This window comes from Hydra vulgaris, chromosome 06 (assembly GCF_038396675.1).
Source record: "Hydra vulgaris chromosome 06, alternate assembly HydraT2T_AEP".
In the NCBI taxonomy this organism is placed as follows: Eukaryota; Metazoa; Cnidaria; class Hydrozoa; order Anthoathecata; family Hydridae; genus Hydra; species Hydra vulgaris.
The window spans coordinates 57,012,554-57,300,911 of NC_088925.1; the positions used below are offsets into that span (position 1 = coordinate 57,012,554).

General features: G+C 27.9%; 5 protein-coding genes and 2 long non-coding RNA genes across 8 annotated transcripts in view; 6 read left to right on the forward strand and 1 right to left on the reverse strand.

The window, feature by feature from the left end:
* The first annotated feature begins 68,128 nt into the window (after positions 1-68,128).
* Positions 68,129-90,264, forward strand: LOC136082004 (uncharacterized). 2 transcript variants are annotated; one of them, XM_065800534.1, is made up of 2 exons: positions 68,129-68,238; positions 89,176-90,264. In XM_065800534.1, exon 2 carries the CDS (start codon positions 89,182-89,184, stop codon positions 90,112-90,114), a length of 933 nt encoding a protein of 310 aa, XP_065656606.1. In that variant the 5' UTR covers positions 68,129-68,238; positions 89,176-89,181; the 3' UTR covers positions 90,115-90,264. The 2 variants fall into 2 exon arrangements, with proteins under 2 accessions (XP_065656606.1, XP_065656607.1); XM_065800535.1 differs by having other exon boundaries at positions 68,187-68,247.
* Positions 90,265-102,615: 12,351 nt separating this feature from the next.
* On the forward strand, positions 102,616-103,988 carry LOC136081532 (uncharacterized). The gene is made up of 2 exons (XM_065798857.1): positions 102,616-102,913; positions 102,973-103,988. The coding sequence occupies exons 1-2, from the start codon at positions 102,616-102,618 to the stop codon at positions 103,986-103,988; spliced, it is 1,314 nt and encodes a 437-aa protein (XP_065654929.1).
* A 2,711-nt stretch (positions 103,989-106,699) lies between these two features.
* LOC136082005 (uncharacterized) lies at positions 106,700-120,053 on the reverse strand. The gene is made up of 3 exons (XR_010639333.1): positions 119,411-120,053; positions 113,767-113,878; positions 106,700-107,056 (listed from the first exon to the last, which is right to left on the reverse strand). It is a non-coding gene; the product is annotated as an uncharacterized LOC136082005 (long non-coding RNA).
* A 2,340-nt stretch (positions 120,054-122,393) lies between these two features.
* On the forward strand, positions 122,394-230,422 carry LOC136082006 (uncharacterized). The gene is made up of 20 exons (XM_065800536.1): positions 122,394-122,457; positions 138,680-138,832; positions 142,682-142,744; positions 159,109-159,261; positions 169,717-169,792; positions 174,756-174,834; positions 176,863-176,956; positions 177,234-177,288; positions 178,519-178,601; positions 178,704-178,780; positions 185,787-185,876; positions 190,762-190,801; positions 190,891-190,950; positions 191,362-191,510; positions 191,825-191,856; positions 204,227-204,322; positions 204,622-204,731; positions 213,790-213,894; positions 226,090-226,220; positions 230,146-230,422. Exons 3-20 carry the CDS (start codon positions 142,715-142,717, stop codon positions 230,333-230,335), a joined length of 1,650 nt encoding a protein of 549 aa, XP_065656608.1. The 5' UTR covers positions 122,394-122,457; positions 138,680-138,832; positions 142,682-142,714; the 3' UTR covers positions 230,336-230,422.
* On the forward strand, positions 150,660-151,971 carry LOC136082007 (THAP domain-containing protein 1-like). The gene is made up of 2 exons (XM_065800537.1): positions 150,660-150,815; positions 151,743-151,971. Exons 1-2 carry the CDS (start codon positions 150,745-150,747, stop codon positions 151,969-151,971), a joined length of 300 nt encoding a protein of 99 aa, XP_065656609.1. The 5' UTR covers positions 150,660-150,744.
* A 37,698-nt stretch (positions 230,423-268,120) lies between the features above and the next one.
* Positions 268,121-270,959, forward strand: LOC136081087 (uncharacterized). Its single transcript, XR_010638882.1, has 3 exons — positions 268,121-268,646; positions 268,953-269,290; positions 270,641-270,959. It is a non-coding gene; the product is annotated as an uncharacterized LOC136081087 (long non-coding RNA).
* Positions 270,960-287,291: 16,332 nt separating this feature from the next.
* The window catches only part of LOC136082008 (uncharacterized), a 3,227-nt gene continuing 2,160 nt past the window's right edge, over positions 287,292-288,358 (forward strand). Inside the window, exons 1-2 of the mRNA XM_065800538.1 lie at positions 287,292-287,452; positions 287,985-288,093. The gene's annotated coding sequence lies outside the window, so the exon portion shown is untranslated. The remainder of the gene's footprint in view (positions 287,453-287,984; positions 288,094-288,358) is intronic.

Genomic DNA, 288,358 nt, shown 5'->3' on the forward strand with positions numbered 1-288,358 from the left:
GATAATATATAGATTAACTCTAAAAATAAAGGGAAACTGAAATGAGTTATCAAAAGGAGAAGATTTTGATCAGCCAAATTTAAGAAGAGTTTTGCACAAATGATTTAGAAACAACAAGAGAAGATGGAAATTTCCAGCTTTCTGACCGAGCTGAAACGGATGACAATGAACCTCATACAGAAATATCAAATTTTCCTCGGACCTCAGAAGAAACCTTTCATCATAAAAAAGATGACTTTTGATTCAGCAATGGCCGGAGCAAGAAAGAAGAGACTTTCTTCCAAACACGCTATGAGATTTTGACAATAGAATGCGACAATTTAGCACAAAATAGTATGTAAAATGGTTAAAAACTCATTCCAATGGTAATTGCATTGGTTTACAATCGGTTGTTGTACAGCAATAAAAAAGATCCATTGATTTGTTTTTACTGTTTGTTATTTTCAACAACTTAAACCAATAATTTCTCAAAAATTTTAATAGGTATTTAAAAAGGGGAAAAAACTAAACATAAGAGTTCCTGAACATGAAAATAGTAATGAACACCAAAAATGCTTTTCTAATTAAAAAAATCTCAAAAAAAACCTTGATGAAAGAAACACCATAGATTTTGATCTGCAGAGAGTCATCAAAGGAGAGATGAAAAAGTGTGAGACCTCTTGAAATTGAATGTTGATGCAATTTTGATCTGTGCAAAGAATCATCTCCAATTTGGGGCACAACAGAAGTCATCGGTAAACAAAACAGTGGAATTGTTTTGAGCTTGATTGAGTTTATAAGCCATTTATATTTTTAGTAGTTGAACACATTGCATCTGTTTTTCACTTTATTTAATTTGCGTAAATATTAAATTAAATATTTAATTTGCAATATTTTCAAACAACAAAGAAGCTAAATACTACACTGTTCTGTTTGACTGCACTACAGATGCCTCCCACAAGAAATAATTGACCCAAACAATCGAGTTTGTGCATATCAACGATGAAACCTGCACAATTGAAAGAAGCTTTTGGACTTTATTAAATTTCACTAAAAAATGTCTTGCAACAGAGACCACTGAAAAATTAGAAAAGGGTGTCTAAAGATTTCCAAAATCGAGCCAATATATCTGGAAAATACAATGGCGTTCAAGCTCACATCCATTCTCTCTGTGATTAAACAAGATTTTTGTATGCATCTCACACTTTAAAATCTTGATGGTATCCATGTTGCTGAGGTTTCACCACTCTATTGGAAATGTTTAATGGCCAAAAGAAAAGAATTTACAATCTTGGTGGCTTTCCTACAAAGAAGAATTACAGAAAAGAGAATGGCATTTTATAAATCTGAAAAAAAATTTTCACCTCTTTACGACAGAAATAGAATTCGCGTACCACTGCAACTTTGTGTTCAATAGCAGTATTACACAAATTAAGTGGCGGTTTGAGGCATTGTCTGCTGTATTTTCCGACTTAACTTTATACGCGGGAATTCAATCTCTAAAAGTTCAGTGGATGAAATAAGAATAAAAGACAAAAATTAATCTCAAATTTACAAGAAAGACTTAGATTATTCTGATTTTCAGTTTAATTGGCAGGTTCTAAATATCAAACTGCTGCAATGATGGAAAACTTCATAAAGTCTATCCCAACTGCCTTTTGCAGCTCATTTATAAATATTGATTGACTGATGCTTATCTGAACACGGCAATTGCTATTCGCATTTCCTTCACCATATCAAAGTTGCTACGCCTGAAAGAAGTTTCAGTAAATTTAGGCTCATAAAAAATTATATCATAAAAAATTATATCATAATAAGATCAACTATGGGCCAAGACCGTTTATTTAGTCTGACTTTAGTTTCCATTGAATATAAGGTGGTTCACCCTTGATTTTATTAACATTTTTAGTAAACTTGCCCAAAATTAAAAAGGGCTAATTAACTAATGATGTATCAAAATCAATTAAAAAGCCAAAGAAGCGAACTATATATCTATATATATATATATATATATATATATATATATATATATATATATATATATATATATATATATATATATATATATATACATATATATATATACATGTATATATATGTATATATATGTATATATATATATATATATATATATATATATATATATATATATATATATATATATATATATATATATATATACAGGGGCAGATCTAGGATTTTATATAAGTGTAGCTACAATTTATGAAACTAGAAGATAATCGTAGCTATTTCAAAATTCGGTTAGTCTACATCAAAAACAAGGTCTGATAACAACGTCATGTAGACGCTGCCCGACATTTTTTTATGTGAGTATCTTAAATTTAAGGGTCGAACAGCTTCTCCGGCGTATAAATATTTCCACACTTTTTGTACACATATTTTTCATTTTTTTTCAATGATTCTAATAAAATAGTTAATGGTAAAATATAAAATTTGCCTTGTCTATTCTGTTCGAAAGTTAGACGTAAAATAATTAACTTACTTAAGGAAGTGCATCGACTAGAAGGTAAGCCAAAGGACTTTGCACATTATTTGAAAGTTGTAAGGCTGCCTAATGTTAATTCTCTATTTCAAAATTCTTTCCTATTCTTAATAGGCGTCAATCTAAAAGTATTCTTATTGTTGATGAAAAAAAAAAGCCCTCCGTTTCTGGATTCTTTCCTTTATATTTTTGTCATTAATTGCATAACTGCAATTATTATTTTAATAACATTTTAATAATATCGTGATATATTCAAACATATCATGATATTATTATTTTGTGTTATTTCTAAAACTATTTACTTATTTTATAATACTATATAAGTATAAATTAAAAAAAAATGATTTGAACAGCCTCACGATCTATAAGATCATCACAAAGCTAATTTATTAGATCTTTGTTTTTTATGAATATCCAGCACTCTTTTTTTAGCATACACTAACAAAAATTTACACACTATTTAAAATTTTTATCATGTGCTTAACACTGTATTCAGTTTTGAGCACTTTTTAAAATGTTTAACATTTTAGAAGTCAAAGATCATGAAATTTTGTTGAAAAAAAACAAGGGTTTTTTTTCAACAAAAACTGTAGTTATGCTATAGTTGATATTTTGTTTAAAAGTTAAACAAAATGCCACATATTTGGTACCGTTGGAAAAATTTTTTGGTGAATTTCTTGATGCAATTAAAATATATCTTTTATAAGTAACCTACGAGATAGAATAGGCGCTAGAAAGTAGCCAATAATTACTACAAACCATGTCCGCGCACAGATTAGCGCTCGTTTTCGGCTAAATTTTGCTTCAGAATATCCGTTGAGCTTTGAGCCATACAATTACATCGTGACAAAGTCTTTTAAAGAAACATAGAGCTCAAAAATTAAATAAAAACCATCTTTTTTTTGTTTTACAATAATAAAACTTTGTTAATTATAGTACAAAAACAAAAGTGATAACGTTTGTCACGTACTTTTTGGGCACAGTTTTCAGTCGCGTTCACTAAAAAGTAATACAATTTTATAAATTATTAATAGTTTGGCTGCGCCAAAGACAAATGTATAGAAAAATAGTCTCAGTTGTTTTATATTTCCACTTATGCTCGGCTATAATTTTTGGTAAATTGATTATCTAATTATTTGAGTCGTTCGTTTTGGAACTGTTTTATAGATATTGCGGAAAAATATTTCAAATTTCAAAACAAAATATTTTTTACAAAAAAGTTTTTTGAAATCTACATTTATTTGTCACGTGCGATTATTCATATGAATATTATTAGATTTATAATATCATATATAATCTTATATGTAATTTTACATGTAATATTATATATAATAATATGTATGATATTGCATTTATATAAATCTTTAGTGTACAACATTTACTTTTAAATTGTGATTTAAGATGTCTATTAATGATCCAATAATATGTGGTTTTTTCAAAGTGGTTGCATACGAGCTTTTTTATCAAGAGTAACACTGAAAGAGAAAATAAATCGCTACAATTTAATATTTAACAAGCACTTCATGGTATCATCAGATATTCATAGTCACAACTTTCCAAAAATTAAAAATCAAATTCAATCTTTAGCGAAATCAAGAGAAACAAGCAAGAATACAATATTAGAATCGTTTTCGAGCAAAAACTGGCATAAACTAGGAGAAACGAAAAAATCCCAGCACTCTTTTTCAAATTGCAAGGGTTGTATGAAAAGTAAAATCTATAAACATCTGTTGACATTATTTCCAGTAAAATGCATCACTTATGGAAGCAGCATTAACACTATTTCAGCCATACGAAGAAAAATCAAAAATGGTTGCTGATGCCAAAATTCTTTTAAAAAAGGCTGATAATGAATTTAAAAAAATTTCCATTTACTCCAATTGTTTAGTGTCATCTATTCCAAAGAGCTCCCTTGTAGCTAAACCTTCAAAAAGTGTAGTTATGGCTAAAAAAAAATAGTTATGCAAGATCATTTAAATCAAGTATAGACACATATTTACAGGAAACAGCAGTTGATAGGTTATTATTTATTCGAACTAAAAAAAATTTATTATTAATTTTTTAAACCCTAAGACCAGTAGTAAAACTATAAAGGAGGGGGAAGGGGCAGGCAAAAGAAGGCCCATTTTAAAGCTGATTTTAGGTAGGTCTGTTTTCAAGCTATTTAGGTTGTATGGGTATTTTAAGTTTGTATGGGTATTATTATTAGGATTTGGGTCTTGTTTTCAAAATCTTGCGAGTAGGGAGGGAGGGGGAGGGACAAAGTTTGAAGTTGGTGATGTACTCGAAGTTGAAGCACGGTGATGTACTCGATGAGTCACCTACTCTTCATCTTCTAGGATTAACTCTTACTTCCAATCTTTCTTGGAAACCATACATCAAATCAGTTGCAAAATTAGCATCTGCTAAGGTTGCATCTCTTTATCGAGCTCGTCACTTTCTTTCTTCGGATTCTATTCTCTATCTCTATAAATCTCAAATCCGGCCTTGTATGGAATACTGTTGCCATATCTGGGGCGGATCTTCTAATGATGCCCTTTCTCTTTTAGATAAGGTGAAAAAACGCATTGTAAACATAGTTGGACCTGCTCTTGCAGCCAACCTCCAACCATTATCACATCGTCGTAATGTTGCCTATCTTTCTCTTTTCTACAAATACTATAATCGGCACTGCTCTAAAGAGCTAGCGTCTCTTGTGCCATCTACTAAAATTCATTCTCGTGTTACTCGTCATTCAATTAAGTGTCATCCTTTTTCTGTGACTGTTCCTAAGTGCTCCAAAAACGCTTATTCGTCTAGTTTTTTTCCTCGAACATCAGTTCTTTGGAATTCGCTTCCTTCATCTTGCTTTCCTGATTTATATAATTTGCAATCTTTTAAATCGTCTGTCAATCGTTATCTTGCTCTACAACCTTCATCTTTTCTCATACAGTAACTTCCAACTTTAATTAGTGGCTGCTTGCAGCCTTGTTGAAAGCGAAGTTGTTTAAAAAAAAAAAAAAAAGTTACACCACTGCCTAAGAGTTCTAGTTTTTAGATTTTTCATTAGTGTTGTATTTTCATTTTTTATTATTATTTATATCTAAGATAATTTTTAAGGTATAACAAATATAGTTTTTCATTTTGGTTGTTTGGAACAGAAATGTCATTTTCTAAACATAAAAAACTGAGACTAAGTCAAAGTTTTGAAACATTTGAATATGCAAAACAACGAGCTAGTGCAAAGGAAAATAAAACTAGAAAAAATCATATAGGTTCATATAGTTGGTTGGACAGTGAATGTTTTGCTGAAGTTGAGAATTATGAAATAGGAATATATATAAATTTTACTAAATCACAAAAGTTCCGAATGAAAAATAACGCTGGTGTTTTGCCTTCAAACAGTGGTCAAGTTGTTAAAGAATTTCTTGAAAAAAAATTGATTTAAAAAAGTTTGACTGCAAGGGTAAAGGAAAGACCATTATAAGAAGATCCAAGCGAAGAATTAATGGAACTAAAGTGTCAATGCCAACAGAACCTACGAGTAAAAAAAATTAAACAAAATGTAAAAAAAAAAATAAGATCTGGAGAAAAAAGGATATAAAAGGTCATACATCAAATTTGTATGATGAAATAGGCAATCATCTCAGTGAAGATGAAAAAAAATATTTTAAAGATTGGTCACCTTGTCTTTTGATAACAAAGAGTGCAAATATGGAGTCGACTATAGAAAAAGTTTGTTAAAATTAGTATTGGTGCTAAAGGGTAAGATTGATCAACTAGCATTTGAATTACTATCTACATTGGTTAATATACAGAGCATTTTATATTCCAATGAATCAACAAGGTCTATAGAAAACATTTGTTTACTTCATAACCAAAGTTTTCTTTACTTGATATATTTAAAAGAACTAGTGAAAGATGTTACAAAGAATATCTGACTATATTTGTGAGCAATATGTATGGTGGTATGAAACCGATAAAGGAATAACATTTCGAGATGATTCGTTACCTCAACTAAGGCATTTTAGATCATCTTCTATAAAATCGAAAACAAAAAATTTATCAGAATGTTGGAAAAAATGCATTGACATCTTAGTTAGTTCATCATAGTTCATCATAGTCATCAAAGAATTGACATCTTTGTTAGTTCATCATAGTTTACTTTTATATTAATCAGTATGGCACCGCGAAAATATTGTTCTAGTGATATTAAAAATAAAATAATTGAGTCTTTTAAAAACGGTAATAAACCAATTGATATTTCTCGAAATTTTCAAGTTCCAAAAGGTGCAGTTTCAAAAGTTATTAAAAAATTCAAAGAAAGGGAAACTGTGAAAGTGAAAATGAAACCTGGAAGACCAAGAAAAACAACAAAAAGATTGAATAAAGTTATAAAAAATACTTGTACAAAAGATCCTAGAAAGGCATCAAAAGATATAAAAGAAGAAATCTTGGAACTGCATGGAGTTTTATTATCTGACAGGACAGTTCGTAGAAGGTTAAATGATGCGGGCTTATTTGGAAGAGTGGCTGTCAAAAAACCGTTAATTTCTAAGAAAAATAAGATGGGTAGATTATTGTTTGCAAGGGAACATTTAAAATGGTCATAAGTTTTCATACTTATGACCAGGCCTAATTTAAAAATTTAATTTTTTTTTGTATATGTTAATAAAAAAAAAAATGTTTTATTTTATTAAAAAGTTGTATTACAACTTCAATAAACATATGCATAATATGTAGTAAGTGTTGCATTTTTTATAATTAAATAAAAAGCATTTTTGAAAAGTTTCCATACTTTTGGCCACCACTGTATATATATATATATATATTATATATATATATATATATATATATATATATATATATATATATATATATATATATATATATATATATATATATATATATATATATATATATATATATATATATATATATATATATATATATATATATATATATATATATATATATATATATATATATATATATATATATATGTATATATATACATATATATACATATATATGTATATAAATATATATATATATATATATATATATATATATATATATATATACATATATACTTATATTATATATATACATATATCATATATATATACATATATTATATATACATATATATATATTATATATATATATATATATATATATATATATATATGTATATATATATATATATATATATATATATATATACATATATGCATATATTATATATTATATATAGAAATAAATTATAGATTTTGTATATCTATTAAACATGATTTTTTACCGAAGAGTTAGAAAGGATCTTTTTTTGAATATATTGGCAATATTATTGGATGGAAACATTACACTAATAATATTCTTTATAGACAAACAAGATTTTTATGTAATTGTTTAATAAAATAATTTAAATAATATATGTTCCGAACTAAAATTTTCGAAAAAACAATTTTTAAAACTTTTTTTTTTAAATAAGTTTAAAAATATATAGACTTTTTGGCGCTACTGCAGTTTCTCCCCCCTTTTTTTTATTGCTGATTATGATAGAGAACTTTATGCTGATTAAGAATCGTATAAAAACATAAGTCTGAATATCAACAAAAAGTGCTCTAATTCGATGTTGAAGTTTAAAAAATTACACTAAAAAACACTACTATTCGCCTTTTTTTTTTTAATTGTTTTACATCAAAGTTTACATTTTGAAATAAATCGCTCCAAAAATCTTTTTTAAATTACGCAACCCGGTTTTTATTGTCGTCAAAATTAAGTTATATTTAAATTAAATTAAATGTTTTTATTAATATATTTTATATATTTTTAATTAATTTTTTAAAAATTAATTTAAGATTCTGCTTTTTAAATGTACATAAATCGACTGACAAATAGGGATTGGCGCAGTTAAATGTACATTCATCGACTGAAAAATAGGGATTGGCGCAATTGAATGTACATACATCGACTGACAAATAGGGATTGGCACAACTAAATGCACATACAACGACTGACAAATAGGGATTGGCACGATTAAATTTACATGATTTGAGACAGGGTTAGAGTTTGGGCCAGAAATAAATCAGAAAATGATGCGCTCAGAGTTCTTTTTGTGTTTTGCTTTACATTTTTGATAGAAACCACCCTTTTTTAAATTCATTGTTGAAAAGAATTTTATTCATTACGGAGTATTAAAAAATGGCGAATATCGTTTTTTAGTGTAATTTTTTAAACTTCAACAGCGAATTAGAGCACTTTTTGCTAATTTTCAGACCTATGTTTTTATAAGATTCTTAATCAGCGTAAAATTCTCTATCATAATCACCAAAAAAAAAAAAAAAGGGGGGGGTGGAGAGAAACTGCAGCACTGCAGTTTCTTTCCCCCCCCCCCCTCCTTTATTTTTTACTTAATAACATAAAATGAAAGTATAACTTGTGTTAAACACAAATTACTTTAAATTTGTTGTTATAAAAGTATTTCAATATTTCGAGAAATCCTTTGATCAATTTGATTTTGTTTATAAATGCAACACAAAATATTCCAGAGTTTAACTGACTCCTTAACTAGACATATGGTTTGCTTATATTTTTAAGTTTTCGGTACGCATAAGTTATAGCGCAACAACCAATCGGATTTAACTAAGTTTATAAGAAAAAGTTGATCATTACAATAAAAAAGTAAAAGAAAGCTCCCAGATATTTTGTATTCCCATTGATGCTATATATGGCTGCAGGCAAGTCTAATACAATGTAAGATCAGCCTCCTGCATTTTATGTAGAAGAGCACATTGCAAAATTTAAATAAGATCTTTACTTTGAGACGATGGGATCTTTTTAAGGCAATAACTTACTCATATTATTATAGTTATCATTGTTATTGTCATATTAAATCCTATATATATGGCTATTTCCAGGATGGAAGAGGTAAATTTAGTGTTTGAAAAATTGTTTTTTATAAGAAAAATTTTTCTTTATTTATATTTAAAAAACCTTAAAACATCTGTTAAAACAAGTTTCGAGTAGAAAATAATTGAACTGAGGGAATTAAGTTTCCTCAATGTTAGCAATTTTTTTCTCTTTTTATTTTGGAAAAGTAGCTGAAACTTGAGGCCATGTTTTGCTACATTTGTAAAAAATAAAGACATAATTTTAAAACTTAAATAAAAAACTTGCGGACTTTTAAATTAAAATAAGTGCTTTTTTGTCTCATACACATCTGCAAAAATAAGTTTAGGTTACTAAACTTAAAGATAGAAAAGTTTAATTATAAATTTGAAACTAAGCTATAAGGTGTGATTTGTTAAAGATCCTTTAGTAAAAAGGAAATTTACTGTTGCTTGGCAAAGAAAAAATTTTAAATCTCATTAGATTAACTTGTAATTATAGTTTAAAAACTGTTGAATCACTGAACTCAGGCAAAGAGATAATTAGTGTTTTAAAATCGATTCTGTTAAAAATATAAGGAAATCAAAAATTTTTTTTTAATTTATATGTCCTTGTGGTTTTCTATTAATTAAGTTTTTTTTTGCATTTTAAAGTTGTAAAATGCAATCAGTAAATTTTGTGAAGTATTCAAATATTGTTTATGTCTTTAAGAAATGAATTCAAAATTAAAGCAAGAAAAAACTGTTATGCAGAATATCATTTTCTAAAGAGAGATCTAAGAGGTATCAAGAAAAATGAAAAGGTATTCCTCGTAAAATGTTCTAAAGCATAACTAAGAATTTAAAAAAAGTAGTGCTCTGAAAAAAAAAGTTATAAACTAACTTAAAGAAACTATCATCAAAAGCGTTCAAAAAAGTTTTAGAAACAAATTTTAACCAATAAAAAAAAAAACAAGCTGAAGATCTTTAATTAGTTGTTTTTGTAGGAAAAATCTATGTCCATTTTTAGCATGGTCAAAGCTTTCTTGGGCTTTTCCAAACAGGTGTTCAAACTACAATGAAAATGAAGTTTAATTATCTGATGGAAAAACAAGCAAACTTCGGTTTGTCATTTGTATTATACTCTGAAATCAAAAACATTTGCCATATCTTTTGATTCAACTGATCATACTTTAGTCCTTATCAAAATATTTCACTTTATTTTTAGCTGCAAGAGAAGTGCAATGATGGATATAATCACCAAAAATATATTTTTTACAGAACAAGTTTAAGAGAATATTGTATACAACTACATCTCTTATAAACCTGTTACTTACAAAAAAAGTGCACACTTCTATTCTCAATAGAGTCAAATAAGCGCACACTTCTGCTCTTAATAGAGTCAGAGAAGTGTCACTTCTCAATTAAAAAAAAAAATCTTATGCCGGCAATGATTGTGTTTGAAAGACATTTCCAAAAAACATTTTACTGGCTTTTTTTGCAGCGATGCACAGTGGGACGAAATCCCGATTTCGTGGCCAAAAGTCAAATTTTTGAATTTTTGTATTTTCGTCTATTTACGTTCTTGATTACAGATAGTCCTAGAACAAAATTCCGAACAGGGCAGGTATATACCTGCTCTAGTGTGGTCAGGGCGTCAGTTGACATTTAGCCTCCGTTCGGTACGCGCTAAACAACCGGACACGTCGAAAAATTCTTGCCTGTTTTAAAGTGCTGTTAAACTAAAGAAACTATTTCAATTAGAATTCGGCATAATGGAATCACTTTCTGGAGGCATGCAGAATATATGGTTATGTACTGTTATTGCTAATTTTAATTTTTTTCATGTTTAAATCGCGCGACAAGTAAACATAAAAAACTGTAAATTTTTTATCTGAAATCGGTTTTTTTAATGTCGTTTTAAAAATTTAACTGCGGTTATCCACCTTCTTTTGACAAGGAACTGATCGTGTATAGTGTTAAACATAACATATTAAAAAACTGGCTGCCATTGAGTGCCATTTTAATAATGAGACTAGTTTTTATGGAGGAATGCGTGGTGCGACATTAAACTATGTTAATAGATTAATGTCGCACCACGCATTAATGGTCATGGAAATTAGTGAATTAATATTATTTAATAGCACTAATTACATTTTAATGCAATAATTTTTTATTTTAAATATATGCTTTAAAAGTTACTTCTCATTCCGTTTTATGATAATCTCAAAGTTTTATAAAATAGTCCTTAAAGAACATTCAGCAGTTATTACTGTATTTATTTTTACAGAGTCTTCCAAATTTTCAAAAATGGAATTTTCAAGAAAAGATATATTCTTTATGGTGAAAGACAGTTTAAAATATGAATATAAATTCATCATTGATATTTTGACAGATGCAATTTTCAAAAAAAATGAAATTGATATATGAAAATAACCGTGATACTGACATTTCACGGTTATTTGAAAATAACCGTGAAATGTCATTATCACGGTTATTTTCAAATTTTCGATCGAGACAGAGAGCAGCAGGAAGATGGGAACATTTTTTTCTGAAAAAAATGGAGGATGGTTGAAGGGCACCGTACAATTTTCAAAATTGTCCAATACTGAATGCACAACACCTGAGAAGATTGTGAAGAGTGATAATAAATAAGGAACATGTGGGCGACCTTCGCCATCCTTTGCTTCTTCTAGTGAAAGATCAAAGAAGCGAAAGACTCAAGAAGTACGTTTTACTTTTTCTACAGAAGAATTGGCATATGCTGCTCAAATGAGTTTAACGACTTCTGGTCGAGTACATGCTGTTCAAGTTGTTAAAGATGTCACATTAACAACCCTAACAAGAGCCTCAAAATATACATCCGCTGCTAGTTCACAAAATGAAGTACCTTTAACCGCAGATGAAGCACTTTCTTTAATTATCGAGAAAGGAGAATTAAAGCACTCTTATCAACTATCAAGAAATGTAGCTAGAGCACATAAATGCAAATTATACCCATCATACCTTGAGGTAGAAAAAGCAAAAAAACGTTGTTTTCCATCAGTTGTGTACACAACTGTTAGTGAGTCGTGCGCACAGATTGAACTACAGGCTTTACTTGATCATACCACATCTAGAATTATACAACTTCAGGCTGATGTCATTGATACTCTAAATCCGGAAATTTTGCAAAAATTAGTACTTTACTGTAAATGGGAATGTGATGAAAGCAGCGGTCAAAGTGTTTATAAACAAAAACTTACTGAGACTGGAAATCTGATGAAAGCATTTTTTTTACTTCTCTTGTACCTTTACAATTAATACACAAGAACCACGAGACGGTTGAAGCAACTATTGTGTGGAAAAATCCTAGACCATCATCTCCACTTTTCTGCAGACCAATACGATTGCAGTTTGTACATGAAGGTGTACAGTCATCATTAAAAGAAGTTACCGACATTGAACTGCAGATTGAGGATCTTGCACCATATGCTAATGAACAAAATGGAAAATCCATTTCAGTAACTTATTGTATGTCATTTACGATGATAGACGGTAAAGTCTGTAATGCAGTAACTGGTACCACTGGTACCAACAACATTATAAAAATGGACATTACAACAGATAATTTAAGATTTGGCATATCTAAATTGCATGCATGGATTCGTTTTTTCGAGTGCTGTTTGCATCTGTTGTATAAGCTAACAACTGAAAAGTGGCAAGCTCGTCGAGAGGAAGATAAAAAGAATGTGAAAATACGTAAGGAAGAAATACAGACTCAATTTAGGATAAAACTGGGGCTTATCGTTGATCGACCAAAGCCAGGATATGGAAGCTCTAACAATGGCAATACAGCGCGCCGCTTTTTTCAAAATGCTGCTATATCTGCTGAAATAACAGGAGTTGATGAAAAATTAATTCACCAATTTCATGTTATTTTGCAGGTATTTTCGAGCGGGTTTGATTTAGATGATGAAAAATTCAAAGACTATTGTGTAAATACCGCCCATTTATTTGTTGCTTTATATCCGTGGTATTACATGCGTACATCTGTACATAAATTGCTGATCCATGTAGCAGAAATGGTAAAGTATGCCTTTTTACCAATTGGACTACTTTCTTAAGATGCCCAAGAGTCACGCAATAAGGAAATTAAAAACTTCAGATTACATCATTCAAGAAAATGCTCAAGAGAATCGAATATGAGAGACACTTTTGATAGTCTCTTATTAACATCAGATCCATTTCTCTCGAGCATCAGGAAATTGCCCAAGAGACCGGTAAAATCTCTACATCAAGAAGCTATACAATTGTTAAAACAACCTGAAGTCACCAGACAAGAGACAAGGGACAATTTAGATTTAGATAAAAGTGGTTCAACATCATGATTCCGAATCGAATGATTCGAACATTGATGAATATGACGTACGTGATTTTTGTTACTAAGATTAAAGAAACAATTTTTTTACATATATGTGAGTTAATCTTTTACCAATTGAAAAAAAAAAAATAAAATTAAAATCACAAATTTCTGTTTTTTTATTTATAGTATAATTTTGCAATGTTTTTGCTCTAATTTAACTCCTGATTCATTAGCAATGACCTTGAAAACCAAACTACATGAGATTTCATATTTTCAACGTATGAGCAGTTTTGGCCGACATACTAGAGCCGCCATTTTGAATTTTTTAAATCTGACCTCAGATTCCTAATCAGCGACCTCGAAAACCCTTATGTAGGTAATTTGGGAATATTGGCCGCAAAATCAGAATTTCGTCCCACTGTGCGATGAGTGGAAAAAGAATGGTTTACGGAATAGGAGCTACTGTTAAACAATCTGTGAACTAAGAATTAAATCTAGTCAACGCAAGATCAAATCAGCTGCAGATTCTGAGTCAGCATTACAAGATTTGCAAGTATCTGTGAATCATATGCCAGAAAGCGATATAATAAAGCGAAGAGATAAACTTCGATTTAGTTTAATTTTTAGTCTAGAAAAATCAGACATTTCAAAATCTCATTGTTTTAATGTTCAGAATAGTAAAATTGTTCCAATGCAATTTTTTAACCTTTACTTTAAAATTTATCACAAAATCTTATGAAACACGATTTTAATTATACTGCTTGTTTCGTCTCTGAACTGATCATTTCATTTCTGTAAAATAATTCATTACAAAAACTTAGTTGTTTCTAGCTTTTTAAAAGATTTTCTGATTTAAATTGAATAAATTACAACAAAAATAAGCCTGAAGTAAAATTTAAGAGAAATTTCTAATCAAAAATTAGCTAGTGAAAAAACACTTTTTTCCACATCACTCTTGTTTTAATTTTTATCTTGTTTCAGCATTAAGACATAAAATTTGTATTTAACTTGCATTATAGCATTTTAGAGTATCAAAAAAGTGGGGTAGGCTTTGAGGTACTTAGCTGTTGAAGAGTAGCTGGTGATATAAAAATGTATAAAAATGTCACAACAGTAACAATTAACAATCAAAACATAAGATTATCCTTGATGTTTCTTTTTCTCCACCTTCCGAGCCTATTGTATCTCCATGATAAAAAATTTATCAACTCACTCCACTATCTTTTCTCCACTATTTATTTCAGTCTCTTGTTAGACCTCTTCTTTTTAATCACAAAAAATATACTTTTTACACAACAAGCTTGAGAGAACCTTGTATACAACAACGTCGCTTATAAACCCGTTGCTTACAAACTGTGCAAACAACAGAGGTTGCTCCAACTTCTATCTACACGCTCCACGTGGGTGCTTCCCATAATTTTCTACTTGCTCATTATTGACTTTACAATGCATAACTTTTTTCTTTTTCATATTTATCCTAAGCCAGTTCACTTCCATTCCATCTTTCCAACACTGAACTCCTAGGGTTAAATCTTCAATAAGGCATAATCTTCTCTCCTCAATCACCTGCATAAAATAGTTCCTATTGTAAACCAACTCTAAACGCTTTAGAAAGACCTTCCAAGATAATAATAAAAAGAAAAAGACTGAGTACTGAATCCAACTTTTACTTCAAATTATCAGCAAAAGGCGCATCATTAAAAGTTAAGGAAAAATTATACAGTGCATGCGTTCAGAGTGTTTAAGATATAGAGCATGAAGATGCCGATGATTGGGTTTCGGCATAAAGAGAGTCATTAGTTCTAATAAAAAAAATGGCCCGAAGGTGATTATATTTTGGAGTTTTTATCTTGGAGATACTGCATCACAGCATTAGGATAATGATGATGATCATATTCATTTTCGATAATCTTCAACTTTTTTTTGTTCTGTATATTACCATTACAATTAATTTGATTTAATGTTAGTTAATGTTAATTTTCTTATTTGTTGAGGTAATTACTGTTCTATATTGTAACATTTTGGCGTTAAAAGACTTTGCATACTTTTGAACTTTAAGGCAATGTTTATTGCTTAATAGTAATATTTGTTGTTTACTTTAAAGAAGCATCTTCTATAAGTTATGGTTATAATTTATGATTATAAGTTTTTTATAGTTATTTATAATGTGATTGGGTTACTTCTATGGATTATCCAGTTGCTCAAACTTATCTAAATACAGAAAGATTCAAAATAAAATACAAACTATTCACAAATTTGACTACGTTAAAAACGCCACATATGACTAAAGAACAGCTATAAAAAATCATCTTCAATAAATTATACATTCTATATAAATAATACATTCTGTATAAGTTATACATTCTATATAAATTATACATTCTATATAAATTATATACATGATATATTCTACATTGTGGATAACTGTATTCATATTCCTCCTATATAAGATTTTATAACCTTTAACTTATGTTAGCCTATAAGTTACTTATACTATATGTTAGTCTATAAGTTATTGGCTAGTCAAGAAGCTAAAACATGTTATATAAGAATATTATAAATTAAACATATTTGTTATATTTTAACAAATACTTTTTCAAGTGCATAAAAATAATTTGTCATTACCTTATCATTATTTATTCTAATCTATATAGCTATTATAACAATTCTATTATAATTAAATTAAAAGTTAAATTAATTGATAAATATAACCACTTTGGCTTTTACCAGGTAATAATAATTAAAAAACAATTAATTATAAAGTCAAACTTTTTTATTTTTTCAACATCTTTGCTTCCAACAAAGCTGCAAACATTCACTATTAGAATTGGAAATTCTGGAAGAAAAATATCTGAAGTATATAGACCAAGATAATAATTGACAGACAACTTAAAAGGTTGCAAATTATAAGAATAAGGAAATAGTCTTTCACAAGAAGACATGCGATGCATGTATAAATATGACAATGCAAAAAGTAATTTGTTTTGACAATTTGACCGTGGCTTTTGACATATTTTTAAAATTTAAAAATGCGCTACAAAAACTTACGTAAACTTATCTAAAAAAAAAACTTTAAAAAAGAAAAAAAAAATCTAAACGAAAGAGAAAATAAAAAAAATTAACTAAAGCAAAAACACAGTATATATATATATATATATATATATATATATATATATATATATATATATATATATAATATATATATATATATATATATATATATATATATATATATATATATATATATATATATATATATATACAGTATCGGACAAAACGAGTGCAACCAAATAATGCTAATTTAGTTTCTTTATATAAAAGTGCTGCATTTTTTCAATTTAGAGAAATAACAATGTAACTGTTTAGAGACAAAGTTCTTTAAGTTTTATTCATCACAAAGTTCATTATTTGTACACGAAAATTAATAAATTAATCAAAAGTATTAAAAAAAGTTGATTTCCTTCTGGACAAAACAAGTGCAACTCGACAAAATGTTGACCAAGCTGTATTTCGCTATCAATATTTCGTGGCGAATCCTTGTTGTCGATCACAGCCTTGCATCTCCGAGGCATAGGTTCGATCAGGTGATCAATGAAACTTTGTGGAATCGCTCCCAGGCCTTTTGGATTTGTTCAAACAGTTGATCCTTATTATGAACACCTTCACAATTAATTCTGCGGTTGACAATCTCCCACAGGTTCTCGATAGGGTTGAGATCCGGAGATTGAGGTGACCAATCCATCACCGATAGGTTGTTGTCTTGAAACCACTGCTTGACTACTTTTGCAGTGTGTTTCGGATCGTTGTCTTGCTGAAAAACCCATTTTATTGGCATATTCTATTCAGCATAAAGTAACATTTTTCAGGATATTTTTATACATGAAACGGTCTATTATTTCATTGTTTCGATGTATTGGACCTAGACCATTAGCAGAAAAACACCCCCAGACCATTGCATTGCCTCCGCCATGCTTCACGGTCTTATGGCAGTAACGTAAATCGAGGCGTTTTCCAGCCAGTCGACTTACACGGCAAATGCCATTGCTCCCAATGATGTTGAACTTCGATTCATCACTGAACAGGACAGTTCGCCATTTCTGCACATTCCAGTCAATATGAGATGTAGCAAACAGGAGTCTTTTCTTCTGGTTTTTTAGTGAAATCACTGGTTTCTTTGCAGGGCGTCGAGAAAACAATCCGGCTTCAACAGCACGTCGTCTGATTGTTCGGTCCGATACAGGCAGCTCTAATTGCTTTTGTATCTCGACTGATGATATCCAGGGATCCTTCTTGACGGATCTGACGATCATAGAATCCTCTCTAGAAGTGGTGGAACGCAGTCTTCCACCTTTGTTATCGGCTGCAACTTCCCCGTAGGTATTTGGAACATAGTCTTGATATGGTCCATTTTTTCACGCGAAATTTATCACAAATACTTTTTTGTGACATTCCACTTACGTAATCGCCAATAATTTTCTTTCTTAGTTCCAATCCAAGACTGTCGGGAGCCATTTTTGCACTTGAAGTCATAGAAATAAATAATCACGCTTCTCAAGGCTTACCGTGTTACATTTACCTTGTGATGATACAATAATACTCTGTGGAACACAACGTCTTGGTTGGACTTGGACTGTATTGATGTAATGAAACACTTGTTGTATTTCACTTCTTTTATTGATGTTCTTTGATAAAACACTTTGATAAAACTCACTTCGATAAACTGTCTTGATAATACTGACTGATTGACTTTCATATACTGACTGAATTACATGTCGATTTACATGTCTCTTATATAGTAAAATGAACCTTTGTGAACCTGTTCTGGAAGATTCGAGATGCTACTTTTCTATGCTTCTAGAAGCTTCTGGATGCGTCTGGATGCTTCTGAATGTTTCTGGATACTTCTGGATGCTACTGGATGCTTCCAGATGCTTTTTCTAGAAACTTCTGGAAACTTCTGGATACTTCCTTTAATTATTAAAAAACTTCCGTGACGTTGACACGGACCAGACTTAAGAAAATGAAACAAACCAAAAAAGTTGCCCTTGTTTTGTCCGCTGCAAAATGGCACTTGTCAACGAAATTCTGCCTGTGTGCTGGCACCTGTCAGCTGATTGCTCATGTCATGGCATGCTTTGAATCCAGACTGCTGAACTGTTTGCTGTGGTAGTATAGTTCGTTTCGTATTTAAGACATGTATAATTAGGAACACTTTTTAGCATTGTTCGATGTTGGTTGCAAATGTTTTGTCCAATACTGTATATATATATATATATATATATATATATATATATATATATATATATACATATATATATATATATATATATATATATATATATATATATATATATATATATATATATATATATATATATATATATATATATATATATATATATATATATATATATATATATATATATATATATATATATATATATATATATGTATATGTTGTTTTATAAGTCTCTTGTTCGTTTGAGAGTGATCAATGTTAAGCAAATTGTTTACAAAATAGATCAGTATTAATATATATAAAGAGTTTGATTATTTGAAAAAATACAATTTTGTGATGGAACTTAAAGTTTCATGCCCTTCGGCAATCATTAGCTATATTTTATTCTTTAAGTTCAAACAATATTTAATTAATTCGAAAATTGATCAATCACCCGTGTCGAATAGGGCGAGAAGAAATTTGTTTCGATGCCTGCACTTGGATAGCATTTCACTTTTTTTGTTTAGGAGATTTTTTTTTTTGAAAAATAGAATTTCATATTTTTCGTTTGTGCATAGTTTGCAGGACTTCGTGGTCGGGTTGTAAGCATTGCATTGCCTAATTATTTTCCATTTTACAACTGGGTTTAAGTTGGCATCTTTTAATTTACAAAATTCTTTTGATAATTCGGAGTCGTTTTTGTATTTTAGAATGGAAAAAAACCCAAGATACTACAAACTGGTTTAACTGCATCAGTGATAAACGCCTTTATAAATTCCTTATTTTTGATATTGTTGATTTTTACCCTTCGATAACAGAAAAACTTCTTAATAACGCTATTCATTTTGCCGAGTAGCATCTAAACATTGATCCTAACCATAAAACATTGATCTATCACGCAAGAAAATCATTATTATTTAATGATGATCAAGTTTGGATTAAAAAATCAAGCGGTTTATTCGATGTTTCAATGGGAGCATTTGACGGTGCTGAAATTTGTGAACTTGTGGGAATTTATCTTTTATTTCAAATTGCACAATTTTATAATAAAAATTATTTTTGATTATAGCGCGATGATGGTTTAGCAATTTAAAAAAAAAAATAGTGGCCCCCAAATGGAAAAAATCAAAAAACATTTTGTTGAAATATTTTAAAAAAATGAACTCACTTTATCAAGCCCGGAAATTCTTTAAATTATATTCATGCTGATTAAAACCACCCGCCTAACATTTTAAAGCAACTTCCGCGTTTAATTGAGTTAAGATTGTCTGCAAATTTGTCAAATGAAGAAATTTTCCAAAGATCTATTCCTATGTACAATGACGCGCTATTAAGATCCGGTTTTAATCACAAACTTTTATATCACCCTAATTTAAATTTACCTAATACCAATAACCGTAAACGCAAGATCATATGGTTCAACCCTCCTTTCAGCAAAAATGTTAGCACTGATATAGGAAAAAAAAAAACCAACTGCAATTGCCTTAATAAATATTATGCCCTTTATTAAGGGGGTTGACTTTTTAATTTTTTCACTTAAAAATGAGTAAGTATATTTTTAAAAGCTGACATTATTAAATTTTTTATAGAAATACGTGCTTTAGACCTTTGGTCGCAAAAACATCCCCGTAGAAACGTCTTTTCTTTTTTAATTTTTTTTTTAAACAAGCTGAAAAGGAAACCATTTTTACGTTTTTTATACATTATTTATTATTTTGAATGATACGAATAATGGTAATATATGTATAATTTTTTTTATAAATTTTTTAAATTCATCAAATACTAATTGCTTCTGCAAGTGTCATCTTTAATTGTTGTTTGCTGTCAAAACAAGCGTGTTCAAATCAAGGTGATTATTTTGTGTTTACTAAAATCTACAATTAGTGTAACTTAAATAAGTTATTTATGTGTGCTTAAAATGTAAAATAGACTTAATTTTAAGCTTCATATGTAACTTACAATTATAATCAACGTACACTTTATATTTTAGAAATGTCAAGAATAAGCTCGCAGATAGCTGAAAAACGTGAAAATATCAAAGCCTGGTCTCAAAATTTAGTCCACTTTAAGAAATCAAAATCAACATTATTTCACATACCCACTTGATAATTTGAATAAAATGTTAAAAGCAATTTCTGTTATTGATCGGTATATTTGCTCATCAAGAAGTCGGTTTATTTGAGATGTAAAAGAGTTGGCGCACAACTATCTGATTTATGGGCCAAGCTTAGTTTACCAAAAATAAATTAAAGGTCTATAACAAAAAAAGCGGAAATTCTCATTAACAAATATCATTCAGTTCAAAAATCTAAACAATGTCTTGAAGAAAAGTGGGATTATTTATTTGATATAAACAAAGTAAATGGCAACTAACTGAGCAACGAATTTTACGAATTTTAACGCATTTTACTTGTGTAAAGCAAGTTGTACATCAAAAACTGTTAAAGTACATCCATCTAAGGCTGGCAGGAAGAGACCTAGCATAACTGAAACAGATACAGTAGAGGTCAGTGACAACAATGAAAAAGGCAATTAACAAAATGATGAACAAGATTCTAATTATATTCCTCCAGACAAAAAAGTCAAGAGAAAATATGAGAACACCACTGTGGCTGTTAACTTAGTTAAGAAGTCAAAATTAAGTATTAAGAGATCAGCAAAAGTTTTCAAAAATTTATCTGAATGTGGTGTCAATGTACAAGCCCCATCTAAATGTGGGGTTTATAGAGCTACGACGTGAGCAGCTCAAAAAATGAAAAAGCACATGATAAGTAATTTATAAAATGAGAATTGGGTGTTGCATTTTGACGGTAAAAGAATGTCAGAAAAGGAGTATCAAGTCTTGGTCTTAAAAAAATTCCCATCATCTAGTTTTTAAATGAAGTTGAAGTGCTGGATAAATTTTAACTATAGAGTAGTATTAAATTTATAATGTCTGATACTACAAGTGTGAATACTGCTTTCTCATCATCTAGTTTTTAAATGAAGTTGAAGTGCTGGATAAATTTTAATTATGGAGTAGTATTAAATTTATAATGTCTGATACTACATGTGTGAATACTGGGAGTAGAAATGGAGTTGTAATTCAACTGCAAAGAGAATTTGAAAGAAAAATATACTATGAATGAAATTCTTAGGGAGTGTCAAAATACCAGAATTGCATTACAAATTTATTAAAAACCTGCATAAAAATTATGAAAATTTGAAGTCAAGCTTCAAGCAAGGTAAACAAATTTGTTAATTGAAGACTAATAAATGGAGAGACGATATGGAGTTTTTGTTCGAATTGGTACAAAGTTACCAATACATAAAGGTGAATTGCAGCTTTCCAGCAATAAACTTTAAAAGTCTGCCACCGTTGCACAATGCCAGATAGAAGTCCAGAGCAATCTATGTCCTTCTAGCTTTTATTTTAACTGAATCGGATAATAATCAATTGCGCTTGATTTGCGACTTCATTGCATCAACTTTGTCTGATATATGGTTTTCTGACATGCAATACTCGGAACATGATTTAAAAAATTTAAAACAAGCAATAACTTCAACTTCAGCCATGAAGACCTTGAAAAGATTTTGGTCACAGGAGCCCAGCTGAATACAAGGAATTCAGAGATCCAATACTTGTGCTGAAAGAGTCATAAAAGTTATGCAAGAAATTTATGCCAAAGATATAGGCAAAACGAACTGCAGATTTATTCTGCAAAACAACTTTTAAATTGTATCTTGTTTAACTGAAAGTTATTTTGTCAAAATAAATTGTTATTTATCTGCTAATTTGTCATTGTTTATGTATTTCTCAAAAAAAACATACTCTTCTAATTACGGGGGACGTTTTGTTATAGTATATTTGTGAAAAAGTCAATCCCCTAATATATATATATATATTTATATATATATTAGGGGATATATATGATAATCCCCATATATATATATACATATAAATATATATATATATATATATATATATATATATATATATATATATATGTATATATATATATATATATATATATATATATATATATATATATATATCAAATATATATATTATATCCCCTAATATATATATAAATATATATATATATTAGGGGATTGACTTTTTCACAAATATACTGTGTGTGTGTGTGTGTGTGTGTGTGTGTGTGTGTGTGTGTGTGTGTGTGTGTGTGTGTGTGTGTGTGTGTGTGTGTATATATATATATATATGTATATATATATATATATATATATATATATATATGTATATATATATAACGTAACTAAAACAAAACCCATCAAACTAAAATGCTTAGTCTATTTAATTTACGAATTAAAAAATCAAATCAAATCAAATCAAATCAATATTTTTTCACTTTTATAATAACTGTATATATACAATCGTGCGTTTACAAACAGTTATAAACTGATGACGCGTAAAGACCTATGATGGTATAAATATAGCATAATAATAATGATATTAATAATAAGTAATAAAAAATGAATAAAAATAAATGGTAATAATAATAGTAATAAATAGTAATAATAATATTAAATACAGTAATATAATAAGTACTATCTATATATTTTACTATATATTTATCTATATATATTATAATGATTATCATAAGGATAATGCAAAAAAAAAAATAAAAAATAAAAAATATAAACATCATAACAATATCAATAACAAAAAATATAACAGTAAAAAGAAGGAAAGAAAGGAAGAAGAGTCAAAGAAGTTGAAGTCATAGGAGTTTTGTTGTGATCCAGCATTTTTCAAGCATAGAAAAATTGAATATGAATTAAAGAAAAAGAAAAAAAAAAAAAATTGTTATAGAGAATTAAGTGGGACGAAAATAGTTTGTTTATTTATTACATGTTATATGGTTTAGTAGTGCCACAAATTTTAGAGCCATATAATTTTACAGGATGATGAAAATGAGGGTACTTGATTGTGACTAAATGAACATTTATATATTTTTATGTTTTATTTCTAGTTTTATGTTTTTATTTATATTTTATTTTTATTTTATGAGTTTTATATTTTTATTTCTATTTTTGGTTTTATATTTTTATTCTTATTTTTATTTTCATTTATGAGTTATTTTTATTTATTTCTATGTTACTTTTATCATATTAAAAATTTAGTTATAGAGAATAACTAGGGGGTGATTGCATAACTGATAGTTCATTGATAATTTTTACTGAAGATAAACTTTTTTACATGGGTTATAAAGGCATTTCTATTTGATATTTTGGAGAATATTTTTTAGTTTCAACAGGAAGAGAGTTCCAACATAGAATTGATTGATACTTGATTGACTTTATGCCATACTTGTGTGTTTGTTTTAAAGGCATAGAAAGACTACAATAAGATACAGACCTAAGTTTATAACTATGAACATCATTTGTGAATTTAAAATAGCTAGTGAAGCAGCTAGGCGTATTATGGTGGACAATGTCTCATACAAGAACGCAGTTTGATAAGTAGATAAGTTCGTCAAGCTTTAAAATTTTAGAAAGATTATACAGTATGTCAGAACAAAAACTGTAAGGTTGAAAGTGAATTATTCTTAAAGATGTATTCTGGAGATTTGTAAGGTTTTTTTTATAAATGGATGGACTTTGCCCCCATATCTGACAACCATAGCGTAGGTGGGAGTTAAAAATAGCATGCCAAATATTCACAAGGGTTTCATAATTCACAAAATGCCTTATTTTGGTAAGCATTCCATTTGCTCGACTTAATTTGTTTGATATGGACTTAATTTGTTGAATGAACAAAAGATTTTCATCTAATAATATACCCAGATATTTTATTTTATCTACAAGATTTAGTTTTTGACCACTAATTCTAAAATTAAGTTTTTTGGTAATTTTTTTGCATTAAGGTTTAAATAGAACTAATTCAGTTTATTTGACATTCAAAGATATTTTGTTTGATTGCAGCCATTGAACCAGTGATGCCAGGTCATAATTCAGGTACTTATTTAGCTTTTTTAAAGACTTATCTAAAATCAGAAGGTTAGTGTCATCAGCAAAATGATACACCTTTGAGTATTTAATACAAGTGTTTAAATCATTTATGTAGATAAGGAAAAGAAGCGGACCCAGAGTTGAACCCTGAGGAACACCTATAGATGTAAACTTAGTAGTGGATGAGATATTACCAATACTAACACTTTGTGGACGATGGTTTAGATATGACTTAAACCAGTTCAGTGCAATTCCCCTTACACCATAATGATACATTTTTGATAATAAAATATCATGGTTGACAGCATCAAAACCTTTTTGCAGGTCAACAAATACTCCACCACCAAATTGCTTTTGATCCAAAGCCTCACGTATGGTTTCAGTTATATCTATAAGTGCTTGGTTAGTAGAGTGTTTTTTTCAGAATCCAAATTGCAGACTATATAAGCTATCTGATAGATTTAAAAAACTGAGCAGCCTGTTATACATAACTTTTTTAATTAGTTTACCTATATTTGAGAGTAAGGATATAGACCGATAGTTACATGGATCTTGTTTACAGCCACTTTAAAAAAATGGAACAACTTCTGCAACTTTAAATAAGTCAGGGAATATCCCTGATTGAAAAGATTGATTTATTATAATACTCAAGGGAAAGCTCAATTCTTGAGATGTTAAGGTCATTATTTTTGAAGGAATGCTATTGGGACCGGTGCTTTTTTTTGGATTCAAGAGGGAAATATAGTCATTTACTTCTTGAGGAGTAACTGGAGATATAAAAAAAGGAGTAACTGGAGATATAAAAAAATCCTAATTTTGATTTTTCAAAATCCTGATTTTGAAAAATCAAAATCAGGATTTTGATTTTTCAAATAGTGGATGAAGTGAAATCTAGGAGGTATAATTTCTTTAGAAAGTTTATCTGCAATTGAAGAGAAGTAATCATTAAATGTGTTTGCAATTATTTTCTTGTTAGTTATAGTTTTAATCTTGATATTTAAACTATCTATATTATTTTTTAACTTTGATTTAATATAAATAATACTCCTTATTCCCTTCCAGGTATTTTTAAGTTTATTTAAGTTTTCATTAAAGTAGGTTGAATAAAATGATTTTTTTGAGTATCGCAGTAGGTTACTAATTTTATTTCTGTAATATTTGAATTTTTGAAAGTATTGTTGCTTTAAATTCTTATTTTTACATTTTATAAACTTCTTGTGCAACTTATTTTTAATTTGTATTGACATAATGATTCCATTAGTAATCCATGGCTTTGATAAAGATTTATTAGCTTTTTTGGTTGATATTTTAAAAGGGGCGTGACTGTCAAGTAATCTTTTAAGTGGATCCAAAAACTTTGAAGTAGAGTTTTTAACACAGCAGTTTAAATGGTTTATTGAAAGCCAATCAGTTTCTTTAAGGTCTTTTAAAAAACCTTTTTCATCAAAATTTTTAAAACATCTACGATATAATTTGGAATGAGACTGTTTTAAGTTCTTGGATGGAAAGGATATGAACTGAACAAGATGGTCAGCAAGACATACTGTCAGGTTGCCTGATTTAGTATTTGGAGTGTGAAAGTTTACAAATATATTATCTATGAGAGTGTGTGATTTAGAGGTAATTCTGGTTGGTTGAGTAATTAATGGGAAGAGGGAGAAAGAGCACATAAGATCTAGAAAGTTAGAAACATCATTGGAGGAGTCATATTTTAAAAGATTAATGTTGAAGTCTCCTAAAAGAACTATATTTTTATTCTCTAGTGATAACTTGTCAAGTAAGGTTTGTATATAAGTGATATTAAACTCACTAGTGCTCATACATGGGTGGGGATAAATGCAACCTACAATAATATTTTTTTCTGATGGCAGTAAAATTTCAATAAGCGTTGATTCTAGTTCTTTGTTGTTCTGGATTATGAGGTCAGATCTTAAGTTATAATTTAATTCAGATTTTGTATATATAATAGCTCCTCCTTTATTAGAATGTGAATCAGTATGTTTAAAGACATAGCCATTTTAAGCAATATCAGTTCTAAGTGTTATGTTACGATTTAAGCGAGTTTCAGATATAGCAATGATATTAGGCTTATTATTCATAAGGGAAAGCAGAAGTTTTAGATCATCAAGGTAATATGTCAGGGATGATATATTTTTATGTAAATAGGTTTTTGAATCAATACTAATAGCTTTGTTATACTCTGTTGTATCATAGTATTTTCAATTAATATTATCATTGTCAAGTTTATTTTGAAAAAGATTATTTTGGTTAGATGAAGTGTCATAAAATAAATTATGAGTAGAAGTGTTTGCACCATTTATAGTGACCTTAAAATCCTTATCTGTAAGGTAAGAGTATGGTAGAGTGTTATTTAAGCAATTAAAACAGTACCAATAGCCAGTCTCAGTCATCAAAGAGTTGTAGAATTTTTTATCAACATTATTACACCTAATGTGGATCCACTTATTGCAAGAGTCGCACTGTATAGCTTTTTGATTGCATGTTACGGTTTTATAACAAACACCACAAGGAGATTTAACAACCATATTATTCACTTCAGCATTTAGGATAATGAAGATGAGAAAAGGGTACTTTGTTAAACTAAATTTATATTTGTATTTTTATTAGGTTTTTATTTATATTTTTAATTTTGAGTTTTATATTTTTATTTTTAATTTAAGAGTTATATATTTTATTTACAGAATTTTATATTTTTATTTATGACTTTTATACTTTGATTTTATACAAGTTTTATTGTATTATTGGTATCAAATTTTAGTCTATATTTTAATTGCAGAGACTAGTGAACCCTATGCAATACTGTGTGTGAGATTTTGATGAAAAGTGAGAACGTGACAATATTTTAAAAGTAAAGAATGTAACCCTTTTGAAATTTATATATTCAAACAGAAATAATGTATTAAATAACTGTGGTTTAAAATATAGTAACTTATAAGAATCAGATAATGATAAATAATATAATAGATATAATATAAATACTATATAAGCATTATGATACTGTATAAATAATCTTTATATTTAAATAATAAGTCTAAATAATCTAAGATTAGAGTGTAAAGTATAACTATAAGTATATGAGTTTAAAATGTAAATAAGATTTATAATGTAACTATATTGCTATATATAAATATAAGTGATATAATAAGATAAATATAAGTGATAAAATAAGATATATATGACAAGATAAAACTTATATATACATATAAATATATACATACATATCTACACACACATATATATACATACATATACATATAAATATATCCATACATAAGTATGCACATATATATAATCATAAAACAAACATGCAATCAAAATATATACATATAATATAGATAATTTATATACTATGGAGTAATATATAGATCAAATTATGGGTATTTTAATAGAAGTAACAAAATTTAATAATGAACAACAGCAATAATTTAAAACTGGAGTAATTTTCAATGAACGGTATCTTTGACTAATTGAAGGAAATTATTTGTCGCCACAAGATTCTCTTTAACTGATTGAAAATGACTTGAGAAAAAGCAGAACCACTGTAATGAATTTGTTGTGAAACAGTTGAATAAGTAAATAAAATTTTAATAAAGTAAATAAACAAAGTAATGCTGCTTTACGTCAAAACAATACTTTACGCAAAAGTGCAGAACAGCCAGTCTGATTTGAAACAAAATATTAATGTAACTCTCTTAGCTTTCCGTAATCTCACTTCAGCGAATCAGTTTTAAAATCGAAGTCAAGCATCCAAAGCAATCACTGCACTATTTAGAATATTAAGGGTAAGCAATAAACATAAAATATTAAAAATTTAATTTTTATTATTCTAGTCCGAAATCGAACGACCTGCCGCCATTTTTTTTCCCGCCATTTTTTCCCGCTTTTTTTAAAAAAAACCCATTTTATTCTTTGTTTTAACATTTGTACTTTGTTTTTTGTTTTTTTAATGTTTCAAAATATAAACATTTATCATAAAAAATACATAACTATGTAAGTAAAAAAAGACAACAGTTTATTAATACTTATTAAAATTCATTATAAGTGTTTCACACCTGTCCAAAATTGGTAGAAACTACTTTGAAACCCTCCAGAAAAACCCTTTGGAGGGATGATTTTGGTATTATTCCTGATCACAAAAATGTAAAATTTGAAATCATCTGTAACCATCCGTGAAAGAAAATTTGATTTAAAGAATTTCTCTGTTTTAAGATAAGTTAAAACAATGGTTTAATATCTTATTTGCATTTTTGCAGCATTTTAGGATAAATTAGCAATCAAATACTTAAATAAATACTCAAATAACAATTTTTCTTGCAATAATTTTAGCTTTCCTGGAATTTAAAATATTTAAAAGTTAACAAAATTTTTTTCGGGAAATAGCAAATGCTCTGATACTTTACCTTTAGAATTAGCCCTTTATTGAGCAAAATTTTGTTAAAAGTCTCAGAAAAATGCCAAACTCAAAGAAAACTCATGAACTGACTGTAGAAAAAAAGTTTGTATCTTTTGCTTGAGAAAATGTACAAGAGAGTTGAACAATCAATTGATCAATACAATTGAAACTGTGCTCCTAATGAAACTTGACATATCAGTCTCTCGAGTTCCAAAAGGGATTTGTGACACATGCAGGATTGCTCTTGGAAAGAAGAAAAATGGTGAGAATGTTTCACTTTCTCTTATGTTTCAATTTGAAACTATAAAAGTCAGACCTTCAACTCAGGACTGTGACTGCCTGATTTGAACAGGACAGGACTGAACAGGACTGTGACTGCCTAATTTGTCAAATAGGACATTTAAAGTCTTATGAAAAACACTCACTGGAGACTTCCTCTGAGTATTCACAGTCTTCTTGAAACCAAAAAAGATGTTCAGAGTGCTTGTCAATTCTTGGAAAAGGAATATCACATAACTGCTCTGACTTCTAATTTCGTGAAAACATGAGAAAACAAGCAATGAGGGATTCTCTTGTCAGTGAGCAAATTGCAGCTTCAGTTGTTTCTGTCAAAGAAGCATCTCCACATGGAACTGTCAAACTTGCACAAAGCAGAGGTGGCCGCCCTTTGTGTCTCACGAAAGGTACATAAATTTATGTTAAAATTACTATTGTGTTATCTACAAGCTTTAAGACTAAGCATTCTTATCCTTAGTTTACTATTTTAAGAAATCACAGACACGTTATCAAAAAGCCCCTTGTAAAAAGAGATATGTTTGTTAGTTATCTCTTATAATAAAATAAAATATTAGTTAGTGTTTAATGTACCCTTAAATTTGAGATAGGGCAATGTTTGAATAAGTACAAAATTTATTTTGTTGCATGATAAAGTACACCAAACTTAACTTACAGCTGAATTTAGTTGAATCAAACATATCAAATAATTATCCAGGTTTAGTGTAGTGTCAAATCAGTAAATGCATATTTTCTTACACATTTAGACTAGCACCTAGCCAAAGATCAAAATTTGTTAATTAGATAGTTAAATGCTTTTTACTACTTATGTTTGTTTATACATCATAATATCATTATACTTTAAGTGTCTTTTTTACTTGTAGCAAACAAATACAACTATATATAAATGTTTTCAACTTTATTTTAGGACCATCAAGTGCCAAAAAACTTTTTGGAGACACCCCACTACTGACAGCAGAAGATCTGGTGTGTCCAAGTCAACACTGGTTTGTCCAATTCCTCAATGAAAAAATTAGTGTCTACCATAAACCAAGTCACCTAAAGTCACGTTGTGGAACCCAACTTTAAAACAAAGTTTATTGAGATTGGAAAGAAGCTGTCTGCTCATTTCACTCAAACTGACATTGAAATCTGCAATGACAAATCACAGAGAAGGAAGCGATTGGTTGTACACTGCAAAAACCTAGGAGAACTTCTGAATGATGCCCTGCTTCAAAGACAAGTCTATACACAGCACATTGTGAAGCTTGGTCTAGATGGTGGTGATGGCTTCTTTAAGGTCGGTCTGGGCATTCAAGAGATGGAGCAAGTGTTAGAGTCTAGGTCTCCACCTTGCAAGAAAACCTTGACATCACAACTAGGTAAAGAAAGTGGAGTGAAGCGTCAACTTCTTGTTGCTGTAGCAGAAGAAGTTCCAGAAAACTACAACAATGTAAGAAAAATTTTGAATCTTATTCATCCTGAGGGTACCCATTTCCTCATCTCATGTGATTTGAAGTTAGCCAACATTATCTGTGGTTTGCAGTCCCATTCAAGCTCTCACCCATGCACTTGGTGTGAAGTTGACTCAAAGGATTTGTCTGCATGTGGAAGTCCTCGAACATTTGTTTCATTGAGAAAATGCTTGAAAGCATTCCAGGACAATGGTCAGGACTACAAAAGAGCCAAAGATTTTAAGAATGTTTTCCATGAGCCTCTTTTAAGCCTGCCTGATAATGTCCTAGTCTTGGACTTCATTCCACCAATGGAACTCCATCTCTTACTTGTAGTAGTCAACTATCTGTTCAGAGCATTGAAGGAAGAGTGGTTGAAAGCTGATGAGTGGCCCAAGGCTCTTCACATCAAGCCTCAGCCTTTTCATGGTGATCAGTTTGCTGGAAATGAGTGTAGAAAACTCCTCAAAAATGTAGATATCCTTCAAAGGCTTGCAGAAGAAGACTGTGCGTTCAACATTTTTGGCATTGTTGATGCACTGAGAAAATTTGATGCAGTGGTGTCTGCCTGCTTTGGAATGACCCTGGAACCTGACTATTATGAAAATCTATCATCATTCCAAGCCTTCTATCTGGCTCTTGACAGAGTAAGTGTTACTCCAAAAGTCCATGCAGTGTTTTACCACATCAAACACTTCATAGAAAAGAATCAAGACTCCCTTGGAAAATATAGTGAGCAGGCCACTGAAGCTCTACAACACAGCTTCAAGTCTCATTGGAGCAGATACAAGAGGCCAGTAGACCATCCAGAATATGGAAAGTGGCTGCAAACTTGTCTCGTGGACTACAACAGCAATAATATCTAAATTGGGAGTAAAAGCTATTTTTTTATTCTGCCAGTAAACTAAGATTTTTTTTTTTTAGGAATGAGTAACTTAAAACTTTCTTCCTTCTTAGAACACACAGAATACTTCTTTTTATTCCTATCAATATTATGACATGATTGTGGTTTCATGTGTGGTTAAGAATGCTTTGCAATGTAGAATTTAAAAACTAATATTCACTAAAGAATACATCTCTTTATGAAAATGTCACAGAGTTTTTTAGCTCTTTACCTTATGTTTTAATCTAGTTATGTACACATATGATAAAATTTATGTTTAAATATAAACTTTCAAATTTGAATGCTCTAGAAAATCAAAATAAACAGAATGCTCTCAATTTTATCTCAATTGTGTAGGATGTAATTTTCAAATCAAATTTTTTTCCAAGGACGGTTACAGATGAATTCAAATTTTACATTTTTGTAATCAGGAAAATTACAAAAATCATCCCTCAAAAGGGTTTTTCTGGAGGGCTTCAAAGTAGTTTCTACCAATTTTGGACAGGTGTGGTTTTGTTACTTCATTAAAAAGCGTTTTGATTATATAAAAGCGTTTTAAATCAAACTTGTTTGGTTGTAATGGTTTTCTAAAACATTTGTCTTTTTTTCAACAAAATTTTATTCATCTTTTCAAATGTATTAACTTTAATTATTCTTATATCAAAATTCGTTAAAGAGACTTTTCGTTGTCGTAGAATTTAAGTGTTTATAAATACAAAACAATTTTTAAATTAAAAATTGTTTTAATTTTATAAACAATGAAATTCTTTATAAATTTTATTTTGCAAATTAAAAAAAGTATAGGGCCAAAGATAGGACCTTGAGGAACCACATAAGTTACAGGGTATGAAGAAGAGTGCTGTACATTGAGGACAACTTTTATACTACAATTGGAAAGGAAGGATTCAATAATCTTATAGATGTTATCTGATACACTGTTAGAAGAAAGTCAAGAGCAATGGCCTTAACCTCTCAACCTTTATCTAATTCATGATAAAATCTTACAGTTATTACTGTTAGCGAATCGACTGTAGAGCGAGAAAATTAAAATCCATATTGATGATCAGAAAGTACGTTATGAAATTCAAGATAAAGTGTTTGTTAATTAAAGATTCAAAAATCTTGCTTATGATAGGAAGAAGACTAATGGAACGGTAGTTAGACAAGTCAGATCGCTCTCCAGAATTTTTGAAAATAAGGATAACTGATGCCGCTTTCCAGCAGGCTGGAAAATAAGACTCTAATAAGCACTTGTAAAATAGTTTTGAATGTATAGACAATAGCTCTGAGAACACTTTTGCAAGACTGAAACAGGTATTTTGTCTGGACCACAAGCTGTAGAAAAGTCTAAGCAGGAAATCACTTTAGATGAAAAGCCAAGAGTGAAGCACAGAAGCTGGAGTGATACCAATGTCAAGCAATGGATCAACCAGTTTGTCTGCTATATCAGGTAGAACGCAACTAGTGGAATCAAGATGATATTGATGAAAAGTTCGTAGCAAACAATTCAGCTTTGTCTTTAGGTGAGATGACTAAGTCTGAACCGTACAAGAGAGGTGATGGAATAACAGAGCTACCCTTATTTCTGATACTATTATTATTCCAGATGTCAAAGATAAAACCTTTATACAATGGTTTCTAGCAATAGTAAACAGACGTCTGTTTTTTGTAGGTTTGTTTTGCTGATAGATAGTAAAGTTGTTGTTTCAATTGGAAATTGCAGCAGTACAATGTGAAGAAAACCATGGAGAAGAATAAGGCTTAACTTTGAATTTTTGAGAAGGGAATAAAAGACTCCATACCAGCCTGAATCCATGAGGTTATAATTTCTATCTGAGGGTCATTACAAAAAAAATCATGGAAAGAGTCCTAGTCAGCTTTGAAGTAGTTGTAAGAGGTATGATGATAGGTTGATTCTGATAACCATCAACACTATGATCAGAAGATAAGACAGCCAAACTCAAATTAGTCTCACAAAGAGTTTTAAATTCTAGTTGCAGTTCCTCTATGGTGTGCAGCACTGGGGTGGAGTAGAAGAGGGAAAAAGATGAGGACAGGGTTCCCATAGCACATTTTAATCTGGAGGGGCTAATATATTATAACAGACAAAACAACATTTTTTAACATTTCAAATGAATTAGATAAGATTAAAATACTGATTGCTATAAAACTACAAGGGCCATGGCCGACTGGCCCTCCATGGAGCCAGGGCTATGAAATTGGTGGATGAGGGAGGTAACGGTAAAACAAATTCCCAATTTCGTAAAAACCCTGTATAAAATTTATTTCTAGCTAACACTCTTTGTCACCATGTATTATTGTTTTCTTTTTTTCTCAGATGGGTGTGCAAACATGGAGAAGTAAAGCCAAGTGTCTCAGAGAGAGCCAAGGGCTTGCAAAACAATAGTGGTGTACTGCCGAGTAGATGCAAGATGGCTGTTTATGTAGCTTATAACAAAGACATTAGAAGTTATTCTGTTAAAAAAAATATATTTAGTCCATAACCATTGGCATGGGACTGAGCAGTTCTCTATGTATAGTTCTGAACGCCAACCAACAGGAACTCTGGAACAATAGACAATGCTTCTGTTATCTCATGGAGCCAATTCAACTCTTGTTACAGATAACTTAAATAGACATGGTTTAAAAACAAGACCTATAGATATCTACAACATAAAGCAAAGAATGAAATTTAAAGGTTTTTTTGGTTAATTGAAAGTTTAGTTTTAAAAAGTATAAATTTGAATAATTAATCTTTTCTGGATGGTTATATTTGCCTAATAATTAAATAGGTCCTGCACTTGATGAAATTATGAAAGTTCTTGATTTACCAAACATTATGTTTCACATTGACGCTGATCTTGATAGAAAAGTAGATTGCATCACATGGACAACAACATTGTATTGAGATTAACTATTGGAAGATCAGCACTAAGTATAGTATGAGTATATGTACCTCAAACAGGTCGGGCAATCAGAGAAGAAAAGGGAGAAATTTACACTATTCTTGGTAATATTTTGAAAAATAATAGCGACACTGAGAGGCTGATTGTATGCGGAGAATTTAATAGGCATGTAGGTGCAGCATCTGATGGATTTAAAGGAGTACATAATGGAAACGGGTTTCACATAAAGAACAGTAAAGAAGAAATGTTGTTAGAATTCTACAAGATGTTTTTGGAGAAAGCTGTATTAAAGAGCTAATGGAAAAACACTTGCAAATAAAGTTGAGGTAAAAACAAGGTGGATGGTTCATTATGAAAAATTGCTAAATGAAGATTTCGGATGGAATGTAGTGAACATGTAGTGAAGTGAAATTCAGAATGCTCAAGCAGATAAGACTGCTGGTCCTTCTGGTATATTGACAGAGATGTTAAAAGCTTCAAGGGATGTGGGTGTTCAGTAGAGGATATTTTATAAAACTAAAAATATTGTTTGTTGACAAGAATTTTGAAAAAATAATGAGAATTTAAATTACCATATATACTTTGATAAACTAAAGTTTAAATCCTAAATCTTTTGATTTTAATAGATAATTTTAATTTTAAATTTAGTCAAATTACATAACAAAAATTTAAATTTAGTATACCTAATTAAACATAAAAAGGTTTAAATTATATTTACCGATTATGAGTAGTTAATAAATTTTGGAACAGAGCAATAAAAAGAAAGCCACTTTTATCTAATTTTGTATGTTTTGTAATATTCTCTGTTAATCAATTTACCAACTTAATATCTCAAAATTATTTTATTTTAGTGTGCGTACTGTTGAAATATGGTTTTAATTTATTAAATTTTCATGAATGGAATTTACTTAGTTGACCATTGGTAGACAGTTTATGAAAAACAAATTGTATTCTACTCAAATAAGGTAAGAATAGTAGGTTGAAGTAAAATTTATCGTTAATTATTCTGCTAACGTTGCTTTGCTTTTTTCTGCACTTTTTCTATTTAATGCTTAAAATAGCCTCATGAATGTGAACTCGACATGGTATTTGAACAGTAAATACGGGTTGCCATCGAACAAATAATTAAAGACATAAGTGGATAAAGGCGTCATGTTGCAAAAATATTCACTGTATTATTACTTAAAACCATTATCTGCGTAAAAAGTTTGCACTTTTTTACGCAGATTAAGGTTTTAAGTAACGCTTATTCACATTATCATTTTTACAATTATGGGGAAGGAGTTATGTTACACATCAATTCACCCACAACGATACATAAAATGGATGTAGGGGCTAAGCAGATGCGTAACCGGTCTTTTAACTTCCATCATCTTTAGTCTTTAAGGTTCTACCTGTTCTAATATACGTTTTGAAGCTCCGGTGTATATACTTTAGTCAACTATATTTATTAATAACTTCATCTTTAGCTTTCATATGGCATTGAAACACTCAAACATCTTTTTATTTTTATTTTTATTTGTTATTACAACAACTAACGCTCTTTAAACATATAAATTAAATTTATCCTTCATGTCTAATATCATAACTGAAAACCAGTTTGTTTATTTGCTTGTTACCCAGTTATGGTATATATAAATTTCTTCTAGATCTCCTTGTTTACTTTATTATTATTAGGGTAAAGGGGGCATTAAGCCCCATGTTTTCTAGATTTTTTTTTTCTCTCTTTGAAATAAGTAAATTAATGTTAAATTCAAACTGGAACTATTTTAAGTGATAGAGAAAGCATTTCTTTATGTACAAAAACTTTATTCAGAAAGAATTTATGTGAGTGAAAAAAAAAGCTTAAAAGTTACAACTAACGTTGACTCAAATTTTTAAAAAAGCGGACATCAAGTCAGTATGTAAAACATATGTTTTTACATTATTTGTAGGCGATTCTCACAGATCCAGTCCATGGCTTTAATATTAGCTCCACCTGGAATTTCTGTGCATTTAATATGGTACCAAACATCTCGTAAGTCGCAGCGCACCCATTCTTCTCCTTGACCTCCATGAGTACCACACTTTAGATACAGTGATGATAAATGACACTTTATGAAAGTGTCATTGTCCTCATTACTGTCACTATCATCTCCAGCAGAAAGTTTTTTCTTTTTCTCATAGTCTTTTTGAGCCTTTTGGTTTGTACAAGTCCTCTTTAATGTTGCACCATTAAAGCAAAATTAAACTGATTTAAATATATCATAAAAAGAATGGGGCACAGATGCTTAAAAAAACTTCTTGGTTTTTTTAAGCATCTGTGCCCCAGTGCTAAAGCACTGCGAGTATCTAAGTAAGGGGATGTAACAAGTACAGAATGATAAGCTTAGATTTATTTTAATTAGTGTATAAATGATTTCAATCAGCTCAAAAAGAATTAAAAATCTCTGATTACGTTACAATATTTACAATATTTACTTAGAAGATAAACTTAATGTATATGTCGATCCCATTTCTAGAATATATTCCTAATTTATTTGATTCTATTAATCACTACCTCTTGGTTTACTAAAATGTACGCCATTTTAAAAAATGATAATTTTTTTTTTCTATTGAGGATTTCATCGCGACATCATTTTCTATAAGTATTTTACATATAACTTTTTATAGCAAATGACTACCAAAATAATTAACTATTTTTCGTAGACTGATTTTAAATAACAAATGCCAAAATAGAATATAATAAAACATAAGCCGTATATAAATATTTGTGTCAGTCTTTGTTTAAAATAATTAAACTGAGGTTTAAATTATATATATTATTATTTGAGATATTTCGAATTCAAAGACACAGTAATACTCAAATTCTTTTTAATTAAGTTTAAAAGAAATATAGATTTTCTAATTCACTGTGTTTAGGCTTTCAGGGCAGTATAGTGAATGTTTATGACGTTTTTGCGAAACTGTTTCATTGCGTACCGTGAATTTTCACTGTATTTGGCAAAAATAGACACTTAAAATACCGTGAAATTTTCACTGTACTTAACAACAATTTTTGTTAATAACGTGAAAATTCACGGTATTTATCAAAACGCAAATCTAAGGTACAGTGAATTTCCACTGTATTTAGTAAATAATCGATATTTTTTTCGAAGGGAATTTTCACTGTATTTAGCGAAAAAACACTTTTAAATACCGTGAATTTTCACGTACTTAACTCCAAGCAAATATATCCGCCATAATTACCCACTTACTAAGAAAATAATAATGTAATCAGGCTATGCCTTAAAATCAGGTTGTTTGTGGCTTAGGCACAAATCAATCTGCAATGACCGATCTCTTATTTTATTTCGGATTTTTTTTTTGTTTTAATTTACCATTTTTAAATCCGACTTTACACAGCAAATAAAAATAAATTTATATTAATTATTTATGTTAATTTTACTTTAAAAATATGTTGGAATGTTATATTATATTTAATTTCGTCGATTAATTCAAGGTGTAGCCTTAGCCACAAAGCCTATAACCTAGATCCGTTCCTGTACATATAAATTTATGAACAAATAAATACAACATTTTATGTTTCTTGATTTGTATTACATGGCTAATGATTGTCTATAGGCATGAAACTATTAGTACCATAAAAAGTTATGCTTTATTTGTTTATATATTTATATATATATATATATATATATATATATATATATATATATATATATATATATATATATAAACAATATTAAAATGTAGGATGAGTCTTTATTGATGAAACGCAGTGATAAATGAGAACTTTTTGTTAGGTGATTTTTTCCTAATTTATATGATTATATATATATATACACATATATATATATATATATATATATATATATATATATATATATATATATATATATATATATATATATATATATATATATATATATTATTTTATTGTTTGTATTTCTTCAGAAAGAGTGCTCAATGAATGATATCAGAGCTTTATATGTTTGTTTGACGAGATAAAGTAAAAAATATATACTTAATAAGTACTACTAAAAGTTTCTTGTGTTAGCAATCATTAAGAATAAAACATTGTTTTTTCGCTAAAAGATTTTTTGTTCTCATTATACACAAAAAAATCAAACGTACAGAAGCAATTTCTTTGTTGGCAAGTCTTTTATTGTTCTCAAGCGTGCTTCAATCCTTCAGTTTTCCTAATCTTTGGGCTTATGCTTGTTACTTGGCAATCATAAAACCAACTTGGAAAACTCTGAAAACTAATTTTAGTGACGAATCTTTTATATTATTTCAGATTTTCTGTTTACCGATTCTGGGTACCTTTGTATGAAATTATTAAATGTTTTTCGTGGAAGCAAAGTAAGCATTTTTTCTGACGTTATTGTGAGCAGAAACTTTTTTAAATAATGACCACGCTAAGTTGGATGTAACTTTGCAGTTTTTTCTTTTATATACCATATGCAATTGAAAAGGGTGGCTGAATTTTTTAGTTTTTTATTTGTGAAGGAGTGTCTGTGGGTAGTCCATCGTTTTTTTCATTTGCATTCTGATGAACCAATATATACTTTCTGTAATGTCAGGGGTGACACCATAAATTTATAAATAACATTTGTGATTCTACATTTTCTTTTCATTGGGCAGTTTTTTTTTTGTTTATGTATTTGCATGGTGGGTGTTCATCTGATTTTTTAGATATAATTTCTTCTGTTCTGGCTTTTTATTATTTTGTCAATGTTTTTGGTGCAGTTATAACTCACTTTAATTGTATTTTGATTAAATTGCTTATTTAGGGGATGGAATATTGGAAAACGTTTGTCAAATATTTTTGGGAAGATATGTCTATCATTGTTGAAAGAAACTTTACGGTTTAGAAAGAAGGGGGGGGGGGGGAAGGGGGATAAACCATACTATATATTTTTTTTCTTTTAGGGCTTTTTTTTTTTTAAGGTTTTTTGTTTTAACATAAAATCAGTGAAGCTGTTTTTTCTTAGTTCCTTTTTGTATTCTAGTATTGATAGATTAAACGAGATTTTGTTTGAAGAATTTTGTGAAAGTCTGTTGCTTATCGGGGTAGGGATTTGTTTAAGGATCTGAGAAGGGTCGTTTGAATCAGTGTGGATGTAACGTAGTTTGGTTTTTTAATCCATTTGGTTTTTTAAAAGGTTGTAACAGTTTTTTTTTAGGTTGGTGATACATCTAAAAAGTTGATTGCAAGTAGGTTTGTTTGTATTACTATTTTAAAAGTAATCGTTTTAAAAACTTCAATGAGATTTTTTTGTAAATGATCAATTTGCGAGCCAATTTTTTACCGATCATCGGACCGTTGTCACCGTCGAAGCCAATGTCATTTTTATTTATTATTGTGGATTGCGAGTTTAGTATGCATAGGTCCTTTATTTCGCAAACTTCAGCACTAGGATGGGACATATTAGTTAATTTTCTAATTTTTGCATAGTTACTAATGGGGAAAGTTGCTACATCATGTAATATGACTACCTGAAAAATATAAGCCTTTTTGAATTTATTTTAAAGAAGACAACCTTTGCTTACGTTATATGGGTATGAGATCCACTATTATTTGCCTACAAATCACCTGTAAATAAGTAAAAACACCATGTAAAGAAAAAAGCTATGTTTGTATACTAAAAAAGAATGTAAAAATGCAAAGTCCTTTTTACTGTTGAATTTTGGATATTTAAGTTTCGAGTTTGAAGCAGAAACAAGCATTCCATGACATTTTTCAGAGGTTGTGACGATCTTGGATATTCTTAATACTTCTTTGACGTCTGGTCAATATTTTGAGAATGGTATGGAATATCATGAACTTGAAGAGTGCTATTTATAACATTGGTTTATAGGTCTTCATTGCTCACTTTAGATGAAATCGGTGGAGGAGAGATATCAACATTTGACTCGTCGATCATTTCTAAATATGAGGAAGCATGAAAATTGGGAGAAATTTTTTTTAGAGAGGAAGCACGTACCCTATCAGTATTATCTTCTCTTCTAGATGTGCAATAGTTTTTCGCTCATCTTTGATGGCTGACACCAAAACACTTTCAGGATGAGCGAAATAACAGCTTCTTTGCAATACTTTCTGGGCAATTCCTATTGTATCAGGATGATTAAGACTACAAATACATTTTATAACCATAAAAAATTTTCGTGCTCCTTCAACAGATTTCCAATTCTTGATTAAAAACCAACAGAAACAGTAAACTTTGATGATGCAATAAACAATTTTTTTCAGACTTATTGTGGGTTTTATGGTCGACATGTATAACCAAAGTAGTCAATTGGCAAATGTGAGCCACCTGGCATGATTGAGATTTCCGGGAGGAGTATTTGTGAAATACTACTTTGTTTCTACACCAAAATTTTTGAATCCTCGCATAACGGTATTGCATGTTTTAAGTAAGTATTTCTGACCTTTACTGAGATTGAGAATGACGTCATCAGGCATTTTAATGAGTACTCCTTTTACACTGGCAAAGTCAACTACCGGTAGAAAATGAACATCACAAGATAATTGTTTACCAAGAATGTCTTTGAATACAGTAGGACCAGATGTATTGCCATCAAGTTTAGTAAAAGTTGCTCTAAGAGGCAGCTCATTCAAATGGAGCAAACAAATACACCATTGAAGAGTTTTGCCAATACGAGCTTCAAGTAAACGAATTATACCATTTTTCCAGCCTGTGTTTAGATTGGTTCTATCACAAACAACACTTTGTAAAGTCACAAGAGAATTTCTGTCATTTAATGGGTGATGCGGAAGTTATCGGACAAAATAAAAACGTCAATAACTTATTTATAAATAAAAAAATAAACTACTATTATATTTTTTTTAAACAAAGCATTTATCTTTTAATAAAAGTATATTATTTTTTATATGAAAAATACCACCATCTGCAATTGATCTCAATTTTGCTCTGACGCCTTTCATATGCGATTGTAAAAAGTTTAAATCAATTTCTTGTAGTTTTAGTTTAATGCGATCAATCAAAACTTGCTCTGTTGAGGCTTGCAAATTTCCCTCGTAAACCTTCTGTGCCAAATGTCCCCAAAAATTTGCAATTGGTCGTGCTTGAGGCACATTCGGGGGATTGGATTCTTTTTCAACGTGATAGACATATTGGTTCATCCAATTTAGAGAATGTTTAGAATAATGAGAACTTGCTAAATCTGGCCAAAATAAATAATTAAAGTCTCCTTGATACTTGTGAATAAATGGAAGAAGTCATTTTTCTAAACATTTATTAATATAGATTGATGAATTGATCGCTACAGCCTTGGAAGTGCGAAACAATGGCTCGGACATACCACGGTCAGATATGGCTATCCACATTAATAATTTTTTTGAAAGTTTCTCTTTTCCTATAAAACGAACACTTTCTGGGCATGTCTTTTTGTTGTTTGTGTAGTATCCAGAGTTTCCAGGCATGTTGTCCCCTGCAAAACAAAAGCATTTTTCGTCATCGATGAATAGAAGCGATTTTGTGTTATAGAGTTGGTTAACTAGTTTCCTGCTTCTTTTCTTTGCCTTTATTTGTTGTTCTATAGTGTATTTTAGAGACTTTTTACGTTTTCTATATTTAATATTCATTTTTTTTAACTGACGACCAATTGTCGATTGATTTACACCGAATTTAATACCTATTTTTCTGTGACTGACCCCTTTTCGATTGTTGACAAGTCTCGTTAATTCGGCTTTCTTTTCTCTAGTCCAGGATGTCGGACGACCAGGGTGCTTTCTATCAGAAAACGATTGAACAGTTTCAAGTCTTTTTAGGTTATCATATATTGTACTTCGAGCAAATCCTTCCTTTTCAAAATGATTTACAATTTTTTTTATATTAGGTTTAATTACAAAAAACATTTTTAGTCGTTTTCGAAAAGATTCCGTTCAGCTGCATTTAATCTCATTTTAAATAATTGTGTTTCAAATAACAAAGTTTATATTTTATAGAACGTTTATGCCTACGCATAAAACCACTAAAACTAATTATTATGCTCAAATAATAAAATTAGGATTTGTCCGATAACTTCCGCATCACCCGTTGAAGCTAAAATAATTTCTTTCTCAACATCAACTGCTTCACCACTTTGTGGACAAAATATGAATAAAGTAGACACTATTAGAATATGAGCAGATAACGTAATGATCTTCTTTGATGGAAGTGGCCCTGCTAATTTTACCATCGTCTTGTTCCACTAACCTTAGGGTTTTGTCTATATGGCCATCAAAACCGATTCCAATGATTCCTGTGGCTAGTTCTACATGGTCTTCAACATCTTTTTGTCGCCACAGGTTTCTCATATGTATTGTGGTGAATCGAAGGATATATCTTTTAAGCAAGCGTTAACAATTTTGCATGCATCTTAGTTACTAACTCCCGTTCGCTCCTTAATTTGACAGAGTTCTTTGTACTGATATACATTGCCATATTTGGGATCATATTTACCATGTGGAGCTGTCTTCTGAATTAGTAACCTTGTCATATTCCTCATTATCATCACAACAACTCCTTTCTTTATTACTCTCGCAGGAAAGAGTTATTGTCATTAATGAAGCCTGGCATGTTTCTGCATTCTTTTTTCCAAAGTTAAGTTTCCGTTCTTTACGAATTTTTTGCTTTTGGAGCCGTTCTGTTTCTTCTTGGTCAATCTGGCCAATGTACATTTTACGATTACTCTTTTGATCAAGCCAAAAATCCCATTCCTTAAAAGAAACTTTGTTGGAACAATGGACAATGCAGTTTGAGCGGTCCCTGAAACCAGAATTAACACATTTGCAAGGACAAATGTCAAATACTATGAAATGTAAATGAATTACTCTTTTATTCAACATATTTCCTCAATCGTTTTGTATCAGCAACCAATTTATCTAAGCTTTTCAGAATGCTGCTGGGGCATTCCACGTTAAGTGGAACCACTTTTTGGTCAAATTCAACATCACCGACTCGGATTTTGATGAAAATTGGCTCACATGTTGGGCATATGGACAGAAGAAAAGCATGGAAATTTTTTTGACTTTTAATTTGTCAATTATTTTGTGAGATATCACTTTTCAAAGTTTTGACCTTTTCACTTGACCTTGGTTGTTTAAAACGTCATAACTTTTTTGCTATTATACTTAGGAAGTTGATTTTGGTGGCAAACAGAAGCTCTTGCATAGACGAACAACTTTGTGTCTATACAAAAAAGTGATAAGTTCATTAAAAAAAAAGTCATTGGTCATTTGGTCATTTGACCTTTGACCCTGGTCGATGGCAAAGGTCAAAAGTTATAAATTTTTTTTTTACAGATTGCTTTTTTTATTGTGGATGTCCCATGAAAAAATCTTTTTGGGATTCCCATAAACAGCTTTGGAAATAATATTAAAGTATAAGTAGGTTTTAAATATTTAATATTTATCGGCCTTACAAATGCGATATTTTGAGGTCATTTTCTGTAAATAGCCTAATGGAAGTATATGTTATTAACTATTTCCTTTTTTTTCTTTTATTTTCTAGGTTGTAATTTAATTACTAGTACTATAAATACATACTAAGTCATTAAATTATATGAGGCTTAAAGCTATACATATTCATTTCCATTGAATTTGTCATTAAAAGACAACTTAGGAATTAGTTTTTAGCAACTTCCAAATTAAATTTAGATTAAAAATGATATTTAAAGCACAACTAAAAGAGTTAAAGAAGAGACAACACTATTGTTATGATCCTTTCCAACACCATAAGAAAAAACAATATAAAACCTTGAGGGTAGCTACTAGTCGGCAAGTAGCTATGTATCCCTGAAAACTTATGGCTGGAGCAAAATTATGTGATACTTGCCGAAAGAGGATCACTGGCTCACCTTCCGAAATAGGATTATGTGATGATAAAAATTCTGCAAATTGTAAAACAGAGTCAGATTCTCAAGGCAGTTCCAGATCTCAAGATATTTGGAGTGACAAGGGAGATGAAAATTATCAGTGCCAGAAAGTAGAAATTTCTATTTTTAATAAATCCTTGTCGTTATTGGGTTAGCCACCCTTGGATAAACGCAAGTTACAAACTGTCAAAAGTTATATTCCGGAGAAAAAGAAAAAGCTTTAAAAACTTGTAAAAAGGAAGTTAGACCTTTTATCTACTAATTTAGATGCTATTGATACTTTAGAGGATGATGAATACGAAGCAACTAAAAAAAAAGTTTCCAACACATGTGCTGATGACATTGTTAAAGTGCTTCAGGATAAGTATAAATCAACACAAAGTAAGAGTGAAAAGATCATGATTTTGACAATATTTTTTTCTCAATGGAGTAATCGAAAAGTGATGAGAGAATATAATTGTTCGCATCAACTTGTCTATCAAGCAAAAAAAGTTTTAATAACCAAAGGTGTTTTATCAACCCCTAACCCAAAAAAGGGAAATCACTACCTGTACATGTGAAAGATATGGTAAAAGAGTTTTATTACTCTGACACTGTTAGCCGTGTAATGCCTGGAAAAAAAGATTTTCTATCTGTTATGGAAAATGGAGAAAGAAAACATATTCAGAAAAAATTAGTTTTAAATGATTTGAAGGAAATTTATCAATTATTTTCAGAAAAGTATCCAAATATCAGAATTGGGTTTTCGAAGTTTGCAGAGCTACGTCCAAAAGAATGTGTCTTTACAGGAGCAAGTGGTACTCACTGTGTGTGTGTATGTACCATTCATCAAAATGTTAAACTCATGATAGTCGGATCACATATGGATGATTTACAACTAGAAGATGAACTAAAAACCCCTATTAAGAACTACAAACATGCTTTGGCAAAAATCCAATGCAATCCTTCCTTGCCAGCATGTCCTCTAGGCGAGAACAAAAATTGCCCTGGAGTTGCTATGCTAAAGGAACGGCTGTTGCAAAGCTTTAAAATTAAAGGCGTTGAAGAAATTGAGTATAAACAGTGGACTACAACAAATAGGTCCCAGCTTCAAACCTTTATACAGTCCACTGATGAATTTATTGAAAGATTTTTAGGGAGTTTGAAAACACTTACTAGGCATGATTTTATTGCTCAAGAGCAGGCAAAATATTTAGACTGGAAGAAAAACAATTTATCAGATGGAGAACTTCTGGTTATCGCTGATTTTTCAGAAAATTATGCATTTATTATACAAGATGCAGCACAGGGATATCATTGGACAAATAATCAAGCAACTTTACATCCTTTTTTTTTTATTATAAATATAAAGGAAATTTATGTCATGCAAGTTACGTGCTGCTTTTGGAGTATAATACTCATGACACAATTGCAGTTCATCTTTTTCAGCGTAAACTAATTAATTTTTTAAAAGTGAAATTTGAGTTATTAAAAATAACATATTTTAGTGATGGCTGTGCAGCACAATACAAAAACTGCAAGAATTTCATAAACCTGTGCTATCACAAAGAGGATTTTGGTATTCCAGCCGAATGGTATTTCTTTGCCACAAGTCATGGTAAGGGCCCTTGCGATGGAGTTGGAGGAACTGTTAAACGTGAAGCAGCAAAAGCAAGCTTACAACGTCCATACTATGACCAAATAATGACCACTTATCAATTATATACTTTTGCTAAAGAAAATATCCATGGAATTTCCTTTGAATACCTCACTGCAAATGATTGGCAAATCGAATCCACAATATTAAAGGAAAGATTTTCGAATGCTAAAACGATTCCTGGTACCCAAAAACCTCATCGCATTAAACCATTATTTACGAATGAACTTCAAGTACAAGATTATAGTTCCAGTTCTGTTTCTAGAATTGAAAAAAATACATCAGAGAATGTTTGCCAGCTCAACTTCAGTTCAATTACTGGATAGGTTGTGTGTTGGAAAGCAATCCAGAAAAAAGAGAAATAACCATGAGCTTTCTTTACCCTCATGGTCCAAGTCAACTTTTCTCCTTCAGAGATCCTCCAGATATTTTTATCATTGATTTGAATGATCTTTTGCGAGCAGTCGAACCCAAAACTACAACTGGTTAGTCATACTTTATTACTTCTAAAGAATCTGAAGGTGCAACCAAAGCACTAAACTTGCATCATCGCTAACTATTATAGCTTTTTTAATTTATTATTAGCAATTATGTATTTGAATGCTAATGGTGTAAATATTATACTGCATTCAGTACTGTACCGCTATGAAGCTAAAACTGCTAAATAAAGCACTTTTGTTACTTTTCAACTATATATATATATATACATATATATATATAATTATATATATATACATATATATATATATATATATATATATATATATATATATATATATATATATATATATATATATATATATATATATATATATATATATATATATATATATATGGGCCAAGTATCACCAAGTCATAGTATATTGGTATATGGTCGCTATTATATAACCTAGGGCCTACATTCAAAAAATTACCTTAAAATACTGTATAATTTTAAGGTATTTAAATATTAAATTTTTAGAACCTACTTATACTTTAATATTATTTCTAAAGCTGTTATTGGGAATCCCAAAAAGATTTTTTCATGGGACATCCACAATAAAAAAAGCAATCTGTAAAAAAAAAAATTATGACTTTTGACCTTTGCCATCGACCAGGGTCAAAGGTCAAATGACCAAATGACCAATAATTTTTTTTTTATTGAACTTATCACTTTTTTGTATAGGCACAAAGTTGTTCGTCTATGCAAGAGCTTCTGTTTGCCACCAAAATCAACTTCCTAAGTATAATAGCAAAAAAGTTATGACGTTTTAAACAACCAAGGTCAAGTGAAAAGGTAAAAACTTTGAAAAGTGATATCTCACAAAATAATCGACCTAAGTCAAAAAAATTTCCATGCTTTTCTTCTGTTCATATGCCCAACATGTGAGCCAATTTTCATCAAAATCCGAGTCGGTGATGTCAGATCGGTAGTTTCACTTGACGTGGAATCCCCCTGCTATGTAATATCGTTGGCAACCCATCCCTCAAACATATTTTTACCAAATCATCAGCTACTATCTTATTTAAATCTCGTATTGATGGTTCTTCAGAGTCTAAGGAATGTGAAAAAGTTTTTGCGAGTCTGATGTATAGATACTGCTTAAAGACTTCTGGTTTTATAGGCAATTGACTTTTTGGAAATTTACAGGGTTGCCCAAATACTGAGTGTTGTGTGTCAATTCTGATTTTGTTAAATTTTTTCTTCAAGTTCATTATGCAAACTTTTTTTTTTTTTTTTTTAAATCTTCGCTTCCAACAAGGTTGCAAGCAAACACAAATTAGAGTTGGAAGTTACTGGAAGAGAAAAGATGAAGATTGTAGAGCAAGATAACGATTGACAGACGACTTAAAGAATTGCAAATTATATAATCCAAGAAAGCAAGATGAAGGAAGCGAATTCCAAAGAACTAATGTTTGAGGAAAAAAACTAGACGAATAAGAGTTTTTGGAGCACTTAGGAACAGTCACAGAAAAATAATGAGATTTAATTGAATGACAAATAACACGAGAATGAATTTTAGTTGATTGCACAAGAGACGCTAGCTCTTTAGAGCAGTTTCCATTATAGTATCTATAGAAAAGAGAAATAGAAGTAACATTACGACAATGTGGTAATGGTTGGAGGTTGGTTGCAAGAGCAGGTCCAACTATGCTTACAATGCGTTTTTGCACCTTGTTTAAAAAAAGAAAGGGCATCATTAGATGATCCGCGCCAGATATGGCAACAGTATTCCATACAAGGGCGGATTTGAGATTTATAGAGATAAAGAATAGAATTCGGAGTAAAAAAGTGTCGAGTTTGATAAAGAGATGCAGCCTCAGCAGATGCTAATTTTGCAACAAATTTGATATATGGTTTCCACAAAAGATGCTAATTTTGCAACAAATTTGATATATGGTTTCCACAAAAGATGCTAATTTTGCAACAAATTTGATATATGGTTTCCACAAAAGATGCTAATTTTGCAACAGATTTGATATATGGTTTCCACAAAGGAAGTAAGAGTTAATCGTCGAAGATAAAGGGTAGATGACTCACAGAGTAAATTACCGTTCATAAATATTGGAAGATCTAAATTATTGTTATAAAACTAATCAGCCGTAGAACGAGAAAATCGAAGTTCATATTGATGATTAGAAAGTAACTTATCAGATTCAAGATGAGAGATTTAGTGTTTGTTATTTAAAGTTTCAAAAACTTTGCTTATGATAGGAAGAAGACTAATGGGATGGTAGTCAGAAAAATCAGATTGAATCAAACTAAAAAGAACAAGTATAAAAAATCATTTGTAATCCACATTTACAAAAAATAAATTAAAGTGTGTTTTTAAATTAAATCAAATCCAACAAATCAGTTCACAAACATTCAAACAATTCTTAAATGTGTTAAACTTAACATTAACAATTAAAAAGTATTTAAAGTATGCATATTTTAATATTAATATTGCAATATGCATTCAAAACACTCACAAAATTGTGAGTGTTGCATTATCGGATTGAAAAACAACTATCTGATAGTTATTAATTCTACCGCCTTCATTAGAAAAAATCTTGTATGTATATATATATATATATATATATATATATATATATATATATATATATATATATATTCAAATTAAAACTCCTATGACAACTCTTTAACTACAATTGTCATTAAAATGACCCTTAAAAGTAATCATTAAAAAATTAGTTAATTTTAACACGGTTCTTTACGTGACATTTAACACGTACGATTATAATTCACTAATCTTAAACAATAGAACAGTGAGTGATAAAGTAAAAATGAAATTAGTAATAAAGGCAATGTCAAATACGGATATAGCTAATTATATAAAGTTTGAAATATTCCATTGGAATAAATGGTGAATTTGAACTATGTAGAAAAGCGTTATTTAAAAAGTTTACACAATAGTTGGCCCCTATGTTGAAGGAAGCTCGAATTTTCATTGTTTCCTTATTATTTTCATATTATAGCATTTTTTTGTTGTAGTGACAATAAATTAGAAAAATATGACCCACCCAATTTAACACGGTCAAACAGCCCATTGTGACATCAAAGATCGTATGCAATGTTTTTTCTCCACGTTTAGTAGTTAATAAATGGCAAGGACTTTATGCTGTGATTAATGACTCTAATGCTCTCTTCGCTGATATATATATATATATATATATATATATATATATATATATATATATATATATATATATATATATATGTGTGTGTGTATATATATATATATATATGTGTGTGTATATATATATATATATATATTTTATTGAAATATATATTATACATATATATATATATATATATATATATATATATATATATATATATATATATATATATATATATATATATATATATATATGTATATATTTTATATATACAAATATGTATATATATTATCCGCAAAAAACCGCAAATAATAAAGCAAATCCCCATCTCTATCAACAACAGATTATTACAAATTTCCTCAAATGAAAAAACATTTAATTTTTCTATACCAGAATACGAAGATGAATTAAAAAGAAATGGCGTCACTAATTTTAATTTAAAGTATAACCCCCAAAAAAGAGAAAAAAAGACAAGAAAAAGAAATATAATATGGTTTAACCCCCCGTACAGTAAAAGCGTTTCTACCAATGTCGGTCATATCTTCCTTAACTTAATCGACAAACACTTTCCAACACCCCCTAAGTAAACTATTCAATCGAAACACCATCAAATTGAGTTATAGCTGCTTCAAAAATGCCCTATAATAGGAAAATTTAGAGCCTCTATTGTTTTTTTATAAATGTATAGCATCCCTCCCCTAACACCTCAGAAAAAGTATATATCGGCCTAGCAGAAGGTGAATGGAAGAAAAGATGGGCTAACCACAAACACTCATTCACAAATAAAAAGATGAAAAATTCAACCACCCTTTCAAAGTATATATGACATATAAAAGAAAACTTAAAAATAACACCAAAATTAACTTGGTCAATAATTAAACAAGTCCTCGTCTACAGCAACGTAACAAAAAAATGCTTGCTTTGCCTTCATAAAAAACTTTGTATAATATCATACAAAGGTACACAAAAATTATAAGTAAGTGCCGTCACGAAAACAAGTTTTTGCTTGACAACCACGAGTCCAAAGATTGAAAAACCAAACCCAATAATTTGCAAATAGTTATAGTTTTATAATTGTTTTTGAACGCCACGATGTTTATTGAGTATATATTTTAACGAAAAAAACAATGTATTTTTTACCTGATGATTGCTAAACGCATGAAACTTTTAGTAAAAATCATGTGGTTATTTTTAATTAATCTTGTCAAAAAATAAATTGGTGCAGATCTGCAAACAATTATTTTATTTGGAGGAAATCTAAACAATCTTCGAAGATTGTTTAGATGCTTATCCAACACAAACTTGATTAAAATCCATTGCATCACGATGCATCATTGATATCAGCGGTGAATATAAAAAAACAAGGTAATAAACTTTTCAAGCCTTTACCAAAATCTTGGTTAAAATGTCAAACAAACAAGTGTAATTTTGTATTTGGTAAAGCTGGTTGAAAACCAAAAAAAATAATATTGTTGGAAGGCCAGGAACTTTTATATGATGGATACAAATAAGCATTAATCTCTTTCTCGAATCCTTTTCTTTACAATTAAGCCAAGATCAATTATCTAAATTAAATCTTCAATTAAATCCACATTTAACATTATGCATTTGTAAAGTTTGTGAAAAAAAAATGCATCGACCAGTAATATAAAAGATTGTCAGCATTCTTTTCGCAGCCTATGCATTACATTGCTTGTTAAAGGTAAACTAGAATAAGAAGCAAAATGTCCGATATGTCCAACTTACATCATCGTTAATAGCCTTTGCAGTTCTGTACATGTATTGGATATGATAAAACATTCATATATTGCATGCAAACTTTGTGAATTTAAAAAAAAAAAAAACAATTATGAAAGTCATAATTGCCAAAAAGATCATTTAAAGAGCAAGCACAGCTCAACCCTTGATGATTTGTGTCAATAAATTAAGTGATGTCCCTCGAAATATTAAAGCTACAGTTTTACATGTGATTAAGCAAAAACTTGAGCATTCAAAAACAACCACAATAGAAAAAAAATTTAAACTGCGTTTATAACCCCAACTCTCCCCGTCTCCTTGATTTGTCACTACGTCCGTCATAAGTCCGACTGTCATTATATTATAAGTTTAGAGATCTGAAATTAAGAGATATTAAGATTAGCCTAATTTTTAAATTAAGATCAGACAAGATTTATGATACCCTTTTGCGATACTTTTTTAAGTATAAATTTAGTCGCTAAAACACTTGCTACCTTTTTCATATTTATTTAATTTAATTGCACTCATCGATTACTTATAAACTTTTTACAAGTGCAATGTATTACAAACTCTATAGAACATTAAAAAAAATTAATTGTTGACTTAAGAGATACTTTTAAAATGAGAAATTGCATAAAATAAGAAATGGCATTTTCAAAATGTCTGCATTGACAACTAAAAGAAGAGTAAGAACAATTAATGTTAATTCAATAATTAAATTTGCATTTGTTGCCGATATTGAAAAAGCATTTTTAAACATTGCATTATCTGAAAAACATCGTGAAATTTAAAAATTGATATGGTACAAAGTCTTATTTAACTTTAAAAAATGCTAAATTATGCGTTTATCGGTTGTGCAGGGTTTTGTTTAATGTAATTTCAGCTACCTTTTTATTATCAGCTATATTAGTTAAACACACAATTAATTAAATTACATTAAACTACATTAATTAAACACACGTTATGCTTATAATGATTTTAAATTTAGCAAGAAATTACTTCAATCACTTCATGTTGATGATTTAAATATAAGTTTTGGCTCCATTTTTAAAGGACTTCAATTTTATAATATAGCAAAACTATGTATCAAGGAAGAAAACGTTGATCTTTGAATATTTGATTCCTATTTGTAATATTCCTAAATTTATTAACAGCTTTTATGACCCCTTAGGATTAATGACTCCTGTTATTGTGAGATGGAAGATTTAACCCCAGTCAGATATATAGGAATAACCCCAGTAATATGAGATATTATTTTTTTATTTTTTGATCCTTAGACTTTTATATTGTGTTCTAAAGTTAAATATTAAAAAAAAAAAAGTTTGTAATCAAATTAAAAACATAGTTAGAGATTGTTACATCTGTAGAAAATATGTTAGTAAACCTTTCGCGTACTCTAATGCGCCGCATCTATCTTTATCTAGACTTGACAATGATTATGCTATTAAATACGTAGGATTGGTTCAATAATGTTAAAAAATATATATGAAAGTGGCAGAATGTATAAAGCGTCGCTACTTGTTGTAGCACATGTTTTCTTTATTTAGATTTGGTACCCAATTTTACAACGGGTGCTTACATTTGTGGTCTTTGTCGATTTATTGGCCGCTTCGGCGCACTCTTTTAATTCATCAGTGACATCGGTTCAACTTTTACTGTGGAAGGAACTCAGAAGTTTATCAGTTTGAAACAAATTCATTGTGGTTTAAATACTCCTGCAGTTCCTTAGTGGGAAGGGAGATTCGAAAGATTAAAAAAATTACCAAAAGAACTCTTAAGAAAACTCAGATACATCAAGACTTTCTTACGAAGAAATGCTAACATTATTAGTCGAGAATTAATAACAAATAACCGTCCGATCACGTTTGCATATGAATTTCCTGGAGAAAAACCACTAACTCTAAATCAGTTATGGTATAAAATCCTTAAATCGATGGATTCAAAGGATTGATTAATTGTAAATGACAAAAAATAAAGATTTAAGAAATTTTGGGACGTTTAGAGAACAGAATATTTAACTTCATTACGAGAGTTTCATAAAAACATTACACATTAAAATTCTGGTTTTATTGCAAATGTTAGCAAAGTTGTGCTCATTGATAATCTAAAAAATTCTCGCTTAGTCTGGAGAATGGGAATAGTTCAAAGTTTGATATCATTAATTGATGGATAAGTACGAGCAGCAGAAGTTCGAGTTATAACTGGTTACAAACCTTTAATTATTAAAAGAACATTAAATAAATTTTACCTGCTGCAAAATCATTAGAAACATTTAAAACAATTAATTAACATTACATTTGTAGATGAATGAAACAATCCCTTATTAAACAATTTAATAGCGCCGGGTTCAGTGTTGCGTTAGTTCGCTAAAGCAGCAGCAAGTTTAGCTTCTTGCACATGGCTGCGAAATTATACTATTTAAAAAAATGCAGCATGCGCTGAATTCTCTTAATGTCTTGCAACGCATCTGTTGTAAATCTAGCATCTGATAATCTAATGTTTTTTTAGATATTAGGGTGGATTATATATCTTAAAATATAAGAGAAGTAATAATCGAATTGTAGTTTTAATTTAGAGATTATAACTGCCCCACAGAATTTGTCTATTTAGGATGGCAGGCAATAAGAAGTCTGAAACAGTAGTGTGGAAATGTTATTTAGATTGTAAATCCAGATGTAATCAACATAGATCACATACAGAGGAGAACGAGAATGGCTATAGCTGGTGCTGCAGTCATTGCAGTACTTTACGCTCTGAGGTAATAATGTTAAAAAGATTTTACAGTACATGGAGAAAACAAAAATAAAGTCGACGCTTCTTATTGTGTAGCCAAAAACAAAGCTTAGTCGAATATTATTGCCAATCTCACTTTGTTTATCGTAAACACGATATTCACAAGGATTGCATTAAATCGAATAATTTGACCCTCCATCTTCTGCTGTGGTATTACTCCTTATTAAATGTAGTAAATTTTGGTATACCAAACATATAATCAAATACAAAAATGTATTTGACCCCAACCATGTACATCACTGACCACTACAATACCATTGAGAGTAGCATAAATAGGGGGTTCCAGCCCATTTTTTTTCAACCATATCCCTAACTATAAACTCATATCATATTTCAACTAGAAACTTGCCTATATTCTCATAAGTCATTTCAATGATTTCAACTATTGTCTATAATTTCTGAGGTAAAATAATATAATATAAAGATAGTGGTAGTATAACAACCATAATATATTAATATATTATGGTTGCAAACTCTCTTACAAACTCTGAGCTATTTTTTGCAATTTAAATCAATTTTTTTAATTTATCAATTCTTTATTATCTACCCATGAGTTGAACGAATCAGGAATCCCATACCACTTTACTAATGCTTTGTTTTTAAGTTTTCGAATATTTTTTTCAATCCTAAATATGTTTTGATCAGTTTTTTGCATTTCTTGTTCATAAATAGTACCTTCTATTTCTTCATCATTATCGTCAGTTATTTTATACGTTGGTGGATCTGTGAACTGAATCTGTGACACTGTAAAAACTTCTTCAGCCCATCTTGGTGTGTATCCTTTTTCAAACGTTCCTATCTTTTTAGTTATCCTAACTCTATCACCAATTGAAAACTTTGGTTTTACATACTCTGATCGTACATTTCCATTTAGATTTAATCAAACAATATTTTCATTATTTTTATCGCTAGCTTCAACTGGTGTCATTTTATTTAAAGAATGCTTTGTGTTGTTGTATTTATTTACCATTTTATCTGAAACGTCAATTTATTTTTTAGTAGAATTAGCTGAAAAGTACTTAAACATTTTATCTTTCATTGTTCTATTCCAACGTTCAACTACGAAACTTTTTTCTTCATTTTCAGTTGAATATAACTCAACACCAAGAGCTTTAACATGCTTATTATAAACTTCTAAGCCTTTATCTACCCATATTTTTTGACACTTTCTTTCTTTAGATCCTTCGGATCCATGGAAAGAATTTTAAAGATTATATTTAAAGCATTAGCAACATCAACTCCAGTTTTACTTTTCAATAGAACAATCCATCCATACTTCGAAAAAACATCTATCACCATTGATAAGTATTTTATACCGTCATTGAATTTGATAAAAGATTTCATATTAACTAAATCAGCAGTCCATACTTCATCGATTCCATTTACAATAACTTTTCTTTTTCTGAAATGTTTTACAATGGGTCTATGAAGTTCGTTTGCAAGTTTGTCAGTCCATTTCAGACCTATATGAATTAGATCCTTTGGATCCATAATATTTACTTCTTTATCCTCTTCTTTTTTACTGATTGCTTGTAGTTTTTTTGAGTACTTTTTGTTTCAACACCCAATTCATATGGGTCTGAAAGACCTAACCCAAACTTTGCTTTAGATGATATAATAGGTTTTATAATACCTCGTTCAATTCTTTCACGTACTGTTGGATTTTTTATAGAACCCATTTCTTCGATCATAATTTTATCAGCTAAATTTTTTTTTGCGGTATCATCGAAGTATTTATAAGCAAGATCGTGATGGTAAGCTGCATTATCAACTCTATCTATAGGTTTGTTCCATTCTTTATATGCGTCAGTAGAAGTTATTCGTTCATCTAAATTAGTACCAGGACCTGCAAAGTTCATTCCAGGTAAATGCATTTCACCTGGAAACTTTGAGCATGGTAGTTTTATTTTACTTGTCGCTGAATTAATCGAACTCACTAAATCTCCTCCTGTTTTTGATGATACAAATTGAACTTTTGTTTTTCCGGCAAATAGCGCAAGTTCCGCGTTGCATATTTCTATTGTTTTTACTCACAACATTTTGCAAGTTTAGTGTATTTGTTTTGTTTCTACATTTAACGCAGTACATTTCTATATATATAGAAATTTTTGTATGTAAAAAATGAAAATCTTATATTTATAAAAATGTATGAAATGGTAAATTTATCATGGCATGCGAATAAAAATAAGAGAAATAATAATAAGTTGTTCCCTAAAAGTATAAGAGGACTTATTGTTGGAAAGTCTAATTGTGGAAAAACTACTTCATTATTGAATTTACTTTTGAGACCTGGTTGATTAGACTATAATAATTTACAAGTTTTTGTAAAAATTTTTTTCCAAACAGAATACAAAATATTAAAAAAATCTTTTAAAAACAAATTTCCAAAAGAAATTATTCTTGAACTATTTAAGCTAGAAGACCAAATAGAAAAATTAAATGCAAACCCTGAGCTTATAATTGAAGACATTTCAAAAAATTTAAATGAGAAAACAGATATGGAGTGTAAGTTTTATGAAACAGCTGAAGATGTACCAGATCCTGAAGATCTTGATATTAACAAGAATAATTTAATGATATTTGATGATATACAATTAACAAATGAAAATAAGTGTGAAAAATATTATACAAGAGGAAGACATAGCAATGTAGATTGTTTCTATCTTGCACAAAGTTATTTTAAGTTACCTAGGCAAGGTATAAGAGAAAATGCAAACTTCATATGTTTATTTCCACAAGATTCAAAGAGTTTAAGTCATATTTATAATGATCATGTTTCAATTGATATGTCAAAAGGTGAGTTTAAAAGATTTTGTAAGATTGCTTGGTCAGAACCTCATGGATTTGTTATTATAGATTTATCTTCAAAAAAAGATTATGGAAAATATAGAAGCGGATTAAATTGTTTTTATATACCAACTTGTTGAAACAAAAAAAAAAGAATTTAAAAATATATTAAAAAAATATTATCTTCTATATAAAAAATAAAAAATGCGAGACATATTTTGTTTTTGTTATGCAATCCCAAATTTTCCCATGGAAAGACTCATTTGCATTTTGCGTTTTACCATGCAGACATTTTTTAAGCTCATCTTCTTTTGTGAGCTCTTCAAACACAGGTCTGATCTTGTATACAACCTCTAAAGGTAGACCAGGTGCTGGCTTGTAGTTGTTAGTGCTAATTGCTTTGTCTCTGTTAAATTTACACCAGCTACTTACACCTGTTGGACAATGTGGATAGTGCCAATTATTTTCTTTTGATGATGCAACGTGAAAAAGGGTAGCAATCGCTGCTGATTTCATGGCATCTAAACTACCAGTATTCTATCTAATTGCCACACCAAAGAAGTTTTGCAGTCGATCAATTTTTACATCTGTCAATCTACCACGACCGCCCAGTCCCCTAACTTTTTTTTAATATTTAATATTAGGATAAACATCCTTGACACTTTTGTAACTTTTGCTACCTCCATCACCTAAAAAATTAATGTACTGCAACTTATGTTTTTTAATTTGGCTCCTCCACATTTCATTCCACCTGCAGAACCAACAAAATTCATTTTACAAATGTGGGAATTTCTCCACTCAGCATAAGCAGTAGGATCTTTTTTAGAAAGTTTTTGATTTAAGGAGCACCCTCTGCATATTCGACTCATCACCTCAACATCTAAAATTTTTCCACTGTCTATTGAAAGTGCTACAAATACACCATTCAATGATGAAAATCCCCTACGCTGCCATGTGCCATCACATGATACACCAACATCAAGAATCTCATTAATGTCTTGACACTGTAGTCTTATATCAGATACAGCATAAGTCAGTGTTTCCTGTGCAACTTTCTCAGTAATATTAGTAATTTTTAAAACAAGTTTGTCATTTGGCGTCATTGGTTTTGGCATGTTCATGAGGGTTATAAACCGTTCAATTCCAGAATGTCCTAATCCAAGAGTCCTCATTGTATATACTGTTGATTGTTTAATCTAATTAACCTAGAAGTGTAAAAGTCATTTTGATATTTACACTTTAAACAAATAATAGAAAGTTCACATGCAAGTCCTTGCTTTTTGCTTTTGTTTTCAATGATTGCTAAAGTCGTTTGGAAACAAGTTGGACAGCTCAAAACGCTAATAACATCAGACAAAATCGAATAATCAATAATTCTATATTCTGTCAGAACTTTGTTTTTAGTATTGGTATATTTTTTTGATGTTGAGCTAATGACTGCCTCAACTTTGCGAAGAGAAGAGCTTGGCGTATCGAAGATATCAGTTTGACTATTTACAGGTAACTCGATATTTACATTTAAAGATGGAAAATTTACATTATTTACACTCACACTGCTACGTAAAACTTTTCTATGAAAAATCTTCTTTCTTTAGCCTGCTCGCTTAGCTCTTACTTAAATTCAATCAGCTTTAACCATGTTTGAAAACTAAAAAGTATACAATTTCTGGCAAGAAAATGCGACAAAAAATGAGCTACAAATCAACAAAAACGAACTTAGTCTTGATATACCAAAAATAAATTGTTAACAAGTCTAACAAGAAGTCAAAAATGCTTTTAACTTGTGAAATCAATACGTTGTTTTGGTTTACAAGTGATTTTTTTAGGGTTATCAAATTTTTTCTTTTTTGTACCTAATTCTCAAAAACAAAAAGTTTTGGTATTTATAAATATTTTTAGGTAAAACCATTGTGATTTCTGAAACCCCCATATATTTAATTATCTAAATCAGTTTTTTTTTTTTTTTTGATTTGTTTTTAATTTATGAAAAAAATATATATAGTAAATATATATAGTAAAAATGCTAATTGTTCATAATAAGAGATATATAAAGAAACATGCTATTGGAGGAAGTGGTATATACGAAAGTATAAGAGATTGATTTAAACGAATAAAAGCGTCAATTGTAACAAGAGTATCATCAGCTATGTTGAAGAAGATGGCTGCTACTGTTTGAGGAAAAACTGCAATAACTGCTGCTAAATCAGCAGGAAAAGAACTTTCAAAAACTAGCGATAGAAGCTGCTAGAAATGCAACAGTTGAAAAAGGGAAATAATTGATAAAGCATCTTCAAAAATAGTTTCACAACCTGTTATTAATAAAAAAAATTGAAAAAATAATTTCAAATTCGGCTGCATCTAATGATCTCATTAATAATGCAGATGAGATAACAACAAATATAAATAAATTAATGATGGGTTCTGCAATAAGATGAGCAAAAAAAGTATCAAATGAAAATGCTATAAGAATAGAAGATCTAGTTAAAAAAGGACGCGGTCTTTGACTTGTGTAGATTTAACTTGCGTAGGACTTGAATGAGCCACGCGTAGCTAGATTACATTTACGCTTAGATTTCACAAGTGAAATCAAGGAGCTATGGCGTAGCTAGATTACATTTACGCGTAGACTTGCTGAATTTTTTATATATTTTTTTAAGAATTGTCAATAAAAAAATTTTTTTAATATTGCATATAAAAAAATAAAATGACAACTTCCGAGGTATTAAATTTTACAGAAATGCTAATTGTAGATAATGCAATTGAAAGATTTGAATTCCATGAATATGAACCAGCAAATGGTACAAATCTAAGTTATGGACAAATAAGAATCATCATTGAGCAACAAGATTTGTTCACATTTCCATCTTAGGCTTTTCTCTTATTTGAAGGACAACTTGTTAAAGCTGATGGAACAGCTTATGCTAATACAGATGCAGTGGCGCTTACAAATAATGGTATTATGCATTTATTTAGACAAATAACATACGAATTATCAAACCAAGATATAGGAAACTGATTTTTATCCAGGTCAAGCAACTACAATGTTAGGAATGCTTAAATACCCAAATGAATTTCAAGCAGCGTAAGGATTAAATCAATTGTGGTATAAAGATAATACAACAACAGCAGTACTTGCTGATAACCCAGGGTTTTTAATAAGACAATCATACTTAATTCAGAAACCAACTACAAAAAAAACATTTTCATTTTGCGTACCTTTAAAGCACATTTTTGGATTCTGTGATGATTATGACAAATTTATTTATGGCCTTAAACATATAATAACTCTTGTAAGACAAAGTGATAATGACGCAATTTTTAAGCTTGCTGCTGCAGATTTAGGAAAAGTTAATCTTAATAAATTATCATTGTTTATGCCACATGTGATACCAGCAGATGCAAAAAGGTTTAAACTTTAGAAGCAAATCGAATCAAAAGTGACAATTCCAGTAAGTTTTCGAACGCGTCAGTGTATATCTGTTCCACAAGCTTCTACATTTTCTTGGAGATTGAGCGTAAAGACATCTCCTGAAAATCCAAGATACCTTATTGTTGGATTTCAAACAAATAAGAAGTCGGACCAAAATGCTAATCCTTCAATATTTGATCATTGATTTAATCAAGACAGATATCTTGCTGTTGATTATAATTTATCATTCCCAAATCAGCAATTTTTAAGAGCTTATAGAGGAGCAGCTGTGTTTAATAAACAATTTCATGGAATGAATGAATTGATCACACACAGCAATATAACTCTTTCTGACTATAAAGATTTATACCCAATCTTTGTTTTTGATGTTAGTAAACAATCAGAAAGAATAAAATCATCAACAATAGATGCACAAATTAAAGCAACATTTAATACTACTGTTCAAGCAGGAACTGATCCATATGCTGTTGTAATATCTGATAGAATGTTACAATTTCAATCATACGGGAATAAAATGAATGTTTATTATTAATTTTTTGTAAATAAAATTTTTCTGAAAATTAATTAAACTTTTTTCTTTATATAATAAAAATGTATTATACAAGAGAAAACTTGCAGAAGTTGTTAAAAGAAAATAACATTTCACAAACATCTAAAAGTTATGTCACATTGTTAATGATTGCGGTAGATGATGGGTTGATAGATAGAGAATCAATAATGCAAAAAGCAACAGAAACAACTGATGAGAAAAGACTAGCTGGAAGACCTAGTATACATCCAGTAAAAGAAGTAAATGAGAAAAAGTCAGTTGGAAGACCTAGAATACATCCAGTAAAAGAAGAGCAAAAAGAAATAGATCCAAAATATGAAAGATTAAGAACTAAAAAAAACCAGTCACTATTAAATTAACAAACATAGAAACAGGAGAAGAAACAGTATATAAATCCTTATATAGCGCTATGCGTGGAACTGGGCATGGATATAGATATCTTGAATTGCGTGATGGGAAGATTGATAATGGTTATAAGATTGAAATATAATATTCTAAAAAATTTAAAAAAAAAATCTTGATATATAAAAAATGGGACATATTAATTTATTTGTAAATCCAAATGGAATTGAAATATTAAAAGAAAATTTAGATAAAGTTAATTGGTTGCAATTATCTGAAAATCCAAATGCGATTAAAATTTAAAAAAATAATTTAGATAAAGTATATTGGTCACATTTATCTAGAAATCCAAATGCTATTGAAATATTAAATGATAATTTAGATAAAGAAGATTGGTATGCTTTATCTTCAAATCCAAATGCGATTGAATTATTAAAAATTATTTAGATAAAGTAGATTGGTATTGGTTATCATATAATCCAAATGCGATTAAAATGTTAAAAAATAATTTAAATAAAGTAGATTGGACAGAGTTATCTAGAAATCCAAATGCTATTGAAATATTAAAAAATAATTTAGATAAAGTAGATTGGTATGCTTTATCTTCAAATCCAAATGCGATTGAAATATTAAAAAATAATTTAGATAAAGTAGATTGGTTAACTTTATCTTTAAATCCTAATGCGATTGAATTATTAAAAAATAGTTTAGATAAAGTAGATTGGTTTATGTTATCTAAAAATCCAAATTCGATTAAATTGTTATCTTACATATATAAAAATTCTGAAAAATTTAAAAAATAAAATCTTGTCATATAAAAAATGGATATTGAGTATCTTCTAGATGAGACTGTTCCAGTTATAACATCTTCAGAAATTTTAGCTCCGTCACCTTTTATATATAGAACATTGACAATTACAAAAGAGCAGGAAATTGCAAAATATGGAATTGCTACTTACTATTGTAGAATTCTAGGATGAGGATTTCATATGAAAATTTACAAGAAAAAATATTTTGAAAAATCATTTAAAGAAAGTGAAAATTAAAAAAAAATATCTTGCTATATATGAATGGAAAATAAAACGGTAAAAGAATTAAAACAAATCGTAAAAGAGCGAAAAATTAAATATTATTATAGAATGAGAAAAGATGATCTCATAAGAGCATTATATCAACAAGCAGGATCGGGTTGGAGAATTGTTTCTGTTGAAAAGATGGATATAAATATTATTGAGTATAATCCTTTTAAAGCTAAATCATACATTCCACTTGATAACAGATAAGCAAATAAAAATGCAGTAATTAATATAAAAAATGAAGATAACCAATGTTTTAAGTGGTGTATTGCAAGAGCATTAAATCCAACAAATAATAATCCTCAAAGAGTAGATAAAGAGCTTAAAAATCAAGCAGAAAATATAAACTGGGATAAAATAGAATTTCCAGTATCATTAAACCAAATCACACAATTTGAGAAGAACAATCAAGATATCAGTGTCAATGTATATGGTTATGAAAACTCAGAAGTTCATATATTGCATGTATCAAAGAAGAATGATCGCAAACATTTAATAGATTTACTATTAATCTCAAATGGTAAAACCAATCATTACTGTTTAATAAAAAATTTAAGCATATTATTTTCATCACAAACATCTAATAAACATTGCAAAAAACACTATTGTAGAAATTGTTTGTTAGGATTTAATTCAGAAGAATTTTTATCTAATCATAAATCGTATTGCAAAACACATGATTCAGTATGTATCGAACTTCCACCACCAAATTCAACAATGAAATTTACTAATCACAATAAATCAATGAGAGTTCCGTTTGTAGTATATGCTGACTTTGAAAGTTTTATCAAACAAATTGACACTTATGAACCAAATCTGAATGAATCTTATACTAAACAATATCAGAAACATATTCCAAGGTCATTCTGTTATTATATTAAATGTTTTGATGAAAGTTTTTATCAAAGCAGTCCAGACACATTTACAGCAAGTAGTGAAACAGATGATGTTGCACAACTTTTTTGTTGATAGTTTACAAAAAGATATCATAAAAATTTGTAATATGATTAAATTTCCAAAAAAGATGATATTTACTACTGAAAACAAGCATGATTTTAATGCAGCAACAGAATGTCACATTTGTGGAGAAAATCTTGGAAAAGATAAAGTACGTGACCATTGTCATATTACTGGAAAATATAGAGGTGCTGCTCATCAAAATTGTAATTTAAATTTTAAAATTCCAAAATTCTTTCCAGTACTATTTCACAATTTATCTGGCTATGGCTCTCACTTATTTGTAAAGAAATTATAAAGAGGAAAATTGAGTTGTATACCAAACAATGAAGAAAGGTATATTAGCTTTTCTAGAGAAATTAAAGTTGATGAGTATATTAAAGAAGGTAAGAAATTTGAAGTTAAACAAGAACTTCGTTTCTTAGATAGTTCTTAGATTTATGCCTTCTAGTTTAGATGCTTTTCAAAGAATTTAGCAAAAGATCATTCCAAAAATATCGGAAAATTATATTCAATGAAAAAATTAGATTTGTTGCTAAGAAAAGGTGTATACCCATATGATTGGGTTGATTCTATTAATAGATTTAATGAGACACAATTACCACCAAAAGAATCATTCTTTTCAAAATTAAACGATGAAGGTATAAGTGATAATGATCACTCACATGCACAAAATGTATGGAATGAGTTTAATTGCAAAACATTTAGAGATTTTCATGACTTGTACAATGTTTCAGATGTCCTTTAACTAGCTGAAGTCTTAAAAACTTTAGAGATGTTTGTATGAATTGTTATAAATTAGATCCTGCTTGGTATTATATATCACCAGGATTAGCTTGGGATGCAGCATTGAAGAAAACAAAAATAAAATTAGAATTGCTAAGTGTTTACGATATGATACTAATTATAAAGAAAGGTATAAGAGGTGGAATTCGTATGATATTAAATAAGTTAGGAACTTCTAATAATAAGTACATGGGTGATGAGTATGATCAAAGCAAACCATCAACATTCATACAATATTTAGATGCTAATAATTTATATGGATGGGCAATCAGTAAACCACTTCCAACACATGGTTTTAAATGAATGGACAAAAATGAAATAGAAAACTGGAAATCAATTCCATGTATACTAGAGGTAGATTTAGATTACCCTGAATATCTATATGATGAACATAACGATTATCCACTTGCACCAGAAAGGATAAATATTGATAAAGTTGAAAAATTAGTCCCCAACTTGAATAATAAGAAAAAGTATATAGTACATTATGAAAATCTAAAACTATATTAAAGATTAGGATTAAAGGTTACTAAAATTCATAAAGGCATAAAATTTGAAGAAAGAGCATGGCTAAATGAGAACATTGAACTAAATACAAACCTTAGAACTAAAGCAACGAATAATTTTGAAAATAACTTTTTTAAACTCATGAACAATTCAGTATTTGGAAAAGCAATGGAGAATGTTGAAAACAGAGTTGATATTAGATTAGTAACAGACAGAAATGAACCTATTAAATTAGCATCAAAACCGAACTTTGAAAGTAGAACAGTATTTGATGAAAACTTAATTGCAATACATATGAAAAGAACAAAATTAAAATATGCTATACTAATTTACTTAGGAATGTGTATATTAGATTTGAGCAAATCTCTAATGTATGAATTTCATTATGATTACATAAAGAAAAAGTATGCTGATCGAGCAAAACTATTATTCACAGAAACAGATTCTTTAGCATACGAAATTAAAACAGAAGACTTTTATTCCGATATTTCTAAAGATATTGAAAGCAAGTTTGATACAAGTGAGTTTAACCCAAAGCACCCAGCAATTAATAATCTTGATTTTAAAGTTGGTCTTAATAAGAAAGTAATAGGAATGTTTAAAGATGAGACTGGATGAGCACAAATTGAAGAATTTGTAGGACTCAGATCAAAGTTGTATTTTTACAAAGTGCACGGAAAATATAACAAAAATATAAAGGAGTAAATTAATTAAATGTTGTTAAAAAGTATATAACACATGAAGATTACAAAGATTGTTTATTAAATAAAAGAGAATGTAATAAGATCATATTCACATGAAATTTACACAGAAGAGGTCAATTAAATAGCATTAAGGGCAGAAGACGATAAAAGAGTTTTTTTAGAAGATGGTATACACACATTATTATATGGACACTACAAACTAAAAGTAAATAATTTATAGGTCAATTAGGCAAAGAGGTCAAAGAGCCCAAATAGGTTAAAGAACCCAAAAATATAAATATCTATAAATAAAAATGGAAAATAACAATTATAAACTTATCAATGTTGAAGGAATTATTCTACGAAATGAACCTTTAACAAATTTTCAATTGTTAGAAGCAGCAAAAAAACCAAAAATAAAACATTTTAGAGGTGTATTTGTAAGAGATGAATTACCCAAAAATACACAAAGAAAAGAATATGGAATATTAAATACAGGAGATTCAAGAACGCAGGGATTTCACTGGATTTGCTGGTAGTTTTGACTCTTATTCACAACCCCCATCTGTTGAAGTTGTTAATTATTTAAAAGACTCTGTTTATTATAATTGTGATAGAGTTCAGTTTGGAAATACTTCATTCTGTGGACATTTGTGTCTCTATGTTTTAAAAAAACTAGATGAAGGATATGATTTTCAGAATATTATTAATAATCTATGGTAATCTTTTTTTAAATATATAGTAACTTTTTAAAAATATAGTTAAAAAATTTTTTTTCTTTATATAAAATGCCTGTTGATAAATTCGGACGCAATAATACTTCATCTGTAGCTGTAGATGGTTTAACAATATCTCAAGCTACTAACTTGTTCATTACGAGAGATGGACAAAATAATGCAACTAGTAATATTAATATGAATTCTAACAAATTAATAAATGAAGCAGAACCTACTAACTCACATGATGCTGCTACAAAGTATTATGATGACACAATAATACCTAATCCTAGCAGTTTAGAAATAGTACCAAATTCAAGTTTAACATGCATGGGAGGAAAATCCCAGGAACTAAATACAAGTACTGATGGAACAGCAATTTTTATTCAAAATAGTGGTCCTGGTATTCTCAGAAAACTATGGTTAGAATTTAAAGGAACAAATCCTAATGAAAGTGTATCAAGTAACGTATTTATTAGGATATATGCAGATAATAAGCTTTGCATAGGAAGTATTGGAATAAATACTATAGGTTTAGCTTGCGATTTATTATTCGCTCCACTTGGTGGACCATTTTATACTAACTCTTTACAAAGTTGTAGTGTACATTCTAATATTGAATTAGGAGGATACTTTACACTTGATTTACCATTTAAAACTAATTTTAAAATTGAATTATACAATAAAACTGGAAATCCACTTACATATTGGTTATAAGCAAATACTTCATTATTTCCCCCATTTATTTCAGATCTTAAACTATACTCATCCATATTTAGATATTTGAACACAACTTATGGTAATGAATATATATTATTGAACACTGCAGGTAATAGAAATGGTGTTTATTTAAAATATATTAGAATGCATATTATCGGTAAAATGGAAGTTGGTGGGAATCAAGAGTACGCATGTATGACGCAATCAATTCTCCTGTAAACAATAACTCAGTTATTCAACCTTGGACACCCTATAACTATAGTAAATATACAATATTTCCTGGATATGACAATAATAGCAGATGTATATACTGCTCACCTGGTTTAATATATTTTTATCTTTATTCGCAGAATAGCTCTCATATTACCTCATTTGCTAATAAATCATCTGGACTATTGTATTAATCAAAACCAAAAACTGATTCTACAACTATTATCTCTTTTTACAGAAATTTTGGTAAAAATGACTCCATGCCTAGCGTTACTAATGGTAGAAGATTAGTAGTAACAATAAACTCTGGTGATGAGCAAGTTGTGAAATCTGGAAGTTTTTCTGTTTTGAAAGGAGTAATTTACTATTACGCTTGAGCTAGATTTCATTTACGCGCAAGACCTCAATGAGATTTTAGTTATGAAAATATAGCTTGAAAAATTGATTTAAAATTACAAAAATAGCTCAGAGTTTGTAAGAGAGTTTGTAACCATAATATATTAATATGTTATGGTTGTTATACTACCACTATCTTTATATTATTTTATTTTATCTCAGAAATTATAGACAATAGTTAAAATGATTGAAATGACTTATGAGAATATAAATAAGTTTATAGTTGAAATATGATATGAGTTTATAGTTAGGGATATGGTTGAAAAAAAAATGTGCTGGAACGCCCTTTTTATACTTCTATTGACCACTCTTACACCACTGATCGCTCTTACATCACTTTTATATCTTTAAAATCTTATTTAATAAAATTATTTAAATTTTACCAAAAAACAAGGGTATTGTTGGTTTAAAAGATATTGTTTAAAACATTATTGTTGAGAGTGTCAAGCTTGTTTTAAGTTTTATTATTTAAAAATCTTTTTGAATTGCGTATTATTTGTTTTATTGTTGTATTATTATATTATTTGACTCAATATAAAGATTATTTTTTAATCTCATTATTTTTTTTAAAAGACATGTAAAAATATTACACGACAAAATTACTGCAAATGTTAAATGACAAAATATACTAGTTTCAACATGGCTGCAAGTTAGATTTTAAATTTTAAAAGTGAGTCACGTAAGCTATCTTTTTTCTTATTTAAGACTTTTTTTATTAGAATTTATAAAACTAATATTTATAGCTGTATTTATTTTCAATTAAAAACTAGAAAATATGACCTTTTTAAAAAAATCAAGTTATTGATAACAATGAATACACGAAATTATTTATACTAATAAAAATTTAAGAATCCTGAGACAACAAATACAAGTATATCTTCTCAAGAGTCGGTAACAGTATTTTTAAACATGTTAAAACGCAAACCTTTAAAAATCACTTATGCCACTTTCATAATAAACTACTAATATATATATATATATATATATATATATATATATATATATATATATATATATATATATATATATATATATATATATATATATATATATTATAAATAAAACTAAATATTTATATATATATTATAAATAAAACTAAATATTTTTTACAAAACTATAAGTTTCATGCTAAATACAATCATCAAGTAAAAAATATAATTTTTTCTTGTGGAAAAATACAAGAGAAAAATGGGTTAGAAAAATCTAATCTTTTGGTTTGTGGTTATCCAGGAAAAATTTGTTCTCATGGGGACATCTTGATATTAGTTAGTTTTTTTTGATTTAATAGTTCTTTAAGATTTTTATCGAATAAAGTTATTATTTTTTTGTATAAGCATAATAGGCATGTTTTACTTATGTTATTGTTGGTGGGAGTGCTTTTTATAATAGACCATGTTAAATTAGGCGTTGTTTTTTACTTATCCTATGTATCCCATATGTATTTTGAATGCGCGGTTGTGTTTTTAAGATTTTTCTTTTTGAAAGATTGCTTGTGGCTCGCTAATTTAATTTTCCACACGCCCTCTGTTGAACCTATATATGTTTTCTCGGGTGCGTTTAAGAATGACGCAATCTCCGTACATAGGGCGGAGTTTAGTTTAGTTTACAATTGGAAGCTAAAGTGGCAGTTAGGTTTATCAAAATAATTTTATTTTTGTGATATTTTATAATTTTGGCAATGTTGCTTTTGCAGCTGAAGCTGACTTTTAATGTGTTGCGGTTAAACAGTTTGAGAAGCGGAGTTGGTTTTTGAAAGGGTTTGTCAATTAGTTGTAAGCAAGTTTTGCCTATATTTGTCAGAACGCTTTTACTTTATGGTGGTTTAAGGTGGTTCCCATACTCTTAACAAAATTTCAAAGAAAACTAGTTATTTTAAGTGGTTTTTTTAGTTAACTTATATAAATCAATAAACGATTTCCTTTAAAATAAAAAATAAAGATATGTATATATTTTTGTCTCATTTATTCATACTTTTATGCTTAAAAAGACGAAATTTAGATCTGCGATTAGGCAAGAAAGACTTACTTTTTGAACCTTTAATTTCAGGCTATCATTATTAGGTAGTTACACTGGAGTTAAAGCGGATTTAGAAATTTCCGACTTGTTTTACAAAAATTATTATAAAAAATGTAAAAAAAATTGTAAAAAAAAATCAAAATTTCAATAGGAATGTATACAAAAAAAGCTATTAAATCTACATTTTTAAAAATTTTGCCTCGGTTCTGCCTCAACTCTTTCAAAATACCACTACAATTATACCCGGAAAATTTCAAATCATTTGGACTATCAGATCGAAAGATATTTAAAATATAAAATGAAAATAACTAAAAAAAGAAAATAGGTTAAAACTAAAAAAAAAAGAAAAAAATGAAATAAAACAATTAATAAGCCCCAGCTGCATAGGCTGGTATAGTTTCACTTTGTTTTTCTTCATCCACAAAATCTTTCCTAATGGCTCTTGGTTTCTTTCTTCTCTCAGTTTCTTTCTTCTCTCATTTTCTTTTTAGTGCACTTTTTATTAATTAATGTTATCCTTTGATTGTCCATTTTTGTAGCTTTATTAATTAAAAAATTTTTTTTTGGAATGTCTGCAGTGTGTTGGTTACCACAGAACTTTCTTTTTGTTTTAAAAGAGTTGATCTAGACATAGTTTAATTAATTTCCTCTAAAATTAAAGACCGTTGATTTATTTTTATTTGGAATATATAACAACAATAGCAATAAACAAATGAGAATCACTTGGCAAATGTAAAGACTGCAAATTAAACAACTCTAATTTCACGTGGCAAAAAATGTTATTTTAAAGTATGTACTTTAAATAAATATTATCTTGCTTTTTTAGCTCCAATAACACTTTTTCCAACTTGATAATTATTTCAATATTAAGGAGTCGTTGCTATGTTGTTGCTAAGGGCGTAATCTTTATAGGGTTGCATAAAAATGAATTTTAGTCAACATACTCAATATTTTTATAAATTCCAAATATATATGAATTTATCATTAAATTTTGCATAACACATAGCCAAAAAAAATTTTTGGGTTTTCGACTAAAAATAAGGGTATGAACCACTTTAAACCAGATTATATATATTTTTTCTTTTACGTTTGGGGGCTACTTTGGCATTGTTTTTAGGGCTGTATTTAAAGTTGAAATCTCTAATAACATTTCTTTTCAGGGCATCGTCGTATTCTGCCTTTGACGGGTTAAATATATTTTCGTCAGAAGAATTTTGAGATAACCTATTGTTGATAGCAATTGGAATTTGTTTAACAATTTACATTGTGTAACAAATTTCAATTTTGTACTGGGTATGGATTTAAAATAAGTTGCTATTTGAGTCTCTACGAGTCTTTTTCCAAATTAAAAGTTACGTCTAAGAAGTTGGCAATTTATAGGTTTGTCCTTATTTCTATTTGGAAGCCAATTTTTTTTTAAATTTCCATTATATTTTTTCGGATTCTATCTATCTGTGTGGCAGATTTTTTACGCATCTTTATCAGTCCGTTGGTAATGGTTTTCAATAATAAACCTACCAACTAGTAAACCTTGGCTCCATCAAAGCAGCTCATTGTGACGTCGTAGCATTTGTCAGGCTTTTTTTCGAAGTTTCATTGTTGAAAAATAACATGGACTTTCTTTAATGATTGATCGTTATGATTTCTTCTTCGCTAATTATCATATAATGTTTCGGGAAAGTTAAAGCGTTTTTCAGTATAGTAGGTGTAAAGGAGAGGTAGAAGTCAGTGATGTCAAGTTGAATAAAAGTGCAGCATTTCTATTTTTTTTTATATTTTCGAACCATTTGATAACTTTAGGGATATTTTTCCACTGATTTAATTTTAATATTTTTTTGTATTGTAATATGTAATTTTTTTAATATAAATATGTTGATAAGTATGAAATTAAACAAACTATCTTCTAAAGAATAAATATCTACTAATTAGTATTTTCTGAGAATTGTTTTAAATATCAAATTAATATAATCTAACATGAACTTTATTAAAAATAAATTGATTGATTTTTTATGTTTTGTACCAAATAAGTTTTACTTAAACAATTTTATAAACATAATATAAATTACAACATTAAAAGCATTAAAATATTAAACATAATATAAATTACTAAAACATTTTGAATAAACAACAATTTTGATAATTGATGTCATGTTGTTGTTGATGTCATGAGTTGATGTCATGTTGTTGGTTGTTGTTGTTGGTTCTGACAAGTCGGTTGAAGTAGTTGAACTTTAAACTTCAATAATTGTTGTTCCCAAGGTTGCTTAAATTTCTTGATTTTAATAACTTACGATATAAAAATTTTATCGTCGATTATTTTGCGATTTTAAACTGAAAAAACATAGCTTTTGACACGTACTTAAAAAAAAAAAAGATCTAGAAAATATTTCAACTGCATCAGCACCTTCCATAGCTCCTGAAGATTTTAAATGATTCAGATGACATTTATGATTAGGTTTCCAACAGTTATACATAGGATGATTCACTTTATTTTCCAAAGTTTGTCATCCTATGCAATATTTACTACGCACTGCATAGTCAATACAACTTCCTTCGCCTATAGCTGTTACTACTTATATAAATAACTCTTTTTGCCACGTGCTATCAATAGAAACTTCCATCAAAGCTTTTCCAGTAGATTTTTTATTTGGTAAAATATTTAAATTTTACTTACAGCATTCTTCATAGATTGTAATGCAGGTGAATGATAAGCCATTGGTAAGATATTGGTAATGGTAAGATATTGTTTTCATTGCAATATTTAATGCATTTTTGTCATAAATGACAAACTTATTATACGAGGAAAATCTTTTATAGCCTCATCGCCCTTCAATAATAAAAAAATCGAAATGATATTCTGTCGTCCTAATCATTTGTATTTTCACAAGACGTACAGTTGAATAAATCCACACAAGTCAATTCAAGGATTGACAAAGACAAACCCGTGTTTAACATTTTGATTTTTTACACGCACAGGAAATTCTTTTGATCCAGTTTTTTGTTTGGTACTTAACCGTTTGTTACGTTATAGATTACATCTTTAAAAAGAGAGCTTATTTTGATAATTCCTCTCTCACTAACTCTAGTACAAAGTAGAACTTTCAAAAAGTTGATGTAGAATAGGTTGAATTTCAGTCGTAACTCTTAGCAATTTGTCTACATTAGGAGGCCATTCAAAGAATGTTTTTTTCAAAGACAAAACCTCTATGCAAATCTCTTGTGCAACATGATCGATAAGCTGTTCAATCGGTTTTGGGTTATTCTTTTTTTCTTAATTCTCAATCTTTTTTTAAAAAAACTTTAATGGTTTTCCCCTTTTTAACGATATCGTTGTAAAAGAAAGAATAGTTTGATTTTGGTGACTATAATTAAACAGACCTGCCAAATTCTGCAACAACAGCATCCTGCAAAGTCCCTCTATCCAAAATCTTTGTCCTATCTGTGCAATTTTCCTCGTAAAATTCAAATAGCTTGATTGTATGAATAATCTCTAAATTGTCTAATACGTGTTCTTTCACATAGTCGAAGAGCAAGAGCATAACTACATCTTCTGTTAAAATAACATAAATTTTTTGGGGTCTTGTATAGTTAAGGTAACACGACCAATGATGATATAACTCTAAGAAAATTATGATTTGTCATTCTGTGCCCGATATACTAGCCATGAGTCGTGGGATGACAGCTTTACTTACAGCGTTTTCTCTTAACATATTTGCAGCACTTTCCGTGACGCATTTTGTCAGCGTTTTATATCCGTTCCTATCTTTATTTGTCTTTTTGCGATAGCAAATGCGATATTCTTCATCCGCAATAATTTTTGATGAAACAAAGTAATTATTTTAACTTTGAAGCAGTACATAAAACAATAAAAAACGTGAAAACTGAAGGTAACTTTCTTTGCTTTGCATTACCCACGCAAGGATTTTTAAATTTACCTGATCTATCTCTTTTCCGAGCTGAGATCAGAGTTGTTTGTCCTCGCCCTTGCCTTAAATTAAGGTGTCGGCTTTGAAACTGTTGACCTTGGTCTTGGCTTTGGTCTTTGGACCTTGGTCTTTGGCTTTGGTCTTGACCTTGAAAATTTTGACATGATAGGTTAATAAGAATTTATTACATATTTATATTAAGTCACATGATATATCTTGATGTTTTTTATTAGTTAAAACGTTTCAAAATTTAAAAAAAAATTTTAACAGATGATTTTTTTCTTAAAGTTAAAAACAGAATTTTTAAGGTTTAATATCTAAGAACTAATAACAACTTTAAAAGATGTTAATATTAGTTGTTAGCATTAAGTACATAAAATTAAAGTTTTAATTCTATATTTTTATTTTTGTTTTTGGCTTTCATATATATCTACAAGTAAATTTTCTTATTGACTTCTGCACATAACCTTTGTCTAATTTTACAACACGTGGTTTTATTGCCACAGCACTTGCTACCTACAGTTTTGGTTATAATTGGCCTTAACGTAAGATCTATATATAAGTCTTTGGTCTTGAAAATGTTTGCGTAGGCCTTGGCCTTGAAAATCTTATTATTGGCCTTGATCTTAAAACTCTTGTCCTTTGCCTTGAAACTTATGGCCTTGTTCTTGGCCTTGCAACCCTTGGCCTTGTTAACAACTCTGGCTGAGATTCTGCGCTCAGATGAGGTTGCATCATCTACGCCTTCACTCTCGTTGACTTTTTCTGCTCTATTTTTCCACTGTTGCAGAATGTTTAATGTTTTATATTGACATACTTATCGTAACATCTTTGATGAAACAAGAGAGTTGTTGGGCACGTCTCAGGTAGATTGTTAATGATTTTTTGAATTTGGCTATAGTAAAAAAAAAAATTATAATCAAATCCATGCTATTTATTGTTTTTTCCGTACCTTTGTTTTAGGCAGTATATCACAAAATAAATTGAGTTGGACATTTATTATGTGACTTATCAAGCATTAATCACTATCGCAAGCGAATTTTCAGTAAAGCCACGCAGTTTGTTATTATCATGACCAACTTCTCTTTGATGAAGTATGCAAGCTTTTTTAATTTTTTTTTTAAGAACTAGATTAGGATGCTGCGTTTTTTTTTTTGCTACTCGTCATTATTTACTTTAATAATAATAAATAAAGAAAACACGTTTTATAAGTAAAGAATTTTTGAATAGTAAACATTTTTTAACATTTATTATATAGATTTGAGTAGTTATATTTGGAACATCTAATTTTTCAAATTCTTAACCCCCTGCCAATAATTGGTCAAAACTAAATTAATCCTTTGCGGTATTCGATTTATAAACAACATGTCGGATATTTTATATTCAAAGTTGCATCTATTTTTGTCTCTAACTAAAGTTATAAGCTGTTTCCAAGTAAAGAATTTTAAACTTCTTAAGATATATGGAAAAGGTCTGTACAAAAATTAGAACGTCCACTCAAAATGTTTAGTTTTCCTTTTTTATTTACATGTAAAGACCAGACTATAAAGTCTAAAGAAGATTCTAAATTTATTCTCGCATCGTGACACAAAACTAAAACTGCATTCATTAAGTAATTATTAGAAAGCGAAAATGGTTAGAAGTTTAAGTTGCTTTGAACTATGGTTTTAAGAAGTCAAGATTAGATAAGATATCAAAAAATTTTTTATACTTTGACTTAACGTTAATGTAACGTTGATAATAATAAGAAACAAGACGTATTTAAAGCTAATGAAGTCAAACGCCGATAAACGTTGGCATTACGTTATCTAGCCACGTTGATAATTTCGACGTTAATATAACTTTGGTATTTAGTGGATTGACGTCGTGACTAATAAACAACGAAATTCCAACGATTAAAAAACATTAAGTGCTTGCTAGGTGGGAGCAGTATATCTGTCTTAACAGTTAATTTTAATTTTAAATCTTAATTCTTCTATTTAACTTATCTAGTTAAATAGAGTTGTTTGTGTAATGTTTAATTTCAATTTAGTTTCATACGGCTTAATGTAGTTCTTCGTCTTATATTTATATTATAATTAACTTTTGTATATATTAGTACAAATATCCGTTTTAGTTTTAATTTATTTACTACGGTTATTCGTAATACGATTCGTTTTATATTTAGTTTCTACTTAGTTCAACTGATATGCTTAAAAACGGTAATATTAATATGGTTAAATTGAGATATTCGTGCTATGTTTAATTTATTGTTTCCATTTATTTTCATATGGCTTAATGCAATTCTTCGTTTTATATTTATATTATAACTAACCTTTGTATATTCAAGTACAAATATATAGCGTAATTTTTAACTTAGTTTAATTTATGCTGTTATTGGTAAAACCCTACATATTTAGTTTCCACTTAGTTCAATTTTTATGATTTATTTGAGTCACTCGTTTTATATTCATTTTATAGGCAAATTATATACGTTTTAGTATAGTCATTATTTTAGCAATTAGTTTAAATTTAGTTTAAACTAATACGGTATACTATAGATATTCGGTTTATATTAAATGTATTTTAAAACAGTTATACGGTTTAGTGATGTTATTCGTTTTATTTTTTACTTAATATTTATTTGAGTTTTATACAATTATTTGAATTATTCGTTATTGCTTTTGTTTATACTTAATTTACGTTTATACGGTGTGGTGCAGCTGCTCGTTTTTCAATTACCTTATGTGTAATTAAGTTTAATTAACGTGGTTTATTGGAAATATTCGTTTTACATTTAATTTACTTTATATGGCTTAGTGAAACTGTTGGTTTTTTATGTTAACCTTTATTTAGTTCTAATTAACTTTTACAGTGTAGTCCAATTCTTACAGTCTAAAATGAGTTTTTTTTTAAACATTTGAATGCTTAAGGCCCGTGGTAATTTTGATAGATGGTAAGGTTAGGATTACACTTTCAACTCAAAACTTCCCACTGACAAGAAAGAGTCAACAGAGTTGACTCTTTCTTGTCAGTGGGATAGAGATAAAGCACAACAACAACAGTGTTATAACAAACATCAATATTAAACACATTTTATAATAAGGAAAGTACGCACAGAATTATTTTTGGGAAGAGCATAAAAGCATATCAGTGTTAAAAATAAATCGTAAATTATGTAGTAAAATACCAGATTCTCGTCAGGAAATGGATGTAGTATTGACCCTTACAATGATTCAATACTCTGGTAGGTGACGTTTCGAATGTTTTAATGCTCATTCCTAAAAAACATCCGTCGGGATATTATCCTCAAAACAAGCGAGTAAAACCCATCTCTACGTCGTCAACTCCTTCTTATGTTGCAACATTTGATAGGGCATACTACTGTAAAGCTAAACACTCCCATTTAAAAAGATATACTGATATACTTTTAAGAAAGTTAGTAGAACTTATTGCGCAAGAGTCTCAAGGGACTGAATCTAAAAAATAATACCAATAGGCCAGGTAAGGGCTGAATACTTATTTTATATTTGTATTAACTAATTCTACCCAAAAGTAACTTACAGAACATACATTATATACCGTAAAGATAATAAATACAAAATAAAAAATAAACATGCTACTTACCATATCTTGATTAAACAAAAGAGTTTTGAAATTTGTGATACTGAAGTGGACGTTCGTGAAGTTCATGCAACGCTAATGAGCGGATAATTAAACACAGGTATAAGTTTACTTAAAATGTACCACGATGCTCTACGACACCTGTTGCGGTTAAACGGTGAAAAGCAGAAACAACAAAAAATATACTCTTTGAGTTAAATTTCAGCAAATGTATATGATATTGGCAAAGAAAGTGCAAATCAATTTGTAGATAAAGGTGTAAAGTGATTGGTTGATGAAGATGATGTGGTTAAAGTGTTTGAAGAAGTATATTAAAAGGTAAATAGTAAGTTCCAGATAATATTCAGCAAAATAAGATACTTTTGAAATAGTTGTGAGGGAGGGGAGAGTATAAATATTAATATTAGTATAAATAAACTACCATCATGATATAGAGAAAAACGAAGTTATGTACTTATTTGTCTCTTAGGTCCCCGATGCACGACAAAATACATTGAAGCGAGTTTTTTAGGTAGATAAATTTTAGATTACAGACTGAAAGGTTTGATTTTAAATTTATTCAATTTAGTTTTAAACGGTTTGAACTAACATTTATTTGTCGGATTGGTTTTAGCAATGTGCAATAAACTAAAAAAAGGCGTAAATTCACAAGAACAACAATATCAGCTAGGCGATAGGGAAATAATTAATTAAAAATATTCACCCACATAAATAATAATTTTAAGCTGTGTACTCACTTCTGTTCTCGTATTTTCTTTTATCACCTGTACCTGCTCTTTTCTTTTTTCTTTTTCTTTTTTCTTTTTCACCTCTTTTCGTCATTTCCTCATCTTGTAAAAAGGCTCCAATCGATACTCTAATTTCTCTCTCTTTATCAATGATTGACCGATGTATAGAGTGCCACAGTTGATAAACCAATTGAATAATTAATCTAATTTTTTACTGCTTTCTTAAGGTTTGAGCTAGGTCTTCTTCTTTTACTTTTTGTTTTAGGAAGTAAGATGGGGCTGTTGTCCTTAGTACAATCTCTGGTTACCGAGTTCGTTTTAGGGGTGTTGTACAGAAAAAACTAAAAACATATAAATGTTTTAAATATTTCGTAATAATAGAAGAATAAATTTATGATAAAGGTAAAAAGCATCAATAGCATCTATGTAGCATTTATAAAAAACGAACATTAACATACAAAATGCAAAATGTACCCCAGTCAATTAGACACAATGCATGCAGCTAATAATTTAATTATGTTAGGTACCAAAAGAATCAATAAGAACGCATCGGTCAGCTGGATTAGCAGGAACGTCTCCAATTTGTTGACCTATCGGTGAGAAGTTTATATTGCTCACACCAGAAACAAAAACTACATCATCAGAAAAGCATTAGAAAGCATACCGTATTAAATACCCCTTGCAAAAGTAAAAATATTTAACAAGTATACTCTTTAGAATAATCAATGTATCCCCTTACGTAGACATATCGGCAACAAAGCCCCATTGCTGACTTCACACAGCAGGACCCGATCGACCAAGCAGCAGCAAGGATAAGACCGAAGCAGGCGACCACAATGATAGTCAGCACAATAGAGTAAGCCACTGTGTTTGTCATCAAATATTGTTACTACACAACATTTTTAGAAAAATAACTAAATGAGTTTATTTATAGGTAGTTAAATAACTACTTGGTTTATTGGTGGTTAAAAAATGAACTTGTTTATAATATTAAAGATATTTAAAATATTAATGTTGTCTATAATATCAAGACGTTTTATTATATTTATGACAAATATGTTATAAACACTTATACAAATAGTATTACTGTTAATGATATTATAGTTAATATAGTTAATAATAACATTGCTTTTTATATAGCAATTATTCTAATATATAATACTGAAAATATAATAATACTGAACCATGTTTTGTATGGATCAGTTAATTGCCAATCGATCTCCGGTTAGTTAAAACTTTTAAGGTTTTTCATTGAAGATGTTTTTAAAAAAAGGGTCATTCCCAATACCAGTGTTTATTAATAGATTTCATTATTTCTCTTCCAGTTGGACCATTTGGGTGTACAATAGGGATTCTGTTGGCAAAGTTTTTTCTTTGTTTCTGTTTTATTGTTGAGCTTTTTATCAAGAAGAATCGTCTTTTGTGTGTTGATAAGAGCTCTGTTGAATTGGTGATTTATTGTGGCTAATAGGTAACCTTTACCAACTTATATTCTAGCCAGGTTATTTAGCTCTAAAATTAGGTGTTCTTCATTAGATATGATTTGATTTAGTCGCAGAGCCTACTCATACACTATACCATTTTTTTGATGTCTAAGATGGTTTGAGTAAAAATTTAGTAAAGAGTCATAGTTGGTCAGTTGGTTTTTTATATAATTTTGAAGAGATGGTATTGTCTTTATTTTTTCTTGAACGATATCCATGAAGTTAATTAATGTAGATAAGGTATTAAAGGTAAACTTTACTTTTTCTTGGAGCTCGTTCATAAACTTTAGGAACAACAGTTGAACTTCCAGTTCAACTGTTTTTCCTAAAGTTTATGAACGAGCTCCAAGAAAAGTTTTTTGTTCCGTTGAAAATGAGGAAAACATCATCAATGAACTTCATGACATTATCAATGAACCTTTTATAAACTATTATACTTTATTATACTTTAAGTAAATCTGTTCACCTATTTCTTGCATAAATATATTTGCATATGGAGGGGCCATTCTTGTCCCCATGGAGGTCCCAAACTTTTGGCGAAAGATACACACATATAATTAAATTTGGCGTTTGTCAAATATAAACAAGCTATTAGTTAGTATTAAGTCTAGCAGTATACTAAATAAGATTGTAGGAAGGTGCTCTTGGAACTTGATGCTGTGTAGTTTATTATGCATCAAACTTTCTATTGCCTTCATTCCATCGAGAGGAATGTTTATGTAAAGTGAAACCACATCAACTGTGACTAGTATATAATTATTTGATGGGATTGAGATCTCCTGGTAGCATAAACTCCGCCATCTTTTCAGTGATTATGAGGTAATTATTTAAATAATTGATTTCCTTGATGATTTTATGTGTAAAGTGAGTGATTGGGTCTTTCTCGAATGGCTACAGTATGGCTGCCTTATTGCTAAATAATTTAACTGGTGTAGTTTTTAAATTATTTTATTTTATGCAGTTATTCGTAATATAATTCATTTCATATTTATTTTTTTCCTTAGTTTACACAATTTATTTAAGTCACTCGTTTTATATTCAGTTTATAAGTAATTTAGTTTATGCGTTTTAGTATAGTTATTCTTACAGTATTAGTTTAAATTTAGTTCAAGTTAATACGGTATATTATAGATATTCGTTTTATGTTAAACTTATTTTATTCCAGTTATACAGTTTAGTAATCTTATTTGTTTTGTTTTCAGTTTATGTTTATTTGAATTATATACAGAGGCAATTTTACAGGAGGAGGAGAGGAGGATGGAGAGGGTGTTACACCCTCCCACTCCTCCCCGAAGAAGGTGATTTTCAAGTTATGGTAGGTTTTTTCATGAATTTAGTCGGCTAGTCGGGTATTTGACACAATTCAGTCGGTTAAGTTTTCGTTTGGAGGACCTTTTTTCTTTTTTCTTTTTTTGGAAACCAGTCGGTACTTTTCTGACAATTTACACCCCCTGATTTTATTTGTAGAATCGCCTCTAATTATATACGGTTTATTGGAATTAATAATTTTAGTCTTTGTTTATATTTAAATTAGGTTTAAACCGCCTTTCTGTTTTTATTCTTACTCTCAAGTTTTTACTTATTACGTTAGTTTCAAAGAAAAAATCTTTATTAATAAAAATACTTTCACTCTTTAATTTAATAGAACTTTTTAAAACCTCTACTTCATTGTTGTAATCTTAAAGTTTTATTATGATTGTACTTGGCTTTTTTGCATTTTTGTGTCCGCAGCGATGCGCTTGTTTAATCTTAACATTTTTAAGCCTTAAAGCCTGTTCAAACACCTGTATTTCTTGATCACCTGTAATTCAGATTTTGAACCATGAAGGCAACGTATTTTTTTTTAAATATTTAATAAAAATATAAATTACGTCGCTCAATAACCTAATGACAACACTAACACTCACGCATACATTTGTTCGTAAACTCTACGATAAACGTCGGATCAGCGCTCGCAGGTTATGTACTTGGATCAAAAATTTTACTTCACAACACATATATTCAGACCAGTACGAGGTCCTAGCTATTTTTTCTTTGAGTGAAGTGTTGTTGCCGTGACTAATGTGTACATTTGATCAATTGAAATCTATTCTGTTGGTCTTACGTTTGGCTCTGATGTGCAAACCCCAGAAGCGCAAGAAGTGAGTGTGTTTAGTTTTCAATTTACTTATTAATTTAAATTCGGACGAAAGGAGACTATGCAAGACGACTGAACGAAATTTACGAATACACTACGTCATTACACTTGTAGACATAAACAGTCTCTAATATCAGTAAATTACAAATTTGTTATTGTAAATTTGATTATTATGTTATTACAAATTTGTTATTATAAATTTGTTATTAATTCAACCTTGTATATGAGACCATATGCATATGGGAAAGTATAACAGCGCGAAAAAATAATACTTAAAAATACCACTCGACATACAAATAATTTACTAAAGAAACCGGCTAACAGGGGCCCAAAGAAAACACTTTTCTAAACATGTTTGAATGATTTTTTTTTTCCAGGGTTCATATTCGTTCCTTAATATTTAATTTAGTTTGGTGAACGCCTAATTTTATGGATTTGCACAAAGTAAAAATGAAGCGTCTTATAATTACAAACAGACCATTAGATAATATACGCCTCCAGTTGCAAATGTTTTTAGAGAGTAACCAAGATAATGCTTAACTAAAAAGCCACCCAATATAAACACACAACGATAATACTCAAAGCTCACACTATAGGCGAGAGCAGATGAATGAGAGAAAAACGATCCCATAATGCGAGGCAAGACAAATATTTTTATATAAACCATCCCCTGGGCTATTCCTATAAACTGGGTAAGATTATAACCATCTATAAAAGTATATTGGAATCTACTGAACTATTCTTCTAAATAAGTTTTGTCAAAATTATTGTCGGCCTCATTAGATTTTTTGTTAAAATTTAGTTTACTTGATCTGATGCCGCTAAGTTAGTTTGTTGTAGTTTGCTAATAGTACAACTACTAATTAACACCAATTAAATAATAATATAAGTAAAATAATAATAGCAACTCAGTAGTTATAATAACAACAACAAAAATAATAATAGTAATAACAATAATAGTAATAATCACATTAATAAATTTCACAGATAAATATTAAACAATATTAATAAGTTAAAATGACGGTAATAAAAGTGTAAATTTGTCAATTTTGGTTCTAAGATATTTTATCAAAACTACGGGAAAGGTTTTTAGCCACTTAGTCTAAAGTTTTTATACATTTAACTTGATTTGAAAACAATGAGTTCAGAATTGTTGGTATTAAGATTTAGTTTGGCATCATTGATGGAGACAAATTGCATTCTAAAGGAGGGGATCACCTTTTATTCACTATTTAATTCAAAATGTTTATAATGACACCAACATTTTTTACCTCTTACACCCATGATTTTTAGTGCTTTGTTAGATTTATATTATATACTTGTAATATAAACGATATTCACACATCCTGCTGTTACACTGGTGCTAATCAGGTTTTAATTTATCTATATTTTGTTAAGATTATGTATTATGCTACATTTATAAACTACATTTTTTTTTAGCTATACGTTGGAGCACTATAGGTTAGTGGATTAATACTCTGTGCTATACTCAGAGTTTGAACTATGAAAACAACGCATTTTCTATTTTTACTTTATTTGACCAAATTTATCATTATTTTTCTTACTTTTTATCTATTTTTTCACTCAATTTTTTTTATTTTGTGCGATATCTTACCTCACGCGAGCGATTATTACACTACCGGATTCATACAAATTTCCTAACTCATATTCAAGTATTTTATCATTTCACTTTTTGCGATCATTTTGTTACATAAACAATTATATATTTGTAGCTGATGAGCCTCCACTTTTTCTAATGTACACCACTACAGTGTGTGTACAACGATCAATAGCCTGATTACTACGCTAACACTCACCCACTCGTTAATTCTGAAGCTCCACAATGCACGTCAGATCAGCGCTCGCTGACTATGTGCTCGGATCTAAAATCTCACTTAACAGCGCATAGTTCCACACGAGTACGGGGTTCTAGTTTTTTTGGCTAAGAGTAAAAACTTGTTGCCTCCAGTGACTAATGTGTGCATTCAAATGAAGTTTATTATGTAGTTCATAAGTCTGGCTCTGATGTGCAAGCTTAGAAGCGTAAAAAGTATGTGTGTTTAGTTTTCTATTCATTCGATTTTAAAGTAGACGAAAACATAACGAGACTATACCAACAAGACTGAACGGAGTATACTATTACACTACACCATCGCACTTGTAGGTAAAAACAGTCTCTAATTTAAGTAAATTGCATATTTGTTCTTTGTTGCATGTGATCTTTACTTAAAGTGACTAGAGAATTAGTTGTTTTTATCCTACCTCCTGAGCATTCATACCTTGTTTTCAACTTTACAAAAGTCTTACGTCTGATTTTATATTTTCATTCGATTTTTATTTTTTATTCAATGACGCCATCTACAATCTGTTTTTATTATTGTGTTGCATAAACAATTATAAATATTATTATAAACTTTGTGTTTTATATCATCTTAAATTATAAAATACATTATTAATTTTTTATTCTTTTTACAAATAATTTTTTAACAACTAGCTTATTATGAAAATAATGTAATGTAATTAAACTATATCAAAATCTATACATATATGTGTGTGTGTGTGTGTGTGTGTGTGTGTGTGTGTGTGTGTGTGTGTGTGTGTGTGTGTGTGTGTGCATATTAACAATGTTACATATCTTTCTGTAATTTAAATTCAAAAAGTCTTTTTATCGTTTAATAGTGTGAGCTTGTGAAATTGAAAAAGTAACTAATTTCTTATTTGGCGTAAAACAAACTTGTGTTGTTTCAATAAAAAGTAGTTTAAAATTTGATCTTTTAATGATGTATTTTGTTAATAACAAATCATTATATTTTAAAAATTGGTTTTAATTGTTCGGTTGGTATTTTTAACTTGTATATTGTTATTTTTTTGAGCTAATTTAAAAGTGCTTTAAAGTAATTTTAAAGTATTTTAATGTAGTTTGGGTAATAAAGCTAAACCTTATATTACCCAAACCTCTTATATTATATTTTAAAACCTCTGTGTTTTTTTAAGGAAAAACTTTAGGTACCGAAATATCTAACTGGATCAAGAGTAATGGTTCCTAAAAATTGTTTATTCTCAAAAATTTTGGATCCAGTATAAGTGTTCTTGAAAAGATTCAAGTTTTCGCGAAAGGGGCACATAATACCCTAATTTACCCTATATATATATATATATATATATATATATATATATATATATATATATATATATATATATATATATATATATATATATATATATATATATATATATATATATACATATATATACATATATATACATATATATATACATGCATATATATACATACATGAAAAATGTCTTCAGCTTGATAAAGTATTTTCCTCTTTGCTTTGTATTTCCTGTTTCTTGAAAAGTCACCTATAATTCCATTTTGGTTGACTGCTTCTGCAGCATTTTTGATGATGTTGTCTATAAAATTCTGAATGGAAGCTTTAAGCCGATATTGGCAGCATATGAAAAATTTTCCTTTAAATGGCTCAAACTTGAGATTATTTTCATTTATGTATGTATGTATTTTATATATATATATATATATATATATATATATATATATATATATATATATATATATATATATATATATATATACATATATATACCATAACATGGTTATCCTTTATTTTTCCCTTAAAATGTAAACATTAAAAATCTTAAAGAAATATATACTTTTTTAATTGATAGATTGTCTGCCAATCTGCCAAACCGAAACCCTCAGTCAACATAGCAACATACTTTGAATGTTCTACCTATTCAAGTCAAAGGATGTATGCACACTCCAGAGTGTTTAGACCTAAAAAAAAGCGTCAACAAAAAAAAATTAAATGATAAAAACAGTAAAAAAGATAAAAATTAAAACATTTTGAATTTAAAAAATAAACATCATTTTAGTCTTTGAATTGCTTTTGTCGTTTTTCAAAAAATGATAAAATTTAATTATATTTAGATAATTTTAGTATGCTTGACTTTTTAAACTTTGAACACAAAATGTTGTTAAAGGCCTTTTTTTACCATAAAAGGATTACATAAGAGTCAAATATTGGGTATATATATCCCATTGGACACGGGACTAAAAATAGACGTCTTTTGAACGTTCAACAGACGTCCACAACGTTTAAAAGACGTTCAAAAGACGTCTTTTTTACGTCCTGTGCCCACTGGGATATATATGTGTATATTCATATATATATATATATATATATATATATATATATATATATATATATATATATATATATATATATATATGTGTGTGTGTGTGTATATATGTATATATATATATATATATATTTATATGTATATATATATGTATATATATATATATATATATATATATATATATATATATATATATATACATATATATATATATGTATATATATATATATATATATATATATATATATATATATATATATATATATATATATATATATATATATATGTATATATATATATATATATATATATATATATATATATATATATATATATATATATACATATGTAAATATATTTATGTATATATGCAGTACCATTTTTTTTTTTAAAAAAAGGTGCCAGAACTCACCTGTATTTTTTGGGTAGGGGGTGAGTGGGGTGAGGGGTCACGTCACTGTATATAAAATACAAACTTTACAAAACTATAAACTTCTATAACAAATCCGATAGTTTTTTCAAATTTTCGTTGGACATATCCTCTAGTATCCTTTCCTTGCTCTTAGTGTTTACTGCTGAATGTCTTTCGCTAAGTAAGCACGAATGAACGTACTTTGAAGGATTGAAGCTTGTTAGCGGTAGTCCCACTAATTTAATAAATAACAACGTTAAAACTGTTTTTGTCATTATTGAAGCCCTTCTTGGTGTGATGATCAGATTCATCTGTGAAAACCCTCGTTCGCATTCACTTGAGGAAATGAGCATAGTATGTAGAGCGTTTACCAAATGAGCTAAATTTTCAGGATGTGTTTCTTCTGCCAGGTATTCACGGAATCCATGAATCATTTTTCTTTTATTTAACTGTAGTTTTAATGACAGATTTCTGATTTCATTTTTTCCAAATGTCACCTGAGTGCTAATGTTTTCAGGCCAATGATTTTGGCTTAAGATACAAGCACATTGAGCTAATTCAACATCTTTGTCAGCATACAACCTTTTCTCAATTGACTCTTTTAGTTTCATGTAAAAGGCGTTTGGATCAATAGCTGAATCATTTTTTGGAATTTTTATTGTGAAGTGAAACTCCATGAAAACAGAGATTCTGTGCTGAAACTAAAGCAAGTTTGTATTAGGGAACACCATTATTTCTACCTTCTTCGAATACTTGAACAAGAGCTTTAATTTATTGATTTGCTTTGTATAGATCAATATTGTGATCTTGTAAGTCCAAACTTAATTCCGATAATTCTTGGAGAGCATCACACGTTAATCCTAGATCCATTAAAAATTCTGTAGATGTAATTTTTTTTAAACCTGCAGGAGTGGATTTTTCATTTTTGTCCCTTGTAGGATCAACCATCGCTTGCTCAAAATATTTCACCAGCGCTTCATAATTTTCCCATACTGCAAAAACTGAAGGGAAACTAGATGACACCCAACGTGTATTAAGAGTTTGACCAATTTTCAGCAGCTGAATATTAAGTAATTCTGCGTGTGAACGTAACTCTCTGCTATTTTTTAAGAAAGCATGATACAAGACGTAAAGCTTATCAAGAAATGATATGAATCTGTTAATACTTGAGATCTCCCTAATAGTATCGCCTACTTATAATTCCAGTCTATGATTAGCTCAATGCCAACTTTAGAAGGAAACTTTTCAGTGATTAATTTGAAAACGCCACTTTTGCATCCTAACAACTCAGCTGCGCCATCACATGCTACAGAAATTAAATAATTTTTCAAATATTCATCTTTCATCCCATAAGAATGGGGACATTCACGCAAAGTTTCAATTAACCCTTTAGCCGTAACACTTTCAAGCTCCACTAAATCCAAATATAAATTGATTGATGAATTCATTACGCTGCCTTTTACACAGCACCGAATGTACACTGTCAGTGTCGATTTTTGGCTTATAGTGGTTGATTTATCAATTATTATCGAAATCTTATTCTTTGACTTTATGGCTTCTGCAATAATTTTTTTTCTTCATTTCATCATATGATTGACAGTATTAACGCATGTTTGTAGAATGAAGAATACGACCCATTTCAACTCCGTTAATTTCTTGAAGATCAATTTCCATTACAAAGTTGTTAAAAGACTGATTTCCTTTTGCAACTTTAATTGCTGTTCAAAAAATGTTTGCTGTCAAAATTTTCTCACGCGTTAAAGATTTTAAAAGTTGTTTAACAGAGTCTCTTTTTTAGCTCTTTTACCATCTTTAATGTAGTTTGATGTCCTGCAGAGTCTTTGTGATCAAATATTTTCTTATGTAACGAACTTAACTATTGCTTTCTATCTTCACCATAATAAGAAACTTCATAATTGAATCATTCTTTAGATATTTTCATTCCCATCTTAGCTTCTAGGCCAAGTGTTTTCACTTTTTGGCAGGTACTGCAACCGAGCTTTTTTTGTCGAAAACAAAGCCATTCGTTTTTGGAACAATACTCTGTTTTTTGCTCTAAAGTCTAGCAACTTGACATGCTATAATTGGTGCAATTGTCTGCAGAAGGTAAATTTGACGTTGTAATTTTGATATCTTCTGTTTCTTTTGCATTTAATTTGATTTTTTTCTGAACAAGGGAGTCCACCAAAAAGAAACTGGTAATTTTTTTCATAATTAGTTTTGCGTTATTTTGTTTAATTGATATTTTTACATCACTATTTTAATATTATAAACTAGGTTATAACTTTGAATTTAAAACGTTAATAACAGGAAATTCATTAACGATTTAATAAAAATTACTGTTGCAAATAGCGTCGAGTTTGTATTTTAAAAATAGATCATTTTTAAGTAGAGTAAGGCATTGTGAAATTAATATTCGAACAAACATTGTGCTGAAACAATAGAATTTCTTAAAAAATTTCTTAAAAACGCGTAAGGTTGTGAGATTAATAACCGAAAAAAACAAACAATCAGGCGTCATAAAAACGAACGCTATTAAGAAAAGAAGATAATAAATTAAATTCTCTAAATTTTAAAACGCAGCGCTGAATGTTTTCATCTGCAAAATATTTTAATATTTAATGATGAACTAATTTCATTGTATAATAATACTATGAAAAAAGGTTATTATAAAGCAAAAAAATTATATATATCAAAAAAAGGTAGCGGAACGCCGTTCCGGATATATATATATATATATATATATATATATATATATATATATATATATATATATATATATATATATATATATATATATATATATATATATATATATATATATATATAGATAGATAGATAGATAGATAGATAGATATAGATAGATATAGATATATAGATAGATATAGATATATAGATAGATATAGATATAGATATATAGATATATATTTATATATTATAACATTAACTAAAACATTTAATTATGTACTAAATGTATTTTTATAAAGAAGTTGTATAAAATTATAAAAAATTTAAAAATATAAAATAATGCTTATTAGTTTTAAAAATTAGTTTTAAAGAAAATGATAACATTGCAACAATTTTTGCGCTTTGTATTATTTTAATATATATTTATTAATATTTTTTAAATGAAAAAGGAGAGTATGGAATATCTGAAGACAAAAAAAATATATAAAATAACTGTTATTCTTTGTTTGCTGATATTAACTTACTATGCTTATCAAATAACTTTCAGAATTGATAAAATAAAACTAAATAAATTTATCCAGAATTTTACAGCTAAATTTTATTTGGATATTTATAATGACAACCAAAATCTATTAAAAACAAATGTTTTGTCTTACTCATTGTTTGGAAATAACTGGGAAAGATATGGGGAAAATGTTGAACATGTTGCAAACGAAGCAGCAAACAATAGCTTATATAAAGAATGGACAATTCGAGTTTATCATGACAAATACTCCATATCATTAGAAAATGTTATGAACTTAACTAAGCGCTATCAAAATTTAGAGTTTTTTAATGTTAGTAATTTTGCCGATCTAGAGGGTATTAATGGAATGGTGTGGAGGTTTTTAGTAGTAGCAGATTCAACTGTGGATATTGCGTGTATAAGAGACTTGGACTCGAAAATTTTAGAAAGAGAATCAGATGCTGTAAGAGTTTGGCTGAAATCAGGTAAGCTGGTATATGCCATGAAAGATCATCCTCAACATGATATACCAATTTTGGGGGGTATGTGGTGCTATAGAAATGAACTTAACCGAGAGCTAGGAATCAAAGTAGCCAAACTTTGCATTGAAAATAGTATGCATCGTAACCCGATCAATCAGGCAGAAGCAAAGAAAGGAGATGATCAAAGTATTATAACTCGGCATATTTTGCCGCTCATTAACGAAAATCTATTTATACACGATTCTTATTTGTGTCATAGTAACAAAATAAGTGAATCTTTTCCCACACAAAGAGACGTAAGTGGTGAATTTATTGGACAAGTCAGGGGCACACCTGGAATATTTCAAAAGTGTCCAATTGCATGCCGTCCAAAAGAACATCAAGATTGGGAGTACTGTTGACATTAAAATTAATTTAATAAATACAATAAAACAAAATCAGTAATTTTGAATGATGTTAAGTAAGAAAAAACAACTCAGTGTCTATCTCAGTTTCAATGAACATACTGTGGTATTAATAAAATATATCATTATTTTTGAGTTTATTTTGTTGCATTTTTATTTTTAATTTTTTACAATATTGTTTGTTAATATGCACAAAGTTTATTTTATATGAAAGAAGTAGCTTTTTTTTTATAAGAATCTTTGTTAAAAGAACTTCTTAATCTAACGTTTATGAGAAAAATTATATTTAAAAATACCTGTTTTCTTAAATACTTTTATTTTATTTTTTTACCGTTAAAAAAATTCGTCCGCCATTTGTAAAGACTTACCAGTTTTATTAATCACGTTTTTTCTTTCTAGTAACAAATCTTTAATGTCTATACAACTTATATATCGTATTTATAACTTATACGCAACTTGACTAGAACATAGTTGATAAAATATATTTACATTTTGTATATGTATATGTATATTATACACATACAGCATTTTGAAAAAATATTAAAAGTAAAGATAATTTAAAAAGTTGGTAAAAGAAATTATATTATATATTATTATTACTAAAAACAATAATAATAAAAAATATACTAACTGTCAATAGTTCATTGGGTTCATTAAATTTATTTGGGCTTATTAGATAATATCTGTATAAATTTCTCAAATAGTTTGTTTGCTCCAGTTAAATCTAGCGTAACATTAATTTTAATTATTTACTTCAACTTTTTAATCATAAAGTAAACTTTTTAATTCTAAATTCACATTATCCTTTCTATTCGTAATCATAGAGAGAATGATTTGAATAATTCCCACACATTGTGCATATAACCTTTATATCCTATATAATAGAAAAATACAAAATGTTGTACAAGATATAGAGGTGTCTTTTTCAGCAACCTATTGCCCCCTTTCTTCCAAACTTTTTTTATAATCAGGGTAAATTTTTTTTTTCAAAAAAGATCTTTTCAAATTATTTTATTATTCCTTCTTTTTCGGGCGTCCGTTGTGCAAAGTAAAAATTCTGATCAACTTTATTTGTAAAGAGGCAGTGCAGTTTAATGATGCTAGTAGCACTAGTATCATCAAACAGCTTTTTCAGATCTTCATTTAAAACATTTTTTTTTTTGTGGTATAGATTGTTGACCACAACCATTCTTGTTTATGATGAATACACTAAGAAATAATCAGGACAAAACTAAATATATTTTAAATAAAATTTACTAAAAATTTCAGAATTCGATGATATGATTATCTCTAAACAATTTTCCTCAAGATATTTTACAGAAAACATATTTTAAACAGAAAATATCCAATTTAATAGTTCTTTGTTGACAATTATCTTTCAAATATCATCTTTCATTTCAATTTTAACTCTTTATTAAAATAGTAACAACTATATTTACTCATTATGTTTATTAAAAAATGAATCTTTTCTAGGGGTGGAAGTCAAGGTTAGTTTTAGTCTAACTAAAACTAGCCAACATACTTTTTAGTCCAACTAAATTTAGTAGACTAACTTTTTAGTCTGACTAAAATTAGTCGACTAACTTTTTAATTAACTAATATTAGTCAACTAACTTTTTAGTCTAACTAAAATTATTTAGTCGACTGATTTTTTAGTCTAACTAAAAAGCTTTTTTTTTAACATTTTTCTTTTGAGGTGCCCCAAGAAGACCTGACTGTCTAGTCGCAGAGCACTGCGGAGGAGCATTTAAATAGGAAGTACCATTCCCTACCAATGGCGCGAAATATGCTCTGTGCTCGCTTCAAACCCAATAACAATACCCCCAATATGCGAATATTCATTGTTGTGTCCATTTCCTCTAACTATTCTAACCCCCACCCACTATAATTAAGCAGGCGAGAGTGTTACTATAAACGCAGAATGTAACTGTTAATAGACTATTATGTGAACATATTTATTGCTTTCAGACTAGAAGTGTTTGTTGATAAGCGAGACTTGGAAAATTTACAAAGATAGCTTGATATCCGCATTTTAAAACGTAATGTTTATAATTTAAATCGTTGAATAATGTTAACAATACGAAAATGTTAAAATGTATTGAAAAGTACCTAACTGTTCTATAATGAAAATATTTTGTTAAATAGTCGCAATCGCTTTATGAAGCAGATAATTTTTTATGGCTTTTCACTTACTTTTTGATGCACTTTTTTGCTTTTTGTTAGAAAAAAGTTATTATTCAGTTTATTTTTTGCAAAATAACATATTTTTATTGGTGATAAAAATTTGTTTTAGTTTTAAACAAACTTAATTAGTTATTTAAATATGGCTGACACTATTAAAAAAAGTTAATTGAATCCTCTGTTCAACTAACTGTAAAATCTTGCTTATATTTTCAGAAGAATTAAAAGCTTTATAATTTATTTTAGAATATTTAAAAACACATTTGGTGACGATTTTGGTTTGATAAATCTGTCTCGCTCTTACAATGCCGCAGAAGAAAATGTATATATATATATACATATGTAAAAATTGCCGTATTGTTTAAGCTTTACTCAAAACAATATTTTTACACCTTACCTTTGCATGTTGGCACGTCTACATTTTTTCTTTTTTCTTTTTTTTTTTTTGAGTCAACTTTTTGGATAGAAAACATTTGCTGCAAAGCTACGGCAAGTGATAGGGTCAATTTCAATTGTTTTTCAACTTTTTATAGTTATATTGAATGTTGGTTGCAGGCAAGTTGACAGTGGATTCGACTTCGGAGCTGGAGCTATACGGTGTATGCTGATGCTAAAAGTTGTTGGTTTAGATTCAGAAGGCAGTGGCTGAGATGTTGTACTAGTGGTGCTAATAGTGGTGGCATTGGCATAGATTCTGGTGGTTGAGATGACAAAAGCTAAGACATAATTATTTAATAAAAGCTCTATTTACCAAGCGAATAAATGCCGTATTTCATTCAATCGTTAAGCGTATCTATTTTTAACTCATAACTTTTTAAAGGAAATATTACAATTAATTTTGAAAAAAGGAATGACGATTGTCATAACTATTTCATTCTTTCCTCTATTTCATTCTACCCACTTTTACCCTATTCTTTAAAGATAGTTTCATAAAAACACAGGTTTACTTTATTCCGTGTTACTAAAATTAAAAAAAGCTATAAAGTGACGCCTTTTTCTGACAAACCTTCCTCACGCGTGTTCCTTTTATCACAAACCCCTTTCACTTTTTTGCATAAGGATTTTTGGATGACTTCTTCTGTAATTTTTTTATAGAACAAGTGCTAGAATGTAAAAAATGCAAAGAGTTGCCATAACAATTATCAAAATAACTGGTCATTTTAATGGTGTATTGTTTCTTTATGTTTTAAAGCGGTGATTAATAATAATCAAACACCAAGAAAATTATCTGTTGATGCATTTTTTGATGTTAAAATAATTGATTTAAAAAATTACTTTTTTACAAAAAAATTTCCCGGTTAAATTATGTTTCTAATAAAAAATTATTCTGTAAATATTACGCACCGCTCAAAAGATCCGTTAGAGTAAAAGTTGTTTAATTAGCCCCGCATCATTTACGCATTTTAGATTTTTTTTTTTTTTTTCTCATACTTTTCAAAGCATTTAAAAAATTTATAACTTGGATCCAATAAAGTGGGGCATAATAAAAACGAGTTATCCTCTAATTCGTCTTTCCTCTTAAATACAATGCATTATGGTATTTGTATGTACGCGGAAGTAGACAACAATAAGTTAAGTAAAATGTTAAACATTGAAAGAACTGAGATCGTCCTAATAGGTGTATTTTATTCCCAACCTTTTTAACTTTTTAGTTCAAATTTTAAAAACTATACTATTGGAGAAAACCTCACACTATATAAGGCTTCGAAGAAAAGATAAAAACAAGGGCACCAAACGATGTTGTTTAACTAAAATACAAAAAACAAAAAAGGAAGTGGGAATTTTACATGTTGTGCATCTAAATGCTTTAGCAACTAAAACTAAAAATTTATTATTTTATGGATTTTCTAACAAAGAATATATTGAAGAATAAAAGAAAATATTAATTTCTTATAACAATTTTTACATACTTTTGCATCCTTTCAAATATTTTTTTAGTCATAAACTGAAAATAAAATGTATTTAAACAAGGTAAAATCTTATTACACCAGTTTTCATTTCCAAATTAATTAATTGCACAAAAAAGTCTCTATTTTTGTATAGAACAAAATCAATTTCTACCTTGACCTTTACTTGAGGTTGTGATGATAAACACATCATCTTTACCTTCTTTGAGTCCCTGACTTATTATAACAGTATATAAATATAAATATAAATATATATATATATATATATATATATATATATATATATATATATATATATATATATATATATATATATATATATATATATATATATATATTCAAGAATAGTAATAGTTAAGTAAATAGTTCAAACAATATAATTCTAAATGAAAACTTAAATTACTGACAAATGGGTAAATTTATAACGATATACTCCAAGATTTTCTCCAAAAATTGTTCAATAATTTTTCTTAGGTTGAGTTTTTTCGCCTCCTCTTTTTCAATTAAGAGTATCGCAAGCGACGTCAATCTTTTTTGCGTCATCAATGTGCGTAGGTAGGTTTTAATTAACTTCAACTTGCTAAAACTATGTTCACTGCTGGCCACTGTCACTGGAATCGTCAGTAATATACGCAGTGCTTTCCACAGATTTGTAAAAAGGTCTTTTCCGTCGGTGTTTTTGACAATATTGAGTGCTTCTAATGGTGATAGTGTTTTGTTTGCGGCCTTTTGCTTCTGCTCACACCATTTATCAAAAACAGTAGTATTCAAACTGACGTGTAGAAGTTCATTGTACAGTTCTTCCCCATTTATATTTAAAATTTTTTTCACAGCCAGGTGTTTTTGTAATACTTTATAATCCTCTATAAGTTTACCTTTTGTTGGTAGTTTTTTCAAGTCAAGTAGGAACCCCCACTTTAACTCGTATTTGAAGAACTTGTCCATTCTGTTTTTAAAGATGATTCAATTAAGTCAATTAGAAAAACCTCATTTTTGAAAGTTGTAGTGATTCTCTGAATAACTCCAAACAGCAATATAGACTTCACGTTCAAGCTGTGGCAACCACTGGGTGTAAATGAAGCTTGTAGGTATTCTGCTGGAACTTGAGTTTAAACACTGAATTGCAATCATACTTGACCGGTTGTCATAGACCTTGACTACAGTTGTTTAGGTCTAGCCTACTAGATTTTGTTTCTTCAATTAGAAGGTTAGAATAAGCTTCATCAGTCGACTCTTTACGCACTACATATCCAATAAAGCTTTCTTGGACGATGACTATTGCTTCATTTTCTTTATGAACATAGCAGATGCTTAAAGAAGTGTGGTCTTTTTGACGATGGTCCGGAGTGCAATCCATAATAACTAAAAAATACTTCCCAAACTATACCTTGTTCACAATAGCTTCTTTTACAAGCGAAGCTTAGAGATTAATGACTTCATTTTGAATATTGATACTTAGCGTTTGTGAACGTCTTTCTCCACCTTCTTATTATTATAAATAATAGGAAGATGGAGAAAGACGTTTGTGAACGTCTTTCTCCATCTTCCTATTATTTGTGGTATACAGCTTTGGTGAGCTTCCACGGAATTCAATATTACATTCGCCAAGTACATAATCACTGGCGCTATTCTCTTATAAATGCTTCTCCAACTTTATGCCTCATTGTTAGTTTTTTGGACAAAAACTTAATTGACAGCTATTTCATTTTTTATCCTGTTTGTTGCCTCGATTCATTTCTCAGGACAACTAAAATGAGATAGAGATGTCTCATGGATTTAGGCTCTGTGAATTTTTTTAATTGTTATTGAAATCTTTTTTTCCCAGTTATGATTATGGATTTTGATCAAACAGATGAAAAGGTAGAAAATTAGCTGATTCAGTTTCTGGAGAGTAAATAAGCAATCTCTACTTCAATTATTCAACATTTATTGTTACCTTGTATCAAAATTCATTAGAGAATGAATGGCATTTTTTAGTTTTAGGACATACTTTATTGCTCTTCAGGAAAGGTCTTCAGTAATTTCTCTTACAGAGGGTTACTAACATTTTCTTCTTCTTGGTTAGATTGAGACCAAGCGGATGTCTCACCAGATGCTTTTAAGGAGTTGGAGAAAGAAAAGAATGTGTTTACTTTGGCAATTTTTCTTAAAAACAACTTCATAAGCTGCTTCATTGCTTGGCAAATTTTTTCCTTTAAGCATTAAAATTTCAATAGTTTAAGAATTATTGAAGAATTTATAACTCTTTTATTAAAAAAATTAAATACAAAGTAAAAAATCATTATAGATAAAATAAAACAAGCAAAAAATAAATTAAACTTTAAATGCATGCCTCAACAAATAAGTTTTTTTTAAAACTTTAATAAAGTAATATTCAAATTCAAATTAACAGTGTAAAACTTTATTTTTCTGGAAGCAAAAATCCTCTATGAAAGTTTTTAACTCAGCTTTCAGGTCACTACTAAATATAGTTTGCTACCCTTTTTATTGCAACGTTTTTATAAGCAAACTTTTTTGTCAGGTTTATTTATTTGTTGTCCGCGCAAAACAAACGTGAGTTAATATTCGAAATTATTTAAAAAAGTAATTAAAACAAATAACGCAAAAAAAACATTACTTTAATAATAAATCATTTCGCACATAAGTTTCGCAAAACAAACTTTAGTTTAGCGTAAATAAAAGAAATCGTTAAAAAATATATAAAAAAAACTTTTTAAAACAACGTTTTTAAATGGACTAATAAAAGTAAATAAATATATAATTTAATTAAAGAAATTTTTAAAAAGCAACATTTTAAAAAAAGATTAAAAAATTGAAAAATTAACACTTTCTCGGTACGTAAGGACTTTTTGTACAAACGCAACCTGAAATATTCATTAATGTCAATGGCTGAAAATGTTGGGCGCCCAAGTCTTTAATTAGTAAAGATATTTTTATAAATTTTTATAAAGATCGCTAAAAATGTTTTATCGCGGCGCCCCTAGGGCGTAGCGCTTGGGGCAGTTTGCTCCGGTTGTCCCCCGGCTCTGTATATATATGTATATATATATATATATATATGTATATATATATATATATATATGTATATATATATATATATATATATATATATATATATATATATATATATATATATATATATATGTGTGTATGTATATATATATGTATATATATATATATATATATATATATATATATATATATATATATATATATATATATATATATATATATATATATATATATATATATATACAACAGCCGTGGCGCAGTGGTAGCACGCTTGCCTCGGAAACAAAGGATCCCTGGTTCAACCCCACCACTGGGTAAGTTTTGCGACATCGGTTAGGAAGGAGGCTTGAACTTCCAATTAAATGCTCATCCGCGGTGCTCCGTGATAAGACCGTAAGGACTTCTTTGGGCACCTAAATAAAAATTAAAAAATTAAAAAAGAAAAATATATATATATATATATTCATATATATTAGGGCCCTGCGAATCAGCATTTTTAATTTTGATTCGAAGTAGCACTTGATTTGAGAATCAAATCTTGAATCGAATCACTATTTTAGGCAAATCCGAATTTTAGTTTTTTTATCTGTATATTTTTCACGATATATAATTATGCAATTAGAATGTTATTTGAATAAGCTCTTTTTGTTACCTTTAGCCCAAATTTACCCTTACGCGTTTTGCATAAAAAGGCTATTGCGTTTACTCCTCCTCCCAGTTTTACTCTTTCTGATGAATAGTTTGTAGCTTGTACAGCAAGAAAATCAAGTGCAACTTTATATAATAAAGGGAAAATGTTATTTTTGTTCTCCAGTAAAGAATAGGACAATCTGAACGTCCCAATTTTTTCTCTTCAGTGTACGCAGTAATTTCAAATTTTAGTTGCTGGTCCAAAGTTCTTTTCTCTGTTATGGTTCAATTTTTACAAATATGTTTAAATATTTTATCTAAAATTCCATATGTTTCAGATGATAAACTTGTTCCCTCGAGTTGAATTTCAAATTTACTTATCCCTATTTTATCTATTGAGCAAAGACAATTTTTAAAACTTGAAATGCACGGATAAATTAAACTAATGCTCATGGTTTTTTTTGCACTTGATATAATAGTAGTGGTTTTTATATACAGCATTTAAAATGGGAGTGACAATCGTTAATAATTGCACTGGCGTTTCAGTTTGACAAGTCGGAGGCACTTTCATGAAGTGTTTTTTTTTTGTGTGCACTCAAATAGAGCAAGCTCTACAGAACCATGGTTTTTTTAAATCAATTACTATAAATTAGAAGTCGTGTTAAAGCGCGTTTCCTCTTCCGTTGGAGGCTTTGATTCAGGTTTTCCTTGAATAATCTGATTTAAAGCCTCCAATGGATTGAATCTTTTTGAGAGCTGTTTGTCCGACCAATGATGAGTGAAAAAATACAACTATTTTATAAGCTTTATTAATTTATGTTGCAAGAATTGGTTGGTTGTGGATAGCTGATTTCACACAAAGTTGGAGTTTATGAGCACAACATCCTAGCCAAACAATCCCAAGAAGCTTAAGTGCGCACGACACACAAGGAGTAGTTTCAGTTGTAGCTTGTAAAATATTATTTGAAGTTAAATCAAATTTTGACATCACGTTGCTTATAATTTTTTCAGTAGAAGTAACTTTGTCACAAGCATTTATCATTTCAAGATTACAACAGATAAACAGCATAGTTCTAAAACCAACGAGGATGAAATATAGTGACAAATAGAAACCAGAAAGTTATCGCCATTCTCGACCTTAGGTTTGGAGATAAATTGCGTGTTTATACTTTTTTGGAAGCTGTTATATAGGTTATTGAACATATAACCCAAATTTCAAAATAAAGGGGTTGGGTTTGGTGGATCGTATTGCTCTTGAAACGCCGATCAAATTGATGAAACCAGATCCAGAAGCTGTCTCAAATGATCTTCATTCTTCAATATAAATCTTAGCACTGCACGATCATACTTTTTTTAATAACTGTATCAATTCGAGGCCCAATAAATGCAAGTTTATTGGAGAGAATGAGGATTTTTCGATTACATGATCGGGATTGTGTTGCGATTATGTTATTCTTTTTTTTTTTTATTTAAATTTTTGTACTTCAATTTTTTTTATATTTATTTTAAATCTATTTTAAAATTTATTTTAAAATTTATTTTGAAACCTATTTTAAAATTTATTTTAAAATCTATTTTAAAACTTTTTTTTAAAATTTATTTTAAAATTTTTTTTTAAATTTAATTTAAAATTTATTTTAAAATGTATTTTAAGTTCTTGTATTGAAATTTTTTTGTATTTAAAACTTTGTATTGCAATTTTTTTTTTTTGCATTTAAATAAATTATGTTTCGATGATGTATCGGAATTCTTTTTCTTTATTTTCTGTAGAAGATGCGCGCTTTTTAGAAACTTCTTCGTGTAGCTTTTTATGGTCACGCTATTAATGGCTCCATAGATTTTTAACGCTGTAGGAATGAAAACAAACAACAACAAAAAACAATGAAATGTTTTGAAAACTCGAATCATTTTCTTCGAAAAGAATCTCTAATCGAAGCAGCAATCGATTCGCGGGGCCTTAATATATATATATATATATATATATATATATATATATATATATATATATATATATATATATATATATATATATATATATATATATATATATATATATATATATATATATATATATATATATAAGCCTCTAAGTAAACTCTTTGATTAACTCCATAAAAATAAAGGTGGAGAAACGTAATGAAATAAAATACTTTTATTTTTAAGATTCCCGTTATGTTAAAAAAAACAACTGTAGTTTAATTAACTTAATTTTTATTATTTAGGAAATTTAAAAAATACACCATAGTTGCGTATTTTTTGAAACTTTTTTTTTTTTTTTTTTTAATTTTATCTAGGTGCCCCAAGAAGTCCTAACGGTCTTGTCACAGAGCACCGAGGAAGTGCATTTAACCAGGAAGCTCACGCCTCCTTCCTTACCGTGACGCGAAAATACTCCAAAACTTCAAAATTTAGTTAGAACTTTTTACTTTATTGAAATTTCTTATAGTGTCGATTTATTTCATTTTAAACGACGATTTTTTAAAATCTACAATGAATGATGATCAAGAGATATGCGAATATTTAAATGTAAAATAAAAAAAGATGGCTAATATTATATTATACATACTGTGACAATAAATAATATTAACCATCTTTTTTCACAAAAATTAACCCGTTTATACGGGTTAATTAATTGGTGACCAATAGAACGGGTTTTTACGGAGGAGAGCGCAGCGTTAAACTAATTAAAACTAGTTTAGCGCTGCGCTTTCCTACGTAAAAACTAGAAAATGTCACCCTACCCACTATAACACTTTTTAGCCTTAAACACTTTTTCTATAAAGATAGCTTTAAACCGGTTCTCATCAAACTAAAATGTATTTTTTATTTCAGTTTCATTTTAGAATGCTTTTAAATAGTAAGAGCGAAAATAAATTGAACTTTCTTTTTTTTTCATTTTTGTAATGAAAATCTATTTTAAGATTTATTTATTTTATCAAAAATGAAGTAAATGATTTATAACTAATGGCTTGACAACAATTATTTCACGCAATAACAATAAAAACCTGGTTATTTAACGTCGTAACAAAATCTTGGTGTTAAAGAAAGTTAATTTGAAGATCAAACCTTTCAGTTACTACTTTAGTTACTAGTATTGCTAATTCAAATCTCAGATACCGCTCGTGTTGGGGTATTTCGTATACTAAGGTATTTGAAATGCATCAATACGCGTGGTTAATATTTTTTTTTTTTTTTTATCGTTAGGCCTGCGAATTGTAAATATTCAAAGATTAAGTTTTTCGACGGTATGATTGCTGACATCAAGCTGATGTCGTTTGTTGATCCGCAAAATCTGCAATCTCCGCTGAAAACAAAATTGCAGTATATGCTATCTCCGTGTAAAACAAAATTGGACTATCTGCATTTTCGCCAGCCACATTTTTAGACTATCTGCGTTTGTCGGGTGCATAAATTTTAGATAGTGTTTTTTTAAATACTTGAAGTTTTTTTACAAAATTCTTCAAATGTTTAAATAATAGCGATTATAATCGCCAAGATAATATTATCTTCAAAAATCCTTGATCATGACTTAATTGAGTTTGTGAGTGATCAAGTAATTTAGTTAAGATAAATAAACTAAAAATGACTTATGTTGTTGTTAATAACAACATAGCAAGTGTATCATAACATTGTTAAGTTTTTATTTTTATTTTATTTAATTTTATTAAGGTGCCCTAAGAAGTTCTTACGGTCATATTACAGAGCATTTTATAGGGTAATTAATAGAATTTACTAAATTTATTTATTAATTGTTAATACATTTACGCCTCCTTCCTAACCAATGTCGCAAAACTTGCCAGAGGTGGGGTTTGAACCACGGATGCTTTTTTTGTTGTAAGGCAAGTGTGCTACAACTGCGCCATGGCTGCTCATGTTACATACTAATTGGTAAATTTATATTATGTACTTTATAAATTTTATTTAGTCTTTTGTAGTGTTGTTACGACTATTAAATAGTTTGACTATCGACTAAATCGACTAATATATTTTCTAAAGTCGACTAAAATCGACTATTAGTAAGGGAACCTGTTGTACCTTTGCCCACGTTGTACCTTTGGTCACTCTACTCTGTTGGCTTACTATTATTATTTAAAAAAAACGGGAAGTGTCATTTGAAATAGTAGTCCATGACAACTCTTCTTATCGTAAAACATTATACTTGGGATAGATGGTATTGATCCACAAGCAATTATAAGTTTTGACTCTTAAAAAGTAAATATTTGTGTTAATCTTATTCTGATTTTAAAACTGTGATAAATTGTTGTTTGATTCATCTACGACATTATAAACATTACCCAACATCTTTTTTTTGTTATGGAAAATTTTGGATGATTATGTCTGACCGTAAATGGGGATTAAGACAATAACTGTTAAAGAAACCCATCTCGTGTACCTTTGACCAGTCAAGGACGTTGTACCTTTGACCAATAAAAACTGCTTCCTCGGTAATTTGCGGACTTTAAGAGGGCAAGATTATAAAATTTATAATCTACCTTATTAGGCGTCGTCTGTGCTTTATTGCTTTTTAATGCAAAATTGTTTCTAGTATTATGATGATGAAATAACTCCATTGAATTTTAATGCAATTCGCTATTTATTCTTGAACCACTACTACACTTAGAATAATCAATTTTGTTAATTTAGTTAGTTGGACAGCTGAAGCAATATTATTGTCAAGTTCATTTTATTACCTAGTTTCTGCTCAGCTATAGGGAATTAAATGTATCGAAATAGTTAATTAATTTTGTTAATATATTTTAGTTTTAAAATGCCAAGGAGCAAGATTGGTGTTTTTCGCAAAAAGATTTCCGAAATGGATATGCTAAATGCAGTGAATTTTGTGCTTCAACAAAAAATGAGTTTAAGTGAAGCTGCAAGACATTGCAACATTAAAAAGTCAACTTTAATATATCAGTTGAAGCAGTTTAAAAAATCTGGTAGTTGCGAATATTTATATTCACATACCAAACCAAAAAAAGTATTCTCAACTGAAGAAGAATTAATTTTGGTAAACTACTTGGCAGATGCTTTAAATATGCATTATGGACTTACATTAAAGCAGATAAGTATACTTTAGCAAATCATAAAAAAATTGAAACTTCATGGATGAAAAATTAATGTGCAGGTGAACAATGGCTGCGAGATTTTCGCAAAAGATATAATAACAAGCTATCTCTACGTAAACCACAACCTACAAGTCTTGGTAGATCTTCTGCATTCAATAGAGAAACTGTAAGAATTGTATATAAAAATTACAAAAATGTTTTAGAACGTTATCATTTTGACCCATCAAATATTTGGAACTGTGATGAAACAGGAATTACCACAGTCCACGTACCACCAAAAATTCTAGCTCCAAAAGGTAAAAAACAAATAGGGAGCATAACTAGTGCTGAACGAGGCAACAATGTAACAATGATTGCAGCCATTAATGCTACTGGAAATAGCATCCCACCATTACTTGTATTTCCACGTGCTAAATTCAAAGACTACATGTTAAATAATTGTCCTCCTGGAAGTGTAGGAGCAGCTAATAAGTCTGGATGGTCAAATGAAGTCATTTTTGTGCAATTTCTTGAACATTTTATTAGTAATGTGCGACCGTCAATTAAAAAACCTGTTCTTTTATTAATGGATAATCATGAGAGTCATGTAAACATTTCTGTTATTGAGTTAGCAAAAAAATCAGGCATAGTTTTAATGACATTTCATCCTCACACAACCCATAAAATGCAACCTCTTGATCGTGGTGTTTTTGGACCATTTAAAACTTTTTATAACAATGCCATGAATAACTGGATGATATCACCAGGCAATGCTGATAAACCAGTCACAATTTATGATATATCTTACCTTGTTGGTCAAGCTTATCCTCATGCTTTTGTACCAAATAATATTATAAACAGTTTTAAATGTACTGGATTTTATCCATTTAATGAAAATATTTTTACTGATATTGACTTTTTAGCTGCAAATGTTACTGATAGGCCAATAGTGAATACTGAAGCTTGCCTTTCTAATGAGATTATTGATGTTAAAACTGCTCCATCCAGTGTACCATTAACGTCATCTATTGTTTTAAGGGAAATCCCTACTGTGAGTTTACAATCAAGATCAATTGTTTCACCTGAGATAATATGACCTCATCCTAAAGCCAAATTAAGAAAAACAAATACTTCAAAAAGACGTAATAGAAAATCATGTATTTTAACTGATACCCCTGAAATTAAAGTTATTCTAGATTCAAAATCTAATAACTAACAATTTAAAAAGACCTCTTCAAGCAAAAGAAAAAAAATGGCAAAGCAGATTATTTTTAGTCAGTCTGACATATGTTTAAATGATGAAAGCTCTAATGAAATTGATTTTGGAGTAAATATACTTGATAATGAAAGTGAAATTGTTTCTGGAGATTTTTTAATTGTCAAGTTGGCTGGAAAGAAATGCTCTAGATTTTATGTAGCAGAAGTTTTAGAAGTTGTTGGTATAGTTTACAAAATTAAGTATCTTAAGAAATCAGGAGACTTTTGTAACAAGTTTATAAGAGAAGATGACAATCTTTATGATTTGGAACTTAAGGATATTATGAAACTTCCACCACTAAGTATTGGTCATGGTTCATCTAAGCGTCAGTATCTTACGTTTGATGTTGATCTGACTATTTGCAATAGTTAATATATTTTACTCTTTTATCATTGTATTTTTTGTTGTCATCATTAAGATATTTTCTATAAAAAGCATTATGATCATATGTAAATGAATATAGACCGCCGGCTAACATAAGTTATAAAAATATATTTTTGCTCTTTTCTTATCTAAAATAATAAAAATAACTGTATATATTAGAAAATATGTTTTGTACAATTAAATCGCGTTTAAAGTTTTGGACCTTAATCCTAATTATTTCATGTAAGTAGCATCTAACTAAAGAAAATATGTGACTTTATCTAAATAGTTATAATAACTGGTTTTATTGAAAAAAATTAGTAATACTGAGTATCGTAACTTTAATACACAAGTCTTTGCAAGATTGTAAGGATTGATTTTTCTAGTTTTTTTTTAGACAATTAGGCTTGATTACAAAATAATTAGATTTTTTTTATTGATATAAGATGGACCAAAAGTTTCTATATAATATATAACATGCTAAAATATTAAAAAGGGTTCAAACATTGCATGATTTTTTAATAATAACATTTTGGTCAAAGGAACAACGCACGTGTTTTACCTTTGACCAATAGACTTCTTTTTTTAAAACGCGGGAAAAAGATACTTCTTGGTCAAATGAAAAAAAAGTTCTAAGTATAATTTTTGGTCAAAATATAAGAGAATATTATAAAGTTTGAATGGTTTGGATTTACTCAATAGGCTACGCAAAAAACGCCTTAAAGCAAAAAGTGGTCAAAGGTACAACAGGTTCCCCTATAATTCGACTATATATATATACTAAAATCGAATTATTAGTATATTTCGACTAAATCGACTAAAGTCGATTTAGTCGAAATATACTAATAATTATTTAATAAAATATACTAATAATTTATTGTTTTGAAATTAATTGTCATAAAAAATATTAAAGTAATTTATTTTAGCTTTTTATGTTTAACATCATATCATTTAAAATGTTAATGGGGCAAAGCAATATAAGAGAACGGCCCCAATAGTTTAGGGACTGCCTTAAATACTTGATATACATCAAAGTCTTTACAATCATATTTACAATGTAATTTTTATTTCTATTTTGGAGCTTCACAACATAATTTTGTCCTAGGGCCACGAGCCAGCTTGAGGTGGCCCTGTATGAAAGAAAATCAAAAGCATCGACTAAACAAAAAAAAAATAATGAAATATATAACAGATTGTTTGATTTGTTATGAAATATATAACCGATTGTTTGATTGAATGAAATATATAACCGATTGTGATTAGGTATGATTGTTTTTCTTTTTTTATGTAATTATTAAGGTGCTCCCAGAAATCCTTACGGTCTTATTACCGAGAAGCGAAAGAGCCTAAATAATGCTAATATGCTATGAATTAGATAAAGCTTTATGAGTAACCAAAAAATAAGTAGCAGTTATAATTAGAGATGTCATACTTCCTAAAGCAGCCATTCACCACCCAGATGTCTTTTCTCTTCAGTTGTAAAATTGATTTCAGATGTTTTAAATATAACTTTAGTTTCGTTAAGTTTGGCTATATTCTTAAAAAAAACAACATGAATTTGATTCTTTAACAAAATAACCATATTTCGCCCCTTCAGAAACAATGGTGTTCCACCATGTTTTTAGTGATGAAAGTTTGCCAGCACATAATGCAACGTCAGTGTACCATATCTGTTTTACAAGTTCTAGTTTTTCTTTTTGAAATGTTTATTAATTGGTTTAGTCCAAGTGCGTAAAAAGACATTGCAAGGTTGTCGCCTTGGGTAGTACCTTCAGTCGATAGTATATCATTACTGACGAGTATTATCAAGCGGGAAGGAGTATGCAGAAAGTTTAAAAATAAAGCTGGCGGAAAAAGCTAATAGTCTAATTTTGTTTTACGCGGAAATTGCAGATAGCTCAATTTTCTTGTAGTTATATTGTTTTAGACGGAGATAGCAGATATAAATTCACTATTGTTGTACGCAGAGATAGCAGATATTAGTATTGTTAAAGGCGAAGATAGCAGATATATATTCAATATTGTTGTAGGCGGAGATAGCATATAGTCCAATTTTGCGCGGAGCCATCGATTTGTAAAGATATTTTTATGGGATTTATTCTAATAAAGATTAAATGTAGTAATTACTGTTATTTTAAAACTATTTATTCATTACTATTGTAATAAATACAAATTCTTATCCGTGAAATGATATATCAGTAAAAGTTTTAATAATAATTTTTTGCAATTGTATGCAACATTAAATTAATATAAAATTAATCAAAAAATAAAATTTATCAAAAGTAATATAATATAAAATTATTCATAAAATCTAAAACCAAACTTGAGGTATAAGTTTTTTGTTGTTGCAGCAAACTGACGGAAATTCTTTTGGCTTAACTTTTAGCGTTTCATAGCAAAGGCCGCGTCTATAGTTTTTAATGATCCAAGATCTTCTTAGTGCTGCCATTTGTATAGCGTTATGAATAAACGTCGGTTAGTGTAAACGTCTTTACATTTGTTGAATTTGCAGGCAGTATATAGAGCAATCGTATATAATATATCTATAAAAATGAGAAAATTTTATTGTTTTGCTATAAATTATAAGCAAGGTTAAAAAATTTCAAAACTTATTACGCTAAGGTAGGTCTCAAACCCCCCGAATCGACACTGATGACAGCGAGTTTAGGAAAAAAACAAACCTAATTATAAATCTCTTAAAAGCTCTGCACTGATGAAAAATTCGTCGTAGATTCAACGGAGAATGTTCGGCAGCAAAGTGACAGCACTTTCTCCACAAAAATTAACGGTTTCCGTTGTTTCTATTTTCCGCAAAAATCAACGGAAAAAGTTTGTTAACCCTTTCGCGACTGACTTAAAAACAGCTATATGACTGCGCGTAAAATAACGATCTAGGATCATGATCAATTAAAAGAGTATAAAATAAAAATTACTAGTTAGAATTTTAAAAATAAGACCTTGTTTTTTTTGTCAAAGAATTGGCTTTCAGGAAATTAAAAAACTAAAAAAAAAAATTTATTATCTTAGTAACGTGATCAAAATATATCATGTTGAAATTAACAAAAATATATAGTTTCTCTATGTAACCTTTAACAAATAAAGAAGAAATACATAAACATACCCTTTTCTAATTTAAATAAATGATACATTTATTTTGGTGATCAAACAAAATAAATCTTCACCACTATCACTGAAAAAAATATCAAGGATCTCATTCATGACAGTATACTTTTTATCTGTTTTTGTCATTTTTTAAAATTAATTTTTGAGCGATCCATAAATGCAGTTAACAAACGGTTTGAAGGATTAACTTAAGATATTATTCACATTTCAAAAATGAGTTTAAAGTTTTCCCCAATTGCTATAGATGATTTGAAATATTCAAAATTGTTTATGCACCGCCATGCGGGTCACTCGTCATTTAGAAACAAATTTTATGAACCGCCATACGGGTCACTCGTCACGAAAGGGTTAAAAAAGATACAGAACTTTTTCCGTAAAATTCACGGTTTCTGTGTTTCATTTTTTCCGCACAAATTAACAAAGAAAGTCAGGCAGCAAAGAGACAGCACTTTTTTCCGTTCAAATTAACGGAAAAGCTCCATTAATTCAGCAAATAGTAAGTTATTTAAAAAAATAGAAATTAAAAAATAAAAAGAATAGAATTTATGTTGTTATAAAAAACTAATTCAGCTATTAAGAAACTACTCGTATTTTAAATGATTAAAAATTATAATATAATACACATCAAACACAACATAAAAAAACTCACAAGTTTTGAGTACTTTAGCCACTTACAAAACATTAAAAAAAACCTAATTTAATCTTATATACTATATGGAAAACGTGATAAGTCTAAAATATATCAATTTTTGTTGATGTACAACAATGAGTAGCTCAGTTTTGACTCGTTTTCTCAAATTCAATTTACTCGGATTTAACGCGTTTTTTCAATTTACTCGGACTCAACGAGTTTTTTCAATTTACTCGGACTTAACGCGTTTTCCAGATGAATTCCTCATATGTTGATGAAACAATTATTATAGTAGTAATAGTTATAACAAATATAAACAAATTATATTATATTATAACAGTTATTATATATATTAAACTTTATATATTGTATAATATTTATGATAACAAATAAGATTTAATTATGACAAATTATACTATTTTGTAATGGTTATTATATATACTAAAAAAACAAATTATATTATATTATATTTATTACATATATTATATTATAATAGTTATAATAAATATAAAAAAACGTCTTTCGATATATTGATGCTCTGTCCATTCAAACAACCAAGTTCGTTTATAAAACTCAAAACTTTTGGGTTAGGTACGACTGTTTTTAACCACTTTTTTTTCGATTTAATTTCATTTTTCAGGATTCTCAAGTATGAAAGTATATCATCACAAATACTTTTTACTACTCAATTAAATACTTTTGTGTTTTGGCAAAAGAGGAGAATTTTTTTGGAGTTAATCCATGATTTCAGCTAGTAGCTTTTCCAGAGAACTTTGAAAACATCTATCTGATTGTCGAGCATAGGACTAGAAGATGTCCAACTGTCTAGCATAGCATTTGAAGATTCAGATGATATTTTATTGTAAATATATAATAATTAATAACAAACATTCTTAAAAATTCCAACTCTAAAAAAAAATTGCTTTTTCTTCTACAAAACTAGAACCCACCACATCTCTAATGTTGAACATCAGTTTTGTTTTGATTTCTTGTTAATCCGCTACATTTTTTTAAGTTCATCATTTTTATTCTAGTATTCAAACTAAAATTAATAAAATTGTGTTAGAGGAACTAAAAAAATACATTTAAAATGCCAAATTCTGCTAAACCTCATGCTGAGTGTCGAAACACTGTTTGCATTCTCTGTATGACAAAATGTGATCGAAGTATAACACCTTTCTTGATAAGCAGATTGGCAAAACACTTTCCAAAACCATTAGACTTTAATGATGATCATCTTCTAAATGGAATGTGCACAAATTGTCATTTCATTCTGCAAAAAATTGATGAGGGAAAAACATCACAGCCATTTCCCAAATTGAATGATTTCAGTTCAATTGCTGTGAAGCCATCAGCAAGAAATTCTCCTGCATGTGACTGTATTATTTGCCAAAATTGGTAAGTCAAAGGGCAAAAATTCATCTCCTTTGTCCAGCAGTACTACTCAAAAGAAATCATTTTATGTTGAAAAAAGATGCACAAAATGCCTCACTGTGATTGGACCGGGCTTATCCCTTAAGTGCACCTCTAGAACTAGAAGTACAAACCTGATTGCATGATTGCACTTGCAAAAACAGACGCAAAAAGTGCAGAAATTCTTGCATCTTCTGTTTTGGGAACCCAGATGCATCTTTAAATGGCACAGTGCGACTAAGCAATTCAAATGGGGGACCTAAATTACCACTGAAACTTGGTATGTGTTTTTTCAATGCTTTTTGCCCAACATATTGCTTTTCATTAAGTAAATTTTATTCTATTAATCCGTTTTAAATTTCAGGTAAAGCTACTACAACACAACTGTTTAAGGATCCTCTTCCAACTGAAAGCCTTATAACAGTTCAACTTAACTCTAATTTGTATAACAACCAGATGAGACAACTTGCTTGAACTCTTAACTCTGTAGGCCATATTTTTGAGCCATATTTTGCTAGGAAATTTGCAGAGCAAGGAATGTTGCTCAAAGATCACTTTTCTATCACTTTTTTGTTGCTGATGGAAGTAATGTAAAGGGTGCTAAATGTTTTGGAAATGTCATCCATATACCCTTGCTCAATATTTCAGATGAAACACTCATTCTAAAAGCAATACCACCAATGGAACTTCACCTACTGATGGGTGTGGTCAACCACCTTTTCAAGAGTCTGAGCAAAGTTTGGCCAGTGGTCAAAGAATGGCCAGAGATTTTAAACATTCCCCTCCAACCCTTTCATGGAGGACATTTTCATGGATATTATTGTCAAAGGCTGTTGAAAAATATTGATATTCTTCAGCAAAAAGTTGAAGCAGCAGCTGTAAGTGCAGCATTTCCCTATGTTGAAGCATTCAGGCAATTTGATAAGTTAGTTACTGCATGTTTTGGAACCCATCTGGATGATGATTTTCAAGAATAAATTGAGAACTTCAAAGCTGCATACCTTGTTCCTAAAGTCTCAATCACTCCAAAGGTCCACACTGTGTTCTTTCACATGTTCATTTCTCTGAGTCATCAAAGTTTGGAATATACAGTGAACAAGCCACTGAAGCTCTTCATGCAAACTTTAAGCCTCAATGGCAACAATTCAAGAGACATGCACTTCACCCAGAACATGGACTGCAATTACTTAACTGTATTGTAGACTACAACAGCAAACATGCATAGAAGTCAAAATCAAAACATATAAAAGTGGAAAACGTGATTTATTAGAATTCAGATGTTTTAGCTATATGATTAAATCCATTATGATATTAGGAAAATCAAATGGTGAAATTATACAGAAATTTGCTCTGTTGTTCTTGCTTTTTCAATTGCTTTGTTAAAAAATACACATTTTTGAAAACAAACTCAGAATTGGATGAATTAATAGCTTTTTAATACTAAAAGATAGTTTCAAAACTTAGCCAGCATTGAAACAAAATGCTAATTTCTCTCACAGACAGTAATCGTTGATTTTAAAATCACTAGTTATGATATCCTATGGGTATGTACTACCATCCCTTTAAAGGGTTTTCTCGGTGTTTTCATTGATGACTCGCCCCAAAATTTTCAAACCGTGAAATATATATATACACACACTCTCGCTTGGTAGTCTTTATTTTTAATATTGTAGGCAGACGCCTTGTCTACCCATGCATAAAACATTTTCTAAAGACAACTTGACTAGAGCTTATTGCATGTTTTGAAATTTGAGACATTTAAAAAATTTGCAGAACAAAATTAAGCTAAACTAAACATAAAAAAAAATATATAATAATTAATTAAAGAGAAAATAAAAATAATTAATAATTTGAAACTCTAAAATAATAAAAATAAAACTAAACTGAATAAAAACTCAAAGTCTGAGAGGAAATTATTAGGTTGATGCAAAAGTAAATTCATTTTTTTTTCAGTATGATTTATTAAATATAGTTAAAATTAAGCAGTCATTCGTCATCAAAATAATTTCCTTGGCTATCTATGACCTTTTGCCATTTTGTGACCAACTGACGAATTCTATTTCTGTTGAAAGACTGGGGCTTTGCTTTGAAATAGGCATCTAGCTGATTTTGTAAATCTTGATTTTCTTCGAATGATTTAATCCTGTAAAAAATGTTCCATTGATCAGAACAAATGGTAATCTGATAATGCCATGTCTGGTGAATATGCAGGATGCGGCAAGACTTCCCAGCCTAGTTCTAAAACAGTTTCCTTGGTTCTCATAGCAACATGGGGTCAAGCATTTTCGTGCAGCAATATGACTTTATGGTTTCCATGACCCAGTCCGAACCTTTTTTCTAAGATTTTTTCATTTAAATGTCTCAATTGTGGCGAGGAGCGTACAGCTTTAATAGTTTGCTTCAAGTACAGCATTAATAGTTTCAGTAGTTCATAGTATATTATACCTTTCATATCCCACCATATGCTAAGCATTACCTTTTTTGGATGAATATCGGGTTTAGGTGAGGCAGATGCTAATTGACTAGGACTCAACCACTGTTTTTTGTTGGAAGGATTGTCACAATAAATTCACTTTTCATCACCCATTATAATTTTCCACAAAAAGTCCTTTTTTTTGTACTTAGTCATATGAGAAACACAAGTGCTCAAATGTTGCATTTTGTTGTTTTCAGTCAAGTCATGCGGGACCCATTTTCCGACCTTTTGAACCTTTTCCATGTCATGTAATCGTCTTAAAACAGTCAAATGATCAACCCTAAGTTGTTCTGCTAATTCTCGAGTCAATTGCTGTGGGTCTTCTTCGAGCAATTCCTCTAAATTGTCTGTTTCCAGTTCCTGCAGCCTTCATGAACATTCTTTGTCCTCAAGATCAAAATCTCCGCTGCGAAACTTAGCAAACCACTTCTGGCAAACGCGAACATTTAGAGCATCAACACTGTAAACAGAACAAATCACTTCTGTCACTTTTGTTGCATTTTTACCCTGCCGAAATTTGTACAACATGCAATGTCTAAAATGTATTTTTTCTATGGACATTTTCTATAAAAGAATTATATATATACAATGTTATTAAAAAATTAGAATTTTTAATTTAAAATGTGCAAAAAAGATTGGTTTTTCAACTAATATATATATTGTTTGCATTTGCACTACGCATGTGTATCATATTTGACTTTGCAAATTTACTTTTTATGCAAACTTACTTTTGGACTGACCTAATATTTTAAATGATATTTTTAACGTATTATTTTAAAATTATAGTTTATAGTTGGAATAAATAACTTTATTGTTGTTTCTGTAGGAAATGGTTTTCTATTCCTTAAGTCAGATTTAATTTAATGTTTTAGAGTCAATGCTTTGTACTGCCAGATGCAGTACAAAGCATTTACTTTAAAATACCTAAATATGTGGTAGTAGTAATGTGGCAAAGCGCTTGCTTCATAAGTAAGAAGTTTAAAGATTGTTTAAAGTAAGAAGTTTAAAGATCCCTGGTAGTAATGCTGTAAACTTATTTCACTGCTCAGTAGCCTTGTATGTCAAGGATTGTGTTTTGGAGTTAAATAGTTGAGAGAGGGTCGCAACCAGGCCTGTAGAGTTAGAGTCGTAGAGTCGTAAATTCAACATTTGTAGCAGAGTCGGAGTGGCTAATAGTCGACTCCAATAGTAAAACTTTTAGGTATTGCACGTGCATGTACAAAACATTTAACCTTCAAAGAATTTTCTATATATTTGGCAAAAAAATAATTTTTTATATTATCGCGTAATATTCTTTTAAGAATTCAAAGAATTTTTCACAAATTTTGCTTTGGATTCGGAGTTGGAGTTGTACTCTGAAAGTTTCAACAATTGCAGTTGGAGTTGGTACTTTTTTTTACAACTCCACACCCCTAGTTGCAACAATAATTAAGCATCCTCAACTGTAGAGACCCTCTCAGCCATGGGGGGGGGGGGGGTAAATATCAATAAAAAATAAATAAATAAAAATAACCTAATATGTATACAAATAGTCAGTATCAGTTATAATATCATAGGAATAGCATATCATAAAGTTTTTAATAGTAAATTTAATTTAAAAATCACTTTACTTTTTTTTCAGTTCCTTTCTTTGGCCATCTCAAAACTTTCCCTTTTACTCAACCTCAAGATATGGTGTCAAAGGAGATCTTGTCTTGCTCAAGCCACTTTAAATGACACCAACTAGATATAATAGCAATTCATGATAGGGTACCAAAGAAAAAATAAATAATTTTTTTCAGAATTTAACCAATAAAAGCTACTTCTAAATTGTTTATATATTTATATCACTTTACTTTAAAAAAATTAAAAATTTAAATTTAACTATATTATATAACTATTTATTATATAACTACGTATTTTTATGAAAAAAAAAAAATTAAAAAAAAAATTATCTTTACAAAGCCTAATAAATTCACTAAAAGCACTTTTTAATGTTTAAGAAAAATACAAAAGTGATAACAATACAAATTCTATTATCTTTTTTTTTTTGCTTTTTATAACAAGTTACAAAAAATAAAAAACTAATCTTTGAATAAACAAATACTACTACAAAAATTTATACAAGAAACACATTACACAAGTTATAAGAAAGCTTGTTAGGTAAGTTCTTGTTTAGAATTAGTTCTACAAGAAACTAAAAATAACAGATAATACATAAAACAACTGAATTGAATGTCATAAAAAATGAGTTCTGTATTTTTATTGACATTTAATTAAACTATTAAATAGTTTAATAATGGGTATTTAAAAACCATTATTTCATTAGTTATTTTTAAATTAAATATTAAGTGTAATACTAAGTCAGAAATTTTTACTATATAATGTTAAATAAACAAAAACAACAAAAACTTTAAAAATATTTGAAAGTCAAATAATGTTTTTGTAATTTATTTATCGAGACAATGTTTAAAAACTATATATATAATTCGACTAGAGAATATAAAAAAAATAATGTAATAAACAATATTACAGATCATAATGCCTAAAAACCAGATTAAAAACAACATTTTTTTTGATAACGGTTTTCCAACCATTTTAAAATGCGCAAGTTTTTTTTGTTTTTAGTTGTGTTTACATTGGCATGCTGACGTTGCTTTGATGACAAAAGTAAAAATGTAAATAAAGCAACGTTGTTTCAAAGTTGTTCTAACGTTAATCAGACTAATGTTGGTTTTATGTTAAACAACCAACGTTGTTTTAATGTTAACATTTAAGACATTAGATGATACGTTTTTCCGAAGTTGTTCTAACATTTGGTAGACAATGTTAGAATAACACTGTTATGCCAACGTTGGAACATCGTTGGAACTTAGTTAACTCGCGTCACGACCAAAATCCAAACATATTACAACATTGGCTCGATGTCATTTTCTTATGAACTATATTATATTTTTTATATGAACAAAATAATACCCACAGTTGTTAAATCCCAAGTTAAGTTGAATTATGATTGTGTATGACTTAGTGACAATAAGAAAAGTTATATTTTAGTTATCGATTCCAACCTTTTTACACCAGAAAAGTTTAGCGGCAAAAATCAGTCCTTTTGAGAAAACCATTTTCAATAACCTGTGTTGTATCTAAAATGTTCATTCTTCCAATTTGAGGAAGATTAACCTTGATTAACATTATTCGCTACATTTAATATAATTAACCTTGATGTTAATTGCTTATTTCTAGTCATTGCTAGTTTCAGAACAATATAGATATAGAAATTGAACTATTTAAAAGCCAAAAACATATAATATTTCAAATGCTGTTTCATTGCTAATTAAATTATATATTTTTCAAATTTTATCTAATTTAAATTAATCTTGAAGAACATCACAACATTCAATAAAGATAACATTAAAAAAAAGTATAAAAATACAATATAAAAACTATGCAAATGACACACAATAACTTGAAAGTGTTGATTTCTTCTAAAATCGGTTAGTTCTTGTATGCAATCAAGAGAAAAGTTTTTGCCTTCAAACAAAGACAAAAAACAAAAGTAAGAGAAAGGTTTTGCTTTCAAATCATAATTTTTATGTTGAATTACTGCATTAAGTATTGCATTCAAAATCTATAAATGCATGATCTGCTTCGTTTTAATTGAAGCAAGCCTGCTCAGAATTACTTTTAAATCTTTTGGCCTTATTCCTGAAATTTAATGTAATTTATATAAAAATTAAAATTTTATAATGAATTTTAAAAATAAAGTTATCCTTTTAAAAATTATTTAGGTTAAAATATTTTAATTAAAATACTATTTCATGGAACTTTTAACATATAAAAAATGAAAAAAAAATTTATATATTTTAGCGATTTTTGCAAAAAAATATAAAATAAAATTTTTTTTTTATTACTTAATGTGTATTGGAATTTTTACTTATAATTATTTCAAATTATGAAATCGGAAATTTTCAAAAATTTAGATAAAAATCTCAAAAAAATTTAAAAATTTTTTTAGATAACAATAACAAACTTATAGTAAAAGCAGTATAAATGCTAATGAAAACAAACCTGATCCACATTTTTTTTATTGACAATAAATGACTCCCTCCTCTAATCATTAAAATAATTTTTTGAATGTTAAAATATATATTTTTATTTCAGGCTTTATATATATCAGGGGCTATTCTAGGAAAAAAATATAGACAGCAGTACCCCTCCCCCCCCCTTGCCAAGAAATTTAGCGAAAATATTGCTAAATATCGGAGTTATTTTGTGTGAAAAAATCAATATTTGCCAAAAAAACTTAAAAAAAAAAAGAATTTTTTTTTAATATATATTTAATTTTATATACTATTATGTAATAAATGTTATTTAAATAAAATGCAATAAGTCTAACTGTTGTTATATTTGAAAAAGGAAATCTTTAAATAACTATTTAAATAACAAGAAATTTTCAAATAACTATTAAAAACTTTATTTAAAACTTATTTACTTAAAAGTTCGTTGACAAAATCGCGTAGGATAAAAAAACCGTTTTGTACATTTGTGTCTGCATATTTTATTTAAAAATATAATTTAACACTCCTGCATTTATTAAGCATTGGCCCAATCCGGTTATTTTGCCGATGTTATTTGGTACATTGGACCAACACAAGCTTGCTTGGTGGGAGGGTGTGATTACAGGCATATAAGGCTTGCCCATTATGAACTCCTTAGCAATTAGAAACTCTAAGAGTTTTTACAGTATCTTCATGACTAAAATCAGGTGTGATTCTGCATACTTTTCAGTAGTGATAGTGACAACCTTTCATGGTTGTGTTTGCTAGTAGATAGCAAACACAACCATGAAAGTTGATAATTAATTAACTAGTGCTTGGTTCGTCAATTAATACTGTGTTTGGTTCTTCAATTAGTAACTAATTGAAGAACCAAACACAGTATGTCAGAAATATTAATAAAGAAGCTTTCTGAACCATCCTCTTCTCACTTTTGTTCATGATACTTAAGATGTCCTTTGTCATTTCTAATCCAAGCAAATAAAGTGCGTTTGTCATAAACCTTGCTTAGTGGCAAGTTCCTGCCGGTGAAATTTTACTGTAGGAACATGTCAACCAAGGTAGTAAACATAAAGTGGACAAAGATGTTTGTAGTCTCCTCTCTTGAAAACATTTTTATTTAGTGCAGTCTCCAAAAACTTTAATGCTGCCCTGACTATATTGTGTTTAAGTGATCCAACCTCTAAAGAAATCCAGTTCAACCTAACCAGATTATCTGATGAGGTATCAATCTTATTAATAATCTTTGACCTGGTCTTCTGTAAGCACACATAAATTTCTCTTCTTGGTGACTTTGTCTTAGCACCAGTTAGTTCAGTCATCAAATGTTTAATATGTACTTCAATAATATAGTGACAATGCATGCTCTGACGAGACTAGTATTAAGGGTAGTTGATAGAATTGTAACAGCTCCAGCAAATTGTCTAGTTTTGGATGCAATTGTGTCACAGCAAACACCCAATATATTTTTGACAATATCATAGTATTCTAAGAGATTGAGGACAAAATGACCCTGCTCTGACCCAGATGAATTTTCTGCCTGTACAATGCTAAGAAAGAAATCATCTATACATTTTGAATCTAGACTTGTTATACTAATTACAAATCTCTCATAGGTAACTCATAGTCAGATCATTTTCATCTTCCAGCTATTCAACAAATTTCCCATCAAAATAGACTACAAGTTTCTTTTCTTTTAAAACTCTAACAAGGTCTTATTTTTGTGTTTCACCTAATGCAATTAAGTTATATATTTAAAATATTAAAGATGTAAAACAAATATACTTATTGACTTTAGTGAGTAATAATTACCAAGTTTTTTAATAATTATATATCTTTTTCTGTGTAGAGTAGACCTTGATAAATTAATTTCATGCAGATAAATACCAGTTTTATTGAAGATAGCAGGAATCAAAACAGCTTGGGGTCTAACACCAACTCTATAACAAACACTAACAGCAGAAGTAGCTTCAACTTGTCCATTAGGTGTTAATTCTAAAACTAATTTCGATTTGGACACATATCAGAATCATTACATTCTTTGCATGATTTGGAACTTTTAAACGTGTCTAAAGCATCTTCAAACTTGCTTTTCAATCCCAAACTTCGTCTGTGCTTTCTTGTATGTTGACCTCTTTGATACATTAAACATTTGCATAGTCATCTGCTTGTTATGACTTTCCCAGCTGCATCTGTGTTTTTTTATCATTCAATTGTTCAACTCATTCATATATTTCTTTCTTCGCAGAGTCTTGAATTGAAATTCTTTATCTTGCTGTACAGTAATAGTAATATTCCTTTTAAATCTTTGATCTTTATCTAAACCTTTTATTTTTGCCTTTTCTGTTTTTCTATGATCTCTCATTATCATGTTATTTAGTTGAGGAACTGATATTTCAAACAAGTCATTACTCTCCATCTGGAACTCCCCAGCAAACATTCTATAGCGAAATTTTAACAGACCAATATAGGCATTTTTAGAGGACCACTGTAGTTTTGCTCATAGGTTACTTAATAGACCACTAAATCAATGTTTGCTAGGTCTCCTTGCTTAAAATTCCAGTTCTCTTTGCTGGGACTCCAGTTAAACTTATTCAATCCTTTTAATTTCATTCTTTTTCTCTGTGAGTTTTCAGCGAGGATCCTTCCACTGAAAAATATTAAATAGCTGAAGTTACTGGTTACAGAGTTCTGATTCCTGTTTTTGTTGGACAAACAATAATTTCTTAGCTGGATTGAAACCTGGTGTTCCTATATAAATGAAAATTAATATAAATATAGATTTATATTTATTGAACTAAGTAAATAAATTAGATAAAAGTTTTACAAATTACAAATGGCAGTGAACACTACAAATAAAAGATGACTACTTTATTAAAGAACAATTACAAAATTTTTACCTTTTTTTAAACATCTTCGCTTCCAACAAGGCTGCAAGCAGCCACTAATTAAAGTTGGAAGTCACTGAAAGAGAAAAGATGAAGATTGTAGAGCAAGATAACGATTTAAAGGAACAACTTAAAGGATTGCAAATTATATGAATCAGGAAAACAAGATGAAGGAAGCGAATTCCAAAGAGCTGATGTTTAAGGAAAAAATTACTAATTCTTAATTTAAAGATAATTAAAATTTAAAGAAAATTACTTTGACCACAAAATGTGTCCAACAAATTTTGTTAAATCAGAACAATCCTAGTACAAAAATAAATTGCCATTTTTACCTTTGTTTCTCGACACTATAACATCTACAAAGACGTAAAACTTTTATTCATTTAGGTGGTAGTACATTTTTTCCCTGAAAATTCTAGATATAGAGGACTTTTTTTAGAAATTGACGATTGTGCATCTCCACTTTGAAACTTGTGTCATCTGCCATGGGTTTTTTGATCTATTTTAAAAATTGAAATAAAATAAAATAAAAAGTAAATTTTAAAATATTTCATGCTTGTAAAATAAAATTTTATGCTTTACAAAAAAAATTTAGTAATTATTTGCAATTTGTTATTTATATATTATTAAAAATTCCTGTAATAAAAAAAAAATAATGCAAATACTTTATGAATTCATTTTTTTGTAAAAGATTACTACACCCGTCTAACAACATCTGTAGAGTAGTCCAAGATTATTTGTACACTTTTGTCCAAGCTCATCTGTATTTTTTTTTTACTCCAATAACATCTGTCCAATATCATCCGAAAATTAAACAACCCCTAACAATATCTTTAAAAAGATGTAACTACATCTGGTAATTTTTCTCTAAATCCAATAACATCTGGAAGAATTTTTTCAAGATGTAGTTACGTCTGAAAAAATTTCTATGTGTTACTACTTCTGGTTAAAATAATGCATTATTAGTTAATATTTTTTCCCAGATATAATTATATCATAAAAAAATCTTATATGTAACTACATCTGGTTAAATTAATGCATTATTAGTTAATTTTTTTTTCAGATGTAATTACATCTGAAAAAAATTCTATAATATAAGATGAAGTTGCTTTTATAATAAATTAACTAATAATTCATTATTTTAACCAGATTTAGTTATATATAGGCTATATGTAAGTATATCTGGTTAAAATAATGAATCATTAGTTAATTTATTATAAAAACAACTTCATCTTAAAATATACAGATGTAGTTGCGCAGATGTTATTACACTTTGATAATTAAAAAGATGCAAATACATCTGTAAAATCCAAAGATGTAGTTGCACAGTTGTTATTACACTTTGATAATTTAAAAGATGTAAATACATCTGTAAAATCCAAAGATGTAGTTGCAACGATGTAATTACACTTTGATAATCTAAAAGATGCAACTAAATCTGTAGAATCCACAGTCTGTGGATTCTAATTTCATTCACCACATAAGATTAGCCACAGTCTGTGGTGTCTAATAACATCTGTGCAAAAATTAAATGAATATTACAGATTTAATTACATCTTTTAAATTATCAAAGTGTAATAACATCTGTGCAACTACATCTGTGGCATAGATGTAGTTGCATAGATGTTATTACACTTTGATAATTTAAAAGATGTAACTAAATCTCTAAAATTCATTTAATTTTTGCACAGATGTTATTAGACACCAATAAAATTTTAGATTTTGTTGGACAGATGTTATTAGACATCAATGAAATTTCAGATGTTGTTGGACAGATGTTATTATACCTCTTTATATTTACAGATGTTGTCGGAGAGAGGTTATTTAACATGGCAAAAACTGATGTTTTTACCCTGATCCCATTTTTGTGCAGTTTTTCTGCAAACTAGAGAAATTTTGCAAAGCATATAGTTAATCTTAGAGTCTTCACGGAAATATTAAAAAATCTTTTCCCACCGTTTTTGAATTTTGCACCAGCTTCCTTTCGGTTTCCGATCATTCGGTTTTTTTTAAATATATACAAAATCACAGCAACCAACTTAAATAAAAGAAATAAAAAAAAAATCAGATCAGAAACTTTATTCACTATGTTTTTCCCGACATTTTTTCGATCGTTATTAGATCATTAATAAAAAATAGATATTAAAAAAAAAGTGTAAAATAGAAAATTTAAAATTTTAGTAAAATTTTATTAAACTATAGTTATACTTTTACTATGATTTTAATAAATTTCCATATTAAATAGTAACTTTAAATTAATGTAATAAATATATCGTTACATTTTCGTTATACACTATATTTAATGAGTAGAAGCTAATACTTTCTTAACTTAACCTATTGAATATTAACCTTATTGAATAAATAAAATTAACTCAAATATGAGTTTACTTTATAGATGTAATGTATGTAATAAACATATACTCCACCAAATTTGGTGAATTATTGAAAATAAAATCATAAATTGAATCATAAAATCACCAATATAAAATCATATTTTATATCGCAATTCATATAAAAATTTTATATTTTATATCACACTTCATACAAAATTACCAAATTTGGTGGAGATTTAAAAATAATCTCATTATTAAATTCATAATTTTTGCAAAAATACAACATTTAAAAGTCTTAATTTAATGCAAAGATCATTATTTTGGTAGTGCTATATTATGTATATATTATAACACACGCACTCACACACACACAAACAAACACCAACACACACATATATACATATATGTAATATGTATATATATATATATATATATATATATATATATATATATATATATATATATATATATATATATATATGTATGTATGAAAATTTAAATTATGTTAGTGTATTTTACAAACAAAGTGCTCAATGTTCTTAAAGAACAGTGCAATAATAAATTAGAGCAATTCAAATATATATATATATATATATATATATATATATATATATATATATATATATATATATATATATATATATATATGTATATATATATATATATATATATATATATATATATATATATATATATATATATATGTATATATATATATATATATATATATATATATATATATATATATATATATATATATATATAATATATATACTAAATGTATTTATAGTTTGAGTTTGCTAGCCAGATAAATTAATTTTTTTATCAAGCTGACACTTGAGAAATACTTAACAGTAGTTATATTAAAAAGTAAATATTTAACAATAATTTAGGTATAAGTTATTAAAAGGGTAAATTATTGAATAATTTTCTTCTGTCGAAATGTTTTTTTTCTGTATTTCTATTATAATATTATACATATGTATATATTTAGTTCAAAATATATCTGGAAGATGCTGATCTATGTCGAAAGCAAAGTATTTCCTGTAAGTTGTTTTATTTAACAATAAGTTTATAATATAAAATAAATTAATAAGATTATTTTGATATATATATATATATATATATATATATATATATATATATATATATATATATATATATATATATATATATATATATATATATATATATATATTCTCATGTCATAGTCAAAAGAGACTTTTATCATAAAAGTCTCTTTTGACTAAGTCTTGTTCAACAACATTTAAGCAACTTCAACAATTAAGCTACATTTTAATGTCATCTGAAAGTTTAAACAATTAAAATAATGCAGAAATACAATAAGTTTTATCGTTTTTTGAAAACCCCCAATGATTATGAATTGAAAGTTTTTATAATTAATAGCGCTTTTATTGTTTTATAATATTTTAAAAACATGCGTGGAGTGTTGCCACTTTACCTATTTTATAGCTTGCTGCTACAAAGAAGTGATGCTACATTGACTATGTTATAACCTGCTGCAACAAGTAAGTGCCGCTATATTGACCAAGGGTTTGGTTTAGGAAAATGTTTTTGGTATAGTTTTTTCTATTAGGGGTCATAAAGTATGTCACACTAAATTAATCTTTTGAATAGAAGTATGGTCACTTGCTGTCTTGTTTCGAGATTTTTATTTAACATAAAGCACTTTTGAATTTAAATTACTTTAAATATTTGCATAAAAGTCAATAATATTTTTAGGTTATATTTAGTTTGACTTACTTAATGGATAAAAGTACATCACAGTACATTTACTTATAAATTAAATCAAAACATCCAGTTAAGTTACTTCAGTTATTTTACTCGATAAATTAATTTACTTAATATACTCAAAGACTAGGGTAACCTAGGTAAATAATTTCTATGGATTTAAAACTCACAAAAAATTTTTTTTTTCAATTAAAGTCTATACATTAGCAACCTCTTTAATTGCATTTTTTACGTTTTATCATTAGAAAGAAAGATTTAACACTTGGTTGAAGTTTTATTAGTATCAGGTGTATGATGTCTTATGAAACAAAAAACTTGATTAAATATTGTAAAGATTTATACACAAACTCTAGTCTCAAAATGAAGATCCACTGTTGTTAACACATAATAAACTTTTACCTAAAAATTATTTTAACAAGTAATCTCGAATAGAATATGAAAAATTTTTTGATGCAAATGAAAATGATATTCAAATGCTTCAAAAGTTACAAAACAAAGCTATGAGAACAATCTTAAAATGTAACTGGTTCACACATAGTAATGATATGTTCACTATATTAAACTGGCTATCTGCAAAAGAAAGTATTTAAATGAAAGTATTTACATTTACACAAAGTATACACAATATTATTCAACTACAGAAAATGTCTTTCAAGGATTTTGTAAAAAAACAACAACAATTAAGCACACAATTATTCAACAAGAAATACAAGTAATTATCACTCAAAAAACCAGAAAAAGAAAAGCGGACAAAATTCTATCTTTTGCAATTCAATAAAGTTATACAACTTATTGCCAAATGAATTTAAATCGCTTGACAGGAAGAATTTCAAGAATCAAGTTGCGAAGCTTTTAAAAGAAAAAAGGATGTTAATAAAAAAGACATGAAGTGTTATAAACTATTTTTTACAATGATTTTAAATAGCTGTAAACAGGCTATTTAATTTAATAATAAAAAACGCAAAATGATTTTAATAATATTTTCATTATATTTAAAGTGATATCAAGATTAAACATTTTTTATAAATACACAAGTTGTTTTTAGGATTTTTTTGTAAAAAAAAATCTATTTGAAGAAAAGAATTTTAGTCTTCTAAAATTCTTTTATTCAAATAAGAGAATTTTAGAAGACTGAAAGCACTTCAACCACTTTGGCATGCTATAGTATCATCTTTTAACACTGTTTAATAAACGAAAGACTTATTAATTATTTATTAAACTTTATAAAATGACTAAAATAAATACAATAAATCAAAATTAAGGAGGTATTGCTGCAATAAAATTTTCAAGTTATAGTAAATCTGTGAAATTTGATATAATATTTAATAATTTACATAACTTGAAGTTTGGATGTTACAGGGTGTCTGCCAATATTTTAATGTGGATTACCCTGATCCACTACGTGCTTTCCCCTGATCTAATTTAAAGTTACTAAAAATCAACTTCAGAAAAACCAGACTTGAATTCTTTTGGCAAAAAACTTCTTTAATAGCAAAAATGTAAACAGTTATGCAACCCGCATTTGATGTATTAAGATAAATATTTATAAAACTATTAGCTGAATAAAATATTTATTACGTGTACAGTATAAAACTTACCTAAATTACATTGGTTAGATGAAAAGCTATTTTCCCTGATTTTTTCCTGATTTTTCCAAAATTTGACCTAATTTCTCTGATTATTACCTGACTTTTTTACAGATTTCTGAATTCCCTCATCTGGCAGACACCCTGTGTTAGATATTTGCATAGAGTTTTGTCATTATAAAATACGAATCATTACAGATTGTAGTTTCAAAAAAATGTCTTATAGCTTTGTAAAATTAAAGTTTTTTTTCATTTACAAATTTATTAACAAATTAACAAAACATAACAATTTTCAATAGTTTTAAACTGTTTGTCTATATTGAACAAACACATCATCTGATTATTCTAAAATAAGTAATGAATTAAAAAAAGGAAAAAATACACCACATGTTTTAACTGGAAATCAATTTATTTATACATAATAGCAAAACAAAATATATAAAGAAAAGTATATGTTTATAAAATTTTTTGACTAAATTTGCATTTTCAAATAAAAATTGGTAGATTAACCAACTACATAAATCCTAATTATAGATGCATCGTTTTTTTTTCCCACGACTCACTCTCCTCATACTTTACTTTCCACATTAACTTTTGAATGACGATTATGTAAAACTGTTTGTTAGAAAATTTGTATGGAAATTATATTAGAAATAAGCGCTATTTACTAATGATAAAAACTTAAATAAAATTAAAAACTGCAAAAACCTAATCTCTATTAAGATAATTATTTTATTGAAAAATTTAGTAACAGAAAACAAAATTGTTAATAGATAACAACAATTTTTTTGTTTTGTTTACGAAGTTATTAAACCAAACTAGTTATTAAAATCTAAAAAAAACCATAAAAGAAATATATAATAAAAACTTTTATTTATCATCTTGGAGCACAAGAATATTTTTACAACTCTTGATTACAATGAAAAAAAAATTTGCTCAAGTTTTAATTTATTTATTATTTTCTATTGAAAATAATAAATTAATTAATAATAAAAAAAAGTTAACTTTTATTTTATCTTTATTTTATATTATAATATTTTATTTTTATTTTGTTTTTTTCAATTGTAATAATAGATTTTTTTGCTTGAAAAACGCTTTGAAAAATGCAAACACTTCTTTTTAAAATCTAAATTGTTAGCGCCTTGTTAGCATGTTTGTGTCAGCTGGGAATACTCTTAATAGTAATATATATATCATAGTAATATATATAATAAATAGTAATATACTCTAAATAGCTTAAAGCAAAGATCATAATAGCAATCTAATTCTGATAAAAAATAAATGATTTAATTTAAAAATAATTTAGTGAAAAATATATGATTTTATTCTGATAAAAAAAATATATATATATATAATTTAATTTTGATTTAAAGTATATATAATTTTTAGAATTTAATGGTAATGCTTTGGTTTAACTTAACCGCCAAGTTTATCTAAAAATATCACTAGATATTAACCAATGTTTAAATTAATTTTTAAGAAATATTTATTCTTAAAAAAAGTTAGCTTATTTTTATTGCATTTGTTTTTTCAGTTTTCTTTCCTAAACATTTTTTTTTACTCAAACTTAAATTTTAAATAAATATGTTCTGAGGCTGCATCTAAAGTTTGCACAAAACGTAACTTTTTTTTATAACGCGAGTTAAAGCACAGCAATTATTTTTTCAATAAATGATTATACAGCAATATATTTTTAATAAATGGTGTATGTAAAAGTAATCTTTGCTTTCACAATGAAATACCTAATATAATAATAAACTCTTAATAAATAAAGTAAATAAATAAAGTGATTTTTTTATTTGTTTCTTCAAATTGTAATTTGTAAATGGTGAAAAAAAAAAAAAAAATCAATTGATTTCATTGTGTCAGCCTTACTTCATAATAATGCAAAATTATATAATATTTTTTGTGATAGTTGCAAATCTTTTTTTTTTTTTTTAAATTTTTTAAAAAATGACCTCTCTTCAGAGCAGATGAATATCAGTAAACATATTTTTAAGAAATTTCTAAGAATGATCTCAGTATTTGGAAATGCTGCCTCCATTTTTTTTTCCTTTATAAGTTTGTATATGTACAAATGGAGGAGCTTGATTATTAAATGGATCTTTTAAATGATAAGTTCAGGAAACTAAATATTGATGAAATAGTTTAACAATTCATTAGTAGTATTTAAGAAACCATAAACACAGTAGTTCAAACAAAGATCATTTCAAATAGCAATAAAATTTTCTACTGTAAATGGATGAGTGATCTACTGTAAATAAATGAGAAGTTGGTACGGATGTGAATGGATGTGTACTATAAATGGATGAGAAGATTGAGAAGATCGACTGTAAATGAATAAATTTTCTACTGTAAATGGATGAGAAGATTAAGAAGATCTACTGTAAATGAATGAATTTTCTACTGTAAATGGATGAGAAGTTGGTGACCTATACTAAAATGGCGAGTCTAAAATGCAGCAAATTTAAAACAATGCTTTAGCCTTTCTCTTTTATGTTGCTTCTTTTATATAAACAATCTAGAATATTTTTTTTCCTTAACTAAAGCTCATTCATACAATATGTAAGGCACTCTCTTCAAGTTTTTTTACTTCTACTACTTTTTTATTTCTTCTCTTTAATTTTAGGCCTCATTCTACTCTACATTTTTCACCACCTTGGGCAGTTGCTTTATTAAACTGTAATCATTTTTTTCATCTCTTTTAAAAGAACATGTCTCTTAAGAACAAATGTCTTTTTATTATTGGATGAGGCCAATGTAAAAAGGTCCTGTCTGATGTTAAGCTCTGTTATTCTCAGTTTACTAAACCTTTTATCTTATTTCAGATGTTAGGTTCTAGAGACTTTTGGAAAGTCTTCAACACTGTCATTAACTGAAGTCAGTCTAACATTTAATCTCTAATTCATGGGTCTGATCTTTTTCTATTCTCCCTTAAATAGGGCAGAGTTACTTAAAAAGAACTTTTCTTCTAACTTGACTCTTGAATCTAATGGCCTTATTCTCCCTGTTATACTAGTTAAACAGATTAACCCATTGTTAAACATCCAAATCACTTTGGCTTCCAATGCTAAAATTAGTTCTCAATTAAACACTTCTACAGTTAGTGCTTTATACAAGATTTCCAGTCTTAAAAATGTGTTTTCTAGAACTCTCTTAAATTTTTCTAAACTATTTAAAAGTGCTGAATAAAGTTAATTTAAGATTATTAAATCATTTCTTTTTAAATGTAGTATAAAAATTATTCTTGAATCTTCTTCATTTTGAGTAATTTTAAGGGTACCACAAGGTTCTATTTTTTGCTACTGTATTGTTTCTTCTCTACAATAATGATCTCCATGAAAATTTTATATCTAAATGTTCTATTTGTTGATAACTCAACTTTTTATTCTTTTCTTGACAAAAAGTCTTCACATTTTGATTGCTTGGTTCAAGCAGCCAATTTTTTCTTCAGTAACAGCTTAAGGCTTTAGTTTTCTTTGACAGCTTGTTTCTCCATCAGTGGGTTCATCAGGAAGAATGTCTAAACATCAAAAAGTTCAAATTATAGAAAATTTATTTCACAGGAAGTTAGGAATTGTTATAATTATGTAATATCTGTAGTATTTTGCAACCAGGAAGTTGCATCAACTTCATTAGATAATAAAAAAATCATGAAAAGAATTCTTTAGAATTAATATAATTTTAGACTGGTCATTTGTTTTTATAATTTTTTAAAAGAAACTCATTTTCATGTCTGCATTTGGAAGTTAATTCAGATTTTTTATTCAGTAAATTTTCTTGATCTAAAATGAATAATAATTTCACATTTTTTTGGTAAACATAGTATACATTTTTTGGAAATGTTATTATAGGCAGGCGCAGTTTTTAGAATAGAACAGTTTAATTTAAAATTAATATTTTTTTCTTTCAGTAACCCAATAATTTTGATAGCATAGTCTCTTTTGAATATTTTTTATGTTTAAAAGATTGTTTGTAGTTGGCATAATATTTTTTCCGTTTGCCCTTCGTTAAGCCAATATATTGTTTATCAGGGTTGTTTTGCAAGGAAACAATGCATTTGTAAATAATATTTTTTGATAAGCAATTGTCATTCTTAGGGCAGTCAATTTTTTGTTTGCAGTTACAACTTTCAGTATTTTTTTCTTTGAGAAATTCATTTTTATTAATCAATGCATAACTATGGCCTTTTATAATTCTTTCAATATTTTTTGTACAGCTAGAGCTTACCTTAATTGTGTTTCTGTTAAAAATTTTGTGCGATTAGATAAGTGCTTTTACTAATTTATATATGTGTATATATAAAAAATTAAATAAGTGCTTTTACTAATTTATATATGTATATATATATATATATATATATATATATATATATATATATATATATATATATATATATATATATATATATATTTTGTCCTGCCCGTATAATATTATGAATCTTATTTTAAATAATATTATACGGCAAATAAAATAAATAAAATAATAATTTATTTGGTCAGTGTATGCTGTATGAGTATGCTGATAAAAATATATAAAATAAACTTGCATAATAGGTTTTATTCATTACACATAAATATTCTTAAAATCAATCAATAAAATATTAAACAAGAAAAAATATAGTCAAAAAATAATACACAGGTATAGACTGATAGGATTAAGAAATTATTTTTTTTTTTATAGATATATATATATATATATATATATATATATATATATATATATATATATATCGGGGCCTGATATATATATATATATGTATATATATATATATTAATATATATATATATATATATATATATATATATATATATATCAGGGCTCAAATTAACGCAAAAAAAATCTAAACGCGAAAGAAAAAAATTCAAGTCAAGGTTCGTGTTTCAGAGTTATAGAGTTGAGAGAGGGTTAAAACCACTATTAAGTAGCCGCCTCATCTGTAGTGGCCTTCTCGGCCTTGAGGAGGTGAATCACAAAAAAAATAAATTAAATGATCAAATTAAATATAACTTTAAAGCAATATTGGCTTCCACTCAGAGTTTAAAGTAATTTAAATTCTAAAGCGCTTTATGTTAAATAAAATATGCGCGCAAGAGTGCAAAGATCATACAACAAAAAAGCAAACAAATTGCGAAAATATTTTTTTTTTAAATAAAAATTAATCACAAAGGTGTGAAAAGCAATCATTGTATGCCATATTCAAGCTTTATATATATTTATATATATATATATATATATATATATATATTTATATATATATATATATATATATATATATATATATATATATATATATATATATATATATATATATATATATATATATATATTAGGGTGTTCTTTAAGGACCTTAAAATTTTAAGTTTTAAAAAGTTGTTGTCTAACCTCCTCATTTGGTTCCAATATATATTAAAAAAAATACAGGAACAAAATAAGCTCAATTGAAAAATATTTAGGGGTAGCTCAAGCAACTTGAAATTTTTACTTATACGAACTTAATGCATTTATAATCAAAAATGGCACATTTGTTTTAGCTTTAAAAAGCAAATGATTAAAATATCAATCCGAACTACTATATCTAAAAGACTTTTTAATAATAGAAACCATCAAAAAAGTCTAGAATAGTTGACATCGTTAGAATAAGTTAATTTTGAAGTGATTTCTTTGCATTAAGAAAGTTTGCCCGGTTTTCTTTAATAACTTGAAGAGTGTACTGCAGCTGCTCTTCGCTTTTGAATCAATCAAACTTTGCTACATCCCGGATCAGGGCAATCCCTTTTTTTGCATGGTCATTGGTTACTGCTTGGGATTTCACAATTGTCTCTACAACCTTAAAGTCATCTTGGCTGTTCCATGTTTCCATATCTTTAGTTAGGAATGTATTTGCCATGCCCAGAGTTGCAAATATGCGACTGTGGGCATTCTTCTTCTCTTTCTTTTTCTGAGGATCCTTTAAAAAGTTTGTGCTTTGTGTTGAAATCCATCTCAGGATCGAAGAGGCGAAAAAAAATCGAATCATCCAATAGATACCAAAGGTGTCCTGCAAGCTTTTGTGATGTCACTGCTCTGATTTCTCGATTGGGGTAGTCATGAAGTAATTTCAAATTGTTCCTGGCTGCTTTGGAAACCAGAGGTGCCAAAAACCAAAACTTTATATAAACTTTAGCCAGGAATATATTCATGTGTTGGACACCCAGATACTCTTGCAACATTAACTTGAATTGACTTTAAAAAAGCCAAATTTTAATGCTGTAGATGGCTTTTGCCATCCAGCAAGCTTGATGCATTGGACCAGGTACTCGGAAATTTTTCTTTTCAAATGGTTTCCCAAAAAAAATAGCATCAGATTGACCATTTCATGATAGTCATCTTGTGGCTGATGATCTTGCAGCTGCTGTTCACAGAAAAGTATATTTTTATCTTTGACATCAGAGAGTTCAGCTGAGACATCATCTGAAAAGGCAACTTCATAACTGTCTTGATCAATGGGTGGCCACTGTGCGAAACATGTACCACAGACTAATTCTTCCAGCTCCCTATTTCATAAGGCATCGTGTACTGTTTGTGCCTCTGGTTGACCAGTATCTCCTAAGCAAAGATCGCTAGCAAATTATACATTATATTAAATATAAAAACATGTTTATTTGATAGTACCTGCAGGAGTTTTTGGAATATCCAAAAGCATTGTACACCCCATTGTTGTGGCAAGAATCGGCAACCTGTCCACCTTCTCCGTTCCAGTCAGATCAATCATCAGTTTGCCATTCCAGTGCACTGTAAGAACCGTGTTGGGCTTGAAATCTTTAATTATTCTGGAGGTGGCTTCCTGTCTGCATTTTTGACAATTGCGACGGATGGTTGATCTATTCAGAGCAAGTGATTTAGCGTCATGTCCTAGAGCCCTTAAAGTCTCGAATACGGCAGCCTGGTTGCTCAGTCTGTTTTGATTGAGCATTGCTGCCAGTTGTGGTGATAGTACAATTTGGTGTCCTTGTTTCTTTGGTGGTGGAGTAACTGTACTACTTGTAGTTAGAAATAGAACCTGATCTTCAATTTCACTCTGGCTTTCTTCTGACAAGGTCATTTCGGTCTGGTGGCTCTTGTTCTTTTTAGGGCCCTTCCACTCATAGAATAATTGCTTAATTTTTTTATGGAATCCTGGCGATGTTTGATTGGAATTTTTGCTCAAAATCAAAAACTTTCCACACTTTCAATAGTGTGGTTTGCTGCTTTTTGGACATCTTCTTTCAGAACATTGAGTAGATAAAGAAAATTAAACGAGAACTCGCTCTGATGATTGTAATTTGTTACCTTTGATCCCCTCTGTAGGGCTAACTAGATAAACTTAAGAACGTAAAGCCATCTGAAAATGAAAAATTGTGTTGAAATTAGGTATTTGTTATAGTTGATAATTAAGTATTTGTCAATTTTTGCGGTATGTTGTGAATGATGAATTTCATCAGGGATTTGAATGCCACTGTCCAGGATTGTTTAAAACAAATGGTTTAAACCATGGTTTAAACCAATCAAAAAATACCAATTTAAACCAAATGAATAGTTTTTAAATAGCTTTAAATTTTCAGCAGTAAAGTAAACCAGGGTTATGTTTACAAATAGAATTATATCTCTCATGTAAATACTTAATGTGAACGCACTTATTTAAATTACTTATCATAAAGATGCTTCTGAAAATTAATTTATAATATATATTAAATTTACAGTGTGTTATTTGTTTGGCGATGCCTATTTGTTTTTGTTTTTAAGAACTGCAAATTGTTCGGATCTCTCCTTAACTACGCTGAATATGTCAAAACAAATTGGAATTCTGTGTGTGATTCAATTGAAAATTATATCAATAACTGGAGCATCATTTTTACAATGTTTGAAAAAAATAGAGAAAAATCCTACGATCGGTAGAAAAGTAAGTCAAATACAGATAAAGCGAAATGCAGAATATTTTTTGAAAATATTTAAACCAATTGGATAAGTTGCAAAGAGATCAAACAAAAAATATGTGACACTGTTGAAGTTTTTTAAGAGCTGATATAATTTTTATCAACTAAAAAAATATATATATATTGAAAACAAGATATCTTCAGACTTTTAATGATGCTCATTTCCTTGCAAACACACTAAATCTTTAATATTTTGGATCTAATCTTTCTAAAAATGAAAATAAAACTGCAATGACATTAACCGATAAAGAAATTAAGAACTTGTTACCAATAATATTAAAGCTGAAAGCCATATCTGCTCCAAGTGATAGAAGCTATTTGTATAGTGAATCTATTTTTAAAAGTGTAAAAAATTAACCAATAGAATGGTTGAAATCTCTAAAATCTTTGGACTGCAACAATATAATGGATATTGAAGGCTTTTTAAATGCATTAGCTTCTAGTGCTGGAATTTAAAGAATTCTTTTTAAACTTTTGGGCCTGTTTATTCAATAATGATGTAATGGTTGATGAATTACTGCAGTAATGTTAATAGAAAATATAGTATACTCAAGCAAAATTACTATTGCAGGCTTTGTTACTAGATTTCGCTGCGTAACGAAAATGCGTAACACATTTCAAAGTAACTAAACTCAGCAAATATGTTTTATATTGCAGAAGTTATATTGTGTCACTAGCGTCTATTCAAGTACCGCATTGTAATTAAAGTTGTTTTATTAACACATTGGAAATCATACAAACAGTTTTTTTTTTCTCACAATAACAAAAGTTACAAATAAAATTTAAGTTACTATTTGAAAAATCATTATTATTAGTTTTTTCAAATATGAACTAAATTTTATTTTGAAAAAAATATTTTTTTCTTAAAACGTAACATAATATTTGTTTATTTTCTTATAATTTTACAGTTGGTTTTTGGTTATTTTATTAACTGTTAATAAATTATTTCTTATTTATTTTGTGAACTCTTTTTAATAACGTTTTTAAACAATAAAGACTTTTTTTTTTATTATTTATCAGTTACCAAAAACATATTCGTGATCATAATTTATTTGCATAAATTAAACGAACGTCATTAAAACTTTACGTTATTGAATTGACAATAAACAAAATATCTTATTAATAAAATATTTACATCAAAATAAATCGTGCATTTTTTAAACTATTATGACAAAAAATAATTTTTATATTTAAAAGGAATTTATATATTTAATTCCTTAAGATAAAACTTGAAACACTTTATTTTTTTAACTAATTTTTAGCAACAACAAAAGCATTATTTAACAAACTGTTTCTTTAGCAAAAAATCTATTAGTTTACAATTGTGGTTTAATGCTTTTACTTACGACTTTCTTTTGAATAAACGTCACGTAAACGATATCAAAAGATAATTTAAATATTTTAAAAGATAAAAGTTTTTGCGTAATGCAAAACTGCTGAACGCGTAGGCAAATCGCCTTTTCGCAGGCAAAATGCGAGCTGTGTAACACTTCTTAACAAGGCCTGTTATGCTTTTTTTTAATTGAAAAAGTTGATTAAACACAGCTAATTAAAAAAAAAAGGAGTTTAAACCAATGGTTTTTCAAAAAAACCATGGTTTTTGGTTTTTTTCAAAAAAAAAAGGTTTTTTTGCAACCCTGCTCCTGCCCAACAGAGCTCATCCCATGTATTTGAAATAGGGTAGCGGTTTCCTCAAAATGAGGTTTACAGGCAGGGTATCTGGGTCAAATATTGTTTCAATTGTTTCTCCTTAAAGGAGAAGACCTGGCTAACACAATTGTATTTGGAAAACATGCTATAAGATTAAGTAGTAGCTGTAGTAGTAGTTTATAAAACAAAATAAAGGATAATTATAAGATATACTATAATTACATTATAGTATATTTTAGTTTTTATAAGTCTCTTTTTTAGTTTTTATACTTTATTACAACAGTGCACAAAATGCATTAAAATTTTTTTACATTTTACACAACATAAAAAATTATAAATTCCTATTCTATAAAATGCATTTTACATATTCACCTTTTAATGATGTTCTCACAAATGTGAATTCTTTAGTAGTTTTAAAATATAAAAAAATTGTTATTGTTGAAATGTTGATCAAACCACAAGTAGAAGATGCAAGATGACTGCAAAGAACTTGTAGAAGATTTTAAAATAATTTTGTTAGGTGCCCAAGATGTGCTTACAATAAATTATATAGTTTACAACAAAATATTACAACAATTAATTTATTTAAATTCTCTATTAGTATTATTATTATTATTATATTATACTCAATTATGTATAATACTTACTGACACAAAATATTTTTCTTTACTTATTGGTTGAAATCTGTTTATTTACATATATTAATTTTATTTATAGTTTGTTCCAAATGGCTTCATTTTACAAAAATATTGAACATTTTATCACTGTTGAGTTTTTACGCGATGTTTTCGTATGTCAATATTCTCACAAAACTAAAACTTGGTTGAGCCACCTCTAAATATTGATCAATCCTGCTCATATTTAACCTAAATTATTTTTATATACCTTTGAACATAACTAGGGGTTCAGACAATGAAATTTTCACACTTAAAAAAAAGGACCACCCTAATTTATATATATATATATATATATATATATATATATATATATATATATATATATATATATATATATATATAAATATATATATTTATATATATTTTAGAACCCTTAGATGTTGTCTGAAAGTTTTTTCCATATTTTGTTGACAAAAAGTAAAAATTAAAATGCAAGACCGGAATTTTTTTTTTTTAATAATGATAGACTGCCTGCCCCAACCAAACCCTCAGTCGAGGGTTGTAGCAGCACTCCCTTGCGGGTCAGGCTATTTGTCAGTCGATGTAGCAGCACTCCCTTGCGAGTCAGGCTATTTGTCAGTCGATGTAGCAGCACTCCCTTGCGAGTCAGGCTATAAGATAGTCGATGTAGCAACACTCCGCGCATGATTTACAGTAAAAAAAATTAAAATAAAAACATTTTATTAAAAAATATTAAAATAAAAACATTTTATTAAAAAAAATAAAAATAAAAACATTGTTTATATTGTTAAAAACATTCAAAATGTTTTAAAAACATTCAGAATGTTTTTAAAAACATTCCGGTCAATTAAATTTGCGTTTTTGTGATTTTTTTAAAAAACGATTAATTTGTAATTAAATTAATGGTTTTTACTTTCGTCCAACACGGAAATGTTGGACGAAAGTTAAAAGTAATTAAAAGTGACGTATATGTTGGCGTAAGAATCACTTTTTTCCTTCCGCTCTTCCCAAAGCCAACAAACTATAGATCTATATATATATATATATATATATATATATATATATATATATATATATATATATATATATATATATATATATATATATATATATATATATATATATATATATATATATATATATATATATATATATATATATATATAAATTTATATATATATATATATATATATATATATATATATATATATATATATATATATATTATATATATATATATTTTTTAAATATCTTCGCTTCCAACAAGGCTGCAAGCAGCCACTAATTAAAGTTGGAAGTTACTGAAAGAGAAAAGATGAAGATTGTAGAGCAAGATAACGTTTGACGGACGATCTAAAAGATTGCAAATTATATGAATCAGGAAAGCAAGATGAACAAAGCGAATTCCAAAGAGCTGATGTTCGAGGAAAAAAACTAGACGAATAAGCGTTTTTGGAGCAGTTAGGAACAGTCACAGAAAAAGAATGACACTTAATTGAATGGCGAGTAACACGAGAATGAATTTTAGTAGATGGCACAAAAGACGTTAGCTCTTTAGAGCAGTGCCCATTATAGTATTTGTAGAAAAGAGAAAGAGAAGCAACATTACGACGATGTGATAATGGTTGGAGGTTGACTGCAAGAGCAGGTTCAACTAAGTTTACAATGCGTTTTTGCACCGTGTCTAAAAGAAAAATTAGAAGATACACCCCAGATATGGCAACAGTATTCTATACAAGGCCGGATTTGAGATTTATAGAGATAAAGAATAGAATCCGAAGTAAGAAAGTGACGAGCTCGATAAAGAGATGCAACCTTAGCAGATGCTAATTTTGCAACTGATTTGATATATGGTTTCCAAGAAAGATTGGAAGTAAGAGTTAATCCTAGAAGATGAAGAGTAGGTGACTCATTGAGTACATCACTGTTCATAAATATAGGAAGATCTAAATTATTGTGATAACGATTGGCTGAAAAAGTTTTATCTGAATTAAAGTTCACCAGCCACTGTGAGCCCCATGCTGTAGCAGACTTGAGATCCTTTTCAAGCTCAAATGCCCCCTCCAAGCAATCAGAGGGTGTTGGTTTCTTATCATGAAGAGAATAAATGGTAGTATCATCAGCAAACAATGCCACCTTAGATGTGAGAATATCTGGAAGATCGTTGATATAAATTAAAAAGAGTATAGGGCCAAGGATAGAACCTTGAGGATCCCCTAAAGTTACAGAGTAAGAAAATGAGTGTTGTCCATTGAGGACAACTTTTATGCTACAATTGGAAAGGGAGGATTTAATGATCTTAAAGCTAATGCCGGATACACCATAAGAAGAAAGCTTTTGGAGAAGACCAGCATGCCAAACTTTATCAAAAGCTTTCAAAATATCAAGAGCGATGGCCTTAACCTCTCCGCCTTTATCTAATGCATGATAAAACCTGTCAGTTATTACTGTTAGCAAATCAGCTGTAGAATAGAAGTTATTAGATTCAAGATGAGAAATTAAGTGTTTGTTAATTAAAGATTCAAAAACCTTGCTTATGATAGGAAGAAGACTTATGGGACGGTAGTTAGACGAATCAGATCGCTCTCCAGAATTTTTGAAGTTAGGGATAACAGATGCCGCTTTCCAGCAGGCTGGAAAACAAGACTCTGATAAGCATTTGTTGAATAGTTTTGAGAGTATAGACGACAGCTCTGGAGAACACTTCTGCAAGACAATAACAGGTATGTTGTCCGGGCCACAAGCTGTAGAAGAGTCTAGGCAAGAAATCACTTTAGATACAGATGTTGGAGTGATAAGAATGTCAAGCAATGGATCAACCTGTTTGTTGGCAATATCAGGTAGAACGCAACTAGTGGAATCAAGAGATGATATTGATGAAAAGTTTTTAACAAACAATTCGGCTTTGTCTTTAGGTGAGGTGACAAAGTCTGAACCATACAAGAGAGGTGGAATTATAGATTTGCCCTTATTATTGATATTATTTGATTCTCCAGAAGTAACGAGAGCCTAAATTTTGAGATGAGATACGAGATTTCATGACCTGAGAATAGCGGGTTTCGGCGTTAGACAAAACCTTTTTACAATTGTTTCTAGCAGTAATAAACAGACGTCTGTTTTCTGGAGAATTGTTTTGCTGATAAATATGGAAGTAATGGTTTCGATTGGCAATTGCAGCAGCGCAGTGTGAGGAAAACCGTGGAGGAGAGTGAGGCTTGACCTGGAATCGTTGAGAGGGAATAAAAGATTCCATGCCAGCCTGAATCTGCAAAGTTATGTAAGAAGCACATTTGTCGACAGGAAGACGAAAGATTTCTACCCAAGGGCCATCACAAAGAAAATCACGGAAAGAATCCCAGTCAGCTTTACTGTAGTTGTAAGTGGTTCGATAATAGGGGGATTCAGGTGATAAAGAAGAATGAGATACTAGTTTTAGAGAGATCAAACTGTGATTAGAAGAACCTAAGGGTGATTGTGGAGAAACTGAGCACTGACTAGGATCAAAAACAAGACATAAGTCGAGTAGAGAAGGTAGAGGATTCGGGTTGTCAGGAAAGCGAGATGGAAAGTTGACTATTTGAGTTAGGGATTGAGAAAGGCAATATATATATATATATATATATATATATATATATATATATATATATATATATATATATATATATATATATAGTTTACTTTTTTTAGAATAAAACATTTGTGTTGCTGTTAAATCAATTTGATACAATAGCTCGAGCTTGTGCTCAAATGCTCCATATTTTGTACGAGTTAGGAAAGTCAAATCATCAATTTTGATTTTGTTTCAATAAAGTATACTTACGTGATGCTTACACATTTGAAGTAAGTATTTAAAATATTTAGTTTATATATTTGAGTGGAGCAGTTCCAAAAAAAATTGTAATAAAATAAATTCACTTGAAGCACTTATTTTTAAAATATATTAGTTAAAAAGAAGCATATTATTATTTTAAAAATCTTCCAGAATTTTCTGAATAAATTCTTTAGGTTCTTGTAGGTGTTAAATGTTTAAAATTACAATAGCTTTTTGATAACTAACATTATTTAAACCTATTTTCTTTAGTTTTTTATATTCCTCTTTATGTTGATAAAGTTAATAAAACTAATTAGTTGAGTTCAATACAACTTTGTTTTATTAATTTGTGAATATAATGTAAAAAAAAAACAACAAAAAAAACTAGAATAATATTCTGAAAAAATTTGTTTAAATTATATCTTTACAGGTTATGTATATACACACTTTTATTCACACTTTTATTCAGGACTTTGAAACATTTTTAGTCTTATTTTTTTTTAGTCAATTATATTTTATTATTATATCAGTTTGTTTTTTTAAAAAAAATATGTCACAACTCATCTGAATCAAAAGTATGCCAAAAGAAATGATTCTGAAATTTGTTAATATGAATTTTATACTATCAAAAAAAATTTAAAAAGTGAAATTATAAGGGTTTTTTCGCAAAATGCATAGTTATCTTACAAATTTTATCAGACAAAAGCATTTAATGGTCTACATTAACAGCATATCCATCATATATTTTAGAATATAGTAACATGTCAACTCTAAAAAAAGACTTGTTTATTACATTGTTTTTTACTTGGAAAATCACTTCAAATATTGTTCTTATGTAGTAAATATATTTATTAGTAAATTTTTCAAAAATGGTAATCTTTTTTAGTCTACATTAATATTAGTTAGTTCACTTGTGAAGATGTTAAAAATCTATGTTTTTTTTTAAATTGGCAAAAATTATAAGTTTATTAATTTTTATTGACATTCTAATTGAGATTGGTTTTTTGCAGAGTAAGCATAATAGCTTGTTTCAGTTGATTGGTTTCTACAAATACTATCAGTGATCATTATAGGGTAATCCCATGTAAAAAGTGGGATAATTTCAATTTTTTAATCACCCTTTCAGATATCTTTCAAATTTCAACTAGTAAAATGTTGAATTTAAAAGATATCTGAAGGATGATTGAAAATCAATAAAATATGAAAAAACATAAAGTTGGTGCTTTCCAATCCAAATGGTTCAAAAGTTTTGACGTTTTAAAGTTCTGCATAAAATTTTTCTCTTTTACCTGTTATTATGGACTTAGTTGTTGCACCTTTTAATAAATAATTTATGTTCTAATGGAAGAATATGGCCTAAAGTTGGTACCTGACTATTTTTGAGGGTGCTGAATGCAAAAATTTAGGGAAATTACCCTATTTTTTAGTTTTTAATGGTTATCTTTTAGTTTTTGTCAAATTTTCGGTTTCATCACCGTTGCTTGGGCTTTCACCAACTCCAGGAGTTGTTTAAGTCTCATTGATTCAAATTTTTCAAATGAAAAAGGAGATCATATTACATTTAAAATTATTGTTTTGATCACTTTAAGCATAATAATGATATGTCATTTTGAAGTTTCGATGCAAATTTCCTTATTTGGGCTCACATTCTCTATTATAGATTTTTTAGCGATACTTTTTGTGAGAATAATTAAAGTTGTAATGGAGGATTATGATCAAAAATTGGTGCCTCATTTTTGAAGATGCTGAATCAAAGAATGCAAAAAACCAAAATAAAAATATTTGAAAATTGTTTTTTATTTTTAAAAGTCAAGTATTTTGTTTTGTTACCATAAAACAAAAAACAAAATTGGAAATATATTTTTGTGCAATTTTTGCGAGATGATTTGAATCATGATAATGAATTTAGCAATTAAGTTTTGCATAAAACCATTAATCATATAAAAGCTAATCTTTGTCCGACAATTATAAAAATTAATTATTTTTCTGATGGCTGTGTAGAGCAGTATATGTGCAAACATTTTTACAATATATGTCACCATGCTAAAGATTTTTTTATTAGTTGCATCTGGAATTTCTTTGCAACAAGCCATGGTAAATCTCCATGCAATGGAATTGGTGGCACTGTAAAAAAATACAAAACAACTACAAAAACCATTATGACAAACTTGGTAACTTGCGAACCATTTGGATTCAAGAGCTCAAATTTTACATTTTTTCATGTTACATTAATATGTAAAAGTTTGACTGGTTTAAAAATTTAAAGAAAATATGAGGCATGACGGTCCTTCTTTTACCCTATTACCCTAATTAGTATTTGTAGAAATAAAAAAATGCAACCTTACAATAGCAGCTAAACCAGTTTCTTTTACTTTATTTTGAGCTTTTTTAAAAGAAAAAAGATATTAAAAATATGAAAACATTAGGGCAAATAAGTTTATAGAGATAAAGATAGAATGAAGAATAAAAAATTAACTTGCAATAGGCAAACTAAGCATGTGCTAATTTTCCTATGGATTGGATATATAATTTCCATAAGAAGTCATTAGTGAAAGATAAACTGAGATGTCACAAAGATAAACTGAGATGTCACAAAGATAAACTGAGATGTCACAAAGATAAACTAATATGTCACAAAGATAAACTGAGATGTCACAAAGATAAACTGAGATGTCACAAAGGTAAAAGTAAAGGAGTCAGTAAAAATAGTATGTATATTGTAAAATCCATAGGTAGACTAGTGGTAGAAATGTAAATTGTATATATTTATATATTATTATATACTGTAAGAGAATTGTTAATTCAGAGGTAGAGTTATGTATTGCAAGAAAATCGTAAGATGTTATAGACTCTTGGTAGAACACTCAGCTCAAAACAAATTTCTAGGTCCAAAACTTTCCTACAACTCTGAAAGTACCACACTCAACATGTTTCTCTGCACAGCACCCTTCGTTAGCAACCTTCATTAGCAACCATTAGCAAGACTCTGATTCATATTTTGAAGTTTAGGGTTGAGAGAGTTTTGAGTTAAAAGAAAATTTCCTTGAAAAAGAATCCTCAATTTTAGTGGCTTCTTGTAGTGGACCTCCTTGATTGTAGTCGCTTTTTGTTGTGTGACCTTAAGTAGGTAAATTTAGTTTTAAAAATAAAAAAGTGTTGGCATAAATAATGGAATATTAACAATATTTTGATAGTTATTAGCAGTAAGCAACTAAGTTTTGTTGCTTATAAAATTTAAAATATTTGTGCAAAACTATTGTAAAGCAGTTATAGTAATGATAACAACCCAAAATATCAACTATTTTATGCTATGTATAGGTCAGAACTCATTACGATTGACGAGTATTATTACTGGATTGTGTCATTGGTTTTTCATTAAAAAATGGAGGAAATCAATTCAGAAATAACGTGTGCTATAGTGACTGCAATTACTAACCTACTAAAAACAACACATTATGTTGATTTCATGAAATTGACCTTGTTATTTGGTTATATAAGACCTGGATTATTTCATTTTTGTCTACATGAAGTCAAATATGCTAATAAACTAGCAAGAATCAATACTTTAAAAACTGACATTTTTTTCCTACTCTTGACATAAAAAATACCTTAAAAAAAGTATTCAAACTTAGACATCTAGAATAAACAATGTCAATGTCAATAACAACTGCAGCAGCCATATGGCTCAAACTTTTTCAAAGTTTTAGTTCTTTGAATAATATTGCAATGTATTTTTGCTATGATCTTTTCAATAAAAAATATCTAACTTTTTGTGTAAATGTTTCTTTTTATCATAAAATTTTTGAATGTTTTGATTTCATTGTTTTCTAAATAAACATTGTGTATGTGTGTTTAAATTTTATTATATATTTTTTAAGGACTTCACAATTTTGGATAGTTCAGTTATTAAAATGGTTCCTATGGCAAAAATGAGACGAGAGGTTTGTTATTACATTTAAGTATTTGTTACTAATAATAATAAATTTTTTAAAAAGAATCAGAGAGTTTTGACAGAATCATAATAAACAGACTGTGGATCAGGGAATTTTAATTAACAGAGTCATAATTAACAGAATGTGAAGGGAAGAATTTTCTGATATTAAATAAAAGTCTTAAAATTTACTTGAAAGGTCAATTAAGTTGAAGCACATATTTTTAAAACTTGAAAGAAAATTATGAATTTGAGAAAAAATGAATTTCATAGCATTATATTGTTTTAGGATTCAATCTTAATTTCTAAATTTTTGAAATTTTTATACAAACTATAGTTAGTCTACTATTTCTTTAACTAGGTTTAAAAAAGTTTTCTAATTCCTAAATATATTTAGGAACTTATTTGAAGTTTTGAAAAACATATTTTGTCAATATTTTTCATGCAAATTCATAAACTTGTGTAAATATTATATGATAGGTTGTAAGGTTACCCTTGTATAAAGTTTTAATCCTTGCATCTTTTTTATCTAAATTTTTTTTTAGAAATACGCAATGGCTAATGTCTTAAAAACTATTAATGTTTTAAAACTGATTTTGCATAACATGAGGGCTGCAAGTTAAATATGTTGCAAAGCAAATAAAGTTGACAATTTTATTTGCATCACTAACTGACTATTTTATGTATAATTGTTATTTAAGATAAATGTTTGTTGACATTTATCTAAAATAACAATTTTGTTAATAGACAGATTATTTTTTAAACCATTTCTCTTTTTTGTATTAACATTCTTTAATGGTCTTTGCACAACTTAATAGCTGTGTTTTAATTTGTGTAAGTTTTTTGATTGTTATGAAAACTGATTGTTCCTTTACAATACAGAAGTCCTGAAAATGTTTTACTGGACCAAGACATTTTTATTGTACCAGGTTTTTTACTTTCTCTAATTAGCTTTACCATCCATGAGTTTAAAAATGAATAAATGGTAACCAATCACTTGTGTCTAACAATGTCAATGTCCAGTTTTAACAATTAAAAGCACTTTTGTGTTTTGAAGCATTTTTTTTTAAATAATGACACCCAGTAATAGTAACAATTCACTCAACAAAATTGTTCTTGAGCTGGTCTTCTGAACATAAAATGTAAAATTTATCTAATTACCTTTGTTAAATTTTTATATGTTTTAAATTTTTACATGTTTTTTATAATTCATAATGTTAAGTTTTTTAAAAACTTTATCAACCAATAGCAGCAGAATAACGGCAATAAATATGAAAAGAATATTTGTTTTAGATTTTTAACTTAAAAATATATAACAAAAGATTTGATGATTTTAATGATAACAAAAAATCTAATGGTTAAAAACAGAACAGAACATGATAAAGCTTTAAAAATTATGAACAAGTTGATCCAACAAAAGTCCTAAGTATATTTAGTTCTATACCTATAAATTTTTTTGTTTGTTTGTTGATATTTCTGCATTTTGAAATGTATTTTGGAAGTCTAAATTTAAAGTGTGCATTTAATGCTTTTATAAGTTTCATCTCAATCTAGTTTATTATCTTGTTTTTATCCCAATCTTATTTTCTTGTAGTCAAATGTCTTATTTATAAGTTTATCCCTATCTCATTTTCTTGAAGTCAAATGTTTTTTTTAAGTGAACAACTGACCTGAATTAAAACAATAAAATACTAAAAAGTTATTATTAAGAAACTTATAGACCATTAACAGTAACAAGGTTGACATTTTATTAGATGTAGTAAAACATCACTCATCAATTTCACACTAAAAATTCTTAGAGGTCAATTAAATAAAGTTGATTCCTAAAATTATTCTATCAAGCTTACTATTTCTTGTGGAGCAACAAGGTCCATGAATTGGACTTTTCCAACTTTCATTCTAGCAATTTATTTTCTACAATACTGCTAAGAAAAGTTTTTCAAAGGTAAAATGTTATTAAATCCTCCTCTTGACTTGTTGATGATAATAATGCTATATTTTTTGAACAATCAAGAAGCAAAGCAATTTCAAGTTATTTACGCAGCAACATCATGCAATACAATATACAATCAAAATCCAAAGCAAAAATTGATTTCTAAACTTTTTTGATGTAACCATAGTAAACAACACTAAAAAAAAATATGAGTTCGAAGTTTACAGAAAAGAAAGCATTACAATTATTCAAATTAAATCTTACTCAAAGATAGCTTTAAAATTTTAGGCACATTGTTTAAATTTGCATTAACTGAGTTTACTCCATATGCAGTTATTTACATTTACAAAATGAGATAAACTTCCTAACTTAAATATGTTAATGGTTACAACAATAATCAACTAAAAAGTATTGGAAATCTAATTTAAAAAAACAGTCCATAAAAAAAAAAAATTTAATCTGATTCTGGCAACATCCTCACTGTATTATTACCATGGATACCATTACTATCCCCAAATAAAAGGACAATATACAGAAAATTTGCTTGTAGAGTAGTTTTCAAATCAAATTCTTATTTAAAAACATTGCTAAACACAATTCTAAATTCCCACTAGGGATGGCCATCCCGGAATTCTGTACAAATTGTGTCCCGAAATCCCACGATTAGTCTCCAAAATTTCCCGGGATTTCGGGATTGTCTTAAAAAAAGTAAAAGTACAAAAAGTTTCAGCTTAATTTGTAATTAAGAAATTTAGACATAATAAAATGTAAATATAGGCTTTGGAATTGTAGCTGCTTGGTTTTGTAGCTGTTTATCCTCTTTGCAATGTTTTCTTTTTATTCTCCCTCTTTCTGTATTTTATCGAAAATCCAAACTAAAAACATTATTGCTTATTTGCAATATTATACTATATATACAATTTTTATATGTTTAATTGTACATATTTTGTACGATTAAACATATAAAAAATGTATATATAGTATATTATTAAAATATTATTAATATATTATTAAAAATAAATAAAATTTTAGCACTTGCTAATTGGAAGTCAAACATTTTTAATAAAAGAAATACCTTTTTATTTTGAATTTTCTAATTCATTTTAATTCCAATGTTTGGGTGATGTTAATTTCATTTTTATGTCCACTCAGTTTAATTACAAATATGTGTGTGATTTACAAAAGTTTAGTTAATGAAGTTATCAAAATATAGGTTTATTAAACTACAAAAGTTTACTTAGCATCCGTTTAACTAATGAAGTTATCCAAATACGTAAGGTTTATTAAATAAATTCAAATGATTCATTAAAAATTAATGAAACATAAAATTAGGCACCAAATTATTGGTTATAACAAAAACCTCAGGAAAATTTTAAAAATATTTAAAAGAACAGAAATGAAAATTATTTACAAAAGTATGTACAAATTGAGTTTAGAAAGATCATCCATTTAATCATGGGTTGCAAAATCCAATGTAGCAGCTTAAATAAGAACTTAAAAATAAAAATTATTGTGCTAAAAATGCACTTCTAGATTTAGAATTGGATTCCAAGATTGATGATTCAATTAAGATGAACGAGAAAGAATGTAGAATGATATCTGATTTAATAGTACTTTTACTTCCGATAAAGCAACTGTGGTAGCACTTTGTTGACAAGACACAACTTTAATTTCTTCTGATAATCCATAAAAGTTTATGTTGACAAAAATAAATGAACAACAATTTGAAATACGAAAACAATTGTATAATGTTTTGAGTCACCGAATTTAAGAGTGGAGAACACCGTTAAGGAGCTTAGTATATCTTTGTGGCACCGAATTTAAGAGTGGAGAACACCGTTAAAGAGCTTAGTATATCTTTGTGGCCAGGTTACTTTATAAAAAATTCCAGAAGTTTTTTTACCAAATACGAGTACCCAAAATAAAAACAATTATGATAAACCTGATAAAGTGTTTAAACTCAACAGATATAATAACAGCAGCAGACTTGAGTAGAATAATGTCAAACAATTAAAATGAACAAATTAAATGAAGTGATGAAAAAAAAATTGGCAGCAATACAAACACAAAATATAAAGGTAAAAAATAACTTATAAAATTCAAAAAGAAATACTGTTATTTGAAAGTAGTAGCTTATGATTAGATCACCTTAAAAAAAATATGATTATATATTATCTATACGGCTAACAAGTAGGGATTCCGAAAAAGCATTCTCAGTTTTAATGTTCAAAAAATTAAATATGATTAAGCCATGAAATGATTGACACTTTGATTTTTTAGTACTTTCAAAAACAAATATAACTCATGCATATTCATGCATGTTCATATTATTTTTAGTTATTATTTTTATTTATACTGTGTTATCATTTTAAGGTATTGTTTTATAATTTAAATTACTTAGGTTCATTAATGAATGAAGTACTTTATTATAATTAAATTAATCACTTTTAAGTATTTGATAAGTACTTAAGACTTTAGGTGAGGCAAACATTATCTTTTAAAAAGTTTAAGCGAGGCAAACGTTATGAGTCTGCAATAGCCACCTATAGTAAATTTTTCTCAGAAGGAATAAATTGGAAGATTGTTAAAACTCCTTAAGTTGAAGTGAAAAAATTTGATTGAAAGGCCTGTGATTCTTTTGAAAGACAGAGGCACCAATATTTCCCTTTATATGGCAGAATTAACCTTGATAATGATAAGTTTGTTAAAACTAAATTTTGGACTACATTTTTTACATTTTTGCGTAAAAAAGAAAAAAGCTGTTTAACTTCTGTCTGTTATTTTTAAATTTTTTTTTAAAGTGGACTTTCTTCAGTGGTGTACAATATATTTTTAATGATAAATTTTTGTTGTCTTGATGAGATTTTATGTTGATATCGAAAGTGAGTTGATATCGGAAGTGAGATTTTATCTGGATATCGAAAGTAATGTTAGTGAATGGTTAAATTTCATTCAGTAAATAAGAAAAAAAGTTTTTTTATCTGAACATGACTTTTGAAAAGAAAACAAATAATTTTTTTAGCCTACTTCACTTTTTTTTGAACATTTGCAAATAAAGAATTTTGCAGAAGGGTAATTCCATGTCAAATGACCCAGAAATTTTTAAAATTGTCACCCTATGTCTCAGATTTTGCTAATTTTTTTATAGTTTTATAGATGACTTTATCTAAACTTTTACAATTACAATCTTTCTATAACAGACTTACAAAATCTTTTTCCAAAGACTTAATTAGGCTTATTTAGTATTGCTAAACCAAAGGCTTTATTAACTTTAGGAAAATATGGTTGAATTTCACTTAACTGGCAGAATTTCGAAATGAAGGTCCTATTTAACAATACTGTTTTAATGACAATTTTTAACAAGTTTGTTATAAATACTTCTGAATTGTGTTTTAACTATAATTCAAATATAATAAAAGTATAATTTGGAAAAATGTCTAATCTACCTTTTGTTTAACAGCTATTTTCATAGCTAGACATCTTTGCAAAAAGATTATTTGGCATTGTACCTTTTATCAAATGATTATTTTAGATATATTTTTTTAGAAATATTCAGATTCAAAAAATATAAAACTTTTTAAATTTGATTTTTACCGTTGTGAGTACTTACTAAAATAAGAATTCCTTGAAAATTTTATCCTCTGGCTCCAATAAGATCATAAAATATGACCATTTTACTTTTAGCAGATACTGGCCAGGCCCCAATGTTTATTTAGAGGTTTCAAGTTACATAACTTTAAAAATATTTGATATTTTTACTTAAAAATTCTTACCAGGCCATTTTCAGGGGAGGCAAATCCAATGAAATGATCAGAAATGTAAAAATTTAATTAAAAGTACCTGTATTTATCAATTTAAATAAATTTAGGTAATTTTTAATATACCAGATTTCGATGCTCAAGAAACCCATGTGACCGTGATGATATCAAAAAAATATATATTACACATCATTCTATATTCATTGATCTTTCAAAAGGTATAAAGATTTTATCTGCAAGTATGTGGATTTCCATATATGGATAATGGGGCACCGTCTCTTTTTTTTTGCAGTGAAGTGTTGTAATTGATTTTTCACTACCTTCTAAACTAGCTGGATCTCTGAAACTTTTGATATTTCTGTAGTGCTAATGAACATGGATGTTAAAGTTGTTTTTAGGGCCCAAAACACCAGGGAAGGGGGCTGGGTCATGGGTCTACTTTTTTGTAGCGGAATCTTGTGATAGATTTTTCACTACTTTCCAGACAAACTGGAGCTCTGAAATGTGTGTTAAAATTGTTTTTATGGTAGATGACCAGAGGGTCCAAAAGCTTGGGGCACTAGGGGTCATGCCCCACTTTTTTCAAGAAATTTTTTTTTTTTTGCATTTTTAATTAAGTAAAGATAATTTTGAAAATATTGTCTTCAAAAAATTTTTTTTGTTTATAATTGTTCCATTCAGTTTTTGATCATTCTGTATTCAATGATCTTTCCTAAAATATTTTAATGGATTAAAAACAGTCATCCATCTAAAATAATGATTTGAACAGAATTTTACATTGTATAGTTTGAAACTTTTTGAATTGAAAAGAAAACACATATAACAACATAGATCAGTCAGACAACAACAATTGAAGAATACAAATTGATGTTATCAGAGGCAATAAACAAGTTAACAGTTGGTTCCTGCATTGCAAAATATCTAGCAAGATACCTAAGGCAACAAAAGGAAAATTTTGCATAAGACTACTTATTGTCTTGATTGATGATGATGATTTTGCAGAAAACTACACTTTTGTGATTTAAGATGAAATCTTAAGTTACCATTGGTGCCAAAGTCAATGCATGTTACACCATGTTTCCCTCTATTTATTAGAGAAAATTGACCAGTTTAAAGGAAAATTATTTTGCTTCATGTCAGAAAATAATGAGCATGACTTGGTTTTGTGTATGAAGTTAAGACACAAATAGTTAATTATTTAAAAGAAAATCATCCTAATATTTCAAAGATTCTTTAATATACAGATGGTTGTGCTGCACAGTATAAAAACCAAAAAAAGTATAAAAACCAAAAAAACCTTTACAGTATCTGTCTCCATAAAGATAATATTGAAATTGATGCAGAGTGGACAATTTTTCTACAAGTCATGCTAAGTCACCATGTGATGGTATTGGTAGCAGTATAAAATGATTAACTGCAAATGTAAGTTTACAAAGCCCCATAACTGACCAGATATTGAATGTAATAAAATGCTTGACTGTTGTGCAAAAAATATTTAAGGGTTTGTTTTTTTCAAAATTGAAAAAGAAAGACTGACAGAATTGCACATTACTTTGAAAAAACGTTTTTAGCTCAATTTAACCAAGAATCTATAGTTTTAAACGAGCAAGTGAAGATTTTAATATAATAAGTATGTTTTCTTTTTCTAATATTCAAAGTATTTAATCTAATTAGCAAATTAATAAATTGAAAAATTAATACATTGAAAATTAACATTAAAGCGTTGAAATTTGGTGAATTTGTTCTGTGTAAATATGATACATTTGATTGGATTGGTATGAGCAAGATGTTATGGTATCATCTATGCACCTCTGCGGTCCTTTTATTAAGCTTTTCTGACCATCTAGAGCAGATGAGTGTTGGGTTCCAATTACCAAGATAATTTGTACCATTGATGCACCTATAGCAATAACTGGATGTATATATACTTTGACTGTTGATGCATCTAAGCAAATCCTAACTCAATCTTGAGACTAAATATTTTTGTATTTTATTTTGTAAATAATTAAATAAAACAGAGCAAGTACAAATCAAAAAAAATTTTAAAAACAATATTATCTTTACTTTATTAAAAAGGCAAAAAAAAAATTTTTTTTTTGAGAAATTAAGTGGGGCATGGCCCCAGTGCCCCGGGCCATGGACACTCTGGTCGTCTCTTAGACCATTAAAAACTATAGACCCGGCCTAAGCCTAATAATTCTAATCTTAAAGTGAAGCCAAAAAAAAAAGTTTGCGCATGACGTCAGTTTGTGGCAAAAACTTTTTTCGATGATAAGTTTGCTCTTGCATTTGCATTATATTTTTTGATTATCTTCAACTATGGTGCATTCTTGCTGTGCATATAACTGCACAGAAAGACATAAAGCCGGTGCAGATATATCATTTCATGGGTAAGAGTTTATTTTAAATAAAAAATAATTTAATATGACTACTATGATGTTATTTATCTATTGATTATTTAATAATATTAAGTATGATAATGTTTAGTCATATTAATAATATGACTAAATATTATCATATTTAATATAATATAGAAAAATATCAATATATATCTATCTATCTATATATATATATATATATATATATATATATATATATATATATATATATATATATATATATATATATATATATATATATATATATATATATATATATATATATATATATATATATATATCATCATAATTTATCATGAATTATTATATACATTAATTTTAATTATATACATGATTAATAGATGATTAATCATCTATTTATCATGTATATAATCGATTATATACATGATAAATATTTATCTTTTATTAAATTATGATGAAAGATAAATGGCTTATCATATTTATACATAGTAGTCATATTAAGTCATTTTATTATGTCATAATAATAATTTTTGTTGTCCACTATTATTATTAATAACGACTCGATGGTATTTTTATTTTGGATTTCTGCAATTTTGGCCAATATTGATTAATCCTAGGATATGTTTTGATTTATGCTGATATTTGTTTAAAATATTTAATAATTATATATAAGTGTTATTTGTTGTCTTAAACTTAAAAGTTCTTTTTTCTTGATAAGAAAGTAAACATAATATTATATATTTATAAATCTTTTTTATAACTTTTTTTAATACTTTAATTGTTATAGAATTGTCAATAGAATATATCATTGATTAGAACCACATCCATTATGTTTGCCATTACATTACTAAATGTTATTACTAATATGTTGCTATAAACCATTATATTGCTATATGTTACTTTTTGATAAACATGCAAAAAATATTTTTTATTTATTAATTATATTTTATGTTACAGATTTCCAAAAGATTTATTGTTACAAAATAAATGGATTTCTGCCATGCGTAGAGAAAACTTTATTCCGACAAAAAGTTCAAAAATTTGTTCTAAGCATTTTACACCAGATTCATATGTTGTTAGTGGTTGGAGTTCAAAAAAGCAACTTAAAAAGGAAGCTATACCAAGTGTTTTTAATTTTCCAAGTAGTTTGGTGAAGAAAATTAAACCTAGAAAACCTCCAGCTTAAAGAAAAATCACAAGTGAGAGTGAAATTAATATCAAAACAATAAAAGATGATACTTCATCTGAAACTACCCTGGAAACAGCCTCCTTAGACAGAGCTAAAAGACAGAGCTGCAATACCTTTAGGAATTTAAAAAAAATAGCCTTAGAATCTCCTCTAAAAAGGAGAAAATGTTACCTGAATGATTTAAAAAAATACCAGTCTTTTAATATAGTATTGAAATTAATTTCAAAGCAAGAAAAAAAAATTAAAATTTTGCAGCAACGAAATCGGCGACTTCACAAAAGAGTATCTAACTTACAATCTTTACTTAAACATTTGAAGGAAATGCAAATGATTGACGAAGAATCCTCCCTTAAGCTTTCTGTAAGTGATATTTACTAAAAATATAAAGTAATAATCTATGTGAACTTTCCATTCAAAATTTTAATTAGGTATAGGTAATAATTTCTTAGACATTTTAAAATTATTTAATTTTTTGTAGGACACAATGCCTGCTTCTACAAAAACTGTTTTTAAACAATTACTAAAATCCAAATGCACTAAAGAATATCCAATGGAGTTAAAAAGCTTTGCTCTTACCCTAAATTTTTATTCTCCTAGAGCTTATTCATATGTCAGAAAAACATTTACTAAAATGCTTCCTCATCCAAGAACACTTCAAAAATGGTATCAAAAAGTCACATGCGAACCTGGATTTCAATCTGAATCAATTAAGGTCTTAAAACTGAAAGTAGCAGAACTAAAAGAAAAAGGAAAATCATGTATCTGCTCATTAATGATTGATGAAATGGCAATTCATAAAAAAATAGAATGGGATGGTGACAAGTTTTCAGGGTAGGTTGTGTTAATACAGTTAAGTACAATTATATATGTACACAATAGTGGAAAGTTTGTGTTTGTTTAATCAAAAAAAATTTAACTATAATTTTAGGTATGTTGATATTGGTTCTGAACTTCAAAGCGATTCTGAAGTTGAAGCAAAAGAAGCAATTGTGTTTTTGATTAATAGCTTAAACAATGCGTGGAAGCTACCAATAGGCTACTTTTTAATTAATGGAATCTCAGGAGTTCAAAAAAGTAACTTAGTAAAAATGTGTTTAAAAATATTAGAAGAAGCTGGCGTTACTATAACAAGTTTAACTTTTGATGGTGCTTCGGCAAATGTTAGTATGGCTAATCATCTCGGAGCTGATTTATCAGTTAACTCTACTTGTACATACTTTCCACATCCAGTTACAAAAAAACCAATTTTTATTTTCATGGATCCTCCGCACATGTTAAAACTTATAAGAAATACATTAGGTTTGCACAAAATAATGTTTGATAGTAATAATGAACCAATAAAATGGGATTTTATTGAAAAATTAGTAACTATTCAAGAAAAGGAAGGCCTTCATTTAGCGACAAAAATTACAAAGAGACATATAAATTGGTTTCAAGAAAAAATGAGTTCAAGCTAGCTGCACAGACATTCAGTCAAAAAGTTGCAAATGCAATAGAATATTTACGAGAAAGTCAGCACTTGAAGGATTTTGAAGACAGCAAAGCAACAGAAAGATTCATTATTGCTATTAATAACATTTTTGACATCTTAAATAGCAGAAATTTGTTAGCAAAGAATTTCAAGTCTAGTTTACAACACTATAATAAAGAAACTATTTTCAAAAAAATAAAAGAATCAATAGAGTATTTAATAACACTTAAATGTGCTAAAAATGGAGAACCTCTGCATTTAAGTCAAAGTAAAACTGGTTTTATTGGGATGATTGTAAGCCTGAAATCATATATGGGAATATGGAATTATTATGTTCAAAATGGTAATTATAGTCTTAGGTATATTTCAGCTTATATACTATCTCAAGACCATTTGGAAGTTTTTTTCAGTGCTTTAAGAAGCCATGGAGGATATAATAATAATCCCACAGCAAAACAGTTTCAAGCTGCCTACAAAAAATTGTTGATTCATACAAGTGTTTCAGGTTCTTCTCAGGCAAATTGTATTTGTATACACTGTTCGTAGCTCTATTTTTATTGAAAACAGAGAGCATATGTTTGATAATGATGTTCAATCTAATCATTTGGTTAATTTAGTCAAAATGATAAGCTTTTATTATTGTAACGTTAGATTATACCACCAAGGAGATAATTTGAATAAAGATTGTAAGAAACTTCGAAGTAAATTAACTAAAAGTATTTTATTTTGTGGTCAATAAATATATATATGAAACTTTTTTATATTTTTACTGTCTATTCAAATCGAGTGTTTTTAATTGAGTAAAAAATTTTAAAAAATACATAGTAATAAATGTTTTTATTCTTTAAAAGAAAGTATTCAAAATATTTTTAATATTTTTTTTTAATGGAAAAAAATTTCCTAAATATTTTGAACTAAAATCCTTTATAAACAAAATCCTATTTTATACTAAAATCCTACATTATTTGCGTTTTTGCCACAAAGTGACGTATATGCGCAAAAAGTTTGGCTTCAATTAATTTCAAAAAGCCGCGTCTATAGTTTTTAATGGTCTAAGGGTCGTCTGCCCTGGAAACAATTTCAACACACATTCATCAGAACTACACAAATGCTGAAAGCTTCAGAGCTCAAGTTTTTCTGGAAGGTATTAAAAAATATATCACAAGATCCTACTACAAAAAAGTAGGGCACTTGTCCCCAGTCCCCCTAATGTCTTGGGGATTCATTTTTCTAGAAGATAACAATTAAAAGCATTCTTCAAAGCTTTGCACAGTGGGCCAGAGATCGGCATAAATGCTTAAAATGAGTATTTGTGGAAACATTTTTTTTCTGCAAAACTTTTAAGTTAAATACCCCACAATAAAAAAATTTGCTGTTTAAATATCTTCATTTTTGTTTTAGGAGTCCTGGGAAAGTTTTCAACCTCATTCATTTAAAAAACATTTTTTTTTTAAAAAAAGAGAAAATTCTCATAAAATTAAATTTCATCTTGTGAGCACAGTTTTCTTTAATTTAATTAAAATTTTATAGTCTCAATATCAGGGTACATGCATTATTTTAAAAAACTTAACAAAAAAAAAATAATCTTGTATTTTATGACTTTTTCCTTAACTTAAAACATGAAAGTTAAAGTATTACAAAGTATAATAAAAAGTTACCATAAATGGCTCAAGATCTTTTTTGCATACGTTTCCCCACGATGGGAATAACTTTTTACAGTGTCTCAATACTGTAGAAGGATGCTCATTAACAATATTTTGCACAAATTAAAGTTTAGCAGGTTTTAAACATATGACTTGTTTGTCATTTTCAATTGATCATAGCACATTGTTGTTAAGTATGAACTCTAAATAATTAATTGCAATTACGGAAACTACAAGAAAAAATAAAATTTAATTCTGTTCTACTTTATTAAGTAATGTGTAATTTTAGATAATTAAAAACGTAATCAATAATTAACTTATTTCAGTTAATTATTGATTATGTTTTTAATTATCTAAAAAATGATTAATATTTAAAAACTTTAAAAAACTACAATTATATTTTTAAATTGAAATTTCCTTCTACCAATCATTAAAAATAAAGAAGTTACTCGAAAGTTGTTTCATGCTTTGGAAAGCAACTTAATCAAATCAGTTACTGATCCTGATGCTTATAAAGTTACTGAGATCTCTGACATAGAAACCAAATAGTTTTCAAAACAATTTAAAAAAAAATGGAATAAAGTAAACAGACACTAGGATAGATTTGAGTTGCATCACAAAGTCTGGTAAGAAAAAGAACTACAAACAAGCAATGCATGTTTTGAAACAGATAAACTAGACAAGGGCAAAAACTCGTGCTTGGCTTTTCCTATTTCTTCTCACAATTTAGGTATGGTGTTTCATTAAAATTAAAGTAATGGACTTATAATGTTTTTTACTTTTAATTGTGTTTTAATAAGTGTTTATACTAAATACAATCATCTGATATTTTAATTTAAATTAGTTGTCTACAGAAGACCACAGACGCAAATTCCATACCATTCACCCAAGCTTCTGAAAAAAACAAAGAAGAGTATAGCAGAAAAAACAAACATTGCTGTCGAAAGAGAGGAATCATTTTACTCCATTATTTTGAAACTAAAAGAGGAAAGAAGGTTCAGCATATATTATTATCTATACTATAGTCATTTTAAATTTATCTTATAAAAAAAAATCTCCAAAATACTATGGATGATAAATTTTTTTAATGGATTGTATTCATCTCACTCTTCAAATTTACATTTTTACACTTAAGGTTGTGAAGCAAATATTACAATTAGAGAAAGATGGTGCAGTTAATCTAACAACAGTATATACTGGAGAGGAAGTATTAGCATTGATTTTGGACTACGGACTTAGTAAAGCTGATTACCAAACAATTCGTATTGGAGCAGTTTCTAAAGGAAACAAAATGTATCCGACTTATAATAAAAAAAGGGAAAAAAAAGATTTATGCATACCTCGTTGTGGAATACAAACTACTGATTATTCAGCCTCAGTCGATTTACAGAGCCTTATTAAGCATACTAGATACAGATTTATTTCTATCCTGCATCGTTTCAATTAAACTTTATATTAATGTCTCTGGCAAATCATTATGGATCACTAATGAAAAATAATTTCAATATGTAGAAGAAAGTGTATTACACATCTTACACAAGAATATATTTCCTTCAACAACAGTAATTTGAAACCAACGGTCTTTAATTCCTTTATTATCAAATATAAGCTAGAATGCACAATTATTGATGGAAACGTAGCAACTATAGTTTTGCCTTTAAGTAATTCTTTTCAAGTATGTAGTATTTGTGGACTGACTCCTTCAAATATGAACAATCTAAATGTTGCTTTTTCAAAAAATCTAATACAGTTTCCACTGAGCCTGGATTGAGCACATTACATGCATGGATTAGGTGCTTTGAATGCTGCCTTCATTTAAGTTACAGAATTGTATTAAGAAAGTGGCAAGTTAGAGGATGATAAAGAAATTGTTATAAAAAAAAAGATTATTGTTCAACAAAAGATAAAAGATCACTTAGGTTTAACTGTAGATGTACCAATAAGCAATGGTTCAGGTACAACAAATGATGGAAACATGGCACGAAAAGTACTTTGAAACTATAAGGTGTCTGTTGGAATATTTGGCTTAGATAAAAATCTCATGAAACGTTTCTATATAATTCTTAAGTTTCTTCATAATTCTTTATCATGCAAATATCAAATTAATGCTGATGAACTTGAAAAATATACCATAATAACAGCAGAGCTACATATTTCTCTGTACCCATGGTTCCCAATGCCTCAAATTGTACATAAAGTCCAATTCATAGTTCTCGAGTTGAAGGAGATAAACCATTACCACTAGGTCTTCTTTCTGAGCAAGCTCAGGAATGTCAAAATAAAGACGTTAAAAATTATAGAGAACAATATGAGAAAATATTCAAAAAAAGTCACAAATGAAGATATTATGCAAAGATTATCTTTGCAGTTCAGATCCAATTATTAGCTCTCTAAGAAGGAGTTCGAGATGTTTTAAAGAACTTAAAAAAAGGTTGTATTAAACTTTTAATGTAACTTTTGATTTCTGATAAAATATCTAATAAATGTTTCTTTGTTTATAAAAAGGGGTCACGTAACATTTAAGTTAATGCTTTAAATCTGGGAAAAACTATTTCTAATAATAACCTAATGTAATGTCTAAAATCTCTAATGCCCTATACACCCTTTCTTATAGGGAGTTTAGGGTGCCTGCATTTACAAAAATGAAAAATAATTATTTAAAAAAAAAAAGATCTTCATGATGACTAGAGTCACTGATAAAAATTTCAATTTGATAACTTTAAAAATAAAGGAGTTATGGTTTTTTGTCCATTTAATGTCGATCTTGGCCTACTGTGTTTTTTGGAGTTACTTGAGTAAGATAGTAATTGATTAAATATTGATTAGAATGATTTGGCCTCTCCAATCTTTCTCCTGTCGATTTGTTATGGGCTAAACTAAAAATAAATGTAGTAAAATCAATACTTATTAACACTATGAATATGTGATCACCAAGGATATTGGTGCAATCGATGGTGCAATCGATGGTTCAATAGATATGTAAAAAAATTTAATAATGAGTAAAACTGACTTAGACAAATTAGAAAATGTCAAATACCGAGAATATGTAAAGCAGTTATTGTCGCTAAGGTGGTTACATAAATGAGAGTAAATTATAGATTAATTTAGTTTGATTTTTTCTTTTTTTCTAATTTTAACTTATATATATATATATATATATATATATATATATATATTATATATATATATATATATATATATATATATATATATAAATATATATATATATATAAATATAAATATATATATATATATATATATATAAATATATATATATATATATATATATATATATATATATATATATATATATATATATATATATATATATATATATATATATATATTAATGAAGAAAAAACAACTTTTTCTATGGTACTTAGAATGGTACTATGGTAAGTTTAATGGTACTATGGTACAGTTTTATGCCTATACCACAATTATCAGTCATTGAATACAAAATCAAAAACAAAAAAATCCGCTAAAAAGTACAAAATACTGTGTAGTGGGATCTTTACGTTGCTAAGACATACTTGATGGCAATCAAAGAAAAAACAAAATATTAGCTGATCATCGGTGTCAAAAAAAGATAAGAGGAATTTATTCTTGTGCCTGCATTTTGAAATCAACTCATTTAGTTTATTTAACAAGTTATCACCTTTATATGTTAAAAGAAGGAATTTTTCGTATAAGCAAAGATTGCTAATTTTTAACGAAACTTTATAAGGATTGCAACATTTTACAATTTTCCACTTAATTCAGGGTGTAAACATTATGTCTTTTATGTCCTAAATTTTTTTAGACAACTCGGTATCGTTTTTATATTTATACTTATATTTATATATAATATATAAAATATATAAATAATATAAATATATATATATTTATATACATATATATATATATATATATATATATATATATATATATATATATATATATATATATATATATATATATATATATATATATATATATATATATATATATATATATATATATATATATATACTAAATTAGATTCTTACAGACACTAACATTCAAGATGATCATGAAGGAAACATAAAAAAAATTGAAAGATTTAAAGATGGTATAATAGATGAAGTTCAACAAGCGTTACTTAAAGAAATAACAATATTTAACAGAAGAGAAACACTGTTATCTATTTTTAGAGTAAGTTTTTAGATAATATTTATCTTTAATAAAGTAATTGTAAATAAATAAAATTAATGTCAAAAGTCAAAAGTGCCAGGACATCTTAAATAAAATTTGCACCTAATCCGGTGATAGTTTGGATTACATTGTTTTAGCGATGTCTTTTTTCTCTTCTCTCCAGCTCTACCCATAAAATATTTATAGTTCCATACATGTATATGACTTTATTTTCAAAGTCCTTTTATTTCAAAAAAGATACAAACATTAAATAATTTTTTTTTTGATGTTACATTATATTAAAATTAATAAGTATTAGTTTAGTGCCTTAATCATCTCTTGTGATTGTCTTCTGTTGAGTGGCGCCAATCGTGAGAGACTATCATCTCTTATGATAATCTATTGTTGAGTGACATTTTTTTAACAGTCATTTCCTAATTGGGTGATTACTAAATTGGTCAAAGTATTTGACCAATTTAGTAATCACTCAATCAGGAAATGACTGTTAAAAATGGTGTCACTATAAGGGTGATAGTAAATTGGTCCTTGGAATTAGGGTCAGCATTAGACGATGCCAACCTAATTGTCAGCTTAAAAGTGTCTGAGATTGGCATTTTTTTGACAACCTTCTTTTTATTTTGTTATAGTAAAACTTTTGTGTTTTGAGCCAATCTGATGATGACTAAAAATAGTTTTTTGTTGTTTATTATTATATACCTTATTTTTTATAATTCTTTATACAAATAATTTTTTCAAGTTTTTATAAAATTATATAAAGCTAGTTATTTGAAATTGTTTTTACTTCTTACTTTTTTTAAAAATCTTCCATTAATAGTATTGTGAGTAAATATTTATAAATTATTGGATTTATGATGGAATTTTCTTATAAAGTTGTACGTTTTTAAGAAGTGGAATCAAAATGAGAAGTAAGAAAAAATGTTATGCAGAATACCAATCTAGTTATGTTTCTCAGAATCCTGATAAAAGAAAGAAATGTCCAGAGTAAGATCGAAGAGATATCAAGAAAAGTTGAAAGCTGATCCTAATAAAAAAGCAGCATATACTGCTAAAGCAAAATTATGAGTTATAAAAAGTCGCACTCGAAAAAGAAAACTTATAAATCAATCTCAAAACTAAGCTCATCTTTTTAAAATGTTCAACAAAGAGGAAAAGCATTGAAAAAAATTTTAAAAGCACTACCAAATTCAAAGAAAAAACAAGCTGAAATTTTTTCTATTCTTTCAAATAGCTCTGCTTGTAAAGAAAAGCGGGTCTACCTCCAGCATGTTCAAAGCTGTATGGTCTTTCTGAAAGTGATGTTTTAGCAGTTGTTAACTTTTATAATGAGGATGAAGTTTCTCAAATATCACCGAACAAAAAAGATGTCACTGGAATTCAATTATCTGATGAAAAAACAAACAATATTCCCATACGTTGTTTATATTATATGCTAAAAGAAGTTTTTGAGTTATATGACAAAATTTCAGCATGTTTGTGTTTGTAGTTTGCATGAAAATATGCGATTTACCTTAGATGCATTAACAAAATCAAATCAAGCATCTTTGATCAAAGTTGGATCTGAATTGATAAATAACTTTGTTTGTGAAATGTACATATACAATTACGCTTATGACAAATGTGTTGCATGCAAAGGTATGAAATAGTTCAATAAACGCTTTCAAACTGCTGATACAATTGGTTTTGAAATATGCTGGGGTGAGTGGAGAACATCTGAAACTAAATCATATGGAAACATTGAAAAATTTCAAAGAAGTCTACTGTAACAGAACTCATCCAACACAAACTCTTGAGTCCTTAATACAACGGGGAAGGGGGTGGTAATAAAAGGAGGGAGGGGTTTAAATTTAAGTCCGTTTTATGCTGGTTTAAGTTTTGTAGTTTGGTGAGAAATAAACCAAAAGCTCATTTTCAAAAAATTGAGATTTATGATTTTTAAAGCCTGTTTACACTGAAAGTTTTTCTTTCAGTGTTAGCAGGCTTTGGTGACTGAAATAATTATTTTCTAATTTTTAAGGCCAATTTTCACTGAATTTTTAGTTTTTAGATAAGGTTTTTGTTGATAACAAGTGAAAATTATTAAACGCGGGAGCGGGGTGTATCTTTATAAGCTGTGGGTGGGATAATTTTCCAAAAATTAATAAATGCCCCCCCCTCTTTTTTTTTTTTTGTTATCAAAGACTCAATAATATCAGCAATGCGTTATAAGTTTGTTAAACACACATTTGTAAAGAAAAATCAATCAACAATTTTTAGGAAACTGAAGGAACTTTTGATGAATAGTAATTCTATAATTGTGGTAATCCAAGTTGACTGTGCTGAAAATGCTAGGTGATTCTATCAAAATGAACCACAAGCATTTCATTTTGGTCAAAATCAAGTTTCATGAACCTGAAGGAATCAAGTTTTTATCATTAAAAAAAAATTAAAAACATTTGCTATAGTTTCTTATTCAACTGATCATACAATGTCTTCAGTTATATCATTTGAAAATATATTTTGAATATATATTTTCAAATGATATAACTTGAAGTAATAAATACATTGAGAAAATCCTTTATTTTATTCCTGATTGAGTCTAAGAAATACTTATGTTCAGCAACATTGCCACTTTTCTGTTCAAAAACAAAAGCATTATGGCTGCAATGGTTAAGTTTGAAAAACCATTTCAGTAAAAGTTCTTCAGGCATTTCTTTGCAACGATGCATGGAAAAGAAATGCTTGACAGAATTGAAGGTAGTATTAAGCTAGTTGCAGCGCTAAGAGTTATATCTAGTCAATGTGAGATCGGTCAACAACAGATTTTGCGTTTGCATTACAAGATTTGCAAGTAACTGTAATTCATGTCAGAAAACAATACAAGAAAACAAAAAAATGAGCTTGGATTCTGTTCAATATTAAATTATTCAAGAAAAATCAAAGATATATCAAAATCACATTATTTATATGTTCAGAATGATAACGTTGTTCCCATGCTATTATCACCTGAGTGTAATTAAAGTTTATTACAAAATAACAATTTTTTTAGACATCATTTTAATTCTAACTTTTTGTTTCCTCACTAAATGTGGCATCACTAAACTGATTTTTTTTTTCTGTAAAATAAAACGGTATATCTACTATAGCATTTTTATGTAATAAATTGTTACCATATTTTTATTGCATTAATTAAATATGAATTTTTAGAAAAAGAAGAAAAAAACAAAGAATAATGAAAAAAAGATTGCTGCCCCATGCCAATCCCTCAGTCAATGTAGCAGCACTCTGCTACATTCAGTCAGGCTATTTGTCAGTCGATGTATGTACTGAAGCCCCCAGCAGCAGGCTATTTCAGTATGACTTTATACTGCTCACCTAAACCAGCACTATAATATATATATATATATAGTTTTTGTATTTAACTTAAAAATGATTGTATAGTCGAAACATATTGTTGAAGTTGAAAAAAATTGTTATATTTATTAGACTTATCAAGATTAGACTTATTCAATCTTATTTTAACATTTGTACTTTGTTTTTTGTTTTAAGTTTGTTTCAAAAGATTAACATTCATCATAACAAAACACATTAATATATTAATAAAAAGAACAGTTTATAATGCTTACATAAATAATTTATTTAATATAAATTAAAAAAAATTGTATATAATGATACTTAAAAAAAAAATCATTTTCAGTGAATTTTGACTTTATTTAAAAATGTTTTGCTAATTCAAAAATATTTCTGAAGAAGTTTCGATGTAATCTATTTCGCTAAAGGTATAATTCAGAGTATTTTTCATTGAGCGTATTTTTGAAATGTTTTTTGAAATAGCTGCGGTCAAATCGTCAAAGTAAAATGTTATTTGCCTGGTCATATAATGACGTGTGATCGCACATCTTCCTGTGAAATACTGAATTCTCTAGAGCCACATTACCCTGTTTTGTGGAGTGATTTTGGTTCTAAGTTACATTTTTATATTTTTTCAATGAAATATACCAACTTATAGTAAAATATACTTAAGTCATTGAGTTTTTATTTCTGTTAGCTAATTTTCTCAATATATAGAATAAATCATATTATAATTCTGCGAATTGAATATATGGTATTCAAATTTAAAAGTCGATAATACTTATAAAAGTCAAAGCATAATGAAATTATGCTTAAGAAAGAATTTAAAGCGGAAGGCTAATTGAAAATTATTCAAAATTTTTTGTGTTATAAATTAGAGATTCATTATCCTACAAAAATGACATGTTTTATATAATAAAAAATGTCCAATCCTTCAAAACTGCTATGCCGCATTATCTACTAGTTATAATTGAAAATATGATATCATTACATCTTTAATGGTTATCTAAAGAAATCCATACCAACAAAACTCCAGAAAAATGAATCCAGAAACATAGTCAGACTTCTAATTTAATTTAATATTTATTTTAAAGGTATTTATTGTTGTATAAGAATTAGATTCTTAATGGTACAAAACACATTGACATAAAGATCCACATTACCCCACCCAAAAATGTTGCTTTTTTTTTAAAAAAAAACTATGTACCATTTCGTATTAAAACTAATTGAACCTAATTATCTAGTAAATTTTCTTCCAATTAAAACATTTTTTATGTGTTAGACCCTGTTTTTAAAACCTTTTTTCTAAAGTTTAAGGTTTTCAATAAAAATCTTTCTTTAAATGTATGCACCATTTTGATTTAAAAAATATACTTAAGAATTTTCCTAATTAGCTGATAATTAAAGTTTAGAGAGCTGTTTTAATCACCTATAACATGCAGTAAATAACACTTCTACTTAAATCCTTTCTTCTAAAAAACTGATAAATGTTGATTAGACCCACATAACCCTCCCTACTCTATCACTTCTATGACTTTATTTGACATAAACATATTACTAAATTTTTTTAAGTTTTGTAAAGTTGCACACTTTTAAGAATTTTTTTGGATGAAGTTAAGTATATTGCATAGTGATATTAAATCAAGAAGTATTAGTGAATAGGGTGTTTGATTTGTGAAAAGGGTGTTTCTCACTCCAAAAATAGAATTACCCTGGGTGTTTCACTTTCAGAATAAAATAGTAAAAACTTATCCAAAAATTTATTATTGGCAAATTAAAGAAAAGTATGAGGTTTAGCATGATAAACTAAAAGTAATTTTACAAAACAGATTTGAAACTTGTTTAAAATATTTGTTTTACTTTTTGTATATTTAGTTTCAGTATTTTTATGTTTATTGCAACTGTATTGTTTAAAGATATTCATCAAGTATAGTTCAAGTTTAACACTTATTATACTGTTGTTTGCAGTATTTATTTTATGCAAGAAAAACTTTTGACTAAATATGATAATTAGAGTAACACAAAAAATCAAAATATTCAAAACCATTTGTTATCAAGAATTTTCTACTAAGTTTGAATATAACTTCAAATTTGATGATTTATTGAAAGATTTCTACATACACGCTAACTGTTTTGCACAACTAACATTTTTTGATGTTGTGCTAAGTGGTTTCTCTGATTTTTTTAAAACATTTATACAAATTATTTAAATTATCATCAGTGTTGTCAAAAAGAGGCGAAGGGGTCCTAAACTTTTTTTAGGAAACTTTTTCCAAGTTTTAGCATAAGTAAGGAGAAAATTTTGTTTAAACTATGATTTTTGTTTTTTAGTTAATATAAGGAGAGACTAATAAATCAAAGGAGCTATCATCTCTAGTTAATTCAAAATTCATTATTGCTTGACTTGTCATTCAGTCTACTTACTCTTTTACTGTATCTATCCCTGCATCTATGTATCTACTGTATCATCTACTGTATCCCTGCATGCTCTAAAAACTTAATTCTTTCTCTTTTTTTCCCCTGAACTTCAACCCTTTGTAACTCCCTCCTATTTTCATATTTTCTTGACTCATACAAGCTTTAACTTTTTAAGTCTTCTGTCAACCGTTTCCTTGCTCTTCAAATCTATTTTTTTCTTTCTATTAACTATCAAATTATTAGTGGTTGCTTACTGCCTTGTTGGAAGTGAATTAGAATTAAAAAAAGGAATTGCAATTTAGACTTTATAAACTATTGCAAATTATCATACCTGTGTACTGTCTGCACCACTGCAAAAATTGATCCAGGTATAATAAGCTCTTATAAAAATGACACGTAACCAATGCCCAAAATTGGAAAGAATACAGCTCAGATAATAGAAAATATTGTATTCAAAGACCATTTGTGAAAATTTCATTAGAATCTATAAATATTGCATTGGTCAGTAGTAAATATGACATTGGTCTAGGGGCAATTGCAGCCATAGTGACTACACCATGAGTTGATGGACAGAGTTGATGACTTTTACCCAAAAGCAACAGGTTATTAACTGATAATTTATTGCAATGTTTAAAAAGAAAAATGTTATAAACACAACTGCTAATCAGTACTAATTTGTGTGATAACAAATGAATGTATTTCTTCTTAAACATCTGAATGTTGGATGGAAAGTCCAAAAACAGTTACAAATGGATCAAGATATGCAATAACATTTTTTGCAATAACATTTCAGTGTTAAAGTTTATTTTATGTTATTTCTATTATTAATTAGAACAAAATAAAATTGTTCGAGCATTAAATTTTTTAAAAAATAAAATATTAGTTTATGTTTAGTTATTTTACAAACTTTTTCTACGCAGTTAGAGAAAAATGATAGAAATATGTTTGAAAAAAAAAAATTGAGCCGCAGCATTACATTTTTATTGGTTTCATATTTATATTTATAAATGATATAAATAAAATTTAAAATTGTATAATTGAAGTTACATTTACCGTTTAACTCCAATTATTGGGCTATAAAATTGTTCAGGTGATTTAAAGCAACTAAAAGTTTTTAAAAATTTTCCTATTAACATAGCCAGGTTTCTTAAAAACCTAGTAGAATCTATAGATTTCGAATAAAATAATTTTGGGTAGCCCTAAAACATAATGAGAAAAACTTGTTGAATTTATTATAGGAGCTTATTTTGTTTTCTAGTTTAATACTAAGGCTAAGCATATTTGGACCTAGGAATGCTTTTTGCTTCAACACCAGCTATAAGCTACTTATAGTTTCTTTAAACAAATTCACTTCCCACAAGATTGCAAACAACAATTTAAATTGTTAACAGAATTTGAAGAAAAGAGTTAATGAAAACAACTTACTGAGCAAGACTAAGCAAGAAATCAACTTGAAAACTATTAATTCTATGAGTCAAAAAAATTGAAGATGAGAGAGCATTCTAATGCATTGATGATTAAGAAAAAAAACTAGATTAATAAAAGTTTTTTGCACACAAAGAAAGTTACAGTAAAACAAAACTGCTCAGCTGAATTACAAGTCATTCAGCCAACTAGCGTCCTTGATTTTATCAAGCAATATTTTGGTTAATGAAACAAAAGCTTGCTTGAGCAGTGACAATGGTATTATGTTTTAGAACAAAAAAATATTTACAACATTAGGACAATAGAACTGAGGCTCAAATTTTGCAGTTAGAGCAGGTCTAACAGCATTTACAATGTGATTTTGATCTTTGTCTAATTAAGAGGGCTCCTTTACAACCATATCATTATAAATGTTTTATGTTTGCATCTCAAAAGTGTTTTCTTATAAATAAAACTTATAAATTTTTAAAAATAAATGATAGAGTTAATCAGATTTGATTTGATACAAGTGTAAGTTAATGCTGTATGTCAATGTGTCACATGCCCATGTGAGTTATATTCATTTGAGTTGCTGAACTATAAAAGTGACTGTTAGTCAAAGTTTTTGTCTAGGAAATAAAAGCAAACAAAAATAAAAATAAACTTTCAAGGTTCTTACTAAAATAAAAAGAAGAAATTAAAAAAAAGGCAGTAATAAGAGGTATTTATTGTTTTTGCAAATTTTATTAGTTATGTCATATTATGTCTTTATATAGTTTATAATAATTATTATAACTGAAATATATATTTTTAAACTTGTTAATTATTAAAAAAAATGTTAATAATGTTATTTATTACACTTAAAAAAAATGTTAATAATGTTATTTATTACACTTGTCAAATGTCTCAATAAAAAACAACAGAAAATTGTAATTGCAAACAAAAAAACAATTGTCCAAAGAGGGAAAAATGTTTCTCAAAAGATGTGGTATATAAATGTAATGTACCTGATAAACAGTACATTGGTTTAACATAGGGTGAGTGGAAAACGTTTTACCAACCATTAGCAATCCTTTAAAAATAAAAAGTATTCTAAAGACACCATGCTGTTAAAATACATATGGGAATTGAAAGAAAATAAATATTGATGATTTAAAATGCATATTTAAAATAAATACACATGAAAAATTTGAAATAATTACACATTGGAACCAAGAATTGTTTTTAAAACAAAAAATTAAAATTGATTTCTAAATGCATGCAAGAAAATAAAAAACTATAAAAAAGATTAACTCAAAAAATAATTATTAAATCTCAATTTAAAAATATTTTTAAAAAAAAAAGCAGAAATAAACAATTCTAAAAAACTTTTTTCATATGTCATGTGTCAGCATATTCTAAAAATGTGTGAGATTTTACAATAGTTAAGACATTTTTTTAACTAGTTCATTTTTGGTATAAATTGAAGTTTTAACAATTTGAACATTCATTTCTGATGAGTCTTTATTGATGAAACAATAGTGTAAAAGTGTCAAATGAAAAAAATTTGATAGGTGATTTTGTACTAATTTATTATTGCATTGTTTTTTTGAGAATATTGAGAACTCTATTTTGTAGAATACATTTAATTTATTTAGTGTAGGTTTGGAAATCAGTATTTCCAAACCTACACATTTATGATTTCATTTCCAAGTTTTCCAAACATACAACATTTCCAAACCTACAAGTTTTGGGATTTGTTTGATTAAATTATCTAAACCAATTGGAGAAATATCAGTCTACACTTGTTGTAAAATTGACCACAAATTAGTTGTTGTAGTAGGACACTCTTTTTGTACTTTAAGATCCAGTTTAAGTACCCAATGAGACATTTTTCACACAGTAGGAATATTCTAAATAATATCTTATTAAGAACTCCATTTACTTTCACAATATTACCAAGCTGATTAGAAGCAAAACAGTCACACACCAATACTGAAGTTCCACACCAATCCAGACCATTACTAAAACTCTACACCAGTCCACACCAGTCCACACCGTTACTGAAACTCCACACCAATCCCACACCATTACTAAAACTCCACAATGTTTAAAAGAATGAATTTTTCAGTATCTGTTTGTTGCACATAGTTCCTTCGTTTTGTTCCAAAAACAAGAAATTGAAATTCATTCGTCCACAATACAATTCACCATTCTATTTGTGTCTATTTTTTATATTATATTATTGACTATTGAACTTTTTTTTTTGTTCTCTGAAAAGCTACTTTACCATTCAAGCCAACAATTTTTAAGCTATGTTGTTCAGTTCTTTCTGAAGTAATTTTATTATTAGCAGCATTGAAGTAGCACTGGTGTTATTTTTTTGGCGACTAATTGACTATTTCTTTTACATTAGAGCTTAATTGACTTGTCTTCAGCCTTTGATGTTTTGAAGGGATGTCCACTTCTCTTCCTATCTTTATTTGTTTCATTAGATTTATATTTACAAATAGTGTCACAATTGATTGTGGTAATTTTGAAGTACTTTAAAGAACAAGTAGAATTTTATTTACAAATTTGTGATTAAGTATGTTTGAGTAAAAAATTGATTTTACTAGTTTGCGCTCAAAAGTACAAATTTGAATTTTGGAGTTCAAAAGTACAAATGAATTCAAATTGGAATTCAAGTACCAATTCAAGTTCATATTTAAAAATGAAAAAAACATTGTATATTTTGCTTTAATATTTTCAAAAAACATGCCAGGACATATTATTTAAATTATTTTATGGTATAAACAGTTTTAAATATCAATATCAATTATTATAAATAAGAAACTATTGAAATTTCAAGTGACCGGAAACTTTTGTTTATGTGCAGTGTTATACAGACTTATTTTTGGTAAAAAAGTTAATTATAAATTGAGACATACTTTAAATATTTTTTTATAGTATATTTTGATTTGATTTTATATATAGATAGTTATTATGTTATATAAATAGTTTTTAAAATATAAACATGCTTCACACCATTTAAGGCACATAGTATATTCTTATTTAAAAAATAATATTTATTGATGTTTGTTTACTATCAAAAAAGTGAACTCAATTAGTAAATCAGTTTTGATAAATAAGTAATTGAATTTACTAATTTAGTAAAAGTAATTTGATCCAAATGAGTTATCCTTTCGAGTGACTCATCTGCATCAGAATAATATTTTTAGTCTGGTGCCATTGGGCACCATGTGCCCAATGGCACCAGACTAAAATTTTAATGAAATAATTATATTAGGAAAATTAAAATTGTAAAAATTAAAGTTAATATTTTAGATTCTGCTATGGATTCATTTACTTGCTGCTATGTTATCATTATCTACTGTATATGTTTATTCAGCTATATGGACTGGTATGTTTTAACACCTGAGACTGTTTTAAAAAGTTAAATTTTTAAATGAACAATATAATTATAACAATTTTAATAAAGTGTTAAAATTAAAATAAATAATGGTATTTAAAAAAAAAAGTGTTTACAGAGAATTATTACATTAGATACTTTCCGGTATTCAAGGCATATCTAGAATATACACAAACAAATTTCCTAGTAAAATAACTAATAAGCACATCAACACACTCACTCACACACACACACACACACACACACACACACACACACACACACACACACACACACACACACACACACACTCAGAAAATGCTTTTAAAGAATATTTTTTATACCTGTTTGATGTTACTAGAGCAAATGACCTAACTGTAATTACAAATTGATCATAGTTTTCTTCTTGCACAAAGAGAGTCTGGGAGAAAAGAAGTAATGAAGAAGTAAATCAATTTAATAGATCTATTCATTAAAAGAAACACGTTCTGAAGATAAAAATCATCTCTTTTTTTCTTTCTACAAATACAACAAGGCTACAAGTAACCATTATTAAGTTGGGAGTTATTAGAAAGCAGAGATTAGATTTGAATAGCAAGGGAATGGTTGATAAAAGATTTAAAAAGTTGTAGATTATATGAGTCAGAAAAGCATGAAGATGGGAGAGAGTTATAAAAGGTTAAAGTGCAGGGAAAAAATCTAGATAAATCGAAGTTTTTAGAGCATGCAGGGACAGATACAGTAAAAAGATGAGGCTTTGCTGAATGGCGAGTCAAGTGAGAATGAGTTTTAATTGATGGATCTAGATATGATAGCTCCTTTGAGCAGCAACCATGATAGTATTTGTAGAAAAGAAAAAAAGATCCAACTTTGCAACGATGGGATAGAGAGGTAAGCTTGGCAAGCTGATCCTAATTCGTTTAAAATGTGTTTTTAGACTTTGTCTAGAGAAGAAAGAGCATCATTAGAAGAACCAGCCCAAATATGACTATAGTATTCCATCAGGGGGGAATAAGAGACTTGTAGAGGTAGAGAATGAAATCAGGAGTAAGAAAATAGCACAATTAAGAAACCTTTGCAGATGCTAGTTTAGCAATCAATAATATGATTTCCATAAGAGGTTAGTAGTGAACAATAATCCAAGAAGATGTAAAGAAGAGTGAGATGGTTGTCATTCATGAATATGTTTTTATATTTGAAAATAAATTTTTTTTAAATTGGAACAACAGAACCCATTTTCCAGCATGCAAAAAAAATAAGATTCACTTAAGTATTTCTTAAATAGTTTAGAAATAATTGAAGAGAGTTTTTTGGAGAGCACTTTTGCAAGACTATGACAGGAATGTTGTCTGGACCACAAGCTGTAGAAGAGTTAATTTGAGATATCACGTTAACAAATGCTTAACAATCGGTTAACCTTTTTATTTGGAATGGAAGGAAGAATGTGGCAATAAGATTCAAGAGTCAAATTAGAAGAAAAGTTCTTTCCAAATAGTTCTGCCTCATCCTTGAGAGAGTTAATAAGATCAGATCCATGAATGAGAGATGGAATGTTAGACCTACCTTTGTTATTTATGTTGCTGAAGATTTCCCACAAGTCTTTAGAGCCTAACTTCTGAAATAAGATACGAGATTTAATAAACTGAGCAAAATGGAGTTTAGCACCAGGCAACAATGTTTTACATATATTTCTTGCAATAAATAATATGAGTTTGTTCTCAAAAGAGTTGTTCTTTTGAAAAAGATGAAAAAAATGATAACAAGCAGGTAAAAACCATGGAGTAGAATAAGGCTTAATTTGAAACCAATGAAAGTTAATAAAAGTTTCATTCCTACATGTATCCAGAAGGTTAAATAGGAGACACATTTATCATTGGAGATTCAAAAGATATCAGCCCAAAGATTATCTCAAAGAAAATCACAAAAAGAATCCCAGTCAGCTTTAATGTAGTAGTAAGTAGTGCGGTGATAGGGTGAGTCTGAAGAAGAAGTACGAGATAAAAGATTTTTAGAGAATTTTAAAGATTATTGCATGGTCAGTAGCACCTAATGGAAAAAAGGAGAAACTGAACACAAGCTAGGGTCAGACACAACACACATTTTAAGGAGTGAAGGTAAGTGATTAGAGTTGTCTGGAAAACAAGTCACAAAGTTAACTATCTGAGTTAGAGATTAAAAAAATGCAGAAGTTATGAGCTTCTGGGCCATCAGGGTCAATGATATTTGAGTCAGCCCATTCAATGTGACAAGCATTAATCTCCATTCAGTGAGATTAGCATTATCTTCAATAAGAACAATATTGGCAGGGGAGTAAAGAGAAAGGGCAGGATTAATTTGATCAGAAATTACATTTAAAAGGGTACAGTCTTCAGAAGAAAAGGGATCATTAAAGAACAAAGAGAAAGGTAATAGAGTGAAGAGGTGTTAAGCTGAAGCAAATAAAAGAATGTTTAAAAGATTTGATGCTGATTTCTCAACCAATAGGTGAATGCTTTAGTATACCTTCAAGCCAAGCATGTGACCATTGGAGTCTTTGCAAATCAAATGGTAGTACCCATCAATATTAGGATCTGAAAAAAGAACAGTCAAATTTAACTTAGTCTCACAAAGAACAAGTAAGTCTTGTGAGTTTTGCAAGAGGTAAGGTTCAACTGATGGAAGGTTACTTCGAAGGTCAAGAATATTTGAAATTGATATATTGAAAAAGTTGGGTGTTGGGGATGATTTTTAATGTTTTGGGTTTCTTTTGGCATTATTTAAGTTTAAAAAGAGTCTGACTCATTTATAGATAAAGTGCAGCATCCCAAGCAATGAGCTACGCAGTTGTTTTAGTCCTGTTAATTAACCTGTAATGTAATTCTCTGTACTGTCATTATATTAGTGATACTAGTGATGACAGGAAGTACACTTATTTTAACCTTACCTGTAGCAGGGTGATTACAATCACCATATACCTGACCTGAAAATGTCCTTTTGAAGATGTTCAGGTATGTTGAAGATGAACCTGCTGCAAGTGCAGTATTCAAATCTTGAGGAAACCATAACTGGTACCTGTATCCATTGTGCTGCCAAACTCACATATTTCAATCACTGAGCAAGAAAAGGAGGTGATCACCAAAAAACTCTATAACATACCCAAACCAAATGACTATGACATGGACAGACATAACAATAAAGGTTTCTTACCTGAAACAAAAGGAGATGTCTGTACTTGACAAGCGGCCAGAACTGGTTGACTTCATCACTGCTGAATAATGGCTAATTTGAGATTTTAGGCCATGACAAAACTAAGTCCAAATGAATGATTTATCCAGCTAGCTCCTGGAATATTGATTTTGATTATTTGGATTTTCAGTCGTACGTTACAATCTTGACTGTTGTTAATGATTGTAGCGAGAGGGCTGTAAAGCTGGTACAGGAAACAGTGTGTCAATTTAAGTCTGAGAATAAGCTGCAAAAGCTGCTCAAATTCAAAAATAACTGAACCGTGCTTTCCTCAAAGACCAAAGCTGCCTACCGCAAATAAGCTGAACAGAAAATACCAGCTCAACTTTTGAAAAAGTTTCCTGTCATAGAAGGTTTAAATGTATTCAACTTCTGTGAAATTGACACTGAATCAGATAGCAGCATTTGTTTTCTGATGTTAATGCTGTAGAACAACTGGTGACCATGGGGCTACTAATGACAGCTAGTTAATTATTTTGTGTTATTTTTTTTGTAATTTTTGTTTAATACTCTTTTACCATTGTTTGTTTATTATTTAAAGAGATAGACTGGGGTTGCCCCCCCCCCCCTTCATTCTTTTTTTTTAAGGCTTTTATACAATATACAATGCTGATTACTTCGTTTCTAAAAATTATTTAAGCTTACATAAAAAAAACCAGAGTTCTATTTTCATCAGAAGACCCACCCCCAGAAAAACCTGGATTTCATTGACTGGTTGCAACCAGTAAAAGGTGTTAGCAATGGTTACAGGTCTGGCGCAAAGCATGAAAATGAACCTTCAATGATAATTCTTAATATATGTCTTTTAAATAACATAAACATTCATTTGTTAAAATAGTATCCAGATTTTTATGTTTTTCCTGGTATATTATGCAACTTATAAAAATAAAGTTTTTTTTGAAAATTTTTTACCTCGCCACCGCGAGGTAAAAAATTATTTAAAAAAAAAACTAAAATAGTTTTTCATTTCTTTATTATTGTTGGCAAATAATTGCTTATTAGTTAGTGAAAATTTTTGCATGAACTAATTTTTGAACACCCCTAGTATATATATATATATATATATATATATATATATATATATATATATATATATATATATATATATATATATATATATATATATATATATATATATATATATATATATATATATATATATATATATAAATTAGTAAAACACTTATCTACTTTTTTTCTTTCTTCTACTCTGTATTTCACCATCAGTAGGTTCATCAGGAAGAATCAGGAAGAAGTTTCTTCCTGATGAACCTGCTGATGGTGAGACACAGTGTTGAAGAAAGAAAAAAGTAGATAAGTGTTTTTACTCATTTATTATTGCTCTGTTCTTTGAGAACATTGAGCACTCTGTTTGTAGAATACACTAACATAATTTATATATATATATATATATATATATATATATATATATATATATATATATGCATATATATATATTGACAATAGTGAATCAGAATAACTATTCTCAAGGTATTCAATGGCTGATGATTGCCGTATAGGCATGAAACTTAAAGTACCATAGAAAAAGTTGTTTTTTCTTCGTTAATATATATGTATATATATATATATATATATATATATATATATATATATATATATATATATATATATATATATATATATATATATACATTAGGGTTGTTCAAAAATTAGGTCAAGATTTTTAACAATGTTTATATCAATTAGTTTGTATACATACAATTTTGTTTTAAGCTTTTTATTTTTATAGCTGTTATTGTGTTTTATGGCTTTATATTTTGCCCCAACTACACTCGCCTTGGTGGTTATGTGGGCACATCTAGTCTAAGGTGAATATTACATTTGTTTAAAATTTGCATCACATTGTATCTGTTTTTTATATATAAAAACTTTCCTATATAAGTTAGTACACTCTACTGAATATGTTTGGTATCTACTTAATGTTTTTAGTAACTTTCTTTGATAATCAAACTTTAATAATTCTTATTATTTGTTGTTTAAGAAAAAAATGTTCTTCTCCCTGCCATTTTGTGAAAAAATAAATCACTTAAGAATAGTTATTCTGATTCACTATTGTCAAGTCATTGTTTTATGTTTGCATAATTGAAACCTTTAAATAATATGTTTAGCAAACAAACTAGCAGAGGGCAATTCTATTAGGGTCATAACTTGAATTTGCATCACTACTATGTTCAATGGAATAACGGAGGAACTAAGTTAAACGTAGCTTTGAATAACTTCTCATCCATTTAACTGAATAACCAAGAAGATAAGATGTGATGTTGTTCTGCTCCAAGTTGTGATGCTGTCTAGAGCCAAGTTAAAAAGCTATTATATTTTTTAAGCAGTTGTAAAACAAACAAAAAAAAATTCACATTGCAACAAAATACTGCTGCGAAAAAAATAAATAGCTTAAAAGATGCTGATGTTAAATTAGTTAGATTAAAAAGCATTTAAAGTTATTAGAAAATAATTGTTAAAAACTATTTCTATATTACTAATTTATGTTTCTTGACATTTTCTATATTACTTGTAACTTTACTTCTTTTTTGCTACTTTTTTCTACTATTCTATATTACTTACAACTTTATCGGCATACACCGGTAACTAATTAAACAAGATTTACGTCATGATGACATGAGCAACATTTACATCAATGATATTTAAAAGAAGATTGTGTTTTTGTTGCAATGTTTTTACTGAAAAGAAGGTTGTACCAAAATATGTTCCTTTATGGTTTTTGCTCTAAACAGGTTTTATATTAGACTGATATTTGAGCTTGGAGGAAAAATCCTTAATAATACATCCTGATAGGGTGGATCAGTTTTTTCAAAAAAAATTTTGTTAATGCAATGGAAGAACTTTTAATTTTGGTAATGCAATCTCAGTATATAATGCAAACTTTTTAATATGCATGGAGGGTGGTTAGAAGCAGCATGTATATACCTGAAAATGCTATCTTGCTTTAAGTATGGTTTATGGAGGAATTGTTATTAAGATTTAGTGTTAAGTCATTTAAGGTAATTAGTAATTTTTACATTAAAGCCAATAGATATTTAGATATTCAGCTGAAGATTTTTTCTTTAAAAAATATCTACTAAGTGCTTCTTTTTTTTGTTTTTATTTGTTGGCTGCTTTTTAAGCATAGATAGACCGTAGTTTTTAAGCATAGATAGATCGTAGACTTGATAAAAACGCAATTCTTTTCTGTTATAAAATTCAGACACAAAATAATTTCTTACTAATTGCATACTTCTGCAATCAGGAGCACCTAAAAAAGAGGAAAAATGTTTAAAATAACCCTTGGCGATATTAAATATTGTTCCTTTTTTTAAACCCATGAATCACCATAGTTAATGATTAGAGATTTTCTTGCAATTAGAATAATTTTTTTATCTTCTTGATTTATAACCAAGCACTGATCAGCAAATTCTATTGCATTGTTAAGTACCTTAGCATTAATCAATTAGTAAAAGTCAGTTATATCAAAAACTAAAAGTTTATTGAACTTTTTATTAAGTACCTTGAAACAAATGAATAACACTATGGGTGCTTTGTCATTGATTCAAGCAGAGCTTTTTTTCTTAGATGGACTTAATGGTATTTTAAAGTGATAAAGGATTTAATAAAGTAAATAAACTTTAATATTTTTTTAAATACAATTATAGTTAATCTTAGTTAAAAAAAAAATTTTTTTCTGCTGTGAGAAAAATATCTTCTATAGTACCATAATTGATCAACAATAATTTATAAATATTTATATCATTTTTATTTTTGTATTATATTTATTGTTAATTTTGCTGTTTTTGTGTTAATCTATTATCTTTTTCGATGGTGAAAATTACTTTTGTTTTTAGCAAAGAATACTTTTTTGCTACATTCAGTATTGGTCTGATTCTTAATTTGACTGCTTCTATTACGATGGGAACCTTTTTACTTTTGGATGCAATGGTAAGCTGATAATGATGATACCGATAATGATGATGGTGATGATGATGATGATGATGATGATGATGATGATGATGATGATGATGATGATGATGATGATGATGATGATGATGATGATGATGATGATGATGATGATGATGATGATGATGATGATGATGATGATGATGATGATGATGAAGATGATGATGATGATGATGATAATGATGACGATGATGATGATGATGGTGATGGTGGTGATGATGATTATCATGGTCATGATCATTAAATTATTTGTTTCTAGAAACATGGTTGTGCTGAGTTAAAAGGAGACTGTGGTTATGTAAATATTTGGTCAAGTAAGTTGAAACTGAAAAAACATAGGTTCAAGTAATCTTATATTATAGGGTGTTATAAAATTGTTTAGGTTTTATCGTAGTTAACATAAATTTTTTTTTAATGTAAGACTTTTTTAAAATTTCCTCAAGTAACTTTTGTTTCTATTATTAGTAAATTTTGTATTCAAGTATTAGAGTTAAAAGTTTTTGTTAAAAATTTTTGTTTTTATTTTGTTTTACGTTTCTGTTTTTTTGTGTATTAAAGTTTTCTGTTGTGTTTTTATTTATCTGCAATGCTTTATTTTTTTGTTGTGTTTTATTTCTCTATTATGCTCTACAGTGCCTTACCCAGCAATAGTTTGGGCGGTACCGGTCGAAAAAAATAGTTGTTCTTATTTATTTTTAATTTTTTTTAATAATTATGTACATAAAAAGCCCCTACTTTTAATGGTTTTTGAAAGTGGTTTGTTTTGCAAAAAAAATCTATTTGGGTCACAAGACATTTTTAAACATCTAAAATACGTCTTGAGCCTACTGGGTAGATATTTATATTCAGACCTAGTTATAAAACATAACGCAGTACGCATTTTATGAACAAAGTTGCGTTTTCACCTACACATTCAGCAATTTATGTTTAACAAAAAATTTAATCAATTGGAATATTTAAAATGTTTTCTGATATTGTTTATGCAGCATTTATTTACATAAAATTAATTGTTGTAAAAAATATGTTAACCGCATTTATAAAGTATTATAATTTTTTGATTCAAAAAAACAGATTATTTTTTTTTTATTAAAAAACTTTATAATTAATATGGTTTTAAAAATTAAAAATTTAACTTTAAAAGAATGTAAAATGGTTTTGTAATACTGTTTAAAAAAAAAATTATTAATAAAGTTTACACTATAATTACAGTTATAATGGGTAATTTATGGCTAACAAAAATGACAATTTTTTAATGTATTTATTTGCTTTTATTTAATAATGTTGGAATTTATTAATGAAATTTATAGCTCATATGATTTTCAGTTTGGACGCCCATACCAGACAAACAGTATGAAATTATGTCTGGCGTACCCAGACATAATTCCATACCGTTTATTAAAACACTGCTTTATTTTTCCATTGTGTTTTTTCAGTTTTTTGTTGTGTTTTATTTATCTAATATGTTTTATTTTACTATTGTATTTTTTTGAGTTTTTTTGTGTTTTATTTATTTGTTATGTCTTTAGTTTTGTTTTACTTTTTAGTTGTGTTTTACTACGGTCATTCGATATTTTTAATAAGCACAGTTATACTTGTTCTTTTTCTGAACATTAACTGTAAAGTTGAGGTATTTAGTTTTTAGAATTTGTAATTTTATATTGATTCTATTTTCTATTTTTTTAAACTGAATTTTCAGGATAGTTATTAATTTTTTTTTTTTTTTTGAGAGGTGGGTGACATCATTGAATATTATCTTGTTCAAAACAAAAATGTCGCCAAAGTTTTGCTTGTTGCAAAGATTGGAAGGTAAGAATAAACAAAAGTTAACTTTTATACTAAGATATAGAAAAATTTTTATAAAAAAAAAGAGGGTTGACTTTTTTTAGAAGAAGTTATATAGAAAAATCAGAATGTTGACTTTTTTTAGAAGTTATATAGAAAAATCAGAGGGTTGACTTTTTTTAAAAGAAGTTATATAGAAAAATCAGAATGTTGACTTTTTTTAGAAGTTATATAGAATAATCAGAGAATTGACTTTTTTTAGAAGAAGTTATATAGAAAAATCAGAGAATTGACTTTTTTTAGAAGAAGTTATATAGAAAAATCAGAGAGTTGACTTTTTTTAGAAGAAGTTATATAGAAAAATCAGAGGGTTGACTTTTATTCAAAGAAGTTATATAGAAAGATGGGAAGTTTAACTTTTATATTTAGAAATTGTATAGAAAGATGGTTGGTTTTTTTTGTTACTGAAAAGTAGAGTAAAAAAAAAATATTTTACTAATTAATCACAACTTATGATAAATTAAAGTTGAAACATTTTTTCAATTTTGTTAAATTTAATAACTTCACAAAGTTTCATAAATTGCTCATAACGTGTTTACACATGCATAAAAAAATAGTAACATTTTTATAATAATAATAGAAACCCATTATTGGCTCGGTATTCTTGGCTCATTATTATGCTAATATTGTTTCCAATGTTAGCAAAATATTGTTTTTTCAAAATATTTTTAAAATTTAAAAATATAGTAAAATCAGACTAATGACTTTACTATATTTTGATATTTAAAAAACTAATAACTACATGGCTGCAGGAACAGGAGAAAAATTAGTTTTTTATTTGCAAATCTACCAATTTTTATCAAAAAAATTGCATGCAAGTTTTATCAAAAAAATTGCTTGCAATTTTGATCAAAAAAATTGCATGCAATTTAATACAATTAATATATAAATAATATTTTAATTGATATATAAATAATAGCTTTTTATTGCATAATCAAAAGAAAAATGCTTTTGTGCTAACCACTAATGCTTAGAGTCTAAACATGATTTTCATGTTGTTCATGATTTTGTAATTTATATTAAAACTGTGTTGTGCTTGTTATAACACCAAGCATTTGAGGCATTTTACCAATCATATTTGGGAGTCATTTGTTCTGCAGCCTGAATGTTGTGAGTAATGTTGTATTTAAGCAAACCGTTTTTATTAGACCTTCACAAAATCTTGCTGCATCCATAGTAACTATAACTTTAGAAAACTTGAAAAATAAATTAATTTTTGAAGTTTTTAAATGATAGTTTATCGTATACAAAAATAAACAAAATTTGTTCATTATTGTATACTTTTGTAAGTTGATGCCTCTTAGTAAGTGAACAACTTATTTATTTTTATTGACACCGTGGCTAAACTTACTTTACTAAAACTATTTGCTGCACTTAACAAGTATATATTTATAATTACATATTGTTAATATTTTTCTTTAACAAAAAGCTGAAACAAAAACAAATCGTTTTATAAAAACATAACATAAACACATGTTCAAATTTTAAAAAGATTTTTATATGACTTGGCATAATAAATATGGCCAGGGGCTATTCTAGATTGTTTTCGACAACTCGCCCAAATTCAGAAATTGAGGACTCTTTTTTTCAGCAAATATCGGGTTTTTTTGTAAAAAATGCCCACATATGGCAAATTTCCACCCAAATTATTTTCTTAGAATAGCTCCTGAAATGCACAATAAATGTGTAGTTCTCTTTAAATTTTTTTTTTTGCAATTTATTGTGAAAAACTATAATATATCTCATATATGTATAATAAAGTAATTTTTATTACTTTGTTTTATTCTTATATTTTTTAAAGAGTTTAATGCATCAATTTAAATAAGTAAAAATAAGTAAATGGGTATATTAAATATTTATTAAGAAGTTTGGTAAAATTTGGTAAAATCAGGTGTAGTATTTAAATGCTGCCACAGAAGGTTGCACCTATGTATATATTATATATGATATAAAATTACATCATGTTTTGTTATTATATTGTGATATTTCTGCTAATATAGTAAGAGCCATTGCCAAACTGAAAAAATACTTATAAAAATATTATCTATAGGTATTGAGTTAGTCTATTTATATCTATTGTTTAAACATGAGTATTACATATAAATAAAAAAGTATTAACACTTTTGGTAAGCAGATCAAATGATCTCCGCATTATCATAAAGTTATCAAAAATTATAGCTTATTTATACAGTTAATTCTTAATAACTCGAATCTCCAAGGGTCAACATTTCGCTTTGGTTGAACATTAATAAATGTTCAACCAAAGCGAATTCTTGTTAAGTCAAACTTTGCCTGACATGAGATATTAGTTCGAGTTGAAACAATTTTTCATTATTCAATGGTGAAGTATATACATTTAGTTTACACCATTATACTTATGTTTTAATGAAATATGTTACGGATTGTATTCACGCAGTACACTCAAAAGAAATCCTTTTAAAAAGTTAAGCAGCTCAATCAAACCATTATATTTTCACTTTAATAATAACTATATATATATATATATATATATATATATATATATATATATATATATATATATATATATATATATATATATATATATATATATATATATATATATATATATATATATATATATATATATATATATATATATATATATACAATTGTGCAGGACATTTACAAACAGTTATAAACTGATGATGTGTAAAGACCTATGATGGTATAAATTATATGATTGCATAGAAAATAGTTTATTGTTTATTTATTACATGTTACATGGTTTAGTAACAATGCCACAAACTTAAGAGCCATATAAACTTTACAGGATGATGAAAATGAGGGTATTTGATTATGACTAAATGAACATTTATATATTTTTATGTTTTATTTTTAGAGTTTTATATTTTTATTTTTATTTTATGAGTTTTATATTTTTATTTCTGTTTTTTTGTTTTTATATTGTTGTATTTATTTATTTATTTTATTTATGAGTTTTATGCTTTTATTATATTAAAAATTTAGTTATAAAAAATAACTCGGGGGCAATTGCATAACTGATAGTTCGTTGATTATTTTTATTGAGGACTTTTTACATGGGTTTTGAAGGCATTTCTATTTGTCATTTTGAAGAATATTTTTTTAGTTTCAATAGGAAGAGAGTTCCAACAGTGAATTGATCAATAATTGATTGACTTTATGCCATGCATATGTGTTTGTTTTAAAGGCATACAGAGACTACAATAAGATACAGACCTAAGTTTATAACCATGGATATCACTTGTGAATTTAAAATAGCTAGTGAAGCAGCTGGGCATATTGTTGTGGACAATGTCTTCCACAAGAACACAGTTTGATAAGTAGATAAGTTCGTCAAGCTTCAAAATTTTAAAAAGACTGTATAGTATGTCAGAACTAAAACTGTTAGGTTGAGAGTGGATTATTCTTAAAGATTTATTCTGGAGATTTATATTGGATTTTTTATAAATGGATGAACTTTGTCCCCGTAGCTGACAACCATAGCGTAGATGGGAGTTAAAAATAGCATGCCAAATATTCACCAGGGTTTTGTAATTCACAAAAGGCCTTATTTTGGTAATTATTATGCCCAGATATTTTATTTTATCTACAATATTTAGTTTTTGACCACTAATTCTAAAATTAAATTTTTTGGTAATTTTTTGGTAAGTTTTTTGGTAATTTTTTTGCCTTGAGGTTTGAATAGAACTAATTCAGTTTTTTTGACATTCAAAGATATTTTGTTTGATCACAACCATTGAACCAGTGATGCTAGGTCATAATTTAGGTACTTATTTAGCTTTTTTAAAGACATCTACAATTAGAAAGTTAGTGTCATCAGCAAAATGATACACCTTCGAGTATTTAATACAAGTGTTTAAATCATTTATGTAGATAAGGAAAAGAAGGGGACCCATAGTTGTATCCTGAGGAACACCTATAGTTACCTAATTACCAATAGTAACACTTTGTGGACAATAGTTTAGATATGACTTAAACCAGTTCAGAGCAATTCCCTTTACACCATAATGATACAGCTTTGATAATAGAATTTCATGGTTGACATTATCAAAAGCTTTTTGCAGATCAACAAACACTCCACCAGCAAATTGCTTTGATCCAAAGCCTGGCGTATGGTTTCAGTTATGACTATGAGTGCTTGGTTAGTAGAGTGTTTCTTTTAGAATCCAAATTGCAGACTATATAAGCTATCTGATAGATTTAAAAAACTGAATAGCCTGTTATACATAAGCTTTTCAATTAGTTTACCTACATTTGTGAGTAAGGATATAGGCCGATATTTACAAGGATCTTGTTTATAGCCGCTTTTAAAAATTGGAACAATTTCTGCAACTTTAAATAAGTCAGGGGATATCCCTGATTGAAAAGATTGATTTATTATAATACTCAAGGGGAAACTCAATTCTTAAGATGTTAAGGTCATTACTTTTGAAGGAATGCTATTCGGTCTAGTACTTTTTTTTGGATTCAAGAGGGAGATATAGTCATTTACTTCTTGAGAAGTAACTGGAGATATAAAAAAGTATCAGGATTTTGGTTTTTTAGATAATGGCTGAAGTGAAATCTATGATGTATAATTTGTTTAGCAAGATTATCTGCAATTGAAGAAAAGTAATCATTAAATGTGTTTGCAATTATTTTCTTGTTAGTTATAGTTTTATTATTGATGTTTAAACTATCTATATTATTGTTGTTCTTTGATTTAATATAAATAATACTCCTTATTCCTTTCCAGGTGTTTTTAAAGTTATTTTGATTTTCATTAAAGTAGGTTGAATAATTTTTTTTTTGAGTATCGCAGTAGGTTACTAATTTGATTTCTATAATATTTGAATTTTTGAAAATATTGAAACTTTATATTCTCATTGTAACATTTTATAAATTTCTTGTGCAACTTATTTTTAATTTGTATTGGCAAAATGATTCCATTAGTAATCCATGGCTTTGATAAATATTTATTAGCTTTTTTGGTAGACATTTTGAAAGGGGCATAATTATCGTGTAATCTTTTAAGTGCATCCAAAAACTTAGAAGTAGAGTTATTATCAAAATAGTTCCCTAGTTGGTTTATTGAAAGCCAATCAGTTTCTTTACGGTCTTTAAGAAAACTTTTTTCTTCAAAATTGTTAAAACATCTAAAATATAGTTTGGGATGAGACTGTTTCAAGTTCTTGCATGGAAAGGATATGAACTGAATAAGATGGTCAGCTAGGTATACTGTTAGGTTGCCTGATTTAGTATATGGAGCATGAAAGTTTACAAATATATTATCTATGAGTGTCTTTGATTTTGGAGTTATTCTGGTTGGTTGAGTAATTATTCGGAAGTGAGAGAAAGAGCACAAAAGATCTAGAAAGTTAGAAACATTATTACACGAGTCATATTTTAAAAGATTAATGTTGAGGTCTCCTAAAAAAACCATGTTTTTATTCTCTAGTGATAACTTGTCGAGTAGGGTTTGTATTTAAGTGATATTGAACTCACTAGTGTTCATACATGGGTGGCGATAAATGCATCCTACAATAATATTTTTTTCTGATGGCAGTAAAATTTCAATAAAGGTTGATTCTAGTTCTTTTTTTTTCTGAATTTTGAGGTCAGATCTTAAGTTATAATTTAATTCAGATTTTATATATATAATAGTTCCTCCTTTATTAGAATGAGAATCAGTATGTTCAAAGACATAGCCATTTAAAGTGATATCAGTTCTAAGTGTTTTGTTGTGATTTAAACAAGTTTCAGATATAGCAATGATATTGGGTTTATTATTCATAAGGGAAAGCATAAAGCTTTAGATCATCAAGGTAATATACCAGGGATAATATATTTACATGTAAATAGGTTTTTGAATCAATACTAATTTACAATTAATATTATCGATGTCAAGTTTATTTTTAAAAAGATTATTTAGCTCAGATGAAATGTCATAAAATAAATTATGAGTAAAAGTATTTGCACCATTTATAGTGACCTTAAAATCCTTATGTCAGAGAAGAGTATGGTAGAGTGTTTTCCAATTAAAACAGTACCAATAGCCAGTTTCAGTCATCAAAAAGTTGTAGAATTTTTTATCAACATTATTACAACTAATGTGGATCCACTTATTGCAAGAGTCGCATTGTATAGCTTTTTGATTGCATGTTACGGTTTTATAACAAGCACCACAAGGAGACTTAACAACCATATTATTCACTTCAGCATTTAGGGTAATGAAGATGAAAAAACGGTATTTGGTTAAATTAAATTTATATTTGTATTTTTATTAGTTTTTTATTTATATTTTTAATTTATGACTTTTATATTTTTATTTTTAATTTAAGAGTTTTATATTTTTATTTCTATTTTTTGAATTTTATATTTTTTTAATGCACAATAACTTCCTTATTATTTGGTTATATAATTGTCTTTAAAAGGTAGCGTTCTTCTATTTTGAAATTCATTAAACTATAAAATAATTGTTTATTTAATAGTTTTACCATTATTTACCTTTTTACAGTTTTTTTATAGCATTATTTAACGTCTGATATCGATCTATTCTATTCAGATATAAATACATTAAAAAAATAGGGAAATTATTAGGTTACATTAGCTTATGTTTAATATAATTCCCATACAAAAAGTTTGAATTATCCAAAGAAATTTGCTGAAAAGTCATTAAAAAAAGGGTCAAAAAAATGGTTTGACTTAACGAAGTTTGAGTTATCTGAGGTTTGACTTGAATGGAGAATTTTAATAGTGATCGATTAGACTATTTCAAAGGACCAAATAAAACAGTTCAAGGTTATAAAGGTTTGAGTAAAATGGTATTTGACTTACCCAGAATTAACTGTATAATTTTCTTTATTTCTTTTTACTTTAACTAGGCAACTGTTGATAGGTTGCCTATATGCTGTTCTTCCCTAGGTTTTGAGATAATACTAGAGATCAACCCAAAACCTTTATTTAATTTAGCTAGTAATACTTATAGAATGAAAGAGCGTCGAAATGCTGCATTTGAGCTTGCTAGTCTTGCTGCAACTGGTGATGATGCAAAAGCAAAAATTGTGGAAAATGAAGGGTAAGTATTTTAGTGAATATATAGAATAAAGCAGATATATTATAATTTAAACAAATGGTATATCTATATCTATTTATCTAACTATCTATCTATTTATCTATCTATCTATATATATATATATATATATATATATATATATATATATATATATATATATATATATATATATATATATATATATATATATATATATATGTATGTATACATGTATATATATATGTATGTATATATGTATATATATATGTATGTATATATGTATATATATATGTATGTATATATATGTATGTATATATATATATGTATGTATATATGTATATATATATGTATGTATATATATATAGATAGATTTTCACGTTTCTACGCAATTTACAAAATCAATTAATAAAAAAATCAAACCAGTCAAAAGTTTATTTTTTCAAATAAATTTATTCGTTATGAAATGGTTAAATAAATTAATAATAAATTATAAAAATTTCATTTAATATAGTACGCATTTAATCATTTGATTTATTTTTAGCGTGTTTTTATAACTCATTTTAATGCACATCTATTAGTATAGTATACAATCAAGTTTTAAACAGCAAACTTAGAATTACTTATATATCTAAACTGTATATACAAAGTTTAGTTATGTAATTCATTTTTAGTTTTTTTAAGTAAAATTAGTTGAATACTTTATATAACTATATACTAAAGGATTTAGATAAATATAGTTATATAGGTTTTGAAAGTGCTTACAAACAACTTGAGTAATTTTGACCTCCAGATTATACTAGATGTCAGTAATTAATAATTACCAGATATGAATAAAGGATTAATAAATTGCACAATTTAATTTTGACTAAATACTTTGAACATAGTTGATACGTGTACCCATTTGGTTTAAAATTTCTAGCCAATTATGAATTTAGATAAGGCTGAAGATCTGCAACCATTACATTATTTATTATTTTTAGTTTTAAAATATGGTCGAATTTCCCTGGATTTTAGTTTATTCAAAATTTATTTATGATGAGTTTCCCTGCCATATACTTGGTGACCAGTCACTGTAATTTATTTCACAGCGCGTTAAAGAAGTTCGAACTTACCTGAATTTCTTTCTCATGCTCTGTGCATGAGAAAGAAATTCAGGTATGTTCGGAACTTCTTTAGTTGCAACTAGTGCATCGATTTTGTCATCCTTCAACCATATTGTCGATGTTGGTTCACTTCTTTTTTTAAAGTCAATTAATTCTTTCCAAGAAGTTGCTTGAAAGTTTATGTCAACATTAGCAATATTTGTAACACAGTATTCTTTATCTTTACGTTTTTAGTGACGGGTAAGGCCTGTTCCTTTATTTTAGAATCTTTGTCTCTAAAAATACAATATAAAAAGTACTCAGGCAATAGACAATATGTATTTTTTTTTAGATTTTTAAAACAAATGTTTTGTATTTCCTCATCTTGCTTCCTTATCTGTTCTGCCATTTTTAAGTATATGCTTGGAGAATCCATAAATTTAGACCTTTTGATAAGAAACCAAATGTATGCATACACTTGTGCAATAAAGTTCACAAGCCTTACAAGATTTAGACTTGGTGCTTCAGTATGGGTATATAAAGATTCGAATTGCTAAAGTCAACCATCTTGTGTTGTTTAGTGGACCAATTTTTCTTCTAAAAAATATGGGATTGACAAATCCTTTAGAAATTCCAATACAATATTCAAATAATATTCATTGATTGTTGCTTAAATCATTAATCACTTTAACGGGAATATTAATAATCTCCACTGGAGTATTAATTTTGGTAAACTTTACTTGTAGGTTATGATGAAAATCTATGGAAACTTGCTTTTCAATAGGTCCTGAAAATTTATTTTAACACTTCGAACTGCCATCAACTGTTCTGAATACTTTTCGAAATGGAAGTTCATTGTGATGCAAAGTACATCCGATAAGGTGTATTTTTCTTCCTAATTTCTTTTCTAAACATGCAAGAAAACCAGTTTTAATCCTGTATTGACATTTGTATTATCAAGAAGGGCTTGTACTGAATTTAAACTATCATACTCTTTCAGAACATTATATATAATTTCACTTTGAAGCAAACCAGTTGCACCATTTGATGGGAGATTTTTATGAGAGAGATATGAACCATTTTTAAAACTATTTTCATTACTAAAAGTTAAATGGTGTTCTTTTTCAGTAACTCTCAACAAGCGAGTTTCTCCATTTTCAACGACATCTTTAAACTGAAGAACATTTTTATCATCTTTACCATCAACACCCTAACACACCAAGTTATGTAAATTATTATCATGTTGATCACCATTTCTTGACATTATTTTCTTCTCTCTATAAAACAAATCAAAGTATTATATTTAGCTAAATACCATATTAAATGTTTTGTAAACAAGTATTTATATAAACTATTAAACAAAGAGATATATTTATATTTGTCTAACTTATATAATGAAATAGTATTTACCTCTCAATTTTGCTTTGATCTACAACTTGTTTCAGAACTCCATGTTTTATGATTCCATAATCTAGAAGTAGAACATAGCTAGTGCAAATGCTCTACTTCTAGATTATGGAATGAGATAAGACACCATACCTACAAATAAGAAACTATGAAATAAATAATCAAAGCTGAAAAAGCAAAGTATATTATCTATATGTGATCCCTTAACATTCCATATTCACCCTCTACTCTCCCACATTAAAAAAAACTTACAGGGGTTGAACAATGGTGAAACTTATGATTTTTTTTTACTTTTTTAATATAGTATATATAAAAAATTTTATATATATATATATATATATATATATATATATATATATATATATATATATAAATATATCTAAACTCAACATGTATAAAAATTTTATATACCTGACAGCCTCCATTGCAAATCTATCAAGTTTCATTAAATTATATTGAGAACTTTTTACTGGACTCATTTACCTGTAAAAATACTTAGTATTCAAAATTTAAAAAAAAAAAGCTATATCTCAAGCAGCACATTTTGTAGGGCCAAAATTTAAAAAACACTGAAATCATTGAAACAAAGCAGTTTTAATGTTGCCCCAACAAAGTGTGCTGTTTGTGATATATATACATATAAATATACACACACACAAATATAGTATATATATATATATATACAAATATATATATATATATATATATATATATATATATATATATATATATATATATATATATATATATATATATATATATACGAATATACATATTTATACAAATTTACAAATATACATATATATACAAATATACATATATATACAAATATACATATAAATGTTACCAAAACATCTGGATTGGATGCTGATATGTGACCAGAATCAATCAATGAGTTATGGGCATAAGGGATTGAAACTAACCTTTCCGGAGTAAATGTACCAGATTTTAAATGTTATACCTCTCGGACCAATCTTGTTTCTCTGGTCATGAATATATGCCCTGTCTTCAGAAGGGACCTTAAATATGATTTTTGAAAATAATCAATTACTTCAGTTTGATTGAAATGAAATCAAATTATAATCAAAAATTCTTAGTACAATAGTTGCAGATTAAAACAACAAATATTCCAATACATACGCTAATATATAAAAAATTTAATCAAATACCTTTTTAGTTTTACAAAGACACAAGATGTGCTCTACTTGGCAATTGATGATGCTACACTTAGCATCTCTTTCATTACATAAAACGGTTGCTAATTCACAAGTACATGATAAAATATCAGAGAGTTTATCTCAAATCAAATATTGATACTCCTTACTTTTAGATTTATAATGTCCTCGGTTTAAAGATTTTACTCCTTCAAAAAGATTTCTTAATTTTCTTAAGAATTTCTCTGAAGAAGAGGAATATGTGGGTTTACTTTATTCCACAAAGTACTAAAAGATTTCTCAACCACTCCTAGTAGATTCTGTTTTGAAATATTTTGGTTATTGTTTTCAGAAAAATAAAAAAAATGAATTACTTGACAAAATGTTGAAAGAACAGCTGAAGGCATTTCTGATGGAAGACCTCTGCATTTCGGACTACTTTCCAAATGAATTTTCCTGGATTTACTCTTAGGCATTTTTTCTATTAATTATTTTGCTATTTATAAGTTATAATTTAAAAATGATCTAAAAACAACGTGCAATTCGCATCCCCACTCTGAAAAAAAAACAAAAAATGGCGGTTTTCCTCGAAAATAGATTATGTCTAAATAAATGTACATTTTTGTAAACCAGCTATTTTCCAGGCATTATTAGCAAGTACATGTTATGCATTTTGTTATTATTTTGTGATTATCTATTTACTCCAGGGTTACTATAGTTCTGATTCCAAAATCACTCCACCCTAATGTATATATATATATGTATGTATGTATGCATGTATGTATCTATATATATATATATATATATATATATATATATATATATATATATATATATATATATATTTATATATATATATATTTATATATATATATATATATTTTATATATATATATATATATATATATATATATATATATATATATATATATATATATATATATATATATATATATATATAGCTCTTGGAATTAGGGTCGGCATTTGGCAATGTTGACCTAACTACCGATCTAAAAGTGTTTGAGGTCAGCAAAAAATTGCCGACCTCGTTTTTATGTTTTATGGTAAGATCTTTGTATCAAATTTTTTTTGCCAATATGATGCTGACCTCTTAAAGATTAAGGTCGTATAGGTTTTTTTCTATAGTATTTTAATAGTTTCTTTGAACTACACATACATAAACTGACACGACCTTATCTAAAAGATAAGGTCATGTCAGTTTATGTATGCGTAGTTCAAAGTATGTTTCATACTTTAATGTTTTAGTTTACAAGTATTAATGAACCTTGCATTGTGTTCTGATGAGGTAAAGTTTGTTTTTATGTATATAATATATATGATAAAATTTGTATATCTTTTATAATTTTTCAGTTATTTTTTTTTTTCTGTTTTAAGGCAACACAAGAGTATTCTACAGAAGCATTAGCTGAACTGTTGACAGTTTCTTCTATTCAGGTTTTTGTTTAACTTTTATGCTTTTTAGTAAGATATTTCATCAAAGTTTTTTAGTTTTTATAAAAAATATTTATGATGGTTTTACATTTAAAGATTTTAAATTAAAGTGTAAACTTTATTGTTTCTTTATATGCTTATCTGCTCTGTGACAAAAAATTTCAGGTCTTTTTTTAATATTTTTGAGCATGTTAATAATCTGTAAGACCATTATGTCCATTTGGAGCATGTTTGTTACCTTAAAAAAAAAAAAAAAAAAAAAAAAAGAATCTTAACTACCTTTAGTAGCTAATCCTTGATTTCTAAATTGTTAATAAAAAAAATTGAATCTCTGAGTTCAAAAAGTTCAAGTTAGTGCAAATAAATAAGAAATAAAAATAAAGAAAATAGATAATAAAGTAAAATCTGTTTAAGGATAAATTTATTGAGCTTGGTGGTGCTCGAACTTTATGTGCTTTACTGCACAGTGCTAGTAAGCAACTTATGAATGAAGCTGTGATGGCGATATCTTATATTGTTTCAGACAGTGAAACTAACAGACATGCTATTGTTGCTGATGATGGGTAAGTTTTTGTTTTTTTTTTCTATAAAAAATTTTTATGTTTTTACAAGTTTTAAAAAATTGTTGTTGCTTTTTTTTTTTTTTTTTTTTCTGGTTCTTTTTGATAAATATTTTTGTCTTTAAAGTTGCACCAAAAATCAATTTATAGTTATCAATTTATAATTAATTTACAGTTAGTTTATAGTTATTTAAATATTGTTTTGACTTTGACAATTATAATGTCTCTTACAATAAAATTTGTTTTTGTTTTTAAAGTTTTTGGTCTTTAAATCTTTTAAAACATTTTTTTTTATTATTAAAATTGTTTTATTTTAGATTGTATGACATTTCAAGTGCTGCTAAAAGAGGTATTTTTATCAGCATGCAGCATATATACTTGAGTTTTCCAAATTACTTTTTATATCTTATTTTTATACCAAATCTGTTATTTTATATCTTAAATAGTATTTTTTTATGGTCAGAAAAATTTGTTCGATTTTTTCTTATTTTTTGTTAATAAAGAAAAATGATTTAGTAAGGAGTTTTTAGTAAGCAATTTGTAAAGACTTAGTAAGGACTTATTAATGAATCTTTATAAGCATTTAGTTATGAGTTCTTAGTAAGGATTCTTCCTGGTATTTTTGTTAATTTAATACTATCACTTTGTAATAAAAATTAATTAATTTAAATTTCTATTTAAATTTTAGGGGTTAATAAACTTTCATTCTGATCTCTTAAATTTTAATTTATTAGACTTGATGATTATTCTATTGATAAAAATCCATCACTATAAGACATTTTGACTATTTTTGAAAAACATCACTTTGAGACATCTTGACTTTTTGCTAAAGTTTTTATCAACTCATGTCTATATGACTTAAGTTGTTTTTTTCTTAGATTTAAATATAGCTTGTGATCCAAACAACATTTCTGTAAATACTTTTTTAAACTTAATTTTATGCTTTAAAAAGCAATTTAATAATTGCTTGTCATAAATAAGACTTTTTTAAATTCTTCTTTGCTATAAAGCATCTTCTTTTAATAATTTAATAGATTTTAATTATCTGCTAAATTTAGGAATAATTATATTAAATTATATTGAATCTGAAATAAGGATTTTTTTCTATCTTGTTTTTCGGCTGAAGCTTAAATTTAATGTTCAAGGGATTCTTTTCTGATGATTTTAAGTCATGAAATTTTGTTTTATATATATATGTATATATATATATATATATATATATATATATATATATATATATATATATATATATATATATATATATATATATATATATGTAAATTATGTTTTTTTTATATATATAATATATATATTTTATATATATAAAAAAAACTTAATTTACATATATATATATATATATATATATATATATATATATACATATGTAAAATAAGTGTATTTTACAAATAGAGTGCTCAATGTTCTTAAAGAACAGAGCAATAATAAATTAGTAAAAAACACTTATCTAACTTTTATCTTCTACTTTAAGTTTCACCATTGCTGGGTCATCAGGAAGAGTTACTGAATCTCAAAAAAAATTCAATTTATAGAAAAAAATATTTTTCAGGAAGTTATAAATTATTATAAAAAAATTTAAAAAAAAATTTTTTTTTAATTACTTTATTTTTTTGTTAACGGGAAGTTAGAGAAAGTAATTATTAATTAATTTTCTTTGGAATGGGAATAGTTTAATTTTGTCATTTGTTTTTATAATTTTTTAAGAGGTATTTATTTTCGTGCCTACATTTAGAAATTAATTCAGATTTTTTATTTAACAAATTTTCTTGATTTAAATGAGTAATTATTTCAAATTTTTCTTGCAAACATAGCATACATTTTTTGGAAATGTTATTATAGGCAGGGGCAAATTTTAGAATAGACCCCATTGTAAATTAAAATTTTTATTTTTTTCTTTTAAATCCCAAATATATTTTGACAGCATAGTCTCTTTTGAATATTTTTTGTGTTTAAACAATTGTTTGTGGTTGGCATAACGTTTTTTCCATTCCCCTCGGTTAAGCCAATATATTGTTTATCAGGGTTATTTTGTGAGGAAACAATGCACTTGTTAATTATATTTTTCGAAAGGTATTTTCCATTTAGAGAGCAATCTATTTTTTGTTTACAATTACAATAATCAGTGTTTTTTTCTTTTATATGTTCATTTTTATTAATTAACGCGTAGTTGTGGCCTTTTATAATTCCTTCTAAATTTTTTGTACAACTATAACTTACTTTAATGGTATTTCTGTTAAAAATCTTATGTAATTTATTAGAGGGAGGAAAATGTTTGTCTACTAATTTTAGAAAAATTTTACCTTTATTTGTTGAAACATTTTTGCTGTACGGGGGGTTGAACCAAATTATGATCCTATTTCTATTGCGCTTTTTTGCAATTTTCTTTTCAAATTTTAGCTCGAAATTTTGAAAGCCACTTTTTTTAAGGGCATCTTCATAAACGCGTTTAGAGGAGTTAAAAGTATTTTCATTAGAAGAGTTTTGGTTTAGCCTATTGTTAATTGAAATCAGAATTTGTTTTAGAATTTGAGGGGGATGGTTCGAATTCACATTAATATACAATAATTTGTCATTCGGTTTTTTGTAAGCTTATAGGACCTTTCTGAGAGGTTATATGTGACATCAAGAAAATTCACTATTTTTAAATTTATATTTATTTCAATTTGGAAGCCAATACTTTTAAAAACTTTAATAATATCTTTTCTAATTTTATCGAGTTGTGGCCCTGATTTTTTATGCATTATTATTAAACCGTCATCGCGATAAAGACCTAATTGATTAATTTGGATTATTTTAGCTGGGGTATTTAAAATATATAAACTTACAAATTCGCAAATTTCTGCTCCATCGTAACTTCCCATTGTTACATCAAAGCATTCGTGCGTGGTTTTTTTCTTCCACGTTTCCTTATCAAAATAGAGTAAATTTTTTCTGCAGTGCTTAATTATACAGATACTGTCTTCAGTAATTTCTAACTGGGATTTTCCAAATTCTATTGTTTTATCTAAAATTTCTGCTGTAATTGAGGGGTAAAAATCAATAATATCAAATTGTATAAATGTGCATTCATTTTTATTGTTTATTTTAGAAAACCAATCTATAACATCAGTGGTATTTTTCCACTGATGTAAACCTAATTTTTTCCGAATGAAAGATGAACATATAAAAGAAAAAAAACACTGATTATTGTAATTGTAAACAAAAAATAGATTGCCCTCTAAATGGAAAATGCCTTTCGAAAAATATAATTTACAAGTGCATTGTTTCCTCACAAAATAACCCTGATAAACGATATATTGGCTTAACCGAGGGAATGGAAAAAACGTTATGCCAACCACAAACAATTGTTTAAACACAAAAAATATTCAAAAGAGACTATGCTGTCAAAATATATTTGGGATTTAAAAGAAAAAAATAAAAATTTTAATTTACAATGGGGTCTATTCTAAAATTTGCCCCTGCCTATAATAACATTTCCAAAAAATGTATGCTATGTTTGCAAGAAAAATTTGAAATAATTACTCATTTAAATCAAGAAAATTTGTTAAATAAAAAATCTGAATTATTTTCTAAATGGGCACGAAAATAAATACCTCTTATAGACAGAATTCTCATTTCTGATAAGTCTTTGTTGATGAAACACAGTGTTAAATGAAAAAAGTTTTTGTTAAGTGATATTCTATATATATATATATATATATATATATATATATATATATATATATATATATATATATATATATATATATAACAAGAAAGTTAGAAATGCTACGCTTGTCCATCAATGGTATAGTACAAATGACGTTTTAAAATGGTTCCATGGCACCACTGACATAAAACACTGTGTTTTTGTTCAATATGATATTGTTGATTTTTATCCTTCCATTTCTAAATAGCTTCTCCACGATTCTTTGACTCACGCCAAAAATTTTACTCAAATTTCAGATAATACCACTGAAATTTACCATTCTAGAAAATCCTTACTTTTTACAAGAAATAATATGTGGGTTAAAAAATCAGGAGATTCCGATTTTGATGTGACAATAGGAAGCTTTGATGGAGCCGAGTTGTGTGAACTGGTAGGCCTTTTTATTTTATACACCATCAGCAAAGAATACAGATTAAACACCAACGGTTTATATAGATATGATGGGCTTTGCTTTTCAATGGTATTAGTGGACCGCGATCGGAAATAATAAAGAAAAACCTTATCATTCTTTTTAAAGAAAAGTTTTAACTAAATATAACAATAAATTCTAATTTAAAAGTTGTTAACTTTCTTGACGTTTCGCTTAACTTATCTGACAATTCTTATCAGCCATATAGGAAAGCAGGTGACATCCCATTATATATCAATGTTAATTCAAACCATCCTCCAAACATTTTTAAAGCTATTCCTTCAATGATATCTAATCGTATAAGAAGTATATCTTCAAGTAAAGAAGTTTTTAATCGAGCCGCTACTTTTTACAACAGTGCCCTCAAGTCTAGTGGATTTAAAGAAAACATTACTGCCTTTGCCAATGATTCTATAAAAGTTGCAAAATCACATGCACAAAATATTATTTGGTTTAACCCTCCGTTAAATTAATGTCGAGACAAACGTAGACAAACTTTTCCTAAACTTAATCAATAAAAACTTCCCAAAATCTCATAAATTCCATAAGCTGTCTAATCCAAATAGCCTGAAGGTTTGCTATAGCTGTCTTCCAAATATTCGCAACATCATCACTTCACATAACAATAAAGTTTTATCAAATTCTTCAAACCTTAATGCTTCAACGTGCAATTGCCGACAGATTAATTTATGTCCACTTAATGGAAAATGTTTAATTAAAAATGTCATCTATTTATGTAATGTTAAGACAAATCCGCAAGATGAAGGTAGATATTATAATGGGCTTACAGAAAAAACTTTTAAAGATCGCCTTTTAACTTTTATTTTAAACTTTAACTTTTAAAGATCACAATATTTCTTTTCGTTATGAAAGTGGGTCAAACTCTTCCAAACTTTCTAAATTTGTGTGGAGTGTTAAAAAGAAAGGTTTAAATCCTGTCCTTTCGTGGAAAATTTTAGACCAGGCTGAACCGTTTAAACCTGGTGGTAAGTCATGCAATTTATGTTTGATGGAAAAATATCATATAATTTCATCCCCATTGCCTTTACTAAATAAGCAAAACTAACTTGCATCTAAATGTCGCCATGAAAACAAATATATGATAAATAACTTTAATGTCATCAAAGAAGACACTCCACTGTATTTCTGATATATTTTTTTGTCGTTGTTTTTTTGAGATTTGTAACATCTGATGATCGCTAATTACGTGAAACTCTGAGAAATGTTTTAAATAAATCGAGTGTTATAATCATTTAGTTTTTACTATATATATATATATATATATATATATATATATATATATATATATATATATATATATATATATATATATATATATATATAGATATAGATATACACAGTAGTGTCCAAAAATTTGAATTTGATCAATATTTTAGCACAGGCTTACTTAAGCCAACATTTTATATACCAATTAAAAGGTTTTTATTTTTACTATGTTGTTTTGAATGAATGTTGATAATTTAACGTACTTTAATTGATTAAAAAATAACAATTTTTCAAGAGTTCAAAAATTCTGCCAAAGATCAGTTTGAACAATTTACAAAAATCTGTATTAGCAGTTAATAAGGAAGAGTTTAGGCAGTTCAATTGCCTGAAAATGCAACTTGATAAGTTTTTAATGTCTTACTTGAATGGAAACAAACATTTTGAATTATTAAGGAAAGTCTGCATCCTAGTTTTCACTTTATCTCATAGTCAGTGTGCTGTTGAGCGAGGTTTTAGTGTTGACAAAGAACTATTTATTGAGCACATGCAGTAAACCTCTTTGATTAGTCAGCCTACTGTTAATGACATCAAAACAGGATGTTCACAATTTCACAATAACTGGCAAATTAATAAAAAGTTGCTCATTCTCAATATGTGCGATATTAAGATGAAAATAAAAATGAAAGTATTATTACTGAAAAATTAGAAGAAAAAAAAGTTTATCACTGAAGAAATTATTGGTGTAAAAAAGAGAAAGATGTTGAATCATGTATCCTTACCCTAAACGAAGAAATTGAATGTTTTAGCCTTCAAGTTGAAGAATCTAATTCTATGGAATTATTAGTTAAAGCCAATGCTTTCAGGCAAAAAGTAAAAAAAAAGCAAACCCTTATTGAACAGCTGGATAATACCATTGGTAAAATAGAAACAGATTTAAAAAAGAGTTAGTTTTACTAGGATTTGTTTTTATAGTTTGTTTTGTTGAACATTTTAAGTTGAAAGTATTTTTTTAAGTCATTTCATTTCTTCAACAAAAGTTTCACTTAATTCAGTAAAGTAGCTTGATTTTTTTTGAATTTTTTTTTTTTTACAATTTTTAACTTTGTTACTTTAACCAGTCATACAAAAGATTCATATCAATATTTCTTGCACAAAAAAAGTTGTAGTTGATAGTGATTTGTTATTCAGAAACCTAAAATGTTTAGAATAAAGTTATGTTAGCAATTAAAGAGGTCCTAAAAGTACTTAAGACTCAAAACAAATGTTTTGAGAATATCTACTTGGATCAGCCATTTTAAATCCCTATTTTAAAGTTTTATATCTTTCATCAAACTAGATTTTCTCAAAACATTTTTTTTTGTGACTTGAGTACTTTTAGCACTAAGCTCTTTAATTATACTCTATTTTATGTGGGTATAACTGTTTATAAGTTTAATAAGTTCATAATTGTTCATAAGTCCAAAGTCTAATAAAGATTATTTTATTTATTAATGTAAAATAATGAGCATTTTTAGTAAAAATTTTTCTTTCAAAAGATAAAGAAGTGTAATTTTTTTTTTCTGCACAAAAATTAGAGTTGGTAATTAGAGTCAGGGTAAAACATGCAGTACTCCCCATATGCCCTTATCGAAGCTACTTGGTCTCTTAAAAGATCACATGCATTTATTTGTAAAGTTACAATTGTTATACTTTGGTCAGTTATAATGTAAACATCAGAGTTTTTTTCAGACATGATTTCAGAACTTTCTAGCAATTAGTTTTTAGTTTGCATGTTTTTTAATGACCAAGTGGCAACTGCTAAGTGCCACTTGGTCATTAAAAAACATGGCAAGTACTGAATATTTTACTCTAATGGTTTATCATAAAAGTTTATGAAGAGTCATGGAAAAGTCATGGAATTTCATTTTCAAATAGGCTGTCTGGATAGCTTTCAAATCATTGTAGGGAGCCTTTTTCACAGTCTTACCTCTGTAGATGTTTAGATGGTTCTTCATTGCCAGCATTGCTGAGTGACACCACCTCTAGAACCTCTTAATAAGTTGCTTTTGGTTTTATAAAGTGCCATATGTGCCCAGTCCAAGATATCAGCTTTCTGATCTCCAATCAGTTGGAACACTTCTTTGTTATCTACACCTAGTAAGTGACTGGGGTTGATATTTGACCGGAGCTGGGTTTGATTAAATATAGCCAGGGTCGGGTTTGTGACCAGGGCTGCATAATTATTTATACATTCTAAAGTGTATTTTTTGAATTCAAAGTTCATTTAATATTTTGTATATATATGCATATGTAAACATCATTATGATCAACATGGTCATCATAATCATCATTATCATCATCATCTTTATCACTATCATGATCATTATAATCATCATCATCATCATGAACAGCATAAAAAAGGAAGGTTAAAGGCTGATAATAATGATCATAATGATGATCATCATCATGATAATGATGATGATCATAATCATTGTCATCATCATTATCATCATCAGGCTTTAGCCTTCCTCTTTTATGCTGTTTCTCTAATATAAACAATCTAAAGCATTTTTATTCTTAACTAAAGCTCATTCATACAATATGTAAGGCACTCTCTTAAAGTTTTCTTTTACCACTACCATTTTCTACTAAAGCTGCTACCTCTCTACATGCTGATACCTAAATTACTTTAATGTTTTTTAACAAATGTTTGATACAAGGTTCTTTTAAATCTGTCTAAGATTATGCCTCCTTTTCTTGTCTTGCTAGAGTAACACCACACATCCATCTGATCATCTTCTCTTTGGGCAAGTACTACACCATATAAATACTAAAGTTTATATAATAATAAAAGAATATTGTATGCCAGCATCTAAATAAATAGCAAACATATATGTTTATATCCATAATATGTATGCATAAAGTGCATCTCGGAAGATTTTATTCCTTCTGGAATAAAAGTTTGGAAGCTTTTATTACTTTTCTTCAATTTTAATGTTTGTATTTCAATTTTAATGTTTCAATTTTAAGCCTCATTTTACTTTTGATTAGATGCTTTATTAAACATTAATCATTTTTTTCATCTTTTTTACAAGAATGCCGTTGATGATGTTCTTGTAAAAAAGACTTTGTAAAAAGTTTTTTACAAGAACATCTCTCCTAATAGAGGTGTTCTTGTAAAAAAGACTTTGTAAAAAAATCCTGTCTATTGTTAAGCTCTGTTATTCTCAAATCTTGTACCTTATCTCAAATATTAGGTTCTAGAGACTTTTGGTTAGTCTTCAACAGTGTCATTAACTGAAGTTAGTCTAACATTTAATCTCTAATTCATGGGGCTGATCTTTTTACTTCTCTCTAGAATAGAGTAGAGTTATTTGGAAAAATCTTTGCTTTTAAAAAAACCTTGACTATTGAATCTAAAGGTCATATTCTTTTTGTCATACCAGTTAAACAGATTAACCGATTGTTAAACATCCAAATCACTCTGGCTTTTAATGTTAAAGATAATTCTCAGTTAAATACTTCTGCAGTTTGTGCTCCAGACAAGATTTCCATTTAGTCTTAAAAAAGTGTTCTTTAGAACACTCTTCAATTTTTGTTAAACTTTTAAAAATGGCTAAATAAGTGGTTCCAATTTTTCAAAACTCTAGAAAACACTTTGATCTCTCTAACTAGCCTACGATTAGTCTTCATTCTATTATTATTTTCTTTATATAAAAGTTTTGAGGTTATAAAACTATTTCTTTTTGACTGCAGTTATAAAGTTATTCTTGAAGGCCTACCTGCTTCTTTATTTCAAGTAATTTTAAGGGTACTACAAGGTTCTATTTTTGCCCCTGTATTGTTTTTTATCTAAAATAACGATCTTCGTGAAATCAATAGTGGCTCTTTTTGATGAGGACTCAACTTTATACTCTTGTCTTGACAAAAAATCTTTACTTTTTAATTGCTTAGAATAAGCAGCCAATTTTAAATCTGATCTCTTTTCTGTAACAGCCTAAGGCCTGCGGTGGCTTATAGATTTAAATTCTGGACATGAAATCCATAATTTTTGTTAGACAACAAAACTCATTTATTTACTGCAAAAAAATATTGCAATACTGTTGGCATTCCTATATTGACAAATAACAACCCTCTTACTCTCAGACAACTCTAAAAACACATTGTACATGAAATTAAACCTGCTTTATCTGCCAAGCTTGAACCACTCTCCCATTGTTGTAAGGTTGTACTTCTTTCTGTTTTCTACTAATACATCATCTTCTTAATGATAAACAAAACTCATTCTTGCTTGGCTTTTTATTCAACTAGTTGCATCCATTAACTGTATCTGTCCTTTCATGCTATAAAAGCTTTTAATAATCTAGTTTTTTCCTTGAACATCAAAAAAACTTATAACTCTTACCCATCTTCATATTTTCCTTTTTTTATTTTTATGCAACTTACAACTTTTTAAATCGTCAGTTATATATTTCCTAGTATTTTAACATAACTTTTAAAGTAACTTAATAATGGTTGCTTGCAATCTTGTTGGAAGTAAATTAGACTTTAAAAATATATAAATGTATGCCAGTATTGAATAAATATTAAAGTATTATAAATCTTTTTCTAGCTTCGGCTATCAACCCCTGCTAAATCTTATAATTTTGCTGGGGCCAGGTTTGCAAAAAGTCTCACTTTTACTTACTATCTACACCTGTCTGAAACTGTGACTTATCAATGGTCTCATATATGGCCTGGAATCTCTAGAATCAAAATAATTCTGGGCCTTGACTTGCTCCCAAGAGAACTGAAAAAACAGCTCTAATTATCACCTCCAAGGTGTGATGACAACCTGCAAAATACAGTAGATCCTTCTCAAGTTTTACTTTAATGAGAGTGCATGCCCCATTTTTTTGTTCAGTATTATTATTATTTTTTAATTATTCACCTCCCCAAGGTCAAGAGGGCCACTACAGTCAAGGAGGCTACTTTTTGTTGTTACAACCCTCTCTCAACTTTATAACTCCGAAACAGGAACCTCGTTGAACAAAGTGGCTGCGCTGAGAAACAAGTTAAGCGCGATACTACCAGGAACGTGGTGGGGATCAAACTTGGAACTTCTCGTTTATGAGCGAGCACTCTACCACTACACCACTACCATGTAGTGGATTAGAGGCTGTGTGTCAAATGACATACCAATATCATTCTCAATTAAACCTCATTCCTCTAAAGCAGTAACAACAGCATTTGGCTGTCCAGTTCCATTGGTTAGTTTAGCAGCAGTAACCAACACTGCCTAACATAGTATTTTGAATCAGATACTATGATAGGCAGTCTATCAATATAAACATTTGATTTCAAATCTTGCATCAGCTTGTGATCCCAGTGAACTACAAATGGAACATCTGTTTTAAACTCAGCTTTCAGTTTGTCAGCAATCTTGACACAGTGCTTTATGCGCTCTCTATAAACTGAAGACCTATTTTGATTCAGTTCCTGTACAGCTTGTCCATGTGCTCTAGATGTTTCTGTCAGCATAAACACAGCACTTATGTCCGTAATTTTAGACCCATCTTTGGTCATCGCAAGTAGAGCAGTGATTTTTTTGTTGTTGCTTATCTTGGCTTCTTTGGATTTGGAGGTATAGAATCCTCCTCACATGTTTTCCCTCTACTGCTATTGTCAGATATTTCTGACTGGACTAAGACTGAAGATGTGGATACCTCTTCTTCGTTATTCTGCCTATGTTTTTGTTCCAAGATTTTTCTTTGCTGAAGGTGTGCTTCTTTATCTGCAAGGATCTTATCATTTGATCCCATAACTCCCTTTCTTCCAGGCTCCTTTTATGCTAGGAAAAATTTATGGTCTTCCTCATCTTCAATTTTAGAAAGGATATTTGCACTTGCAACATTAAAAAAATTTATCAGATCTTCTGTGAAAGCTTTTTCTTTTTCAATTTTTCCTGAGAAGAGCATATTGCTGGTAAAATTTTTCAACTTTTTAAATGATTTTGTTCTTATGACTCATAAGAATTATAGCTCTATTGCAAAATTTGACAATTTTTTCAATCACTTCAGTTGATGCTTCTCTCTCTATTTGTCAACTTTTTCTCTTTGTGAAGATTTAGAAAGTAGCTGATCACATCTCCTTTTGATGGTAATTTACAACCTTTTATGTTATCCTTATGTCCCAAGAGAAAGACATCACAAGTCTTCTTTTGATATTTTCTAATTATAATAATCTCGAATAGCTGAGAAAAAAATTATGTTGATAATAAAGATAATAAATTATGTTGATAATGAAGATAATAAATTATGTCGATAATAAAGATTATAAATTATGTTGATAATAAAGATAATAATTTATGTTGATAATAAAGATAATAAATTATGTTGATAATAAATTATGTTGACTCTGAAAAATATAAGAAAAAAGTATACTTATTTTAGGTAACTTAAATAATAAAAAATATGTACAAAATATCTTGAACTTTTCTTTTTAGAAATAAAAAATAGCAATTAACAAGAGAAATAAAAATTATTAAATTCAAGAACAAAAAACATTTTCAACCTTACAATCTGTTGTGCAATTCAGTAAATTCTGTGTATTTATAAGTTAACAGTGAAAGTTAATTGATAATTCATGCAATCTCTCATCTAATTGGCTGAAAAGTTAATATATTATTTTCAAGAGTAATCTTGTTATAATAGTTAGAGTGCTTTATTTCACAAACTTTTAAAAATTATTGCAAGATGGGTGTTATTAATAATCTAACAATAAAGTTGATAAACATGAAAAAACATAATGGTCATGAGGGAGCTCTAAATAATTCTTGATCCTTAAAATTTTCCATACAGAAATTTTTTTCCTTATGATGGTTTCCATGAAAAATCTTAATTTTTAAATATTATAGAGCATTCTATTTGTAGAATACACTAACATAATTTATATATATATATATATATATATATATATATATATATATATACACACACGCGCGCGCGCTTATTAATGATTCTTGCGTAAATAATCATGAACAAGTATACAAGTGCAAAAGTGGGAAAATCATTGTTAAGCTGTTTATTTAAATAAATCTTTTTGTTTTTAAAGAAAAGTATTGTGATTTTGTTTGTATAAATATAGTTTATTTAATTATTCAACATCTGCAGGAACTTTATTCTAACATTGCTTTATGATTTGTGTTTGAACAGTAATTATGTATGAAGGACACTGACTCAAGAAAAAATAATAATTTTTTTTTATTGAAAAAGTGTCTGGATAAAAGTGGTGTTTTTAAAAATTAAAGTTAACAGAATATAGTATTACTGTACTGACCTAAAATTGCAGTACTATTATATTAGTAGCAGTAGATTAACAGCTTGTAAATATTTTTAGCTTCACTTCTAGCTGCACGTGTAATTGCTGGCATTTATCTAGAGCTTTCTTTCTCTCGTGACATTAGAACTTCATTAGCTGAAGATGCTGCTTCAGGTATTGTTTAGGTTTTGTTTTTTCGATAAGTTTTTTGTTCATTTTGATTAGACCCATGTCTAAGATAACTTTTTATGAGTTTTTGCTAAATTGTCAAAATTAGGCTGAAGAAAAATTCTTTTTTTTCCTTTAAGTTCCTCTATCAGTTTTTTTTTATCTATAAAAAGTTTTTTAAAAAAAAGGAACTTTATAAAAATTAAGTAAAAAAAAGTTTATAAAAAGATTGAAAATTTATTTTTTTATAATTAAGTTTAAAAGTCTAAAATTTATGCTTTACTTTTTTGTATTTTACTAATTAGCGTCAGCATTGGAAACACTTTGTAAATCTCATGACGATGAAACAAAAAGATTAGCACTGCAAACGATAGAGTTGTTGGTAATTGAAAATCAGGACTTTATAACAAGCAGGGTAAAGAAATTTTACTTTTTTTAGGTTTTGTGATTTGATTTGTAGTCAGGAATCTATTGATTATATCTCAAAGAATAGTTTGCAATAGGGATGGCTCTTTTACTTATTTAAATGTAAAAATGTGAATTTTGTTTTTAATATCTTTGCATCCAACAAAACTGCAAGCAACCACTATTAGAGTTGGAAGTTACTGGAGGAGAAAAAGTGAAGTTCAAAGAGCAAGATAACCAATGACAGACAACTTAAAAGATTGCAAATTATATGAATCAGGAAAACAAGATGAAGGAAGTGAGTTCCAAAGAACTGATGTTCAAAGAAAAAAACCAGACAAATAAGAGTTATTGGAGCACTTCTGAACAGTCAGAGAAAAAGATGAGACTTAATTAAATGACTAGTAACACAAGAAATGAGTTTTAGTAGATGGCACAAGAGACCCTAACTCTTTAGAGCAGTGCCCACTATAGGTTTATAGAAAAGAGAAAGAGAAACAACATTACAACAATGTGGTAATAGTTGGAAGTTGGCTGCAAGAGCAGGTCCAAATATGTTTGCAATGTGTTTTTGCACCTTGTCCAAAAGAGATAGGGCCTAGTTCGAATATCCGCCCCAGCTATATAAACAGTATTCTATCCAAGGATGGATTTGAAATTTATAGAGATAAAAAATAGAATCCGGAATAAGAAAGTGTTAAGCACGATAAAGAGATTCAACCTTAGCAGATGCTAATTTTGAAATCAATTTGGTATATGGTTTCCATGAAAGATTGGAAGTAAAAGTTAATCCTAGAAGTTGAAGATAGTAGATGACTCGTCAAGTACATTACCGTTCATAAATATTGGAAAATCTAAATTATTGTGATAACGATTTGCTAAAAAAATTTTTATCTGAATTAAAGTTCACCAGCCACTGTGATCCCCATGCTGTAGCAGAAGTGAGATTCTTTTTAAGCTCAAATGCTCCCTCCAAGCAAATAGAGTGTGTTCGCCTTAAATGTGAGAATATCTGCAAGATCATTAATGTAAGTTAAAAAGAGTATAGGGTCAAGGATAGAACCTTGAGGGACCCCTGAAGTTACAGGATATGAAAAAGAGTGCTGCCTGTCGAGGTTAACTTCTATACTATGATTGGAAAGAAAGGATTTAATAATCTTAAAGATGTTACCTGATACAACGTAAGAAGAAAGCTTGTGGAGAAAATCAATATGCCAAACTTTATCAAAAGCTTTAGAAATATCAAAAGTGATAGACTTAACCACTCCATCTCTATTTAATGTATGATGAAGTCTATTGGTTATTACTGTTAGCTGTAGAATGATCGAAAAGAAATGATCGAGAAGATCGAAATCCATATTGATGATCAAAAAGTTATTAGATTTAAAATGAGAGACTAAGTGTTTGTTAGTTAAAGATTCAAAAACCTTGCTTATGATAGAAAGAAGACTAATGGGATGGTAGTTAGGCAAGTCAGATCACTCTCCAGAATTTTTGAAAATAGGGATAACAGATGCCACTTTCCAGCATGATGGAAAATATAACTCTGATAAGCTCTTGTTAGATAGTTTTGAAAGTATAGATAATAGCTCCAGAGAACACTTCTGCAAGACTATAACAGATATGTTGTCTGGACCACAACCTGTAGATGAGTCTAAGTAGGAAATCACTTTAGATACTGAAGCTGGAGTGATATGAGTGTTAAGTAATAGATCAACCTATTTGTCTGCTATATCAGATAGAATGCAACTAGTGTAAGTGCAACTAGTGGAATCAAGAGATGATTTGATAAAAAGTTCTTAGCAAGCAGTTCAGCTTTGTCTTAAGGTGAGGTAACAAAATCTAAACCATACAAGAGGCGTGGAACAACAGATTTGCCCTTATTATAGATACTGTTAAAGTTTCTCCAGAAGTTATGAGAGAGTAATTTTTAAGATATAAATATAAGATTTCACTAACTGAGAATAGCGGGCTTTGGCGTTAGACAAAACCTTTTTAATTTCTAGATATAGTAAACAGATGTTTGTTTTCTGGAGATTGTTATGCTGGTAGATATGAAAGTAATGGTTTTGATAAGAAATGCAGCAGCACAATCATGAAGAAGAAAATCATGAAAATCATGAAGAAGAGTGAGGCTTGACTTGGAATCGTCAAGAGGGAATAAAAGTTTCCATAGGCTGACTAGGATCAGAAACAAGACAAGTCAAGTAGAGAAGGTAAATGATTCAGGTTGTCTGGAAAGCGAGTTGAAAAGTTGACTATTTGAGTTAGAGTTTGAGAAAGGCAAAAGTTCTTGGCCTTAATGCCTGCAGAGTCACTGGCACTAGAACATTGACACAAGCCATTCAGTGTAATGAGCATTAAAGTCATCAACAACAACAATATTAGCTGAAGAATGAATAGAATGGGCTGGTTCAATTTGATCAGAAATAACATCAAAAAGTGTGTAGTCTTGTGATAAAGGAGGGCTATACAGAACTAAGAGAAAGGTGATAGAGTGAAGTGGTGCTAAACAAAAGCACATAAAGAATAGTTGGTGGATTCAAACCTAGTTTTCTGACAAATTGGTGATTTCTTACAAATGTAAATGCCCAGGCCAAGCATGTGGCTATTGGAGTCTTTACAAATTAAAGGAAAATAACCATTAACATTAAGATCACAAGATGAGACAGCTGAACTCAAATTAGTCTCACAAAGAGCAAGTAGGTCTGGTGAACTTTGCAAGAGATAAGATTTAACAGAAGAAAAGTTACTTTGAAGACCATGAATATTGTATAGTGAATGATAGGTTTAGTGATCTTGAGGAAGACGATGGTTTTTATATTTTACAGTTTTGAGTTTTGTGGCCTCGACAATGCACACCAAAATTAAGAACAGGGACACTATTTATGCGCAACATGGCACTGTTTGTACTCTGATATTTTACAGCTCTTGATGGAATCAGCCTCTCTGAGAGCTGAGTTCAGGAAACCTGACTACCAGCCGGCCCCAGAACCATAAAGCTGAGTTTTAGCATTTTACATCCTAAACTGGAAACTATGTATTATAAATACATCTGCGCCAGCCTAAAATGTAGAAGAGATGCGACGCTGGTCAACAGATAGAAAAGAGCCTCAAGGCAGGAGATGTTTTAAGTCGGAGTTGGCTTATCCTTTGCCTAAAAAAGTGTATCCTACAAGGCAGCAGAACTGAAGTAGACTGTACTTGGTTACATCACACCAGTAGCAGGTTAACCTGACCTGAACTAATTACTTTTAAGCGTAAATTACTTTACATAACTGGTATTAAAATATATAATTTACTTACATTTAAAAGTTATTCTTTTTTTTTTTACATAAATTATATATCATGTAAAACTTAATTACTTAAGGTTAGATTTTTAAATAAGTAGCTGTTACTTGAAAAATTTACTTTTACAAGTAAAATTAATTTGCTTTTTTTTTTTTTTTTCTTGCAAATGTAACTTACTTTTAATAGTAAAGTCATGTCATACGCATAAAAGTAACTAATCATACGCATAAAAGTAACTAATTAGCAAAAATAGCTTACACAAAAGTAGTTTGAAAAAGTTGTTATTTACATTTATAAATTAAAGTAAATTTTGTCTTTGACTATATTGATATTATGCTATACTTTGTAAGTAAATGAAATATAAGTTATATTGTTTACTTTCTCAAAAAACAGTCATTTTGTGTTGATTTAACATACATTTTAAGATAGTGTATTTTGAGGTAGTGTATTCATATCCATTGCCTGTTTGTGGACACTTCTGGGTAATACTTCAGATAATACTCTGATGTATGTAGGCAGTGTTTGTGGCAGCGCATTGTCAAAAGATTTCTTTTCAGGTATCATAAAGGGTGATTCTATATAATTAGAGGAAAATATAGTTAACAAGCGGGTGTACCAGTGAAGTAGTGATGGCTATTCTACTGGTATAACTGCATTAGCACTATGGTTCTCACACGGCTTCCTGCCATGTGAGAGCCATAGTGCTAATGCGGGTTCCTCAAGAATCATTGATTTTTTATTTCATTTTTTGTTGAGTAGAAATAGGTTAGTGGCCATAATGAAACTTAGGCAGGTAAAGGGATGGGGGCATAGTTTCTTGCTACGCTACTAGATTCTATCCATGCATGCAAACCTTGACTATGTCACTGTTTGTTAGAGCACGTTTTTTCTACAGTTTTTCTTTCTTTGTATTTGCTTTTTCAATCAAATATTTTGTTTTGGTAATATAGTGCAATATAACATTTTTGGTATTCGCAAGAACATCGACTGCTTAAAACAGTTTTCAAAAAAGTCAATATCTGATATAATCTATATGATAAAAAAAGTGTTTATCAGATATAATCTTTCATTGTATTTTATTATATAGTCTATTTGAAAAATGATTGTAAGGAAAGCTGGTTAATCTTCTACTATAGGTTGTGGGCATCTTATTATCCTTCTTTTTGTTGATTTGGTGTCCAACCCGCACAAGGAAAGTTAGAAAAACTTCACGTTGTTTGTCGCGTATCAGTTGTCCTGGAATCTTGCAATTGATTTTTCTCAACCTTCCAGACTTGCTAGAGCTCTGAAACTTTCAGCATTTGTGTAAACTTGATAAACGTACATGTTACAATTGTTTTCAGCGCCAACCAGAGAACTCCACTTTTTTGAATCTTTTTTATTTGTATGATTTTAATTTATCTTTCAGACTTGTCAGAACTCTGATTTGTGTAGTCCCAATGAACATGATGTTTAATTTGGTTCCTGGGCAAGGGGGTTGTACCCTAATAATGTTTATTATAATTTTTTTTTTCTTAAAAGTTGAAATTTATAACTTTTTAGAAGGAAAGACTTTTTACAAAATAGCATTGAAAAGGTATTTTTTTTGAAAAGTTTACGGAGCTGCGCATATTTGTAGCTATGCTGCTGCTTTTTGCTTCTCTTATTCAGTGTGGCTGTTGTTAACAACCAATCTAACAGAAATGAAAATAATTTTTTTTTTTGTTTATTTGTTAATAGCTATTCATAAAACTGGAATGAACTAATTTCAATTAGTTTATACCAGACAACAATTATTCCAGTTAGTCATCTCCAGAAAAAACTTTGATTTTGGTTAGATTAGTTTTTAACAACCATGCTGAATAAAAAAAGCCAAAATACAAAACTTAGAATAAAATTGCAAATTGCAGAGCCATTTCCAAAGCAAGAACAATAAACCAGACAGTCTTTTAAAACAAATGAAATACTAAATTTTCACACTTTTAAATAACTAATGTCAATAACATCAAGATTTTAAAAATTAAAATTACAAGATTAAAAAATAATGGTTAAAGTTAAAAAAGTAAAAGTAATAAACCTGAAAAAAAATGGATAACTTTTTATAACCACAAAAGTCACTAAGTTTAATTTATTTAATATAGCGAATTTAGTTGAGTGGTTCATAAAAATCACACTTTCTAATTTAAAATAATTTTTTTTTTTTAATTATTCACCTCCCCAAGGCCAAGAAAGTCACAACAGTTGAGGAGACTACTTTTGTGGTTACAACCTTCTCTCAACTTCGAAACACAAACCTCGACAAACAAGGCCGCTGCACGGAGAAACAAGTTTAGCATGGCACTACCAGGGACATGGTGTGGATCAAACTTGGAACTTCTCGCTTATGAGGCAAGCGCTCTACCACTACATCACTACCGCATACATATATGGTTGATTGTGAAGAAAAGTGTTCTATATAATGAAATAACATCAAGTTCATTTTTTTTTTGTTCTCTAAATTTTTGTAACTTTTTTCACTTTAAATTTTCAAAAATTAAAGGTAATAAATTAACAAAAATGCAAATTACAATATTCAAACAACCAGATTCCAATCGCATATTTAAAATCAGGCCTGTTTTGTTTTTGTTTGAGGATTTATCTTTATGAAACAACACAGAGCAAAAGCTTTGCAAAATTATTGCTATAATTGGGGTTTGTTAGCAATAAACGCTTAAAATGTTTACCTCCCTTTTGTGCCATTAGCATGAGAGGGACAAGTTTATAAGATTTATATATACAAATATTCTTAACACTTTAAACTAAATTTAAGTTCATTAACAAGTCTCTAATGTCATGTAATAATCTCTTAGTGTTTGAAAATTACGACCATATAAATTTTGAACAACCTCCCTAATTATTTAAGGGGTTTAAAATATTATCTTTAATTAAGTTATAAGTTCGTTTGACAATCAAATTCTGTTCCTCATTTGCTCGGAGCAAAAGTTAATTTAACCATTTTTCGTGAATAAGTAATTAATTGGCACAGACTTCATCGTTAAAATTTGTCAAAGAATTATGAAGAAAAAGAGTTTTTATAAGTGATATATATAAAATCATTCGTATTTTTCAAACAACATCAAATTAGTTTTATTTTCAAAGTTAATTTGATCATTGATTATTGTTTTTTTTTATTGCATTAAAAAATTCTTTAATGTAGCAGTAGATTTTTTATTTTACATATATATGAGGTCTTTTAATGTGTTGTTAAAACCATATTAAACTCATTTTAAAACTTTATAGTTAACCAATAATATAATGATGTCTGCTTACGTAAATTTTGAGATAATAATATAATTATAAATAACTATATTTTTGGTTAATAAATATACTTTTGTCAAATAAAACATACTTGGGCGTCAAACTTAAGTATGTTCTTGTTTATATCACATTGGAATGTTTAGAAAAATATTAAAATAACCACCTCATTTGGTTAGGGTGTAAACTTTATATAATCATAACTTTTGAATTTTGAATTTTAAAACCTGTTGGCTTCAATTTAATGTAAGAAAATAAAAAAATAAAAATTACTAATTTGTTGCCCTAACATTCGGGTTAGGAATGGTAAATGTTTTAAAGTATTTTTGTTTCCAGGCTCCAATCACCGTGAGTTGTATTTCTTAATCAAATTAAACAAATATTTTTGCTTAGCTACAGCTCGGGTTATATGTATATTACACAGTGGTGTAGCTAAACATTTTTGGCCAATAAGCATAGGTGGCCCAGGCGTCCAATTTCTATTTCTCTGAAACAATAGCTTTTACTAAGAAAAAAGCAAAACTCTTGCTGTAGTTAGGCCTACTTGCCTTGCTGTAGTTAGGCCTACTTGCTGTAGTTAGGCTGATAACACGTAGATAAAGATATTTATCTGCGTGTTATCAGCCTACAGCGTGTTATCAGCCCACTATATTTATTTATGTAAGTATCTTTATCTGCGTGTAGGCAGGCTACAAGCAGATAAAGATATTTACATAAATAGTTCTAAATTTTTCATGCCCATATAAAATACCGTAAAACCAGTTCATAAAACCAATGCTGGATTAAGACTTGCAGGGTCTGGGATATTTTTAAGCAGGCGGGCATTTTTTTTATTTATAAAAACCTTACAAAAATGAAGCATCCTCATAAAAATTTTAGGGCTCCTAAATCTGCAGGACATGGGGTTATAGCCCCCATAAACCGGACTGATTTAAACTTTCCCTCTTTTGTATATATATGGATATAATATGCTTACTGCCAAGTTTCAGCTTAGTCTAAATTCTACTTTTTTGCATTACTGTTGTACAAGATCCTCTCAAAGTTGTCGTAGAATATAAGTAAATTTACTTATTTTATCTAGATCACTTTCAATTTATTTTACAAATTATATAAAATCTAAAATGTAATTTAAATTTTATTTTATATGTTCCATTGTCGTGTTTTTCTCATTTATATTGTAAGTATATCTCTCATTTATCTATATTATGCAAGTTATATCTATGTTATGCAAGTTATGCAAACATATTTTCTACTATTATTTTATATTTTGTACTATTTCTATTGTGACTATTAAAATAAAAACTTGTTCTGACTATTTTATACCGTTTTTTTTAATTAGTCGTCACTGACACAGTAGTGTAGCTTTAAATAGCCATCACTGACACAGTAGTGCAGCTACAGTGTTAGAGTTTGTTTCACTTAGGCTATTGTATCATTTTTCCAATTAATTTTATCAAAACCTAACAGTCTCCAAGGTTTTGTTGGTTTACTTTATGCTATAGTGTTAATGAATGATGACTAAAAAAAGGAATGGATATATAGGACAAAACTTTAAAAAAATTCAGAATGTCTTTTTATTCTTGTTTTTATGTATGTAATTAGTTATTTTTAATTAAACTATTTCTTCTGACATTATCCACTAGTCCTGTTACTCATACTAAGCTCATACTTTTGATGAGCTTTCAAAGCATAACTTTTGCTATCAACTTAATTACTTCATTCTAGATATCAACTTTATTAAGGCAATACTTTATTCTAGAATGTAGTGTTATAAGATTTTTTGCCAATTATTCTTAAAAAATGATTTTTCATTATAATTTCAAATATTTTCAAAATGGTGACATTCTGGCAAGTTTGCAATTATTATTTTCTTTCTTAACATATTTTTCTTGTGTTTGTACATGATGACTGTTTTTGCATAGTGAGATGATGCTAAATTGGGCCAGAATAAATATGCTTTCATTCATCTGAAAAATACATTTGATGAATGGAGTAAGTCTATTTTAATGCCAGTCCACAAAGCGCAAAAAAGGACTTGGAAACGCCATTTATTGGAAAATGCAATATATTATTTTTTAATTTTTTTAAATTTTTGGTTTTATTTGATGTTTAATAGTAAATGGATTTTACATTGTTTGTGTAAAGTTTATCATTTCCTATAATACTGGAATGGTTAAACATAAAATAAGATTTGTTAATGATTGGCTTTTGATTTTTTGAAATTTTGACACAGTTGACTGTATTTGGTTCTAGTAACTGCTTTTTGCTGGTCTGAAAGTTTTGGAATTGCTATTTTTTTTTAAAACTTGTATCTTTGTTTTTATGTTTCACTGTTTAAGCCAATAGGATGTCTTTTTTGTGTCTCCCAAGTTATAGAACTGACATTAGGAAAGTTCTACTAAGTTATAGAATTGACTTTAGAAACTCGTTACAAACTATTTTTAGTTTTTACTTTTACACAAATGCACACATGCACCTATATTATACTTTTTAGTTTTATTTAGGGTCAACTTTTGGATTATCTAATACAAATTCCAACATCTTCATCTGATGATCAGCTATGCTTGCTTGCTGGAAAGATACTTCTATATTATGCAGAAATAAAGAAAGTGAGGAAAGATTTTTTTTCTCTCTCTCTTCTCATTTTTTGATAAACACTTTTTTGTTAGTATTATTTAATATATTATACATTTAAAGGTTTTAAAATTTAATATATTATACTTTTAAAAGTTTTAAAATTTAATATATTATACTTTTAAAAGTTTTAGAATTTTTATTAAACTATAAACTTTTTTAGCATCTCATTTGATACTTTAAATCATTATTATTTTTATCTCTTTTCATTTACAATTGAGCCGAACGTAAATTTAAAAATAAACTTTTTAATTGGCTCATTAAAAAAAATTTTAAAACAGGAATTGATTTAGTAGCATGAGAATTCTTACATTAGTTATGCATGTTTGCATGTATTGACAAATAAGATGAAGTTTCAACCCATGCACAAGTATCGACGCAACATCAATATTAGATCAGCAACAGTTTTGATGTATTTTTAATAGTAGGCTCATCAGCAGGGCGTAAACAAAAAATTACATCAGCGCGATGCCAACAGTTGATCTGCAAGTTTAACTTTGGTGTATTTTTGACTGGTTTATATTTTATAAAGCTTAAAAAAGTTATTAATGTACGAGTGGTTTTTGTTTATTCTACAAAAGAAAGAAGAGAAATGTTTTAGATTCGGCTATAAATGCAAATAAAAATGTATAAACTAATAAATAAAATATGATATTAAAACAAAATAAAATGTAACAAAAAAATATAAACTTAATAAATAAGGTATGACATTTGGCTTTTATGATTCTTTCTCTGGAAATTTTTCCAATCTCTCTGTAGTCCATCTCATCCTCATAAATATAAAGGATTATAAATTCTCTAAAAAGAATGTTTTAAGGTCATTATTGACCTTGCATTAGAGTTGTTTTTAACTTCCTAAATATTATTGTAAATTTAGTGTTATAAATGCAAAAGTCTTCAATCAGACAAGATTTGTAAACATAAGCTTTGTTCCTAATTCTTTTCACATACTCAAACATTTTACTGTCAAGGAATGCTGTGACAGTTTTGACATAATGAAATGATACTAAGTCAATCACAGTTTTCAAATTTTTAATAAACCTTAATTTAATAAACCTAATTAAAAAAGTTATCTTAAGAATATTTGACTCAAATTTTGAATTTAGACTATGTTTAAACTATTGGATTTAAACTATGTTTTACATTTTCTGGAGAAACTTTAATATTATCTGTGTAGAATAGTTACATAAACTTAAATTTAAACTTCTGATTTAAAAAACATAAATATAAAGATGAGTAATACTCAAAGGGTTAGGGTGCATCAAACGCCCCCTAATTAAAAAAAAAAATCTCTCCCTATTCTTAAAAATTTTTAAATTGGTTTTCACAAGCAACTCTTTTAATTTTTTTTTTAAATATAATTGGATTTATGGCCACTTCAAGCTTGAATTTTGCTACAAGATCCTAAATGCAAAAAAAAATGTTTTTTAATTAATCATTTTTAATCATTCTCCATAAATAAATTAATCATTAAGCATTCTCTAAATATAAACTTAAAATCAAAGAAAGTAATAGTATTCAGTAAAAAACTGATTTAAAATTTTTTCACTTTGTTTTTTGATTCCATTATAACTACTGCTCACTTGAATATAAATTTTTTTCTTTTCTTTCTATTTTCACACCTTTTTATATTTAAGTTTTTCATACCCCTTAAATATTTATTCTATTCAATGTAACTATAGTAACATGCTATAGTAATTAATTTTAAATGTACCTAAATAATATTTTTTACATATACAAAGTTATATAAGTTTTTGTCATAAGACCTTACCTGACTATTGTGATGTCATCATGTTGACAAAAAATTTAAAAAGATTGTTATCTTTGTTAAATGAAAAGTATATTAAAATATATATATATTTAAAATATATATATACTTAAAATATATATATATTTAAAATATATATACATATTTAAAAAATATATATATTATTACATGAATATCATAGTAGCATAAAATGAGTAAATATTTTCAAGATAACACAATATTTTTTTATTCTTGATTTTTCATTAATACATAGTTATTAAGCAAGATCTTGCGTATTTACTATCTGTGCACATTTTTCCCTAATTAATGAAGCTGTTTTCTTTTGTTTAATTAAACTCAAGGAAAATAATTTAGTCATGTTTAGCTTCCTTGACCTTCAGTTAACTAAGATATTATTTTTAAAATTTTAATCTATTAGCATAAGAGAAACTATAGTTTTGAAGAAATTTACTAAACAGTTGTTATAATTTATTAAATAAATATTGAATAGTCATTTTTTAATTATTATAATTAATTATTTAAAAAAAAATTATTATAATAATTAAAAGAATAATTATTATAATTAATTATTTTAAAAAAAGCCAATAAATATTTTTAACTAAATTTTTATTAGTTTTTTTTTTTATCTTTCCTTCCAACAAGGTTGCAAGCAACCACTATTAGAGTTGGAAGTTACTGGAAGATGAAATTTTTAGAGCAAGATAAAGATTAACAGACTACTTTAAAGATTGCAAATTATATGTATCAGGAAAACAAGATAAAGAAAGCGAATTCCAAAAGACTGTTTTTTGAGGAAAAAAACTTGACAAATAAGTATTTTTGGAGCACTTAGGAACAGTCACAGTAAAATGATGAGACTTAATTGACAAGTAACACAAACATGAATTTTATTCGATGGCACAAGTAGCGCTAACACTTTAGAGCAGTGCCCATTATAGTATTTATAGAAAAGAGAAAGAGAAGCAACATTACAACAATATGATAATGGTTTGAGGTTTGCTGCAAGAGCGGGTCCAACTATGTTTGCAATGTGTTTTTGCACCTTGTCTTAAAGAGAAAGGGCACAATTGGAAGATCCGCCCCAGATATGGCAACAGTATTCCATACAAGGATGAAATTTATAGAGATAAAGAATAGAATCTGGAATAAAAAAGTGTCAAGCACGATAAAGAGATGCAATCTTAGCAGATGCTAATTTTGCAATGGGTTTGAGATGTGGTTTTCAAGAAAGATCTATAGTAAGAGTTAATCCTAAAAGATGAAAGGTAGATGACTCATCGAGTGCATTACCGCTCGTAAATATAGGAAGATCTAGATTATTGTGATAATGATTAGCTAAAAAAAATTGAGTTCTATCTGCGTTAAAGCTCAAGCCACTGAGAGCCCCATCCTGTAGCAGGAATGAGAACGTTTTCAAGCTCCAATGCCTCCTCCAAGCAATCAGAGAGTGTTTGCTTCTTATTAAGACAAGAATAAATATTATCATATCAGTAGTATCGTCAGCAAGCAATGCTACCTTAGATGTAAAAATATCTGGGAGATTGTTAATGTAAATTAAAAAGAGTGTAGGGTCAAGGATAGAATCTTGAAGAAACCCTGAAGTTACAAGAAATGAAGAAGAGTGCTGTCCATCAAGGACAACTTTTTTACTACAATTGGTAAGGCAGGATTCAATAATTTTAAAAATGTTACCTGAACATGACAAGTAAATCAAGAGATGATATTGATGAGAAGTTCTTAGCAAACAATTCAGCTTTGTCTTTAGGTAAAGTGACGAATTCTGAACCATACAAGACAGCTGGAATAACAGATTTACCCTTTTTATAAATACTGTTAAAGATTCTTCACAAGTCACGAGGGCCTAGTTTTTGAGATAAAATACAAGATTTTGAGACATAGGTATAGTGGGCTTTGGTATTATACAAAACCTTTTTAAAATGGTTTCTAGCAGTAGTAAACAGACATCTGTTTTCTGGAGAATATTTTTAAAAACCTGAATCCAAGTCGTTATGTAAGAAGCACATATGCCAGCAGGAAGACAAAAGATTTCTACCCAAGGGTCATCACAAAGAACATCATGGAAAGAGTCCCAGTCAGCTTTTAGGTAGTTGATGATAGGGGGATTCTGCTAACAAAGAAGAATGAGATAATAGTTTAAAAGAGATCTAACTGTGTATAGAAGCAACTAAGGGTGAATCTGGACACACTGAGCATTGACTAGGATCAAAAACAAGACATAAGTCAAGTAGAGAAGATAAATTATAAGGATTGTCAGGAAAATTGAGTTCGAAAGTTGATTTGAAAGCCATTCAGTAAGAGGAGTATTAAAGTCACCAACAACAATATTGGCTGAAGGATAAAGATATATAATATAAAATAATAAATAAAGGCCTTGGTCAATTTTATTAGAAATAACATCAAAAAGAGTGCAGTCTTGTGATAAAGGAGGGCGATATAAAACAAAGAGAAAGGCAATAGAGTGAAGTGGTGCTAAATGAAAGTACAGATAAGAGTAGTTTATGGATTCAAACCTAGTTTCCTGAAAAATGGGTGAATTCTTACGAACGTAGATGCCCAGGCAAAGTATGTGGCTGTTGGAGTCTTTATGAATTGAAAAAAGATAGGCATCAACACTAAGATAAGACAGCTGAACTCAAATTAGTCTCACAAAGAGCAAATAGGTCTGGTGAACTTTGCAAGAAATAAGACTCAAAAATAGAAAACTTACTTTGAAGACCACGAATATTAGTGAATGATAGGTTCAGAGAACTTGGTGATGATGATTGTTTTTTGTGTTTTATAGTTTTTGGTACTTTAGTCATTTTTAAATTTGTTAAAGAACTTGACTCAAAGCACAGATAATATTCAGCACACTATTTAATAGTCCAAGCAATTGCCTTATTACCACTAATAAAACCAACGCCATAACAAAGGGCTCCAATTGTGGCCTTAACAATGCACACCAAAAGTACAAACAATTACACCATCCCACCAACATGGTACTGTTAGTACTCTGATATTTTACAGCTGTTGATGGAATCAGCCTCTCTGAGAGAATCTTTAGAGTTCAGGAAACCTGACCACCAGCCGGACAAAAAACTGAGTTTTTGAGCTGTACACTCATTAGGAGATAATAGAATAAGTTGCCTAGTCATAAAAACATGAACAAAAGCAAAACCCATGCATTGAGTCAAGAAGATCCAGCATTTCACATCCTAAACTGGAAACAATGTATTAAAAATACATCTACACTAGCCTAATAGAAGGGGTGAGAGATTGGTCAACAGAAAGAATCTGTTTACCCCTTAAGTTTTTGTCTAGGTGGCCTTCTTAAATACAGTAGTCAGATGCGTTTATCATCTGCCCAAAATGAGTGTTATTATTGAGATATCCTTACTCAACCAAGACCCTTAAGGCAGGGGGTGTTTTATGTCAGAGTTGGCTTTCCCTAGCCTTTGCCTTAAAAAGGCAAAGGCTAGGGAGAGTTTTTAAGGCAAAGTATCAGGATAACCTGACCAGAAATATAACATTTAGTGATATCAAACATTTAAATATTTTTTATTAAAAATATTTTATTAACTATTATGTTTCTTTAATATATCAATATATACTAGCAGAAAGCAACCCGTAATACATGTTATGGTCAGTCTGTTACATAATTAATTTATAGTGGCTGTTTTCCACAATCTAAAGTTGCAAAACATTAACTAATAGGGAAAAGTACCCTTGATCCTAAAATCCAGGGGGGAAAAAACTAAACAAAATTTACGAAAGACAAAAATATAAAACTATTTTAGAGTTTTCTATATTCATGTTTCTAATAAACTTTAAGAAAGTGTGTGTATATTTTTTTATAGTCAATATTAGTTTTACAATTATTATTAATTTAGGAGAATGTTATTAACATAATGCGCCCTGGGTTTTATGATCAAGGGTGCAAACTTTCCCCTACCCTTTTAGAAAAACGTCTTCAAATTGAAAAAAAATTAAACCATCTGCCAAATTAACATAAAAAGTTTGAGGTGAAATAATTTACCAATTATTTAACATTATTTGAGCAATTTAAAACTGACATAGGTCATATCAGTGTGTAAGGCAGAGCTATTTTCTTTGACATTTCTAAATTCAACACAATACGTTTTTAGTTACTGACACAAAATAATAACACTTCATATTGCTTTAAAGTGATGAAAAACTAAAGCTTAATTCTTGTTATGATATTTATAACATGAACTTTATTTAATTAATAAGATTAAATAATAATTGAATAATAAGAAGTGAACAAAATTATACAGGAGCTATTAATTTTTTGGTATCCCTATGATACATTTTTCTTTAAAAAAGAAAATTGTCTTTAAAATACTAAATGCACACAACTCAATAAATTTATTAAAAATAACTAAGCAATTGAGTAAAAATATGTTTGAAACAAAAAAAAATTCAGTTTACAATCAAACATGTGTATAACAAATTGAAAAAAATGTGTAAACTTTGATCTTTTATATGGCATTAATGCGTCATATGCCAAACCTAAAATAAAAATTGTAACAGATAAGTAGACATAAAAAAAAATTTAAAAAAATACAACTGAAAAACAATTTACCTGCTTTTCGGTAGCCTGTTGTCATACTTAAGCTGCTGTCATAATTGCAGCTTGTCGGTGTTGTTTTATGACGTTATTTCAGGTTGGCTTTTAGTAAACTTTAGTTTAATTTAAAAGACATCACAATAGATTTAAAATATTTTAATTAAAAAGTAAAATAACAAATGCTTCAAGGAGCCAAACTATAAACATTTAAGACAAAAAATCAAATTGTAGTATAAATAAATTGCATTTATATAGCTAAATATATTTTCTTGGCTTATAGTAAATTTTAAAAGCAGTGAGTTCAATAAATTAAACTACCAATTATTTTTAACAATAGAATGTAGCATCACTATATTATGATAATTGGGTAATAAATCAATTTAACTATATTTAAGTTTAATTGATGAAAAACAAATAAAATTTTAACTGAAAAAAACCAAAACAAATCAAATAGAGTAAAAGCGGGTCAAACCGATCACCGAACAATAAAAATCAAGTAACTTTATTGTTTTTTAAAATTTTTAAACTATTTTTTTTAAATAAGATAAAAAATATCAACAAGCACATTTTTTTTATTAATTGTATTTGAAAATATAAAAACTAGAAGAAAAAAAAAACATTGCTTTTGGCAGAAAGTCTGTTAAAACCGATCAATATAAAATATATTTAATAAATTTAACATATTATATATGTAAATGTATATATTTTTATATATTTTTTATATGGCATACAGAAATATGCTATATATTTTTTATATAGCATACAGAAATAGTAAAAGATTTTCATTCTCTCATGTAGTGCTCTGTACTTGTCAAACCTCGAAGCTGCTGTTGCTGGTTCAGAAGATAATGCTAAATTCTTTATTGTTCGCAATGGCGTTGAAGACTTCGGTTGATTAAACATTTCCGAGGCTAATGCCTGTTGATTGATTTTATTTTTGTTAAGTGGAAATAACCCAGTATATTCAAAACCAGCAATAGCGTGCAAACGTGTAAAACACTTACCCCTCTCATACACCTGTTTGAGCAAGGTAGGAAAATTTTCTTTATCTAAGGGTTGCATTTTGTGTCTTTGTAATATTTGGTAAGAACTGCCTTCCACACTTGCTTAAGATGGCAATAGACACCTCTGTCCAGTGGCTAAAGAATGTGAGATGAGTGGGCTGGTAGACAAATCAAAATTATATTGTTTTCTCGACATAGCAATACAGCTGCTAAACTGATGTGAGACGTATGTCCATCAAAATGTAAAATATAAGTACCACTAATAGCTTGACATTCTGATATATACACTTCTTTCAACCATTCAATAAATGTGTCATGCTCCATCCAATCAGATTTAGAAATTGAATATTTGGTGCCAGTCGGACCACCTAAAGCCCACTCAGCTCTAAAGTTTCGTTTTGCTTTGTATACCACGAATGGTGGTGTAAAGTATCCATCAGCATTACAGCAATTGTTCACTGTATAATGGATTTTTTCATTGTTACCAGCGAGTTTCAAAACACGCTTTGCACCTTTTCGACATACTACAGTTGCTTTGGCTTGATCACCACAGAAGCCCGTTTCATCGCAATTCCAAATGTGACAACTAGAAGTTATCTCAGACAATTGATATTGTTTAATGACAACTTCAAAATAATTATCAATTATTTCTTGCGTACAAGAAGCGGCTCTGGCAGATGCTAAAGTGTGAGTTTTTCTTGTGGAAATTTCTTTAGACCGTCGGTTTATAAATGCATAAAACCAGACTTTGCCAGGCCTGCCGTTTTTAAATAGGCCTGATTGATTTGTAGAAAGAAGGTAACCGCATACGAAGTCCATGACATCATTTCGTGTTAAACCATAACCCCAATCACATAGGAACTTAAACACATGCACCATAATTGACTCTGTTTGCTGTGAGAGTATGGTTGTTGATCCTGATCCCTTGAAGCTAGCATTGTTGTTGTTCTTGCGACCTATTAGAGTTAAGAATGGAATGCCATATTTGAATTCTCTTCTGATTGAAGTATTTTTTTCAAGAATATATAAGAATAAGGAAGAACCCGGAACTAACACATGAGAAAATACAATAATTTAATTCACCTAGGTACCTAATTTAAAAATTCACATACTACTTAATAAAGGAATTTAAAGTAAATATGTGAATGATCGGTTTTACCAGAAAAAATTTAATATTAATTTTTCTTACTTTTTTGTCTAATTTTTAACTATAAAGCAAAAAAAAATTATGTAATTGGTATTAAAACTAAATTTTCTACAAGATATAGGTAAAATAATTTTTAAACAAATTATGGTTCCCGAATTATTACGATAGCAAATAAAAGAAAAAAGCAAATTTTTACGACTCTCTTTTAAACTTTTATAAAAATAGAATGGCTGAAAAATGACTTGGATTTTATTTTGACACATTTGAATAGAGGAGATGATTCCCTTTCTTCTGGCGTTTTTATTTTTTAAATATTCCTATCAGTTGCGGTTTTATTTAAATTTTTCGATCAGTGATCGAAAAAATAGTATGATCGGTTTGACCCGCTTTTACTCTATACAACATAATATATTATTAAAAAAAACTACTACAAATTAAAAAAAAACAAAATAACAAATTAAAAAAAAATAAAGTTGCAAATTAAAAAAAAATAAAATTACAAATTAATAAAAAATAAAATTACAAATTAAAAAAAACAAAAAAACTACAAATTAAAAAATGAAGTCACCGAAGAAAAAGCAGCGACAAAAAAGTTATAAATATCTTCACTGATAGAAGATATTTACAACCTTTTGGTTGCTGCTTTTTCTTTAATGCCTCCTAACACCCCGGTAAAGATGAGCCCTCCATTTAAAGGATGGCCATCCATACCGCCATTGCTACACCACTTATTGAAGGACCTCTCTGAGAGAGGCCCTGGGTGTTGGGAGCTATAACTTCTGTATTGCTCAAATGTTAACAACTCTAAAATTACAAATAGAAGGATAAAAATTAAAAATATTTGCAATTTTATTTAACAAAATATAAAGCATAACCTCATCATTTTCACAGGATGAAGAGGACGTTAAAAAAAAAAAAAGAGAGAGTAAATTAAAAAGGGTTAAACTTGTTAAAAATTCAATTTTAATAAAAGTATGAGTAATATGTGAACAGTTTAAAAATGTCATATTTGTATTAAATAATTCTATCACCTATTGCACATATTCTCCATACAAAATATATAAAATTTAAAACACAGCCCTACCAGTTATGCTTCTACCAGACACTAAAGACAAAAAATATACCTTAAAATAATCGATAAGATAATATTTACATATAAATAAATATATAATTATAATTTTTTTACCTATTCCCCTCATTTCCTCCATAAAGTTGTCTAAAGTAAGAAAAAAGATAACTGAACCTTAAACTAACTAAAAGTAAACTAAAAATAACTATAAACTAAACCGAAACTATAAACTAAAATAAACTTTAAAGCCTAATATCTGTACCTCAGAAGACAAAGATTGGTTGTCCAGTTTTTTGTGAAAATGAGTTATGTATGAGTCTTTTTTAGTTTTTTCAGTATCTACAGAGGTATAAAGACTGTAGTCCTATGACGATATGAAACAAAGTTGGGTCAATATGAAAGGTCTGGTGTCCTCACAATGTTCAAAGGAAAAACGCCTGTTATCCAGAAATGACGTTTCACTTTTTTAATTTAATTTTTCATTTATTTTATGTCAAAGTTATATTTCATGTGCCTTAAGACAAATTAAATAAAACACGAAAAAAATTAACATAAGTTTAACCAAAAAGACTAATTATTTTAACTAACTATTTCCTCTCTCCTGGACTATCTCTAAATCGTGACAACTGCCTTTGACTTTTTAGGCACAGATATAAATGCTTCATTTATTTAACTATACTAATCATATAATTTATACTTAGTTTTTGTTCCAACTCTCCTAGAAGAAAAAATAAAATAAAGCTAAAGTTCTTGAAGTTTTAAAATTCCAGTTTCAGTAGAAATAAACAAATTTCTATTAACAAATGCTTATAGCAATAACACTGACTTATTTCACCCTTCAATTCTGTGTCTAAACAATAAAAGCACTTAAATGTATAGACGTTAAAATATCTACGTAATTTTTTTAAAATAAATTCACTTAACTAATGTAACTAATACCTTTATTAGCTCTCTCTTGATTAACTAAAGAAAATAAATCCTAATTAAACTTACTTGATATAAAATGATAAAAATCTGCCGTACTAAGAATTTTAAATTTCTTCTCTTTATTATTGACAATATAACTTTAAGTAGGACCTAAGTTCTTGGGCTTATTGTATAAAATTATAAAAACCTACTGTTTTACTTTAAAGTCAACAACAAAATTTTAAAAAACATTTTAGTTACTAGTTAAAAAATAAAAAATCTTTAAACTTACTACCTCTCTCTTCATTGTTGTCAACTAAACAGAAAAACAAAAAATAATTGATAGTAAGTTTTCACTTTGGTAGTAGGTTATTAAGTAGATTAGATAGATCTTTGATCTATTTAATCTGCTCTAATAGTCTACAACCTTTTCAATAAACTATAACTATTTTCTACAACCTGGTGTAGTTTAACATAGATATTTTTGTAAATTAATTCAATCCAGAAAGATTAAATATTTTATAATTGAAGTAATTAAAGTAGATTTAAGAAAGAATTGACTTAAATATTCGTTTGCTTTTCTGTTTAGATGACAACAGTATTAATGCAGAAAGTAAGTTAAAAAGCATTTTTACTTTTTAAAAAGGAATATAAATACTTTTTAATATATCCGTTTTCTTTGAAGTAGGTTAAAAATTTCAGGTTTTTAAAATCTTATATATTATGGTCTTAAATATTTATTTACTTTCTTAAAAAATTTTTTAAGAAAGTAAATAAATATTTTAAGAAAGTAAATAAATATTTAAGACCATAATATATAAGATTTTAAAAACCTGAAATTTTTAACCTACTTCAAAGAAAACGGATATATTAAAAAGTATTTATATTCCTTTTTAAAAAGTAAAAATGCTTTTTAACTTACTTTCTGCATTAATACTGTTGTCATCTAAACAGAAAAGCAAACGAATATTTAAGTCAATTCTTTCTTAAATCTACTTTAATTACTTCAATTATAAAATATTTAATCTTTCTGGATTGAATTAATTTACAAAAATTTTCGTCTAAATCATTTTATTATTGTAAAGTTAATTTAAATCAACAAACATATACGAACTGCAATTTATAACATTTAATTATAACAAAATGGAAAAAACTTACTTCTTAGTAATTCAGCGACTAAAAATAAACATATATTTTAGAAATAACTACATAACATGATGCGAATCAGTAACATAATACACAATAAATACAAACTTTCACCGTCAACAATTTGGTACATTCTAATAATTTGATATAAAAAATAAAAATAAATATGTTTAAAAACAAATTTAATAAAGGTAATAGACATGTTAAGATATAAAAAATGTAAACAATTAAAATGATTAAATAGAATATGACCTACTTGAAAATTATGATAAGATGTAATAAAGCTGATATAATAGAAGCGTGCTTTTTTAAATGTCTGGAAATTCAAATCTCAAAATTCCAGAACAGAAGATCTTTCTCCAATGACTGCGTGCATTTTGAGAACGCGCTCTTTCAAAGCCTAGTAACTAATGAAACGACGTTAAACATTAAACGTTTCTGTAGCAATTATATTATAGATTTATTATTTTATATTTTTGTTATATTGTATAATAAATATATTAGCTGATTAAGTTTTAGAAAAAAAATTTGTTCTTTTTAAGACATGTGCAAAGCTAGTTGCATCCCCAGGTTTAAAGGATTCATTACTTCAATTGGCATGCAATCCTGATCCAGTTCTCCAGAACGTAGTTGTAAAAATTATATTGGCAATATTAGAAAATATTGAAGATAGGTATATATGCATTTGTATATATATATATATATATATATATATATATATATATATATATATATATATATATATATATATATATATATATATATATATATATGTATATGTGTATATATATATATTATATATATATATATATATATATATATATATATATATATATATATATATATATATATATATATATATATATATATACACATACATATATTATGCTATATCATGATATATTATGATGCTTTTTGTGATAAGGTAAGTTATTTTAAGTGACATGAAAGTTGTATATATAATATGTTGTATGCATGTATGTTGTATTTATGTTTATTGTATTATATGTATGTATATGTTGTATATATTTCGTCTGTTTGTATGTATATTGTATTGTATGTATGTATATATTGTATGTTGTATATATGTGTATTGTATGAAAAATCAAATTTGTTAGGTAACTCTCTCGACTTCTCAAGGTAACAAATTTATCAAGCATCTCAAAGAATGTCAGAATGGCATTATATTGTTAAGTTAAAACCAATTAATTGACTTTATTAAAAAATTGATCTTTTTGATTTCTAACTTTAAACAGTTTAGTATTATATTTTATTTTGTTACAATTTTTAATGGCAATAAGTATGAATATATATATAATAAATATAAATATATATATATATATATATATATATATATATATAAATATATATATATATATATATATATATATATATATATATATATATATAAATATATATATATTTAAATATATATATATATATGTGTATATATATATATATATATATATATATATATATATATATATATATATATATATATATATATATATATATACATATAATAAATATGAATAAAGTATGTTAAACAAAACTTTATGTTGTTTTAGCGTTTTAATTTCATATTGAATTTCAAAATTGATTAAATCAGGGTTTGACGCTAAGGTTGTTAATATTTCGGGTCTAGACCCAGACTTGACTCAACCCATTTAAACTGGGTCAGGTCACCTATTTTAGAAGATATATAAAATTTTAGTAAAGCGAATGGTAAGCACTGGATATTTTACCCTAGTAAATTTTTATGGTAATTTATGAAATGGAATTTCATTTTCAAACTTGAGTAGCTTGTAAATAGAAATTAAAAAAAAACCTTGTAAATAGAAATTAAAAAAAAAAACTTGAACCCCCTCCTTGAGTGTTTAAGTTTTTATTTTTTGAAAATTATTGCAATAGCTTAAAGAAAGATAGCCAAGAAAATGTCTTTTTCCTTGTGAATTTTTCTTGTAAATCTTATTGAATGTTTTTACTCTTTCATTAGTTTAAATTTTTTGCTAGTTAATTAAGCTGTGTACTTTCTGGATTCCTCAGGACCGAGGCAACTGTGTAGCCTATAGCTTGTGATGCCATGCTCTATCTATGAATGAGTTAAGTTCATTTTAACTTAAATATTGACCAAAGTACCTAAAAATGTTAAACATAAAAAACCCATCACCACCACATAACTGTTTTAATATATCTTTTGCAAGTATTCGTGGTGTCTGAAATAATTTTCCATCAGTTAAATCTTACCTCTTGCAAAATTCACCAGACTTATTTGCTCTTTGTGAGATCAATTTGAATTCAGCTATTTCTTCTTTAGATCTCAGTATTGATCGCTATTATCCTTTGATTCATAAAGACTCCAATAGTCACATTTTTGGCTTGGGCATATACTTATGCATAAATTCAATTATTTGTATGAAGTTAGGTTTGAATCATCTGACCATTCTTTTATGTGTTTCCGCTTAGCACCTCTTCACTCTATCACCTTTCTGTTGTTTTTTTATTGTTCTCTTTCTTCTCAAGATCGCTCTCCTTTAGATCTATCTCTGATCAAATTAATAAAGCCCTTTTTATTATCCTGCTGCCAACATTGTTGTTATTGGTGACTTTAGTGCTCATCGCACTAAATGACTTGGCTCTAACATTACTGACCCTTCTAACATTACTGTTTCTTCTGGTTTTCCTTCAGGTGGTTCTGACCATGCAATGGTCTCTATAAATCATTTATCTCATACTTCTTTTTTGGACTCACCTTATCATTGCAGTACTTACCGCTACCTTATTTCAAGGGTCTTATCTTATTACATCTTCCGAGGATAAGGCAAAATTATTTGCTATGAACTTTTTTGAAATATTTTATCTCTTGAATCTAATGGCTATACTCTTCTTGCCACTCCAATTAAACAGGTTAACCCATTGTTGGACACCCATATGACTCTAGGTTGCATTGCTAAAGTCTATTTTATAAAAATTATAATCTAAATTAAACTCTTTTACGGCTTGTGGTCCAGACAACACTTCTATCATAGATTTACAAAAGTATTCCCCAGAACTCACTTTAATTCTTTTGAAACTATTTAATAAGTCCTTGACTGGCATCTTTGGTTCCAAATTTTAAAAAACTCTGGAAAACACCCTGACCCCTTTGATTATCGTTCAATTAGTCTTTTCTCTATTATTAGCAAGGTCTTTGAGTCTTTAATCGATAAGTTTTAACATTCTATCTAGAGTCTAATAACTCCTTGACAATCGATAGGGGCAACTAACACAATAATCAATTACTCGCTAGCTGATGTAACTAAAAGATTCTATTGTGCATCAGATGGAGGAAGTGAGGCAAGGACTATTGCTTTTGACATATCAAAAGCTTTCAATAAAGTTTAACATGCTGGTCCATTTGTTTCATATGGTGTATCTATAAAGATTTTTGAAATTATTAAATCATTTCTTTCTAACCCCACTATCATAGTTGCCCTTAAAAGCCAACTATGATAGTGGGGTTAGAAAGAAATTGAATCTGATCTCTTTTCTTCAACAGCTTGAGGCTTGCAGAGGCTTGTGAATTTTAATTCCAACAAAACTCAGTTATTTACTGCAAACACCTATCGCAATATTGTTGACATTCCTATATTAATGAATGAGAACCTTTTCACTAAGTCCTCTTTTTTATGGATTATCATTCACAACTAACCTCTCATGGAAAACATATAAAATTAATTGCAAAGTAAACATGTGCCTAGGTTTCTTCTCTTTATTGTGCTTGTCCTTACGTTACCTGATTCCATTCTCTACAACTATAAATCTCATATTCCCCCCTTGTATGGAATACTGTTGTCATATTTGAGCTGATTTTTCTTATAATGCTCTTTCTATTCTAGACAAAAGTTCATTAAAAACATAGTTAAATCTGCTTTATCTGCCAAGCTTGAGCCACTCTCCTATAAGTGTAAGGTTGCATCTCTTTCTCTTTTCTACAAATAATGTCATGGTCGTTGCTCAAATGAGCTATTGTCGTTGTTTCTATTAACCAAAGCTCATTCCATGCAGCTAAGTTGCCTCCTTTTACTGCATCTGACCCTTGGTGCTATAAATACTTTCGTTCGTCTTTTTTTTCACTCTTTCTTTTATCTTCATGTTTTCCTGACTTAAACAACCTTCAACTTTTCAAATCTTTTTTAGCCTGTTTGCTCTTTAACACTATTCTTTGTTTTCTAATAACTCCCAACCTAATAGTGGTTACTTGCAGTCTTGGGAGTGAATCGGTTTAAAAGAAATTACTTACATTTACTTTTTTCTTGGTCCCTTGGAAGTTTGAATTATTGGGAGTTTTTTTGTACATGTTATGAACTTTTGCATCTTTTCTGTTGCATCTATTTAAACGTAGATAATTTCTAAAAACTCTTTAATGTAAAATAATCTGAAACTTAAAAAATGTAAAATAATCTGAAACTTAAAAAATGTATAAAAAAAAAAAGAAGAAAATTTCACGTTTTTAAATTACTTTTATTTACCTTTGAGATTTATTAATGCTCTTTATGGGTTTACTGGTTGTTGTAAATTATATATGTTTACTGTTAGCATTTAATTAATGTATTTAGACATGACGCTCTTTCAATTGGCGCAATAGAAGTGCTTACGTACCTTCATGAAACTTGTCTTGATAGAGAGACCTGGGAAATGGTAGAAAAAGCTATCGATATTTTGCATGGGTTAACTATTCAAAAACAATTTTCTGAAAATTCGAGAAAGACATCTAGTACAAAGTTTAGTCCTGTTCAAAGTTTTTAATCTATTAGTCTTTATAAAAAAATCAGCATCAGGCTTATTAATAAACAAATTACTGAAAGAAAAGGGTTTTGATAAACTGTTTTTTATTTTAAAAAAAGGTTTGGTTTTTAAAAAAATATTTAATATAATTATTATTGAAGAAATATTCTGATAAAATAATTATTGAGGAGGTATCTGATATCATTATAATATATGTACATAATTGATTATAATATATGTACATAATTGATTATAATATATGTACATAATTGATTATAATATATGAGCATAATTGATTATAATATATGTACATAATTGATTAGTATTTATAAAAATGTAATTAAATGTACACTTTATTTAAATAATCACTTTGGCATAACACAAAAAACCTTTTAAATTGCTTTAAAGTTTTATTGTTTTATTACTAAGGTTTGGACCCATAATGTTTATATATATATATATATGTATATATATATATATATATATATATATATATATATATATATATATATATATAATCAATGAAAATCATTTACTTGTTATACGAAACAATGTTATTAAAATTCAATAAATACGGCTGCGTTTAAACTTTTTTGAAAAAGTATATTTGTTTTTATTTCAATATATATTATTCGATATTTCGCTGATCACAATAGATCAGCGAAATATCCTATAATATATATTGAAAAAAGAAACAAATGCATTTTTTTAAATAAAAAAGATTATACGCAGCCGTATATTTATTGAATTTTAATATATATATATATATATATATATATATATATATATATATATATATATATATATATATATATATATATATATATATATATATACATGCATGCATGCATACATACATACAGTATTAAACAAAACATTTGCAACCAACATTGAACAATGCTAAAAAGTGTTCCTAATTTTACATGTCTTAAAAACAAAACGAACTATACTACCACAGCAAACAGTTCAGGAGTCTGGAGTCATAGCATGCCATGACATGAGCAATCAGGTGACAGCACACAGGCAGAATTTCGTTGACAAGTGCCATTTTGCAGCGGACAAAACAAGTGCAACTTTTTTGGTTTGTTTCATTTTCTTAAGTCTGGTCCGTGTCAACGTCACGGAAGTTTTTTAATAATTAAAGGAAGTATCCAGAAGTTTCCAGAAGAAGCATCTGGAAGCATCCAGAAACATTCAGAAGCATCGAAAAGAAGCATCTAGAATCTTCCAGAACAAGTTCACACAGGTTCAAACCTAATTTAAGTTCAGTTGTTCTGTATTTAGTTCATGATCAAGTTCATTTTCTATTAAACGGGTTCCTAATATTATAATGAAAATGATGTTTTATTATTATTTTAAAAGATACTAAATGTTTATAAGAAATAATATTTTTAGAAATTTTTTAAAATTAATATAAGGGATTTTCCGGACAAAATCTAAATGGTAAAAGTTATTCCAATCCACAAAAATAGTGACAAGTATTTGCACCTAACGCCCCATTACTATTTTTCCAACGTTTCCAAAAAAAATTAGAAAGAATAATTTGTAATACCGTAAATCGGGAAAAAATAACATACTTGAAGATTTTGAAAAATAAATAAATATTAGTTAAGATAACTTGTTTTGTAGTAAATTAAAATCGCAAAAAATCAGTTTTATTTTTTTAACGAAGTTCCAGCTACACTTTCGACAAATTAAACTTTAAAAATGACAAATTAAACTTTAACTCCGACATGGTGGCAATTAAAAAACGCGGAACAATATGAACTGTTTTTTATCAAAATATCGATAATTTTTAAATAAATCAACAAAGAATGATGTTAAATTTTGTATTTATGAATTTTTTATTTATACTCATAATAATTTTTTTTTTTTTTTATATGAGTTTAAAAAAAAAAAGTTTTCCATATTATACTCATATAACTCCAGGTTATATAATAAAAACAATAAAATTATTCTTGTAAAAACAATATTATTTAAATCAACCAAAAAAATGTGACAATTTAAGGTTTACTCGAAAAATGAAATGTTTGTTTCTTTTTTAAAAAAAACTATATCTTCTTTATCAAACAAAAAAAGATCAATTAGATGAGTTTGTTTAACTATCATAATTTTTTTCTTATAAAATCACTGTGTTTTTGGCTAAATAAATCTTATTCCTTTTCGTCTATAGTTTTCTTTAAAAAAAATTGCCCGACAGATGCTGCATTTCAAATCTTCAATGATAATAATTTTTACAATAACAGTTTCACCCATTCATTATATTTTAGTTCATTTAAAAGTTTCCAGCTATTTTGAGCTTCTACAAAGACTTATAGCAACACTATTGAATGATGATGATAACCTTACTCTTTTATTTGAGGATGCAAAAAATTCTTTTCAAGACCCAGCTCTCCTATAATGTCGCAGAAAGCAGTTACATTTTATGATGTTTTTTCTAATAAAAAACTTACTTTTCTTTAGTTTTCACCCTCTTCAGAGTAACAGGAGATGTTTGAAACAAAGTTTCCCTGGCACTAATTCCTTTTCCTGTTGATACCTTGCATCGTTTAAGTCTGGGAATTTTTGAAGACTTTTTTGTAATTGTCATTTCGCATATTTTTTAGAATCTCTAAACATTTATCTCATTCTTTGAAGCTTTAGAAAGTTTTGCTTTGCAATATATGAACAGCCTTTTGCAGATCGTCTTTATTATAACTGTGGTATGTTTTAAATACTTGGCCATTCCTGACACATCTATTGCTTATTTTTCTATTTACTGACCATCTACTATATTCTTAATCAAACATAGTATATAAATAACATGTATGATGTATATATGTATATATATATATATATATATATATATATATATATATATATATATATATATATATATATATATTAAATCAATTTTAAAGAATTCTAAATAACATTTTATTCTAACATTTAGAAATTATTATCCTTACAATTAAAAATATTCTTTTTATTTTCTTTTCGTTATTACTACAATTATCATCGGTACCTTTTGTTTGTTTATTTTTTTTTTTTTTTTTTTTTTTTACTATTTTAACTTGAAAATTCCTATTTCTACATGTTTATTTTTAATGTATGGGGGCTTTCCATAAATTGGCAGGGGGAGGGGGGAGGTCAAGACAAGTTGACGTCAACAATGTTACTTTTTTTTATAAATTTAGTTACTTAAAAAAAGGAAAATTAGGCAGCGTTTGCAGTCTTGTTTTACATACTCGCTACACCTTCAGTATTTTAATAAAGCTACTTATGTTCCTACTTTTTAAAAACCGTGTTGAGCAATCCGACGACCGTCTTACAAAAAATGAAAAAAGTAAACCAAGTCAATATACATAATACTATATATCAGTAGAAAGCTCTTCTTCTCTTCTTTCAGAAAATATATAGCTTGTTATAGTATGCCGCTATCATAAAAATTATATGGGCTGAAACAAAAGGTAAAAATAGGCGTTTTTGCGATAATTTAATTCGTTTTTTATTGCCAAAGTTCAATTGTACCTATAAAAAATTCAAAAACTGTCTTGCTCATTGCAATCAGGTTTTTAGCTGCACTGATTCATCGTTACTTTTGATAAAAACATACTTATTGCCAAACAAATTCAGAAATCCATTTATTTTAATCAAATGTTATTACCAATATTGTCACGCGGAGACATTTAGGGTACCAATAGTTTTATTTCTAAGACAACCAGTAAAACTTAGAATTTCAAAATTCCAACGCCGATGAGAACTCTATCTACTACATCTAAAAAAATACCAACATGTTTAAAAAAATTATTAGCTTAAGTTATTTTTAGAATCCTTTTATGTCACGGCGTAACAATTTTTTAACAAAATTTAAAACTGCTAAACTGAAACCACAATTGAGTTTTTATCAACTTCAATGACTCAGATTATTGTGCAATCAAAATGTCTTAATGTTTTCTACAAAAACTACAAACTCTAGGTATGTTTTGCATAGGCAACATTTGGAGGATGATTGCTCAGCTATCCTTGAGGCTCTCTTTTGGGATACATAGAGCCTCTTTAAGAGATAGGTGTAACTCTATTGAGCCTTAGATGTAATACGTGCATCTCCATAACTACTGTGTTGCTATTTTTTAATCTTTCAAGGGTTTGACGTGCCTCTTACTCATGGTGAACATCAAAAGAAATATCGTAAAAGGCATTTAGAAAAATTTGGCGAAAAAGTAGTTAAAAAAAAAGAATCAAAAAGAGAAAAAAAAGAAGACTTGCTAAATTGGAGGCTCGAGAAAAAGAAAGGCAACGAAACAGAAAGACCAGGCAAAAAAATAGCAGAATCAAAATCTGTAGCTGTTACATCACCCCCTTACAAATCTGCGAGCAATCTTGGAAAAGCTGTTAAGTCAGCACTACCAAAATCACCAAAAAAGAGGGCTAAAGTTGTATAAAAGCTTTTAACAAAAATGAATGAAATCCTTAGCCCAGAAAAAATACTTAAGAAAATGCATTAGATGCTTTAACTGTAAAATTGGTTCTTGATTTTTACCAGCGTGATGATATATCCCGTCAAGCACCCGGTAAAAGAGACAACATTGTGCTTTAAAAAGATCCGACACTGAATAAAAACGGAACATAACGGAATACATACGGAAAACTAAAAACATACGGACCTAAATAAGCACACACAAGATGTTTACTCGTAATGCTATTACATTTTCAAAGTTGTTTTTGATTAGTCTGCAATGCAAACAGAAATTGTTTATGAAAGTACTTGGTCTGCACTATATTATTTAAAGATTTATACCAAGAGTCGGCAACCTGCGGTTAATGCGGCCTTTTAGCTCCATGCACAAATATTAATATAATATTAAAAAAAAAACTTGGTAGATGATTGGAAAAAAGGTTTGAAATGAAGATGTTGGCAGTTCTTATAATAATATTTGTGCATGGAGCTAATAAGGCGCATCTTGACATCGAAAGAATCAAGGGGGGGGGGGGTAACTAAATGTTAATGTAATTTTTTAGGGGGTCTTTAGAAGTTTGACAATTTATTGACAAGGGGTAGGGGGAGATAAAAAATGCCGGAAAATTGTTGACGTAATTTATTGGACAGGCCCTTTATATGATTTAATCTAAGTGTTTACGGTCCATGTGTTTCAATGTATGTCTTTTCTTATTAATACCTACATTATTATATTTAAAAATTATTCCTTTGATCAGATTTCTGTATGAATGACAACATCCTAATAAATCATTAACTTATTATTATAAATAGCTTTATGCTTACAACTATCATTTTAATATCTATTATTATTTTTATTTCGCTGTAATTATTGTAAACATACTTATTATTACTATTACTATAATTTGTATTAATTTTGTTATCTTGTATTATTATTATATATTATTCTTATTATTACTATTACTATTGTTATCATTTTTTATAAATAATAACATTATCAATGTTATTATTGATCAAATTTTGTACCAGAAAATGTATTGTTGATGACGATATTTATAATATTATTAAAATAATATATTTAACTTTAAAATAAAGCAATTGTTTTCTCAAAAACTGTATACCTATTAAACAGACCTTGCTTGTCTTTTTTTCTTGTTTTTGTACCACTCATTGTAAATTCTCTTTTACTTAGACTATATACAAAGCCGGATTAAGGGTCTTGGGGGCTGGGTGCAAAAATTATTTGGGGGCTCCATTCCTAAAAAACTATATATTAAAAATTAAAGCAGCAAAAAATGAAATAAATTTTTTTATTTACGAAGAAATTTTTTTTGCTTTACATTGGAAATGTCAGTTTAAAAAAATGCAAAAATATGCATCAAAGGACTAGACCGAGCTGTCAATCAAGCCCAAGTGAAATAAGGAACAAATTAGACCGAGCTGTAAAGCCCTAGTAAAATAAGGAAAAAATTAGGAAGAGAGAAAGAATAAAAAAGTTAAAGAGGTATTTTGATCAGATGTTCAGAACAAATCAAAAAAAAAAAAGAGTAAAGCGAATAGTAAAATAATAATAATAACAATGTCGCACATTTGATAGAAAATTTAAATTTTTTAAGGTTAAAGTTTTACTATATATAACTATTAAAACTACAACAAAAACTAAACAAATTATGCACAGTTAATTATATAATTTTCAGATAATTATCCAACCGCAATATGAGTCCAAATCGCAAAAAACTAGCCTAAAGTCAATTTTCACAATTAATAATTATTTTTATAATTTAGAAAGTATATATATATCCAATTATTGGAAAACATATTTTGCAGAATTTTTATTACGAGTTTTAAGAGTAACTTTAAGTGCAAATTTACAAAAAAAAAAATTTTAAGATTTTTTTTTAAAGTTATTTAAAGTTATTTTTTTTTAAAAGTTATTTAATTGTTGCATCATTAACAGGGCCGTCCTTAGGGGGGAGGAGGGGGTCTAACCCCCTGACTATAAAAAACCTGTCGACAAATATCGGGCTCCCCCCCCCCACGCCATTTTCTTTGGGACGTCACTGATCAACAATATTGAAAATTTTTTATAATTTTATTTCTTATGTTTTGTAATTACTGTATTAATTTAAAGAAAAGTAATAACTCGAATTTTTAGCCGTGTTTTTGAAGAAGAGTTTAAAATTTTCAAGATGTGTATTTTTATGGTCACAACATCGAAAAAAAACTTTAAATGTCCACTTTTTACCACTTCTTAATTTCTATCAAGTTATTTTGAATGTATTAGGTACAAAACGATAAATTTTTTTAATTGTTTAGCTGTACAAAAGATTAAAGAATTGTTTAGCTGCTCGAATTTGCTCCACTTCGATGAAATGTCAATTATTTCTGAAGACACTAGATGAACCGGGGCAGTAGGGGGCCGGTAAAGGTGGAGAAAATTGAAATATGCAAAACTACTTTTTAGCATTTTTATGACTATTTATTTTTATGAGTTATTTAAAATTGAAAAAAAAAGTTGTTTAAAACTATTTTTTATATGTGTAGTATATATATATATATATATATATATATATATATATATATATATATATATATATATATATATATATATATATATATATATATATATATATATATATATATATATATATATATAATTGAAAAAAAAGTTGTTTAAAACTATTTTTTATATGTATAATATATATATATATATATATATATATATATATATATATATATATATATATATATATATATATATATATATATATATATAGTATTGGACAAAACATTTGCAACCAACATCAAACAATGCTAAAAAGTGTTCCTAATTTTACATGTCTTAAAAATGAAACGAACTATACTACCACAGCAAACAGTTCAGGAGTCTGGAGTCATAGCATGCCATGACATGAGCAATCATCTGACAGGTGACAGCACACAGGCAGAATTTCATTGATAAGTGCCATTTTGCAGCGGACAAAACAAGTGCAACTTTTTTGGTTTGTTTCATTTTCTTAAGTCTGTTCCGTGTCAACGTCACGGAAGTTTTTTAATAATTAAAGGAAGTATCCAGAAGTTTCCAGAAGCATGCAGAAGCTTCCAGAAGTTTCCAGAAGAAGCATCTGGAAGCATCCAGTAGCATCCAGAAGTATCTAGAAACATTCAGAAGCATCCAGACGCATCCAGGAGCTTCCTGAAGCATCGAATAGAAGCATCTAGAATCTTCCAGAACAGGTTCACACAGGTTCATTTTACTATATAAGAGACATGTAAATCGACATGTAATTCAGTCAGTATATAGAAGTCAATCAGTCAGTATTATCAAGACAGTTTATCGAAGTGAGTTTTATCAAAGTGTTTTATCGAAGAACATCAAGTGTTTCATTACATCAATACAGTCCACATTTAACCAAGACGTTGTGTTCTACAGAGCATTATTGTATCATCACAAGGTAAATGTAACACGGTAAGCCTTGAGAAGCGTGATTATATTTTTTATTATTTTTATGACTTCAAGTGCAAAAATGGCTCCCGACAGTCTTGGATTGGAACTAAGAAAGAAAATTATTGGCGATTACGTAAGTGGAATGTCACAAAAAGTATTTGTGATAAATATCGCGTGAAAAAATGGACCGTATCAAGACTATGTTCCAAATATCGTTCTACGGGGAAGTTGGCAGCAGATAACAAAGGTGGAAGACCGCGTTCCACCACTTTTAGAGAGGATTCTATGATCGTCAGATCCGTCAAGAAGGATCCCTGGATATCATCAGTCGAGATACAAAAGCAATTAGAGTTGCCTGTATCGGACCAAACAATCAGGCGACGTGCTGTTGAAGCCGGATTGTTTTCTCAACGCCCTGCAAAAAAACCACTGATTTCACTAAAAAACCAGAAGAAAAGACTCCTGTTTGCTACATCTCATATTGACTGGAATGTGCAGAAATGGCGAACTGTCCTGTTCAGTGATGAATCGACGTTCAACATCATTGGGAGTGATGGCATTTGCCGTGTACGTCGACCGGCCGGAAAACGCCTCGATTTACGTTACTGCCATAAGACCGTGAAGCATGGTGGAGGCAATGTAATGGTCTGGGGGTGTTTTTCTGCTAACAGTCTAGGTCCAATACATCGAAACAATGAAATAATGGACCGTTTCATGTATAAAAATATCCTGAAAGATGTTATGTTACCTCATGCTGAATGGAATATGCCAATAAAATGGGTTTTTCAGCAAGACAACGATCCGAAACACACTGCAAAAGTAGTCAAGCAGTGGTTTCAAGACAACCACCTATCGGTGATGGATTGGCCGCCTCAATCTCCGGATCTCAACCCTATCGAGAACCTGTGGGAGATCGTCAACCGCAGAATTAATCGTGAAGGTGTTCGTAATAAGGATCAACTGTTTGAACAAATCCAAAAGGCCTGGGCAGCGATTCCACAAAGTTTCATTGATCACCTGATCGAATCTATGCCTCGAAGATGCAAGGCTGTAATCGACAACAAAGGATTCGCCAAGAAATATTGATAGCGAAATATAGCTTGGTCAACATTTCGTCGAGTTGCACATTTTTTTCCATCTATTTATTTAACCATAAAAATATGTAAATTTACAATAATATTTATAAACTCTCATAAATAAGGTTAGGTGTCACTCATATAGTTAAAAACTAGTCAATGGAGTGACACCTGAAAAAAACAAAAAAAAAAACAAATAAAACACAGAAAGAATTATAAATAAGAAAAAAATAAAAATTAAAAATTTTTTTAAGAAAAAAGAAAAAAAAAGAAAAAAAGGAAAATAAAGCACTAATAAATAAAGATGATATTATTAATTGCAATAATAATATAATAAAAATAATAATATTAATAATAGTGTTAATAAAAAAACAAATAGTAACTATATCATGATAACTTTACTAAAAATTATAACTAATGGTAAAAATAATTATAGTAAAGTTTATAACTACGACAGAAATTAATAAATAAACATAACAATTGCAAAAATTAGGTAACCATAAAAACTATTACTACAATTGAATCACTATCATTATAAATGATATTAATAAGATTTAAAAACAAAGATAAATTAATGATAATAGTAATATTAGTAGAGTTAAAAAAGACAGTATAAAATAAAAGTAATAATAGTTTTATAATTACAGTAATATAAAAAAAGCAATAGTAATAAAAGATAAACTTAATATTCATTAAATATATACTCAAATATAAATTTCTTAACTTGGTTTCGATTGAGAAGAAGAATGTTAGTAATAAAAGGGTATTTAGTTAAAATCTTTTTTTTTATAAACGGTTATTTGGTTCCAGTGAGAAATACATTGATTTTTGCTCACTGCTCGGTGCTGGAAATATTTTTACTATTGCAAAGATATTTAGACATAAGAATACTCGAGGAAATAAAAGAAAAAGAACTACTGCTACTTATTGTGTAAAGAGCATAATAACTTTGAGTGTTTTTTAGGAAATTTATAGACTATAATAATTTTTTTAAATTCAAGCTCTTTTGATCTATAAGCATGTCCAAATTAGAGACGTTTTTTATTTTTAATTAGAACAATTTGATGCAACTGAGCGAGCAAAATATTTAAGATGATTAAAGTTTTACTGATTCGTTAAAAAGATGCTTTGAGTTTTTACTAATTTGGTAATTTTACTAATTAAGTTTTACAATTAAGTGTTACTAGCCTATAAAAATTTAAACAGTCGATATAATTAATTTTGATGCAATATTTGTAAAAAACTACAAAACTTTGAATAAACTCAAAAACATGCAGAGTCAGCAAAAATATGCAATTTAACTACATTTTCAAACAGGTATTTTTGATGAACTAGTCAGAGTTTCAGTCTAAAGTTTTTCAAAAAGGTTGACAACATGTTGATTAAGGGATTTGACCAGAATCATCATCATATCATGTACAGTATCAAAATGGAGGGATTTTAAGTCAAGTTTTTTAGTTTTTATTTAAATTGAGCGCAGACAATACTAATATTTCAATATAAGCAAACTACAAAAATCCCATTTTGTAATCAGAAGAACAATCGTTAAAAATTTTAGCCATAATCTCTAAGCAGTTAAAGAGACATTCTTGTTCAAAGTAAAAAATCAGTTTACAGAAAAAACGCAACAAAAAAACAAATATAAAGATATAAACAGATAATTTCATTTTAAACATTATTAATATAATTTACGTATTTGCTAAGTTGATATAAAGCAAAGAAGATATAATTGAAAGCTTATAAAAAGTAAGTGCTACATAAAACTTATTGTAAATTACCCCAAAATGGTTTCTTGTTGCTATGCAATTGCTAAGGGCATTTTTTTTGGAGATTGAAATTATGAATTAACATTTTATGTCACTAAACTACTCATAAACATTACAAAGCCGTACATTTTTGAAATCGACAATTATTCTACTTTTTAAACTTAAAGATATAAAAAATTTTGAAAACTTTAACATTTTTTGGGCTAGTACCACCTTAACTATGTTGAGTAGCAAATACGATAAAACTAACACAACAAATTTACTTAAATCGGTAGGAGTAAGAAAAGGTTATTCCTTCTGATAAATAAAACTTTTCAATTAATCCCAATAATAATTTTTTGTTATGAAGGCTTGTAGAGTTACACCGTAATGCAATAGCATCTTTCAAGTTCAAGCATAACTTTTTTTTTTAGCAAGTAAATACAAGCGCTTTTAAACGTTATATTAGACGTCTTAATGATGTTCTATGGACTTTTGACGTCTATAAGACGTTGTATACATGTCCCACAGATGCCTGTGCCCGCTAGATTCATTCTATCAAAACAGGTACAAGTTAAAGAATAAAATTTTTTAAAGCCAGAACTCTTACTACAGCAGCAGTGGCGCAGTGATTAGAGTTCTGGCTTAGAAATAATAAACCCGATTTTTTTTACCTGAATTTTAAAGTCAATGATAAAACACTATATTAATAAGAAAACTATGAATAAATAAGTCAGGTGAAAGGTCAAATATGAATAAATAAATGAAAGGTCGAATATGAATAAATAAATGAAAGTTTTTCTCAAGTTTTTATTGAAACTACAACTCGTTTAAACGAAAACTTAAAGAATTAATTTTTACAATTAAAGATTTGGTAATATACTTTTAATGTATATATATATATATGTGTGTGTGTGTGTGTGTGTGTGTGTGTGTGTGTGTGTGTGTGTGTGTGTGTGTGTGTGTGTGTGTGTGTGTGTGTACATGAGTGTGTATGTGTGTATGTGTGTATATGTATACATATGTGTGTGTGTATATATATATATATATATATATATATAAATATGTATATATATATATATATATATGTGTGTATATATATATAAATATAATGTTTTTAAAAAACATTTAAAAATTTATAAAAGTACTTAGATTTTTATGCATTTTTTTTCTTTTTGTTTTTTGGATTTATAGTATATACCTCAGATTTTTATAATTTTAATGACTTTTTCTGTAAAGAAAAAATTTGTAAATATCTTGTTTATCTTTTACGAATATTCCGAGAATTTATCACGTTTATGTTAGCGGTTCTCGACGACAAGACCTAACGATCATCATTTTTTTGTTATTTGCACTTTTTTTCATAATTTCATTTAAATTATGTCAATCTCTCTATGATATGTATGATAATCTATCATGTATATATCTATGATAATCTCTATATGAGCACCTTGGAAATATGAGCATACGTAAAGATTTCTTAGATGTAAGTAGTGAAGTTAAAGTTGTTTTGTATTTTTTGAATCGACTTTATGTGGTGATAACAGGAATCAGTACAATTAGCGGTTGGTACAATTAGTGGTTGTCCAACGCGTGGCCCGCGGGCTAGAAGGTGGCCCTCGTCAGCCTATGGCATGACCCGCATATCACGGTCCATTAATTTTGAATTTTTATTTTAATAAAAATTTCAAATAACAATAATAAAATAAGTTCTACAGCAACAGCATATTATTTATATATTTATAATTCAAATTATACATTCGATTTCGATTATACTTTCACTATATAAATCCGCATTTGAAATAATAGAACGCGCGCTAAAGAAAAAACATTATTCTTATATATTTAATAAAGATGGCTTCAGCTAAAAGACGTTGATGTGATACTGAAAGCGGTCAATGGGGTCGTGTATTTAATCCTTCTTGGACAACTGACTATTTTGTACATGAACAAATTAATTCTATGTCTAATTTGTTTGGAGAAAATTGCCGTGTGTAGAAGTTATAATGTGAACAGGCTTTACACTACAAAACATGCTGTAAGTTATGACAAATTTAAAGGCTAATTTCGAATATATAAGATTGAATTGTTTAAGAAAACTTTTCTTGCACAACAATCAGTGATGAAAACTAAAGTGATTAGCTCTTACAGTGCTACCGAAATAAGTTTTTTAATGGCAGAAGCTATTGCAAAAAGTGGTAAACCTTTTTGTACTGGAGATTTATTAAAAAACTGTTTAAAAATATTTTGTAAAGAGATATGTCCTGAAAAACACCTACTGTTGAAGATCTTAGCCTCTCACACCAGACTATTGCTAGAGTTGAAGATCTATCAAAAAATATTGAATTAACACTCTAACTCAGATGTTAATGGAATTAAATCTTAAGTTGCAGGGTAAAGATCAACTCATTAGTAAATTGTTTGAAAATGTAGAAACATTTGTTTTAAAATTAAAACTTCTGAAACAACAATTAAGTTCTAAAGTACTTGTCCATTTCAAGGCATTATCAGAAAGAAATATTAATACAATTGACTCTGAAAGATACTCTTATTTTAAAATTAATTGATGAGTTTGACACAAGATTCTGTGATTTTAAAAAGGAAAAAAATGAGTTAGACTTATTTGCGCATCCATTTTCCATCAAAGCTGAGACAGTTAGAAATGAATTTCAAATGGAATTAATAGAATTGCAAAACAATAAAGACCTTAAAGAAGCCTACAAAGAAGTAGAATTGTTAGAATTTTATAAAAAATACATGAGCATTGAAGTTTTTCCTCATTTGTGCAGACATGCTATTAAATATTTTTCACTTTTTGGAAGCACATACAACTGCGAACAGTTATTCTCAAAAATGAAGCATGTAAAAACAAAACAGAGAAATAGATTGACAGATGAACACCTTACTAATACCCTTCGAATTGCATCATCAAATATAAAAGCAGACATAGATCATTTATGCAAAAAAAAACAGTGTCAAGTTTCACATTGATCGAACTTTTGTATAACTTCACTTTGAACCTTAACTATGAGTGTAACTGTTTATTTAAATTTAAATAAAAACTTCAAATTTAATAATTTTTATTTTGGGTATTTTATGTTTGTGGCCCTCAAGTTATTTTTGAAACGAATTAATGGCCCTTACTGTAAAAAGGTTGGACATCCCTGATTTAATTTAAATTTTTTGCGTTGTTAAACTAATATCATCACGCATGAATAAATCTGTGGCGCGAAATTTTGGTGCTTAAATAATGAAATTAATTTTTTTATAAAGAAAAATATGCTTTATTTTCCAAAAATAACTTCTTATTGTCAGGTTGTTATTTTTTTATATAATTAATGTTACTTTTTTAAGCTAATTTAAAGTGCTCATATTACCAAGTGGTCTGGGTAATATTAGCACTTTTGCTACTTTTTTAAAACCTCTGTGTTTTTAAGGAAAAAGTTCGGGTGCCCAAATATATAAGTGGATTATGAGTAGGGATCCCTAAAAATTGTTTATTCGCAAAAATTTTGGATCCAGCATAATTATTTTAGAAATTATTCCAATTTTCGCTTAAGGTACTCATATTACCCTAATCTACCCTACTACAAAAATAATAAACATAAATAAAACTATTATCAGAAGGAACTCATTGGTCAACATTTTAGGTGTGAAGTTGGATCAAAATTTACGATAGAATTTTTATACGAGCAGTCTTAACATTATTGGAAAGTTATTTATTAATTTTAACTTATTAATTTTTATAAATCATTTCTTAATTTCAACCTACTAAAATGTATATAACTTGCTTTTGTTCGTAGTTATTTATTATACTGTAACATGGAGCTATCATCAGCATATACTTAAAGCTCTAAATATTTAAAAATCAAATTAAATCAAGTTTTAATTTTCATCTATAAATTTACATGAATAGAGCTAAGCTTGGGCTGTTTAAAAATATTTTACTTCTATTTTAGTACCTTATTATTATTATTTAATTAAAAACCGTAATGTAAAAATTACACGTAAAGTAATCACATAAGAGATTACTTTATAACAATTGAAGTTTACTTTTATCTTTTTTATCAAAATTGTTTTTAAAAGAGTTAATCGTTTTCACATTAACAGTTTCATAATCTAAATTGTTCAAATTATTACAGACTCGATTTATGAAAAAGTTATGCTTTGCGTCACATTTTGGAGTGTATACCCTTGAGAATCTAAACTTGTGATTTCTGCTATTTTTTTCCGTCTAATACTCTGTTGGTTATTAAATTTATTGGTTTTTGTAATGAAATTTGGTCACAGCCATATACTATTCTATACATTTGTATAAGGTCTCCGCGAGTTCCTCTTTTCTCTAATGATTCCAGGTTAAAAACTTTCCATTTTTGTTGCTCTCTTTTGAATTTTTTCCAAATGGTCTATATCTTGTTTTTGGTGAGGATTCCAAACCGAGATAGCATAGTCTAAATGTGGTCTTACAAGTGATGTGTATAATAGTTTCATGGTGCAGACATCCAAATAAAAGCTCCATTAACCATCCCCAAAATTTGGTTTGCATTATTTGCTGCTTTTATGACTTGATTGCGCCATTTTAATTTGTAATAGTAATACCCAGATCACTTTCTATTTCGGTTTCTTGTAATATGTTCATTAATATTAGTCATATTTATCATGAAATATTTGAATTTTTCATTTTTTATTCCGAAGTGCATAACTTTAAATTTTTTTCATTAAAACACATAAACCATAGGTCTGCCCATTGTTGCATAGATATAATATCACTTGAAGCTTTGATCTTTTGTATTCGTTGTTTGTTGAAGCAATCAACTTACTATCATCAGCATATAGTTTTAATTGAAATTTCAGTGTGTCCTGTATGTCATTAATATATGTAACAAATAGAATTGGCCCCAAAACTTAACCTTGAGGGACACCGCTCAAGACTTCTCTCCACTCGGATTTATGCTGACCCAAAATCACTATTTGTCTTATATTAAATAAGAAACTGTGAAGCCATTTAGCTAATTTTTTAAGAATCCATAATTTTTTATCTTGGGATTTAACTTTAAGTGTGAAACGTTATCAAAGGCCTTTGCTTAGTCAAAATAAACAATATTTAATGAAGTCTTATTGTTTAGATGGTTCGTTATTTCATCAATTATTGCAAGTAAGTTGGTTATACATGATTTAGAAGGTGCAAAACCATTTTGATTTTTATTGATTAGATTGAATTGTAGTAGATGATACATCATTTTATCTCGAATTATTCTTTCAAACGCTCTACAAATAACTGACCTAATAGATATCGGCTAATGATGATAGATATGATAGAGCTGTGTTGCATTTCTTTAAGATTAATGGATGAATTTTTCAATCGATTTATTCTCGTTTAACTTTTCTAAGTGTTTTGCTATTATTACAGGTGAGAAGTCTTCATTATTTAAGTCGCATGTTATAGATGATCTTCGTTTGAAATATGGTAGAACAGGATTTTTTTCTTGGATGAACACAGAATGAAATTGTAATCCTTGAATATTTGATATTTTACTCTTGTCCTCGTGCAATTGTCCAGTCTGATCTCTTAATAATTTAATTTCTTGTTTAACTGATTTTTCTTTATTAACATAAGAATAGAAAAGTTTAGGATTTGTTTTTGACTTTTTTGCTATATTAGATTCGTATTTATAAACTGCAGTATCAATTAGTTCTTTACACTTTTTACGTTGTAATATATTTTGTTTTTTTGAAATGTTAGACTTATTGGATGATAAATATTTGAACCACAGTCTTTTTTTAAAATTAAATTCTGTCTTTAATTCTTTAGTTAACCATATTGAACAAATCTTTGACTGAACATTTATTGATGGCACAAGTTTTGAAACCGACTGATTATAGATTTTTTTAAACAATTTATAACATTTATTCGAATTTTTATTTATAAATAATGTCTGCCATTCAACTTCATTATAAAACCATGCCATTTTTTCAAAATTTGTTTTACTGTATAACATTTTTCTATTAGCTTCATTTAGATGGATATTGGTATACACTATAATTCATATGTTAATATATTATGGACCTTTATTTGAATCGCATAATAAAGGCTCGTGTTTTATTTCAAGAATTCTATTGTTTTTATTAGTGATAATTAAGTCTAAAATATTTTCCTATATCTCGTTTATTTGAAAAGTTGGTTTAAAGACAATTTGAAAAAGATAACAATTATTTAACGTTGTAACAAAACTGCTTTCATATGTATTTTCTGACAAATGTTCTTTAAATCCATATTTGTTCCATTTTATTTTAGGTAAGTTAAAGTCTCCATTAATTAGAAGACAATCTACTTCTTTTCCACTCACTCATTTTTTTGCTTCATAAATGACATCATTTAGCTAGTTATTAAGTTCTGCTGTTGCATTTGGTGGTCTATATATGCACCCTAGTAAAATTGTTTTATTTGCTACTTTTATTTTGCACCGAATATGCTCAATAGATACTTTTTTAAATATGATTCAGAAGGTTCAATAGTTCTTTTAATAAATATACGAACACCACCCCCTCTTCTACCGTCAACTCGGTCTCTTCTATATATTGTGTACCCAGGTAAATCTAAATATGTACTAGATCGAAACCAAGTTTCGCATTACCATAATCACGTCAATATTTTGTGTAATAACTTCTCACTAGTAAATATAGACAATTTGATTGAGTTGTTAATAGATGTTGCGTTTGTATACCAGCATTTTAGTTTGCTTAATTGATTTTTATTTTTTGAAGATTCAAAATCGTTGCTTTTTGTATTATTATTATTGTTATTACTATTATTATTGTTGTTACTGATGTTGTTCTTAATAATTTTTAAACTTGTTTTAAACTTTTTGTTAGTAATTTTGGTTAGTAATTTTTATCAATTTTAATTCGGATAATTTTCTCATTTTTAATGATGAATCGAAAATTTTCAGTTTGATTATTATTTAATTTATTTCTTTTCGAAATGAATAATTTTCTGCTTTCTCGTTGCGCTAAGGTGAGGTCAGCGATAAATCTTATTTATATATTCGTCGATTTTAATCAATTTGCTCGCTTCCTTAATTACTGTTTGAGCAGAATTTCTATTGTCCATTTCTACAATTATTATTCCTGGCTTATCATTTTTTGAATGAAATCGATGATGACGCGTAATTTTATCGTTATCAAGTTTAAGTGCTGTAAATATTTTGTTAATTGCGATTTTATCATCGACTATTTTTTTGTTTACATCTGTTTCTTTTGACTCATTAATACCAAAAAATAGTAAGTTTTTTTCTCTCTTCGCTCTTTCTAAGGTTTCAACAGAGACATCATTTAGAAATATCGCATCTTCCTCATTTATTTTTGGCTTATTAGCACTAAAAAGACTGCTAAGCAAAACTTTAGAACTTTGATTATTTATTTTTCTATTTTCTAGTTCAGCTACACGCTCCTCTAAAACTTCATTTCGCTTCAGAAAATCGTGTATTAAAGCTTCAAGAGTTTCGAATTTCTTTTCTTGAAGTTCTTTATAAATATTAAAATCACGAATTGTACATTTACCATTACTAACCCACTTTTTAAATCTTTTTAAAACTTTGTGTTCAACATGCAAAAACACGTCTTCTCGCTATAAAGGCGGAAGTCAAAATAAAAAGTAAAGATGGTAAGAGAAAAACTTTGTTGTTCCAAACTACGATTTAAAATTGAGCTAATGCTCAATTAATCATTGGGGAATAGAAAACAAAAATAGAAAACAACTCAAGATCAATTTAAAAACAAATCCATGTGGTGAAGTAAAACTTTTTGAGCTTTTTTCTTCGCAATATCAGCCAAAGGCGGATGCAGAAAATTATTTGGGTACGTCCGAAAAAAAAAAAAGGTCCTCTAATTCTAAATGTTCTGAATTCTAAGAACATTTAGGACTTTAAGATTATGGTGTAGGGGGCCCATCCCCCCTGGATCCTGGCTGATACCCCATTATAAAGTTATACGATTACACATTACTGTTTTAAATTTATATATTTGTTATTTAAAAAGTTCTTTACATTAGGTATTATAATATTATAATGAACAGCCGTGATGTAATAGCTGCATGTTTCAGAAGCAAGATATCCCTGGTTTAAAGAAAGCTTTGGTAAAGAAGGAGGCACGAATTTCCTAGTAAATCCTTTTCAGCTACGCTCTGTGATAAGACTGTTACAACTAAGGGCACCTAAAAACAAAACAAAAAAACAATCAATATGGAGTTATATAAAAATATATTTAGTGTCACATTCTAGTATTCCAGTTAGCTAAAAAAAAAATTGTAAACCTATCTTCATTCTTTTCAACCTTGCTGATAAACAAATCTAAAAAAAATAAAATCATAACATTTGTAATCATAACAAAAGAATTAAAAGAATGAACCGCAACAAAATCGATACACCTGAAGCTAACAGCAAAAAACATTGTATGCCAATAATAGTTCATAGTATAATGATAATAGTTACAATAATAATAGTTCATGCCAAATTATGTTTTATAAAAATGTGTGGCTATGAAAATAGCCTTTTTACCTAGCGGTAATGAATTTTTTTTTTTTTAATTTTTTTACTTTTTTTTATTTTTTATTATTTATATATTAATTTTCTATTTATATTTTTTAATATTTATTTAAAACTTAATCTACGATTATTGATTGCAAATTTATCAATAACTTTTTTGATATCTATTACTGACTCTGTATGAATATTCATCAAAGCTAAACCCACTGATCTGTATTATAACTGGATAGCGCATCTCTGATATCGAAATTGAAGCCAAAAAATATTTTGGCGGCCATATTGTGAGGACCCGCGATTTGTTATGATGCGCTTGAAATTCTAAGAAAAGAAACCAAAAGAAAGAAGAAGAAAAGAAAAGGATTGAAAATACCTAGTAATTAGAAGGAAAAAAGGCAATATCAACAAAATAGTAAAAATCTGTTGTAAAATGTCTAACGAATGATCGTATTCTTTAGATAATTTATCTAGATTCTTATGTTGATATTCAAAAACTATGATTAAATGTACAAGTTGAAAATACAATACTCCTAAAAGTAAGTATATAAATATATGAATATATATATATATATATATATATATATATATATATATATATATATATATATATATATATGTATATATATATATATATATATATATATATATATATATATATATATATATATATATATATATATATATATATATACATATTATGTTATTATTTATGATATAAGATAGTTTTGTGTTTGTAAAAGTTGTAGTTATTGATGATTAAATAGTACCAATTTACATAATGTTTTTCTATTATTTTTCTGTTACATTTTCTCAGTGGCTTTTTTTCCCAGATCATAAAGTCTGACTTTGCAATAACATTAAGAAATTATTTTGATTAATTTAAAAGCATGGTTTTCATTAATACCAGTATCAAACATATGTTCACGCAAGTCTCTAAATATAACAGATCCTAAACTTTCTAAAACTGAAATAGATATAACTTCTGGGATATTTTTGGACTGTGGCAGTTTTCCAGGAATTGTTGCTAGCATTCTTGTAATTTTTTTTTCAGTTTCTTCACAAACAGTAATAATATCTTCTTTTGGTTTAATAAGACCACCATTGTCCTTTACTTTAAGAAAATTGGATTCTGGAGCATGTTTTTTAGAACCAAGTTTACAAGTTTCAGATATAAATATAACTTTACAAAATATTTTAACCTGCTTAATACTTTTTATAGCTATTAAAAATCCAATGAACCCAGTTTTTTTTCTTGTCGTATGCAACAGTCTATGCGATGAGTCTTGTAAGTTTGAAATATAACCATATGCTTCATCAAGAAATTTATCCCAAATATGCTTATTACCCATTTTTAGTGCGGATTTATAACCTTTAGCAAAAGGATTTCTTGAGTTTAAAATGTCAAATAATCTATCAAATATTCTAATAAATTTAACTGTTGCATTACTTCCTTGAAACTGCATTAATTTAAGGTCTTTGCAACAGAACTCTATTGCATTAGCTACACTTGAACTAATTGCCTGAGCAGCAAGATTTACTTTCAATTTTTGTTGCCTCCAATTAATATGCGGTAGTCTTAATTTATTTCCAAGGCATAATCCTTCATCTTCTTGCAGTTTTTGAAGATAAACTATATATTTCCATGATATTGCATTGTTTTTGCTATCAAACAAAACATCATTATCTGCAAAGCAATTTCGAATTAGCTTAAGCATGTGACAAATATCAAGGAGAGTATGAACTTTTTTGTCGACTATAACTTTTGAGTTGAGAGGATGAGCGAAAAAAGTGTTTATTTTTAAAGCATCAATTGAAACACCAAGGTTTGATAACATGGGAATGTGACATGAGGGTTCGTTACATGTTAGCAATATGACTTCAACACCAACATCTGTCAAGCGTTTAATAAATAAATTTACAATGTTTGCTCGTTCAGCACCATTTAACCCATCTATAAAAAAATATCCACATGGAACTTTCCATGAACTGTTTATACCAACAGCCATGAGAACTAGGGCATCTTTTGCAACTGGGGATGAATCATCTTGTATGCCGTTCCCAAGATTAACATACCCATTAAATGCTTTTCCATCCCATGATATGTGTTTTTTAATAGCCATTTCATCTAACATAAGTGAGCAAATGACTTTAGATCCTTACTTTTCAGCTTCTATAACCTTGTATTTAAGCGCTGCAAACGCTGGCTTTGTAAAACCTGGTTCTGCTGAAACTTTTCCATACCATTTCCTAATTTGTGCTTGATGTGGTAAATAAAAGTTAAATATTTTTCGCACATAATCATAAGCTTTACTTGAATAAAACTGCAGGGTAAGTGCAAAGGATATGGTTTCTTCTGAATATTTAAATCCTTTACCATGATTTTTACACATAATCATTCTTCTGGTTAGAGCTTGAGGAACTTCTGAAAATGTTTTTAATAGCATTTCTTCACAATTTGATGATATTTTTTGTTTTTGACTTTTATATTTTTTTTTTTTGACTTGAATATTTTTACAACTGATTTAAGAGATGTTATCTTTTTTTTTTATTTGAAATTTTTGCTGTTCTGCTTATACCATCTTTTTCAAAGACCAATTATCTTGTTTCTACGATCTGTTTTTTTTTCTGGAGTTAAACTGCAATCATATATTTTTTTTGGGGGAGCCAACTTTCATGGAGATAGATATAACACTAGTTTCAAAATCACTTATTTCAGAATTTTTGAAAGTTGATCTATTAACAGGAACTTTTCTCTATTTCATTTTCTATTATTGAAAGAAAAAAAAATTATATATATATATATATATATATATATATATATATATATATATATATATATATATATATATATAAATAGTTATAAAATTTTCAAATTTAATATCAAACTAGAAGGAACCTCTAAGTTGTGTTTACTCACAGAGCTTAGCTAATAGTTCATGCAGCATTTATAAAATTAAAGCATATAATAGCAAAATGGTTATTATATGTTTTAGCTGCTTACCATGCAGTTGTGTTATAAACCCTCTAGCACACTGCATAGGGTAACTAAGAACTAAAAGGTACATATTGAACAAACCTGTACAATACATAAAAACATAATTGATTATATACCTTTTTTAAGTGGTCTGGGAATTTTTTAAATCTTTTAGGAAAATAATTTTCCCTTAAACTAACAGTTTGTCCGGTTCTGTCGATATTTTTTGTTAAAATAATGATCAGAACATATCAAACTGCTACTACTTGGACTTCATTCTTGACGGTGTATTTTGGTCCATTCTTTTCTTTTTTCAGTGTTTGAAGGAAATCTGAAAATTGGTAGCAAAAATAACGTTTGATATTTTATTAAGTTTGTTATACTTTTTGCACAACTGATTTTATTGAAATCCATTTGTTCACATTGCAAGCGAACTAACAGAGGTCAATAAACTTTAAAATGTTTTTATTTTCAAAAATAATTAAGAAAGTCACCTATGAAATGTTCTAGGAAACTTTCGTTTCAAAAATGATTCATCGTCAGAAATTCCATCACTATCACTTCTTTTACTGTCACTATGTTTTCTTTTATTGCAACCAAATGCAATACACTGTCCCTCGCTTTTTGGAATTTTCTCCAGACATTTATACAATGAACATTGTAATTATTTTACTGAAAAATATTTATCATTATTTGAAAAAAAATAACAATAATTTTCCATACATTCTATCTATGTTAGATATAAAAAAACATAAAGTTAAACCACCAAATTAAAGAAATAGCTTGTTTACCTAACAATATTTTAACTAAATAATATTTCTCCGCGGGTCCTCCCAATATGGTGCTGGCGAAAATATTTTGGCTTCAAAAATTACGATATTTTATTAGGAGATGCGCTATCCAGTTATAATATAGATCAGTGGCTAAACCATTTAAGCGTTCCTCTACCATTGTGCTTCGCGTGTAATTTTTCAGGCGCCGAAGCGAAGAAAAAGTGCGCTCACATTCACATGAAGTTAAAGGAAAGGTTGCAAGTAACTGTAAAATAATTTTTATGTTCTCAAAGCCAGGAAAATTTATTGCTTTTAAAGTCTCAGTAATATTAGAAGGGACATTACCTTCAAAATTTAACCAATAAGCTTCCCATAGGTCAAGCTCACCAGGTAAAGCTAGTGGATTTGGTAAATCTGCCCTGTTAAATTCACTAAAAGGTACTATACATTCTTTCCAACTAGCGTCACGAGAACTTCGAACTTCTGAAATCATTTTAGTAGGAACTAGGACAAGCGCTTTATAAAATTTTATGGTAGTGTTGTCAAACCTTGTGCCTAGTTCAATACTCAGATGGTCTAACAAAGGAATTGTGATTGCTATTTTAAAATAATCAGAAACACATTCCGAAGGAGCATTATTTCTGTTTTTTGAAATAAATGAAGTTCTTGGCTTAGCTTCAGTAACATTTAGCTCATGGGCTATTTTTAGAGCTTGCTCATAGCACATTTGATGGTGTTGATCGGGCATACTTCTAAGCAAAGATATAACATCTTTTAATGCCCGAACAAGATTTAAACCATCATAAATATCATTACTCTTTGACTGCAACATTCGTGTTACTGAAAGAGTAATGTCAAAGACATTTCTTGTTATACATTAAGCAACAATAAAGTCAAAACCTGTTATAAACTTCAGAAGCGAGGATGAACTGGAAGACGTTGAGTGATTAAAACTCTTATTAACATTTAAAGACATTTCTTCAAGACAAGAAAAGGAATAAAAAAGTTCTTGAAAAGTATCCAAACCATTAACTTTTTCTACCCAACGTGTTCTGCAAAGACGTTGGGTACCTTATAATAATTTTATGATAAATATTTTGCATGCGGTGTATTTGTCGATTTACAGAAAGCGTTTGATACAGTAGATCATTCAATTTTGTTAAAAAAATTAGAATATTATGGGATCAGAGGCGTACCCCTTAAATGGTTTACTTCGTACTTAAACAATAGAACACAATTTGTTTCTAATAATGACTCAAAATCTACCCTTGTAAAATGTTCTAATGGTGTTCCACAGGGTTCAGTATTAGGACCACTGCTTTTCCTTCTTTATATTAATGATCTTCATACGTCCATTAAGTTTGCTACTGTTTACCACTTTGCTGATGACACTAACCTAATGCTAATTAATAAATCCTTAAAAAAAATTAACAAACACATTAATCATGATCTTGCCAATCTAGTTCAGTGGCTTCGCTCCAACAAACTTTTTCTAAACTCTAATAAAACTGAACTTATTATCTTTAAATCAAATAAAACAAAAATCTATAAACATATGAACTTTAGATTAGGTGGCAAAAAAATTGAACCTGTTAACTCAATTAAATATCTTGGTATAAAAATTGATTCAAATCTTTCCTTTTTATCCCACTGTGAAGACTTAGCAATGAAACTAAGTAGATCTAATGGTGTGTTGGCCAAAGTTCGCCATTATGTTAATCTTGAAACACTTTTGAACATATACCATGCTATTTTCGGCTCACATCTTATATATGCATGGCAAGTATGGGGGCAGTCCCATCAACAAGCTCTTATTAGGTGTCCCACCTCCAAAACAAGGCTTTAAAAATTATTTATTTTCAGAATATTAAATGTAATTCTAATGTGCTCTATCTAACTTCTAAAGTATTAAAACTATGTGACTATATTCAATTTTCAAACTGCTAACTTGACTGGAACCACCAACACAATAACCTACCTTTAACTTTCATCAATTTCTTTTCCAAAAGTGCCAACACTCGTTATCACCTTCGTTCCAATAGTAATTTAAACCTGTCTGTCTCTAGACACTGCTCTCATTAATACGGACATAAATCTATAAAATATCAAAGCATTAAAACTTGGAACAACCTTCCTTATGAACTAAAAGCTCTCAATTCATTCTCAACCTTTAAAACTAGATTATTCTACTTTTTATTAAAAAAATATAGTTAGTGTTTATAATTTCTATAATCAATTTTTGTTGTCTTTAGTATTTTTTTTTTTATTTTTTTTTTTATTTTTTTTTTTTTAATTTCTATTATATATTTTGTTGTCATTACTATTGCTTATTGTTATTTCTATAAATATTTACATTACTATTATTAACTACTTTTAACTATTACTAGTAATATTAATATTGTTATTATTATTATTATTTTTGTTATTATTTTTATTATTATTTTTGTTATTATTACTATTATTATTATTGTTATTATTGATGTTGTTATTATTGTTATTATTATTGATATTATATTATTGTTGTTATTATTATTAGTGGTATTGTTAACACCGTTATTTTTATGTTATAAAGTTATTATTAACATCGTTATTTTATGTTATAAAGTTTATTATTTCTATTATATATTATGAAAATTAGCATTATATTTATTTGAATTAGATATTATTAACATTAGCAGGTGTTTACTTTATATTAGTAAATTTACTATTTGTAAACATCTTTGAGTGTAAAATCTTATTTCAGAAATAAATTATTGATTGATTGATATTTTTGGGTACGTCCACAGACGTACCAGACGTCCCCTAGATCCGCCTCTGACCATTGACCTGTGTAATTATCGATTAGATTTTCTAAAAATGTGAACTACTTTTGCAGAAAAAATTTCTACATTTTCATTTACTCATCGTCCATCAGACCGTATCAATAAATTTTGTAGGAGGTCTTTTTTGAAAAAAGAGGCAGTTTAGAATACCAAATAAATACTGTTCTTAATTTATATAATAAAATTCTTGTATAACTTTGCAACTAGATCCAAAAGTCCAGTGACTTTATGTAACACATACAGCCATAAAATCCTCAGGGAAACAAAAGACAAAGTTATATTAGAGTAAGTGTTATTTGAATAAGTTTCGAAACAATTGGATAGGTGCCTAATGTAAAAGCAAATAACTAAGTGGAAGAAATGGAAGTAATTGATCATGTTTATCCCCTTCAGTAAAAGAAGTACAGGACAGGAGTATGCCCGAGCCATTGTTTCACGCTTCCAAGGCTGTAGCAATTAATTCATCGATCTATATCGATGTTTAGAAAAACGACTTCGTCCATTCATTCACAAGTATCTTGGAGACTTTAACTAATTACTTTGGCCAGATTTAGCAAGTTTTAATTGTTTTAAAGATTCTCTATATTGGATGGACAAATATGTCTATTACGTTGGTAACAAATCCAATCCTGAAAATGTTCCTCAAGCACGACCAATCGAAAACTTTTGGGGATATTTGGCACAGAAGGTTTATGAGGGAGATTGGAAAGATTCAACAGAGCCAGTTTCGATTGATCGAATTAAATTAAAACTACTAGAAATTGATTTAAATTTTTCATAGTAGCTTATGAAAGGCGCCAGAGCAAAATTGAGATCAATTGCAGATGGTAGTATTTTTTCATTTAAAAAATAACTTATTTTTATTAAAAGATAAATACTTTATTTAATAAAAATATAATAAAAGTTTACTTAACTTATTTATGAATAAGTTGTTGACGTTTTTATTTTGTCCGATAAATTACGCATCACCCGTTACATTGCATTTTCATTAAGGTATTTGTTACTATTTTTTATTTTATTCTAGCGGCCCAAAAAGTCCTTACAGTCTTATCACAGACCACCGCGGATGAGCAATAGGAAGTTCACGTCTCCTTTCTAACCGATGTCGAAAAACCGCGGTTTGAACAGCGGATCCTTTGTTTCTGAGGCAAGTGCGCTACCATTGCACCACGGCTGCTCAGGGTTAGGGTGACTACTAATATTACTGTATTATATTATATATATAATTTAATATTACTACTACAAATAAAAAAGTTTTTTTAAACTGATAATTGCCTTAAAGGGTCAACCATTTCAAACAGATGTTATGTCATTATTGAGGTTAGAAATTAGGATCTCTTATATATATCTTATATATGTAAGGAGATATCTGTTTTATATATATATATATATATATATATATATATATATATATATATATATATATATATATATATATATATATATATATATATATATATATATATATATATATATATATATATAAGAGATATCACCTTAAATATATTTATAGAGTGATTGATAATTATAAAATAGATCAAAATATATTAAATATTCAAGTGAAAAAAAACGACATTTTTTTAATTAAAATATTTAATAAAACTAAATGAAAAAAATTCCCACTTTCAGTAAGAACGTTGTCGCAAAAATAGGAAACTTTTTCTTGAATTTAATTGACTTATATTTTCCAGAACACCACAAGCTTTATAAGATTTTTGACAGAAACACCGTCAAAATAAGTTACAGCTGCATGCCAAATATTAGTACTATTATTAAGTTACAAAACCAACACATTTTACGAGATAAAAATTAGAGATTCAGAAACTTAAGGAAGCAGACATTATTATTCATTTATTTAACCAAACTTTAATAATTACAAACTTAATTATAATTTACAAATCAGGTTAGGTGTCACTCATATAGTTAAAAACTAGTCAAAGGAGTGACGCCTAAATAAAATAAACAAAAAATAAAATCAACAATAACAGAATTATTAAATAATACAAAACATAACTAAAAAAAGCGATGAAAATATAAAACACACCTAATAATCTTAATAATACAGGCAAAATAATATGTGTTAAATATATGTTATAACACAATGTATAATAACAATGATAGAGTTTACATAACGATAACAGTAATATAACAGAAAATAATATTAATAATAATAATAATAATAATAATAATAATAACAATAATAATAATAAGAATAAAAATAGCAAAAAACAACTATAATAATAACGATTAAAATCAAGCAATAATATTATGACCATTATAAAACCTTAACATCAGGTACAAAAAAACACGTAACAAACGAAAACACAACACAAAAAAGCATAAAGTGTTTATAATGAATGAATAATATTGGTATGAAAAAAAGTGAGAAAGAGAAAAAAAAGAAAATTTAAAACATATAACATGACAAAATGGTATTAAAATAAGTATTATTTGGTTTCATATATACGATATATATACACAAACTACAAAAAAAAAAAAAAAATAAGAACATTACAAATATTAAACCGATAATCAAGTGGAGTATAATCAAAAAATGTCAAACATATAGCCCATCCTCAAAATGATGTAATTTTTACATAAATGAGAAATGTTTTATTTTGACATACAATAAAGAATCTTTATTAAATAAAAAAAAGTGAACTAATTTCTGCATGAAGGCACAGAAAAAAGTTTTTGCTATCGAATATTGGCTCGAGTTAAATGAATTCCCGTTTGCATATTTTGAAACCCTATACAGACTCAGAATAGGCAGAAATTCGCGCAATCTGATTCGCTGATTTTGAAAGAGAGGCTTTTGCGCGTATGTTTAAATCAAAACAAATGTCAAAAAACGTATTAAATAATAAAAGTGAATTTGAGTAACTTCATATAAAACCAAATAATAATAGCAAAAAAAAAGAAAAGATTTTTCTATCCAATTTTGTGAAATATAGTACAAATACTTATACAAACCCTCACAACTCAAACATCCGTGATTTTCAGATTTTTTTCTTAAAAATAAAGATTTGAAAAAATTAGTTTGTTTTTCTAATTGTTTTTATAATTCTAAGATATAAAAAAGACAACCATTGTAACAAACTATAAACCAGATGGTGAAACTTGACTATGCTGTGATTCTCATACGATAGATTTTTTAAAACAGTTTTAAAATTTACCTACTAATATCAATAGACTATTATTAACTTGGTATAATTTTTTTTCAAGTTAAGTTCCCATTTATCCAATCATTTAGCAAGAAAAGTATTTTGAAAAACCTAATTTCTATTTAGAACTTTACACTTATTACTCCCATATATAAATTATATAAAACACTAAAAAAGTTTGAGAATATTGCTTATTGGTTGTTATAGCTAGCCCAGATGATTTGCAACACTCTTAAATTAAAAGCAATTGTAAGCAAGAGCGAATTTAGATATCCTTTGGTAATGTATAGTAATAAAAGATCACAAAGCATTGCAGCATAATAAGCTATTAGAAAAAATCTATAACCTGATGTCCAAAAGTATGTTTTGATATAGTAAACTGATTACCAAAAGCAATAAATCTCAACTTAACACACCTTTATGAAAAACTAAGTGTAAAAAGGTAGAAACAAGAAAGATTGCCAACATGCAAGTTCATGTTGTTGTTTATTTCAATTTCAAAACTCAATACATGTTTGTTGATAAATAGCTTTTAACCTGAACAAAATACTTGTTATTGTATTCTATAATTAATATAAAATGTGTATCCTTTAATAGCAGCTGATGGTAAATAATATTAAATAAAGCAGCAAACTTTGATAAATTTTATATATTTATAATGCTAATAATTTATTTTACATTATATATTCCAGAAAAAAAAGAAAATATGTCTGCTCTAAAAAAATTAGAAAAAAAATATTAAATAAAATGTACTTCATATTTACAATTTTTATTCATAGTTTTATTATGTAATTTTTAATATAACCAATAAAAACAAGTGTTCTTTTTTTAAATTTCTGTGAATATCTCTTGTTTAATTTTTATTACAAAAATTGCCATAATTCACCTTTATTTGGTTAAATTTTTTGACTTTAATACTCAGTAAAGTTTTAATATTCAGTGAAAAAACAATTATCACTTTTTTTGTTAAATTTTCCAATAGATTTTTATCCAATTTATTATTCAAATTATTTCCATTAGATTAATATCCAATTTTCATCCTATATAATATATATAAAGAAAAATATTGATGTACGCCTTATCAGCCTTCTCAAAATTTAGGTTGTAACTTCTTCAGGGTTCATAGATTTATATGGAACATGTAAGCTAGTTTGGCAAAACATCTGTAAAAATTTTCTTTTTCCAAAATTTTAAATGTTAAACTGTTTATAATTAACAAGTTGGTATAAAGATGCAGTAACGAGCTTAGAACAACCTCTACCTCAGTTTAAAATTTATACTTTTCATATTATAAGTACTTTACCAGTCTGGTGCAATTGCATATAAACTTTGTATCGAGTATGCTTTATAAAACACGGAAATTATATTTGATGAGAAACACATTTAGAAATCTTGCAAAATTGCACACATGCAAATTCAAGTGAAATATTTCAAGAGTTTATACATACAAAACACATTTTATAATAGCTTTTTTTTTGATAATTCTCTTTTCTTTTTTTTATTACTCTTTTTTCATTAAAACGATTGATTTTAACCACTTAGTTTAGTTTTTTAAATCTTTTTTTCTTTCAATTACTGCAATACAAAAATTCCACAATCATTTGCCATAATCTACTTTTATTTATGCCATAATCCACTTTTATTTGGTTAACTTATTTGACTTCATTACTTTTTCTTGCTTTTAATGTCAGTGTTTATATGAAACTGTACAAAAATTACTGTTCTGTAGACAAACATAAATATCACTTCTTTTGTTAAATTTTCAAATATTTTATAACTTAATGCAGCCTGCCAAAATTTTTATAAATTTAAAAAAAGTTTTTAATGGTTTAACACGATGTTTTATTAAAGTTACGTAATAAAAAAATATATCAGCCTCCTCCAAACTATGGTTGAAACAAAGCATGAAAACAAAATCTCCTCAGAGCTCATATATTGACATGGAACATGTAAGCTAGTTTTGCAATTAGTACAAATTTTCTATTTTAAAAAACTCTAATTTTCAACTCTTTATAATAAACATGTAAATCAGTTTATAAATAAAGTTCTTCACCAGTAGTCACGTAAAACTGCATATAAACTTTGTATGCTAAAGTGCTTCACTATTAGTATTGTACAACATACTTATATAAACTATGTATTTGAGAATGCTTTAAGGCCAAGGGCATATTTTAGGAGAAACACATTTGTAGATTTTTTCAAATTTACTTCAACACATTTTTTTTTCGTTTCTTAAAATTAACAATAGATAAAATCTTCATCACCAAGATAAACTTTATTGAAATTTTTACGAGTGAAAATTCTCTTGTACAAATAGATTTTGATACATTTTAAATACTCTGAAGAGTACTAAAAAAAAATAATTTCCTGTGTTAATAGTAACACATGACTTGTATTGATAAACTTAGTATATCATAACTTTGAAATTTATTTCAAAAATCTGTTTGTTTTGATTTTAATTATATTTTTCAACAAAATCGCACTTGCCTCTCTTTCAAAATCAGCGAATCAGATTGCTCATTTTTCTGCCTATTCTGAGCCTGTATAGGGTTTCAAAATATGCTTCCCGTTTGGCGTGAAAACTGACGTTTGAACTCGTTACAACGCAAATTTGTATTTTTATAAAGGTTTTTATTTTAATGATTCTAAATATATGGCTGAATGATTGCCGAATGGCATGAAATTTCCTATAAAAAGTCGTATTTTTTTAATCTAAATATTATATATATATATATATATATATATATATATATATATATATATATATATATATATATATATATATATATATATATATATATATATATATATATATATATATATATATATATATAGATATATATATATATATATATACATATATATATATATATTGCTGTTGTATGATTTAGTATTAAAAATACTAAACTCTTGATTGCTGTAGAGTGCTCAATATTTAAGAAAATATATATTTTTTCAAAAACAGAGCATTTTATAATTATAATTAAATTTTAGAAAAAACAACTTTTAATGGAACTTAAAGTTTCATGCCTATCAGCAATCATCCGCCATGAAGTACAAAAAGTTTTGTACTTCATGGCTGATGATTGGCCGATAGGCATGAAACTTTAAGTTCCATTAAAAGTTGTTTTTTCTAAAATTTAATTATAATTATATATATATATATATATATATATATATATATATATATATATATATATATATATATATATATATATATATATATATATATATATATATATATATATATATATATATATATATATATATATATATATGTAAATTATGTTAATGTATTTTACAAATAGAGTGCTCAATGTTCTTAAAGAACAGAGCAATAATAAATTAGTAAAAAACACTTATCTAACTTTTATCTTCTACTTTAAGTTTCACCATTGCTGGATCATCAGGAAGAGTTTCATCATCAGGATCATCAGGAACTCTTCCTGATGATCCAGCAATGGTGAAAGTTAAAGTAGAAGATAAAAGTTAGATAAGTGTTTTTTACTAATTTATATATAAATATATATATATATATATATATATATATATATATATATATATATATATATATATATATATATATATATATAAAATATTTAGATTAAAAAAATATGTGTGTGTGTGTGTTAATTCACCTCCCCAGGACCTTCCCTGTCCTGGGTAGGTGTATATAAGTCAAGGGAGAATATATTTATCAAAAAGGCTAATTTAATTGTGGTTACAACCCTCTCTTAACCTTGACAAACAAGGTCGCTGCGCAGAAAAACAAGTGGAGTGCGGTACTACCAGGGAGGTGATGGGGATCGAACTCGGAACTTCTCGCTTATGAAGCAAGAGCTCTACCACTACTCCACTACGGCATGTATTTTATTTTATTGTATACATCGACTAACTTAAGTAATACTGTTTAAGAGTCTCCCCATACATCGACTAACTTAAATAATATTGTTTAAGAATCTCGCCATAAAACTACCTTTTAGTTAATTTTTAAAATAGATTACTTACAATCTCCTTATTTTACCTGTTTAAAGTTTATTCTTCCTTACTTTGAGCTTGATTGATTTTCATTGTGTTCAAATTTATCATACATATTCATCATACCTTATTTGCATTATCGATTTAATTTTAATCGGAAAGAATAAAGTTGTAAAAGTTAAAGTTAACATTTTAGATTTTGCTATGAGTTCATTTGCTTGCTGCTATGTTAACATTATCCAGTTATATAGACTGTTATGTTTTAACTACTGAGACAGTTTTGAAAAGATACATTTTAATGATTAAATATAATTGCTACTAATTTATTAAAGAGTGAAACGAATGATGATATTTAGAAAATAAGTTTTAGCAAATAATTATTAAATTGGATACTTTCTGTTTAAAAAAATATTTTGTGTAAATATCTTGAGTTATTTACAGATTGCACATCATCGAATTTTGTTAATATTTTGAGTAAATTTTATTTAAAACAAATTTACCTTTTGTCCTTATTATTTCTTAATCTATACATACCCAGTGGACACGCGTCGTTCGGGGGACGTCCAGACGTCCGTATGACGTCTGACGAACATCCCCCGGACGACGTAATAAACAAAAAAGATTGTGGTAAACTTTGTATTATACATAATAAACAAGGAAGATTGTGGTCAAGAAAGATTGTGGTCAATCTATACTACAAAGAAAATGTTTTAAATGAAAATCTGAAAAAGCTGTCTAATGTTCCTAGTACAAATGCGCTGTTTGTATTTACAAATAATTTAGTTGATCGTAATTTCACTTTGCGCAAAGGGCGCCTAAAATAGAAAAACAAAAGAACCATTTAAAAAGATCCTTTTAGAAAAAGAAACTCTGATCACAGAAAAGGTTTGGAAGAAAAGTAGCAAGAGGTTGTATATAAAAAGAAACTTCTATATCTTATACAACTTTTTGTATAAGATATGGAAGTATTCTTATATTATATAAGATATGGTATTGAGATAAGGATCCACTCTATTTGTAATAACTCTATGATTACAAATAGAGAGAATGAAGTGAATCTCTTTATGATCTTTATTAAGTTGAAGTAAATGATTAAAATTAATGTTGCGCTGGTTTCAACTAGAATCAACAAATTTTTTGAGAAATTTATGCTGATATTACCTACGCAGCAAAATCCGAGATTCTAGATCAATAATTTTTGTTCTTATTTTAAGAACTTGATTCTTGTTTTAGGAACTTGATTCTTATTTTAAGAACTTGATTCTTATTTTAAGAACTTGATTCTTATTTTAAGAACTTGATTCTTATTTTAAGAACTTGATTCTTATTTTAAGAACTTGATTCTTGTTTTAAGAACTTGATTCTTGTTTTAAGAACTTGATTCTTGTTTTAAGAACTTGATTCTTATTTTAAGAACTTGATTCTTATTTTAAGAACTTGATTCTTATTTTAAGAACTTGATTCTTAAAAGATAAATACTTTATTTTAAAAAAATATTAAAAGATAAATACTTAACTATACTTATATATATTTACTTAACTATATATAATATATAACTATATTAAATATATTTAAGGTGATACCTCTTATATATGTATGTATATATATATATATATAGATATATATATAAATATATATATATATATATATATATATATATATATATATATATATCAAAGGCCTTTCCTTTTTTGAGGCATACTTTAAAAAAGCATTAAATTTTTAATGGGACCCTTAAATTCAGTGAAATTAAAGCCACTAAAATTCCCCTCCTGTTCCCTCTCCTCCACTACCTGATAGGCTCTGCGTTCATGACTTTATGTAATCAAATAGTCTAGTTGAATTTGTATTCAATAAGTGCGATTTTCATATCTGTGAATCTGCATAAATCTAATCTAGTATAAATGTGAATCTTTTGTAAGGGCGAAGTAGTTGGAAAATAATATAAGTGTTAAGTGCAGGCATAAGTGCAAACATGCATAAGTGCAATTTGGTTTGAAGAGCTCCAAAGCTGTGCACTTTTTTATAATAAATGAATAAAGCAAAAATGAATATACTGCCAAGCGACGTATCAAGGAATTTTTGTAGGACAGTGCGTAGGTTCAGGTCTGCCCCCCCCCCCAACCTATTAGGGCCCAAAAATCTCAAAAACATTTAATTAGGCACGGTGGATGCGTTATGGTGCGCACATGCCAGAAGTTTTTATAAATATCAGAGATTTTAAAATGGCTGCGGTTCTTCGCCACATAATCTTTTTTTTATGGCAACTGTTTTTTTAAGTTTATTTTTGTAAAAATTTATGTTGCAACCATATTATTGATTTGACTCAATAAATAAATGTCTTTTTTTTATTAGTAAATAAATAAAATTGAGGCTAAAGTGAGCGAACAATCCAAAATGTGGACTGTACATATGTTTTTTTTAAATTTAATAACATGGCATGTTATAGTATAACAGTTATACGTAAGCATGTTTTACATAAGCATGATACAAAATGTTTTACATAAGCATGTTACATGCTTATGTAAAACATTTATATTTCTGGTTTATATATTGCTATTGGATGTTGTTGTTGTAATATTGAGTGATTTTTTTATTTTTTTTGAAATAAACTTTGAGAATTTTTAACTGCACAAATTAAAAGTTTTTTTTTTCATTATTATTAGTTTTTTTATATTTGACTATTTTTTAGTTGTTGCTTAAATTTAATTTTGTTGTAAAAGTGTATTTTAAAATTAGGTGTATAAAAATGTAATAAAGATCAAAAGAGCTTTCTGTTTATATATATAAACCATATATATGGTTAGGTTTTTATGGCTATTGTTATTTTTTTGATTTAGGAAAACTTTTTAAACCCTTTTTTAGAGAAAGTATCGATATATGGTAAATAATTTATTATACTCATAAATAGATTCGCCTCCTTTTTTGTAGTATGCCTTGTTGTTTGTACCTTGTTTGTATTAATATACATACATATATATATATATATATATATATATATATATATATATATATATATATATATATATATATATATATATATATATATATGTATATATATATATATATATATATATATATATATATATATATATATATATATATATGTATATTAATACAAACAAGGTACAAACAACAAGGCATACTACAAAAAAATATATATATATATATATATATATATATATATATATATATATATATATATATATATATATAAATATTATATACAGGGCTTGTGATGAAGCGAGCGCGATCGCGCTCCGCTCGTAAAACGCGCTCGTAAACGGTATTTACAAACGTTCTAGGCGCGATAAACAACGCTCGTTCAGCTTATAACGAGCGTATGAAATAACGCTCGTCCAATAGTTCGGGATTATTTTTTTATTTTCATAAAATATTTAAAAAAGATTTTTTATTAAAGATATACTATTATCAAAGCACTAATATAAAATATAAAAAGCACTACGTCGTTCTCTTTTGCACTAACGTAATGAATGAGCAGTTTGAAGTCGTTAATAGTCACTAATTTCTATTATGGAATGTGCACGTGGAAACACCGTGTGAATACAAAAATGCGCAAATAAAATAAGAATAAAAAATTAGAAAACCACTATAAGAAAATTAAAACTTTATTTTTAATCTATTTAGAGTATTTTTAATCTTGTGAAAATATCAAGTAAGATTTATTTGATTTATTGTTTGTAATATTCCACACATCGTTTATAATAAAAATAAATATTAATAATAGAGTAATTTTTAAAATTAGTTTTTGTTTATAGTATAGGTTTTTTTATTAACTATTATTTATTTTAACTCAAATTTAAAACGATTCTGTTGTTTAGAATGTTCGCAATCGCATTCGAAAAGGAAACAAAGTAATAACGTCAACATTTATTAAATGGAAAGTTTTATTCTAATTTATTATTATTTCAAATTATTCTTGTGTTATTTTTTTAAGGTTAAAAAAACGTAATTTAAAAAAGAAATTTTAGAAAAAAATTAAATAATTAATTTGAATAAAAAATATCAAAAAATATAAAAACCATTAACCGTTAATTAAGTTTACCGCGTAACATTTTAAAATGCATATATCAAAACAACGAATCAAAACACTAAATTATACTTCAATACTAAATCAATTAGAAGTTGCGTTTTTGTTTGATATTATTTTTTTATTAATATAAATAGTTAAAAATAAAATCGCGATCTGACAATATACAAGAAGTTTAGAAGTATAAAAATCTACATCGTTGAAGTAGTTTCATGAGTGTGATACTAATTCAAACATTTTTTGACGAAAGAATTATGTAACAAATAAAAAAAGATATAAAAAAATAAAAAGCTTTTTATGAGCATCGCCTTCAGCAATTTTCATGATCGCGCTCGCCGACGTTATTTCGAGCGCATATAATCACGCTCGATGAAAACATTTTCTAATTTTACGAGCGCGATTTAACACGCTTGACGATTTTCTTCATCACAAGCCCTGTATATATATATATATATATATATATATATATTATATATATATATATATATATATATATATTATATATATATATATATATATATATATATATATATATAAATATATATATACATATATATATATTTATATATATATATATATATATATATATATATATATATATATATATATTATATATATATATATATATATATATATATATATATATATATATATATATATATATATATATATATATATATATATATATATATATATATATATATATATATATATAGTTTCAGTGAAATACCCTATAAACTACTTATCAACTTATCCTTTACTTTCTATCCAAAATTATCAAAAAATTAAATTGTCTATCTGTTTAGGGTCATACGCAAGTTACCATACCTCTCTCAATCTGTAATTTTTTTTACTTCTATAAAAAGTTCTCGTTATTATCTTCAATCTTTTAGTAACCTTAAATTATATATCTTTAATCGTTGTTTAGTTAGTGCGACCATAAATCACAAACTAATGCATAAAATCATGGAACAATTTACCATATTTTATTCATGAAATAATTTTTTTTATATATTCAATTTAAATCACTAAACTATATTAAAACTCGTCCTTATGCCTTTTTTTGGAGAGACTGTTTGTCAAATGTTGGGCTCATTGTGGGTTATTATTATTATTGCTTTTGATATGATTATATGTAATATAAATATTATTATAGCATTTTTTTACGATTACTCATATCATTATTGCTTATTGTTATTGTTTATAATATTGCTATTTTAATATTGTTATTGCAAATTTTTTTTAGATTAGTACTAGTATTATTTCTAAATATTGATGTTTTCTTTTTAGCAATTGCAAGTTTCCAAATATACACAATGTAATGTAAGTAAAGAAAACATTACTTTTTAATTAGTAAATTTAATATTAATAATTAATTTTGTTTGTTTTTTACATTTTATCTAATTAATTGCCCCATAACAAAGTTATTAGAAATTGGATGCTAAATTTACTCAAAAAAGGACTTAGGTAAATAAATGTTTAGTTGACAGAGTTGATAGAAATCGCAAATTCTTTCTAAATTGAGTAGTTATTTTTTCAAAACTTTAATGTCCTAATGGGTTATTCTATAAGTATCCTCTGCTTTTTAAAATTGTTTGTATGCTTTTCTTTTATTATTGTTTAATTCAGATTGTTGGCGAGATAGCTTGTGTATTAAAGTCTTCTGTCACAGTTGACTCAGTGAGGGTAAGCTTGGCTTAAGAAATTGACACACTTACATTCTGGAATACTTGAGTTGGTAGTTAATTAAGAAATTAAGAAATTTTAAGAATTAAGAAAACTAAAGTGGACAATAAATTGCCGACCTTAAACTGTTGCAGATTGACATCAGATTACATTTGGCAAACATAAAACCATTTTCACAAAGGTTTCTCCATAAAAGATGAAAACGAGGTCAGGGTTATTCCCAAATGAAATTCTGAGAAAAAAAAAGACTAAAGCTGGACTATATTATTTTAGAAAATGCTGTAAGTATATACATAATATATATATATATATATATATATATATATATATATATATATATATATATATACAGTTTTTTTTGTTTTTTTTTTGTTTTTTTTTGTTTTTTTGTATATATATATATATATATATATATATATATATATATATATATATATATATATATATATATATATACAGTTTTTTTTGTTTTTTTTTTGTTTTTTTTTGTTTTTTTGTTATTTCACCTCCCCAAGGCCCAGAAGGCCACTACAGATGAGGAGGCTACTTAATTGTGGTTATAACCCTCTCTCAACTCTATAAAACCGAAACACGAACCTTGACGAACAAGGCCGCTGCGCGGAGAAACAAGTTGAGCGCGGTACTACCAGGGACGTGGTGGGGATCGAACTCGGAACCTCTCGCTTATGAAGCGAGCGCTCTACCACTACACCACTACCGCATATATATATATATATATATATATATATATATATATATATATATATATATATATATATACCGCATATATATATATATATATATGTGTGTGTGTTTGTGTGTGTATATATATATATATATATATATATATATATATATATATATATATTTATATATATATATATATATATATACGCATATATATACATATATATATAGATATATAGATATAGATATGTATAAATATATATACATATATATATAAACACATATATATATACATATATATACACACACACATATATATATATATATATATATATATATTATATATATCAGCCCTCGGGATCAGGGTCAGCATTCAGCAGTGTCAACCTAACTGCCAACGTAAAAGGTGTTTGAGATTTCTATGTTTTATGGTAGGATCTTTGTATTAAATTTTTCTTGCCGACCTCTTAAAGATTGAGGTTGGCAAAATATTGCTGACCTCATTTTTCCTAATTTTGAGGTTTGATATATCTACTATAGCATATTTATGTAAGCATTTGCTCACTTTTTTTGCTTATCTAAATCGATATGGCTTTTTTGGGGAAAAAAAGGAAAAAGCGAAGAATAATGAATAAAAACATTGCTGCCCCATGCAAAAACCTCAATCAATGTAGCAGCATTCCACTGCTAGTCAAGGTATTTGTCAGTCGATGTATGTACTGAAGCCCCCAGCAGCAGGCTATTTGAGTATGATGTCGCACTGCTCACCTAAATCAGCATGTATATATATTTATATATATATATATATATATATATATATATATATATATATATATATATATATATATATATATATATATCAAAGTAAGGATTTCTAAAATTTTAACATGTGAAAAGATGTTAATGTTAAATTTTAGATTTGAGTTTGTTAAATTTATTTTTAGATAAAATAAATCCTTATCATAACAGACGATGGAGACGAGGCAATCCTTATGCATGGCGAAAAAATTATTTTACGAAGTATTTCATTTTCTGACGCCGTGATTGGACTTATTGGAATACACTATGTAATGGACATGGATTATGACGCCCATGTCATGACGGCATACACAATTTACATTATATTTTACACTTAAATTCTATTTTATTTAAAGATAAAAGCTCAACAGAAACTCGTTTGAGTCAGATATGTAGCCTATGCACAGTGGGCCAGTAGGTGGACAAAATGGGAAAAATTTTAGTTGTCTAATCTTGAAAACCTATTTAATTTTAGTATCTACATATATTAGGAGAAATCTATTGATAATTTATTTATATTAAATCCCTTAGTTACCAGGACTCTAAGCATTTGAATATTGAGATAAAATAAAAAAAATAAAAAATTATAAATAAGTAATTAACGGTGACATCAACGTTGTGTTATATTTCAATTACATCTACGTTTTTGAAACAAAAAATTAGTACATGTTATTCTAGAGTATTTAGAGATAAGAAAAACCAATGTGTGAAATAAATTTGTCATAGCATGTTATCTCAGTTATACTTTGAAAATCACAGATTAAAAAAAAAAATTTCTTAAGAAACTTATTTTTTGCCGCACAATAACTAATAATTACCACAATTTGCCATGTGTTGTCTTATATTTATTTGAGCTATATGATGCTTCAATCGAGTTTTAATTGATTGCTCGTCCCCTTTAATCCCCGTTCAGATTTTATGTATGTTTTAACTTGGTTGCTATGGTACTAAATTTTGCATAGCAACAACTCATTTTTACATTAACGTTGTTTTAACAGTATTTTACTTGCGCTAAATACACAATATTGGGGGTATGTATTAAAATGAGATTCAGAATTCTTATGAGGTTAACTTTTTTTGGTTACTATGGATACCTTACTTTGCATAACATAGCAACAACATATTTTCGGTAGTTGTTAGTAATTTAATTACTAACACTGACAGTAATTTAATTACTTTTAATTTTAATTACTAACACTTGTAGTAACTTAACTACTAACAAGTATTAGTAGTCCAGGCGGCATATATATTATAACATTTTACTTTTAAATACAAAATACTTGTTACAATAATTATTTAGATATGGTTTTGTTAAACTTAGACATTCATAATTTTCTCCAAAAAAACAATCTTAGTATTTCAAAACAAAATATTACTGAAGATATATTAAAATTTATTCAGCCAAAATTTGCTGATTTTAAAGACGTTGATTTTAGACATGCTGTTCAACAATTTGTTTACTTGTATAAAAAAAAGTGGAAATCTGCAAACTATACTGTGAAAAATTTTGAAAAGAAGTTTGTGAACTGGCTTAATGAATATTTAATTGTCAGAAAAAAAGACAATGAACCAACTGCAAGTAGACGTGGTCGAAAACCAGTTGCATTTGATAATAGTTCTAATAAAACTAAAAAACGGCGTGTATCTTGTTTAATTGAATCTCATTCATCCAATGAATTATTTTTTGCTGCTAATAAAAAATTTAGAGATGAATCTGTTGTTATTGCTGCCAAGAATGTTTTAAATATATCAAATACAGATAAAGCAACTAAATATTCAGCAGACGAAGCACTGGCTTTAATAATTGATGCAAGTCTGACAAAAGCTTCCTATCAATTGATTAGAAGCGGAGCCTTGGAGAAAGAATATAACATCTTCCCCGCTTACAATGATGTCAGAGATGCAAAATTGAAATGTTATCCTGCAAACATAACAGTGGAGGACTATTCAGCTTCAGTTCCTTTAAAAGATTTAATGACTCATACTTTGCAAAGAATCTGTGCAGTTCAGGAACCTGTGCTAAGGCACTTGATATTGAACGACAAAGCAATAAAAACAATGACACTAACGTGTAAGGCTGGTTTTGATGGTGCTACTGGCCAAAGCATTTATAAACAAGTTTTATCAGAACCCGACATTAACAGAGATTTAAAGCGTGAAGAATCATTATTTATTACTTGAAATCAAAAGCCGTCCTCCACAGCCTATTGTAGACCCATAAGATTTGCATACAAAATGGAATCCAAGGAATCTGTGATTGAAGAAGATCAGTACATTAAAAGTGAGATAGAAAGCTTGGGTATGATTTTATTAGAGGTTTGCGGATCTTCTATTGAAGTGAATTGTATTATTGAACTTACAATGATTGATGGGAAGGTTCAAACAATATTATCTGAAAAAAATAACTCATACCAATGCTGTTCAGTGTGTGGTGTCTCTCCAAAAAATATGAATAGTCTTGATATCCTTAATATAGATTATACTAACAGAGAGCTTATATTCAAGTAACATCTAGACTACCATCATCAATGTCTCCATTGATGATGGTAGTCTAGATGTTACTTGAATATAAGCTTCATCTAATACGCACAAGCATCTTTCTTTTACATTTTTAATTTTCATAATAGAGTCAATGCTATGAATGCAATTTTGTAAAAAAGAATCACATTCTTTTATAAATTTAGCACCAAAGTCAACCTTACATATCCTCTTCTTATTGCTGTTAAAATCATAAATTCTATGATTAAGGCTCATTTGAAACAAATTCATTTGTTTATAAAGGTCACACGGATTAGCTTTTGTTTGCTAAAAGAGACTATTCATTCTTTCAAATTTCTGAACAACTGGTGTTATAAAGTGAAAAAATAAAAAAAATTTCAACATCTGACAACATTTCTTTTAAAAGTCTTGCTTTAAATCTGGACCTAGAATTTGAAGGTGATAGTTCAGCACAAATAAAGTAAGCTTTAAGCTCTTCCCAATTCATTAAAATATTAAACATCACTTTTCCACGAGCAAGCCACCTTGTAAAGGAATATTTTTCAAATGGAAGAGGAGCATATCGAGCTTTCTCAGATTCCGTAGCAGCATTTATTACATTATACAAATCGATGTAATTTTCACGTCTTAATGAGCTATTACGAAACCAATAGGGTATTTCTGATAATGAAAATGCAATATTAAAAGGCAATTTAGACACTGCGTTTTCAATGCGCAATGCTAATGAATGACAGATGCACTTAAGCTGAACACAGTTAGGTGAAACATCTTTGATTCTTGTCCAAACAGAATTATTACATCCTGTCATGTCTAATGCACCATCTGTAGCAAATCCAATACAATTAGCAAAACTCTGACCACATTTTTTAATTTCTTCATCAAGCAAGTGAAATATATTTTCTCCTGTAGTCTCATGGACTAGAATTAATCCCATAAATTTCGTCACAATTTCATTTTTTAAAACACTAAAAAAACGAACTAAAATGCACAAATGTTTGTTTGCTGAAATGCCAGTAGACTCGTCTATTATTAAGGCATATTTTTTGTTTCTAAAGTCTTTATCAACATCATCTCTCAATGAAAGAGAAATAACATTTTTTATAGCTTTTAAATAATTTTTTATTTATTTTTTGTTTTTTGTTTTTTTTTTGTTTTAGGTGCCCCAAGAAGTCCTAACGGTCTTGTCAATGAGCACCGCGGAAGTGCATTTAACCAGGAAGTTCACGCCTCCTTCCATACCGTGACGCAAAAATATGTCCAGAGCTCGTTTCGAACCTGGATTTCCTGCTTATACAGCAAGTGCTCTAACCACTGCGTCACGGCCGCACCCGATCATCAATCCCATACAGTAAGTTCTATGGATTTTTGCGTCACGGCCGCACTCGATTATCAATCCCATACATTTAGTTCTATGGATTTTTACATGTTCAAGTAAACTTCTACGTCCATAAACAACAAAAACTTCATTTAAGTGATCAACAGTACGCACAGCACAGTGGCAAGTCATAGTTAACGCGATGCGAAGTTCAGCTTTTTTTATATCTTCTGCTAAATTTATATTGGTGAAATTCTCAATTAATGGAGTACTTTGTTTGAGTTTCAAAGATTTGTTATGTTTGACAAGATTGGTCATTTTGGGTTTAATAAGATTCACGGATTTGGCCACCAAGTGGCCAATCTGGCAACCCTGTCGCGAATCCGTATTTTTAACTGGGGGCGGACAATGTTACGGATATATAAAAAAACGGCTGAAAAAATAAGCAAGCTACATTATTTTCAGTTAATTTATTAAATTTAAAAGGAACTGTTCCAATGCACAAAGTGTCTAATGCAGTGTTTATTAAATATCATATAATTTTAATAAAACAAAAAAAATAATGAAAAACAACATTTTTCAGAATAATGAATGAATTTTATTTAAAAACGAAATCACAAAAGAAAAATAAACAACCTTAAAAATAATGCAAAAAAAGCTTTTAAAATAATCATCAACTATTAGAAAATGTTATGAAAAATGTACATAGCAATATTTTTTAATGCTTCACTGATAATTTAAAAACCTTTAATGCAGGTTACTTAGAGGACTTAGGTGAAATAAACAAACAATAATTTTTAAGAAATATGTTTGACAATATAACACCATGTTTCTTTAGCATGTTCAAGTTATAAATATCTGATATCATTATAAATATATTGCCCAACAACTATCTGCATGTCTTTTTTTTCTCAATTTCAAAAATAATGTAACAAAAAAAAACCTACTGGACACAGCAATCCAGAGGTACACTTAATCCACCTCTGTCCATAGTTTTTGTGTAGTCTCCATACAACCGAAAATAAAATGCAGTGTCAGTCAACAATTCATTTTCACTGACATCGTCTTTTCTTGTAACATAGCCTGCAATATAAAACAGAGCCATTTTTTTACTCAGTGGCAAAGATGCTTCTAGTTCAGGCAATTGATTAATTATATCACAAGATTCTTCACTTCTAAAATAGCCACATTTTTGACATAAATGTTCAATATCAGTAGTGTAATCTGAAACATCAACTTTTAATTCCAATAACAGTTTAGCTTTTTCAATGTTTGATTTTTCGACAACATTTTGAATAGTTATAAAATATGTTCCGCCTGAACCTTGTCTAAACATACTGAATGCTTTTTCAATATAATCTGTTGAGAACTCTCCTAACATAACGTAAATGAAATTGTTTTTTAACAAATATTTACACATCTCTAATAAACCATAACAAGTATGCCAAATTGAAGTACCTGTATCTCTAGTTGAGGATTTTATTCTACACCCTTGTTTACCACTCATTTTAAGAGCCATATCTCCGAAATCAAGTAAACATTGCAAATTTATATCTAGTTCTTCCGAAACAACTCTTTTACGAGAATCTAAAAATTGAGTATCACCGTAAATTTCTTTTACACTAACTATTTTCCAGAATTTAGTAACTTTTTTCTAAAAAACAAATGGTTTCATTCATATTACAAGGGTAGATAACTTTTGAATAAGTTTTGAGAGCAGCTATAGTTTCATCACAACACTTTTAAACAGTGTGATACATTTTGTCTTTCAATGGGTTTTGTATGTATAGCTACAAAATTTAGTCTAGATAGTTTCATAGTTTCCTCAACATCCAGGAATACAGCACTTTTTAACCATTTTGTGACTATCAACTGCTCTCAAATCGAAACTATAAGACTAATTTTAACATTGTCCGCCCGCAGTCCAAAATACGGATTCGCGACGGGAAGGCCTGTAATAAGTATCGCCTTGATTTAGTTATAATGAATATTTAGTATAATGTCTATTTTCGAAATTTTATTGACTTTTTAAATAATTTATACTAATAATATTTTTTCAAAATGTTGTTTATGTAAATAATAATGTACATATACATGTACATATACATCTTGTAAATATATATTTATATATAATTAAATGTTGTATATGTAAATGTAACTATATTCTGGTCAAGTTGTATATAAGTTATGCATACTATATATAATTTGTATATACATTTAAGATTTGTTATTAGCAAGAAAGAATGCGAGCAATAAAACTGGTAGGTCTTTGCAAATGGTGGACGTATTTTATTAACGGTAAAAAAATAAAAATAAATGAATAAAGAAAAACAGATATTTTTATATATAAATTTTCATAAAAACTTTAAATTACAAAGTTTTTGTGACAAATAATCGTATATAAAAAAAAGGTACTTCTTTCATATAAAATGAAAGTTATCCATATTAATAAACGGTGTAGAAAAAAAACTAAAAATAACCATGTAATAAAATAAACTCTAAAACACTGATACATCTTATTAATATCACAACATGTTCATTGAAACTGAGACTAAGACACGTTTTTTTTTTTTAATAATTAAAAAAAATTTAAACAACATTCAAAATAACTGTTTTTGTTTTATTGTATTTATTAAATTAATTTTAATGTTAACAGTACTCCCAATCTTGATGTTCTTTTGGACGGCATGCAATTGGACACTTTTGAAATATTCCAGGTGTGCCTCTGACTTGTCCAATAAATTCTCCACTTACGTCTCTTTGTGTGGGAAAAGATTCACTTATTTTGTTACTATGACACAAATAAGAATCGTGTATAAATAGATTCTCGTGAATGAGCGGCAAAACATGTCGAGTTATAATATTTTGATCATCTCCTTTGTTTGCTTCTACCTTATTGATCGGATTACGATGCATGCTATTTTTAATGCAAAGTTTGGCTACTTTGATTCCTAGCTCTCGGTTAAGTTCATTCCTATAGCACCACATACCGCCCAAAATTGGTATATCATGTTGAGGATGATCTTTCATGGCATATACCAGCTTACCTGATTTCAGCCAAACTCTTACAGCATCTGATTCTCTTTCTAAAATTTTCGAGTCCAAGTCTCTTATACACGCAATATCCACAGTTGAATCTGCTACTATTAAAAACCTCCATACCATTCCATTAATGCTCTCTAGATCGACAACATTACTAACATTAAAAAACTCTATATTTTGATAACGCTTAGTTAAGTTCATAACATTATCTAATGATATGGAGTATTTGTCATGATAAACTCGAATTGTCCATTTTTTATATAAGGTATTGTTTGCTGCTTCTTTTGCAACATGTTCAACATTTTTCCCATATCTTTCCCAGTTATTTCCAAATAATGAGTAAGACAAAACATTTGTTTTTGATAGATTTTGGTTGTCATAATAAATATCCAAATTAGATGAAGCATTTGTTTTTGATATATTTTGGTTATCATTATAAATATCCAAATAGAAATTATGTGTAAAGTTCTGGATAAAAAATTCCTTAAGTTTTATTTTTTCAATTATGAAAGTTATTTGATAAGCATAGTAAGTTAATATCAATAAACAAAGAATAATTGTTATCCTAAATAATTTTTTCGTCTTCAAACATTCCATACTCTCCTTTTTCATTGAAAAAAAAAATATGTATAAAAATAATATAAAGCACAAAATTTATTACAATGTTATTATTTTCAATTTTAATAATCATTATTATATATTTTTAGTTTTTTTATAATTTTATTAAGTGAGGACACAAATTAGATTTTATCATTCTTTAAAAAAAACTATGTTTTTATTTTTTTTTGCTGTTTTTATTATTTAATTTCTTTTAATGACTTTTTTTTGGGGCTTAGCACTGTGGAGTGTACATACATCCACTGACTTAACTAGGTAGAACAAGCAGGTAATGTACATATACCGACTGACTTGAATTGGGCGAAAATGCAAGAAGTGCAAATACATTGACTTAATTAAATAGGTAGAACATGCAAGGAATGTCTCTATATTGACTGAGGGTTTTAATTTGGCAGGCAATCTTTCAAGTAAATATATATATATATATATATATATATATATATATATATATATATATATATATATATATATATATATATATGTATATATAAAATTACGTTACGTCGTTAGATTACACATTTTCATTACATCTTAATGTAATGCTTGCAAAAAATACAGATATAGGTACAAATAAAAATTTTTTTATTATTATTACTATTAACTATTTCTTTATATTTATTATTTTATATATACATATACATAAATATATATATATATATATATATATATATATATATATATATATATACACATATATATAAATATATATATATATATATATATATATATATATATATATATATATATATATATATATATATATATATATATATATATATATAACAACAACAACAAAAACAACCAGCCTTTTATTTTCCGTAAATTGTTTTTACAATAGTTTTGTTAATAACAATAATAATAGTAATAATAATAATAAATGCTTTGATAATATAAGATAAAAAAAAATTAATACAAATTATAGTAATAATAACTATGTTTACAATAATTGCAATGAAAAAATAATAACAATAACTAATATTATAATGGTAGTTATGAGCATAAAATTATTTTAAATAATATGGTAATGATTTATTAGGATGGTGTTACTCATACAGAAATCTGTAGTGACACCAATTTTTAAACATAATATAAGTAATAATAAGGAAAGACATACATTAAAACATATGGACCGTAATCACATAGATTAAAGCACATAGAACATACATTAAAACAAACATGTATAAACCATAATTTGCAAGTTTTAATGATAAAAAAATGAAAAAAATAAACAAAAAGTACTGATGATAATTGTAGTAGCGACGAAAAGAAAATTAAAAAAATATTTTAATCGTAAGGATAATATGTCTATAAGTGAGATCAAAAAGTTTTTCAGAATTTTTTTAAATTGATATTGTTTAAGATGGAGTAAAGGTATTTTAGGATATAGTTTTTTGGAGTCAAATGTATGCAAGGCTCCTGCTCCATTCACAGATGCACTGATAAACAATAGAGAATTACCATACTTCTGGGTTTTAAAAGATGGTACTGATTGTATTGGTATTATAATGGTATTGATAATAATGGTATTGATATTATATTGATCATATTGATTATAATGGTATTGACTGGTTGTTTATCTATTATATTAAATTAAAATAATACAAAAACTCTCGGACGTAAAACAGTGCTCAATATTACTATAATAGAGCAATAAATATTTCAATTTTGTTTAAACAAAAAACAACATTATTAATAATACTTAAAGTTTCGTGCCATACACGGCAATCATCGGCTATTAACTACATAAAAAAACAACGTTTGAAAAAACCGTTTAAAAACAAACTCTTTTACGAATGAATTAAAAAGGAATTAAAAATTTCGGTAGAACGTTTTCTAACGCAATAAAAGATGTAACTATATAGTCTCCGGTATCAACGAGGACAGTAGAAATTTGTTGGAATGTCGACATTTAGATAATATTTCGTCTTTTTTATTAAGCAGGTTGTTTTCTTTTTTGTAAAAATTATAAATTTCTCATGAAAGCAGAGGTTACAAATTTTTGGATGTTGTTTTAATAGGTTTCAGCGTTTTATAATTTTCCACTTTATTGTGTGCTTTATGTTTCTTTCTTTTAAACTCCAAATCTCCTTAGAAGGCTCGGTACCATTTCTGTATTTCACAGCATTAAAAGATTTTAAATGGTTTGCGATTCTAAGTTTGAATGGTGTCTCGCTGATACCGAAATATATTTTTTCTTTTTGCTTAGAATGAAGATTTTCATCAATCACAGTAACCTGATAAACAATATTACTTAATAAACACTGATTGTTCAATGGGCGAGCAGTCTTTGTAATGCAGTTGCAAGTTCTTGCATTCAAATTTGTATCTCTGTGCAAAATCTTGTGGCTAAGTGAACTAATTATAGACTTTACGTTTTGCATACAGCTATAACTAAATTTGGTTGAATTTCTGTTTAATATTTTGTAAAATTTATAAGTTACTGGAAAGTGCAGATCAATTAATGCAAGTAAACGACTGCCTACTTTTGTTTCCACATTCTGACTGCCGGGTATGAAATATGACCGGGTATGGCACGAAACTTTAAGTACTAATAATAATGCTGTTTTTCATTTAAACAAAATTTAAATAAATAAATATATATATATATATATTTATATATATATATATATATATATATATATATATATATATATATATATATATATATATATATATATATATATATATATATATGTATATATATATATATATATATATATATATATATATATATATATATATATATATATATATATATATATATTTATATATATATATATATATATATATATTTATATATATATATAAATATATATATATATATATATATATATATATATAATATATATATATATATATATATATATATACAAATATATATATATATGTATATATATATATATATATATATATATATATATTATTAAAGTTTACATTACATTATTTACATATAAGCTAATTGTTAAAATATTATTTGTTACAAGAATAAAAAATAAATAATGTATTTTATAATTTTAAATATTGTAAAGCACCAAATTTGTAATAACATTTATAATTGTTTATGCGACGCAATGATTGCATATAGCTGACCAACAGAGTCTAACATTTACGTAAACCTGGGAGATGTGATAATAAAAACAGATTGTAGATGGTGTCGTTGAATAAAAAATAAAAAATGTATGGAAATATTAAATGAGTGGTATGATATTTGTAGAGTTGAAGAATATAGTTCAGAGGCAGGATAGAAACAACTAACGCTCTAGTCACTCTGTGTGTAGATCATATGCATCAAAGAACAAATTTGTAATTTACTGATATTTGAGACTGTTTATGTTTACAAGTGTGATGGTGTTGTGCATTAGTATGTTCTGTTCAATCGTCTGTTATAGTCTCGTTATATTTTCGTCCACTTTTAAATTGGGTGAATAGAAAGCTAAACACACTCACTTCTTAGCACATCAGAACCAGACGTAAGACATTAGGAATAGATTTTAATTGATCGAATGGACACATTAGTCACCGTAAGCAACAAGCCTTCACTCTTAGCCAAAAAAGCTAGGAACCTTTACAAGTGTGAAATTATGTGCTGTGAATTGAGACTTTAGATCCGAGCACATATTCAGCGAGCTCTGGTTCGACGTGCATCGTGGAGCTTCCGAATGAACGTGTGCGTGAATATCAGCGTAGTCATTAGGTTTTTGAGCGCCGTAGCCACATCCAGCGGAAAAACCAAATGTTCGTTTTGTCATTGTGGTGTACATTGGAAGAAGACAAGGCTCACTAGCTACAATTTTATAATAGTTTATATGACACAATGATTGCAAAAAGTGACGAACAGAGCCGTCCAGTTAGACCTGGAGATGTGAAAATAGATTCAGGTTGTAGATAATCTCACTCGGTAAGAATCAGCAATGAATGTAAAGACTATTTAGTAGGAGGAATAAAATTTCACAAATAAGTGAACGGGGGAACCATAACTCATGCTCTAGTTATCCTTAGTTAATGATAAAACACGGCCTATGAGTTAGCAAGTCTTCATAAATCCGTTGGTGTAATTATGGTTCGCGTGACTTAAAATATCGTACAATTAATCAATTAAATACAATTGAGTAAAATAATAGATAAAATAGTAAGGAAAATAATGATGAATTTGGTTCGAATAAAATAAAAAAAGAATGTGCGTCTCCTTTATGGTTTAAACTCTGAGCCTTCCGTCCCTGACACAGCGCATTAATCCATTAATCTACAGAGTCAATATGTATATGTAAAAAAATAAAGTTTAAGAATGTGGCAAAACGCATAATCATAACACAACAAAAATAAATTAAAAACTGATTACTACCTGTGTAACAGCAGGATATGTGAATATCGATAATACTAAAAATATATAATATAAACCTAACAAAGCACTAAAACTCATGGTACCATTATAACCAATTAGATGTAGTGAATAAATGGTGATCTTCCTCCTACGAAATGCACTGCAGTAACCAATAAAGTTTTGGAGAGCCCGAGACCTTCACAAACGCCACTCTTCAGGGGTGTGTCCTTGAAACAGATTACACCGCGTGCACTCGACGTCATGCTAGTCAATATCGCAATATAATAGGCCTTCACTACAAAAGCCGAACATTCGAAATTGTATCCAAGTTTTTAATACAACTCCATTCTTAGAGATCTCGTGAAGTTGGTGAGGGTACGCGTGGTGTGGCATAAATAAATATATCAATAGCTAGACACATAAATGCATTAACTAGAAGAGACAAACGTATACACATGCAAGTATTTTCTTGTATTATATTATTTTTATTCGTTAATATAGTGAATTTTATTTTTTATTTGATTTTTTTTTAGTTGCTGTATCTTTTTTATTATTTATTTGTTATGCATATATTATCTGATACTATACTGTTTATCAGTACATTATCTATTTAATAATTTTAATACTAGTCATTAACACTATCAGTACATTATCTATTTAATAATTTTAATACTAGTTGAGACCGAGGCCAGTTGGCAGCAGAGGTAAGTTGACGAATTGCGTTTATCTTCAGAGCCTTTCTTCCGAAAGTGACAAAATATCTCCCTTGCGCATGCGAGATATTAGGATTGATGTGTTTTTTGGACAAAAACGAAACTTTTGGAATATCGCTTCCTTTTTACTTTACAAAGAAAATAGTTAGTCGTATGAAAAAAAAATTGTTTTAAAAACTCTAGTCACAATTGGTTCACTATTCCAATCAGACTTTTCTTTAATAGTTGCCGTTTTTTAGGATCCATAGACTGTTTATTGAAAAAAAGGCTTTTGGGCACAATTTTCACGGGGTAAGTTGGCTCATAGCATTTACTGAGGAAAAAAACATATATTTTTATAAAATTATACGTATATTTTTATTGAATTTTTTTTTTTTTTTTCAACTTTTAACATTATTGAAAAATTTATTATAATTAAAAAAAAAAATTTTTTTTAGGTCTTTTTTTTACAGATAAAAAGTGGGCTACTGTTTTGGCTGTTATACGCACTAATATTTGCTTCCAGCTAAAAGAAATATTAAATTTTTGGCTTAAAATTGTTGCCAAAAAAAATAGTACAAAAATTTTAATAAATTTTGAATTTAATAGTACATTATTAATCATTTTTATAGCCTGCATTAACTTAATATAAACTTATAGCCTGCATTAACATAACTTACCTCGGGATGGGGTAAGATGTTTTTTTTTTGTTTTTTTTTGAGGCCCCAAAAGGGCCCTAAGAAAATCTTTTTATAAAGAACGCAAGTTAAAAATGTTACCTAAACTCATACTCTTTAAGACTAACTGACTTTTGCTTCATTCAAACAAAAACTTAAAAAAATTATATTTTTAATTGAAAATATTTTGATTAATTTTTAATTGTTTTTTTGTTTGTTTGTTTGTTCGCTGTTGTTCTATTTTGTATATCTTATTTATTTTTTATTCTTGGCTTTTTAAAATTTTATCTTGGTTTTTACATGTTTTTGCATAAAGTTGTATTATTATTATTATTTCACTTAAGACAGTATTTTTATCAAAATTTAACCATATATTGTAAAGGGCTTCGTGACAAGATCCACATGATCTTCTAGAAATCCTGTCGTTACTAATGTAAAAATTGTAAAATATAATTGGTTATTGTAATATTTTTAAACGGCAAAATATTAAAGAAAAAAAAAAAAAAAAAAAGACCGCGCTTTAATATTTACAAAAAATTTTGCCGTTAGGGCTACAGAGCACAAAGTGTAAAAACAGAGGCAACTAGCGTGTCCCCCGTCTTTCCTATATATTTTTTAAAATTATTAAATAATTGTTATTATATACCTTATTATTATATTATATACTATATGTATTTATTATTGATTTATACCATACTTTCATATATTATTGTTTTGTTTTTAACTTATATCTTTACATTAAGTACCATTATAAGTTCTGCAGTAAAGCAGTAGCCAATATTCGAAAAGCCATTTTATGTGATTGTTGTTCTTCTTGGGTTCATGCTGAATGCAACTTAATCAATAAGTTTTTATATAATCTTCTTGTCAAAGACTCTTCTGACTGGTATTGTAGTGACTGCATAATTAAGAATATGCCACTTAGCACACTTTCGGACGTAACCAACTAATACCTTAAATTCTTTGGAAAGTCAAATACTGAAACCACAGTACACTTTGTAACCCCCTCAAATTGAATGGGGACTTATACATGGTCATAATTTTTGAACTCTGAGAGATAATACTATGAAACTTAAAAATTTATATAAAATATAAGTCTAGTTTAGAATAGTACAAAAAATATTTTATTAACTTGCTGCCTCTCACGTTTGGGGTGGGGGAGGGTGGAGGGATGAAGTTAAAGGGCTTTGTTCCAAGCCTCCAATCATCGCAATTTTTTGAAAAGCATTATTTGACATAAGCATAAACATGCATTTGTTTGGAGTTTGCTCAATGTCTGGAAGTTAGTTATCTCAGACACCAAACAATCCTGAATCCGTCACTGATTATTACACTGATCAACAAATAAAATTTTTGTTGTGCATATCTTGTTAACTAGGTGGTTTTTTAAAACAAATTAAATATGCTGATTTCAAATATGCAAACCATTTTTCACCATCACGTCAAGTTGTAAAGATATTTGGGTTCAAATCTTTAGTATTTAAGGTAAAGTCCCTAATATTGTCGAAAAAAAAGTTATTCAAAAGTATGTCAACCTGGGTCTCAAAAGAAGCGTATTTTCATAGAGATTTTAAAAATGTTATTCGTTTGTAATAAAAATAATTATTGTTTGTATTATATCTAAATAACATTCTGTTGAAATTTTTTTAAGAGTCTTTAGCATTTTTTTACATAATTTTTTTGCCGATAAATTTTAAGGAAAAATATTTATGTTTTCTAAAATCTCTATGAAAATACGCTTCTTTTGAGACACAGGTTGACATACTTTTGAATAACTTTTTTTTCAACAATATTAGGGACTTTACCTTAAATACTAAAGATTTGAACCCAAATATCTTTACAACTTGACGTGATGGTGAAAAATGGTTTGCATATTTGAAATCAGCATATTTAATTTGTTTTAAAAAACCACCTAGTTAACAAGATATGCACAATAAAATTTTATTTGTTGATCAGTGTTATTACTACAACGTAAAAAAACTCCGTAGTATTTATCAGACTTTATCCGTTCTTATGTTACGGAGAAAATCCGCTTTCGATAAATTACGGTCTTTTACCAATACTTATAAGACTTTTGAAATAACTACATCATTTTATATGATTTTGTCGTATTTATGATTAGAAGAAGTTATGTAACTTTAAATTACGGACTTGAACCCTATGCTAGTGACTCGCATAGTCCGCTATATAGACGGGTTGCTTTGTTTACATTTTTAAGCGCACGCGCAAAAAACGACAGGAAAAACTTGTATATACACATAACACATATAAATAATATTTATATGTATATATAAATATACAGTACTGTATATTTAAATACACATATAAATATTGTTTATATGTGTTATGTGTATATAAATATACAGTAGTATATAGTATATATATAAATATGTAGTAGCATATAATATATATATAAATATATATATATTTTGTATATACACAAATAAATATTATTTATATGTGTATACATATATATATTTTATATATACGTAAATATATATATATATATATATATATATATATATATATATATATATATATATATATATATATATTAATGGATCAGAAAAAATAATCTACAATATTTTAAAAAATTTGGATATTTATTAGGTATATAAAATGTTTTATGAAATAAATTTTGTCAATGAATCATTTTGGTCATCTTTCCAAAACTCTAAGCTGTTTCTATATTAATAGAGAATTTCATTTAAAAAATACCCATTCCATAACAATTTTATTTTTTAATTCCATCTGGATTTGCACTTAGGATAATCAACATCAATGTACAAACCTGAGACAGAAATGGAAAGATTTATTTGTTGTAGAGACATCGCATTCAAAAATTTATATTTTGCAATTACTTTCCATTTTTAGATTATAGTCTGTTGGAATATAGCAAACAATTTCAGAATATTACACTATTTGATTTATAAAGACTTGTGAGGGGTTATCAATATTTGCATTGTACCCCATTTTATGAACAGTTTCAGTATTTTATAAACAGATGCAGTCCAGCCCTGTGGATTTTTCAAGAGTGTTTTTCCTTTAAGTTTTAGAAAAAAATTAGTATTAAGTTGATTTTGATGAAATTTCACAAACAATTTGAATAAAATTTTTGATTTTTCTGTAATTTTATCTTGGCTTTCGTTAATAAGCAATCGCTCATAATGAGCAGTAATTGGTTTAGCTCAAACTTTAGAAGCAAAGTAAAGCTCATTTTCATATGCAGCGTCTGTTTCATTACAGTCTCTGTTTCATCAATTTACCAACTAATAATTTTAAAAACAACAGCTTTCAATGCTAATTTATGTAAACTTTTTTTTATAACTTTTTTCTATAACTTAGCTTGGACCCAGCCTGGGTTGATAGAAGTATAAATTATTAGTAGTATATCTTGTTAATTTTAAATTTATTTTACTTTTAAAAGTTGGAAAAGTATTTTTTGATACTGGTTAACAAAATTTGACACATTTTAACGCGCTAGTTCCACTATAGTGCGAGACTTTTTCTATTCACATAGTTTACTTGTACAAACTTCACACTATAACTATAGCTTACTTTGCTTTAGCTCCAATGTTTTGCCTGTCGTTTTTTGCGCACGCGCTTTAGAATGTAAACAAAGAAACCCGTCTATTGGATCCTAAAGTACCGTCGACATCTGCGTCCATTTTCTGATCCGTTTTTACAAAATGCTTTTTTGGCACGTCAGTGCTTCAAGCATTGTTTGATAGATCAGCCACTTTCAGTCACATTGTTTGTTTCATTTTACCAACAAGAAGGATCTCTAAGCATCAGTAAATTTTTATTTTTGTGTATCCGTAGCCATTTTGGTGTTTTTTCCCTTTTTAAATAAAATTTAAGTTTTGTTTTTTAAATAAAATTTATCTATTGACCGTACATATCTGATTTTAACCATACACCTAGCAAATTCGTTTTTCTATGTTAGTTTAAAATTGTATTACAATCAGTTTAGTCAACAATATAAAATTTTTAAGCACAAATCTACATGTTGCCATTGTCGGCCGACTACCAATTATCGATAATGAGATCGTTTTTTTAAAAAAAGTAAAACTAAGGAGCCATGATACTAGTCTAGACTCTAGATTACTCTAGAACTAGATCCATTTCTATCTGTTAAAATGTGAACTTATTATAATTGTAAGTTATTAGATCTAGAATGTAGATTATTCTAGATCTAGATTGGAAAATTAGACTTAGTGACTTAGACTTTATTACTTTATAAGTTTATTCAGTGAACTTAAGTGACTAGTTTAGACAGTAGTGACATAGTCTTAGAACTTTTAATTGTTGATTGATCTATTCTAGACTCTAGAATCTGTGGCTATATATATATTATTATATTATATAAAATTAAAACTGCCACTGGAAAAGAAGGATCTGTAGTGTCTTTTCTGTACAACCTTTCAAAAGTTAGGTAACTATATCTAATTTATATATTCTTTGTTTTGCTAACCTTTTTAAATAACAAATATGATGTATGGTACTATAAAAAAATATAACACAAAATATATATACTATATATATATACTATGTGTTATATATATATAATATATATATTATGTGTTATATTTTTTATATATAATATATATATATATATATATATATATATATATATATATATATATATATATATATATATTTATTTATTTCTAAAAGTAAAACAAATTGAAAACTATTTT

What these genes read in the sequence shown, in the direction of transcription:
- LOC136081532 (XM_065798857.1), top strand. Translation starts at nt 102,616, where the DNA reads ATGCCAAGGAGCAAGATTGGTGTTTTTCGCAAAAAGATTTCCGAAATG. An exon ending in ACTTACATTAAAGCAGATAA is followed by an intron (nt 102,914 to 102,972) that starts GTATACTTTAGC and finishes ATTAATGTGCAG; the next exon opens with GTGAACAATGGCTGCGAGAT.
- LOC136082006 (XM_065800536.1), top strand. Translation starts at nt 142,715, where the DNA reads ATGGTTCCTATGGCAAAAATGAGACGAGAG. An exon ending in GTGGGCACATCTAGTCTAAG is followed by an intron (nt 174,835 to 176,862) that starts GTGAATATTACA and finishes TTTTGTTTTTAG; the next exon opens with CAAAGAATACTTTTTTGCTA. An exon ending in ATTATGCAGAAATAAAGAAA is followed by an intron (nt 213,895 to 226,089) that starts GTGAGGAAAGAT and finishes GTTCTTTTTAAG; the next exon opens with ACATGTGCAAAGCTAGTTGC.
- LOC136082004 (XM_065800534.1), top strand. Translation starts at nt 89,182, where the DNA reads ATGGAATATCTGAAGACAAAAAAAATATATAAAATAACTGTTATTCTT.
- LOC136082007 (XM_065800537.1), top strand. Translation starts at nt 150,745, where the DNA reads ATGGTGCATTCTTGCTGTGCATATAACTGCACAGAAAGACATAAAGCC. An exon ending in GCAGATATATCATTTCATGG is followed by an intron (nt 150,816 to 151,742) that starts GTAAGAGTTTAT and finishes TTTATGTTACAG; the next exon opens with ATTTCCAAAAGATTTATTGT.